At 40.9% G+C, this 225,226-nt stretch overlaps 6 protein-coding genes across 11 annotated transcripts in view; 3 read left to right on the top strand and 3 right to left on the bottom strand.

Annotated features, from left to right (window-relative positions):
* The first annotated feature begins 3,085 nt into the window (after window positions 1–3,085).
* LOC126386609 (zinc finger E-box-binding homeobox 2-like) lies at window positions 3,086–34,577 on the top strand. The gene is made up of 8 exons (XM_050039035.1): window positions 3,086–3,224; window positions 23,962–24,249; window positions 25,910–26,119; window positions 26,875–27,068; window positions 27,202–27,313; window positions 27,550–29,063; window positions 29,206–29,389; window positions 30,417–34,577. The coding sequence occupies exons 1-8, from the start codon at window positions 3,164–3,166 to the stop codon at window positions 31,055–31,057; spliced, it is 3,204 nt and encodes a 1,067-aa protein (XP_049894992.1). The 5' UTR covers window positions 3,086–3,163; the 3' UTR covers window positions 31,058–34,577.
* A 2,449-nt stretch (window positions 34,578–37,026) lies between these two features.
* On the bottom strand, window positions 37,027–104,229 carry arhgap9 (Rho GTPase activating protein 9). Of its 5 annotated transcripts, none has more exons than XM_050038538.1 (23): window positions 103,993–104,229; window positions 92,537–92,624; window positions 84,702–85,040; window positions 82,081–82,279; window positions 81,515–81,915; window positions 80,228–80,293; window positions 74,266–74,517; window positions 72,742–72,831; window positions 66,523–66,588; window positions 63,103–63,249; window positions 62,839–62,937; window positions 59,935–59,996; window positions 59,704–59,791; window positions 57,699–57,794; window positions 57,029–57,127; window positions 53,619–53,724; window positions 53,104–53,223; window positions 50,336–50,434; window positions 48,039–48,116; window positions 47,636–47,710; window positions 46,748–46,882; window positions 41,275–41,380; window positions 37,027–38,255 (listed from the first exon to the last, which is right to left on the bottom strand). In XM_050038538.1, the coding sequence occupies exons 3-23, from the start codon at window positions 84,921–84,923 to the stop codon at window positions 38,069–38,071; spliced, it is 2,793 nt and encodes a 930-aa protein (XP_049894495.1). In that variant the 5' UTR covers window positions 84,924–85,040; window positions 92,537–92,624; window positions 103,993–104,229; the 3' UTR covers window positions 37,027–38,068. The 5 variants fall into 5 exon arrangements, with proteins under 5 accessions (XP_049894495.1, XP_049894497.1, XP_049894498.1 ...); XM_050038540.1 differs by having other exon boundaries at window positions 47,657–47,710; XM_050038541.1 differs by lacking the exon at window positions 80,228–80,293.
* A 295-nt stretch (window positions 104,230–104,524) lies between these two features.
* On the top strand, window positions 104,525–127,713 carry mars1 (methionyl-tRNA synthetase 1). Of its 2 annotated transcripts, XM_050037450.1 has the most exons (22): window positions 104,525–104,798; window positions 109,002–109,092; window positions 110,676–110,754; window positions 111,104–111,235; window positions 112,770–112,845; window positions 113,063–113,247; window positions 115,188–115,297; window positions 115,576–115,692; window positions 116,098–116,301; window positions 117,937–118,138; window positions 118,241–118,315; window positions 118,594–118,764; window positions 119,276–119,371; window positions 121,639–121,756; window positions 121,960–122,173; window positions 123,627–123,758; window positions 124,387–124,491; window positions 124,785–124,980; window positions 125,633–125,704; window positions 125,998–126,024; window positions 126,328–126,474; window positions 127,104–127,713. In XM_050037450.1, exons 1-22 carry the CDS (start codon window positions 104,696–104,698, stop codon window positions 127,251–127,253), a joined length of 2,802 nt encoding a protein of 933 aa, XP_049893407.1. In that variant the 5' UTR covers window positions 104,525–104,695; the 3' UTR covers window positions 127,254–127,713. The 2 variants fall into 2 exon arrangements, with proteins under 2 accessions (XP_049893407.1, XP_049893408.1); XM_050037451.1 differs by lacking the exon at window positions 125,998–126,024 and having other exon boundaries at window positions 104,527–104,798.
* A 102-nt stretch (window positions 127,714–127,815) lies between these two features.
* ddit3 (DNA-damage-inducible transcript 3) lies at window positions 127,816–132,131 on the bottom strand. Its single transcript, XM_050037452.1, has 4 exons — window positions 131,971–132,131; window positions 130,499–130,560; window positions 129,817–130,025; window positions 127,816–129,625 (listed from the first exon to the last, which is right to left on the bottom strand). Exons 3-4 carry the CDS (start codon window positions 129,970–129,972, stop codon window positions 128,843–128,845), a joined length of 939 nt encoding a protein of 312 aa, XP_049893409.1. The 5' UTR covers window positions 129,973–130,025; window positions 130,499–130,560; window positions 131,971–132,131; the 3' UTR covers window positions 127,816–128,842.
* Window positions 132,132–143,934: 11,803 nt separating this feature from the next.
* Window positions 143,935–167,177, bottom strand: dctn2 (dynactin 2 (p50)). The gene is made up of 14 exons (XM_050038023.1): window positions 166,936–167,177; window positions 166,536–166,604; window positions 162,282–162,378; window positions 160,315–160,376; window positions 159,930–160,028; window positions 157,020–157,180; window positions 156,192–156,345; window positions 155,868–155,933; window positions 155,477–155,515; window positions 153,811–153,888; window positions 152,706–152,777; window positions 151,541–151,643; window positions 149,799–149,890; window positions 143,935–144,786 (listed from the first exon to the last, which is right to left on the bottom strand). Exons 1-14 carry the CDS (start codon window positions 166,969–166,971, stop codon window positions 144,700–144,702), a joined length of 1,215 nt encoding a protein of 404 aa, XP_049893980.1. The 5' UTR covers window positions 166,972–167,177; the 3' UTR covers window positions 143,935–144,699.
* A 1,956-nt stretch (window positions 167,178–169,133) lies between these two features.
* Window positions 169,134–225,226, top strand: part of kif5ab (kinesin family member 5A, b) — a 105,994-nt gene continuing 49,901 nt past the window's right edge. Inside the window, exons 1-12 of the mRNA XM_050039040.1 lie at window positions 169,134–169,621; window positions 197,541–197,628; window positions 200,811–200,884; window positions 201,275–201,379; window positions 201,789–201,837; window positions 203,990–204,045; window positions 206,063–206,150; window positions 206,396–206,520; window positions 208,165–208,269; window positions 212,742–212,890; window positions 216,125–216,273; window positions 221,514–221,722. Coding sequence (XP_049894997.1) covers window positions 169,493–169,621; window positions 197,541–197,628; window positions 200,811–200,884; window positions 201,275–201,379; window positions 201,789–201,837; window positions 203,990–204,045; window positions 206,063–206,150; window positions 206,396–206,520; window positions 208,165–208,269; window positions 212,742–212,890; window positions 216,125–216,273; window positions 221,514–221,722 — 1,326 coding nt within the window. The 5' untranslated portion in view covers window positions 169,134–169,492. The remainder of the gene's footprint in view (window positions 169,622–197,540; window positions 197,629–200,810; window positions 200,885–201,274; window positions 201,380–201,788; window positions 201,838–203,989; window positions 204,046–206,062; window positions 206,151–206,395; window positions 206,521–208,164; window positions 208,270–212,741; window positions 212,891–216,124; window positions 216,274–221,513; window positions 221,723–225,226) is intronic.

The raw sequence follows: 225,226 nt of genomic DNA, 5'->3' as shown, positions 1-225,226 counted from the left end.
CTACTATAACCCATACACCTTGATAAAAGTCACCCAGAAAATGTACCAGATCATATCCTAGATCAGAAATATGTAGGCTACAACACATTAGAAGTGGTGTTCACTCTTGAAAACTACATTCAGACTGTCATCATTGCAGTGAGGTGCACTGACTGAAAGAAACCAGCTTTGGACACATGATTGATGTAAATATTAAATAGGCCTGCTGTATTTGTGTAATGTTTAACTTTACCTATTTGACACAGCCACATAAATTCAGATCTAAAGCTTTGTGACCTTCACTGATACATTTCCTGGAAACATTGTCTTGTCTCTTGCCTCAGGCCAAAGTGATTGTTATGCAAAATGACCGTAGCTTCTTTCTCACCACAAAATTAGAAAGTGAGCACGCCTTTGTATTTTCATACTATATTCTTGAACAGGTTTGAGCTATAGCCTAGGCTTTAATGTAAAAAGTTCGACGGCGCTGATGCAAAGACAGTGTTTTCGCCTCTCTACAATGTGATCTGCTCTTTTCTGTAGAGTTACAAATGGAAATGCCAAAATAAGAGTTTTTTCAAATGCAAAGAAGTGGGCAGCATAATGACTTTTCTCTTTTCTTGTCTTGCCATTCAGAGGGAGGCTTTTCTTTTCCTTTGTCACTTAGGTTGGCATATAATTAACTCCTGCTTAATATGCTGTTTAAGGGCTCTCCTCCCCATGCAAGAAGCTTTGAACCATAGACCACAGTCGGGGACAAAACCCCAGTGGGACTGCTTCCTCCATAGTCCTCCTTGTGTGTGTATGTGTGTGTGTGTGTGTGTGTGTGTTGTTGTTTTAACAAGACAGTAGAAAGCTAAACCTATGCCGCCGCAGCATTGCTGGGTCCTCATTTTACACCGCACAACTATTAAACCAAAATAAGACTGTGCATAAACATACCAATCTTAGTCATAGTCCATCAGTAATCAACTGAATAAACCCTTCAAACGGTGCGTAATTAAGTGCATCTAAAAGAAGTATGTAAATTAAGAGGGCTATTCTGTGAATGGTTGATTTATCTTTGATTGGTTAAACCCGTCGAAAGCAGTATGGCATTTTTATTAAAGTTGGATACATAATAAAACCTAAAGCTCTAAACTTCAGGTAGCTTGTACAATTATATACTATACATTTAAACAAATCAGATGTAAGAAATGTATAATTTGATCAAACTCATTGGACTTTTTGAATTATAAAAACACTTAACCCAAAGCACTGAAATACTGCGTGGACACATATAACCATAACTTATTAAAAAAGCAGCTCCCAGGACCTCTGAAGCACCTCTGCACCTCTGTGACCCTCATCTGTAGCAAAGTTTATTGCCCCCTCCTCATCCACCTCCTCTCCTCCCTCTCCTCTATCCATCCCACCACAAAGAGCCGTGATGACCCCTCTGTCCCTCTCTTTCTTCGGCCCTCCACTCCCTCCCCACCTTCAGGATGCTTTCTCTTCCAGAATCCATTAAGAGACAAACCCCCAGCAGTAGCCACGATGGGCGAAGGAAAGAAAGGGGGGATGTATTTTTGTTTTTCCACCATGAGCTGATGATGTAGCGAAAAAGGTGTCACTGAAAATGTGACCTTGGGCTCATGCAGTGTTGAATAAGTAGCAGTGTTGAGGTGCTTGGGGTTGAAGTTATTGTTGGGTATACAGAAAGGGAAGGAGTCAGAATTATGTTGTGGCGTTATAAAATAAATATATGCTACAATGTGAAGTCTTATGGTTGTATTACCTAGATGTGTGTGATGTTTTTTTGTGCATTAAGTTGTCTCTTGTTTCATAATATATCTACATGGACTAAAACAATTAATTTGTAGTGACTTTGTATACTAATCCAATATGTTTTATAGTGTGGTTAACTCCTAAATTCATGTATGATTATAATTAATTTGTTGTGGGGGATTTAGTGTTACAATCATCTATCTTAAAAAAAAAGTCTGTGTGGGTAATCTGTCCTTTACTTCCCAGTTTGTTTACTTCGCACAGACTCTATAGCAGGCCACATTATGCGCCGTGAAAAGCTACCCGGCTCGCTTGCATTATCTCGCAGAGTTACTAAGAGGTGGGGGGCACTAGAAAGCCAAGGTGGGGGTCCTGAACGCCGCGTTAGAGTTTTATTTCGGATGTTTTTTTCAGTTGCAAAACAGATTACGGTCCAGGTTGCAACACAAAGGACTGTCAATGCACCACTTCCTACAGCCATCCAGGGGTGAATGGGGCGCAGGACGGGGTCCACTCCAGGGTACTTGAGCGCAGGTGCGAGGTGCATAACAGTCGAGCCATAAAACACGGTGGGGAGGTTGGAGAGAGGGGGTGCGCACATACCTGTTGTCATTAACCTGCAGTTAGAGTAATCTCCTCGTGCTGAAAATGTAGCAAAATGGAGTTAACAGCCCAATTTGCACCTCGTAGAGGAGCCCATGGATTTGGGTTAAGACGCTGTGCCCACTAAGCTCTCTCTCTGAGGAGTTTGCGTTCCAGATCCAGATGCAGATCCTCAAGACGCTTTTCTGATCTGATTGCTTCAAAATTGCACATGTAATGAGGAAAAGTAAAGATGGAAAAACAGCAAGCATGAATCGCAATTCATCGATTAAGTCCTCAAGCCCAATTTCCTCTAAATAACTTAGCAATAAACTTTAGACTTAATACGCAGAAGCAATGCGCAAGCTGTATTCGTAAATTATAACGTATTCTTTATGTGATGCACGAAGGAAAAGAAGTGTAACCCCACGTTTAGATGGAGAAAATGAGAACATGCTGATACATCGCCGCTGTCGGGATTCCCTCTCTGAAGAGGAGGTGCAATGTGGCGGATTCGGGACAATGTTTTGTCAAAGTATAACGGGTGTTATAACTTGTAGGCTAAAAGAACAGGTCTCACTAATGCTGACTCCTTTGCAAATTAGGAAGGTGCTCAGCTCACGATGCCAAGACTGACCTCAGGGCCAACCTCTGCTGCTGACATCACTCCTCCTCACGGCTCGTCGCCTCTGCTTGGAGTCCCATCAAGGTCTGAGTCTCCCGCTGTGACCGAAGGCGATGCCTCATCACCATTCATTCTCAGGCAGGCACTCAGGACAAACACACAGTCGCACCGCTCCCCTGGACAACTTTTTGTGAGACGAAATAAAGCGTGATGATGACAGAAGAAAGCAGGGGCAAGCGGAGGAAACAAGCCAACCCCAGGAGGAATCGAGGTAAGAAACGTGCAGCGCTGTAAAGTTTTAATAAGTTGGTAAATGATGCAGACAGCTGTTGCTGCAGCGGATAGAGAGCCCTCATGCGATCCGCGTTGATTCCCTCTGCAGTCTGTTGAAAAACTAACTCTAAATATTGTATTATGGCTGTGTAGTTTGCTGCACAGCAGTTTGACTACATTCATGTTTCAGATGCACGTTTTTGCGTTCATGGCTCGTGATTGCCTCGCAGCATAAATTGCAGGGATGAGCAGTCAACTTTCGTCAGGTTGGCATCCGCTGGGATTATTCTACCTGTGCGCACATCTGGGCAAAACCCTGAAATAAAGCCCACAGACTGTGGCTGCATGCGTTTTGTGAAATCTCATAACCATTCCATATTTTATATACCTCAAAAAGTTATTTTCTTAATCAATGGTAAATCATCAGTGGTTCAGATGGATTCTCAGTCTTAGAAACTTCTCTTAAAGTCAGACTTTGATTTTGTTATTTTAACTAAGAAATATTTTTTCATCAAACACACTTCTTACAGTCCACTGTTGGTGCACCTTTCTGTGACTTTCTTTGAGACTTAAACTTTCTAGGATCTTGTTCCCTTATTACCTATCTGTGTCCTCCTATGCAACATGACATGTTATTTTTTCACAAGTTTGATACTGTTTTGATACACATTTTAAATATAGAGTAAACTGCATCACAAGTAATAAGATAAAAGTAGCTTAGGTGGGATTTACAACTGATCTAACCCCGAGGCTTCACTTGAGCTACAGTGTCGTACATTTCCCAACTTTTTTTTGTCAAATCTCATAATCATTTGCATGATAAAAATCTGCACAGACAGTAAAATATTACATTTGAAAATCTATCACAGTTGGTGTTTCTGTAGTTTTTCTGTCACATATAAAGGTTTTTCAAGCATGCATTTATTTATAGCAGCTCACCGTGTGCATGTGGGATTAATTCGGCTGCACAGTTTGAATTCTAACATGACGATCAATCACCTTATCTAGAATATGTGGTAAGCCTGAGATGACCTTAAAGCTATACATGATGTCAGTTATCAGTTTCTGTGAATGCTTCCTACAGCAGAACTGAGATGAACTTCTGAGCAGTATTCTCCCAATTAAGAGACTGTGTTCAAACTTTGTTCTATGCATGTGGTGGTTCCTTGTTTGTGTGTGTGGCTTTGAAGTCACAAACACAAGTAAGGATACACACACCTGTTCATGGATGCACTTATAAACATTTATTCTTCTGTTCAGTTGATAAGGACTGGAAATTTATGTGAGAGTCAGATCCTACTTCCCGAACCCAAAGCAAACAGAAATTATCCACAACACTGACTGCTTCTCTAACCTTTAATTTAACTTGCAACCCCTTTATAAACAGCCAAAATGAAAACCCAACCTTGAACCCTTAAACCCAAATAAAACTAAATTTTCCTAATACTGATGGGGTTTGCGGGCGACGTGTGCCAGCCAGTGCCTTGCTGCTGGCTCTGTATTTAATGCAAAGTTGTTGGGTGATGCAGGAGAAGCTGTGAGGTACCCCAAACAAACCTAACCATCATCCCAAATGCAAACATAGCCATAAACCAAGACAAAAACACATAATTAAGTCAGTGTCTAATGTTTTTTGTCATCTTGCTATCACTGAGAGGATATTTTTTTTCACTTCAGAAACAGAGCACACAAACACAAACATGGCTGTTTTTATTCCCAACTCTTTTGAGGTTCATGAAAGCCATTGCAAACCACGCGGCGTGCTTGTTTGCCTCTGATGTGACACACAACCGCCATAAACCTATTTGCTGTAAGGAGCCTGTTAACTTATATAGTTTATTGGTTTGCTGTAAGTGTTTCCTCATTTTATTCAGGGAGGTGTGAAGCTCAGCAAAGTGTCACCAGGGTGAGATCTTCGCTGGCTGCTTCGCGATAACGGGTGCTCGTGTGTGCATGCGTACACACACATGCACACTCTCACCTTTGACTGTCACGTAGCAGTTTGTCGACCGACTTAACTCTATTCCACAAATCAGCCACATCACACTACCGTGACAGCTATCAGCAGAAAAGGCACACTTACTGACAAGGACCTGTCACTTATCAGACCACCAGTAAAAACAGTCCAGTTCCTTTAATTCCTGCAGTGACCTCAGAGGAAAGATAAGCATCACCTCTGGTCAATTTCTGGTAACTTTTATCATTTCATGTTGCATCTTGAATAAGTGGAGGCGTTTTAAAGGCGTATGTAAAGAAACTAAAAAAACAGGAAATGTCAGACTGTTTTATTTAATATACTCTACATGTATTATCAATTAGGACATAAGTTCAAGTTGCTTTCTCTCCCAATTGCACTACGAATTGTTACTGAATCTACATGCATGCCTGCCTTGATGGCATGCTTATGTGTGAGTGAGGGCTCGTTGCGTGTACAGTACATCCTCGTGTCAGTGTAGAAATGTGTGTATTAAAGCTCTGTGTTGGATTTGGAATGTACTGGGCTGGAGGCGGCTGTGCGAGTAGGGAGTTAAAGGTCCTTGATAAAACCAAATGAATTTGGCAGGCCCGACTCATAAGACAGCGATTTTGGGGATCTTTTCCAAACCAGAAGAAAGAGAAAAAACACAGGCTGACTTTTCTTCTCTCTCCAAGGCGCCTATTGATTATGTCTCTGTCTCCCTCAATAAAACTGTCAATGTTCACCAATCTTAAGCAACGTGAGGAAATTACTACCCTTCATTCCTGGCAGATTGAAAACAGTCCCGAGACAATGGAAGGAAATGTATCCATTTGAAATGATGACCTGTATTTACTGGCTGTGAGTGAGAGATCTGAGTTTCAAAGAGTGTGAAATAATTAGCTGCGCTTCAGGCCCGTAGACACAGTCAGTTAAACCCATGATTCTGACACTGTGGGGTCATTTGCCTGTTCCCTTAATGAGAGTGAGATAATAGTGGCATTCATTCCATGTTTTGTAATCAACAAAATTGTTTTTTGATAAGCTGTACTCACTCTCCTGTGCACAGGGAAAACTTTATAAAATTACTGGATGATGAATGGAGGCGATGATAAATCTATTCTTTTACAGTGAAATACATGTATGAAGAAACTGAAGAAAATTACTGAAGGGCTCAATTCAGTTTTTTGAAGACAACTTTAATGAAGCAACCCTTTAAAATCTGTTCCCTGTCTTAATGAATTTCATAAAAAATACTTTGTTAGTGCAGCACTGCCTCTTCGCAGAGGCAACACGGTTTAGATTCCAGTTTTTAAATATGTCATTTATTTAAAGTCTTCTGGCTGTGCTATGTACAGGCTTTCCGCTGCTCTCAAACTCAGCAGGCGTCTTCGTCAGAATGACATCCGCACAACTGATCAGACTCATTCAAGCCCCTCGCTCTTGAATCAGATCAAGGATTGCGTTTCATGAGCACCCTTACAAACATAATTTAGTCCCATTGCCTTGTGCTTTATGTTTTGTTAGTCCATGAAAAAAAACTTGCTCTGTTGTTGAGTTGATGTGCCTTTTTAAGAGAGAGCGTTCTCTCTCCCTGTTTCCCTCACTCCCTCTTTCTCGTTTTTCTTCTTTTTTCAAGTGCCAATTTATTTAAACTCCTTTCCCCTTTTCTTCTTTCTCCTTCATTGATTTCCAAACCCCAGTCTTTGTATGCAGCTGGGGCCCAGCTGTGTGTCTGTGACTGTGTATGTGTGTGCATACATGTGTGTGTATGTGTGTGTGTTTGTGTGGGTTTTTCTGGCACAGTGCTGCCACAGTGAGCATAGCGCACTGTACACAAAGGACTTGAGCAGCAAAAAAGAGAGAGAAAAAGAGAAAGAGAGAGAATAGAGGGAAAACATTTGAACGTTAAAGACTGATGCGCTTGTACAGTACAGAGTGGAGGGGCCGGGCCTTTTTGGACTGGGCCTGCTTTAACGGCAGATGTATCGGCGCTCTGGGATGAGGGGTGGGGAGAGCGAGACAGCAATGAAGAGCCCAGGCACCACAGTTTATTACCAGGACTCTTCAAGGGGCTCAGCTCAGGCGTCAGTACCAGCGGGTGGGAGGGACAGAGGAGGAAGAAAGGAGAGGAGGATGACAGAGGTGGGGAACTGATGGGGTTGACAGGGCTGGAGACAGCGAAAACAGTTCCTCGGCGTGAGAAGACAAGAGATGGAGGGGTTGAGGGGCGTGAGGGGTAGAGACAGAAGAGACGGGACGGGCGACAGAGTGTGGGATAATCTAAGTGTTTCCTCATTTGTTCCTCAGCGTTCCCACAGCTCCAAGTGTCACAGATTTCTCCCATCCTAGCTCTGTGTGTTCGATGCCAGATCTGCACAGCAGTAACGGGGAATCCCTTGATTGAGTCCCTCTGGTATTTTTCACATGTTTATTCGATTATTGCTCATTCTGATGTTTCAGATGTAGCCACAGCAGTCCCATGTCTTTCTGTACATTCCTGCCGCGTGGCTGCCACACTGTTGATCCACTCCAGGAGGAATTATTTGGAAAGTTTTTTGGTGCCATTGCAGGATTAATGCATGCAGAGGGGTTTTCTGCTATATTAGCTCCTGCACATGACTGTTTGGAGTTGCAGGATCTCTTTTGTGGAGATGTTGCAGCAACGGCATTTCCTTTTCTACACTTCTGCATACAATTTGTCTTTTAAATCCATGTGGGCTGCACACAGAAATTAAACCTTTATTCAGACAATCACAATCAGATGCCTTAGTAGATGAAGGTCAAATGTAATGTAATCATCATCAACAACTGAACAACTGCTCCAGTAATTGTTTTTTTTTTCTTTTTAGGTTTTCATACAATTCTGTAGCTGTAGATGTATTCAAATTTTGGTCGAAGCATGTATGCTTTAGCCTCAAAATGCTATATTACTTAATAACAATCGTACTAAACTATCAAGTCAACACCAGCAACTTCTTCGTGCTGTAAGGTAAAATTATTGTTTCTGTCAATAGAGTCGAGTGGCTTTGAAGAGAGCTTAGATAACGGTTTCAGTTCCTCTTTGGAAAGGTCTGCCTGACGATAAGGTAAAGCGGTAAATAATCTTAATTTGCATACACTTAAACTGATGTCAATTTACTTTTGATGGTGCTTTTTTTAGGAGGCTAAAAATACATTTTGCTGTTGCTCCCGTCCACAGCAACCAAGCTCCTTTGACAGAAAGACTAATTTTACTCTGCAGAACACACAGAGTTACTAGTTTCCTCCGCTGCTGATCGGTTAGTTAGTAAGAGTTAGCGCGTGACTTCTGGAACTGAACTAAAGTGGCGTCCATTGCAATAGGCTATGTTGCTTTGCTTCTGTGCCTAGTATTCCTGTCTGCTTCTCCACACCGGAAGTGTGCGGACTGTGGGGGTGGATCGGCACTGGAATCTACACCACCGCTTTTGATAATGGTTGAGTGAAAGTCTCCATTTGAAAAATATGGAAAAGAACGCAGATGGACCCGCCTTTATTGTCCTAATAGACTAGAATAGTACAGTGGTGAACACGTCTTCATTAGAAACTTGAGAGCTGAGTCTAAGGATCACACTCCTCTAAACTGTAAGATCACACAAATAGCCACAGATCTTGTGAGGTGTGTGTGTGTGTGTGTGTGTGTGTGTGTGTGGGTGTGCACATGTGCGCGCGCCTGTGTGAATGTGTGTGTGTGTGTGTGTGTATAGGTGCCTCTGGGTATGCACTTTTCACACATATAACACCAGCTGTATTTTTGCGGCTTCTCACTTATATACAGGCATTTCTATTTTCACATCAAAGGCATTTTATCTGATAGAGAAGGTTTACATACTGTACAGTTTGATGTTGCAAATTGATCCCTCTTCATTCTTGACATATGCCATTTGCAGTGCTATTATTACATTCTTTGTCGTTGCTTTGGCAAGACTCCTCGTCATTAAGTCTATTTGTGGATCTTCCTTTTGTGCAGACAGCCTGGGTATTGTGTGTTTGATATGCTGCACATGTCTGACAGAAGAAAGAGGTTAAAACTATCCAGATAGGCAGGCTCTCTGCACACAATTTATAGATATGTGCTGTTTTATCACACCTCAAATTAAATTTGGAAACCCTGCTTCAGCTGTCATGTATTACAAGGCCCAGATGGGTGGCAGAGAGAGAGAGAGGAGAGCAAGACAAAGAGACAAGGAGAGAGAGAAGAGGAGCCTGGCAGAGCCACTCAGCTGGCTGAGAGTGTGCCAGTGTCTGCCAGCGAAGGGGCTTGATATAGCAGAGCAGCAGGTTGAAAGAGGAACAGTTTGATACGTGGTGTGTATCAGCAACAGACAGGAGTGGCATTTGTGTAGGACCTGCCTCAATCACCTCAGAGGCAAGAAAACCTCAAACCTGCTGGTGTTTTTGGTTTCATCAGTTTAACACTCACTGTGTTTGTTTTTCTGACTTGCTTCTCTTCCTTTTTTTCTGCCTGCCTTTCAGTCTTTACACCTCTCACTGAGTCCAAGTCCATTGTCTTATTGTCTACATGTTTTAAAGCCAAAAACTAGTAACTTCGTCTTGTGAGAATCTGTCATTACACTCACCATTAGCACTATGAACACTTACTGCAGCTCACTATAAATAATATACAACTTAACAGATGTATCAAAAGAATAATCAATTAAAACATTTAATTGTGAACTGAATTCACTTTCTGATGACTGACAAACAAAGGAATTTTGTCTCTCCAGACTAAAGAGACGTTGGCGTTATATAAAACATGTGCTCTTTATGGATTAATAGGAGTCTACCAACGGAGTGGTGGGTGAAATGGATTGTCTTTTACTGTATGTGTTGTTTAATGATATGATACGTGTAACGATAGTATATTTTCTGGAAAAACAAAGAAATGCTCGTAGATAAAATAATCAGACAAGGACTGGGACAAACAGTTGTTATTGTTATTGATTAATGTTTCAGTCATTTCATTTTGATTAATATATTAATTGTTTAGTCCAAGGGTGTAGATTTTGTCTCAACATTTGGGGAGAGGCATACAAAGGGGAAGGTCTTGAGGTCCACCGCCAGAATCTTGAGCAATAAACACTTAGTTTCCGGCATTCTGGGGTATTTTTATGCACCAATTTGTGCCCTTTCTCTATCAATTTATGGTGAAAATGTCATTGTACTTTCTGCGTCAATTCTGCAGATTTGATTCTTCTTCCTTCTGTTTTTTGGCAGATTGCAACCATTTGCAGTTTGCACACAGCCTTCACCTACTTTACCAGAGGAATTGTTGCATCTGTGAGTCAGGTTTTAGCAGTTTTTAGAAATAAAAGTCCTCTGCTACTTTCATGTTGTCAATAGGGGGGGCCTGATTTATAATTTCTTAATTTTGAGGAGGAAGTATCCTCTGCATTCCTCAAAAATCTACGCCTATGGTTTAGTCTATGAAATGTCACTAAATCGTGGAAAAATATTTGCTAGACCCAAGAGCCAGGGGTGAATTAACAATCCATAACACACATTTGAGAAGCTGATCGATAAATGACCTAGAGGATTAATATATTAACAATTAATTTTCTGTTGATTTAGTAATCAGCTCTAAATTAGACCATTGGGTGATATTAAAGAGAATACCACTATAGTATAATCAGTACGGAAAAATAGCAGATAATGTAACGTCATAATGTCCAGCCCTACCTATATGTGTAGATTTTGTCAGGGGTAAACAGCGGACACATCCACCTCAATATTTATTTGTCCCCCACAATAAAACCATGAAAGTAGCAGAGGGCTTTTTATTTCGACAAATTGCGAGAATGAAACTCACAGACGTAACAATGCCTCTGGTAAAGACGGTGGTGGCAGTGTGCAACCACAAAAGCAATCTGCCATACAGTGTAAAAAAAGATGAAGCAGCTATGTCGGGTTGAAGCAGGAAGCTATGTGACATTTCTGTCATAAGATGAAAGTTGGTCCATAAAAGTTCACCAGAACGCTGGAAATGAAGTGTTTGATGCTTAAAATTTCTTTCAGGAGGACTCCCAGACCCCCCATTTAATATTTCACCCCCAAAATGTTGAAACAAACCTACACCCTTGCCCCTACCCCATAGTATTTATGTATAAACCATGATCAGAAATTCTAGCTGCAAACAAGGGTTGGTACTTGTCTCAGCCCAGGTGAGAAAACAAAGTAAAACTTGGACTGACAACAAGAAAAGCATGGGTGAGGTCAGCCAGCAATCTCCCGCTCTGTCTCCCTGTACCTGTGATCACCTGGCACCACCTTCATCTGACCTGCACATCCCACTCTCTTTACACACACACACACACACACACACACACTAACACACACAGATACTGTACATAAACATAGTTACCTGTGAGGGAGTGAACACATTCCATCATGGAGCTAACACGCTTCACTGATCTTTGGGCCCACCTGAAACACTGGAGTCTTTAGGTCTTAAATTTTATACACATTTCTATCTATCTGACTCCCTTCCCCTCTCTCCCTCAATCTCTGTTTCTTTTGCTGGCAACGTCTCATTTTAACACATTTCCACTTAGTCTCCACCAGACACTTTTCGAGGCAGTGAAGGCATGGCCTTCTCAAGTTTTTTATTGGCAATAAATGTGTTCATTCATTAAGTCAGTCAGCCATTCACTCGTGTTATTACTGGTACCAGAAAAGTATCTCCAAAGAAATACTTCACATGTACATATCACATCACAAATCAGGGTCACAATGAGTGACTGAAAGTAATGAGAATACCATTTTGGTAATGGCTCATGCCTTTAAACAGAAATCACACTCGTCAAACTACAACTCTCAGACTGAGCAAAGACGTTAATGTTTGCTAGCACGTGCATTATTAGATCTTCAAGTTAATCTTCAGTAGCTCAGGTATGATAAAGAGCAGGATCCATACACCGGAAGTATTTTGTGTTAAAAAGGAAGCAACGCAAATGATATCAGCATACACTGGTTCACTCTGTCATTTATCACTGCGTAACAATCTAGTAAATAGTCTTATCTCATCTTTTTTTTTTAAAGAATTTCCCATGGTACGTGACAGGTTATCATGTTTTTGTTGGTATTGCAAAATGACTTTAAAACGTCAGTCAGTACAAGAAAATGAATAGGCAAGAGGAACCAAAAACATTCTGAAGTTGTACAGAATCAATTTCTTTTTCCGCTTCGGCTGCGCGGTCGACTCTGGTACCTCAGGGAAACAGTGTAGTTATGATTATATAGTGCATGTGTCCAGCGTGCAGGAGGGATGGAAGGGGAAGTAAGTCGTAAGGCAGTCTGGCAGCATATCAGAGGGAGGTAACGTCATCTAAATGATACAAGTAATAGGTAGGTGTGAATGCGTCCAGGCCTGATATTGGGACGGGGCTCTGACTTTCAGACACAGATCTGGAAGGTTGACTTCATTGTCACTTCTTTTTTTCCCCTCCCCTTCTCAGATTTGCAGCTTTTTCTGGCTCTCATCTGTTGCCTTTCTTTCCTCTCCCCCTCTCTGTGTGAGCCTCTTTTTCTTCTACTGTTTCAGTGTTCTGTCTTCTCTCTTTCTATTCTTTCTTGTATCATCCTTTTGATTCTTCGTTATCTCCTCCTCTGTGTATCTCAACTCCTCCACCTCCGCACCTCCCGTCCCTTTCACTCTTTCTCCATTTTTATCCACCACTTCTCCTGTTTTCTTCCCCTCTCCTACCATCTATCCATCCACCGCTCCTCCCAGCCCGGGCTCCTCAAGTCCTGTACGGTCGCCATCATGCCCCCCCCCCCCCCCTTCCCTGAGCACCTCCCCTGTCCCACTGACACCACACGCTGCTCCCATCCCCCGAAAACCACTTCAAACAGCCAGCGCCATCAAAGCCCACAGTCAGTCAGCCAGGCAGCCAGTCAGCCAGCCAGCCAGCCTTCTGCTTCGACTTAAAATTACTGTCGTCCCAGTCGCAAGGCTGCTTTCCTCTTCTGATACACATCAAAGATCCTCTTAAACTCCCGAAGTTTGCTTTTTAAACCTTTCTTCTTGTTGAGTCTTTTTTATATACATTATTTCGCTGGTTGAGGTTTCTCTCTCTCTTTCTCTCTCTCTCCTTCTCTCTTTCTCTTCTTGCCATCTTTTTTTTTCTCCAACTGGGCCAGGTCAGTAATGACATGCACACACTCTCTTGTGTGGTTCTGCTGTCTTTGCATTTTTCTCCATGACTTTAATTAGTTTCTTTTTCAAGGCGTTGGTTCGGGCTTCACATGCACAGCACTCACATTCTCCCTCTCACAGACACACATACAGCCACACCAAGCTGCAACTAACGAACATATGGATGTGTGTTGTAAATTAATATGCAATATGACTCATACATCGTCCCTAATCAGAACTGCATAACCACAAAGACCATATTAATGGTGTGTGTTCCCCTTTCTGCTGCCTGTATTCCTTTATGCGTGCATGCTTAAAGGGCAGAAAAAGTGACGAAAGAAAGGCAGGGATAGAAAGAGAGTAATGGTGTGTGCAGGCATGGGAGGAACGATTTAGAGAAAGACAAAGAAAATAGAAGCAGAGTGACACATTAGAAAGGCATCTTTTCTATGTTTCAAAGCCTCAGAGGTCACATGTGGTCATTTGAAATGTTTCGGTGTATCATCATCTCTCGCCTGGAGGGTGTAATGTCGACATGCGCCAGAGGATGGCGCCCCGTCTGTATGTTAACCAGGCAGGAGTTGGCTGCCAGGTCTCCTCTACAGGCTGTGTCTATTGAAACAACATTTGTCATGATAAAACAACTTTTATTTGGATACAGTTACATCCTATACTTTCTCATTTTGGTGAATGAGTTGTCCAGCAACAGTGGATAATAGTCTGTTGTCTTTTTATATTCTTTGCTGTCTAATCAGGAGATCAACACTTGTTAGTCTTTATTTTTTACTTACAGAGGAATAACAAGATGTTTAATTTTGTGAGGGATAGTGGCATTAAGAGCTGTAGTGATAGTTGAATTTAGGTTGCTGCAACTGCATGTCTAGTTAATGCCTTCACATGGCCTGCTCTGATCTTTTCATATCTTAATGTGGGTTTCTCAGAATTCTTGTATCTTGTGTTTTAAATCTGCTCGAGTGGTTAGATTAGGACATTTGGGGTTTTAGTGCAGTAAATTGTCCTTTTCAAGGACACCACATCACGCAAAACACCTCTAACAGATCGTATACACAGATGTTTGAAGCAGACAAAGTAGTGGGATACCAGGCATACTTGTTTCACCCTAAAAACAAATGTCCCGTAGTGAGTAACTGAGAGTTGCAGCTCAAGTTGAACTAACCAAATCCCACATTGTATAGCTGTTAAGCTCAAAGAGAAGTTTTATTTAGCGTGCACCCCTATTAAAAAACTTCAGAAACCTTTGTGCTCCGTCAGAGAATGTTTTAATATTCAAAAGGAGCCACTATTGTGTGGTTTCTTGTGCCAACGTACAAAATAAAGAGCCACATCAGAAAGCTGGAACGGTCCCTGAGCATTTTCATGTGTAAAGAAAAAAGAGGGAAAACAAATTTGGAGGGGGGAGACAGGGGTATTTATAGAGTGGTGTGAGAGTCTTTGCAATGACAGGAGCCTAATGAAGTGGAGTTTGGGTTTTGATTCACAGTGTGGTGAGTGCGTGGGTCCCTCTGTGACCGTTACTGCATTCCAGCACCGATCCCTCGCTACACGGAAACCAGTGCGGGCCACAGGAGGAGGCGGCCGGCCAACTCGAAATAACGTGCTCCTCTGACCGAGCTAACCTTTCTCACCAACACCAGTCCTGCCTCCAGTGCAGCAGATGCACACGGGGCGCGATGGCACTGAGCTCAAACATGGTGACAAGTCGTTGTTCGTATGTACAAGCTCTAACAGCACAGTATGGCTGCAGTAGATAGGTAAATTTGTCACTACTGGTGAGTCACTGCCATGTTAAATGAGTCAAACAACATAATTCAGCATGACATACTAGCAGGGAAGTCCAGAATGATATCAACAGTGTTTCTTATTTTAACTTAGATAGGTCAGTGGAAACTGTATTGTGCATGGGAGTTTGTTACAGATGTGAAATGAGGAAGCGAGAGAGAGACAATGAATGAGATCAGAGGCTGTAAATCATCATCGTTGTGAACATTGTGAATGTTCATTTACTGATAAGCCAACTCTTTAAAAACCTGAACTCACTAAACAGTTTTTTATGATTTAGAGAATTCAACCAAATGCAGGTATTTTAGGATTTCTTTGATATTAAGTTTATATCCTTGCAACAGAACAGTTAAATAAAAAAAATAAAAAATAAAAAAATCATTTCCTCTGTGCTGTGTACCTGTAGAGAACAGTGTGTTACTTGTGCAAGCTGCCCACGAAGTTCAAAAATTGGCACAAAAGCAGAAAGCCACACATATCTACTTTGAAGGTAAAGGCCAGTGTCAAACAAGGTAAAAAAAAAATTCACTGTGGTGGTCGACAGGACAGGTAAATATGGCGGCAAGCATGTAGGCAGTAGCATACAGGAAACCTCCAAAGGAAGAACACATGCAACCACATAGGCTCTATGCACACCTCTTCTCTGACACCTTGCCTCATTTGTTCAAAGAAAAAAACTGATAACCACATTTTTTTTGCACACAAATTGATTCTGTTTGATAAACAACTAACAGTCTGTGGTGTTTTCGTGTCAGAGCATTTAGTGCTTTGTTGTTTTAGGACTTTTCGTGCTTGGTTTTGTCTGTTAATCACCACACACAGCACGCAGGTAAAGGATGAAATGTGAGGCAGGGCTTGCGTCATATGCAAAACATTTGAACCTTGTTAAATATATTCAAATTGAAATGTGAACTTTGACCTCTACTCTTTTTCATTTTCCACCATAGAGAATGAGCTGTTCATCCTTCTTTAACCCACAGTGGTTTGTTTTGGGTGATGTGTGCATCTCCTATGGCCAAGGCGCTCGAAGATTCTTATAATGACACACTGAATGCTAAGCTTATTATCTAGCGACAGTTTCACTGCCTTTTCAAGCTACCTGTGAAAATGCAAAGCTATTAATTTTGAAGTTCCTGTGGAGGCAGTTGTCAGCTCTGTAAAATCATTACAGGCGACAAAAATATATCATGGATGTCTTAAGTTGACTCACCACAATCTAAGAATACACAGCTTGGGTGGGAATCTACAAGAGGGGATGAAAGTATACCCTGCGAGTGTGTTTCTCCGTCTTCTTCACACCGCCTCTCCATGAGTGTCTGTAGCTGCCACAGTTCAGCAGACTGTACCTCCAAGTGAGTCAGAGCTGTGTTACTGTTTCACCGGCACGTAAACGCACCTTTGTGGTGTCGTTTACTGGTATACGTCAAGTTATTTGGGACCCCTTTCCTGTCTTGTCAGTCTGAGTGCTCCTGTTTCTTTTTTTCTTTCTCTCTGAGATGCATAAACACACACAGACAAACACTGTAGCATAGAAAAATGCTGCTTGAGTTTATGTTTACAATCATGTCATAATCCTGCTTTGTGTTTTTAATCATGTATAAATACACATGGTTAAAATTCCCATGTGTTTGGCAAATGAAACCACTAAAAAAGCAGCGTTCCACCATCTGCATTAAGTGAATTCACACAGACTCAAAGCAAAGCTGTGCAGTATGCATGGGCAAAGTGCAAATATGAGTAGGAGGAGATTAAACCTATCAGATGTAAAAACAGAAAAAAAAACTTTGTCTAGGATTGAATGTGACAGATAAAGACAATGGCAGAGAAGCTGTTATCCTCTCTGTTTCATCATGAGGTAGCTCAGCTTGCCCTGCAGCATATGGATTGCACAGTGAGTTACAGCTTTGTTAACTATTTGGTGGTTTTGCTGCACATTATTTCAACTTATTTTACTGTTGGTTTAATCTGTGTCTTTTGAAGTCACATGAGTGCAGGTTTCCACTCAGCAGATGTGGTTCACTGTTTGGTGCAGTGATGTGACTTGTAGATACAGAATAACAGATAACAGATCTTATTCGATTTTCAGATGCCTGGGCTCTTTCAGAGCGACCATGGCAGCTGTACACAACACCACAGTATGTTTCAGCTGGTGTCTCGGGGGCTGTGCTTTGATTCGCCGAAGCTCCTCTGAAATCTCACTGAGAACGACTTCATATGTGAATAATGAAACTAACACCAGCACACAGTCATACCAAAAGCGCAACTCGTTGACAAATCAACTTTGTGAGTGGTATCAGTGAATAGCTCGCTTTGAAGCTAATAAAATGCCAAAAGGGATTCTGCTTTTGTGTCACAAGAGCCCTAATTGAACGGAATCATTAAAAGCCACAATGAACAAAGGCGAAATAGTTTCAATACAGCGTTTCTTGTCGGATTTAAAGATCACTGCTCAGTGTGCAGAATCGCGCCGCAGTTGTGCCCACTTCTGTCTTTGCAGAGCCTTAATCAATACTAGGAAATTAGCTCGGTGTTTATTTCTCGAGCTGATTGTTCTGTGCCCCTCTGAGGGTTTCAAAGTGCAGATGTTGCCACTCGGCTGCACATTCTGTGGTGGTGGTTTAAGTGCCTTGACAGGGTGGTGTCTCCTAATGAGCAGGACATCTAAAGGCACAGAGCCGTGACTTTGCTGCTGTGGTACCACATGGGCTTTAACTTTTCCATCTCTGACTGTTTTTCAGATATCCATGGAGTATCACACACACACACACACACACACACACAAACACACAAAGTTATTGTCATTTATTTCTTTGCCTTGTTTGATCATGCTGTAGTCCTCTGCAGCAGTAGGCCGGCCATGCTCCCCATTTGTGCCCACAATACAAGTCGTGTTTGTTTGTTTTTCTGTATTTCTCTGTACCCTAGTTTGTGTGAGTGTGTGTGTGTGTTGAGGGAATTTCCCCTCTGTAGCGTGTTTTTCACAGTTCAACATCAGTTGGAGGATTTGTGTCAGGGACAGTTTGACACTGTTGCTTTCTGTCTCTGTTTCTTCTCTAATTTCTCACTCCTCTCTCATTCTTTTATCTCTTTCCTCCTCCATCTCTTTTTTCTTTCTCTCTCCCTCGCTCCCAGTGCAGTTCATGCTCTGTGCAGTATTCTTCATGCACCTCTGCCTCTCTTCTGTCACCCCTCTTTCTCTAACACACACACACTGTGTACCAAACACACTGCAAGAATGCAAAATCACATGCTGCACCACACATCACATTTAAGCATCTCTTCCTCCACACTAATATGACCTTTACAATCCCCAACACAGTGTCACAGTTTCAGTCTCATTTATTCTTGCCGGCAGCCATTTGCAGACTTTTTTTTTTTTTTTGGTGGCTCGCTGCCAGCCAGCTAAGAAACTGCAATCAATTGAACTCGAATTTGACTGCACGACTTAGACTCTCATATCAATGTGTTTGTGGTTATTTTCACCATCATTAGACAAGAATGTTTGCACTTCCTCTTCTCTGGCCACAGAAATGCAATAAAAGTGCAGCAAAACATCACATTACCACCATTCCTATTGGTTAACATGTAATTTGGAGCATTTAATCCTCAATTTGCTGTCAGCATTCATGATATAATCTGTAAAACATTTGGATGGATTGAAATTAAGAGTTGCATTCCTAAATGAGGCGACCACCGGGAGGAAAATTCAACACTAAGTTTCCTGTAAAATAAATTAAATTCACTTTGAGATATTGGTTTCATACACTCTCCTATGATCTTACAAAATTATATTTTGAAATTAAATCTTCTTGTATCAAAAGTTATTTATTTATTGCTGTATAAACATGTCTAGGGAATGACAGTGTGTTCATTATGTATTTGGTGCATGTGCAATAACACAGTTAGATGAAACATGATTGGCACACAGGCATCAGTTGTGCTTTTCCTCCTCTCAGTGTTGTCAGGGTAGGTCAGACCAAACCAAACCAGAGCAGGCCAAGGTGCCTAAGTCAGAAGGAACCATCACCCTGAGAGACAGAGAGAGTGTGAGTCGCTGCTACGATTGAGAAGATCAGGTGGGAGGTGTTTGTTCTTGGTTGCGGTCCTCCTCTGACTCATTGTACAAATGTCAGAGAGCAGGTATGAATAGGGGAGCTGTCACAGTGAGAGTTTTTTAAATGGCATGTTGGATTTCTGCGATATATTTAAAGATGGGTCATCGTTGTCAGCGCGAGCACATTCTGCAAATGAATATGGATTTACCTCGTCTCTGAAGTGCTCTCGTAGGTACTGTAAAAATGACAATACACACATCTTCCTGTGTTTGCTTTTTGTTTGGCGTGTGGGCGTCTGTGACCCTCGTGGTAATTTATTTAGTTCAAAATAGCAAGTGTTGACTTTCTTTGACACCTGTGAAACCATGACAGCTTGAGCCGCATGGAAGGAGCATTATATCATACATTAACTGAAACCAAACAATTTCTAAATAATATTTTTATTATATTTTATATTTTTTATCAAAAAGAGTTGTTACAAAAAAATATGTGTCATCAGTGTGTTTCTTAATATGCCTCAGTTTACTGAGTTGTATTTCTTCTTGCTTATGACTGTTTTACCACCAACATTACGACTATATTATGTCACATGAAGAGCTTTGTGGATTTAATTTATTTTGGGTAGCAGGATAACTCTTTGCTGATGTATCAGTTTGAAAAGTGATGTGATGTGAACTTTTAAAAAACAATGGCACAAGACAATAAAAGAGACAACTGTAAAAAAGCATATTTAAATTGTTAAACTAAACTCAGAACTTTAAAATATGTACCCTGCTTGATTTTATTTCCTATGTATATTTAAAGTTAACGTTAATGGTATGCATATGGTGCGTGGTTCTGATTTTGCGTATATAACAAAAACTGCACTTTTATGACACATAATTCAGACACAAAGTATTTCTAACACAGTAAACAACCATATCTGAAATGCTGCTATTTGTGCTCAGTTTGAGAGTTGCTCAAAATGGGTTTTTTTTGCATGTTACCAAAATGTTTTATACTGATATGTGCAAAAAAAAGTTGATTGTTAGGTTGTTTTTATCTCAAGAAAATTCATTAAATAGCACTGATAACATTTTATTGCCGTTATCCTGGCTTTTATGTACCGTTCTTGAATTGTAAGAATCAGCAGAACGGTAACGATTACATTGCGTGGTAAATTGGGCCTGGCCTTGTTTGTTGCCTTTAAAACCAAGAGAAACAAACAAGGTAATTTCTAGGTAATTATTCCGTGCTTACCATTTAGCCACATAATTACTAAGTCAATACCAGATCACATGTGTGCGTCGTAAAATAAACTGCAGCTTAGCGTGTTGCTGTACAGTAGATGCCCTCTGGGATATAAACAGTGCAGAATTAGACCGGCACTGAAACTCTCTGTACTGCTGTGAGCCAGTGCAAAAGAAATGTTGATTTTTTTTGTCTTTATCTTATGTTACTTTTTTTTTAGTTGCGGTTTGTGTTTTGCTGTGGTTGTGTAAAGATTTTTTCTTCCCATGTCACGCACATGTGTGCTTCTGACTGTGTTCAGGCGTTATCTGTCTCTGTCTGCAGGCTTTGGAAGACTGACTAAACTATGTAAAAAATAAAAAGACTGCAGATCATCATTTTTTAGTCCTCAGATCTGATTCAAGATGGATCACAAGCCTCAAGATAACAAGAGCAGCGATTTGTTTTCTCAGGATGAAACTCTGGTGTCCCAAGCAGACTGCTTTCTGGCAGGCAGGCCGTCAATCTCTCAGATGTTAAGTCACTGTCAGGCAGGGAAAGCGGCAGACGGATTAAAATAGTGCTGCAGTGTTTGATCTGAACACACTGTTGTTGTCAAACCATCAGAAACAGTCCCCAGAAGACCAAGTGATCGACATTGTCAAGCGTGATGCAGCACAGTTTGGTTAGCACTCTCTGGATATGAGTCATGTTCTTCCCACGCACACTACAGTGCATGCACAACAGCAATGTACTGTTTTCTACTGAGCTGTGCTGTGTGTTATTTCATGTTCAGCATCTTCCAACAAATTATACATTCATAAAACTCTTGCACATTGCATGAATTCATAACTCCTTTGTACCTTGACATGCCATCTCTATTTGCTTGCAGCCCCCCCCCCCCCAAAAAAAAACCTCCTGTGCTGTTCAAAGATTTAGTTGTCCTGCTTCAACAGAAAAAAAGACCAATTTGAAGGATGCAATCTCTATCCAAATAAATAAATCAACGGGCCCGATAATGAAAGCCATCCCAGCGCGGTGCTGCTTTAATGACAGCACATATAGGCTCAGTGTCACTCACTGTCATGGGAGAGAAAATTAGAGCCAATTTAATGCTAATCCGGACCAGATTTTTCTCTTTTTGGACCCAGTGGTACGTCCTATCATCCCAGGAAACTCCTGCAGGGCTGATAGGTCGACCTCAACTACATCATATAACTTCATAGCTGTCTGCTGTAGGGAAACACATTTGATGACCAATTTCACCCCCCATAACAGCAAGTCATTCCTCCCCATGTTGGTAGAGCAGCATGGAGCAGAGGCTCGGATGACTGGCCTCGGGTGAATCAGAGTTTTGCATGAGCTCACTTTTACAGAGGTGTAATGAAGCTGGGGAAGGACTTGCAACTAGATGATACAAACAGATATGCGTGTAGGTGTTGCATTTTAAGGTTAGATAATATATTCACTGGAAGAATGTGTGTACATGAAGTGTTTTAGTTGTGTTTGTGGGCTGCCCCCTTCTCGGCAGCGCTGGGCCCCCTTTTGCTCTTTCAGTAACGGAGTGAGTGTGTGTGTTATCTGTGTGTGCGTCTCGGAGATGTAAAGTTGACAACATAGATTTGCTGAAACGTCTCAGCCGATGTAGAACTGTCTCTGGCCTTTGTCACAGCGAGCTGCGGATCGTAACTGAGTGTGTGTCGAAAGCAAAATACTCATCAATTATTGCGTCCACCAGCCAGTAAGGGTGTATTTGGAACGGCTCACACAAAAATCTTTTTAGAGTGACTGAGTGTTGTTTTGACAGTTTAATGAATAAACTTTGTTTATGTTTTTTTCTATTTATTTAATGAGCTGTGAAACTTTATTTTCACTCTGATGAGAAGAGGCCAAAGGGAAAAATTTATTTAAAACTAATAAGGACCATGACAGCATCGTATTTTGATCTTCATCAGATGCTCATCAGAAACCTTATTTTCATGACAACACAAAAAAGAAGAATCGGCCCTCTGTGTGTTGGCACAGTCCGTGTGTCCCCCCCCCCCCCCCCCCCCCNNNCCCCCCCCCCTCCCTCGACAATGGTTTGGCTTTCTCCAGTGATGTATTTCAAAGGCACTGGCAGAGAGTCTATGTGTGTTCTTAAATGGTCATTACTTGGTTGTGATTAGATATTGCCAATCAGTGAGAGGAAAACAGAGAGTCCTCAAAAAAAGCCTTGGAAATAAGAGCCTACAGCTGAAATCCCAGGCATGTGTTTGTGATTGTCATTTATTGTCTTTGCCATGGGAAAAAGTAATGCGCCTTTCCAGTTGTGCTGCAGTCTGGGTACCGAGGGTACACTTTTAAATTACAGCATGTTATGTATCTTTTCTTCTAGCTGCTGCTCTGTGTCCCCGCCGCATCACAAATCACATACGAAAATATGCGAATAACTTGGACATAAAAACTGTTGGTTTTTTTTACAATTGCACAAATTGTTTTTTAAGAGAGTTTCAGTTCAAGATAACATTTTAACATTGATTAGAAAAATGACAAATCTTCTATTTGACAAACAGTAAACACTGTAATTACAGTGATTAATACCAACATTAAAATAAGATGTATTTTACTAGATTTAACTTTGATCCCTAAGATAACACTTCTGTAAACTTCTCTTATGTAAGCCATGACCTTAACTGAATACATATATTTTTATTTAATTTATTTAAAAGTCTTTTTCAGTTTTAAAATGAAAGCCACACTGCACTCTCAATACCGTCAGAGTAAAACCATCTCTTTGGAAATTACACTGAAATTGATGAGAAATGACTATTATCGTTTGATATTTCGGTGTCTGAAGTTTTATATTATGATGATGGCTCAGTGACACAGTTGAAATATCATAATTTCTAGTTAGGGCCTTCCTTCAACAGCTCTGGATCTCGTTTGCACAAATGTGTATGTTGCATGCTGAGCATGTCTTCTTGTATTGATCTTAATCCACACATCAAACCACACAAAGCCATTTTAAATATGTCATGATAAGAAACACATTTAACAACCTCACATGAAGACAATTTCTTTCCTCCTGCTCACAGAGAGAGCACAGAAACAAAAATTAAACAAATAATAATACTGCTGTTCGGCTTTAATCTCAAGCAACATGTTTGATATAGTTTAGAATTTATGAAACATGTTTGAATTTCTGGTTGTGTTTTTCCCCCCTAATTATAATTTCAAAAATATCAGGAACTGAAAGCAGTTCAGTTCCTGATATTTTTTTAAATTATAATTAGCATTGTTACTGGTTAGTTTTGATCATAATTTATGGCTGAATTGATAAGAAACTCATTTGCCTGTTGCCTTTTGTTTATGTTGGAAAATAATGAATATATATTTGGATGCCACAAAACAATATTAGCAACTCACTGAATGAGATAAAAGACACGTTTATTAGATTTTTAACATATTTGAAAATACATATTGCGCATCATTAATGAGCATACCGTCTGTTTGCTGCATAGCATTTTAACAGGACTTGTCAGTCTGATCCAGGGTCGTTTGTCTCTCTTTCTCACAGTTGATGCTGAGCAAGTAAGTACACTGGGATCTGAGGGGGAGGATGAGGTGGGCCTGTGGAGCCTGGAGCCACAGGATTGCCAGGAGAGCCTGGACAAGACGAGCCTGACGCCTAGTGAGGGCACGGAGGAGCCCGGGAGCCCTGCTCGCTCCACGCGACCTCACAGCCTCAGCCCCGGCAGCAGGAACTACTGGCCACAGGTGGAACAGGAGGCTGAGGGCGCAGACGACGCCACCACTGCATCCGCCACTGACAGGGAGGGAGACCAAGAGCCATTGAGGATGTACTGTAAGTTCCAAACTAAAGCATTGTACTGTTTTGTTGTAAAAAGAAAAGTTATTTTCTGAACTCTAAAATACCCCTGCAATTGTTTCAGAAGAATGAAGTCCCCGCCAAGAAAGTAGCAAAGCTATGTGAAATTTGATCCATATACTGTATGAGACCGCTGTGTAGGACACCACTGTATGTGTAAACAAGTTTACAGTGTTTTTCTGATGCAAGACGCCGCCAGTCTCACGATGCCTCTCAGAGCCCTCTGTATACACCTTCATATCAGCTCCTTGTGAAACCATGCCTTCCCTACAAGCTGTTCCTTTTTTTCACTCTTCTCTTTGAAAAGGCAGCCCTCTGAAAGCATGACAAAAGAACTCATCCCACACAATGTCACAATATTTCCATGCATCAAAGAGGTGACGTTACGGTACTGAAATCAGCACTGCGCGACGCGAGGCTTTCCCTTTTATTTAGGAGAGATCAAAGGCTCACGCGGCTTGCCTACTAACAATCACTTAGCTCCCTCGCCTCGTGTGATTTGGCCTTGCCTGATGAAGGCAAAGCTGAGTTTTTACAACACTCAGCCACACAGGCTCTTCCCTTCACCACATAAAAAAACAGCTCAAAATATGCCAACATCTGCAAACATTTGAAAAATCTTCCTCAAAGTCGCTGTAAGCTGACTGGCTTGATTCATGATAGGAGGCGCCCTCTCTTCTTCACGTGGCTTTCTCTCTCTCTTTCTGTCTGTCTGTCTGTCTGTCTGTCTGTCTGTCACTGCACTCAAGGACACAAATGACAAATAATTCTTCCATCTAGTTTCATATCTGGCCAAATAACTCCCTGAATACATTGTTTTATCTGTCAGACTTAAACCTAACAATTTAGTTCCATTAGATTCAGTTGCACAGTGTCACCGTATCCCCGCTCCCTCTGCACACATGGATATATGAACAAGACGTGTGCAGTCACACAGAGTCAGAGAGCAAACACCTTCTCAAGACTTTAACACAGATGACATGAAAATGGTTCAACCGCACTGATGCAACCACTGACGAGAACACTGACCAACTTTGAAAATGTTAAGTTAAAAAGGCCAGTAGATGAATCAGTTCTAGGAGAGGTTACATAAGACTGCCATATATTAATCAGCAGAATTGTTTGTGGTCTTTTGCGCAGTGAATGACACATTTCTCAGCCTATTTTTGTATTGAATTCAGTGTCATAACATGGCCCGCTTGGCCTGGATTTTTATTTCAGTGAGAAAAAATAATCTAATATGAATATTTACCTGCAAATCTCACCAATAAAGCAGAGTGTGTGCATGTATTAGAATCATGTACGATATTTTTCAAAGTTCCAGACACTGTTCAACAGTTTAAAGTAATACTTCACCCACAAAATGAGCATTTGTAAATCAGTTAGTCATGCTGTGCTGTGTATAATCCAATTTTCATTTATCCAGTGGAATGCTCAGTACTTCCCAAACACATGCATTTGAGCTAAAACCTCATTATTTAAAACTGAGCTGAAAGTGAAACTTATCTGTGCTCTCTTCAAAGCCAGACTCCAATGTCTAAGGTTTTTTAGGGTGAAGTATTTCTTTGATGTAGGAACAAACCTCCTTCTATTTATGGACATTAAAGTTCCTCTGCATCTTCTTTTCTGTCCCCAGGTAAGAACTCAGACTCCCAGAATGCCTTGGAGGACCTGGCCCACTATGAATTTCTGGCCCAGTTGAGGAAGGCCTCTACGTCAACCAGCCTCTTGGACCACCTGAACCACAATGGCACGGCAGCGATGTACCACACGAGCAGCAGGCACGACGAGCTGCCACCTGCCATCTGGTCACCAGGAGCTCAGCACCGCTCACCTGAGGGAGCAGGTAAGCTGGCGAGGGAGCAGCTGCAATGATACTAAATAGAAAATCAGCAAATCTGAAATGACTGCTCTTGATCTAGGCAGTGTGTTGTTAGAATGATGAGCTGCTCAGCTGCTCAGCTGCAGGCTGACAGTTATACAGCAGTGATACAGCACAAATCAGATTATTTATGGTAATGTTATTCTGAGAAAATGGGAAGGAAAAGGCTTTTCACACATCAGCTTATCAGCCGCTGATGCTAAAACAAAGGGGTTTCGTCAGGGTTTGACACGACAACGCATTCACACATACATGTTCAAGTATTCAAGTCATTCATGTAACAGTATGATGTTGTCCCACATTTAGAATATTTTGCTTGTGGCTCAACTTTTAATATTAAATATAACAAGTTTATATAAAAGGTTGTGTCATGGTTTAATTGTTTATTGAGTTAGATATCATAAAAAAAGATATAAAATACCTTTACTCAGTCAAATAAAACATTAAGTTTAAACAATATCCCATTTACAACATAACTCTGTCAGCACAATTATAACACGGTCCTGTTCCAGTATACTAAAGCAAATATGCAGCACACTTAATTAAGACTTTCTTGTCCGTACCTACAAATAGTAAGCGAAGATAATTTGATATCTTGCTTGATGCATGCTGGGACAGGCTCCAGCCCCTGCGGTTTAGAAAATGGACGGATATATTTAATAAATATGTGAAGTTTTCCATGGTCTGTTTAAAACATCACATCTCCCTCTGGACTCTAGACGCAGGGAGGGCCCAGCAGGCCTGTCCATTCTGCCACAGGATGTATCAGCGAGGAGCCCCTTTGAGGGACCACATCAAGTACTGTCAGGAGAGGGAGGGGGGCCACATGGTCTGTCCGCTCTGTGGATACACTGCCACCCTTAGGGCACAAATGGAGCGGCACCTGGCACTTCACAACCAAGTGCAGGACAAGGTGAGATACACATGGACAGTAGGAGAAACTTTAAACTGCAATGAGCCAAATCGTCCAAACACCTTCACACCCTGAAATTCATCCCTAAATGTGTTGCAACAAAAGAATTAATAGCAATGTCCTGTTATCCTAGGGTGTCATGAGTTTGGATCCTAGCATTGAGACCAGAAAGTTCAAATGTCTGCAGTGTGGGAAAGCGTTCAAGTACAAACACCACCTCAAAGAGCATCTCCGCATCCACAGCGGTGAGACAAAATAACATCAAAACATTTATACTCACCCAGCAATTTGCTATTGTTTCCACTGCATCACTAACCCGTACTTATCATACCACTATGAAATTATACCAAATGTATTTTGTTGACAATAAACAAGTTAAAATAATCCACAATAAGACGGTTATGAAAAAATGTTGACGGTATTATCAACCTACTCCCGCCATCTTTTGACTAATGTATCCCATGTGCATGTCACCCTGTAGGTGAGAAACCTTACGAGTGCTCCAACTGCAAGAAACGTTTCTCTCACTCCGGCTCCTACAGCTCCCACCTAAGCAGCAAAAAGTGCCTGAGTGGTGGAGGAAATGGAGGAAATGGAAACGCAGGAGGAGCCAGTGGTGCTTTTAATGGACATAGCCAAAGCTCCTACCACCACTCATTTCCAACATCTCCCTCTGCAGGCGGGGGGAGACACAATACTGACAAGGGCTCTCCGTTGGCTTCACAAACCCAAGATCATACCGGGCCTCATGGTCGCACAGCAGAGGATCCTCAGCAGCTTTCACTGCAGGACCCGAACCACAACCCAACAGGCTTCCCCAGAGCGTCCGACCTGGCTCGGCTCTGGGACCCCTCAGCAGAGCTCTCGCTGAGGGCCAGTATACTGAAAGGGACCACCCTGCTGCCTTATCTGCACTCTGGGACCAAGTTTGAACAGATGCTGCAGGAGATGCTTCACAGGGAGGTGAAGAAAGATGAGGAGATGGACAGAGGAGGAGCTGCAATGGAGGAAAGGAGGGTGATTTACAACGGAGGAGGCCCTGACAGGAAGGTGTCGCCTGACAGGAGAAGAGAGGCGGTGAGGTCAGGTGAAGGGGAGAGAGGTGTGCTTGGGGTGACGTGTCGCTGGTGCTCCCAGCTTTTCCCCAACGTGGCAGTGCTCCTGCAGCATGAACGCTACCTCTGTAAGATGAACCGAGAGGTGGTGGAGGTGCCCGAGGGTCTTCGCAGCAAAGACCACCACTCACCATCTTTATTCTTCCCCAGATCTGCTCTCCAACCAGAGAACAGCAAACCGAGTGAATTAACCAACGGCCTGTCTGGAAACAAATCACCACTGCAAAAGCCCAGCTGGCACTCTGTTCCGCAGCAGCTTTTGGTGGCAATGCACTCTCCCCCACAGCCCCACCATGACGCCCTGTCCTCACGAGCCTTCTGGTCCAGCCAGGAAAAGGGAAGCCCAAGCCAACCAGTCAACCACTCCCCAGAGCTGTCATCACCTCGAGTCAGACGAAGGGTTCCCTCTTCAGGGTTTGGTTCTCCAGTCTGCCTCGACCTCACCAGCTGTCCTCCTGAACTGTCCTCCCCTCAGAAACAGACCGGAAACCCCTGGTCTGCACAGAACGAACCTCTGGACCTCTCTCTGCCCAAGCAGCTCTCAGACCAAGAGGGGAGGAACAAAACTGTCAACGGCAACTCAGCTAGAGGAGAGAGGACCCAGCAGCTCAGCAGACCAAGTCCAACTTCACATCTGCCCCTTCACCACCACCCAGTCTACAGCGGGGCCGGAGCTCCGATGTTTCCAGGGTCCTTATATAATGGATTTCCTATCTTCAACCAGTCTGGTTTAGGGCTTTCAGGACATGACGGCATTGCGGGGATTCCATTCGGCCAGCCAGCTAACGGCCCAGGGTTTCTCTCTCCTATGGCTTACATGATGGATGCAGATGCAGAGGCGACACTGAAAAAGATTCACCAGGAGAGACAAGCTCTCATGGTGAGTAAGGCTTCTCCTTCAGGTTTTTATTTTAAAGAATTATGTGTAGTTGCTGATAAACAACCTCAAAATTGGTGCAGAAGCGTTACCAAAAGTACATGAAAACTGTATCCTGATACACATTTTCATGTTTTCTCCGTAGGGTGAAGTGTTAAGCCGTGGAGCTCTGGACTACCTCTCTCTCATGGATGAAGGACTGGAGGGAGACGGAGGACCAGGGAGGAAAAGACTGAAGAAGACAGACGAGGGGCTTTACGCTTGTGACATTTGTGAAAAAACCTTTCAGAAGAGCAGCTCTCTGCTTCGACACAAATACGAGCACACAGGTTTGTAGCTTTTACAAAAGCACTTCACTCAAGTGCCATTTCCTTTAGTAAAAATGTATTTTTCTTCTGTTTATGTCCCCTAAAATGTCTGACTCTAACTACACTGACTTGTGTCTGTGTGAAGTCTGTCACCAGAGAGGTGTTTTCACTTGCCTATACTGAAGGTGTCGATGTCTGTGCGCTTCCTTAAAATCTTAGATTCAAATATACGCTTGGCAAGCTAGATTAAGTGCGTCACTTATTCGAAAGCAAATACTGTACCTGTTTAATACAGGAAACAAAAAATCGACAGAGGAACAGGTTTCACTGCAAGACCAGCAAAGAAACCTGAAACCTCCTGGGTAGAGCGGACTTGTCAGTGCAGAGAACAGAGTTAGCATAGTGAAAGTTTTGACAGGAAACATAGTAGAGTGTGCAGTTTTTGGATGTAAACCAGACCCTGGAGCTTCTGTCCACTATCTATTAAAAACCCCTTTGTAGCAGATATTATTGTATGTTTCACAACCATTAACGCTGTGCCAACCACTGCCAGTTAGCCTACAAGCTAACAAGCAGCATAAACAAATAAAAGATGCTAACTACACATGTATGGCTGAATCTCTCTGATGTTTTCTCTAAAGTTACGCTAGCCAACTGCACACTACTCTTTCATGTGTCAACCTAGTGCAAGCAGCACTTGAGAAAGTGGAAAGTAAAAGCGATAAGGAGCAGTGGTGGGCTGGGTGGAGGCCAGGTCCAGAATCTCTCATTATGGTAGAAAAAGTAGATCTGCTTATTGCCCCTTTTATGTATGCTAAACAAAATATTAGCACATACTTTAAAACCTGTCTAGAAGGGGACTTAAAAAAACAGCGTGGGAAACATGCCTATGTGGTTTCTTGCTGTGAGATGGTAGATTTTATTTCCTTTGAAAAGAGCCAGACCAGCTGTTTCCCCGGCCCCCAAATGTTTATAATAATGTCTTTCTATTTAAAGTGGGTACTTTTTTTGTAGAATAAAATAATACATTTCTCTGTCTCCATTACAGGTAAGCGTCCTCATGAATGCAAGATCTGCAACAAGGCCTTCAAGCATAAGCACCACCTGATTGAGCACAGCCGGCTGCACTCTGGAGAGAAACCCTACCAATGTGACAAGTGCGGCAAGCGCTTCTCTCACTCCGGCTCGTACTCCCAGCACATGAACCACCGCTACGCCTACTGCAGCAAAGACCAGGATCCAGACCAAGACCAGGAGGAGATGCCTCTCACCCCAGGGGTTGGCAGCAATCTCGGGGGCCGCCTCGCCGACGAGACCCCTCTGTCCATGGAGGATACCCAAACTGCGCACTCCTTTCTCAGCGATTCCAGTCTGGATGGAGCTGCAGAGGCCCTCAAGGAGGAGGAGGAGGAAGAGGAGGAGGATAAAGAGGCAGGAGTTAGTGATGGTCATATGGAAGAGGCACATGCGAGTTTGTCAGGAGCAGCAGAGGAGCTGAGAGGCAACCCCATCCGAGGACCTACAGGAGAGAACGGAGTGCAGGATGAGAGAAATGGTTATGATGTGGGAAACCATATTGACAGTGCAGAGAGACAGTTCTGGGGCCGAGACACCGAGGACCAGAATGGAGACTTGGACAAATGTGAACTGAGCCTGGAAATAACAGATTTACCCAGAATAAAAACTTAAGGTGATTTTAATAAGCCAATACAATGCATATACTATATATATATTAAGACTTTTGACACACTTTTCTCCCATATATATGTATATATAAATTACAGCTCCACTGATTTTTTATTTTTTTTTACTTGATGTTACAACATGAAAAAATGCACAAACCTGCCAAAGCATAGGTGGCCTTAAAGTGGATGAAGCCATACAAACAAAATATATGTGACAATACAAATTACAGTATTTTATCATGCTAAATAGACTTGATATAGCGACAATGCCTTTCCTTGTTTTTTGTTTGTTTGTTTTTTTATTTGCCAGGACAGCTAAAAAGCATTCAGGTTAATTCATCTGAGATCATGTCACATCCAGATGTGACATTGAAGACATCTCACGTTTTACACGCTTGCTGCTGCTGACTGTTGCACAACCCATAAAGAAGAGGCCTTTTGTATTTTTATGTCCAGTTTACTATGTTTTTACTTTGTTCAAAACATTTGGACTGTTTACACGTAGATGTACGCCAGTGAGCAGGCTAAGAGATCAGGCCCCGAAGGACAGGATCGATTGCAGGATGAAAGGGCGTCTGCTGTTACTTTAAAGGGACAGTTCACCCTAAAATCGAAAATACATATTTTTCCTCTTACTTGTAGTGTTGTTTATCAGTCTAGATTGTTTTGGCGTGACTTGCCAAGTGTTGTAGATATCAGCTGCAGAGATGTGTGCCGTCTCTTCAGTATAATGGAACTAGATGGCGCTCGGCTTGTGGTGCTCAAACCACCCAAAATGCATTTGAAAACTCAACAGCAATGTGTCTTACCAGAAAAATCATGACCTGGTTGCAGCTCAGCCGAGGAGGATGCCATTACTGTTTACACCTTGCACCGTCACGAGCACCACCTCTCAGCTATGAGTAGAGGCACCCTGTCTTCTGCGTGATGATACAGATGGCAGATGTAGGTCGTGTAGTTCATGAAACTGCTCACATCAAGGTCTGTGGATTATCTTGAGTAAATGGGTCATGATATTTGGAAAAAAACATTGTGTCTCATGCAGCAACATTCTCTAAAATTTCTCTTAATTTTCTGTTAAGAGTTAAAATAAGAGAGGTCAGCTCCAGATGCACGAAAGGTTCTTAACCATCCCAAATCTGCTCTTAACCAGGTGTGCTTAATGATGAATCCTTCTTAATCATAAGTCATGTATTAGCATATGTAATGCTCCCTAAACAGTATGTAAGGGCAGTTAAACAGACTTAAAGTAATTGTGATTGTGTCAGTACTGGTGTGACAGAAACATTTGCCATGACAGTAGCAGTAGTGGAGGACGTATTTAGACCCTTCACTTAAGTAAAAGTACTAATACCACACTGTGAAAACACTGTTACTAGTAAAAGTCCTGCATAGAAAATGTACGCAAGTCTATGCAAGTAAAAGTATGTCAGTACAATCCAGAAACTGTATTTATGTATCAAAAGTAAAAGTACTTGATGCAGGAAAATTAAAATCAATTTAATATCAATTTAATAAATAAGAATAATTAAACAAATTAAAAGGAAAAGCAGCAAGTCCTCATATTTTAAAAAGCTGGAACCAGCATTTTTTCATACTGACGAATTGTTGCACTTGTATTTTTTTTCTTATGGTTTGTGTGCAAATATCTGAATTTATGTAGTGGAGTTAAAACAGTATTTCCTGTTGAAGTGTAGCGGAGTAGAAGTAGAAAGCGGCATGAGATTAAAATAAAATTACGTCAGATATGTACTTTAGTACAGTACTTAAATTACATTTCACCACTGCTCAGCAGAGGGACGCACAGTAACTGAAGTTACAGTAAATACAATTAATGGACCAACTATAGTAGGATTTGTTAAGACCACAAATTTAATAATCCAATCATTATAATGACTCTAAAACATAATCTTGTGCATATTTAAATGTCCCCTAATTTAAAACGTATGTGTCCTCGTGTTGAGTGACAATATGTGGACTGTTCAAACAAGATGTTTACTCTAATCTTGGTAAGAGTGATCTTGCCCGCTTGTAAAATTTTCTCTTACATAAGAGAAGAGCAAAACTAAGAAAACACTGATGAACCCCAGAACTCAATAGTTACAAACAAAATAAGAGAAAATTTGTTCCTATCTTGTTTCTTGCATGAGGCCCATTGCTGTTGAGTTTTTCAAATGTATTTTTATTTTTTTTTGGCACTCTGATCACAACAAGCTGAGTGTGATCTAGTTTCATTATTTTTGAGAGAGCAGACATCTCTGTGGCCGATATCTCCAAAACTCAACTCGACCCAAAACACTGTAGACTGATAAATAGCACTACAGGTAAAAGGAAAATATGTATTTTTAATTTAGGGGTGAGCTGTCCTTTAACATGGAATCAGATTTAGGATCAATCAGTCGCTTGATGCTCAGTTAGTGTATTTATTCTTCCTCATAAGTGCAAGTTATCATTTAATTTCCTGTGGTATTACTTCATACAAATCCTTACCTCTATGAGATGAGCAATAACTTGTAAAATGTCTTACATGAAAATACACACATGCAGCTATTACTTTGTCCCAAAGCCAGTGAGGGCTTGAGAATACATGGAAGTACTCCTTTTATCATTTATGCTGTGAAATCAAAATGTACAACCAGCTCATCTCTTCAGGTTCACGATGGTGCTCAGTGGCTTTGACTAATCAGCAGTCTGTTTAGTAGTTTAGAGCAAGCACGAAAAAGAGGAAGAACTGGAAGGTGGTTATTTATTTCTTTAACAAACAGCAGCGGACTGCACCTTTTTAATTGTATGCCTTGCTAAAGGGGACAGTCATTCCTGCATCTCTGTATGATAAAGGGGGTAAAAGATGAAGTCAGTCTTTGGGGGTTTTTCCTTTGAGGGAGCAATTAAAACTCGCACTGTCTCACTTTTTGTGTTAAAATCACACCAAGCTGCTTTATGTCATTTTACGCTAAAATATCTCCTCTTTCCCCGCAATAATTTACATGTGCTGCAGCCTATTTTCTCAATAGTGTGTTACACATTTTGAGACTCTGTTGAGGTGTGGCGAGAGGGTCAAGACTCAGGACACATGTACCAGCTTTCAACTTCCTCTTTCTGACTGCAGTGTAGTCAACGTGAAAAGTGCCTCAGATGCACTCAGACGCTGTGAGTAATCCAACAAAGCCTTGGTACGTCGAGATAAGACAGTGGTGCATGAGGTGTGACTAAGCTTGTAGCATTCATGCATACCGTGCGCCAAAGACACTTCTTGGTCATAATGTGTGTGTGTGTGTGTGTTTATCACCAAAGATATGCATATGTGACACGCCAACTGCCGCCCCACTCGTGCGTACTTCCTTACCTGATATTTCTGGGTCAAAAATATAGGCAAGAAATGGGTTACTTTCACTTGGCATCTGCACACTCTTTATAACAAGCAGTGTTTTTTATCTTTTACTGGCACCCTGCAACTTTTGTATTAACTTTTTATATGTTTTCTGCATGTTTGTGGATATTTGTAATAAAATTGTACATACTTTCTCACCAGAATCTTGTATTTTATTGGTTTTTCTTTCTAAAAATCATCAGTTTTTTCTTGTGTTGTAGCCTTTATGAGACTGTGAATATAAGATTTAAGTGTTTAAGTGTTCAATTTTCATTTAGTGGCGATGAAATAGATTGAATTCTGAACTTGTTTTAAATGAGGGAAGTTAAATTATCACTCCTGAACCATCAAAAGCTTTTTAGAATATTAGTAAAGGCATAGATGTGAGGTTAAGATGTGGCCTGGCAACTCAGTTTCCCATCAGAGTAAACAGTTTCCTCCACCACTCATGATCTGCAGCCTGCTTTGTTACACTCACTTTTTTGTGTGTGGCTTTTTTGTGTCTATTTGCATGATGATTCATCAGAGGTGGCTGCTGGGTGCCTGTGAACCTGTGGATGTGGCCGGGGCATGAAGGGGCTGAGCAGCCTCTGCTGGTATTTGATACACTGAGCTTTAGGTTAACGGTTGACTGAGTAAACAATCGGCTAACCGTAACATTAACAAACCATAACGGGTGACGCAGGTCGGTTACTTTTGGGTGCCTTGCATCAGCAGCGTTCAGTCAACTGTGGCACCAACAATCAGTGATGCTGTGACATTTTCCCGATAGCTTTGCTTCCTTTTTTGATGAGTAAGGTGACATTTAATTGAAGAGTGCCTTGACTTTTAATTGTGGTGCACACACATCTCCACAGTCAGACAGCAGCATCATTTGCAACATTGCTGCAAGTCCCATCCACCAGCAACAGGTTGAGGGATCGGGGGCTGAGCATTCTTGAGTTTCGATTCCCTGCCTGACAGTGAAACAGAGCAAGCAGGGCTGACTGTGAAGACTACACAGCTACAGATTCATTAGTGGGCAGAGAAACTGTTGAGTCACTACACTGCACAAGTGCCTCTTCTCAACTGAGTTACAAACAACTTAACAAAGGACAAAAGCCGTGACACACAGTGAGAAAAAGGACTATTGTTTGCCATGTGCCGTCACAGTTGTACCTCCTGCTGCAAGAATAAACAGTGTACAGATTCATTAACATAGAGCTGCCCGAGCAAATTACTATAAAGTACACTTTCTGAAGCAGTTTGGACTATGAAATTTAAATCAGTTTCATGGATGAAAAACATGTAACAGATGAAAATGTTTCACGACCTCGTCGTTCTCTTACATCCATGATTTTTTAATAAATACTTACACACTCTCAGAAACATTTTGTGTTAGTGTTGCAGCAAACAAAATAACTACCCACAGATGCAACATGGCTGTTACATTTCAGCGGTCCATGTATCAAAAATCTGTTGAGAAAATCTCTCCAAATGTTTCTTATCATGTGGAAGCACATTGATATTTTGCATTGTTTTAAACTTATTAATAAATGTTCAGATTTAAATAACGAGGTCAATAAGTCAAAGAAGAAAGAAAGAGAAAAACTGAAGGAAGAAAAAAGACCGGCATGAAAGGACAAAGTAATAGAGTTTGACGTTCGCTGCCAACACACTGCTGATTAGGAGGGAGGGGTGTTTGATTGTGTCTCTGACGGACTGATTCTATTTTAGGGAGTGATTAGCACCATCGCACCAAGTAAAATAAAACACATCACAGAGCTAGAGGCTACGGCAGTTTAACACCACTGCGTTTTTATTGGAAGAAAAAGTCCCTTTAATTTAAGAATTTAGAGAAAGAACAAAGGATACGGTGAAAGTACTTAATGAATGAATGTTTTGAGGGTGCTGTATTTTCTTTGCATGACACGAAAAGCAAAATGCGAGGAGCTCCTGGGACACTCAGCTGTCAAGAAACCAGAAAGAAACTGCTACACTGACTGAGGGATACATGTATAAACTGTGATGACTGTGTGCATACATGCATTTGGATCAAATAAACAAGTGTGGTCGTCTATTTGAGTGAAAAATATTTCAGTGTCAATCAAACATGAGGACGACCTTGGACACACGATGATCAAAAGTTTAGATGACTCCCCATCAATTTCAGCCCCTCCTCACACACACACACTCACGAGTTGAAATAATACGAACATAAAAATGAATAAATACATCTAATAAAACTTTGCAAAATCTATGCCCCCCCCCCCCCTCCGCCTCCTCCTTTGTCCCTCTTCTCTGCTCTTTTTTGTCTTTTGCCAAACCCACAGTCAATATAAAATTACCAAAGCCACAGAGTGAGAGAGTGAGAGGGTTTTGGGGGAAAATCCACATTTTTTAAACATATGCATTTCCAGTTCCTCTTTTGTTCTGTTATTAAAAGCAGCATTTGCACCAATCACAGGGGATGCCTCCGCCCGCTGCGCCTCTGAGGCCTCACATACCTCCACACACTTCCACTATCTCTCACGCGAGCCCCACGCTTGGTACAAACAACCTGACACACACACACATCCTGACTAAATGTCACCAAAAAAGATCAAATCAGTTCACTTTTTCTTTTGTTTTTTTTTATTGCAGGAGAGTTAACAATCAGGTCCAGTCAATATTATAACGACAAACTCTTCATTTCAAAGCAAATGTATCAGTTTGAATTTGGCTAATATATCATATTTAGGGTAAACACTGTATGCAAAGTGCTACTAGTTGACAAAGACGGTATTTCACATATTTACAATATTTTTTTTTAACTTAATCTGAGGAGTTTGAACTAATAAAAATAGAAGACAGATCCAAATTTGTACAATAAGGGAAGGTTCAAAGGTCCACACACACACTACAAAGTACTATTTGGTACGAAGGAACATTTGCTGCCCTGTTGGCACATTCATCCCATCGCTGAAATCATGCTTTGAAGAGTCACACTTCACCTCTGAAGTATGACATTAACATAAAAACTCTTCATCCAAACACTGTATAACTTCAGCAGGGACACGGGCACATTTACACGCCCAGCTAGCTTCCTGCTTGTTTGCATATTTTACAGTATATCCTCTGCTTTCCACTGCAGGTGTGATCTGTCCATCCTTTGCTGCAAGAGGTGCTGGTGCATGTGTTTTTCACAGTGAGATGGTTCTGCTAAGTTTCAGTGCTACGTTAAGACACAACCTTCCTCACAATCCTTGATAAATAACCGGTTAATCGTCAGCTAGCTGGAGGAGATTTATCACTTTTATGGCTTTTATTTATCCCGACTGAGTCTGAAACATCAAGGAAAAGTGACAAGGTAGGCGTCTGCTCCAGCAGTAAGGAACACCGAGGCTGCACTCCACATCTGCAGTCAAAGACACAAGTATTGCAGCTAAAATTGGTTTGTTTTACTATTATTGTTTTAGCGTGGCTCTATATGGAGGCCAGATGTCATGATTAGCAGCTTTCTGTCCTGGTTCTTTCTACCCCGTAATTATCTTTCGATGTGAAACCCATTTTACACCACATGAGTCAACAGGCAAAGAGGACAAACGCTGCACTACTTGTGCTTTCTTGTGATCTGGAGGAGCTTTTCGGAATCCCCCCTCTCCCCGCCTCCTCTGTCCGAAAAGATCAAGAGGGGCCCTGTGTTCCAAAGATGTGGTCAAACTCGCTAAGGATGAGCTCCACCGCCTGGTTCTGGTAAACCATATTCACCGCCATGTTGCCGTTGTCCCGCTCTGGACGCATCAGGGTCGGGCCAAACACAATGCCGATGTTCTGGGTGGTCATTCGGTTCGTATCTGAGCGCTCCAACACTCTGCAGAGAGAAAGGAAGAGGTTTAACGTTTAAAATATTAACAGAAAATAAAACATAAAAGGAACAAAAGGGCTCCAGAGTCTGAATTGTTTCAGCTTGTGGACTTTAATTTCTGGTCACGTTAACAGGATGCTTCATGGGATGACAGTGTCAGTCAGGCCACCACTTTGGGCCCAGATTGAAACATCCCTGCAACTGTTTGATGGATTGCCATGAAATCTTTTGCACAGGCTTTAATGGTCTTCAGATGATGTTTCCTAATAACTCTTTTTGTGATGCCCTGACATTTTGTCAAGCACCACCATGAGGTTGACATTTGTGGTTTTGAGTGAAATGTCTCAACAACTTTGGACGGATTACAATAAAATTTTGATACACAGCAAGCGGCAACCTCCAGGGCTGAAAGATGGAGCTGATGCAGAAGTGCCAAAAACTGCAGTTCCTCAAATGGCCACTTGGGGGTGGCTCCAAAAGCAAAGCCAAACTTTACAGCCTGGTACAAAAAATCGTTTTCATCTCTATTCTCTATTGCTAATTTCAACATTCATTTCAACTGTACGGATGTGAATTTTTACAGAACCCACCCGTTTACATTTTATGAAGGCTTAAAGTTATGTATAATTAAGGGCCGGCTACTTTGAGTGACAGGCTGTATGCCAATAGTGTCCTCGGCTTGGCGATGGCGAAGGACAAAATACCATACTTGAGGCATCAAAATGGCATTCCACAAACCAATAGGTGACGTCACGGTAGCTACTTCCATTATTTTTATAAAGTCTGTTCGTACACACATTCAGCTCCCACTATTGATTGTATAAAGTTATGAACGTAACCACTCATTGGTTTGTAGACTCACTTTGTGAAGTCTTACGTTTAGCATTTTGGCCTTTGTCACCTTGGATTTTTAGAGCCAGAAGTGAACCATATTTGGGCAAGAGAGTGGAGATAACCCTAAGGCTAGCTGCTAGCTTAGTTAGCACAATGTGTTTACAGTATATTGTTAACTGTAAAAATACTGATGCTATTTTTTACTAGCAAAAAACAGGCTTAAAACCATTCAACAAAAATGTACTTACGAAAAAACTGAATATTGAGTACAACCAAACGCTGAAGAAGACTTTTAGGGGATCAAAAAATTACAATTAAATTTAATGAACTGAAAACACACTGAAATAGCTACAGCTATGGCTACGGCTATTCTCTGTGAGTCTGGGGTTACACCATGGTTATGTTACCTTACAAATGCTGCTGCTGCGGTGATGAAGTGTCAAAAAACAGCACCCACCTGTCACTCTAAGCAGCCATACCCTCAATTAAGCATAACTTCAAACCATAATAAAATGTAAACGGGTGACTTATATAAAAATTCACCCTCTGTACAGTTAGGGTTGCTTGCTTCCCACTCAGGAAGAATTGTAATAACTTGTAGTGACTGGTGATCTTTTCAGCCATCATCAGAATCAAAACTAATTCAAAACTAATGACATTCCCATCAGGCTCAGCCCTACTTTGTGTTTAGTGCTAAATAGCAAATTTTAGCATGCTAACATGCTAACTAAGACTGAGAACATGGTAAACAAACCAGCTAAATGTTAGCTTTGTCATTGTGGTCATGTTAGCATGCTGACATTAGCATTTATCTCAAAGCAACACCGTGCATGACTCGTGTGGCTGTGGACTCTTTGGGGCCTGCAGGCACATACAGTAGATGTCTGCTAACTGCCCATACAGCTTCAAGCCTGCGGTCAGCGTGTGACATCTTTATACTTCTTAAAAACTCCGGACGGTAACTTGAAAGAATCAGCGTCCACCAGTGACATCTTGTTTTCGCATACATGTTCGTGTCCATGTATCTGGACTTTACAGTCTAAATTTGTGCACATAAATGTCTAAATCCACCGCCTGTATCCACCTATGTTGGTGTGTGTGAGTGTGTGTGTGTGTGATCGGGGGGGGACTGAGGAATGGGTTTAAGCCACAGCATGAGGCATTCTTCTAAAAATGCCATTCCCACCAAGCCACAGAAGCAGCCAGCAATTGCTCAAAACTTCCACATTAAAAAGAAAGGAGGAAAAAAGAGAGAGAGGGAGAGGAGAGGGAAGAGAGGAGAAAAAAAAAAACACGGAACGAGCGAGGGAGAGGGCGAGGAGAGAGAAAAGAGAGAGGTTCCAGTGGTGGCGGCGGTGGTGTTGGTATGCCTTCCAGCAGACGAACCACAAGGCTCCCATGGGACCTTCGAGGCAAGGAGGAGAGCGCGGGGGGAAGGCGGAGGGAGGAGGGAGGAAAAAGGAGAAAGGGATGGAAAGAGGAGGAAGAGGGGAGGAAGAGGAAGAGGAGAAGAAGAGAAGGAAGAGAATGAAGAGGAAGTGAAGGAAACAAAGGTAGCGAGTGAGCGGGAGAAGAGGCGACGGGGGTGATTGAGCGGGGAGATAATAAATGAGAAACAGAGCGAGGGGGGAAAGGAATGACAGCGGGGAGAAAATGAGAGAAAGACACAGAGTTGACAAATTCATGGGGCCCACCACACCCTGGCACAAACATCGGCCTCAGAACACGAACGCTCACCCCTGGAGTGGAAGGAAAACCATAGGCGGTAAAAAACACACATTTTATGTACTGTAAAAGGAACTGGCTCGCAGAACATCGTGCACCATTCATCTTCCTCCAACCTTTTCATCTTCACTGGGACCCAAACTTAACAACAGTGTGATCCTGGTACAGCACTGGCACACTCTGAGAGCTGCGGCCAAAGAATCCCTGACAGGAAAGTACTCTAAACAACGAGGAAACTACTCCCTCTTGTGGTCTGATTCAGGAAGAAAACTTATAAGGAGGAGATTTTATTTTCCTACAAGGGCATCTGGTTCATTCCTTCGTGTTGAAACACCCCAAGGGAATATTCTTGCATTAAGAAATGTGCCAGTTTCAGGGCAGAGACGAATGGCAGAAACAGCACAGACAAAGACAAACACACCAGCGGAGATGTACCGTACGCGGTTTCTTACTCCCGCCCTCTCACCGTTTGAGATGGCGACACATGAACCGCAGAGTGTCATGGTTTGGAGGAGGCATGTTGAGCACCAGACACTTCAGACGATCCACTTTGTCCATGTAGTCCGACATCTCTGCAACACAGAGCGAAGATCTGTCAGATCGCAATAAATGTCATCGTTTGCATTCCATGTCATGAACTTTATTGGCAACGAAAATCTGATTTACATCTGCTAACTGATATCACATGTGCTGTATTAGCACGCACCGTCTAATCTGATGAAGCAGCGTGTAATTATCAACTATCACCACTGTAGTTTGCTAAACAGTAAACTGATCACTCCCTGTGAAATAAAAAAAGGCCCATGGATTGATAAGAATTCAAACCAAGAATGCATTTGTTAGCACTTTATAATGTGCAAGTTCATTTTTACTTAATGTAATTTATTTTTAAATGCCAGATTGCTGTATCTACTGTTTCAGGATAAGTCAGAGATGTTACACAGTCCTGTATCGCAGAAGTTCATGTGAATTGATTGATGAAAAATGCAGTTTTCATTGGATTAAAACACTGATCAGTGACGTGAGCCTACTCAAAGTGAGTGTACGGCTGATTTACTTTATTCCTGAACGCAATAGACCTACATTGTTTTCCAAAACTATTAAAAACATTCTTGAGCTACACTGGATGACATGTTTCCTTTATTATGATGCCGTAATTCAGATGTGTCAAACTTATTTTAGTTAATGGACCATATACAGCCCAATCTGATCTCAAGTGGGCCGCACCGGTAAAACCGCTGCATCTGAAATTAAAAACCTGACAGAACTCAAGGTTTTTAACTCACATGTAAAGCAATGGCATACACGTGTGGACATGTGCACATACACACAAATACACAAAGACTGCGTACTTAAAGAACATAGTAACTGTTAATTGTTTTTTGTCTCTGTTCTTACTGTGGTCTTTTTGAGGTCTTCTTTTTGACTCAGTCTTTGCCTGTATTTTACTGTATATGTTGTGTTTTCTAAAATTCTAATAGCATAACAAGGGACAGACATTGCAAATTAGCCATGGATAGAAACCTGTATACATTGCATCTACTTTGTATTTTACATATGAGGCAGCGTTTTATGCATTTGTCCTCGTCAAATAAACAAGTAAATAAAACAACCCATAAAAACAGCACCTCCAAATTCTTTCCTTTCTTTTACTGTAAAGAAGTACGTTCTTCATCCATTTACAAAAAGATGATGAAAAGCCTGAGATGTCATCAGGAAAAATAAGTGCAATTTCAACAATATGTCTTGTTTTTTCCACAATGAGTCAGTCTGCTACACTGGTTCCCACCCTGTGAGTCCTGACCCCACCTATGGGTCACTGAAGCTTCACAGGGAGTCACAAGGCCATTTTGTGTGAGAGGCTGTGACTTAATGCACATGAATTTCTTCTTATTTCTATTTGTAGACCAAAATAAAATTCTATTTTTTTTTCAGTTCTGTGAAGCAAACTAAATGTAATTGTTATTTCTCAAGTTAAGATTAAAGATATAAACTTTAAAATATATATTTATTCAAAGGGCCTTCACTCTCTGCTTAACAGTCTTGTCCTGCATTAGAAAAGCAGTTAAAATAACCGAAGAGCCAATAGAACAATGGCCAAGCGTCGGGGGAGCCCGGTCTCACCCCGAAGTCGTTGAAATCAAGCGCTTGAGCAGTGATTTGCGGCGTCAGAAACCAACCAAAAAAAGGCATCCTTTAACGTCAGCATGATACATGGCCGGTTGCCGTTATAGTTTAATGGTGCCCGGTGGCGTCAGACAGACACGCAGCAGGACAAAAGTTAAGGCAGTGAAAGTCTGACTGGGGTCGGTGGGAGGGGTGGTGGATGGGTCCAACAAACACAGACTTTAACCCAGGAGAGTGGTGTCTGTGTCCCGAAAGATTATAAAGCCAAACCCTGTTCTTTTTTCCTAAACCCAACCATGTGTGTTTGTTGTTGAAGGAAGAAAACGTTAATTTGTGTAGTTGTACCGACGTAGTGCAGACTGCAGACTGCATGCGAACGTTACATTTCCTGTGAAGACAGAAGTGTATTTTGAAAGAAGGCAATGCATGTAACAGACAGAACTTGACACGGTGTCCCAGAACGTCAACTACCAACGCTGCCTGGGTACCTTGCATGTCGTATGTGGATGTGGAAAGTCCATGACCAAACATCAAAATCTGACATGGTCGGAGCAAGAATGTGTTGGTCAGGGAGAAGAAAACACTAAATTCATCAAAAAAAGAAGCCTATTCAGAACATATGATTGTTAAAATTACAGAAAATGATACAGATTACAGAGAATTATATCAAAAGTTCCTAAAAATATCAAGAAAACTAATCTGTGATGCAACATTCATGGGAAATAATCTCAAAATTCACCCGTATTTCTCATTTTCACAAACTACCTGCAGCTATTTGAGTTACTTGTACAGCTTAGCATTGAATTTCATATGAAACAACCATGAAACATGTCACTTAGTCAGGGGTTGTAAGTTTACTCAATAATAGAAAAGAGGTCCCTTAAGGAATTTTTAATTAATTTAATTTAATTTAATTTATTTTTTTTAATTTTATATACTTTATTAATCCCCGAGGGGAAATTCAATTTTTCACTCTGTTGTCAATTACACACAGGTCCGAACACACACATGCACAAACTGGACCTATACATGCACTAAGTGGAGAGATGTCAGAGTGGGCTGCCCATGACAGGCGCTCTGAGCGGTTGGGGGGTTCGGTGCCTTGCTCAGGGGCACCTCGGCAGTGCCCAGGAGGTGAACTGGCACCTCTCCAGCTACCAGTCCACGCTCCATATTTTGGTCCGGACGGGGACTTGAACAGGCGACCCTCCGGTTCCCAACCCAAGTCCCTATGGACTGAGCTACTGCCGCCCCAAACAACACTACACTCCTGTGTAGTAATGCTGGCATCACCACATCAAACTAAAGTGGAGGACGCAGGTTAAGTTATCCCCGCCTTACAAACCATTTGCAAATATAAAGTTTTGGCAGTGCCTTGCTCTGACAGAAGTCTGATACAGGTTCTTTTGTACTGAAGCTGCTGATTGACAATACTTGGCTTAATATCTTTAAACCACAGTAAGTGACCACAGTAAGTATTCCTCAATTTTAAGAGAGCTGTATTAGTATCAGCATATTATATGAAGTAACCTGCTCACTGTTTAACTTGCTCCTGAAACCTGACACCTCTCAGCCTTCACAGGTGCATCAATATTTGATGTGCAAAGTCACCCAGGGGGCCAGATTGGACCCTTTGGCGGGCTGGCTCCAGCCTGTGAGCTGTATGTTTCACACCCCTGCTGTAAATACTCATGAGAACAAATATGTATTGAAAATATGTATTAATCCGCAGCTGTAAATAGTCCCCAGAAAAATGCACTGCTTGGTTCTTTTTGGGTAACCTTTGCGTCTACAGAGTCCTGCTGTTTTAGGAAAATATTTGGCTTTTTCAAAAATTCCAACCACATATTCACGGCTTGTTTTTAGATGTTTACGTCTGAATGGAGTGCCACAGACACAGACACAGACAGAAACTTGTAAAGTAGTAAAAAATGAACGGTTGGTTTTGGTCTTCACATGGCATTTGTTGACAAGAAAAAATATAGAATAACACATATGAGCCGAGGAGTCGTGTGAAAAAATGCAGTATTTATACTGTGAGGATTTTCTTTTGCAATAAAACTATCACCTCATTTTAATTCAATACTGCTCAATAAATTTCAGCTTTGTCAGTATGTAATTATTCTCCTCTCGCCTTGGAACTGGTGCAATTTTCTTTTCGGGAAGCGCCATTTTATTTTATTGTGTCCATATATCTCTCATGACATAGTGTGGGGTGCTGTGCAACATTTTCTAGAGGGGGGAAACAAAAAGTGCCGTAAATACAGTATATTCTGTAATGATGAAAACGACTTTCACCACAGCTTGACAAAGTGTGAAAGCACCCGAGTAAAGAAGGGGTGAGCTCTCTAACACACACAGTCCTGGTTTTGACTCATTAAAACCACAGCAGTGTTGTGAGCTTTCAAAATAAAAGCACAGCGGAGGAAAAATATTAAGATTAAAAAGTATCCTCTGCAGGTGTCCTGGTGGCCGAAAGCAGTGGTTCTCAAACCTTTTTTCAATAACGTAACCCTTTTGAAATATGTTATTTTTAAGCATTTTTCCTATCTTTAATGGTGATTTTTTTAAACTGTAAACCATTTAGTAATTAATTTCCCCTTTAATATCTGTTTTCTCTTTACTCTTTTCTGTATCCTTTATTATGTTTAATAATTCAAATAATTTTGGTTTAATTTCATACAAACTTTGTGAGTAGATAACTGAAGAGGTGCTTTAATTTCTACCTCAAATAGGACTCAACGATTGTTTTCATTGTCGATAAATTTGTATGTTATTTTCTCACTTAGTTGTGTGTCAGTGTGTCAAGTGCAAAGTGTCAATCAGTGTTTCCTACAGTCCAAGATGACATCTTAAATCCTAAAAATCCTAAAAATTTTGTCCACAACCCAAAAATCTGTACTTTACTTGAGTATATGTTTTTGGGAACTTATGGCTATTGCTCTTGTTGATGTTTTTGTTATGTCTTGTTGTGCGTCGTAACCTCTATGTCTTGTTTTCAGGAATCTGTGTTGCTGCCTTTCTTGGCCAGGATTCTCTTGTAAAAGAGATTTTAATCTCAATGAATCTATTACCTGGTTAAATAAAGGTTAATAAAAAAATAAAAAATAACTTTTTCTCTACTACATTTAAAAGACAAATATTGTACTTTGAGCTCCACTACATTTTTAGGAAGCTTTTCTTTACTTTGAAGCACAGATTTAAAGTCAGTTTTTCTTCTCTTAAACATGATAGGCCATACAGTTTGTTCATCACAGGAAAAACACCAATCACAGTGAAGTACTCCTACGCCTGTCAGTAGAGTTCAAAGTGCTGCTGCTGACGACAGTGGCTGTCTTTCTGTCGATCCAGTTGTATCTCTATAGACATTTCTGCTGGCTTTGTAGCATATCCTACAAGCTTTTTATTCTGCAAGCAAGTTAATGCATTCACAAAGTTGTTTGAGAGTCATTAGGCTCTGTGAATGTGTTGTGGTAATGATACAACAAATGTGTTGACCTTAAAAAGAAAATGTACTTTTAATTACTTCAGTGTTTTTAAAATCAAGCACTGCAATACTTTAAGTCAAGTAAAAATTTAACTGAACAACTTTTACTTGGAGTATGTATACTTTGACTCAAGTAATAGAGTTGTATGTTTTTTCCACAACTATAAAGCAGAAAAGAAATTTATTGTTGACAATGAAATGATAAATCATTGCAGCTCTAACCTCAGACTGATCAAAGATGAGTGTCATTCTGTGTGAAGTGACACTCCACATAAAGGGAGGGTTCATACAGTAAAATAAGCTGGGGCTGAAACTGGTCACTCACTGACTGTCTCCACGATGTCGGTGAAGAAGCCGAAGGGCACGAGGGGCTCAGGAAGCTCACGAAAGAAAAGTTTCAAAGCTCCTGTGATGACATGAATGTCCTCCCAGTCACTCTCGTCCAAATTCAGCTTCTCCTCTGAGAGACAGGGAGAAAGAAGACAGGGTCAGCGGAAGGCAATGTGAAAAACAGAGACAAAGAGTTTGAATTAAAGAGAGAAAGAAGTGGAGTTAGTACAGTCACAGTCTCGTTTAGTGAACAACAACAGAACAGAGTGAATTCATGTCAGTGCTGAGGCGTAACACGAAGGCTTGTAGCTGCAGGAGAGAGATAGAAATGGTCTGTGAAAGTCAGAGAAAACACAGAAGCAGAAACACATGTAAAGCACACATTTTCTCCAAATCCAGGCCTGACCAATGCTTCTCAAATTGCATCATAAAAACCAAAAGAAAAAAAAAGAAAGAGCTTTAATTACAGCTCAGTGTTTACGACACAAATAAGTATCTAATGATGAGAAACATGAGCCAGTGTGAGATACTGCTGAGAGATTAGAGCACTTCACGGTACACAAGCAGCAGCTGATTCTCCGCGTCGTCCACTTGGTGGCAGCCATGCGCCATGTGGGGCGCCGCTGTACAACCTGCTGCGTGTTATTACATCAGAAAACTTAAAGCAGAAAAGCCTCAGGGACACACATACATTAAGCAAATGGTAGCACAACCAGCAAACTGTTCAGTGCACGTCTGTGCCGCTGCTCAGCTCTGCGGATCAGTCTCTGTGTGTGTGTGTGTGTGTGTGTGTGTGGTTTTTTGACTGAGGTGTTCACATTATGCAACACATGATGCACAAGAACAAGCTGGCTGAGTAACACGTGAAAGTGGCTGGTTTTACCCTTGTCAAGTCTGAATCTACCTTGTACCAAATCTGCCGGGAACATGTAACGGCCGTCTGTAGTCACCGCTCGCTCTGCAAAAACCAACAGTTACTCAGTGGGCTTCGTCCACTTTAACAGAAGTATGTCATGAAGTGGGAGACAAGCAGGTGTGTGTTGTGGTTATACAATATCATATGTAATCAAAATGTACAGAAAAAGCATCAGATGGCATTTATCTTGATTCTAAGTGGCTGAAAAAACAAGAAGAGACAGCATTTAATGATCTCTGATGATCTCCTGCCTCCACTTCTCTCCTCCCACAACTTCCTTGCAGCTTTCATTCATCGTCAGAGACTAAATTAATCAGCATTAGTCATCAATACAGATCAAGTTTATCCCCCTCCTTCCCTTCATCCTCACCGTGGTCGACCAGGAAGCGTAGTTTCTGAATCACTGCCAGGTTCCCTGATACTCTGTAGATGCCGTCAGTGTCCAGTCCTGCAACGAACCGCACAGATCATTGGTGAGATCACTGGTGTGTCTGGGCATCTAATAACACTTAAGAAGATTAGTACCACAACCAAACCGAGGCATTTTCCATGATTTAAAGCCTGACTTCATGAGTGTAAGATAAAAATAGCTCAGATTTTAAGGCAGTCGGAGCTGATATAATTGTTTTGCTTTTCTGTACATCAATAATTTAGTACGTCTGGGAAGTTTGTTTTGTTGCATAAGTGCCCAAAAGTCAAGCAAAAGCACATTCTGACACTTTTAGACATCTAAAACATTTTTTAAAAAGTTACATTTTTTCACATCACATAAACCCTGATGAGTGCTTTTAAACTTCCTCTCAACATTTCACAGTGTGATCGCTGATGGAGTGCATAAGCAGTTTTGTTTTGACATTGAGTTTCTGCTTTTTCCACAATGGATCCAATGTCAGAAGTTGTAGAACAAGTCAGACCTTGTGACCCATTGATTTTTAACATCCTCAAATTATATTTTTCCTTACTAACAACACATCTCATAAAGAGAAGTCAGGCTTTTGTTGTAAATTGATGATTAATATTCTGTCAGAGACACAAGGAACCACTGACTATCGCCAAACCCACCAAACTCCATTTAAATTAACAAAAAAATGTAGAAAGTCAAAAGTCATTTTAGCGTCTATAGTGCCAGCATATCTTCACGCCTAACTTGGTGAATTCAGGGTTTATTTTAACCAAACCAGGGCTGGTGATTGTTGGAACAGTGCAAAGATGAATCAGAATGGGTTTTGTGAGTTGTATGTTGATTCTGTCGACTTTGAATAAAGTGTGTTTTACCATGATATAATTAATGTTTATTTAAAGGGAGTCCGGTGGATTTGGCGATGGCTATTTCAGGGCTGTTTCTGGCTGAATAAAAAGGATCCTACTCTTTAAAAAAGGTCTATCTCTGTATAGATCCTTCCCATCATGTTGTCAAACACTTACAGTAACAATCTGAGCCTATCAGTGGCAAAAACAAGCACTTTAAGTGGATGTAAAATGACGGTGCGCTGCTGGCTACAGCCCTCTCGCTCAATACTGGCCCACTTTAAAAACCCATTAGTCAGTTAAACACAATACAATGGAAACACTCTGGGTTGAAAACAACCAAAGTTTCCCTTTAACCCTGCATTGGTCATTGGTTGAATTAAGTTTAATCACAAATTAGTCTGCCAGGATTTTATAATCTGTATAATAGCTGAAATGATTTGTCAATTAAATAGCTGATAAACAGGAAATGGATCTGCATCAGTTTTCATAATCAATACATCTTAATTTTCTAAGCATAAAATGGTTCCAAAAAATGATGGCAAATTTAATATCTTTGGGTTTTCACCTGCTGGTCGGACAAAGTAAAAAACAAGAAGACTTCACCTCAAGTTCTGGGAAATAGTGTTGGCTTTTTTTCACTACTTTTCTGTCATTTTATAGACCAGATATTTTTTATAATAATATATATTATTGTATATTAATAAAATGAATAACCAGATTTATCAATACCAAAAATAAAAAATGATTATTTTCAAGATAAAACCACTCATAAACAACATTTAACAGGACACAAAAAGGGAGAAACATCAGCTAGAATAATAGAGGAGGAACTTCTCTTTCAGGACCAACAAACATGCTTGTTATTATGTATTTGAATTACAGTGGGAGCCTAAAACTAACCTTCTTCCTTTTCTTCTGCAATCATTATATACTGTTACTCTGAGAGTTATTAAAATCATTTCTCTTTTTCCAGAAGCTACTTTGTCCCAAAAGTTTTTCGGTACGTCTCAGCCTTGAGTGTAAACGTCTCGATCTGAAACAACTCCCTAAAAATATTTAATTCATCAAAACCAGATTTTTAAAGCTCTTGTGGTCAAAAACATAGTTTTTTTTGTGTATTAAATATTTATTTGCAGCATTGTTTCTAAACAGTTTCCAAACAACTCCATTTTCTCTCATTTGGATCTCTCTGCGGCTGGCAGCTGTCACGACTTCCTCTCTGTGCGTTTTTAGTCGTCTGCTCTCTGTCGGCCGAATCACAAACATCCCTCTGCAAATGTTTGTTAACAGCAGGTGCACAGCTGCTGTCAAGTGACTGATGCTCAAAACAGGATTGAAGGAGCGTTTTCTCATGTGTCCCCTTTAAGTTGAGAATCACATTAGCAGGAGGCGGCTGTGTGTTTGCAGCGTTTGTACCTCTCCTCTCCACGGCGTCAGTACAAAGTCTGACGAAGCGAGGGACGGTGCTCCTCTCTCTCTCGCAGAGCATCTCCAGACGACAGCCAAACACCTGATCTGAAGGGTGATGACAGACGGACACAAACACACACACACACACACACACACACACACACATTTCTTATGTCTGTTCAGAAGTTTTTTTTCTAACTCAGATAACTGTGCCAAGACATGATGTAAGAGCTACGAGTTAATCTACAGATAAATTTACCCGTTCACTATGGAATAAAACCTCCATGTTCCCAGCAGCGATGTAGGCTAACCCTTGATGATGCAATGCTACTCATGTACTGAACTATATACACACCATAGCATGAAAAAAACACACGCAACCCTTCACTTCAGAGCATACTACCATTATATGATCATCTTGTGTTGTCTCTGATATTGACTGTGATGAAAAGGCTTGTGAAAGTGTCATCAATTCAATCAGTTCAACCATAAATAACCAAACTTTGAAAGGAACTTGAAAAATATTTGTGGAATCATCATTATATAAATCTATATGTCCGCTTTCATTTATCTGAACAGCTTCATCAGTTCTAATAACATGCAGAAAATCATGTTACGCCTCCTAGTGGATGAAGATATGGTTGAGGTTAAACATTTCGTTGACATTCTGTCAGAGCTTTAAGGGAGTGGTGCTGTTTATCAGTCTAGATTGTTTTGGTGCGAGTTGCTGAGTGTTGGAGATATCAGCTGTAGAGATGTCTGCCTTTTCTCATATATAATGGAACTAGATGGCACTCGGCTTGTGGTGCTCAAAGCATCAAAAAATTCATTTGAAAAACTTAACAGCAATGTCTGTTTCCAGAAATCATGACCTGGTTACTCAAGATAATCCACAGACCTTGTTGTGAGCAGTTTGATTTAGGAACTATTTTCTTTCTACCGAACTACACCCACCGATGTATCACTGCGCAGAAGGAAGAGTGCATCTACTCATGGACGAGAGGCTAGTGCCGCACATGCCATTCAAACACCAACATTAAACGCACAGTATGTTACTTATGCTGCTAGGGGTCTCTCAATTGCAACACTAACAAGAGTTGGGTTTTGGTGACATTGTGCAGTAGTGTAAGACCATGGGAGTTGCTGTCTTCATTGTTAAACAACCACCAGTGTCGATGAAAATCTATCTGATGTGAATGTATTAAAGTTTTATTCACGTAATTTCATGTCATTCCAATAAAATACCTGCAAGTAACTTTAGCTAACATAGCAATGGTTCACCAACTTCCCTGCTCACCCTCGGACGTATCCTCTGGTGTTTCGCATGTTTCTCAGGCCCACAGTTAGTCCATCGGGCTTTGAAGCCAATTTTTTGTGTTGGCGAAACAGTGGCATTATGTCGTCACGTGATGCCATGTGGCCCAAAAACACTTTTTTCCCTATTTTTACATGGCTTGACATGGAGGCGAATCAGTGCATACATATTTTGAGTGTCAGAAGTCCAGCAAAATGACTCGTTTCACTATCAGAATTTGATCCATTAAAAAGAGCCTCACGAGTAAATCATTGTATCTACTCATGGACGAGAGGCTCGTGCTCATGACAGTGTGAGATGCAAACATGAATGGTGTCCTCCTCAGCTGAGATGTAGTACTGTTAGCTAGTTCAGTTGTGCTACATGAGCTAGCAGTAGATGCACGCTTCCTTCATCGTGGTGATACAGTTGGTGGGTGTAGTTATCCCATCTCTCTTGCTGGAAACACTGGCCAATCAGAGCAGACTGCACTTTTGGGAGGGGGACTTAAAGAGACAGGCGCTAGTTTAAGACAGAGAGAGTCCCAAAATACATGTATGAACCTGACAATGAGCATAATTGGTTTCATTTAAGGACTAATTGTGAAAGAGTTATGAAAATAGGAAACAGATCTTCAAAATCTGGCCCATGTACAAAAAGGCTGTGTCCTTGCTGCAGCAGCTGAGGGTTCGATTCCAACCTACAGCCCCTTGCTGCATGTCATCACCCCTCTGTCTCCCCCATTACGCTATAGCTGTCCTATCAAACAAAGGCAAAAAGCCCCAAAAAATATCTTTTAAAAAAAAGGAAAACCAACATTAAATGTCTCAGTAAGCTGCTGTGCCACCATGAGTCACCAGAACAGCTTCAAGGGACCTTCGCATACAGTCTCTGAATTCTACTGAAGGGATGAACAGCATCCTTTCAAAACATAGGCCATAATTTGGTGTTGTGGATGGAGAAGAACGCTGTCTAACACATTGGACCACATTCTTCCATATGTGTTTCACTGGGCTGAGATCTGCTGACTGTGGGCGCCATAATTCTGATTCTGATTCAGGCTTTTCCTTTAATTCATATCATTTTAATAATCGAAATTTAGTTTTGCCGACATTACAAACATACAAAAAACCAAAGGACTGTTCAGCTTTTAGGAAGAATCCATTAAAGGTGTTATACCAGTGTTGTAATCAGCAGACAAGCAGTGTGAAAAACTTTTGTCATTTTGGAGAAGCTCTTACTAAACAGGCGAGGAGGATTGCGACTCATATTCACTGGGGGGATGTGGCATCACTGCAGGATAAATGCTGAGATTTCCTGCCAGCTATCACAACTGTGATGCAGCTCAGTTAAGCAGCAAAAATATATTCAACTTCACCATTTTAGCCGTGGAAGTGCAGTCTTGTCATATTAAGCTCTGTGTACTGCTGAGTAAAGCATACTTGCTTTCAAACTGTAAAACTTCAAAAAGAAATCTCACCTTTAATGAGCCCTTTCTCCTGCAGCGCCTGCAGAGGCGGTCTCTTTAGGATCAGCTTCTTCAGCCGAGTCTTCACTCGCTTCCTCTCCGTGTTCTCCAGGTTGGACGTTGAACGAGGGACTGCAGAGGGAGGAAAGGAGAGGGAGGAGGAGGAGGAAGAGAAGGAGTAAGACGAGGTAAGTGCAGGGCGTTGGGCTGCGGCGGGGCAAGAGAGCAGATGAGAGGGGATGGTGGTGAGGATGAAAAGTGGGAGGGCCGGGCGGCGGCGGAGGTGAGACAGGACCGAAGGGGGGATTATCTGCCACGGAGGCCGCGTGAAAATATAAGTGGGCTGGATGGAGGAGAGGATGGAGGAGAGGATGGAGGGGTGTAAGAAGCCTGTGTGGAAGGTTAGAAAGAAAAGAGTGATGATGATGATGGAGTGAGAGTTAACGGAGGTGGAGGGCAGGAGGTTGTGTGAAGGATGGAAGTTAGAATGGAGCAATGAGAAGGAGCATCATGTGGGGACGACTTACGTGACGTTCTCCTTTCATCCTCGTCTCCACTGTGGTCCAGCATCTCCACGCTGCCCGCTCGCCTCAGAGAGTACAGAAGGACATTGTCTAACGGGTTTTCACGGTCCTGGAAGAGTGAAATAGAGCTCATTATGATAACTGCACCATACACACACTTTATACCATTTATATTTAAAGTATCTGGTCAAAATCACAGATTTCTGCAGGTTTCAAGATTGTTGGAATTGGAAACATTTGAAATGATGTAAGTACACAACTCAACAAAGTTTATAACAAAGGTCTAGTTGTTTTCAGACATTCTAATGCAGAACCCATTCTTTTAAAACCCATGAAAGAAAACGAGAAGTTTGTAAGTTTATTAAGTTCATGTATTAAGATTTCCATTTTAATAAATGTCTGTTAAGTCAACGTCTATAGCCGACTGAGGTAACACAATGGGGACTGAGTCGATGGCTCACTGATGAAAGTATTGCAGTATTTATTAGGGGTGGGGGAAAAATCGATACAGCATAGTACTGCAATATTTTGTGTGGCAATATCGTATCATCACATAGTGCCAAGTATCCATTTTTTATTATAGTAATTTGACAAATACAATTTAAACTTTAGGTAGCCCTACCAGAATAACATAATCAAGTGCTTTTTCAGCCCACTAGATATATTTTGCTCCTGAAAAAAGTGGCTCAAGTGAGATGAAAAGACTGAAAACTTTATCTTATTAGATAAACCAGATGCTTACAAAGTTTTCCTTTGGGGACATAATTAACAGTTAAAATAAACTGCAATATATCGCAATATATTTTATTGCAATCCTTAGCATATTGCAACATATTTAAAATTGTAATAATATCATATTGTGGATCCTCTGGTGATTTCCACACTTGGTATTTACAGTATCTCACATAAGTGAGTACACCCCTCCCATTTCTGCAAATATTTCATTATATCTTTTCATGGGACAACACTATAGAAATGACACTTTGATATAACTTAAAGTAGTCAGTGTACAGCTTGTATAGTAGAGCTCACAGGTTGCTTCAGGAATCCTCTCCCACTCCTCCATGATGATGTCACGGAGCAGATGAATGTGAAGACACCTTGCGCTACCCCACCTTCAGCTTGAGGATGGCCCACAGGTGCACAGGTGAGTTTAGGGCTGGATACATACTTGGCCAGTCCATCACCTTCACCTTCAGCTTCCTCGGCAAGGCAGATGTCATCTACTAGGTGTGTTTTGGGTCATTATCATGTTGTAAAACTGCATTGCGACTCAGTTTCTGAAGAGGGGCGATCATGCTCTGCTTGGAAGAGCACCAAGACAACTGTCCCTTGCTTACAGTCAAGCATAGTGGTGGCAGCATCATGGTTTGGGGCTGCATGAGTGCTGCCGGCTCTGGGGAGCTCGGTTCATTTAGGGAAACATGAATTCCAAGCAGAGCATGATCGCCCCTCTTCAGAAACTGGGCTGCAAGTTTTCATTATCAAGATTTCCAACATGATAATGACCCAAAACACACCTAGAAGATGACAACTGCCTTGCCGAGGAAGCTGAAGGTGAAGGTGATGGACTGGCCAAGTATGTATCCAGCCCTAAACTTACCTGTGCACCTGTGGGCCATCCTCAAGCTGAAGGTGGGGTAGCGCAAGGTGTCTTCACATCCATCTGCTCCATGATGTCATCATGGAGGAGTGGGAGAGGATTCCTGAAGCAACCTGTGAGCTCTGGTGAATTCCATGCCCAAAAGGGTTAAGGCAGTGCTAGATAATAATGGTTGGCACAAAAAATATTGACACTTTAGGCACAATTTGGACATGTTCACTGTGGGGTGTACTCACTTACGTTGCCAGCTGTTTAGATGTTGATGGCTGTGTGTTGAGTAATTTTCAGAGGAAGGTAAATCTATACTACTATACAAACTGTACACTGACTACTTTAAGTTATATCAAAGTGTCATTTCTATAGTGTTGTCCCACTGGTGTACTCACTTATGTGAGATACTGTATATATTTGCAATGTGATGAAGTGGGCGTCAAGGGTGACATATGTGAAAAAAATGCTGTACAGTTAACTGCTAATGCAAACTGAAAATTTCTTGCTGCTGCAGCTTCACATTAAAAGCATTTAACTGGCAAAACACGAGTTGACTTTTATTATGAAGGGGCCACAGGAAATGTAATGTGCTTTTCAGTCATTTTCAGTATTTACTGATAGTGGGTCAGTTGTAAAATACTGCAGCGAGGAACAGAACACTCAGGAGCAGCCACAGTGAGGTGATAGATAAAAAGCTACGGGCAACAGGCTGCACACCTCCGACTTACTGAGGTAATCACCCCCCTTCACTGTGCCCTGCTGTCCGCAGACTCATGCTGTGTGCAGCGTAAAATCAGATTCACAATTGCTCAAAGAATGACGTAAAAAGGCCAATTATTGCCTGACTTTTTTTTATTCAAACAACAACAGTTTGTTTTGCTGCTCCCAGAACTTTGTGACTTCTAATATTAAACTGCATTTGCTTTTACCACCATTAACTACACATGTCACCAAATCAAGCAGGAATGAAATCTTCGAGGCAGCTAGTTTAAACAATAAAGAAAAAAGAGGGGATCAGCAGTTCGGTTTAGGCAGCAAAACTACTTGGTTATGTTTAGGAAAAGATCGCAGATGTCTCTAAAAAACACCCAGCTCAGAGTGGCACAAACGCAGCTGGAGAGGCAGTGGTGTGTTGCTACTAAACCAGCTTTGAGTCACACAGATGCCTTAACTGATGTTGCTGTTTGTTGGTCTGGAACAACAGTCTCCTGGGTCAAAGTCACGTGTTTGTCAGGCCCACCCGCAGACTTTTGCAATCTTTAAACTATGTCTGTCTCTCAAAGCGTCTAACAATGAAGCCGGCAGGTTTACTATAGAGTTAATGGAAAGCCCATCCCCATCATAACAGTGACACTGGGGACACAGCCCAAGTGGCACATTTCGATGGCCTGAGAGTGAGACCAGGCTGGAGTGTGAAGAACAGTAAGATTTCCAATACTCCATTACGTAATGTAAAAACATAAATCATAACAGCTTTAAGGGAAATATTGGTCACAAAATAATTCCACTAATGTTCCTGTATACTGTCGACGAGTGAACAATATGCAGCATGATGTATTACAAATAAAGGTCAGCAGTGCTTCCTCAGATGTAAAAAAACAAATCTAAATAAATGTTACCACACAGCTGTCAAAGAAAGAGATAAAAAAAGAGGCAGGAAGGAGTTAAATGATGCGTGTATAACATTCAGTAAAAGGCAGTGCAGAACATAGACGTTATACACTGAGGGTACGACATTATTCAAATCCAAAGGGAAACTATTTAACCACTAATAGAGAAGTGGTCCATTGAAAGTAAAACTGTGTGTGTTGTGTCTCACCAGCCGGTCGATGACACTCTTAATGGTGGTGTACCACTCTTTGATCAGGGAGTCTGTCTCCGACTGCAGCAGGAACTCATTGCCTGTAACTGTTCTCAGCTACAACACACACACACACACACACACACACACACACACACACACACATTTACAAAACTATATTAATGTGTCACAAATTGTCCCCCAAAGCCAAACAGGGAAGACCAAAAGCACGCATTTTTGGTTTTGGGTCAAATTATGCCTATAAGCTCATCAAATCATCTTTTTATTTTTATTTTTTATTTTATATACTTTATTAACTGGACATATTAAAGACAGCACACGTGCACGTCATCTGCCACACTTCACTGGAGAGTAAATTTTGACTGCTTCCTCTTCCTCACTGTGGGTCACTAAGTGACCGGGTGAAAGAAAGCTTCCCACTCTCACTTCCCTCACTGATAAAGACCCTTTACTGATAGAAATAGGATTCTACAGAATAGGATGTTTGATCACATTGTTCTCGCTCACTGAAAGAATTCAAATGAAAATCAAAGGTTTACTAAAGTCAGAACCTTTTGACAAGAGCTGTTTTGTAATGTGTGAATGATCAGCTGACATCTTGAGAACGTGTACTTCTCTAATTCTCTTCTCACTAGGTTTTCTGATTGTTGTTCGACTCGTTTCTCACCTTGAAGACGTTCTTCTTGCTGGACAGGTCGTTGGCCCACTGCAGCTGTGCTCCTCTTAAATCCACACTGCTCTCAGGGCGACTGTTACCTGGTTTCTGTTTTAACAATAAACATGCACACACACACACATACCAAAAAAATCAGCTTTTTCTCTGTTAGTTGGTCGATTGACCTGAACATGTTTCTAAAAATGCAGTTTGGGTGTTGTTTGCTGCACCACTGTCTACTGACTCTCACATTATGACCAACTTTCACACGCACAACACCTGCAACAGGTTTGTGTGACCTGTTTTAGTTACTGAAGAGTTGAACCATGAGGGGGAAAACATGCACATGGTTCAGGCTTCTTTATTTGTACCCGTAGGTATGTTTGGTTTGCAGTTGAAGATGAGGCGTCCACAGACATGATAGAAGTACTTGAGGCTACAATAATCACTAAAACCAGTGAAATGAATAAAAAACAAGTTGTTTCTATAGTTTATATTAATGTTTGTAAATGTTGGTGTGCCTACCTGCCCTGCTTTAATAAGAAATCTTATATATCGATATATGTGCAAACTCTGTCTCAGAAAATGGTATCATCCAGGCCAAGGTTTTCATCGAGACTAGGGGGCCACTGGCTCTCCAGCTTGTTTGGTGCAGTTTGGTCACTGAAATAAAATCTTGGCTTCAAACCAACTTCCTCAAATTGAACTGCCACAAATCTGAAATTATCATCATCGGACCAAAAGCACCCCCAACTATAACTTCACCCTGCACAGTATCCACCTCCCCTCACATCTGAAATCTTGGCGTCAATCCCTCTCCTTCGACCAGCACATCAAACACATCACTGAAACAGCCTTCTTTCACCTCAAGAACATCGCCCACCTCCGTCCATCTCTCACTTCCTCAGCTGCAGAAACCCTCATCCACGCCTTCATCACCTGCCGTCTGGACTGCTGCAACAGCCTACTGTATGGCTCATCTTCAAAAACCCTCAATAAGCTCCAGTATATTCAGAAATCTGCTGCTCAGCTACCACTCTCACACCCGTGACCACATCACCTCCATCCTCCATAAGCTCCACTGGCTCCCCACCCCCCAGAGAGTCCACTTAAAAATCCTCCTCATAACTTACAAAGCCCTCATTAACCATATTGTATTTTTGTACATAGACAATCGCCCATTTTTTGTGGTACGTTAGGACCTTTCTCTGTGTCCTTAATAAAGACGTTATCATTATTATCATTGTTATTATAGGACCTTGTTCATCTGAGTGTTGGCTGCTGTTTTTATACCGCTTTGTTCTACACCTTTAAACTATGAACTTTCGTCCAGGAGGAAGAGGCTGAAATTCACTCTCTGAGTCGCCATATAAAATCGAGCCAGTGTAACTGCTTGGTGTAAAGGGACACTGGGTCAAGCTGTGACTAACTGATCAGCCAACTCAACCATTTACCAATTTGACAGACAGTTTCAGACAGTTTCTGTGTTTGAAAAATAGGTTTCCAAACCATGAAACCAAAGAAAAAGATTAAACCGATAGAATAAAAGCACAATGAGGTCATCATGTGGAAATAGGTCAGTTTCCTCAAACAAAACAAAAGCGGGTGGCCATTTTTGCAGACGGCTTCACATTTTAAGGTTCAGTTTTGAGTCAATAACTGACCCAAGATATCTGTAAAACTGCACACAGAAATGTCTGCAGCATAGTGGACAGAAATATCCAGCTGTGTGGGCACTTTTTTTTTTAAAGCTACTGATCTCAGTGCAACAGTCCAGAGTCAGCTGAGTCCAAGAGTTACTTCACATTATTTAATTCTGAAATGAAAAAATCCACCCTGCAGAAAAACTGACATCTGCACTTACAGGATGATTCACTGGGGTTGGCTGTGGATTTTGAAATCAAGAAACTGCTTCATGTTTTTTTATCACATACTGGAAGAAAACACTGAGTTGTGCTTTTGCAGAGACATTACCAGGACTAAAATCATTGAACACACAGTTTGTTGGAGCTCTTACCCAGCTGGAAGGTGTCTGTGATTTAGGATCTTTGAAGAAAACGAGACTGTTCCCAACCAACACCACCCAGGAGGGGCTCCAGTTTTTCCTGCAACACAACAAAAATAAATCCTGTTCAGATAGGATTCAGCCCAGCAAATTACACTCACCTTCTTTTATTCAGACACTATATTCATACAAACAGATGCAATCTAATTTAACTTTTTTGGCCCTTAATGGGAACAGCCTCACCTCAGTTTCCGGCCTCCTTCTGCGATCTTCGTTTTGTTCAAGAGGCCGGCTTTCTCCAGCTCCTGAGAACAAATTAAAAGGCTTTAGCAGCACAATCTGAAATATTCAAGCAGTGATATTTACACTGTCACGCTAATGCTATCACTCAGGGTAGGCGAGGGTGGCTCGAGTAATGAAATGTTAACAGTAAAGTACAGCGGAGGGCTTTTCCTCTGTGTAATACACTGCATCCTGAGCCAACCCATTTAACTGTTAACAAACGTTGCATCATTTAAAAAATAGCGGGAGGGGAGCTGCTCTAAAATCTCCCACTGCGGTATGGCCCCGTTTAAGGTGCAGGAGAAAAGAATTAATACTAACTATGAAGTTATAAGTGTTGAGTGCAGTATGTAAAGACAGTAAGGGACAAAAGAAAAGGGAGAAGAAGAAAGGTAGTGGCATTTAGTTTATTCTATTGAGCAAGTTTTGAGATATCCACCACTATGACTTATGCCAGCCTCACACCAAATGACTTTTAAAGCCATTTCATGGTCACAGGAAATTTTCCAGTGGCGGAATTAAATCATAAATCGCGATGATTTGGTGTAAAGTGGTTATAAAACTCAGGCCAAGCTGTCTTGTCAGTCTTTTTCTCGTCTTGATATTCAGGAAAAATCAAACATGTTTAATATTATAAGTTTTTAGTCTTGGTTCATGCAAATACTGAAGTTCAATGATGTAAAAGACTGTCAACAATCAATGGGTGCGTTCTCTACAGCAGCAAACAGGAAGCAGCAAACCAGGTACAGGACAGTAAACATGGAGGGGAATCCAGGAAGGCACAAGAACATGAAAAAGTCTCGGTTATCTTATATTGTGAAAAATGGAGGAGAAACTGGTGGAGTTGTGAAAAAGAGTTGGTGTTTAATTTGGCGTGAGCAATATTAATTTTTTGTTTGCATCTCATTAATTCCCACGATCTCCTCCCACTTAAATAGGGCAGCCAACCAACGGAGGCTGGTGGCAAGCTGCAGAGACAAAATCCAAAGTGTAAAGCTTGCACGCAAATACAGTTTATCTTTATGGATTATATTGATGCAGAATTGACAAGGCCACTGTCACCATCTGAGACCTTTTATCTTCTGTCTCTATAGAGTTATTTGTTTTTGATGAATTGTTAATATGTCAAATTTCTTAAAGGGAGTTTGGTGTAACATTTTCCACCAGGAGCAGGATGTAAAATAATCTCAAAAGGAATCTAGTTGTAGTCTTGCAAATAATGACCCTGCAACAGTGACTTCCAGTTTTTTGCAGAATCTTATTTTGTGTGACTACAATGTTCTTAGAGGTCAGAGAGTGTCAGACTTTTAAACATCTTAAAAGTCTTACAGTGTGTGGAGGGCATTAGTTTATTTGCTGTGCTCAAAGAATTGAAAAATCACATTAAAAAAATCAAGTGCAACATATTTTTCCAAATTCAATTCAGATTAATCTAAGAACCTCACAGTGGACATTTTCTATATTTTTGTTAACTCATAGTTCCTAGAACTTATACAGAACTTATAGTTCCTAATGAAATCGTTTCTGTGAAGCTACTTTTCTTATCTGAACACAAAACCAAAACTATCTGCTTGACTATTTCCCCTAGAAGTTACTGTAGAAATATGTTTTTTGTGATAATGAAGAGTTGTTCCTTTCATATCTGAAAACAAGTGGACAGATCAAGCTGACAAACCGTCCAAAGTCTTACTGTATTTTCATTTCTTCACATGATTTCTGAATAATTATTATTTTGTCAGAACAGTTTTTTATAATATCTGTGTTTATTTGTATATGAAACAGAACCGGTCAGAAAATGTTTAAAAGAAACTGTCCATGGTGTTTTTCTTTGGGAAAGTCAAGTCCAACAGGGTTGGCAGAAAGCCAGAGCTTTATGGTCGCTGCCTTGTTTGTTTGCTGGTGTGTGGTGGGTTGACAGCTTTAGTGCCAAGTTCATTAAAAAGGCTGTTTGTATAATTGCTTTTTACTCAGGAGTTCAAAACATTTTTAAGTCTTACAGTAAGTTTAAAGCTGAATTGCAGGACTTTTACATACAAATGAATGCTCATAACATTAAGCCATTGCCGAATGAGTTCACACAATGCTGACTGACCTATCACCACCATGGAGAGCTTTTTGTTTTTTGCAGTATACCAGAGTTGCAGTGTTGCAGTGGTGTCTGTGGCAACTTTCCTGTGCTAGTGCACAGAAGTGATGACTTTTATGTCAATCAGCCAGAGCTAAACGGGGGCAGGAAGGGGTGAGAGTCCAAGAAAAGTTTCTGGAGTGGATGCTCCAGATAAAAAAGTCAAAAAAAGACTTAAAGAGAGTGTGTGAGAGTTAGTAAATGGATGTTTTACTGTTGTTTAACGCGGTCCCCAATCAATCAATTAATATGTTTGCCGTTTTCTGTGGAGGCATGTGAGAAAGGCAAAGACTCCCTCACAAATTTAAGGTAACACGGCACAACTGATTTATATACTAACTGTCATTTTGTGGGTGAAGTATTCCCAGATTCTAAAAGGTATTGCTCACCCAAAGCTGTCTATCTACAGGGTTTCCCACACGTTCATTTATTTGTGGCGGCCTGCCGGTATTAAAACATCTGCCGCCACATTCTATTTTTGAACAATGATTAACTCCACTACTCAAAACTCAGCAAACTGCTGCTGAGGAAAAAATAACTCATGAGTTCTGCTTGTGCTGCGTTCAGGGACACCCAAAAACTTCAGAATTTAGAGAGGGGACACAGAATGATACACACAGACACACAAGCAGGAAAAACAGATTCTAATTCTGTGGGAAACACTTATCTATATACAGTATATGATATTAAATCATCATTAAATATCACACTCAGAACAGGTACTTTTATTTAAAACTCACCGGTGTGCAGCCATCGCTGTCTGGAGAGCTCTCAGAAGACGGAGGCTCCACGACAATATTGGTCACATTACAGGAGTAATCTCTGCGCTGCTGGACAAGCTGAAAGACAGGAAGTGAGAACTATGAGCGGTGTTCATTTGTCTGCGTGTGTGTGCATGTGTCCAGTGTGTGCAAAGTCTGCATTCTCTGTGTGTGTGTGTGTGTGTGAATACACACAGTTTACGACCTTCTGTGTGTGTGTGTGTGTGCTCTGGAGGTGAGTACCTTGCCGTTCTCAGGCAGGATCATAGATTGGGAGTGGCTGAGCGGCTGCTTGGCGTCATGCAGGGCGGCAGAGTTATGGCACTGGGCATCGGCATTGCTGAACGACATCGTGCTCAGGGTGTCAGAGGAGGTGGCACGCTGCATGCTCTTCACAGGGGTTAAAGGTCAGGGTCAAACGTTTGGGTCGGTGGTGAACAAGGGAAAGGGCAATCAACTCATGAATAAACGTCTGTGGATTCTGTGAAAGCTGATAAGTGTTTGTTTTCTTATGTGTACCTACTGAGACTATAGAAGAACCTTTTTCTTTATGTTACAGTATATTTAGTGTACGTTTAAGTATTTAGCTGATGCTCTTGCCGAGAGCAAACTTGAATGAGTGCAACAGTACACTCAGCATATATTAAAATCACAAACAAGCAACAGTGAGGTCAGGACCTTAAAGAAAAATAAAGCATGCAGTTTCTCCCCTTATTTCTTTATTTCCTATATGAACTAATGTTGGTGACACATTCACTATCACCTTACCTTACCTTACACTTACAATTCATGCAAAGAAGAATGTGAAGACTGGTCACATAATCAAGGAAGACATTCAATTCTCCAAACTTTTTGTTTTGATTCTTAATCTGTGCAGTAAAGAAGCACCATACACACTGTGTGTTCACCTTAACAGTAGTATACTAGTGATATGCAGGCTGCAGATTGTGTTCACACCTGCCACCACCAGCAGCCCTCGTCCTGTTCTGTTGCTTTTTCATTCATAAGCAAACTAATATGCCTAATCTTCACGGCAGTGGTGTAGTGGTAGTTGATGAGGTGGGTGTACTGCTAGGTAGATACAGTAGGTAGGTTACTGATGAGGAAGTAGGCATACTCACCTATATATTACAATGGCTTTTTAGCTGATAGGTGGGTATACTGTAACTGGATAGAAAAAGAAGTGGGTATACCCCGTATACCTGAGTATACCTTCCACTACACCACTGCTTTACGGTGGAAACACAGAAAACAAAGGGCTGATGGAAACTTTTAGTTCATTGAAAAGTAGTTCCTGGGAACTTTTGGTGGAAACAGGGCTTTAGTCAATAGTGTAAGAGCTGGCACTACAAGCATCCGTTGTTACAATTTTTCATACCATTTCATAACTAAGATGAGGACCTTTGCTCGCTAGTGGGATTTTTCCTCACTGGTTTATTTTGTGACAGTGGATGTGTTTGCTTTGTTTCTCTGACTGATGGACAGCAGAGTCGATAAAAGCTCCAAAATAATTAGTTTAGATTAGAAAGTGCCACTGTCAGGAGCAGGCACTGGATGTTGGCTTGCAGATCGTTCTTACATTGTCGTCATGTCACCTCACACGTCCTCAGCATCAGTGCTCCAATAACAGGTCTTTGATCTTTACATCTTCACACAGTGGTAGCCATTATGAAACCTTCTGCCATGTCAGATCAATTCTGAATAAAGCTGTAATACCTAAACCAATTCCTCTTTGTGGCAGAACAGCAATGCAGCAGCAGTTCTGCATCATAAAATCATTTACATGTATGAACTGCAAATATGAGGTGAAGCACTCTGGCACTCTAACAAATAATACTGACCATAATCATGAGAGCAGATCTTGAGCACTTTACACTAGAGTTCAACGATGAACTGATAAGCTGCCAACTACTAAACTATTCACCAATAATAGAGTAGGAGCCATGAATTAATTTAGAAAGAAATGGACTTTGTAAGATTAATACGTTTTGGGTTGGTTTATATTTTTGTATTGTTACATGTTTTTCTTTAGTGTTTTGGGATGTTATTATTATTTTTCAGGTCAGGTCATGTCACATGGACATGGGCGGTGACACACATAATCTATTCACACACTCCACTACACTGTGTGGTTTTTTGGTTGGAGGGAGGGGGTGAGTATGCTGTGATAATTTTGATTATCATAGGTTTGTGCACGTTATGATAACTTGATTCTTTTTCATTAAAACACTTACTTAACGTATTTTTGGATCTCAGCAAATCTTTTGTTGGCGTGTCAGACAAATTAACCAGGCCTCAGCCTCACAGCGACTTTCAGTTTGTTTCCTGCAGTCGCTACAAATAGATTAATCAATTTGAGTAATTTAAAAGAAAAGTCAAAAGTCTCAATGTGAATATTTTGTGGTATTTTCTTGATTCTTTATGACCGCAAACTGAATATGTTCGGCTTGTGGACAAAACAACACATTTGAGGACGCCATCTTGGACTCTGCGAAACACCGATTAACATTTTTCACCCTTTTCTAACATTTTACAGACCAAACAACAAACAGGTTAATCAAGGAAGTAATCAGCAGATTAGCTGACAGTGAAAACAGTCGTTACTTGCAGCCCTTTTTCACACACTGGTGGATGCAGCTTCCTTGCAAAGTTTAAATTGTTACCGCTTCACTTCACAGGAAGAGCTGAGAGACAAAGTGTCAGAGACACAACCATGCATGTACGTGCATCTTAACTCAACATGCAAAATATCTATGCTTACAATCCCACGCACGTACACATACAAGTGTGCATGATCACATCACAAAGACCCACAGCTTCAACTTTTCATGCAGCAGTAGCCATAATTAAGTACCTTTCCCAATCCCTGTAACCCAGTTTCAACAATCAGACTAAATATCCCTCCTAATGTTTGCCATCTTTTCATGCAAGGAGGATTAGCACTAAGAGCCAAATCGGCTCCTTTGCTAAGAGGAGGCCTTTAAAAGGGCTTTAAACCAAGCGCACCCACACCCCACTGTGATGCAACATGTTGCAGTAAGAACTGCTTGGGTAACAGCCTTTTCTTTTTACACCATGAGTTGCTATTTCACCACCTTAATATGCATAAATGCTGATCTCTGAGAATCTAAAGAGCATAGCTGGCATTACTTTAATGTATTCTACAGTAATACAGTGGAGATGCAGTTTTTGCAAATCTAACAACTCGAGTTCATTGATTTTCATGAGGAAAATACCCTCCATCAAAAGCCCTTTAAGCGCTCATGAAACACTTAGGATTACCCTCCAAGTCAGGCAAGAATAACAAGGAAAGAATTGTCAGCTTTTAAAAGAAGAATAGGAAGTCTAAGTAATCTGTAGCTTTGTCTGTGCAGACATACAGTTAATGATTGTGGCGGCAGATGTGCAAACATTACATGTAGCAGAATTTCTTCTTATGTAATGATGAAGTCAAGGTGGCAGACAACGCCACCAGAGTCGTATGGCGTCATGTTTTGTTATCCAAATGCATCCTATTTGTGTAGGGAGAGTATGTAAAACTTGTAAAGGGAGCTTATCTTTTACTTTAGTCTTTGACGGGTGTTATTTAAAAGGTGAAAGTCAACATGAGATGCATTAGCCCTCTGGCGATGAAAGAGTGCGGCAGGTAGAGAAGAGTTTTACCTGTTTCATCTGCCAGCCACTGTCATTATTCCTCTGGTGGCTCCCAAAGACAAAATCAGGTGACAGCTAGAGAGAGTAAGACAGACAAGGAGACAGGAAGACAGGAAACACATGGTCAGTTACTATTTATATTTCATCTTAATCAAAAGCACAAGTCTACTACTTTTTCCACATGAATTACCGGCAAAAAACCCCTAATAATCAAAAAATATTTCACAAGAAACATTTGACAAAATCACACCTACATGTGAAAACAGGATGCTGTCAAGTTAAGATAAGTCAAGAAGTGAGGGCTAACGCTCACACCAACAGTGAAACTACTCCTCTGCCCTGCGTACATCCTGCCAGCTAAAAATGATCCTTGAGTCGCCACCACAGCATGGAGAAACACACACTCTCACATTGTGCCTGTATTCAACTTAAGTTAATGAGCAGCAGTTGCTACCGTTATTTAGTAAGATTGAAACACGCTGTGCACAGGACTTATTTGACTCAGGCGTGCAGACTTTTAGTTTTTGAAGTGGATCCCACACGTCCACATAAACACAGTCATGAGGTTGTGAGAATGACAGATTCAGTGGCAACACCGCTGACAATTAAAAAGCCAAGTGAGGGAACTATGTTAGTACAACAACCACATGAAACATATTCAGCTTCATTTAACAAGCAGCATTTTACATGTGCTGCCTGAAATTTAACACCAATAACTACATGAAAACATGGAGGTAAATAATATTAAATAATATAAGAATTGAAGATGAACTTACAGCAAAGGTGCTCATTATCACTGATCACCCAGGTACACAATCCAGAACAACTGTTTGTTTTTCTCTGAGAGCTTTTCTTCCTGTCGAGTTTGAGTTCTCAGCTGCCGCTGTCGTTTCATGTCATGACACCGAGTGTCAAAGTATTAAAACCATTCTTCTGTCCCTCCTGCCTCAGCCTGCGTCTACTTCCCCATTCTAGAGGGAAGCTGCCTTTATCAGCTGGTACAATCAGACTCAGCCAAAAAAAATCATACCAGGTCTTTGCTAACATTAACCTCTCTCTGTCAGCTTTTGTTTGTAGGCAGAGACAATAGGGATGCTTTACTTCAGTAAAACTACCACACCGTTAAAACAGGTCTTTACAAGTTAAGTTTTAGCCTTTATGATTTTATTTAAGTGCAGAAGTATTGGGCACAAAATTAACAAAAATAAAATGAATCACAATGAATGACAGCACCTTTTATGCTTTTAGATTGTTATAGTACTGGATTCTTATCACTAGTGCCTGGTATGTGGAAATATTGTGGAGCACTTCAGTTAAGTAGACAAAACAGAAATTAGACTTTGGTGAAAAAAATAAAAATGAAATAAAAAACCCACATATTTGTATCTAGAAGGAAAATAAATACACACAAATAGGATACATCTTAAGTATATTTACTGTCACACTAACTAATAAACTACCAGCTGCAACTCCATAAGACACGCCTCCTACCAACATGAGTCAGTGTTAATATTCTAATGGCGCCTGCTGCTGTTTTGAGTGTGTGGGAACTAGTGAGAAAGAGAGCAGAAGAGTAAAAATAGATGGCTAAGACTAATGGTTATTGGTGGACACCTCCAGCTTCTGCAATTTCAAACTGTACAAACTTGATAAATCTGACACAGAGACAAAGCCGACACATCAACAAGTCCAGAATCACTTTGTTTGTATGAAGAGGTATTGTGACAATATTTCTGTTATACAGTATAAATAATTCTACATAAAAGGACACATATGGAGCATGATTGTTGGTGTTGATGAAGAGGAGCTCATCTGAGAGGGCTGTAGGTGTGCATCAATCACAAAAAGTTGGTGACCACTGGTTTATAACAATGGCTCCGAAATTCTCAATCTGCCAAGTATAAAGTGAGTAAGTTGCTCAAGGATTAACTTGGTTTAGAAATGTATCATCTAACTGTTTCAGCTCTACTGTCAAATATGTTGAGAAGTAAAAAGTACAAAATGGCCCTCTGAAAGGAACAGTTCACCCCCAAATCAGAAACACATATTTTCCCTCTTACCTGTAGTGCTATTTATCAATCTAGATTGTTTTGCCGTGAGTTGGCTGAGTGTTGGAGATATTGGCCGAAGAGATGTCTGCCTTCTCTCGAATATAACGGAATTAGATGGCACTCAGCTTGCAGAGTTTAAAGTGCCAAAAATACAAAATACTGTTTCCTTCCAGCACAGCTACACTGACAGATAACTGAGCCTCCTACCTGCCTATTAAAGAGCGATCCATCTGAGTGGAGTCCTGCAGGGATCAGCTGTGAAGTCTGGTGGCCGATGGCAGCTTGCTTCGCTGCCGTTCAGCGGCTGACAAGCAGAGGTAACTGCTAACAGCCACTGCTGCAACTAACAAACTCCACAAATTCATTCAACACTTCCACCATCCACAGTCAGACACACATGGCTGACACATGGCGAAATATCCTGGTGCCAACTATTTACTGAAGTTTCATGCTTACAATGTCCAACAGTCCACTACTAAAATTTTTGTCATGTCTCGTCTCTCAACAAAATTATAACTGGCTTTGCTGAGGTTGGCAGGCGTAGTTTAGACGAAAGAAAATAGTTCCTACATGAAACTGCTCACCACAAGTTCTGTGGACTATCTTGGGTAACTGGGTCATGATTCAGATGATTTTTTTTGGCCCCTTTCAGCCTCACAAGCCCAGTGCCATCTAGTTCCATTATATATTACATAGGCAGCCATCTCTACAGCCGATACGTCCAACACAAAGTAACTCACACCAAAACAATCTAGACTGATAAACTGCATCAAAAGTAAGTGGAAAAATATGTATTTTTAATTATGGGGGAACTCTCCATTTATATGTAATAGAATTTTAGTATGAAGTAAAATGGGAAAACAGGTAGAGGTGATGCACAAGAACCTGAAATCTGCACAATTAAAGCACAGTAGCTGAGCTCATAAAAGGACAGGAAGGAGTCAGCATGGTAAGGGTTGAAACAATTTTTAAAAATACAAATCTAGACTACAGAGCGCTGTGTGCCAACAAGTGGGTCACTCGGGTTTGAACACCTGGGTCATTAACTTGTGTGGCATGCCGTATGCATTATATATATCGATTGTGGAGTTCCTGTTTAATGCATGTACCACGGAATATAAAGTGACACATATAGGTCAACAGAAAGCATCTCAAACAGACTTGATGGGGGAATCACTGCTTTGATCATGCGCATATTTTTTTTGATGAGCAACATTAAATTTGAAACACTGACGCAACACTGAGGCAACGCAACTTTGAGATGCAAAATGCTTATCTCTGACAATCTGGATCATGCAGCTCGCATCGCTTTACTACGTAGATGTCATCATTGATTCGGGTCAATTTCAGTCACCAATCGCTGTTGCATAAATTCCCAAAACCCTGAAACAACAGATGTACTTTCTCACTCCGGAGCTTAGAAACACTCTCTTGTAAAATCAAGTTTACTAAATAAGGATGAAACAGTGGAAGTTTGACGACAACAGCATCTGTGAGGTCAGGGAGGGGTTTAACGCTGATGAGAAGTTTCACTGAGTGGTTTAAATTTAGCAATGTTTTGTAATGTTTTGGATTTAAAAGAGTCCTCTGTCTCCCTCCATGTGGCTCTAATGGCTTCTGCTCATCTGCATCAGATCAAGAGGCATTACCTCGTTATTCCCTTCAGGGATTAGCCCAACAAAAACACCATCTGAGAGGAAGTGTGTGTGTCAGAGGGCAGTTAGTAAATAAATAGTAAGTCGGTCAGTAAGCGATGTGGCAACTAGAAAGATGTAATCCCCTTTTTAATTTGGACCCGCTCAGCATTTCTCCCCGCTTTAATCTGGACAACAGTTCAGGTCTGGACACCCTGTGCATTCTGGGTAATAGATAGACACTGACAAAGATTCATTTGTATGACAGTGGGCAGGAAGTGTGTGTTTAGCTGTTTGCATTGTTGCCTCTTGCAGCAGCTGGAGTCAGATTAAAAAAATAACTTAATTCACTGGGCCGACTGTTGGCAACTTTTAAGGTGAAACATTAACTTGTAATGTTACTCAGCTGACGACATGAATCCATCAACACACTATAAATTTTACTGTGATATTAATATATATTAATTTTGACCAGGTTATGTGAATGGCATATATTCTAATCCTCACTCGGAGAAAAAAAAGCATTGCGGAGTGTCGTACCTGTGGACTCCGGCAACACTAAACCCCTGAGCTTGCCTGAGAAGGACTAAATGCATAAACCTGCTATTTTTAAATATACTGTGGGATATATGTGCAGAGACTCTCACTGCAGCCTGTTTTATTTTGTTCTGAAAATGTCAGCGTGCAACCCCGTTTCGTGGACGATAAATGGGGTACAGACTCTGTGTCACCGGTAATGAGGAAATACAGTAGGTGCTTGACAGAGCAGCGAGTGATGACAACTGCGGCCACATTTAAGAGTGTGTGGAAACACTAGGGTCTAGTGTACACTATATTTCAAATACTTTCACCACTTTACCCTGCTGTCAGTTGGCGATTTCCCAAGTGAAACTGGAGCTATTTTCTATGCTCTCTTCAAAGTTACCAGACTCATTTGACAAAAACTGTAATTTCATCTCGCAGAACACCAGAGCTGCTGGACCACCACTGCCTTGGACGGTTAGTTTTTTGTGTTATTGTGAGACTTTGGTGTTTTACAGGGTGAGTTCAGATTCACCAAAGTCACATAACGAGACAGCTAAAACTTGCAACTACTCGCAATGCACTGGTCTGAATCGTTCTGAAAACCTGACAGTGATCGTCTCTATAGCGATGACTCTCCGTACTTCCGTTCTGATTTACAGCTTTTCAGGCTTATTTTGTACTTTAATATAATTTGTAGCTTCTTAATATATGAATAAAGAAAGTGATAGTGAGATACTTGCCACAGTTGCATTTTTCTGATGAAACAGTGAAAACAGAAACAAAATGACCCGAGCCTCATTTGGACCCTAGTCATGATAAATACACCACAATAATTTAAATTACCAGTGCCAATTAATCAGTAAATAAGTACGAGTGTGTGACGTGCACATACAGCGAGCAGCAGCAGCAGCACACCGGTCCACACCGACACACCATGAGGACCAAAGACTGACAAACATGTTAACAGCTGCAGGGATGTAAATGGCTACACTCAGCCTCTTGTCCTGCAGCAATTGAACACACTGTTTACGGACAGTTTGTAACTGACTTGGCCAGCAGACTTCGCTACAAGGCGATTCTGGCAACAGCAGGCCAGCAATTCCCATGTGCTGGGAGGTAAAATACTGTCTCTGTCAAAGGTGTCTGGTGGCTTTGAAGAGAGAATAGATAACGGCTGTGAAAATATTCCTCATATAACATAAGCTTAAACTGATATTGATTTTTTTTAGGTGGCACTTTTTTGCGTTTCGCTGCTGCCTCCCTCCACAGCAGCACATAGCTTATCTTCCATGGTAGCACTTCTGCCTGCTTCTCCAATTTTGAGCGTGCAGACCAACATCTACTGTATAGTGCCTATGGAGAAGTACCTCATTGAACCGCGTATCAAAAAATCTGAACTTTCCCTTTAAGAATATAAAAGCTTGACAGTGTTAAAGTGGCAAATGAAAGATGGTTAAAAGAAAAACTAAACCAACCACTAACAACTGACTTGGCACATACTGTCATAAACACATTCCTCACCACCTTTTTCAGTACAAACTTCCTTGTGAAAAGGATCATAAAAAAATGGTTAAATACAATGCAGGTGGATTTTAAATATATATCACTATATAATGAACAAATTGATATATAATAAAACGTTTAAATATGCCATATTTGTTAAATATGATGATATGATATTATAAATACATGTGATATTCAGTGGTGATACTCTTCCTAAATATGCGGCACTTTGAAAACAACACAGGTGATTTGAAGTTAAAGGTAAATGCTTTTGTTGGGTGTGTACTTGTTGCTCTCTGCGGTTAGATACAGGTGAGGGTGGAGAAAACAACAAAAGCAGCAGAGCAAGAGTCTTCCTAATGAGGTCACGTGTCCTCATTATTTACATGCAATATATCCTGTGATTTCAGTTATTAATGTAGATAATGTCATTCAGAATCTAGTCGTTAAATCACACAAAATGTCACCAGGGAGGCTGAATTTTCACCACGTCTTCAGCTGTAAAGTAGTCTTACCTTGTGCATTGTTCCATTGCCAGTTTCAGGAAGTGGCAGTGACAGATGGCTGGTTTCTCTGGGTAACGTCTGTGGTTGTACTGGATCGGCCTGTCAGAGAAACAGAAAAAAAAATACCACAGATTGTGAAACAGGAAAGGTCTTAGATATATTATTAGCTACCGATGACATCCTCAAACACATTACAGTAGGAACCTGATATCCCACACCTCTTTGACTCTTTTGCTGCCTTCAAATGGAACTTGCAAGCTCATGGTTGCGACATGGGAGGTCAAGTACACGACATGCTTGGTGGTTTAAGTGTTCAAGTTGTGAGAACAAGGCTGGTAAGACACGGCAACATGGATGCTACCATTTTACCTCTTTGATCAACAGAAAGAGTTTGAAATTGTGACCAATACTTTGCACTTATTCGCTTTCTTGTGGACAGCTACATGAGAAAATCAATATCACCCTCATATCTGTCCATTAAACATACAGATACTTTACGCAGTCAGTTAGTTTAGTTAGCAATAAGACTGGAAACAGGGAGAAACGACCAGCCCTGCTCTCTCTAAAGGTAACAGAATCCACCTACCACCACCTCGGAGCACTGTTTTTAGGGCGGCTATGGAGCCAAGTATTTCTTGGCTGACAGCCGTAACTTCCTGAACTCTCTGCTGGTTGCCTGGCAACTGCTCAGAGCCATAACCCCCCCATAAAACAGTGAATTGTTGTTTTTACAGTTTTGTTTTGTATGGCTTTAACAAATGAAATATAACATGGTAATAAGTGAACTTTAGAGGTGCTGATAAGCGGATTTGTTAGCTTGGGCAGAGCTACGGTAGGCTAGCTGTTTCCCTGTTTCCTGTCTGTATGCTAAGCTAAGCTAAGCTAACCATCTCCTGGCTGCAGCCATAAAGCCTATTAAACATACAGATATGAGTGGCAGGATCAATCTTCTCATCTAACTTTCAAAAATAAAGTAACTGAGCAACCTATCTCCAAAAATGTCAGAGTATTTCTTTAAAGCACGTCTATCCTTGGCCAGTCAGAATGTAATATTCAGCAGCTCTCCAAGTGCTGAGTTCAATGTGACCCTATGCCAAAGTGAGAATATATAGTCACTTCCACTCAAACTCATATATGAGTCTCCCGGCGTGCTCCAGGCTTCAGCTTCCAGCTGTGGAAACCTGTCCTGTGATCACTGTGCGAGCAGCCCTGTCTGCATCACCTCATGTCTGAGCAAAGAGAAAATATGCGAGCCAGGGTGCTCTCCTTTAGGTCTTATGAAGTTCTTTGGCTGAAAAGGTCCCTTTTAGTGCTGATACAGTCAAACTGTGTGAGCATATAAATGAGCAGACTCTTTTATTCTACACCCTGACCTTTCTCTATCCTCTCCTTTGAGAGACGAAGCTTTCATCCAGCTCTGAAAATGCCCACCTTTTCAAATTTAAAGCAATTTCAGTAAAAGACAAAAAAAAAACATGGATTCAGGAGGAGTACCAAACAGTGAATGAACTTTGGCTGTGTTGGGTGCTTCACCTTGTTGGGGGTGCGTCCACGTGACCGGCGAGGCGGTTTCCAGGACCTCTCCTTGGTGATGCTGTTGACATAGAAGTATCTCCCCGTTGTCAGGTCCGTGTACTGCTCCCACATGTCCATGACCTGAAGAGGCTGCTGACCTGGGGCAGGGCAGGGCGGCTCCGGCTGCGACAGGCGTTTCCCTGGCTGCATTTCAGTGTAAAGAGGAGAGTCCTGCCAGGACAGCTGGGACAGATAGGACTCTGTTGGTACCTTTTAGGCAGACAGAGGGAAAAGAGAAAGGAGAGTGAGAGGTGGACGTGGAGGAAAAGGAAATGAAACTTGAATACCAAAGAAAAAATCACAGCTTCAATACAGACATTATGACTCAAAACAAAATGTCAGGAATTGAACTTAAGTTCAGTAATGCTATGACAGGATAAAGCTGGAGGTGTTCTGTATTTTAAGTCATTGTATTATCAAGAAATGAGAAGATCAATGATGTCAATGATGTCCACATCATTGACAAGTTTCCTCATTACAATGAACACTGTGTGTCTTTCTTTTTTTTGAGCATTTTGCCTTTAATGGACATGACAGCCAAGTGTAAAAGGGGGAGACAGAGAGAGGGGATGACATACAGCAAAGGGCCACAGGCTGGACTTGAACCCGGGCCGCTGTGGCAACAGCCTTGTACATGGGGCACCTGCTCTATCCACTAAGCCACTGAGGCCCCTGTGTGTCTTTCAATACTCAGCTGCAAGCTTATTTGTCCCTTCTGAAGACGTAAATCTTTAAAACAGGACACAAGTATAAAGTTTTATTTTTAATAATGTCTAAATAATTTCCCCAAAAAGCTGGGCGCTGGCCCCTCAGTCAACTGAGATTCTTCACGTTAGGCAGTTTTCTGTTTTTGTCAGTCAACATGCAGTGTACTTTTGGGGACATTTCAGTCCCCAGATTTGACTGCAGAGTGAGCGCTCCACGCTTTCATGCTGCTGTCCAGTATAGGCAGCTGCAGACCCAGACCCAGGGTGAGTGTGAGTAAGATGGAGGCAGCTGCTCTTCTGCTCTCTTCTTAGAAGCTCACAGCAAATTAATACGACACAGTCTCTGGCTTTTGTTTGATATCGTGTCACCAAAAAATGTTCTTGCACACGTCTGATCTGTTGTTAGTGTAGTTACAGTAGCATGCATTAACTCGGATGGCTAATTTGGCTTGTTTATTATATGACATGAATGTCACTAACACCCTGACAAATCCCGTTCAAACTTTTAAAGTCTGTATGGAAAAAAAAAACGTTCAGCCTATCCCAGCTGACACTGGGTGAGAGGCAGGGTACACCCTGGACAGGTCACCAGACTATCACAGGGCTGACACATAGAGACAGACAACCATTCACACTTACATTCACACCTACGGGCAATTTAGAGTCACCAATTAACCTGCATGTCTTTGGACTGTGGGAGGAAGCCGGAGTACCCGGAATACATGGGGTATTATTGACTCAAAATAAAGCTGCATTCATTGTAATGAAGGAACATGTCACCCAGTGCAACCTGCTACTCTGTTTCCTTAAAGTTCTTGGACAAAAATGAAGCTTTATGGCACAGAAGAATGCGCCATATGTCACTCTGGCTACACAGATGATACTGTTAGTTTTGGTCTTTTTATAGGAGTTGCTGACAATAAGAACAAGACTGAATATCACCACCATTATCTTTAAATTACCTTGAGTAACTCTATGCATATTTGTTGTTCCGTTTGTGCATCAGTATGCAAATCACTGCATGGCTCTGTGTATATGTTTCTGTAATTCACCAGTGTTTTTCTTTATCTAAATCAAGTCTCAATGATACTACAGTAGGTAATTTATGCTTCGGATACTATATATAGTCCAAATAAGACTGACTTGATTTTATTATGTGAACAAAAATGTGTGTGTTTTCACAACAGGGGCACATAACAAGTGCAGACAGCAGTGAATGAAAAATTAAAACATGTCACTGTGTAGAAGAGACAGAAACAACAAATAAATAAATAAATCCCGCCGCCTCTTACTATGGCATAACCCGTCGGACTCTGGATTAGGACAGAGCTTATAGAAACGCATGTGCTCGCCTGGATAGGGAGGACTAACTCAACAGCTACAAGAGTGGACATCTACAAATCCTATGAAACTAATCTAAAAGACATGAGTGGAGGATCATCTTTCCACCAATTATAGCTGAGACATAACTCACTGACTGATTGACTGATCCCTGTTACATAACATGAAGTTGTTTCAGATCATGACAGAGGGAACATGGTGTGTATGAATGCATGTGTGTGTTAAATGTGTGCATGTGAGTTCACTCCAGGGGGCAGCACTGAGTCTTGAGTTCACCGAAGACTTCCTGTCTCAACTGTTTACCCCGATCGCCTCAGTGGTTAGACAAAACCAAGTTACTCAACAGGGTTGAACGGGGTCAAAGCTGATTTAAAATATGCTGTTATACCATATTTTTTAAAAATATTATACTTTAGTAAAAGCAAAGGATGTGTTTCAAAAGAAAAAATTCTCCAGAATATTTGACTCCTTCATATTTTTCAGAATTGGCTCATATTCAAACACTTCCTCTTCTACCTCTTCTTCTTCTTCTTCAGCTGTGACATTCTCACTTTCATCGGAGCTGTGGTCAAGTGCTTATTCACAGTTGGCTGCATGCTCATGGTGACTGTACCACAAAATGTCATGAGCGAGATACATAAGCTTCATTTATAGAGCAGATACACACTGCTGTGTCGATATACTGTAAATGTACTGTTCTGTTTCACTATGTTTAGTTTAATAAGTCCCTGGTATGAGTGGGAAAAATGTGTGAAATGTGATGGAGGAGAAATTGTTGCAATCACGTCATCTCTCTTTCTATCTCTCTATCCGTCTCTCTGTCACACACTATATGGCCAAAAGTATGTGGACACCCCAGTCCACATGATGGTATGGATTAGGCCCCTTTGCCTCAGTTAAGGGAAACCTTGATGTTGCAGCAAACTATGATATTCTAGACAGTAGTGTATTTCCTTCTTTGTGGCAACAGTTTAGAGTAAGTCATTTCCTGTTTCAGCATGACATCGCCCCTGTGCACAAGGCGAGGTTCATAAAGACGTTTGGTGTGGAGAAAACTCGACTGACCTGCAATAAGCCTACGCTTCAACACCATGCATCATCTTCAGGAGGCAGGCTTTATTTCTCAACATCCGTGTCTGACTTCACTACTGCCTTTGTATCTGTGGAGGCTAAACTAAAATCTAGTCCTTTGTTATTCATGCATACTGTCATCTTAAAAAAATACACCTCAGTTTTTTGGGGATAAACTAGTATATAGCGTTTTTTGTCACGGGTATGCGACATGTCAAGTGAGCAATTAAAATTGGTGAATCACGTGTAAATTTTGTCATGGCAGTTCTTGAACATTTTTGTTAATTTTACTTAAATTTTTACTCATTTTTTTGTCTTAATTTTGGACTGATATTGAAAGTTATCCTCTGATTGATACTGTGTGATTTTAAATTGATGTATTTTTAGTGTTTCGTGTGTGGACCCCAGGAAGACTAGCGACCACTTTGTGGAAGCTAATGGGGATCCAAATAACAAATAAAGACAAATGGGAGCAAATCTCTGCAGCAGGTTCTGGAAGCTGAAAAATTGCGATGAAACATATAATACTCCCCTACTTACGTCACACAAGTTAATTAATTTGTCATCCTTTTAAAAAAATAATATATATATATAATTTTTTTGTATACATATTTTTAAAATTCTTTTTCTTTCTTTTTTTATATTTATGTATATATATTTTTTAAATTATTATTTTTTCTTTTTTATATTTATGTACATATTTTTAACATTATTCATTATTCATTTATTTATTTTTCGTTTTTGTCATTTATATCTTTACGCTGGTCTGGCTTTCTCTGTTTGTTTCTGGGTTGGTGGGCGGGCGGGGTTGATTTCTGTTCTTGTTGGTTCTCTGTTACTTTGTTGATGTTTTGTGTGTCTTATTGAATATCAATAAAAATACCTTGTTTAAAGAAAAGAAGGGTGGAGGCTTTTGTAGCAGCATATTCATGCCCATTGTTTTTGTATGAGATGTTCAACCAATACTTATGGGCTCAGGTGTCCACATACTTTTGGCCATGTAGTGTACTGACAAATTAAGACAGAAGTGCTATCAAAACAACCTTTAAAATATGTAAATCAGTTGGTTTTATCTCTTCAAATTCAAATGGGATTTTGCCCGCGGAGGACAAAGATTAAATCTAATTTAAATTCATCAGTGTGGCAGCGCAAAAAAAAAAAAGGGCTGACAAAAATGAATGGTGAGAGAGTTTTCTGGATGAAAAACAGGGCGTTATGACCTGAATGTGGCTGCAATTATCCTGCTCACTGGTATTAAAGGCTCGAACGACGAAGGTCCTCAGAGATAGAGAGAGAGAGAGGGGCAGATACAGAAACAGACAGCGAGGTTAGAGAGAATGAGAAAGATTTAAAGAAACAAAAAAAGAACTGTCATTTCCACTGAGATCACAGACATCCAAAGTCGGAAGTCACCGGTGCATGCACGCTTCAGTGGAGGCAAAACTGGGCTGTGGGAGCTTCCCTCAGCTGAAAGACAGATAACCTTCAGTACTTCTCTCGACAACAACTCTGCCTTGTGTAATCCCCTCTGATGTAATACAGGGAAGCTCCGACGTCACCACAATGCTAACTTGATTGCTGCTGTAGGAGGATTATTGAGGTCAAGTACAGACGTAAATCAAATAGAACCTCTGCTGCCACAGCTGTACTCAGATGTCTGGTAAATATGCACAAGGTCGTTTTCTTTTCTTTTTAATCGGTTTTATAGTGTTATTTGTTTCCATCTGAAAACCTTTTCCAATTGACTGAGGTTAAAGAAACGAAAGGCAAAGACCTATAGTTTGCCATTTGTTTCTTAAGTTATACCCTACACAGTCACAAGGCCAACTACCAACTGGTTTATTACAGTTTGGGCGTTATGACCTGTGAAGCCATGAGATTAGAAATTTTTACCTATTATAGGAAGTCAAAATTAATCTAATCCCACACTTCCTTTAACAACAGCTACATAGGATGGAATTGTTTGGCCTATTTTCTTTAATGTTCTTCACTGTTGTTCATACTATTCAGTATCAATTTTGTGTAAGCTGGAATCGAACCCAGAACTTTGCGGTTATACGCACTGTAAGCACTCAGCTACCAATGCGCTCCTGTTTTGGCCCTCTAACATTTTCCGATAAGTACCTGCTGACTATCAAATAAAAATATTTGCTTAAACCTGTAAAACTTCAATAACTGTTAACCATAGTGGTAGTAGGTTCGACTGAGGTTGTCGGTTGTAGTATTTGATGTAGAGTACGTACATCCAAAAACCTTTGGTGCTGGATAAAGTGCTGGATTAATGTGTTTAGTTTCTTACTTGATTGTAGTTAACTCATTTCAGATGGACTGTCTGTACAGCAACATGAAATCAAGCTCAGTTTGTTTCTGATGTTGTTTACGTGTCATTACTGTTGTGTGTCTTGGTCCGAGCCACTTTGTTTGTTTCCCATTTACAGAGCCACGGCTGTGTATGGACAAAGCGCACACACAGAACAGACAGTTGGCGGACTGTGCCCTAAATGTAGTAGAGCAATCTAACAATCTAACAGTGTGTGTAAAATGTGCAGTGACAAGGGAAATGCACGTGATAAGTTACAGAACAAGAAGACGCAATGAGACTAAAATATTTTTTCGAACTGTGCTGGTGTGCAAATGGATAAAATACTTGACATGACGACTGCTGACTACTAGACATGGATGAGTATAAAATGTCACTGCGTATTTTTCACACTCTGTTAGACTGTTGGATTGCTGTATTACATTAAAGGTACAGTCTGCGATTTTAATCCAATACACTTTTTGTCAAATTTTGCAAATACCTCCTCATGGTCTGCCAGCTGTCTGTTCTGTGTGTGTGTGCTGTGTGTCCATTCACAGCCCTGGCTCTGTAAATGGGAAACAAACAAAGTGGCATGAACCAAGACACACAACACTATGCCGACTACTCTCCCACTTCCACGTCCTCTTACATGAGGAATGAAGCTACACAGTAATGACACGTAAATAACATCAGAGATATTACCAGAGCTTCTATAGGAACTCTGACAAGAGGGGTGTATTTGTTTGGGTGTTGAGTATCAACTATCTTTCTCCAGAGTCGCTGAATCCACCTTTGATTTACAGATCATTGGTTGGACGTCTATGTCAGTTATTTTGTGAAAGGCGTTTGTCTCACTGGGCACCAGGTTTACTCACACACAGCTGATGTGAACACGTCCAAATTTGGTTTAAATGAAGGGAAACTCTGATATTTGTCATTCTGGGCATCATGACCATATTTTTGGTCATTATGACTACTGGTCACTGTGACTTATAATTTTGACTCAGCACTTTTGTTGTACAGATTTTGGAAACATGGATTCCGGCTCAAATAACATTGATAGAGAAAAGAAGCGTGAGCTTTCTGCACCTTTCCAAAAAACATTCATTCAACATGAGGGCTCAATGAACTAACTAGTGGCGAAGAAGTCCAACTATTGTGTTGCCTCATGTCGCCTGTGTCTTAGCTATAAAAGTTGCACTTGAACACACCACAAAGACTACAGTCAATGGTCAACTAACATGTATCTTCAGTGCCTGCAGGAGAGGAAATAACTCTCCATACCTGTAGACAGCAGTAGTCTGTATTCATCATTCAAAAAGGGAAACCGTCAGGACGGACTCAAGACGCTAGTTAGCTAGTTAGCACATTAACAACACAATCTGATGCTGAAAGAACAAAGGATATTTAACGTGTGACAGCTAATAATAACACAAACAATGTGGCTAAATGGCTAAAAAAAAAGAATCATCTTACCAAATATAATAAGTTTGTTTTGAGGTCACGCCCTCTTGACTTTACTTGTTTGTTTGCTGTCTTCACTTCCAACAGTGCAGGACACACCGCAAAAACTAGGGCAACAAATGCTCGGTTGCATTAAATCATCTCAAACACCAGCGAAAGTTAACACAGAAAGTGGTCCCCTTGAAATTAAAATGTACAAATACAATGGTAACACCTAGGTGTACAAATACAGTGCAGAAATCCCCTGTCAGTGTGGCACTGCTGAGTGAACCAGATGTTTGAGTAACATCTGTTGGGGTTTGTAGGTCTTGCCTCTTCCTACCTGCAGATGGTTGTTCTTGCCGGAGGCTCCCACCATGTCCCACTGGCTACAAGACTTCTTGGGCACCCTGTGGTTGGTGCGGCTGCTGAAGCCGCCACCCACCTCATCGTACGGGTTCTCATTCACGTTTTCAGACAGGTTGCTGGAGCTCTGGCTCCGAGTGATCATGGGGACCACCCTGGGGTTGTGTGGCCCAGTCTGTGATGATGTAGAAGATGCGGGGGACCCAGGGACCATGAGGTGGCCTGATGGAGAGGTGGGGGAGTTGGGGGTAAAGGTGAAACCAGACCAGAGGGGCAGGGTGGGGAAGCGGCCTCCGCCCATGCTGGCATTGTTCTCCTGCCCCTGGAAGGCACTGCTGGAGTTGAGGTTTTCCATGGAGCGGAAGATGGGTTTGTTCACTGAGAGAGGAAGGTAAAATAAATAAATCTACACAGAACATATTTTCCTTCTATACTCAAGAGAAACATCAACATACATGTTTGTTATTTTTGTCTACACTTATAATACAAAATTAAACTGAAAAACACACAGCAGCTGTCTTCTCAGACTCTCTCACACTTTACCTTGACTCTGCTCATTATAGGTGGTCTGTTTAGGGGTGGGAGAGAGTGACACCCTCGGCAGTATCCTGAGGTTGGAGTTCAGCGAGGCAGACACAACCAGGCGCTGCGGCGAGGGCATCGGTGCAATAGGCACCTCTGTCACATACGTGGCAGGAACATACAGTGGCTTTGTTTTACTGGCCGCTCCAATCCGCCGCACCTGTCAAAGAACAAACAGATTTCCAAACGCTTTTTCTATTTTCGCCCTCATAAATCCACTTAGTTCAACCGAGCGTCCACCAACACAGCTGTAGCCTGGAGGCTGTGCGGAAATGTGTCGCGCTACAGTTCCTGTTACATCCATCAGACACGAAAAACCCACAACTTCTCTTTTGAAATACGTAGGTAATATTTTTTACACAGAACTCCATGGTTTCAATGGTTAAAGTCACCTTTTGTGATGTGACTCATGGTGGTGATTTGATGATATACAGTAGACTGTGACATCATGGATATGTGTCAACTGTCACAGATTTTGGAAAAAGTTCAATTATACACACATCACATGTACCGTAGGTACAAAACCACTGGAATACAGCGAAGAGGAAAGGAGTTAATGCTCATTTTAATTTGACAAAGATCTGATTGTAGTCAAAATATTTAAGCAAATAATTTCTCAATTTGAATTGTGGTATAAAATTCAATGTTTATCGATATTGTCCACCCCTGTTTGAGAGTGTGTGCACTTGATTGACAGGTATCTTACTGTTAGCCAATCTCCAAAATAGGGCCAAACTAACAATAAACTGATCCTAACAAGTGTTTCCTGTGTAGGCAACAAAGTTATTAAAGTGACAAATAGTATTTTTTGTTAGTTTTATTTTTATGTTGTTTTCAATTTTGGTTTATTAAGTTTAGTTTCAGTTAGTTTTCAGAGTGGGTTTGCCTATTTCAGTTTGCTCCTGTATTGTTTTGAAATGATACGTTTTACTTTAGTTTTTATTAGTTTCAGTATTAGTTTTACGTTTTTTTTAAAATTTTTATTATAATCCACCCATCCATCCATTTTCATCTGCTTGTCCGGGGCCGGGGCCAGGTCGCTGGAGCAGTGGGCCAAGCGAAGCACCCCAGACGTCCCTCTCCCCAGCAACACTTTCCAGCTCCTCCTGGGGGACCCCAAGGCGTTCCCAGGGCAAATGAGATATGCAATCCCTCCAGCATGTTCTAGGTCTGCTACAGGGCCTCCTACCAGTTGGACGTGCCAGGAACACCTCTAACAGGAGGCGCCCAGGAGGCATCCTGATCAGATGCCTGAACCACCTCAACTGACCCCTTTCGACGCGAAGGAGCAGCGTCTCTACTCTGAGCTCCCTAAGGATATCCAAGCCCCTCACCCTATCGCTAAGGTTGAGCCCAGCCACCCCACGAAGGAAACTCATTTCAGACTATCCACGATCTCATTCTTTCGGTCACTACTATTATTATAATGTGAGAGGTATTTGTCAGGTGCAAAATATAAGAGGGTCAGAATAGATATTACAATACAAACACACTTTGTGAAGGCAGCTGACTCACAGTCACTCTATAAATATTATTATAATATATTATTATAACAATTTATAATATTTTATCTTATTTTATTCGTCAGCATACAATATTGTTTCAGTTAGTTTTAATTTTTTTCTAAAGTCTAATTTTTAATTTAATTTCAGTTAACTAAAAAAAATTTTTCAGGGGTGCCCAATGGCTTAGTGGGTGGTGGGGTCCCATATAGGAAGGCAATATCCTTGCTGCATGTCATTCTCTCTCTCACTCTCTCTCTCTCTCTCTCTTCCCCTTTCAAAATTAGACTGTGAAAAAGTCAAAATAAAATCTTTAAAATGTTTTTTTTCCACACCTAGTTTTTAGTTTTGACTTAGTTAACAATAATAAAATTGGTAGGAAAATCCTGATATAGCTTATTCTACTCTATTACTGTCCAAAAATTGTAAAAACAACACCACCAACAACAAAAAACACCAACACTGCAGTTTATTTTAAGTCGATCCCACGTACACTGGACTACGATTGGTGAACTCAAGGCACCAGCTCTCTAGCATGTAGGGCAGCCTGTAGTTTTCTCCATTTAAAGAGGACTCCTTCGTACACTACATCACATTTTCTCCACTGGTAGGGCACCCAGGAGGCCCCTTTATCACGTTTCCCTGCACACTGGGAAACCATAGATGGCATTTTATCATGTTTTGTTCTCATAAACCTACCCAAGTACACCAGTGCATACCGCTGCTGTAAATACAAGCTTGCCCACTAAATCCATCACTGAAAACAGTCTTCAACAAAAAAGCCATACAGTGCCAAGTTGTTTTAGGAACTCATTTAGCTTCAGTAAAAATTGAAGTTCATATGTGTTACGAGTTTTTTTTTTTAGAGATTTACGTTTTCAGTAAGAACATGTGATCTTGGGGATAAAAGCCACAATCAGGGTACGGAAGTTGGAAAGTATTGACAAATTAATGCAGAATATTGTCAATGTTGTTCTTTCCTCAGAAACCTATGGAAGGCTGTAGATGCTATGTCCACGTTTTTCTAAAATCTTCGGTTTAACTGACACTAGACAAACTATAGATGAACTGTTTTCTTACCTGCCACCAGTCACTGTTGGTCTTTTTCAGGAGAACAAACCGTTCGCCCTCCCTGATGCAGACCTGCCGTCCATCAGCACCACGGTAGTTGTAGTCATACTGGGCCTCGAGGACCACTGTACCACTGGGGACACCACACACTGTCATGCCCCTGGGGCTCACCACAGGTGCTGCAGCAGACTGCTGATGCCCCACAGAACGCCTCCAAGTCCCAGACAGCATCTCTCTCCACAGTCCTGTTCAGCAAGCTTTCCTAGAAGCGTGCGGATGGTTGATACTGGTCATACAGGTCAGGTTAGCACAGGGCAGGTGAGACTGGAGCCAGGTCAGTGCCATGTTCTGAAACGGAGGAATAAATGCACAGAGAGGTGCAGAGAGAGAGAGGAAGAGGGAGATTACTGAAGCTGTCAGAGAACAATGAAAAACGGTCACCTGCCTGTGTGCAGGTTCAAAGGGAGAGAACAGGAATCCTTTTAGTGCTAAAAATGGAAGTCTGGGTTAATCTGGGGAAAATCACCAACATGTATGACAACATTAGAAAACTAAAACACTTTTGTAACATCACCGTGTACTTTGGGAATTTTGATGGACATCTTTCACTATTTTCTGGCATTATAAATCAAATAATAAACAGCTTGTTCCCTCTCTGGTGAAGTGTTAGATGAGAGGATTGACACCTCTCTCAGCGGGCTGTCAATCAACTTCCAATGCTAACTCTCTGCCAGAAAGCAAACAAACATATTTCATAATGTGTTGAACTTTTGCTTTGACCAGTTAACTGAGAACATCATTTTCAGATTAATCATAATGAAAACATCTTTAGTTGGAGCCAGGCCTGGAATTTTCAAGTCTAGTTGTCCTCCGCAGTGTAATTTTTTTGAGATGCACTAAAATGAGAACGCTGTTGTTCAGAATTAATAAAGCGTTCTGTGTCTATTTCTGCTGCTCCGTCTCATCACACCGAGTGCTTAGAGTGCGCTCTGCCACTCTGAGAGTGTATTGCTCTGTTTAACTGAATGATACGTTCCAACAGTGCTCCAAATTAACGAACGGTCCAATTTGTGCCCAAGTGCGCTCTAGTGTTCAGAGTGACTATTTATGAACGCACCCAACTATTGGCCAGTCAAGTACTAGATCTGTGTATTGGCAAGAATCTGGCAATACCATACATATCACAAAACAGGGGTTATAAAGTTGACTTTGTCATGCAATCAGAACAGTGGGATCTGTATTTGCATTTATCACAGTTCTTGTAATATCCAGCATCATAGCAACACTTTTGTGCAGTCTGAGCAAAGGAATTAAAACTTGCCTCGATCAGTAATAAAAATGAAATTCTATTTAAAATACATTTGGACGAATAAATAAAGGTTATAAACTCAACATAAGTAAAAGTGTATTGCTCCCAATAGACACTCTAGCTGGTCAATAGTCTTTTGAAACTTTGCCCTTTAAAATAATGTTATCTGCAGAAATGGTCTCAGATCCCCTTATCATTAGCTGGTCGAATTAACATAATCAAAATGACCATCCTCCCAAAATCTCTTTTTTTCTATCAATGTATTCCAATATAATTTAAAAAAAATAAATAAAAAATACCCAGAATAAGAAAGCACTCTTACAGAGACCCAGATCAGCAGGAGGAATGGGGTTACCAAATTTTCAGCTCTACTATTGAGCAAGTAATTTAAGTCACAAAAATGACCTCCATTATGGCTGAACATAGAAAGGACATGTTGCTCCCCATCTTCTTTATTATTCTCAGCTCTACCCACTGTATAGTAATAAAAATGAAATAAAAGCACTTCCATAATTCTTTAACACAAATTAGCAGTATAAAACAATGTTAAACAATTCAAATTCAACAGTGTTTTTGGGAGTCGATACAGTATCACAAAACATAACATTGCAACACTCAAGTATATTGATATTTTCTTACACCCACATGTACTAACACTGTTGACAGGGTGAACTTGACATGAGAGGGCAGAGAGGCAGGGCGGGAAAGAAAAAAAAACAAAACAAGCACACAGCGGGGCACCGAGGCCACAATGGCCGATGGGCATACAGCTTTCAGAAGGGCACTGAAACCAAGCAGGGGGGCAAGGCCACAGTTGCAGCCAGGTCTCATATATACAGTATATGGGACTGAAATACTCTGCTAATGTGTCAAAGTAGGACTGCGACAATTATTTTCATTATTGATTAACCTCTTAATATTTTTTTCATCAATGGATTCATTATTTAGTGAATAAATTAAAACTCAAAACGATATTTATGATAATATAAAACAAAGAAAAGCAGCAAATCCTTGAATTTCAGATACTGGGATAAATTAATCTGATATTTGTGCTTGATGTATGACTCAAACGATGAATGGATAGCATTCATTTTTGGCAGGTCGACTAATAAATTAAGTTATTCAACTGTTTCTGGCATAGACAGAGGCAACTGATTGCTCTTGCCAATATATGTAAATGAATGAAATAAAATTCCACTTTCATATTTAATGTGTTTGGCAGACATGGATGAGGATAAAGTGTCACTGCAGATATGTGCACACCACCACTTTTCTATTGTCCTTTCATCCTGGTAGAACTAAGAGACACGTGTGAGTGAATAACTCATGCGTTTGGAGGATGTAAGGAGCGCAGTATACCCAAAATAGCATCTGTCTCCTGCTCTCCACCTGAGCCAGCATCCCCAAGCTAAACCCCTGCTCTACCCAGCCAAGACCCGCTTACATAAGAGAACATCTAACTTTCTGCCAGACACATAGCGATACAGCCTCGCACAGTGCACGCAACCACCCACCCCCACACGCACACGCTCGCGAATACACACACAACACAAAAACATCCCTAGGCACCTAGCAACAGTGCTTCAGTCACAGTCAGACCCAACCCATCTCAGTCTGGGTGAGAAGAGGAGAGGCAGCAAACAAGAGAGAAAATGAATAGAGACATGCACATTTACTGAGGACTCAGGGGGGCAGAGAGGAATCAGGGACTGTAGATGGACAAGACAAATAAAAGAGGAAAAGTCTGAAAAAGAGCAGATAGTCAGGACTAGATGGGAAAATAAAAATTAGAGGAACTGAGATGTGGATGAAGCTGGATGGAGCTGTGAGCCCTGTGAAGGCGATGGAAGGGAGGGCAGGGTTCGCTAGCTGAACCTTGATAATCCCACTGTTATTAAAGCACAGGAATGAATCTGTGACCCCCACCGCTACAGAGAATTACAGTAAAATCCCTCAGTACCAGCATATGGGCTGAGGCACTGCATGCCTGACTAACACTGGCACAGAGGAGTGTTTCCAAGGCGCTTCATCAAAATGTCATGAATCAGAATGAACGCTGTTCCACATTGGGGATATGTAAATACAGTAGACTAGACTGACGTCTGCTGAGGTCTCTTTGCTCACATTAGTGAACACAGCTGCAGATAGCCACAACACATAAATAAACTTGTACACCAAACCATCTCTTTGTGTGCTTGACCACAGAATTTGTATTTGTATTTTATAAATGTGTTGGCTAGACACCCAAAGAGGTAAAAAAACAAGGAACCAATGAGAGAATCAGATGCACAGAAGTGTATTTATTGCATAGGACAGAGTGTGTGTGTGTATTGTTATGTGTGTGGAGCTTGTGGTCGTGTGATTAAAAGCAAGACTATGTAAGTCTTGCTGAATAAAGGCCACGGTGACGTCTGTGGGATAATGATGTTAAAATGCAGCGGAACTGTTGCGTAGTAGAAAGCAGTCATAAAGTCGGTGAAGTCATTCAGTGATGTCAGTTATGCAGCAACAGCTTCCTGCATTCACCAACTCCTCAGATGGTCCCAATTCTTGAGTTAGGAAGTCATTCTTTCAACTTCAGTGTGTTCATGAGCTTTGAGTCGTAATGTAGTCTCGCCACCAGACAATCAGAGATCTCCGCCTTCTGATAGTCTGGGGACACTCCTTTCTAAAGTGTGTTGAACACACCGGAGAAAACGGCCGGCAACAAAGCAACGCCTCTTGCATTTTGAAAAGGACACGCCCTCCCGGAAATGTGCGTTCCCCCTTTTCTCGTCCACAAGGAAACAAACACACAGAGAGCTTGAAAATGGATGCCGAGAGATTTAACTCCGCTTTATCAAACGTGTGCTCAGTCCACAAGATTGTGGAAATGAAGGACTTACAGTTTAAAACTTTTAACACAGTCGGACTATGTTTACGAGCACAAGAGTTCAGCGAGCCACCGAAGGACCGCCCTGCGGATTTACTATTGGTTCTGCAATGTAGGGAGTTTTTTTAAACTCTGAAATTGTATCCGCCCATCTAAACACAAAATCAGGGAGAAAGTCATCAGTCTTTAGGTAAGCAAAGCGTCTAACGACTGACTTGTGAGTCTAGTCGTAATGTGGAAACAAGTTGATGCTACAAAAAAGATGCGCTGTATTTATTGCTCAGAGCACTTTCACAAACATTTTGATAACAGTCTGAAATCATCAACTTTATTTTTGTCTGCCATGTTTCTGCATATATAAAGTCAACTTGGCAACAAGTGTACCAGAATTTATGCTGACTTTCTGAGTAGTTGTTCTGACCAGTCAGGAACTGATATTGATGATTCATCTGACACGCCATGAATGCCTGCTAACATTAGCTTACATTAGCCACCATAAGCTACAGGTCAAACCAGACCAAGTACAGCTGTAGCAGCAAAACCCGAGCAAAACGTGTGAATGTGAGTATTTTAGCAAGAGTGCGTTTTATTGCTTCTGCATTAAACCTAGTAAGAAGCAGAATGTGTGGGGGTGTTTTTCAAACCTTCATAGTCTTGCTTTAAAGATTTTGTATGGGACATTCAGAGCATTGATAAAGTAGTAAACCACAGTTTGCTTAAGGAAAATATAGTGGAGTACTGGTGTCCAAAGCAAAGAATATAGTCATACTACCTGTGTGTAGTGCTGTAATCTGAGCTTCTCTGCGGTTTGTTGTGGTAGGCTGCATGCATGCATGTTAGTGCATGTGTGTATCCTGATTAACTTGAAGAAAAGACTCCCGCACACTGTGCAAAGCTTTGCCTAATGAAAGGTCTAGTCTCTGAAACATTGCAGCATTGAAATCATTATTTTTGCAAGTCAGACAGTGTGCAGAGTCTTTTCTACAAGTTTTATTCTTCTCGTCCCTCTCCTACGCACCTGTTTGGAAACAGGTATCGTATCACTTTAAGGGAAATAGTATTTATAGTTTTGTATCCTCATTAACGGCACTTTGCACTGTGCATGTTGGGCAGTTACTGCTGATACTGGGACCACGTCATCAAGGACTCATAGCGCCACTCCCTGGGTAACACCATTAGCCCCATGAGAATTGTTGTTGTTGTTGTTGTTGTTTAGCACCATTTAAGGAGTTAGCGTTGTTACCTGCTAGCTGCTGGCTCAGCCGCCTCCATGTTGAGAACCATGTTCAGACAACTTCAGTATGCTCTGAGTTTCACATAAAGTCCCCTTAAGGCCAGGCTCTCACACTGGTAAACAATGTTAAAATAATTGTCAAGAAGTTTTAATTTGGTCCTCAGCAGAGTCCTCTGGTGTGTAGCAAGCCTGTGTTACATTTTTGAAAATGCCCTTACTCACTGTCTTCACTTGCAGTTTTGACTTGTTGTTATCTATGTTTATGACAAACTAGCCAGTGCTATGAGGTGTATATAACATGTACCTGTACACTGTATATGTGAAACTGAACACAGCAGCTGTCTATATTTGTAATATTGTGCTGTATTTGAAATTATTTCGATGAGTTTCTCTTGTTTGTGTGAAACAGAGAATGCTTGTGATGCAAAACACATTTCAAAGTGCAATCTTATCTAATCTCATCTAGTCTAAATTAAATGCCACTGAGGCTTTGCTCTGGGAAAATTTTACTAACAATAAAGTGCTGGGACATTTTTATATTGATGAGCTGAACTAGAATTACTGTATCATTTTCAAGTGCTCTAAAACCCTCTTCTAAGATCTGCAGCTGAACTCAGGAGGGACACAGGCAAAAGTCAGAGGTACAAGGCGAGCAAGCAAACAGGAAGCTACATACGTACATCAAGGTTCAACCACAGTTTGGGTCATATCCTCTCCATCTTGCCAATTGTTTTTTTCTGAGGTGAATCATCTCAGGCAGTTCAGTTACAGCCTGTAAGTGCTGACAACAGGTAGAGCCTGTTGTGCTTAAATACAGTAAGTGATGCTGAGTTGCCCTGTTGCCCCATCTGACTGCTGTGCAGCTCTGTGAATAGCATTAATTACTGACTAGCTGAGCCTTCAAGCAGAGAGTAGTGTTTGTTTTGGGCTTAACAGTCTCACTGCACGGCTTCAGTAAAGTGTAATTTACTATAGAGATGGGCAGGGAAGAATGACATCATACCCCGAGTTTAAAGAATATGTACAGCAGCGCCGATTATACAACCTGTTGATGGTTTTTATCACGAGTTCTTCTCCCCACACAGACAGGAAGAGCTCATCTGATACTGCTGCACACCTGTTAGTCTTTTCCTGTCTCTCTTTACCGCTCAGAACACACAATCAATGAATGATAACTAACTACTGTGCAGCTTTGTCTAGGCCTGTCACGATAATTATGTTGTGGAATTGGTGAGATCAGCAAAATGATCAAATTCACATCCATGTATTGTGCGATACTGTCCACTGTGTGTACGTAAAGATGTCACCAAAATTTTAGCCAACATGATGTCAGAATAAACAGCAGGCATTTTCTGCTCTTTAAAGGGTGTGCTTGGATTGTTATGCTATTATCATTATGTGACATAAAATGGTCTCAAAATGACAATGATATTGTTCATCACAACTATTTCTGGGACAATATACTACAACAAAGGCAGTTGTCATGACAGACCAAGCTTTATCTAACTTTATCTGATCTGATGTTTGTTGAGTTAGTTAGCAGAAGTTTGGTGTGCATCCTGTTAGTTTGCTCGGCATCCTCAAGTTACTCATCGGCACAGGAACAAACGTCCTACAAAGGCACAGGAGACTTTATCATCTTGTGTGCAAATTAGGCTGTTACAGCAGGGTTAAAGTCCCGAGTTTTATTATTCAGCGTTTGGGCACGTGGACGATGTTCCCAAAGTGTAACAGCGCAGACTGCTCGCTAAAGTGAGACATGATAAGTCAGAAATGGCGTAGTCCTTCCTCACTCCATGACTCAAGGTTTTAATTATAGTTCTTGCATCTGATTCACAACCGAAATGACTATTTGACGACAAATTCTAGCATCACTGTCGCAAATAGCAAAACCGAGAGTCAGAGTTCATCAGCGGCGAAGATGAGAAAAAAAAAAATGAAAGAGCGAATTGTGAGGATAACAAATTAGGATCTAAAAAAGGAAAAATGAGGCCAGACTGTGTTTCCATTTGCAGGTCAGATGGCAGCGGAGAGGGCACTGGCATCATACACCCAAACATACAGAGCGGCCCATATGGTGTCAGAGACGGACAGAGGCACCCCGTCACGGCTGTTGAGAGGCAATGGTGGTTTGTGCCAGGGGCTGAGGGCACAGGGCTTATGTTGTGGTGTCAACAACACAAATAGAGAGATGGAGGAGAAACCATTGGAGGGAAGGAATAATGAATAATAGTATGGAAAGAAATGAGAGCAAATAAGACGGAAGCGGAAAAAAACTTTGACTGTCTGGCTTTGCTTGAGTGCTTTCACTGCAACTCAGACTGTGTGTGCATGCAAGTCAGACTGAGCCGAAGAAATAGAGACAATTTGTGCGTGCATGCATGCGAGAGAGACAGAGAGAGAGACAGAGAGAAGGACGAGCGACTCACCATGGTCCTGAAGTGTGAGAGTTTCTAGTCAACAAGGTCACCAGCTCACTCTGCGGTCAAACCCATGCATCCAACCACATTGATAAACCTTAAAAAAATCAACATGAGAAAAATATTAAAACGTTTTAAATCAACTGCCCTCCAGCCCAAACTGAAGAGTCACTGCTGGCCTGACAAAGATTAGAGAGCAAACACTGACAGGTATATGAAAAAGGTGGGTCAGAAAACCAATTAAATTGACACAAGCTACCGTAGCAACTCCCTCCTGCAGAAAACCACAAAATATCTCACTCTCTCTCAGGCACACAAACACACAGTTAATCCAATGCAGCGAAATGATCCTGCCTCTACTCATTGAACCCTCGCTAACCCTACCTTCCCCCATTTAGCCAGCATTTTGCCTGAGAGATAAAATTATAGGAAGTGACAGAGAGAGCGTCAGCTGGCTGGTACCCACTCATGCAAATAAACCATGTTTGAACTTGAGGAAGAGGAACATAGCAACAGTGAGAAACAGAGCTACGGAGGTCCTGTGTGCTGACCACACAAAAGCAACCAGCAGGCAAGTTTATTGATCGAGCTATCGATCCATGCATAGAGCTGGCTGGTCAACAATGTCACTGGACATCAGAGATCCACCACATCGTTCCACCAAATGGCTGCTAGCAGTGGAGCAGAGGACATTATGTTCATGCAAATCATCCAAGGATTTGTTTGACTACTTTAAGGGGATCTATGGTTCAGATTTAATATAAAATGTGTCACATAACTGATTGCCACTACAGGACTCGGATGTGATGCTATACCATCAACATTTTACATTTTCAGTCAAATCAACAATCCTGAAAGGCCACCAGATTAAATACTTCAGGGATTATCCGCCCTCCTGGTGGTTTCACATGTTTTTATCAACCATCTTCCAAAGTCAGTTTCTAGATTTACATCCCAATTTCCAAACAGCCATGGCATTCAGCTCTTGTCACTAAGGTTAAAAAATACACGTGAAGCACGCTTGAGATTGATAATTCATCATTCATCATCACCAGATGTCCCACTGGGTCAGAAAACTTTCTGTTGCTGCCAACACTGGAGCTGTTCTTCCGAGGAACATTCAATCCAACATCTGCTTGGTTAGCACGACGCAGCAGCAGCTAAAATCCAACTCTGATCTGTGAAATGGTCCCAACAAACTGACACTGACACAAAACTGGGTCAACTGTTGTCAAACCTGTTAGCCATGAGATGCTAAAGGTTAGCGCAGTGTGTGCGCAGGTGGCCAGACTCTCATAATGGTCCCCCACGTGGAGCTCACACTTCCGCAGCAGCAGCCACAGCCCATACAGTCTGTGGTTTAGTGAAGTAGGGCACGGTGTATTGTAAGAAGTTGGAAGTTCAACACGCCAAGGTGTTACTAAAATTTTCAAGTATTGCTGTACCACAAGCCACTCCATTCACATTATCGAATAAAGAGCTCTATTGGTATCTGTATCACTTTAAATGTACTGGTTAGTGATGGTATCCTAATTTTTAAACAATTCTGAGCTCTAGTTTTTACAAAAAAATCTAATTAACTAGTTAAAATTTTAAACTGCATCTGCTGCTCCGTCATTAAAAATAAGAATCCATGAATATCTAAATGTTGTTTATTTCAAAAGTTTAACCAAACAAGATGTCTCCTGTTTTCCTGATAGGTCCATTTTCAGCAATCTTGGAACCCTTCGGCTATCAGTCTGACGTTGATTTAGCCACTGGGGTTCATGACCAATGTTTCGGGACTTTCAGTGTAGCGATGGCTTCCACTACTGGATTCTGTCGATGCATTCCTTCTTTTTTGCTCTACACACAGGCTGTTCACCTGCATGCAACCAAAGCCTGCTCAAGCCTGACTGGTCAGCACGACTCAGACTACAAACTGAAATCAGAATGTTTCCAATGCCAAAATCTCGTCCTGCTGTACCGACAGATTTTGCATGTTCATGCAGATATCTGTTTATAGAGATAACAGTTTCAGTGTTTGTGTGCTGGAGGTTTCAAGTTCATGTTTCCACATCAAACTTGTCACAAAATCACGCTCGTCTGTGTACGTGTGTGAAACCCAGATTTAAGGTGAGCTCGGAGAAACTTTCACCCTTTTAGCAGAAGAATGTGAAAACAGCCTTCTGGTGTCAAACTGTGCACATGCTTCCTTCTGCACAGTGAAGGTTAAACATCAAGTTCAGTAAAGATGAGCAAAACTATTTCTTCAGTGCAGGGAACTTAACATGTTTTTGTGAAAGTGGCATTATCATCACATTGTGCCACAGTTGTGAGCAACTTTCTTTCTTTGTGTTCAAGGGCAGAACTGAGGGAGGTATAACAACATATGGTACACTTTGGAAAAAGCATCAGTGTTTTCAATATGTAGTTGAAGGGCTAAGAAATGCATGCAAAACCACCTTAAGATAATGTTATCATGACACCCTTGAAAATACCCCGAGGCTAGAGGACACTCTGGGAGAGAGGCGATGAATGCAAATTACCGTGTAATAAATTATATGGTTTGGGGATGAAACAAGCAGATGATGTTTAGAAAGAATTTACAAAGCTGGCTAAGGACACAGAGCACCTGCTGTGATGATGCCAGAAAAGGACAAGCTTTATGAATAAAGAGAGAAAGAAGTCGCGATGTTCCCCTGCGGCTCCATATCATTTTGGAGAAGCAATGTCATAAACTGCTCCAAATAGCTCACGCCTCAACCCAAAGCCAAGGGGAGTTTAGCTCCCACAGAGATTGTTTAAGATCGCAGGGCTGATCAAACTTCACCACACAGCAGGACGGGAGAGGAGTGAAGGGTGTCGGTGGAAAGTTTGGTGTCATATCATATCCATATTCATTCCATACGTTTGAAGTGGAAAGAGGGCAGCTTTAATAATCATGGCTACATGGTCTTCAAAGAGAGATGAGACATGGGGAAGAGGAGTATAGAGTGAATGAGGAACTTCAAAGGGCTTTAGCGTGCACTCCCACATCCGTATACACATAGAAAACACACACACACGTACGCACGTAGACTGTACTGTATTTACATAATATGAATGTCTATAACCAAAGGGTTTCGGAGGAAAATGAGAGAGAAGTTGCTCCAAATGGTACCCACTGCTCTGTAACTTTAATCACCACAAAAATAAGCAAAAAGTGAAACACTTAAAGCTAACAGAACTGCTGATTTAATATCTGTGTCAGCCAAACAGCTGCTACTAGTGCTTTACAGTGACATGAGCCATGCTGCCTGTGCATTATCTCTATTGTTACCACTGCCAAGAAGGGTATATATTTTCAATTTGGTGTGTTTGTTTGTCAGGATTATGGAAAAATTAATGGTCCGACAAGGAAAAACCCACAAAATTTTGGAGCAGATCTGAATCACAAGGTGCATACAAAATTATTTTTCGCTCAACATTGCACAATAAGGTTTTTGGCCTGTGTGGAGTGCTGTAGTTTCCAAAGGCTCCTCTATTTTCTCATGCAAACAAGCATCCAATGGTTGGTCTGCTCAACCGACTGTTTTGAGCCCCAGCTTGAAGTCAGGTGAGGCTGTGGGAGGCGAAGTGTTGCATCATGTATGTATCCACATCATTACGGGTAAAAGGAGTTGTAACACAGCAGTGTGTCATGGATTAAGCGCAGAAGCTCCTTGAAATTTTCCTAAAATCAATGCTAAACCACACCATGAGTTATGACCCTAAACCACACCTGAAACAGATTAAATGATCACAGTGAAATCTTAAACTTTGACGACTCCAGTCCTTTTATAATGGATATAAAATAACCATCAGCAACTTTAATGTAAATTCAGCTGCAACAAAAGTGAAGTCAAATTTCTTTCTATATAGCCCCAAACAACCTTTTTGTGTCAGAAGGCTTTACAATATGCCCAACACATGACACACTCTATCCTTCGAGGGCCCTGACTCACCGAGCTGATGGTCGGCCATCAGTCACTGTCTGGCTGTCAGTGAGCATCTGTCACCTTATTCTTTGCACTGTTGGCACTAGTCGGCCTTTGTCAGTTGTTTGTTGGCCGATTCAGCATGTTGAAGCAAACAAATGACTAAAGTCAAGAGGGCGTGAGATCAAAACAAACTTGTTAGTAAAAGGTTATATTCTTGCAATAAAGCTCTTCAGCAGAAATGGTTCGTAACTGATTGTGTTGTGGTTCACTGGTGCAAGGTTAATATCACTTGCTCTTTCAACATTGGGTTGCCTTGGTAATGGGATCACTTGCTAACTAGCATCTTGAATCTGTCCTGCCAGTCTTCTGGTTTTACTTTTTTTAATGACAAATACAGACTACTGCCACCTGCTGGTATGGAGAGTTACATCCTCTCGCTATGGTGCAGAACGTACGAGCTAGTTGGCTGTTGGCTGTAGTCTTTGCGATGGACAGGCGACATGAGGTTAAGCAACAGTCGGCCTTCGTTCTTTCAGGATTCCCACACATTTTTACCATTTTTTTTTTTTAACTTTTCCATAACTTTTAAATAACATTTTACCCTCTTTCCATGTCTTCATTTAAGTAGTTTAAAGAAAATAGTGTGCTTGGACATCCCTCTGACAACAAGGGATTTGAAGTAGGCCACAATTCCAGATGTGGAGAGATACTCACACTTTATTTACCCGCAACTAAATTTGGCCATTATTCCGCTCTGCATCCAAACATCAAAAATTTCGGTGCAGAGCCACTATCCAGCATGGCTAGGGTCCGCCTCTCTCTTGAGCAATGTATTATATCTGTCATTCAAAAGCCATAATTATTAGACACGCACTTCCCAGGCGTTTGTGGATATGCAAACTGCCAGGGCTTGCTACCTGTATTTTCCTGTTAGACATTCCCATCAGCCACTACCAACTAGCTGCATACATCAGTTAGTATCACAACAAACAATTACTTACATTATCAATTAATCTGCCAATAATGTTCCTAAATAATCATTTTGTCAATAAAATGCAACGTGTTGCTGGCAATGTGCAATTTCCCAGAGCCCAAGATGTCTTCAAATACTTTGTTTATACGACCAAGAGTCCAAAAATCCAAAGCTATTCAGTTTATTTTATTGTATGACAAAGAAACGCATCAAATTATCACATTTAAAATGAATGAAAGCAGCAAATGTTTGGCTTTTTTTGCTTTAAAAAATGAGAAACAATGACTTGATGATCAACATAGTTGCAAATTAAACTTCTGTCGATTGACTAATTGGTTAATCGACTAATTGTTGCAGCTCTACAGTCCTTGGAGCCTCAATTCAGACAGCAAAAACTGTGATAAAGAAACAAAAAAACACAACACTTTTCTACTATTAATTAAGCAACTAATTTAAACATTTAGCCTGAGATCAGTCAACTCTCAGCAGTTCTACTGAGGACAGCCACGTGAAGGAGCATTCACTTTGTCTATGGATGTACAGAACTAGCAGCGCTGATGTCTCTCTCTCCATATGAGACACATGCCTCAAGCCAAAACAGCCTTTCATCCTCCCAAAGCCATGCATTATTGATGATCAGACCAGAGAGAGAGACACTGAAACACACACTGCTTTTCCCAGTGTGACAGCTAGCTGCCTGTGTGAACGTGTGTATGAATCTATTTCTCTTTGTGTGTGTGTGTGTGTGTGTGTGTGTGTGTGTGTGACTAAACAGGTGGGCTGGATTCCTTCAGTGATTAGCTGTGTAAATTGTCAGTGAGCCAATCAAAAAGCAGATGATGACAGTGGAGCACCCATTGGCTCATGCTCTCTCCTGTCATCATGACAACAACCTCTGTGACCAACTATCATCTCCAGTGTCTCCAGTGTGTGTGTTATTTATTTCTTGTTGCACATAACAACATCTCATATGTGTGATGCCATCATTTCAAGCGTTTGCTGACGCAACACTTGTGTTTACAATGAACCCGGCAGCCCGAATCAACACATAGCAAACTTCTTCAGAGAGAATTCACTCGAATTCAAGTTCTCATTTCCTCCATTTGAATATAAACAACAACCAGACAGACCAGCGTCTCCCAGTTAGGCAAAGTAGTGCAGGATTGCTGGAGGGCCATTTTAAACACTTGAAAGAATTAATTCATCCAATTTTTAATTAGCTTGTACATTTTATAGAAAAAATGGAAGGTGAAAAATATGCCACTAGTTAAACACTTACACGCTTATTCCAGCGAGAGAAATGAGCTCATGAAAAACACTTCTTTAAATAAGCAGCTTTTATTATGAATGAGAAATACAGCATAAAATAAGTCTGATTTTACTTGTGAAATAGTATGAAGGTATAAATCTATAAATTGCTTACCAAGATAATATTCATGGATGTATTAATATTACAGTGAGGGTTGCAGCGGTATAGGGTTGGGTATCATTCTCATTTCAACTGATACTGTTACCGGTATCAGTACCAGTACCTGAAATTTGGTACTGCTACCCAACGGTACATTTTTCAGGTACTTTACTTTCTTTGTACAAACAAAAATGTATTTTTTAAAAAAGCTGCAGGGATGATGAAGCACACCCTCTTTCTCTTTTTCTAATCACACATCCAATCTTACTTCTGTCTGTCTGCTTGTGTGTTTCTGTTCGAGTGTGGGTGTGTCTGCTCAGCCCTCTCACTCTCTGTTTAGACATATCCGACAAATATGTGGAATAAGTGAATTATAATTAAATTAGAAGTAAACAGAAGTGACACTGGGCTATGTCCAAAATAAAATACAAAAGAAAATAGGCCAAATTCTGAAACTATCGGCTCCTGTACCCGACGTTTCAAGAGCTCCACTGGCGCAACATAGTGTGTCCTGCCTGAAGCTAGACCCATTGCCGGTGGATCTGGGTCCAGCTTTGAGGCACTTTCGCCTCCTGAACCGGGGCTCTCACCCAGATGTGCTCTCAGGTACCAAAATTTGGCACCGATAGATGGTAGATAGAACGTGAATTGGCACTCGGTAGCGCTGACACAATTCGGTAAGTACCCATCAAAGTACCAAGTCAGATACCCATCCCTACAACGGTATACTGGTTTTACAGGTATGAAAATTGACTGCAGCTGGTGGGCGGTGCTCTGTTTCGGCTCGACAGTCTTCAACACGGTGGCCGGGTCACAAACTTTCTCATTTAACAGCTAAACAGTACACTTAAATATGTATCTGAAAACATTTGAGGTGGTAAAAAGGCCATACAGTAACATAGTCTTGATTTATATTCGATCAGCGCTGCCTAGTTTGACAGCCACGACTGAATGATTGACAGCTGCATGAGAGACTCCTCTGCTCTGATTGGTTGTTTTCGTTTATGTGCAGTAATGCCATTAAGTGCTACAAGGAGGCAAAGGGACATGATTGTTTTCACTGATTATGTCTCAGGTACTAATGTGTGGATATGGTGACCAAAAGCTATTTTTAAAAAATCTTCAGCTTCAGCTTTAAGGTGATGTTTGACCAACATGTTGTTACTAATATTCATGTATTAAGTGTCAGTTAATAGCAAAAAAACCCAAGGTATTCCTCTTTCACCATATTCCCACAATATTCTTCAACTGAAGAGAATAAAATGTCACACAGAAGTCAAGAAGGATCTTTCAGTGGGTAACAAAATAAGCTTCGCTCTCCGACTGGGCTTGGTGGGTTGCTGCAGAGCCTGTGGGAATGTGCGGAACATTGATGTTTCTAATGAAGAGCGCTGAGCTCCATTGATCCACCGGGGATGAGAGTGAGCTGTCAAAAGCTATCAGGCAAGTCAAAGACCCACTTTCAGCCCTGTGCAGCTGAAGTGAGCACGATACTGTTGGGGCACAAGGAAGAGCAGCTAAACCTCCAAAGGCAAACACTACAGAGGAGAGGCACACACGCAGACACAGCTTTGATGCCTTCACAGGGTTAAAGGGGGTTATTTGTTCCATAAAGGAACTCTGCACAAATAACAATAAGGGGTTAGGATGTGTCAAACACTGGAGGAGTGTTTACACGGTGCCTTCAGGTCTGTTAATTCAAATATACGGTGCGGTTGTTTTTCTAAGAACAAGTTCCAGTTTTTCTTAAATTCACTTGATATGCATATGCAGACTAGGGCTGCAACTAAAATACTAACCCTAACACTAACCCTATTTAAGAGAGCACACATGTCATGCCTTCAAACATTTTGTTTTCTCTGACCAAAAGTACAAAAAAAATTCCCATAAATCTCCAGTTTAAAATGATATATGGTCAAGAAAACAGCAAATCTTCCCACTTCAGGAGCTGAAACCAGAGAAGGTTCAGCATTTTTTAACCATTTCCACTTGAAAAATGACTAAAATATTTTATAAATTACATATTTGCTGTCTTTTTTTCAGTTGATCGACTAATAATATGATCATCTAATCTTTTCAGCTCTGATGCAAACTTTGTTTCATTCTGTTTTATGTGAAACAGCGTGGCCACTTATCAAATGAGAGCAATGTTTCAGGCCTGTATGACAAAAATATTTATCATCGTCTCAGTTTCTGGGTGATGTTTTTAGTTTCATACCTTTGCACAGTACAAGCTAGAGAAAGCACTAATCATTGCACAGATACTCAAAGTAAATGCGGGATTAAACTGGATTAAATTGGAGCACAGATGTGGGTGTAGGTGGAGCTACTGTACTGTACAGTGGTTGTGACCTGGTAAGCTGCTTTTATATATACAATACAGTGGTGAGTAAATAGAAGACCCGTTTTAAGTGCTAAAAACTGCAGCCTACAGAATGACCACAAAGTTAAATCACCACCTCTCTAAAACAGTTGCAACAACAAGCTGATTATAGACTCAACTTTATTAATTGCAGGACTGTTGTATTAGACTGCAATAGTTTCACAGTGTACATACTGATGTATTTAATACATCATTTATATAAATGAGTGTGTTTTGAATATACCATAGTTCTTATATAACCTGTTGGGGCCCCTTTGCTCTTGAAAGTATACCACATGACAACTTTGGGTCATGAGAACTTTTTTCCTGACACAGAAACGGGGTCAGAAAGAGTTGAGAGACCAGAGTTGAAAGAAAGTTTACAATTTTGACAAGTTAAGTAGAGGTGTAAGATAATATCAGTACACTCGAGTATAAAATATATTGCAATTTATTACCTTTTTTCAAATGTAAATTATGTCCCCAAAGGAAAACTTCGGCAACATCTGTTTTTATCTAATAAGATAAAGTTTTCAGTCTGTTCATCTCACTTCAGCCATTTTTTTTGCAGCAGAATTTATCTAGAGGACTGAAAGAGCAATTGACTACATTGTTCTAGTAGCCTACCTAAAGTTTAATTCATGTTGATAATAATTGATTATTTACATAATCAAAAAACGATACTTGGCACTGTGCGACGATATGATATTGCCACACAAAAATATTGCAATACTATGCTGTATCTATATTGATTCTCAAAAACACCAAATTCATTTTTAATTTACAATTTTTACCATTTTTATTTTCTTAATTTGTTTATATTGTAAAGAATCCTGCAAGCACCTTTATTTAATTTATCTATCATTTATTTATTTATTATCAGATTGGACGTAACGTAGTAAAAGTAAACTTGTTTTAAGCACATGTTGGTGTGTTCTTTACACTATGACGGTTTCCTAATATCTCACCTTGCTTACACTATCACAAAATATCGCAGTATATCGAATCATAACTGCTGTATCGTAATGTGTATCATATTGACAAGACAGACACAGAATTAACTACCTTCATCAGACACATTCAATCTGAGGAGACAAACCAGCACGGGAATACAAAAAAATAAAATAAAAAAATAAAAAAAATCCATCTGTCAGATGTAGGAGTTTATTTTGAAGGGCCATCTGTCAAAACTGCATGCAGGGAGACAGTTGTGTTGTGGCTGCCACCTAGTCTGCACAGTATAAAACAGATAAGTCACATGAGGTTGAGCTGCACTTTCTCATCTGCTGCTGTATTATGCTGCTCCATTGCTGATAGCATGCAAGCACACACAATTCTCTCACACCAGAAAGACCACAGATTTTCTCAAATGTCCCAAGTGGTAGAATAATCTGACTAACAACACACCACAATGAAAAAGTCTCTCAATCTGTCTTTGACACTGCTTCCACAACAACAAGTCTGTGAAGCACGCCAGCAGTTGCAGCGAACTTGTCACCCTCCTGCTAATACTGCACATGGTACAGGGCACTTTTAATCAGCAAAAGTTGCAACCGGAGAATAATCTTCCAAGCCTGTGTCGTCACAGGCTGGCGAAAAGGGGAGCAAATCTCCTGCTTTGCATGGATTTAAGAAAAGATTATGAAACAGCAAAAATGCAGTGCGTCAAACTGTTTTCATCACACCCTGTGGTTAACCCGTCCAAGCACTTTCTGAGAAGCATGGGCTCAAACTCGCTCGCTGTATGCATGCAAATATTTCTGCATGCCAGGAGCTCTGTCATATGTAAAGTGTTGAGATTAGCGATTCTTATCACTGTGACATTTCATCACTGGGAAGTGGACATGACCAAAATGAGGTCATGGAGTCTGCACCACTGTGATGATGACATATGTGAGAATGCAGCATCCACTGAAGGACAAGGTGTACATACATTAAAAGAAAGAATTAAGTCCATTCAGAAAGCATGCATATACATGGGCGGGGGAAGTGTGTGGAAAGTGGAAAGTGCTTTTCCACAACAAATGGTTGAAGGTTAAAGTGATTTAAGTGCATGCTGGGTTTGTAGCACTTTGTGGCTCTTGTGCAGCTGAGTTAAAGCGGTTGTGACAGTGAAGGCTGCATGTGGTTTGACACTCTGATGTGGAAAAATGAGTTGTTTTGGAAAAAGTGGGCTTGCTATTTTAGTAATTGCTAAATACATTGCCCCTTTGTGGAGGCAGGACTTGTGTTGTGTTGCTATGTATTAGATTTGCAACAATGGTATACAACTTTTTTGCACAAACTTGAAGGTTTAAATCAGCTTTAAAATGAACAAATACAAAATGAATTTTTCAAAATAAAGCATATTCAAAGTCTAAAAATGTACAGAACGGGAAAAAAATGGGTAAAAAGCCATTAAACACTGAAATATATAGTGACAATCGTATTCATATTGGTAAGAGTTGCTTCTGATGAGTGATGAGTTTAAGTGCCCATATAACCAGATGTGACACATGATAAAATGCCGTGATTTAACAATTTGAACAATTTTTTGAAGTATTTACCTCAATAAATTTACATCCTATTTCACTTGATTTGTCTAATGACTACCTTAAAATCCAAACCACAGTTTATATAGTTGCAGTAATACCACAGTAGGTGTACTAAACAATAGAGACGCTTTATGTTGCAGTAGATATATCCTGAAATGATGTGATATTTCACGATAGAAAACTGTCAGACCATACAATGAGGAAAAAAAATCTCATATTTGCATTTAAGGTACACAACATCACTCACCTTGCAGCGACGTGATGACAGCTCTAGTGAGTTTTTTTGGAGTGAACTGCAGAGAGAGCAGGAGTTGTGCCTTTTCTCGAGGGAGGGATACAAATATGGATAACTTCACATTATTTAGGTAAATAGGAGCACAGAGAAGAACTCCGCCGTGCACTTTTACAAATTAACAGTCATAAATAGGCACTAAGTTGCCCGGTGCTGCCAATAATCATACGTCCTCCTGGCGCTTTAAGCGGATGAAAAATAGCTGGCGCTGTGTGAGCGTTTAGTGGTTCAAGATTGGCTACGAGCGCGCGATATTATTTTACAAACAGCCAATGACATTACAGCTGGCTCTGAGGTGCGCTCGCTCAATAACACAGCGTCGTCCGGTATGCTGTGCACATCACGAGAGACCAATCCCGCCCGGCGGTGCTAAGGAGGAAACAAAAACAATCAGATTTCATTCATACTGAAGTTACGATATGTGGAATGATTCATGGGAGGTGTGGTCCATGTAACAGCTAGCTACCGCTTCTGTGAACGCCTCAGACAGCGCTCCAAAACTACATCTCCGCCATTTGTAAATGTCCAATGCTTCTTGCATCAGCGTGTGTGGACCACACTCACCGGTAAAGTTACTACCAGCAGCTACGTGTCTTGTTTTAAAGTATAATATATATTACCGCCATTAGTCCCAGCAAAGCGGAGTATCAACGGCCAGATGAAGCTCTTCGTCAGTGAAGGCAACCCGCACTGCCTGAAGGTGTTAGCAGCGTTAGAAGTGACTGGAGTTCAGTGTGACGTCCACTATGTCAACCACGAAGGTAAGACAGCACAGTAAGCTTATCATTAACGTACTCTGTTACTCCAACTCTGTTGTCGACTGATAACACTTAATTAAATAGAAATTGTGGTTTAATGAAGTTTCGGTGCTGTTAACTGACGGTTGTAACTGTGGAGTAGCAAGCTAACGTTAGCTGTAACTTAGCCCTGTTCAACTGCTAACTGTCAGTCACTGATTGACAACTTATCTGCATCTGAGAAGCAGCTAGAAAGCTCTCTTACTGCACATCACTGCTTTGTTTGTCTTGTTTTAGTACTGTTTGTTACTACAGCCTCATGTAGCCTTTGTGTAGCAGTGTATACAGGTGTTGGGCTTTTACCTGTACAGTATAGAACAGTATACGCCTTTCATGCCTGGAATCATGGGTGCAGATCCCAGGGGGGAATGGGGGGGGGGGGCATGTCCTCCCCAATTTCTGAAAAACACAAATTGTCCCCCCCAATTCTAAATAGCCTAAAGGACTGAAATTGACCAAATGTATTTTCCGACTCCACAATTCTAAAATAAATGAATATTGTGGAACAAATATTTTTATAAATATATTTTCCAACATGATCAGTTAGTTTAACCAAGCTCAGTTAGGGGCTCATATTCTGATAATCATCCATATCCACTGATGTATACAGTAGTCCCATATACTGGGAGAAAGGGAAGATGATGAGGAGAATTGGGGATCTGTGAGAGGTGAGAGATGAGAATGTGAGTGGACATAACATGCCTGAGACCCTGAAACTAGAAGTAGCATTAACTAACAGCGAAGCAGTGAAAAGGAGGGTGATGGCTGGCTCCATGTACTATTGGCTGTTTAAGAGAAATAAACAGTAAAGGTAAGCATATGATTCTCTGTGTAGTACTTTTTGAATTCTGAATGAATTTATGAATGGTGATGAGCCTCTATGAAATCGTGAAATATGCTGGCAATCTCAAGTGCTCTGTGGGCATGATTTGCACGCGTGCAATTAAAAAAAAATCACAACTGATTGTGTCCACGCGTGCAATTAAAAAAAAATCACAACTGATTGTGTCCCCCCCAAACTTGTCATCAGATCTGCATCCATGCCTGGAATAGTCCGGGTTTAACGTCACTTAGTTTGGGTTATGTTGTCAAGTTGTTGGGCTGTGTCACACAGACAAAATCACATATGCTGGTAATTCTGACCCAGTATCTTTACAGGAATAATGTGATTTAATATATATACTAGGGATGGTTATTGTTGCTTTTTAGATGACTACAGGGAAGACAAATCTGTGGAACAATACATAGATTCATGTATTGTTAATTTCAGTCAGGTCCAGAGGTGGAGGAAGTACTTAGACTTAGACATTTTACTTAAGGAAAAGTAGCACTATTATAGTGTAGAAATGCTCTGTTACAAGTAAAAGTTCAGTTAAATATAGTTTATCTCAGTCATTTTCCAACTTATATGCCTCAAACTGACACAAGTAAGAGAAATAAGTCATCACTTTTAAGCAGTGACAAACCAAAATAAGTTTTGCTGACCAAGCAACTTCCCCTTTTATATTACATGTTTTGTAATGTTCTCTGGAATTGGGAGGTTAGATCACCACATGATTCCCGAGCGCGGCACCGCTGCTGCTCACCACTCCCTCAGGGGATGGGTCAAATGTGGAGAACAAATTTCACACACTCAGGTGTGTGACAGTCAGTGGAACTTAATCTTAATCTTATACAATGACAGTAACACTAACAAGCAAAACAAAATGCATTATTATTTATACCCCAAAAGTCTCAAGCAAAAATTAATTTACGCACACACGCACATTAGTGTTCATAGATCGGTTTTATATTTGTGAATCATCTTATATGTTAAATATTTTTTAAGATCTAAGTGTAGGCTAAAGTCCTGCATTCAAAAGTTTACTTGAAAGTACAAAGTATCAGCAGTAAAATGTAATTAAAGTACAAAAAGTAGAGTGCTCAGAGTGGCCCGTTTCAGAATAATATATTATATTATGTGATTCTCATTAGTTATGCTCTGTGTTTGTCACTTTGATGTTGTGGCTGGTAAAGTTAGAGCCATTTTTTATACTATGCTGTCAGGTACATTTTCCCAAGTTATCAATAAAGTCTTATCTCTAACCATATTAATTCATTATACTTAATTTGTTGATCACATTTGTATAAGTACTCTTAATGTGTAAAGTAAGTAGACACTAACGTTATCAGATAAATGTAGTGGAGTAAAAATTATAATATTAGAAGTACAAGTAAAAGGTCAAAGAAAATACATAAGTACAGTGTTTAAGTAAATGTACTTAGTTACTTAGTAGTTCCACTACTGGTCAGGGTCAATACCAAGCAAGTTCAAAAACTCAAATTGCCTTAAATTGTAAAGGGACATGGTATGAGGTGTTTTGTGCAACACTGAACATTGTTTAAAGCCACCATATTTTTCAAAAATCAAATTCTTTAATCAGTCTGTCAGGTTTGGGGGAATAGAAAATATTTCCTCAAAGCAATGAAGCTGACTGCAGTCTCACTTCAACATCTGATCTGGCATACAGTGTTATACTGTTAACCCTGACCTAACAAAAAAACAGTGATAGACTAGAAAGGCACTTGTAGAGCGCAGACCTCCACTAAGGCCAAATGACCCATCTTGGAAATAGCGAAAAATAATTCATGTGTCCGCCCAGTAATTCAGATCTGCTCCAATATTTAACGGGTCCTTCCTTGGCCCATGCCACACCTTTCCACCAAGTGTCATGAAATTTGGGCCAGTAGTTTTTCTGTAATCCTGCTGACAAACAAACAAACTGAACTTCCATGGCAGAGGTAATAATGAAGGACCTGAAATCTTGTTCAACCAAACAAGGCAGACGCTGTCCTATTTACAGAGAAAGAGGAGGGGATGCCTATGTCACGAAAATCCAGGTCGGCCTTTAAATTGAGCCATCTAAGCCCTGCTACAACGTGTTTTGACAGTGTCAAAAGTCTGTATGGCAATCATGATATTGCTTTCAACTCAATTACTCATCCCTCCAGAGACGGGAGTCCATTAATGGTCATGTGATTAGTCTGTGACCATGGAGAGGCTGTTATAATACCAGTAGTCCCTCCAAGGCTAAGTTAAATTATGAGTTAAACATGGTCTATTGTCCCTTTCAACACAGAATATAGCTGGAACATATGGGCTGGTATCCCCTTGCTACTGCAACTTTAGGGTACCTCTCAGTAGATGCATTGTCTTGTGGAACATCATCTAGATGCTGCTCTGTAAAGCAATTAGATTCTAATTAAATGGTAATACACCCCAGCTTTGGGCTTATGTTGTGATTGTCTCAGGCATGTGAAAGAGGCTTCACTCTCTCAAGTCCCAGATGTGAGCTAGTCTTCTGTGGGAGCTGGATCACTGAGATGAATAACCAGGACCATCTGGCACACAGCCTCAGTGTATGAATGAAGTGGACTGTACTCTGAGATATATTATGTGTATTAAGAGTATTAGGGGTGGAAGTACATAGTATCATACAAATCAGTATGCGTTTTGTTCGAAATCTGTTGAACAATAAAGTGCTGTTTTGATCAGAATAAGATGATCTGTTATTTTTGTTATCTCTCAGTCAATTCATCACAAAGTCTGAAATATTGCACATTCGTTTTGATGGATGTAATAAAAAATGTAAGTATTATTCCTGCTGTATCCAATCCCAGAGCCACAGTGGCATATAAAAATTGTATTCATCAAAGTAAGGATGTAGTAGAATGTATTCTCAGCATCCCTCGTGTGGTTAGAAATTCCAGATTAAGAGGATCCTTGACCTTGTAAGTGACCTTTGTGTTCATCATAGATTATTCTAGTAACTTGTAAAGTATTGAGGCTGAGAATTTGATCACAGGATTATCCCTGAAGCATTTGAGGCGTCTCGTGTTATTGGTTGTCCTTGAAGATGCAGCGCTGAATTTAAATATAATCTCTGCCCAGAAAAGTGTTGAAATAAATTAGACCTAATGGGTGCAGATTCCCTCAGTCTCTCACTCTCTCTTTAAAGACACAGCCGGTAGAAAGATGATTTACATTTTGTCTCAGCACGTTTTATCAGGTGAAGAATCCAGTCTAACTAGAAACATGCTAATCGACATAATAATATTGTCCGCTGTTGTATGTATTTTATTTGGTGTGATCTAAATAAACGTGATGTGATTTCTGTCTTTCTTCAGAGAAAGTGGTGCCCTTCCTTAGCCGTCCAGCCTTGCCAGCCCTGCTCCTGCCTAGTGGACTGCACCTTTTCAGCTCTAATGCCATCTGCCGGTCAGTAGACTCTCATTTATGAATGCCAATGCCAAGTTGGCATTAATTCGGAGGCTGATAATCACTGCCTCTGTGCAAATTTTCAGATACCTGAACTGTTAAAGCGTCAGTTTAACAACAGAAATATATTTTGACTTGTCTCAATCAGTATCTAACCATGCAGATAGTTTTTGTTTTTTTTGGGATAGAGATCCTAAAAACCTGTGCAAATGAAATCCATCTGCATTGTTATGTACCTCTAGATGTTTAAATCACAATTTTCCTCCCATCCCATTGTTACTTTAGAAAACAATGTGATATTTGCAGATATCAGAGCAAAGAATCCAAACTAAGTCTGACACAATAAGATGTTGATTGGATTCAGTTCAGGGGCCTGCAGTATGAGACCAGGGATTCCCACACATTCTTTAATTTGGCACACCGCCACAATATCAGCCTTTGCCGCCACATTTAGGTTATTTTGGAGCTCTCTTTTGCTGATAAGACCTGATCAATCTGACCATAAACTGATCGAAAGGAAGTCTTGAGTTTGACAATCAAACAGTTTGTTTCTTAATCCCTCCGCGGGACTAAAAGTCAGCAAACTGCTGCTGAAATAAAAACTGTAACACTTATGAAGAGTTCTGACTGTGGTGCGTTCACAGACCCGCAAAAACCTCAGAATTCAGAGAGAATGATCACAAAGGAACCCAAAAAAGAGTGAGTTTGCCAAGAGTTTTGCTGATTCTTTAACCCTTTCAGCAGCCAAAAGCGTGTTTCCTATTTTAATGTCAGTTTTGAAATTTCCAAAGACATGCAGGTTAATTGGTGACTCTAAATTGTCCATAGGTGTGAATGTGAGTGTGAGTGCAATAGTCTGGTGACCTGTCCAGGGTGTACCCTGCCTCTCGCCCAATGTCAGCTGGGATAGGCTCCTGCCCTCCCCACGACCACTAACAGGATAAGCGGTTATGGAAAGTGTATGAAAGAATATATAATTGGTGATGAATCCGACATATCTGATAATGTAGTGATTTGAAAATGCTATGATTATATTATAAACCAGTGGTTCTCAACCAGGATGTCTTTGAAGGCGTTTCAAGGGGTCCCCAAAAAAATGGTGAATAGTATTTTCACTATTTGATTCACGAGAAGTGAGCCCAGTGTTAGTAGAAGTCATAAGAGTGACTATTCTTATCATAGGTTTCACTTACTCTGTGGTTATCTCCTCAACTGTAGTTACAACTGTAGAATTCTGGTCTTAATCATATAACAATCAGAATCTTCAGATGGAGGTCTCTGAATCGAAATCTTCAAATGGGGGTCCATGACCTAATGTGTATCAACTCAGGGGTCCTTGACACAAAAAAAGGTTGACAACCATTGCTGTGGGCCCTAACAATATCAGGGAACTGCTAATAGTTTAGTTTGACAATATGATATAGCAATAAAAGTTTGAGGCATACTGTAGCTAACTCTTGAAGGTGAAGGTGTTGCAGATTTCTATATTTTGGGTGTGTTTATGAGTAATTTCCTTTTGAAACAAAGTGAGATGCAACTCTTTGACACAACTTCCTTCTGTTTTCCACTTTTTAACACCTTAGATACCTGTTTGAAGTAAACGGACAAGAATCCAGTGAGCTTTGCAGTCAGTGGCTCGAATGGGAGGCCACAGATCTTCAGGTAAGCTCTCCATAAAAACAGACCTTTCAGTTTGCTGGTAATCTGTTGTACAATACACTAAACCTCTTTGAGATGCAAACTATTTTCAGTGCATGCTTTTCTACATTCTCTTGTGCAAAATCCTCTTACTGTTCATCAGTGTGTTGCCAACGGGGACGTAAATCCATGCAGCTAAATGATTAAAGCTCATGCTCTGAAAAGAACAATGTACTAAAGAAATCTATCAGCTTGCTCTGCAGGGTTTAAGAAAATGAATTGTTTAACCTCGGTCATGCTTCTTTGGTTTGTTGCTTGATCTAATGTCATTCAATCAATTCTAATTAATCTCCCTTTTGTCTTATGTGTGCAGCCTGCACTGCTGCAGGCCCTTCACATGGCAGTGCTGCAGGGAAAAGGATCAGAGGTGTCCAAGGTCCTCCAGGGGCCCCTAAACTACTTGGAGCAAAGCTTGAGCAAGGCGAACACGCCATATTTAACTGGGGTAAAGCATCAACTTCTCCTGTTTAATGACTGCACTTTCAATTTTTCAGTGCCCATTTAGTCGCCATGTATAGCTCCTAATTGACAGAAGATAAAGACAAACACACTCACTCAAACAAGGCCTTTTCAGGCTATATATTATATGATCAAGTCAAAAGTTCACGATGCCTCTGTGGAAGCTCAGCCGAGCTAAACTGAGCGTCTCCTCTGTGCCACATCAGGCTCCTCCGGCAACATTTCTTTTTCTTCTTGTCTTTTTTTCAGCTGCTGATGCTGAGCTAGTGATGCATTTTTAAGTTAAAAAGATTTATCTGGGGAGGAGCTCCCTTACGTTGCAGATGTGTCTGAGTGTGTGTGGGTGTGGGTGGGGGTGGGGGAGCAGCTCTCTGTGGTACATGAAGCCCCTGTGGCAACAAGTCATCTGCGTCTGTCATACATTTCATGTGTACAGAAATATGTTTTGTTCAGTCTCTTGGTGATTGGCATGGCTTGGAGGAGCCCTGTGTAAAGCACAAGAAAAACTGTGGTAAGCACACACAGTGAGGCTGTAACAGCAGTCCTTATATAGTGAGATGCAAGAGCACAAAATAGTCATGCTGAAAATAGTCTTTCTCGTGGTAAGTCTGTATGTAGAAAGTCACAGGGGGGTGGGTATATCCCTCTTCTATATTGTTTAGGGCTTTCAAAACAACAAACATTTCGGTTTATTTGATGGGATGACAGGAAATGACACATGCCAAGTTCAGGATTAGTCAGCGGCAATTGCTTAAAAACATTATGTTTATTCAAGGGAAAGTTTAGTATTTTCCAACCAGGGGGCTTTTGTTTCCATGTTTGTGTGTCTAAGTGACTAATGGTGACAACAATTTTTGAAATAGGTCCAGTATTAAGCAAGAGTGCTGCAGCAGGCTCTGGCAGGCTCCGGAGAGGATCCTTACAGTGACATTTAGTTAGAGTAAGATTCTCAAAGTTTAACCAGAAACATATCAGAAACTGCCTTTGCCAATTCTACCAGACTGCATTTAAAAAAACATTAAATTTAGAGTGTACAGAGCCAGTATATTTTCACATCTAACTGGATGAGTTAAGGGTTTATTTTAGTTGTTGGAGAGACAAATTAAGACAATTTTGTAAATTTTATTTATTTCCGTCGACTTTGAATGGAGAGTGTTTTTCCAATGATTAAAATTATAGCTTTTTGGGCTGTTTCAGGTTAAACAACAAGGATCATACTCTTCAACAAAAAGGTCCGACTCTGTAGGGATCCTTTCCATAACTTGTCAGACACTAAGAATAATAATCTAAGCCTGTCAGTGGCAAAAATAAGCACTTTTAGTCACACACATTGACGAAGCAAACATGTCGTTGTTATATTGCAGCCTGTTTTACTGCTGCTGGCTGCAGCCCTAATGCTCAATACTGGACCAGTTACAAAAACTGTTGTTCTCGTTATTCACTTTGACATGTAAATATGAGAAAATAGAGTCAGGGTTGAAAAATATCAAACTTACCCTTCACCCTTTGCTGTGTTTCAGGAAACTGTTTCAGTTGCTGATGTTGTTTTGTGGGCTGCGCTGTACCCCGTTTTATCTGACTCTTCACTAGCACTGGGTAAGTAGTGATAAAACTATTAATACTTTGTTAGTGGTCACACATACGCCTCAAGTTCTTCGCTTTTTTTTTTTAATTTTTAAATGTCTTATTCACATTTTTTTTATCTCTATGTTAAAATGGACCTTACTGCAACCATTCACTTTCTCTGTCTGCCCTCCCCCTTTCTCCCCCCTTTCTCCCCCTACCATTTCCCTGCCTCTTTTCCATTTTACAGGTGAACGTACGTCTGTGAAAGCTTGGTTTGACCGTGGGGCTGTTATGCACAGTTGCCAGTCGGCTGCTCAGAAATTGCTGCAGGGCAAAGGCCTGCAGGGCATGAAGAGCTACATGCAGAGGCAGCCTGCCCCTCAGAGCAGCCAGTGCCGAGACACACAGCCATGCAACAGCAACCCTGCTGAGGTATCAGCCACATCATCAGGATAACTATTAGACTTAAAGCATTCATACAGAACAAAAAGCATTCAGAAGTGCTTCAGTGTTTAACTACACTTGTGCTTTTGCCTCAGGGAACATGTGCGCTCTGTGTGGTTTCCAAGAAAATGTCTTTTTTATTTTCGTAGAGCTATAGATGCACTAACACAAACAACACCTTACAAGACACATGTACTGTCACACGCTTCCTTTCCCACATTTTGTCTTTACTTCACTGGAGCTTTGAGCCGGAAAGTTAAAGCATTCAAAGGGTTGCCAGGATTGAATTCACCTCACTTAAACTAAGCAGGGCTCTCTCCGCGTGAGAGTTAACGTGGCTGTAGCCTGAAAGCTACATTAACACCCGTGTTAGGATAAAGAACATACAGCATATAGACGTTACATCACTATTTCTTAAGTCCTGTGTTCTCCTTCTTGTTCAAGCATGGGAGGATTTGAACAGGTGTCAATCAAATTTTAGCAGCAGCAGTTACGGCTCCTTGTCAGTGGAAGTTGTAGTGTGTGTATATCAGAATGATAAATGCTGTAGCTTCAGGCCTTGGGTTAGAGGTCAAAATGTCAGGTTGGAGTTGGTGATACAGTTCTAAAAAAAAACCTGACACTGAACAGTTGAATGTATTTTTGTGTTTTGTTGATATGGTAGCTTTGTAAGAGGGCACGTCTTGATAAAAATTGCTCCTGCCAGAGAAGGAAACACTACACTAAAAAACATCACACAGTGTTACTCATACAGTTTGATTATTTGGTTCATCAAAGATTTGTGATTTATTAAGGATAGTTCATCCCAATCAGACATGCACATTTTCCTTTTACATACTGTACATCAGTCTAGATTGTTTTGGTGTGAGTGTTGGAATGTTCGGCTGTAGAGATGTCTGCCTTCTCTCCAATATAATGGAACTAGATGGCACTTGGCTTGTGGTGCTCATTGCACCAAAAAAAAATGCATTTGAAAAACTCCACTTGGCTTGTGGTGCTCATTGCACCAAAAAAAAATGCATTTGAAAAACTCATCAGCAATGCCTCCTTCCAGAAATCATGACCCAGTTACTCAAGATAATCCACAGACCTTGTTGTGAGCAGTTTCATGCAGGAACTATTTTACTTTTACAGAACTACCCCTGCTAGCTCACCTAGCACCACTGAGCTATTTCATGTTACAGCCCAGGCTGAGAGGGACACCATTAATGTTTGTATCTCCTGCTGTCACGAGCATGAGCCTCTTGTCCATGGGTAGATGCACGCTTCCTTCTGCTTGGTGATACAGTTGGCGACATTGCTGTAGAGTTTTTCAAATTTATTTATTTGATACTTTGAGCACCACAAAAGGAGTACCATCTAGTTTCACTATATCGGAAAGAAGGCAGATATCACTATGGCCGATATCTCCAACACCCAGCAACTCACACCAAAACAATTAAGATTGATAAATAGCACTACAGGTAAGAGGAAAATACGTATTTTTGATTTTCGGGGCTAACTCTCCCTTTAAAAAGAGTTTTAAAGTCACTTACACTGAACACGAGACCAACTTTCTGCATATACTTAAGTCTGTCAGTATCATGATGAAATGGAGCTAATTTCAATCTTTAGTCCTTGTGATTCCCCAAAGCCAGTTTATTATTAATTGTTAATGGAACAGCTTGTTTTATCATTTCACCGCTTTCTGTGGCAATAAACTTTTGATTTGTTGATCAAAATTTAAAACATTGGAAATTATTTATAGGTCATGGAAATACTCAAAGTACCATTACGAATTTTTGGCCAGTGAAACTATTTAACAAATTAAAGTTAATGCAACACCAGGATTAAGATACAAATATCTGCATGTGGAGATTACTAACCTTACTAGCTGATCTGTGTTTAAATCCCAATTAATGATTCTCTACATCTAAATGTTTGTCCAGTGTGAGGAAGGTGATCGTGTGGTTTCAGAGGAGGAGATGGAGGCAGCTGCTCTCACCTGGAGTAAAGGGTTGAATGCCTGCCCGGCAGCTGCAGACAGACAGCACCCCATGTAAGTAATACAAAGGGCTTTAAGCAGATACTCTCAGAGTGACTTATAATAAGTGTGTACAGTACATTTTGCAGTTTAGGATGTTATATGATTATGTGGGGATCACATAGATTATCTTCTTGTGGTACAGTCCCACAAACTATGTTACCAGCAGAAGCAGAAGAGTAAATTCAGTTGAGCTGTAGCATGTAGAAATGTAACCCAGAGGAAGTCAATATAACTCTTGAGGAGTAATGAGACAGGAAGATTAAACCCCAGATCTGTTTGCTTCCGCTCAGTTTGCCACAGGAGGGAAAGCGAAACCTGCTTGTGACCAGTGCCTTGCCTTATGTCAACAATGTCCCCCACCTGGGCAACATCATTGGCTGCGTCCTCAGCACAGATGTCTTCAGCAGGTAGAATTTAATCTTGTAATTCCTTTTTTTATTTACACAGGTGCCAGCAATATACTCATAATCATGAAAAAGATATTGACCTCTATGCCAAGCACATTTTTAAGAACATTTACATGAGAGCAGTCTTGTGCATACGTAATGTACAGGCATGTGTGAACCTGTAATGTGTTCCCAACATTACAATTAAACCTTTCCATTATATTCGTCCCCACAAACTGGCCATTCTTCCATCTTCTTGTTGTTCTTTCTTCCTCACTTACTCTCACTTGTGTTCACTCTGTAAGTCTCCATCATCATTTCTCTCATGCTCCTTATATTTGTTTTATACACATATATACATTGTTCTCTCACCTGCCATCTCCCTTGTGTCTTGCTTTACTGAGTCCGTGCATCTTCTCCTCTAAGGTATGGCCGTCTGCGAGGCTGGAACGTGCTGTCTATATGTGGCACAGACGAGTATGGCACAGCTACAGAGAACAAGGCCAGAGAGGAGGGTCTGACACCACAGCAGATCTGCGACAAGTACCACGCCATCCACTCCAACATCTACAAGTGGTTCCAGATTGACTTTGACTTTTTTGGCAGAACCACAACCGAGAAGCAGACAGAGTAAGTGGAAGCAGGGAGGAAGGCTGCAGTTAGAAATGTAATCTACAGTTGTGTGAGAAATTAAAGATGGGGCTTTTCTTTTATCACAATCAAAGGTTAACAACCAGATGAAGCTAAACAGAGAGTTCTCCAGTAATAATCCAGAGCTCATCCTCTCCTGGTTTGTGTGGTTCTGATATTGCTTGGCTTTGGTATAAAGGGGCAAACACGTTTCCATATGATTACTACACAATTACGTAACATAGGATTGCTGTAATCTTGCAGTAGATAGTGGTGTGGACGTCTAGCCCTCACATGCATAAATTCTACTCTGCTTAAGCTCAGAGATTATTGTGCATGATTGTAGAATTTAGGTCATCACTTACATTTCTGATTTTTACCAAATGCAAAATAAACCCTATTAGTTTCAAAAATATTTCACCCACAAAATGCCTTAGTTAACGAGTGTTGAAACCAGTGTTTGACCAACTCGTAGGTGACAAGTGTGACACATGAGAATGGTACTGTAGTTTCAGATACATTGCTGGTTGAAGGAATACTTTATCCACAAAACGACCATTTCTGTATCAATTACTCACCCCTTGTTACATTGAATTTATGAAGAAAACTTTGTTTTTCTTGCATGCCTGTGACCTTCGAGTTAGTCACGCACTGGTGCAACACCCATTAACTGAGGCAAGGCTTGTGTTTAACTGTAGATTCAGGAAGTCAGATGAGGTTCGACTTCATTGCGATATTATAGTTATGTATATATTCAAGAAACAGTGTCACTTTTTACAACTTAACTTTTTAAGAAGTCAGCAGAAATAAAAGGCATTGGCAGAGTCAGTCTAGAAAAAATAAATTGGACATTCTGCTATAAAGTATCTATTTTATAATATTGATGAGGTAACTGAAGTCTGGAGGAGAAATTAATTGCTTCAAAGTTATGGATTGTTGCTCTAAGGAATTACTGAAACAATGAAAACAATGCAGTGGGTGAGATTTCTTGTCAGTGTGTGTATGGGTAAAGTGTCAGATTATTTTGTCTTTGTACATGTGTTTGTACACCGGGTTTCTTTGTGGATTTACCTACATAAACGAAGAAATGGGAAACAAAAGAGAGGCATTTTTTCTTCAGTAAAGATGAGACTTAAGGATTACAAAGATGAAAACTCTTGTTTTGTGGCCTTTGCTTTGATAAGTAAAACATAAAAGGCATCAAACACCATGCACCAGAACCATGTTCTTTGAAAAGTGAAAAAGGCCCACAGATTAAAGACTTTTGACTTGATGCATGAAAAGTGCTTTGGATGTTTGGTCTTACATTTTAGATTTACAAATCCAACACCAAAGATTACCATCAGCTCGGTTTGTTGTACTTGATGTTTTGTTTTACCAAACCAACACCAACACTCTTCCCTTCATCTTCTTTTTCTTGTATATTGCTCTAGTTTCTATATTGATCCATAAAGCTTACATCATTTTCCAGCCACTAGGGAGGAGCTGTATTAATCTTGGTTTTAAAACAAAAACAGGGTCAAGGTTTAATGAACTGCTAATTTCCATATGTCAGGTAAAAAAACAAAAAATGTACTTGTGCACACAACCACAGGAATATCATTCAACCGCCTTTGTCCTCACTAATCCTTTCAGGATCGCTCAGGATATTTTCTGGAGACTCCACAAGCATGGCTTCCTTGTGGAGGACACGGTGGAGCAACTGCGCTGTGAACACTGCAAGCGCTTCCTCGCTGACCGCTTCGTAGAAGGCATCTGCCCCCACTGCACATACCCAGAAGCTCGTGGTGACCAGTGTGACAAATGTGGGCGGCTGATCAATGCTGTGGAGCTCAGGGTGAGTTGATTATTGCCACTAAGACTATTAGAAAGAGAATGATGGTAGCAGCGATGGCCATAACATTTCTGGTTGATAATTTTTGATGTCTGTCCCCTTCAGGAACCACAGTGTAAGGTCTGCAGGCAGACTCCAGTCATCCGCTCCTCCAAACATCTTTTCCTGGACCTGCCAAAGGTATGCTTTTCACACTGCATTGTAATCGCCTGGGTTTCCCATTCTGCAGTTTAGACGGTGCTTTTCTGCTCACAGGGATCAAGACAGAGTTAGCCTGTTTAGAAAAGTACAAACAACAAGTGTAAGTAGAATTCAAAGTCAGATAGCTTGTGAAAAGCAGTTATCCCTGTGGTTATTTTATTATATAAACGGCTTTACTCTGTCTGGATCTGTGGTTACGAGTTAAGACATGTGGTGTTTTTGTAAGCATATTCATTCTTGCTCTTTCTCTCATGCAGCTAGAGCCTCAGTTGGAGCAGTGGTTGGACAAGTCAACCAGCACAGGAGACTGGACAGCGAATGCCAAACAGATCACTCGCTCCTGGCTGAGAGATGGACTTAAACCTCGCTGCATCACCAGGGACCTGAAGTGGGGAACCCCAGTGCCCCATCCTGACTTTAAAGAGAAGGTCTGCTATTGTCATCTACAGTAAAAACAAAAAAATCACATATCAAATCTTGCTATTTCCTTGTTTCTATTTTATCATACAGTAGATGCACACAGCACTCTGTGTTTTCCTCTTCTTTATTAAAGCATAACAAAGCCCTACTGCTCAACTAAATTACCTGCTGAGAAGATAATGAATGCAAGCACTTAATATCTAAGGTCAGCTTCCTAATTAAACATTGAAAATGACAATGCGCTTCATTAGCTGTTTGCAAATTCTGCAGTGAGTGATGATACTGCAGTGCTCTCCAGTAGCACACTGGGAGACTCTCTAGGTCTGACATGTTTGAACATGACCACTTCTTTTAGTACACTCAACTAAAACTTTCTCCAAACAATAATACATGAGGGACTGAAGTCACAATGTGCATCTTAAAGATGTTCTCATTCCTCCTAATCTTCGTCTCCTTTTTTTTGGTTCATGTGATCCGTAATTCATTTCTGTAAGTCTCTCTCTCTCGCTGCAACTGCAGGTGTTCTACGTGTGGTTTGACGCCCCCATTGGTTATCTGTCCATCACCGCCAACTACACCGACAAATGGGAAAAGTGGTGGAAGAATCCTCATCAGGTAACCTACCCCTCCTACCTCTTCTCCCTAACACACATTTAAGATGTTATGAAGCGAGCAGAGTAGTGATGCACGAGCTTGGCACAGATTTTTGTCCTTTTTATAACACAGAATGGATCTGATTGCTTTTTTCATTGCCCCATCTGGTATTCTGCACGGTGAAATTCCTAGCCCCATATAACACTAATGTGAAACAGACATAACCTCTTTAATTATGAATGAAATGCACAATCAGTTTTGTATCCACAGCTACAATGTACACACCGTATAATGTGTGGAAGGCAGTACGGCTCTTTGTGCTTTGTGGCTGCCATTTATTTCTAGATTCCTCCCCTCTGTGATAAAAGTCTCAGCATTATCAGTCTACCATAGGTTGTCTTGATATGAATGAATGCATTCTTTTTTATTGTGTTATGCAGCTATGCCCAGCCTGCATGGGCTTACAAGACACCATAAAATCAAAGCAAGCCAGAACCAGAGTCCAGCGTACATATTTTCAGACAGCATTAAAAGGAATGAAAATAGGGCAAAGCAACAAAAGCTTTGTATATAACCAGATCATCATTGTGTAAGACCAAGTTTGTGGGTCAGTTACAAAGGCATGTGCTGTGTAGCACTGAAAAAAGAAATGAAAATAACTGCTAATTAAAAAAGAACACATGTATCCTCTTTTCTTGTACAAAATACATAACTATACACAGAATGATAATAAAGAAAGGACAAAATATGACAAAGCATGTCCAGAAGGAGCCATTTCACTGAACATTAACTCTCTTAAGTCATCATAGTTTGTACAGTCTTCATATTTGTTTTTCATGGTGCTGTCATCTGCTTTACTTAGAAATGGGGAACTACTTGACATGTGTGCAAGTATGAGATGATATTTAAAGCTCAGCCACCCACACATACAGTAGCAGGTGTGTTAGTTTGCTAGATTGTTCTTTATTCAAAGTGGAGACGGACAACTTTTCAAGTTTAATACCGATACCAGTACGGGAAGTGCCTCTGCCTAAAAAGAAATGCCTAAAAAGCTGGATCTGGTATTGCAGGTACACAAGTCTATACACCAGTCTGATACCACAAAATTTATTAATAAACTGTGAAGTAGTTTCACACCTAAATAAAATGGCAGTTTTCCCGGAACTGAATTATTCTTCACCGCTCTAAAACACCAGCCTACACAGCAAGTTGAGCTGTACAACCACTGGCAACTACTGTCTCAGAGACGAAGAAGAATTGATTTCAGTAACATTAAGTTGCGGATGCACTACTGTGACAGAACTATTTAAACGTCTTTTATTTTCAGAAAATTTTTGCTGCAGTTAAAGCTTTTTAAGGAATTGTTAGTTATTCCTAAAATCTTATTTTTTATCATGACTGACAGCCAAATTAGATAGTAAAAGAATGTTTTATGGTGTTCATTCTCTGTACGTCTTTGTCCATGTTTTACAAAGGGTTTAACCTGGGCCATGCCATACAGCAATGATAGAAATTGTATCACATCCATACAGGATGAGAAGTTTTTTTTTTTTTTAACACAGTGGTATCAGGTCAGCAGTCAGTATTGACGGATACACAAGTTCAGATATCAGAATCAGTATCTGGAAGGAAAAAATGGTATCACAACATCTCTAGTTCCAGAGTCCAGCATTTCAGCTACTGGGGATCATAAGTGCAAAGAACTTACATTGATACTCTTTGGTAGCTAAGGATAGCTATCGATAACTACAGGGGAAAACAAAAGTGCTATCCTCTTCCTGTTTTGGTTGCACAATCGTTGACACACTTTTTTTGTGCCGTAAATTGAGCCTTCATTTTCCCAGGAAATCGAACCTGGTGGCAGACAGAATTGCACGGTGAAAGCGAGGCTTACAGGGACCCAATCTAAATGTAGATGATGTCATTACTACATAGCCATTACATTGCGTAGTCAACATTTACTTCAGAATAATAAGTTAAAGCAAAAAAAAAACAGGTCTGTTTCCTCCTTGACTGCAAGTTCTTAAAAAAAATCCTACAGATAAAAAACAAAATCCAACATTTCTTGCTCACTCTCACTGACTCATCTCATCTCTCCATCTGAAACCCCAGAGCTTCTGTTATGTGTGTGTGTGTGTGTGTGTGTGTGTGTGTGATGGCCTGTGTTTGCAGAGAGGGAGAGAGATGGGGGTTGGGGAGAGCTGATAAGTCCTCTTTGAACTGGATGATCTCATGATGATCTAATATGATGTCATCCTCACAGTGCAGTGTTGTGTCTCTGCCACCAGGTGGAGCTGTACAACTTCATGGCCAAAGACAATGTGCCGTTCCACAGTGTGGTGTTTCCCTGCTCCCTACTGGGAGCTCAGGACAACTACACTCTGGTCAACCACCTCGTTGCCACTGGTAAGCACTTATTTAAACTGACTGATTTCACCAGTTTAATCATTTATGTGTTATATAATTAGATAAACTGAGATTCACAACAGATCTTAACATGGATTCTCTCTGTTTGGCAGTTATGCAACACGCACATCATGATTGATCACATTCACACTGGACATTAAGGTTCAGGTTTGACAGTAACTTATGCTGCAACTACCCCACAGAGTATCTGAACTATGAGGACACCAAGTTCTCCAAGAGCCGAGGTGTGGGTGTGTTTGGGGACATGGCCCAGGACACAGGCATCCCGTCTGATGTGTGGCGGTTCTACCTCCTGTATGTGCGTCCAGAGGGACAAGATTCAGCCTTCTCCTGGGCTGACATGGCTCTGAAGAACAACTCTGAGCTGCTCAACAACTTGGGCAACTTCATCAACAGGTTGTTAATAGTTTCATGTTTTAAAATGAATTCCTGTGTCCTATATGTGATTAACAAATAGCAGGATTTACATCAGAATTCCCAATGACCCTCACAAGGTCACCTGCACCAGTGTCCTCATGCTCCCAGCCATCTAACTGTGGGACATTTTCTGTGTTACGGTTTCTCTTTCTGTTTAAATTGTTTTGATCAGTTGAGATCAGTCACCAGTGAAATAAAAAAATGGGGCAATCCACCTCAAGTTGCGAACACTTTGTACATAATAAGTTTCACTCAAAAAGTAAATGCGCAGCAAAACTGTCATCCAGTCCAATTAACAACTAAGTTTTCAGATTGTTGTACTCATTGAAAAAAAACTCTGCTGGAACTATTACAAGAGGCTCACCCTAGTTTTCTTAATTTGTTTGGGATGGCGTAATTTAGCCCCAATTACATCGCCTCAAATGATTTTTAAAAGATCAGGGTTAAATCCCACATCAAAGATTTTTCTCAGCAGCTTTTTTTCAGAGTACCTTGATCTTCAAAATTGGTCTCGGGCAGCAACGTTGATGCCTAATTGGTTCAAAAATATCTTGTAGATTGCATCCAGCCTAAGGTGTTGGAGGTAGAAAGTATTCTGCTTCAGAAAAGAAATTCTGTCCTTGCCTGGATCCAGTCACAAAACATCATTAGCAACAGTGTGTCCATCTCACGCCCGCCTTTTCAGATTCATAAACGATTCTTGGCTGCGGTGTTCCAGCTAATCGCCGTTCAGTTGAAGCTGTCTGTCAGCAATTTCACAAATAATCAGCCTGACAAACCGAAATGGGCAAATCCTTAGTTAATATTTACCAGCAGCAAATATGACTTTATTGATTAGGATGATTCAGTTATTCCAACAGCAAGAATATTCTTTATTTTCACAGGATGAAAAAACCTCAAGGGTTTGGCAGTTTCGCTAATTAACGGACTCAAACAAATTAAGAATGCAGGTCACACAAAGTTCACGCTCACACATCAAAATCACAGTTCATTGTGAATGTGACAGTGGTCTGGCAGACCTTCCTCAGAGGCTGAGAGATGTGTAAAATATAGAACAGTCTGTTGCATCAGACATGACAAAAGCGTTCTCACTACCAACATCTTTTCCTGATGTACACATAAAACTCGTTTTTAAAAATCACTGGCTGCAGACACAGCTACAATGTAGAGGCGATGAAGGAGCCGTGACGAGGCTCAATGCAGCACAACGTTGTGTTAGTTTACACGAGCAGAGCACTGAATTACATCTGGCAACAAAATCTATAATTTATAAACAATTAGCAAGTCAAGTAACGTGCCCTTCGCTCGTTTTGCTCTCTCTTTCCCTCTTCCTCTCGCTGCCTTTCTCGCTCCGTTGCCACATTTTTCCCTGACCCCCATTTTTTTTTTTTACATCTGTCCTGTTAAACCCCCCTCTCCCTCTCTCTTCTAGAGCTGGCATGTTTGTCTCTAAGTTCTTTGAGGGCTGTGTGCCTGCGATGGAGCTACAGCAGGAAGATAAGAAGCTCCTGGCTCTGGTGGGCTGGGAGCTGCAGCAGTACATCCAGCTCATGGACAAAGTCAAGTAAGACTATTCAACTCACATACCCGTCAAGAGGGTTATCAGTTTAATTGATGTGATTTTTAAGAAGCAAATGTGTGCAGTGATTTAAAGTGGTTAAAATTTGAAAATGTATCAGTGAATTGTCAGTTTAGTTTTACAACACTACTCGTAGATCTGTAATATGGCTGCAGCTAACGATTATTTTCATTGTGTATAATTCTGCCAATTATTTTCTCAATTAATCAGTCAGTTGTTTGGGTTTTAAAATGTCAGAACATTGTGAAAAATGTCGAACAGTGTTTCCAAAAGCCCAAGATGATGTCGTCAAATGTCTTGTTTTGTCCACAACCCGAAGATATTCAGTTTACTGTCATAGAGGAGAAAAGAAACCAGGAGATATTCACATTTAAGAAGCTGGAATCAAAGGATTTTGATTTTGAAAAGGTTTTTCAGACCACTTAATTGATTATCAGATTAGTTGACAGTTCATTTAATAGTTTAATTGATTGGTAATTGTGTCATCTTGAGGTGTATCTCGACACTAAAAGTAAAACACTCTCGTAGTTTAACTCATATTTGGACTTCTACTGAAGTAGATGTTGTTTAATGGGTCATGCTCTCATCAGATTTCTCTGAAATGTTCCTCCAGAATCCGCGATGCTCTGAGACACATCCTGAACATCTCTCGCCATGGCAACCAGTACATTCAGGTCAATGAACCCTGGAAAAAGATCAAGGGAACAGACACGGAAAGGTGAGAAAGCCTTGACCAGCTGAACACAATCTGTACCTCTGTAGTTTTACAAGGGAGATGGATCTGTGTCGGAAATGTGTAAATTCTCATTTTATATTAAAAAGGCTCCTTGATTCACACACATTTATCTCTGAGCACAGGAAACTTAATTTTAATTTTCATAATTGATTCTTAAAAGAAAAAAATGTGTATATGAACAGCCAAATAGAGGAGGAGTGTTGTTTCTGAACATCGTAACCAAAACGTTTAAATTCCCGATCTCTCACTGACTGATCTCTGTCTCTCCTCTCCAGGCAGCGTGCAGGCACAGTGACCGGTGTGTCTGTGAATATCGCCTGCTTGCTGTCAGTGATGCTGCTGCCATACATGCCAACGGTCAGCCAAACCATCAGGGATCAACTCAATGCCCCTCAGTCTTGCGTCAATACCATGTTGCAAGGCACAGGCTCCTTTGTATGTTCCCTGAGTGCCGGCCACCGCATCGGTACTGTGAGTACGACCTGGGAAAGTACACATGCTACACACAAAACCTGTGGAACCACCTGTATGTTGACGCTGGGTGATACAATGAGGATGCAACAGTCTGTCAATATTTCGAGGCTCTGGAGGACATTGTAGTCGTCTGAACACACACATACACACACTCGAGAATAATAGCCTAGACGGTGTTCCGAGGCCTCAGCCGTCGGACAGCAAGTTTCTCTCAGGCCACTTGTCCCTTCAGGCTTAATTGTTGTGACCTGTGACTGCGGCAGCCTGCCAACGCTGCATTCAATCTCCAAGGCTATATAGTGAGTCGTGACTGAGGTCTCCAGACGAGGAGCAGCAGACGACACTGGTCTAATGTCACACAAACGCACCATACACTCGTGCACACAACTTCTCTGACAAAGCGGGTAACGCCGCACTGAAGAGTGGTGATCATGATAGAAACTCTGCACATTTCTCATACATGGTTATCTACGTACTTACTTGCATAATCCTCTTTGTTCAAATACAAGCACAGAGCCTGCAGGTTAAATTTTCCAGCTACACTGGCCTTGGGCTGGATCCACAACAAACTTTTTTAAATATTCGTGCATATATTTTTCTGAATTTCTACCTTTTTTGTTCCCCCCCGCACAACCCCTTTTATTCCCAGGTCAGTCCGTTGTTCCAGAAACTCGAGTCGGACCAAATAGAGGCTTTGAAGAAGAGATTTGGTGGACAGCAGGTATTTGATGTTTATGCTGCTTAATGGTCTGTGTATGGGTTCAGTCAGGTCTTGTAGTAATATAGGTTGACTATTTATGAATAATGAAATAAGAAAGACTTGATAATGCGTTGCCGTTCACGGGCCTCTGTCAGACTGTCGCCCCAAATAAGAATTTGTAATTCCAGTATCTGTCTTTGAAACATGATGCAGAGCAAACGCACTATAAATGTTTCTAAATTATGTATTACGCATCCATCATATAGATAAAAATAATCCCTCTCTAAACCTTCTCTTCAACCGCTTGCCTCTAGCCTGAAGATGAACCACCTAAAAAAAAGGTATCAAGCGGTATTTGTTTGTGAGGACCCCGTCCACACTGGTTATGCTGTGTCAATATTGATTACCGCATGCCTTCACTAACACTAGCGGCTAATCTAACGTCCTAGGATTTTGAATTTCAACTCATCCCTGTGTGTCCAGTGTGATTCACCGTCCATTCACACTTCATGACTCATAAAATCCCGTCGACATTTTGAGTGATGAGTGTTATTGTCTGAAATGAAGTTAAGTCATCTCCAGAAATAATAACCATCAAAACGGTTCAGATTCAAACATCTTCATCTGTCTGTTTCCACCCTCAGACAACAGCTCAGCGCGCTGGCAGCACTCAGCCTGCCGCTGTGCCAGCTCCTGCTGCTCCTGCTGCTGCCGTCGCTGCTGAGGTGGCGACGGTGAACGGAGTGGACCCAGAAAAAGCCAAGCAGCTCACACAGGCTGTGGCTGAGCAGGTGAGAGTGCTGGCTAATGGAAACACACTGTTGAGCTATCTGTGAACACCATTCTCACATTTTAAGACTAAGAATCAAGAGTCTCATTAAAGCAGCACGATAAGCTATTTTTTTTTCTTTCAATAACTTCATTTTAATTGCATTGTTTTGTCTTTAAAATAATCTTCTTATAATGAGAATAACAGAACAGATATCAGCATCCGTAAGGAGTGAATGCGATCCCTCCAAAAATCAAATCACATCCGCAACCAACCACTGGCCGCCGAAATAAATAGCAGCTAATTTCTAACCCTACATCTAATCAGTTTCTCTGTTTGGAAATGTATCTGGTAATGCTTGTGTTTGTAATTAATTGATCAAATTTATTTTATCTCCAGATGTATTATTTTTTATTTTTTACCTAGTACATGTAACTATTAATGCGGCAGTTAAATTTTTGTGGAACCAAATGCTAAATTCTCAACCCGACAGACGCGTAAAATTACCAACTTAGAAATTTCCTCAATTAATCGCTTACTATTTGACAAGAGAGCCGCCAACCTGTTTGTCCTTAGAACACTGAATTGTTTAATCAAGCATAAATTCAGGTGCGAGCAATTGATTAAACCGTGTCATTTTATCTATCACAGGGGGAAAAGGTGCGAGCGCTCAAAGCCCAGAAGGCGGAGAAGGCCGTGATCACAGCAGAGGTGGCCCAACTTTTGGACCTCAAGAAGCAGCTGGCTCTGGCTGAGGGGAAGAGCCCTGAGCCTGCACCTCAGAAGGGCAAGAAGAAGTGAGGCAAAGAAAAAAATGAAAGCAAAATGATGGAGGTTAGTGAGAGGAAGAGAAGGGTAGAATGGGTTGAGGTATGATTGAGGAGAATGGGAACAAGATGTACACTAAGAGAGAGATGAGGGTATTAGCTTAAGGCAAAGCCGTGACAGGATCTAAGACAATGTGGTATTGGCACTGAGGACTAATGAAATGCTGGATAGGCCGACGGGGAAATGAAAACACACAAAGAGAGAGTCAAATGAATACAGCTACAGAATGGAGGGATTTCTCCAAATCCCTACACCAAAAGAAACTGATTTTATACTCTCCCTGTGATAAAGTCAGCATACGATATTAGCGTTGGAAGGTGTGTTGCGCATTTAAAGATGTTTTTTATATCCTCTGGAAAATTGTTTTTTTCCCCATTTGCTACAAATACCCTTTTTGGATCCAGAAAATAAATTGATTAAGTTCAGCTGAAAATTGTCTTTCCTCTCCCCCTTTCTCAATTACCTCCAGTTTGCTCCATTTTCTACATTTAAAAGAATGGTTCACACAAAAACAAACATTACATGACACAAACAATTGCACATTTTTTTGTTTTATTGCAAATTTAGGATTACAATGAGAGATAAAATAAACGATATGGTAAAATACATGTATTTGATGCCATTGATGATAAAAGCCATGCATATTATTCTACAATTAACAATTTATATGACTGCAATGAGAAAATAACAGTGGATATGTTGGCATTTTACAGTACAAGCCATTACAGTACAACTGTGTATATATATTACAGCGTTATATAAAAATAGTAAATCAGGGTAAAACAACTTGTGGTAATTCTACCACATATTCCCATATTGATAGAAAAAGGTCAGCTTAGAAAGTATAGCCGGGTCCTACTTACTTTATCTAAATACACATACACACAAGCCATGGGTTATAAAAAAGTAAGAAAGATTATGAATTCTCTCCCAAAAACATCATTCTCTCATACTCACACTGCACTGGGCACTTTCAAACTTTTCCTGAGCTCCTAAACTCTCCACAAATTGGGGCAAATAATCTCTGCTAGCCAAATTGCAGCCCTTAACGTAGGAGTTACAATTATTGCAAAATGGTGGGAACAGATGACAATGAAATGCACTCTCTGAATTAAGTTCCTTTCTGTCCAACATACAAGTCATCAAATGCTCATAACTGTTATTTCTTCCACCTCATTTGGTGGAAGTTATGTTAGGCATTCTTTAAAATGACAAACATGCATCAAAACCGCGCTATCATTTGCACTTAGAGCTGTCTGTTCTTCCTTTTCCTTTATACATGCTGAGTCTTTTTATTTGCCGCATTGCTGTTGCAGCCCCTTCTCTCTGAGCCCTCTCTTGTCTTGACTTTCATCACTTTCCTATTTCTTGCCATTTTAAGCTCTGTATTTTCCAAAAAATCCTCTTGCTTATAAAATATATCTTTGGTTTCCATCCTTTCCTGATTTAAGAGGCATTTCATGACCACCGTATTACACCTTTCCCCACCACTGCTTATTCCAATTCTGTAGGACCTGTCATGTCATCTTTTATTCCTGTCTTCCATCCTGTCTCATTTTTCCTCATTTCCTGGTGTTGACTAGTCTCTCTATCAAGGCTCTACGTGTCCTCTGTACCTCCTCTCCCAGCCTTTCAATCTCCGCTTTCAAGCGCTCGTTCTGCTCCGTCAGCTCCTGTACTTTCCTCTCGTTCTCCTGCTCTCGTTCTTTGCGACTCTTTTTGGCAGATGAGTAGGATGAGGATGTGTGCTGCGTGGAGGAGGCGATTGAGGACAAGGCACCGTTGGCCCTCTCGCTGGTGGTCCTCTTACGTTTTCCCAGCCGGGAGGACGGGTAGACGGAGGGAGAAGAGACAGGTGAGGAGGGAGAGGAACAATTCTGAGATGGCGACTGGGAGGCCGAGGAGGAGCAGGATGGAGAATCGGGGACACAGGGCAGTTCCTCCTCGCTGGCAGAGGGAGATGCAGGATGGACATTATTAGATTGATGGTGTTGATGGTGGTGGTAATAATAGCCGCCGCTGATCACCGCTCCGCTCGGATCCACCATTCCCACTCCTCCTTCACTCAGCAACTCGAAAAACTCCGGAGGCAGCAGATCACTGCCGCCTCCTGTCGAGCTGTCTCCACTTCTGCCGCTCTCAGCCTCCGCCCGCCGCTCTTCTGCAACAGCTGGACTCATGCAGGAGGAGGAGGAAGAGGAGGATGATGATGAGGTGTGATGAAGAGGCTGGGTGTTGTGGATCTCCTCTGTTGCCCTCTGGACACCTTCGCCCCACGTCTGGCCTCCGTCCGTCAGCCACGTCAGAGAACAACTCTCCAGAACATCCAGAAACTCCGGCTCTTTCTACAAACATAAAACGGAAATGTCGGCGCATCCAAAAACAAGTCAAATATCACAATATAAGTTCATTTCAAATCACAAAGTATGTGAAAATATTTTTTTCACAAAATGGTAAATATACCTAAAAAAGAAAAATATTAACGAAAATACAATGGACGAAAAACACTAGCCATTTCCTTCGTCAAGCTACTGACCTCGGTGCATGTGGGGGCACGTGCCAGTTTTGCCCCTCCCGTGTCAGAGCCCAGAATATCCTGCAGGTCCTCATACCACGCCTCCAACTCTGCACCACACAACGGCCCCACGCCAGGGGGGTACGGCGGGGGCAGGTGTAGCCACTCGGCAGTCATCTCGCCAGTCAGTCGCAACACACAGGTACTCGGCCACACGGTTCACACTGGACCTGAGGGAGGAGTGGCCAGACACAGGAGGGTTGGGAAAATGGGAGGGATAAGGGAAAGAGCGCAGCACGTTAGATGAATGACACGTCACAGAGACTCCGCCTCATTCGTTTTTAACTGTTCTGCAAGTAGTTGAGTTAGAGATTGTGGGCATGCAGTGATAAAAGATGGCGTGTATCATTACTGAACACCACAACATGACCTTATCAATATAATTATTTACACCATAATAAACAAAAACTAGACCAAAGTAAAAAATATTGTGTTCAACTTATTGTGAAATGGAATAACAGTGACACTAAGTGAGGAAATGACTGTACTGCACTAAAATTGTTGGAAAAAAGGGAATTTGAAGAACTAAAATATGTATAAAGAAATTTGTTAACCGATACAAAGTTATTGTAAAAAATAAACAAATTGATTTAATAAAATTCACAAACATGCAACACTCATAAAGTCAAGTATAAGAATTTACCTTTAGAAAGTCTCTGTTAATCAAGTCTGCCAATTTGTTGGTGATAACTTGTCCCAACAATTCTGAAAGATAAAAATATTTTATAGGTTAGTCTTTGGAAAATATGAAAAATTTGCTGAGATTTCAGAATCAAAGTGATGATTTGCACAAAGACAGAGCAAGCTTGATCAAGTAATAAAATGTGCTTTAAATTAAACAATAATTGCTGCTTTGAACAAAAATGAAATTAAATAAATTGTTAAAATGATCAACAAGGATGGAGGAAGATAAAATTCCTGTCACTTATTCCTTGTAAACAAAGACCAAAATGTTCTCTACTGCGCCCCCTGCTTTCTACGTCCCTCAGAACACGTTGGGATCGATAAACAAGTGGTTAAAAACGATGAGTAAATGCTTTATATTGATCTCTCCAGGTCTGACAGTCAGGTCTGCTGCTTTTATTAATTACTTTAAGCTGTGCAAAACAAAAATTACCACATAAAATCCACCAAAATTGCTTTAATTATTGTAGACAAAGCCTATAGCTGAATATTGTATAAAATAAACACGGATTTCTGCTTTTCTTATTTGATGTGCAAGTACAAAAAAAATAATAAAACAATATTCTTACATAGATGTAGCGTTGGCAGTGATGAAATGAAAAATAAAGAAATCCTCTTTAATTTGATGTCAAATGTCACACTTCCTGTGTCAGCGCAGGCTTTTAAACTTTAGTTTGATAAATAAAGGGTGTCAATTATTATTTTCTTGTCAGTTATTACATATTTCAATTTTTTAGAATTTGTTTTTTTAGTTGGGCTACATGTCCACTGTAAGCCAAGACAATTACGTCATGGAAATGTAAGTCCTGCAGGAGGAATGGGCGAAACAAAAGGAAACGTACACAGACACAGAAAAACAGTGGGTTGGAAAAATGACTTAATACTATAAACATATATTCATTCAGTAATAAATGTTAACAATAAACCGGTTTGTTTAAAGTGTGAAAAACAAATGTAGCTGTCAAAAATAAAAGCCGATCCGTTTCGAGTCAACAGCCCCACCAATTACTGTCAGACGTCACACGGAGTAGGCTAATGTCTCTTATTTTACTCAAATGAAACGACACTTTACAAAATCGAAAGTATAAGATGTCGCAGCTACAAAATACACAAAATAACTCTAAAACGTTTGCTGCGCTCAGCGGTTAAAACCCTTTACAAAAACTTAGTAGCTGTAACGTTAAGTCCGTACGAGCTTCCCAACTTGTCAGACAGGAGCAGACAACACATAAAAACAACTCCATGTAAATTGTGATGGATTAAGACAACTGTTACTCTAAAAATGGCACCGGGATATCTGCCAAAAACATTCTTTTTTTCCCTTTCCAGTCACACCAGACCACTTCAAGTTAAGTAGCCGTTACTCCCAGAAAAGACGGGAAAACATCGACTAACCAACGGACAAAACTACCGACAAGAATCGCCACTTACCCTTTTTCTTTTATTCGCTCGCCTTCTCGACTGTCTTGAACTCGAATGTGGATATTTTAGTAAAAATTGGTGATAGCTCATGTTAACCATTGTTCAGTCTGGACGGCTGAATGTGATTTTTCGGAAACTCCCGGCGGTGTTTATATTGAGGGAGAGGCCAACCGAACTATGCATGGGAAGGTAGTTCCATCACAACCTAGCCGGAGCGACGCGAACTGGCGTTCTGAGCGTCCAATCAGGAGAGCGGAGTTAAGATCTTTTCCTTAACGACATCCAATAGGGTGGCGCGAAAACAGCACCTGGGCAGGGTTTGGTGTCGTGTTAGCTGCTGCTTCCCTCTCCAGCCTGTATAGTTTGTACGAGCAGCAATTGTGATGCAGTCATAAGACGGCCAGGACGAATTTGGGGCGTATGGGAGTCACATGAAAGGAATGATGCAATGCTTGGCAACCAATTTCTAGCTGGGGATAACACCAGCAGAATCAGAACATGTTTTATTAAACAGTGTTGGCTCTAACTAAAATCTAAAAATATACATATATGCATGGATATCTAATGTCGAAGAATTGTTTGTTTCCGGAACAAAAGCTGAATCGATTTTTCTCACGAATTGTTTTATCGTAGTAAAGAAAAAATGTCTCCATTTAGCGCTTTCTTGTTGTTTATTTTATTCATTGTGTTGTAAACCGATTGTTTTCACTTGACTTTTGATCACAGGTGCTTGTCTTAAGTTTGTCGCTGACACTGACATTACGCACGCCCCCCTTTATTCCATGATCCACGAGGGAAAAATAATAACCAGTCCGCCCTTTTAAAACGACACGTTTCTACCGGACCAGTGTGATCCTGGGAGACGCGTGTTGTTTTATTTGTGAGATGTGTCCTAAAATGCCGCAGACCAGACTTTAAGCACACACGTGGTGTCATATTCTCATTCATTTCATACCGCGCGCTCTGCTGCAGCTCCGCGAGATATCAAAACACACGCCCGGCTGGTGGAGCGTCTGTGGCGCGAGCTGAGCGGTGCTGGGTGTGATCCAAACAGCACACTGTCCCCCCAGTTAGTGTCTGCTTATATTTTCAGCTGTTAGTGATGAAACTGAGCTGCATTCTTTATTAGTCCGTGATAAAAACTTTTATTACATGTTTTTGTCCCTGATGGGTGTGTTATCATTTTTATTTGATCGATTATTACTGATTTATTTGGCTATTTTTACCATAAATCACTATAATAAAATGTTGAATTTTGCAAGATTAACACAGGCTGACACATCACTCCAAAAGAATAATATTATAGCCATGTTATGACAGATTATATAACTGATAAAACGCTGAAAAACACCACTGATCAACAGAGACGGTGTTTATAACATCAAAAATAGGTTAAATAGGTTAAAAAGTTAGTTTTAATACAGCATAATTCGCACTTACAGATCAACTTTAGTCCCCACCTTGTCACATTTGCCCATATAAACAGCCTGTGATTGACTTTATTAAAATTATGGCACTGTTTATAAGCTTCACACTCACATTACTGTTAGTTGTTAGTTTTACCAAAATGACTTATTGTCCCTTTAAAGAGCCCACGAGAGATTATATTGTCAACATCCATTCATTTATTGCTTTGTGACCGCACAAAATTCCTTAACTTACACTAAATATCCTGCTCACAATAGCAACTGTTTTTCTAAAAATATGTATAGTTATGTAAGACTAAAACCACAAAGTTCAACAAGGTCACCGTCTCAGACACACAAAGAGCCAGACGGTAAATGTTCTCCTATCGTTAGTTGTTGGGTGGTGACCGTTAATAAGGTAAACAACAGCGGCGACATCATCATCATCATCAACAACAACCTCCAAAGTGACATCAAAATAAAACCACGTTTCATCATGTTGCACTCCTGATGCGGGCTCTTCACCCCGCTCCTGACACTTTCTGCCCTAATCCCAAACTCAGCACACATAAACTGTTCTCCATGCACGGTGCAACGTGCACGGCTCAACATGCACAGCCCCATAGCAACAGCGCCAAGTAGCGAATAGAAAGCTCAAATACTGTCTCTAGGACCCGGGTTAAAGCGCTGCAGGAAGCACCGTGAACACGTCACGACTTGAGTGGCTGTTGCTGAGTAGTTCAGCATACTTTCTCTACACCCCTCCCTCTCCACCCCTGCCGTCTGTTTATTTTGTCAGTCCCGTCGTCTGTGTTGTATTCATTATAAAACACTGTTTACAACCCCAGATCTGGGTTGCTGCTTTTTCTGTTTTGCAAAATAGTCTGACGGTGATGGTCCCTGTTTGTCTGATTGACTGTCGTTTCAACTAGCAACATTTATAATAATAAAAACAACAACAAAAAAATCAAAAATAAATATGTTCAAAATAAGACATATTATTTATCCTCTTTTGTGTTATTCTCTCATGACACTGAGCTGACAGAGTGTAAACAAGCGCTCCAAGCTGATAACTGTCTGGTCATGTGGATCAGCTTTTAGATGAGATTTAGACATTACTGACTGATGGGTGTATTTGGAGATATCTGTTGCTATGCTGTTTCTGTAATGTTTTACTCGCTGCCGCTTAATCTCACTTATATTGTCTGCCTAGTCTTAAATAACTGAATATAATACTTGGTCTTTTTTAAATGATATTTTTAGCAAAGACAACTGTCACATATTAGATCACATGGTTGTAAACAAGCAAAACAAAACAAAAAAAAGTCTAGTTATGTCCACATAACTTCATCAGACTGTAATAACCTAACCGTATGATACCTATTTATATATTTCTAAACACAAAACAAGTCAAACAACCAAATTTCACAATGAAAATGACTAAAAAACTGAGATTTAATTCTAAAAATGTTCTTTAAATGTGGACTGAGGAATTTATTTTCCTTATTTGTCTGCTCTTTGTCGTGCTGCCACATTGATTTAGAACATATGCCGGGTGTTTTGAAATTTAACCAACAATCAGTGATGGAAAAAAAACAAAGAGAAATCAATGACGGTGGTGTTTGATGTTTGGAGTTTTGATCAATTTTTGGCTATGGTTTGTCTTTTGTTTTAAGACAGAAAGAGTCTGGGGAATTTCCAGCCAACCACACTCCCTTCTCTCTGTCCTGTGCCCTTGGTCAAGGCTCCACACCCTGTTCCCCCTCACACACACACACACACACACACACACACCAGCTGTCGGAATCCTTCCCCTCTCTGAACTGAGACCAACTGATACAGCTGTTAACATGTACTGGTGATACAGTAAATCCCTTTTCTCTCTCTCTTGGCTCGCTCTTTGGCATTGTGGGTTTTAACTCTTTTTTCTGGGTCCCAGATAAACAACAGAAACACCTCCTCACCTTATCAGACACTCCGGCCCACTGGTGAAAACTGTGGGAGAAATACTCTAAAAAACTCTGGGTGTGTGTGTGTGTGTGTGGATTGAAACGTCATTTTAAATCTGAAAGACGCAGTGATACATGGCCGAGATTCAACGGCAATATAAATGGGATATTTTGCAAACAATTATTATTTTTTATTTCATTTATTTAACCTTTATTTGTATAGGGACAAATGTGTAGCATACATAAATGCCACACACCACAGCATGTATAGCCTGAGCTTCTTTGCAATGCCCGTCCCTAGCTGTGCCTCAAGATACAAAAGACGCAGCAACAAGAACACAAGTAACAGTGCAAAGTACAAATAACAATAAAAACACAGACAGAATAATACAGGACACAAACTGCAGTACATAATTAGCACCATATTACAAACAGTGCTTTGCCTTTAAAGGTCCAGGGTGTAAGATTCAAGGGCATCTACGAAGGAGGATTGCAAAGTGCAGCAGCTGAAACTTCTCTAGGTTAGAATTTCTTGAGCGTTCCGGAGTTTTTTTTCAGGAGCTGAATTATCCGCAGAGGTTTCCTCCTCTCCGAAACAAACGGACAAGGTGATTGAAACTGGTAAAAACACAGAATAAAGCAGTTTCAGGTTAGAAATCACTGTCTCTCTGACGCTGTTTAACTTGATGCTCACCTTCTTTCTCTGATAACTTAAGATCCAGACGTTCAGGAGGTTTTTACTGGGAGCTGAATCATACTCAGAGGTCTCTTACTTTTATTTAAACCGCTTCACGTTAAAAACAAAATAAAAAAATCAGACATTGCTCATCGAGGAGAGGCTGTTAGCTACGGTGGCCGACACAAAAAAACACAACTGATCCCATCTAGAGTCAGTGTTTAGTGTTGGTTTGTCCATTCTGGGCTACTGTAGAAACAACATGGTGGGCTCCATGGAAGACGACACAGTGTATATACTATATATATAAATATAGTATATAAACGGCTCATTCTAACGTCACAAAAACACAATGATTCTTATTTTCAAGTGATTATAAACTAATGAAAAAAATAGTTATGAATATGACACAACATTTCTGCTCATAGATGCTCCTTAATCATCCACACTGGACCTTTAATAGTAGGTGAAATCTTACACAATAGTAAAAATGAGGACATCTTTAATGTGCTTGTTTTGTCCAGCCATCAGTGAAACCCAAATAAATACAATTTACTATCATGTATGATGAAGAAAAGCAGTGAATGCTCACATTTTTCAAGCTGAACACGACTTTAAAAGGATCAGCTATCAAACTAATTTGGTCGGTACAACATGGTGATCTCTGTGGACACGGACGTGCTCCCTGTGTAGATATAGACTGCTCATTTTAAGGCAACAAATAAACAACAATTTGTATTTTCAGGTGTTATAAACTAAAGAAAACATACTTATTGTATGGTATTCCATTTCTGCCAGTGTATCCTCCTAAATCCTACACACTGGATCTTAAATCTTTAGATCCCCATTGTTACAACATTCATCTCTCTCTGCCAATGCCCATCTCCGTCGAGGCCAATATTGCACTTCTCTATTGTCTTGATGATGCCCATTAATCAACTCATTTGCATTTTATTTCCTCAGAAACTCCCCCATCTATCATCCCCCAGCACAAGTACGACGTCCAGCATTCACACGAAGCAGAAAACTACTATTTCAGTTTTATTTATGAGAGTTTCTAAGTCATCCTCTTAATCCCATTTAGTCCCGTCCAGATTTAACAGCTAAATGTCACATCCACTTGTTGAGATTTCTGTGTTTGGAGCATTAGGACGACTTTGTGGACGATCTTGTTAGTCTGTTAAAGCCCCATTTGCGTCTACGCCTCACCTCTCTCTACACTACAGTCTCTTCTTTTTCTCATTCGCTACGAGCCTCTCATTCTGCCCCACAACGGTATCTATCCTGCTTTGCTTACCTCCTCCCACTTCTTCTGTCTGCCTCACCACACGCTCCTCACCTGTCCAGACCAATTCAGGAAAGATTTGACAAACTGATGTAGAGATTTGCTCGTTCTTCTCCGTAGCTTATTGTCAGTTGTTCTCTCTCTGCCTCTACTTTTCCCTGCCTCCATTTTATCAGTCATTTTACTACTGTGGGTAAAAATAAAGGAGATATCAGTGTTATTGATAGCTCCTCTGTAAAGTTAATCGATTGGAATTTTGTTAAATATTAGATTATACGGCATTGTAATCAATACAATACAGAACCAACATGAATGAGAATGTGCTATTATCAATATTTAAACTGCTACCACAGCCTTGATTTCTTCATTTCTTGGCACCGACATATGTGTCAAAGATGAGACATAAGAAAAAAGGCAAAGGCAAAACCCACAAGCCCTAGCAAGAGACTGTAGGGCATTAAACTTTAAAAGCCTGTCTGAACAGGTGGGTATACTGGCAGTAAGACAAACACACTCCAGGCTCTTACTCCATCCTTTTCTTCCTCTCCTCTTAGTTTTCCCCATATCAGCACCAGAAACAGATTTGGGAGCGATTGGTACTCCCTGCAGCCTCCTCTGTGTTCAGCTGCTCTGTGCTGCCTGAGGACTTCAATATTTACTTTGTCCAGTGGAGCGCAGGGTGGTGCGGGCTGCTGACATACATAAGTAGCTACAATTTGACTCAGGAATGATTGGAGCTTAAATGTTACTAAAAGCCCCCTGAGAATTTTTGTTTGGGTTTATACCCCACTGACAAAATCAGCTCCTTGCAGTAGGGGTTGGTTTTTTTTCGAGAGACTTTTGGGGGCCCTGCTTATTTTACCATGTTGTCACTTCACATGGCACTAAACCAACTTGTGTATTAGTTTAGATGTACATAATGTACAAATAAAGTACATGTAAAGACTAAAGTGGGACCTCACCTATTCTTGAGAACTGGGACAAATCATGTCCTACCTATAAAAGCCCTTAAAATGATAACTTATCAACACACTAATTTCGTTGCTAGGGTGACACATTATTTTTTAAAGGATTTGTATTATGAAATGAATGTGACATAGAATATTTTAATCTGCTATTAGATTAAAAACACCCTCGTCCCAGGCAAGAATTCACAACATCTCACACATTAAAAAATGTATTAAAAGCCTTTAAAATCTTAAACCAGCAGTACATACTGATGACATCAGAGTAAAATTTACTGTTATAATCATATTTGATGTAAAGTATATTTTTCTGTGAAAACTCTGGCCCTTTAAAGATGTGTCCCACAATTTTGTCAGCTCCGTCAGATTTCTACAAAAACATCATTTCATTGGGCATAAAGGTAGTAAGCTAAATCACAAACACTCCTGTTTCACCTTGTGGTTTCCAAAAAGGCAGAAATGCTGCTCAAGTACTGGTAAGCTCTCGAATTTTGAGTAAATTCATTAAATAATATTGCAATAGGCGTGTCCCAACCATAACATGTCAAATCTGTAGCCCCCCTAAATCCAAACTAAATAAGAATTGTGGTTTAAAAATTCTGATTAGCATTAAGGGAACTCTTAGCAACTATGAAAAATAAAATGGCTACTCACTACTACTCACAGTGAAATTAATAAATATAAATACAACTCCGTCAGATCTTACCTCTGACAGCCATTATGTAGTTATCCAAGAAAAACATTTACTCACTTGGACATTGGCCCATCACAAGGTTTAATAGTCAAGACTTTGATCTTTAAAAATATATTTCCCAGCCTAAGTGAAGAGTAAAAATCAGCCCCCAAAATGAAAGGTTTTGTTCCAACAATGAGTGACCTATTAGCAGCAACACCATCTTTAAATAGACCACCATGAATACAGTATGTGTCTATTACTCCCTAACCTGGTGACTGGTCCTTCTCAGGGCCTTTTGCTCGATCTGGTTAAAGTTTGATGTATACCGTAAAACTTCAATTAATAGCCCGGGCTGTTATTTGCTTCAGTCACTGAACTCAACAGGCCTATATTTGGGACAGGCCTGTAATTCCTTTCACACAAAACTGTTGCTAAGCAGAGATGGAAAATACAATCAAACTGTTTATTTAAACCAGTATGAATATTACTAGGCTTTGAATAGCACATTATGAATCATTCAATTGATTTAGCTCCGAGAGACATCACTTCAGAGAGACAGTTACGTTACGTTAGTTTTCTTGGTTGCTAAACCCTTTTGAGTCTTTTGATCAGTGGATACTTGGGGGCTAAAGAAATATGTGTTGGACACATATTTTGACTTTATGCTTTAGAGGTAGAGTGAATTATTCCTTGGTGCTCATGGTTCCAGTAAAATGAACTGAACGATTGAACTGTGGAGGATCTAACCAAGCTGATGATGTGTAGCATCTCCATATGGACAAAAGTTAAAACTATCTGTATGTACGATCTAAGCCACTCACTAACGTTAGCTCAAGTGGGTAGCCGACAGCCCTGTTTTATACATCCAAAATTCTTCTATAAAAATGAACTGCTTGGCAACCAGACCAGGTCTCTAATTGAGACATTTGTCAAAATGCATAGCCACACCGGGCTAGCAAAAGGGACTGGGTGTTAAATTGGGACTAGGCTTTTAATTGACGTGTATTTTAGTGTTATAGTCTCATTTGAAAAGGCTGAATCCCACCTGTCTTCATGTGTGAGATGTCGAAATGACGGATAATGACACAAACAAAAAGATGTGATGTAGTATACATCTCTTATAAATATCTAAAAATGTTATTCAAAGTCTGGTATAGTGATCAAATGAGAGACAGATGGAGCACAGTTTAAATGAATCATTAACATAAAATCGCCCAAGAAAAGGGCAAAATATCCGGCAACAGATAAAGTGTAAACATTTAATAGTGTTAGTATTTGTAGTAGTGGGTCTGTGTTAGTATTGACTGAGTCTGTGCTTGTATTGGCATAACACCTGCAAATCACAGATAACAATACTATTTCCACAGATTTCTTTTTATACATTTTTAAATATAAAATAGGCCTGCTATTTAGCCCATACTGTGGCTTAGCTGAACACTTAGCATTTTAATTAACTGTCCTTTTATCCACGTTTATATTCAGGGCTACATAAAGAGCTAATGGTCTAAAGCAAAAATACTTGTTAACAGCATTTCGGGCTGACTTCTCGGTAGTCTTCAGTTTGTAATTGTGTTTAAGTGAGTCTTAACAGATGGGGCTGCATGGGCTGACCCAATCCAGCGCACCCAAAATAGCTGGACAAATGCCGTATAACATGATATACAGTACACGGTATGTCTCTGTGCTCATCTGGGGCATTCCCTTCTAAGTTGGAGCTCTGGATCCTATTCCCTCGAAGTCACACTTGATACGTCCTCCCTCTCCATTAGGGGAAGCAGAAAGCTACTCAGCATTTAATCGCTCTCCGAAATGAAAGAAAGATGTGATGCAGGCTATAAGATGCATCTAAAGTAACGGAGGAATCCACAGGCTCAGAGATTTATGACCTGTTGTGTCCAATACAAAGCCACATTAACCACGAGCACACATGTCCAAAAAACCTTTTACCCAGACATTTTGGTTATCATGAAACTGACCTCTAGACTACATGTTTCTGTTGGCAACTCGGTAACTATTAATCCACTTGTGGCAGCTTGCAGCAGCCGTTACTTAACTCACATGAGCTGCTGTGTTCGGATGACTCATCAGAAACACCTGATCCTTGCCCTACCATATGCTACCTGTCTTGGCCTTTGACACAAATACAAATAGTCACCTGACATCTAGCATGAGCAGGCTTTTTGTTTTAATGCTTCTTGTAAAGCCCCTAATGCCAGATGGATTTGAGGTTGACCTCAGAGAAATGTATTGAATGCTTTGTGTTAGCTTATACATTGAATGACAGAGTATCATTGTGATACATGTAAATGCACCAGTCTGATATTAGCGGACTGCATGCTTTATAACCTCTGCTGACACATTTCTGTTTTGTCTCTGGGACGTTTTAATCTTTTTGGAAATTGGTCTTCTAGTATTGATTGTTCAGGGCTTTGTAATGCCTTTAGTAGGCATCTGACAGTAGACTAATGACAGGAAATGTGGAGGAAGAGAGACGAGAAGTGACAGGCAATAAAGGTAGCTAGCCACACGTGAACCACGGATGTTGAAGTTCAGGTTTGTCCCCTTAAAGGTCTTTGTCACCTCAAGTTTTCAGAAACTTTGGGCTGTTTTGTATGAACTAAAATGAGCTCTTACTGTCTCCCTCATTTTCAGTCACCCAAGAATTTCAGCTTAATCTTCTTTTAGGGATAACCAACGTGACTTTATTGTTGGTGATTTAACACAGGGTGTCTACATGTATCTGACACTTGAATTTTATTCTTTTTAAGACCTTTTTAAGATAATTTTTGACCACATTTAAGACGGATCATCTTTTTATTATTCAAGCATTACAGGTAAGTATAACAGTAGGTAATATAGGCTATGTGTAGTCCTGTTCAGAGGTAGGTTTATGTAGGAATATGGTTATTAGAGTGAGTTAGGTCGATATATGTTTTGCCAGAAGGTAAGACCAAGTTTAAAGTAAACAGACAGGTTCTGTGGTATGTTTGATGATTTGTAACGTCAGAAATGTTGCGGTTCACGCAGAAGAGCTTGACTCATTTTGAGAAAAAAGAAATTAAAAGATATTAGATGAAATATTTGTGGCAATTAAGACCTTGCAAATTCAAATTGATGCCGGGGTGTCAAACACATTTTAGTGGGTCACACCAGTAGAACCACCGCATAATAACCTGTTAGTAACAAAACCTTCAAATTTTTCATTCTCTTTTAGTGTAAAAGTGCTGAAAGGTGCTGTGAGCCAAGCACTCTGGCTTCCCATTTACCTCTGTGAAGAAATAGGAGCTGGTTCATTTGGACAAATAGGAATAGCAGAATAGTTGATTGAAAAATTGGAATTAATGACTTCTCACTTAGCTAAGTGATTAAGTGGGCCAGATTGGACCCTTTGGTCGGCTAGCTCTGGCCCGCAAGCCATATGTTTGACACCCCTGATTTAATCACTGTAAGGCCTAATGTTTATAAAATTGAATTTAAGACCTTTTAAGGACCCTCAGACACCCCGATTTAATATTTTGTGAGTGTGATAGATTTGTAAGAGACCAATAAATTGGCTGAGGAGTGCTCGTTCACTACCAAAAAACAGGTTTTCTTTGGCTCCACTGACGTATCATGAGACCAGAACAGAAGAGAGAGGTTCAACTTGTACTTTGCTTATTAATCAATAAGCCATAAACAAAAAATACCAAGGCAAACTGCTTTGCATCAGTTACAAAGCCTTCAATAAACAGCCTTAGCTTCTACACATTTCAACTCAGTCTTAAAAAAAGAAGGCAGCTCACAGACATGCCAAGGCTGGTGTCAGCTGCCGGGCAATCAGAGCAGCACTGGATAATTGTCACAGGTGCAGTCAATAAAGTGGGTGCACACACAACCAGGCCATCGTCACTATCTTCAAGACCAACAAACGTGTCTTTATATTTATACAGACAGGTAATTACGTATAAAAAATACCCATATATAATGTATTTCTACAGGGAAATATGATAGGACAGAAATATGTTAAAGTATGACTGCACTCATGGAGTCTATTTCGTGGTGTCTGAAGGCTGAATAAAAGTGTACAATGTGACCTTTTTTATTAGATGCTCTGCTGCCACCTAGTGTTTATAAATGGGTATAACAGCTAACGATAAACTAAACACAAAGGTGTTTTTTTGAGGTTTTGAATACCTTTATGTGTACCAGCTAATAATTTAATTAAGAAGGCAGATGTGATGCCCCTCTCTACACAATGTGTTTTACATAGTGTAGTATCATGGCTGTGTTTTGTAACACCAGCAGCTGATGACTCATTACGGGGAACTTGTAACCTTGCATCATCCACTACCTTCATCTGATAGTTTCCTGTTCAGGTATCTGCCAGGACATGTCCACATGTTTTTTAACAGTGGCTCCCGACCTTTTTCCTTAAGGGACTCCTTTCTCTTACTGAGTAAACTAAGGCCCCTCACTAAGTGATATATTTTTGGGACATTTCATATATAATAATTGCAGGAAGTTTGTGTAAAACAAGTGATTTGGATGAATTTTGAGCAGATTATTTCTTGGTAATGTTGCATCAGAGATGAGTATTCTTGATATTTTTAGTAACTTTTTATACAATTCTGACTTTTTTATGTTTTCTTTTATAGGTTTAAGAATTGTACATACTTAATAGGCTTTTTTTAAAAGACAAATTTAGTGTCTTCCTGACACTTGGTCATTGTTCTTCTGGCTCTGTGGTTAATTTAACTGTGTACTTTTCCAAGGCTAGTTAGCAGAACGTGAAGATTGTGAGTACAGCTTGTGTTCAGGTCTGCACTGTGCTCTTATCCTGTGAGATATTTTTCATAGTTGACATCTTGAATAACTTAAAAAAAAATACATTTATTTGGTTTAGTTTAGAATCAGTACTCTGAAATATTTTTTAATTTTCCATTCAACCCTTCAAGTATGAAGTGGGCAGCTATGTCAGCACTTAAGTGATTATTATAAAGCATAATCTTCATCTCATGGGGGGGAAAAAAGGACTCAAGGTTGTCGCGCTTTATTTTATTGATCTGTTTCCATGACCACAGATGTACAATACAGTTGACTTGTAGGCAATGACAAAGCAGATTAAAAGTTTGTCTGTGGTGTCCGGTCTCAGTCATAATAATAATAATATAGTTACAAGCGACTGAGCGTGAAGAAACAATAAGGTACACAGGCATATTTACAAGCTTTCCTCCCGTGACTTGGCCCTGACACTCGCACAAACGTGCTCCTGCTACACTAGAAGACAATAGATCCCCATATATTTTTTTCATTTTTACATGTGTCACCCATCAACTCAACATTACTGTGATCCATTTAGTGTGACCCGACTATACAGTAGAAATCCAGTAAGAGGGCGAGGATTGGAAAGGAATGGAGGAATTTTTTGTTTCTTACTAATAATTATAAAAACAAACCAGTCTAAAAGTCAATAAGCTTAACATGGGACTGCAATCAGTGGCATGTATAGAGTGGACAGATGTGTTTTCAGTTGATATCAGTTTGATGCAAGAGAAAGGAAGAGGAAAGGAGGGCGGACAAGAACATTTGGTCTCCTTTTTTTGTTTGTTATTCCATCTTTTCCAACTTTCTAACATTCCACTTAGTGAAAAAAAAAAAGGCAGAGGCAAAGTAGAGAGCAAGAGAGGGATGGCCGGAAAGGACAGAGTTAAACCCCCAATCCCCTCTCTGTGCTCTCCAGCCAGCTCAGATTTGTCCATGTTCTACACTCTTCTCCCAAACCGGTCCCAACTCTGCCACCGTTTATTTGCTAAGCTTTTTCATCCTCTGATCTAGTGCAGCGAAGTTCTCCTCTACAGCCACCAGATTCTCCTTCATTGTCTGCTGGACCTGGATGGGGAGAGAGGGGGAAACAGCAGGTTAGGGAAGACGTGAATGAGAAGAGGGAAAGAGCGGATGAGGATTAGAGATGTAAAAAATAGGCAGTTTTTGAGGAGGGAGTATCTAGAAAAGTAGTGATATCTTTTGGAAAGTTGATCACACAAAATAAGACTTTTAAAGACATTGCCTTGGGCTCTGGAAATTAAATTAAAGGCTTAATGGTTACTTTAATATTAGAACTAAAAGAAACAGTCAATAAACTGATGGACAGAAGATGAATCGCCAACCATTTTGACAATCAATTTACTGTTTCTGTAGTTTAAAGCTTCCATACAGTGCCCTCCAAAAGTATTGGAACAGTGAGGCCAATTCCTTTATTTTTGTTGTAGACTGAAAACATTTGGATTTGACATCAAAAGATGAATATGGGACAAGAGATCAACATTTCAGCTTTTATTTCCAGGTATTTACATCTGGATCTGATACACAACTTAGAAGATAGCACCTTTTGTTTGAACCCACCCATTTTTCATGAGAGCAAAAGTATTGGAACGTGACTGACAGGTGTGTTTTGTTGCCCAGGTGTCTCCCAATTACATTGATTATTCAAACAATAAATAGCACTGAACGTCTGAGCTCAGTTTCAGATTGGGTAGGATAGGTTCTGCCTGTGCAGACTGCATTTAGAGGTGGAACCAACATGAAAACCAGAGAGCTGTGTATGGGTGAAAAAGAAGCAATTGTGAATCTGAGAGAAGATGGACAATCAATCAGAGCCATTGCACATAGCCAGTACAACCATTTGGAATGTCCTGAAGAAGAAAGAAACCACTGGTGTACTAAGCAACAGATGTCGAACAGGTAGACCAAGGAAAACATCAGCAGTTGATGACAGAAACATTGTGAGAGCTATAAAGAAAGACCCTAAAACAACTGTTAGTGACATCAGCAACAACCTCCAGAGGGCAGGAGTGAAGGTATCACAATCTACTGTTCGCAGAAGACTTCATGAACAAAAGTACAGAAGCTACACCAGAAGATGCAAACCACTCATTAGCAAGAAGAATAGGAAGGCCAGGCTGGAATTTGCCAAAAGGTACAGAGATGAGCCTCAAAAATTCTGCGAAAAAGTTTTATGGACTGATGAGACAAAGATTAACTTTTTCCAAAGTGATGGAAAGGCGAAAGTTTGGAGAAAGAAAGGATCTGCTCATGATCCCAAACATACAAGCTCATCTGTGAAACACGGTGGAGGTAATGTCATGGCTTGGGCTTGCATGGCTTCTTCTGGGACGGGCTCTTTCATCTTCATTGATGATGTAACACATGATGGCAGCAGCAAAATGAACTCAGAAGTCTACAGAAACATTTTGTCTGCTAATTTAAAGAAAGATGCAACCAAACTGATTGGGAGATCCTTCATCATGCAGCAAGATAACGACCCAAAACACACTGCCAAAACAACAAAGGAGTTCATCAGGGGCAAGAAGTGGAAGGTTTTAGACTGGCCAAGTCAGTCTCCAGACTTAAACCCAATAGAGCATGCATTTTACCTGCTGAAGAGGAGACTGAAGGGAGTAACCCCCCAAAACAAACAACAACTGAAAGAGGCTGTGGTGAAAGCCTGGAAAAGCATCACAAAAGAAGAATGCAAAAGTCTGGTGATGTCAATGGGTCACAGGCTTGATGCAGTTATTGAAAGCAAAGGATTTGCAACTAAATATTAAGTCTTATTCACTTTAATCTATTTTATGTTTATATGTTCCAATACTTTTGCTCACCTAAAAATTTTGTGTTCTGTTACAAATAATGCTATCTTCTAAGTTGTGTATCAGATCCAGATGTAAATACCTGGAAATAAAAGCTGAAATGTTGATCTCTTGTCTCATATTCATCTTTTGATGTCAAACCCAAATGTTTTCAGTCTACAAAAAAAATAAACGAATTGGACTCACTGTTCCAATACTTTTGGAGGGCACTGTATGTGACATTCAGAGCAATATTACATCAGCAAACCACTATTTGCTATGTGAAAATATAGTGGAGTATTGGCGCCCTGAGCAGAGAACTAAGTCACGTTCCCTACGTGTGTTGTAATCTGAGCTTCTATTTTCTTTGTTGCGTTAGATGGTCCAGCTGCGTGTGCACATTGGTGCATGTGAGTCCTGTGTGTGTGTCCCACTGTCTTGCTAAATACTGTCACTCTGCACTGCCCTGATGTGGCAGTTACCTCTGATATCGGGACGGTGTCATCGTGGAAGCATAACACCTAACCTCCAGGTTAAGACTGTTAGCTCTGTCAGCACTGTTGCTAATGTTGTTAACACAGGGAAATGGAAGGTGGGCAGTACGCTTCTGTGATGACGATGTCCCCATATCAGCTCAACCGCAGTTTAAACATGGTGCAGAGCGGCTTATGAGAGAATCACCGAAGGACTGACCAGCCGCGGCTTCCCTCCCACGTCACTGTTTACGCCACAGGGAGCGTGACTTCATTCTCTGCTCAGAAAGCCATTACTCCACTGTATCTTTACACAGCAAATAGTGGTTTGCTGCCATATCAATAATCTGAATGATGTACAGATCTCCTTTAATCAACCAAAAATGCAGTATATTCACTGGTTTTGCTTCATTAGTATGCGGATTTGCTGCTTTTCCTGTTTTATATCTTTTTAAATGTAATATCTTTCAGTTTTGACTGTTGGTTAGACAAAACGAGCTATTTGAAAATGCCATTTTGGGCTCCTGAAAACTGACATCAGCATTTCATGCAATAGATGATTGAAAAAAAATAATGATCAGGTTGACAATAATAAAACTAATTATCAGTTGATGCCCTTGTAAATATTTTCCCAAACTCTTTTGTGGATGTGTAAGGTAAATTTCACAGGGAGTTAGAACACAATTACTGAAAATGCAATGGAAAGCCATCATTACAGGGCAGTGTTGTTCCAGGAGGCCACAGAATAATTGCTCCCAACAAAAGAAAAAGATGTTTTCTGTGTGAGTATGTTAACGTCAGATTCAATAACCTTCTGAAGCCAAAGGACACATCACTCAACAGTACATTGAAGTCTATGAAAAGACCTGCAACTTTTCTGACTTCAGAAGATTGTAAGTTTCAACAGAAACCATTAAAAAAGAAACGCTTTACTTGACAAGGCGCTGCTTTGTCCATCTGGCCAGAAGCCTTGAACTGTGAAAGCACAGGATGAGTATTGACTGAGGCTTTATAGAGCCTCTGTCCTCATAATGGGTAGCTGCACTTTGTTAGTTTTACTTTTGGCCATGAAAAGCTGCCTTTACAACACACTCCAATGTCCAATGTCTTTACACTTGTTTATTACACATACAAAGATGTTTCTGCGAGTAGTTGAGATTGTGTAGTTATTTTTTTTAATGAATCCGACATTTTCAATCTGTGAAAAACCTTCTGTGGACAAAAAGCTAGAGCGGACTTTCACTAGGTGATAGCAATTATTTCATTGCTTGACATCTTTTTGTGTAGAATGAGACAAGCATGCATTTGTATTGGCCTTGTTCATGCAGGATTTTCCTAAAGAAACAATGTATAGACTTATAAATAAGCAATCCCTCTCAATCATTTATGACCCACTTGAAGTGCTTGGTGGTGTACTTATCTGCAGAGACTCTGCTCTCTGCCTGTATTTTCCTTTTTTTGTCTTATTGAACAGTTTACAAACTGTAACCGACAATTCCTGCATAGCATAGACCAAAACCTAATGTTTATTCACGCTTACTTCTGGGTAGAAAACCCCACGTCACGTACATAAAATAAAACTGCACTAATAAAACACTGCCTCTGTTAGTTTTTATATTTCTAATATTATTACATCTTTCTCTTGGGGTCAAGCAGCCCTCTCTAACGGGGAACTGAAGCCGTTATCTCAGGGTGCTGTCAGACCTAGAGTTCACTTGTTTTCGTCCGATTCAGGGGCTAATTTTCTTACAAAGGTGCATTGCCTAGAGTTGGTTCATGTTGTCACGGCAGCATTTACAAGCGGACCAGATCAAATGCCTTGCACCAGAAAGCTGCTCTTGATTGGTCAGAATTTCCATGCGGGAAAAATCCAGGAAGTGAACAAAACATTGAAGAAGAGTACACTTGCAAGATAAATGTGACACTTTCTAATGTCACAATGGAGGGACAACTATGCAGGTTGATTTTAGCGCTGCTCATCGTGGACTATATTGCTGTCATTGTTCATTTTAGTCAAACCATACAGTTTGAAAATGAAGCGCGGCTCCAACTAGAAAACAATGTTTGTTTGTAACTGTTGTTTGGGTGCACACCCAAGTGTGATTGCTGTGTTCACACCTGCCCAAATGAACCGCACTTAGGGGGCAAATGAGCTTGAGTTTGATTGAACCTAACCAAAGAGGGTGGGTGTGAAAACACCCTCAAAACCACCAGACTCCACTGACAAAAACAGTAATTTTACTAAGCAGAGCAAAGAGGTTGCTGATCTACCGCTGCATCTATTCCATTGGTTTAAGCTACAAGGGAATGCAGAGGAAAAATTAAAAATATAGTCTACACTTCAAATGATATTGATTTTTTTAGGTGGTTAAAATACACTTTGTTGTGGCCCCCATCCACAGCAGTACATTCCTTAGCTTCTGTGAAGGCAGATTTGGTTTATCAAAGATGATAGCAAAGCAACATAGTACATAAAATAAGCACAGCAGCAACATCAGACAAGTTGGACCACTGTGTTTAGCGATATATTTTCACATGTTACAGTTACGGCTAAAACATGAAAACAAGTTTGCCGATTTGACTTATCTCCGCAGATAAAATCAATTGCCAGCTGTCTACCTGGAAGTGACTGTGCGACTTCACAGTGATTCGGTCTATATATTTAAGTCTGACAGTCCTATGTTGTCGTAGCTCACACCCAAAGTGAACATTGAACACTGCTGAAGTTAAGTGCCACACTCCAGCAGTGTTAAATTGATTTATGTTGTCCCCACTGTGCAATGGATCTTGAACTTCCTACCTGTGTTAGCAGAGTGTTATTGTCCTTCAGAGAGTTGTTGATCATCTGCTGAGTGGTGTCCAGGTGGGTCAGCAGCTGGCCAAACTGCATGGCTACACGGTGGGGTTGGATGAGGTGGAATCGAGAGGCGAGAGAAGAGAGAGGGACAAAGTAGAAGTAAGATGGAGTATTAGTTCTAAAAGTTACAAATTTGTGGTAAAAAAAAACTAAAAATAAAAATGCTTAAAAATGCAATATTGTCTTTGTCCTCAGCCAGAGTGAGGGAGTGTGGAGACAAATGTAATCTGAAACTGATGAATGACTGCTTGAAAGATTATTTCAGTTGTTTGCCTTCATCTGTAAAGTAAAATCTAGAGAGAAAAATAGAGCAAAATAAATTCAGTGCGGCTAAAACCCCATTGAGCGAGGAAGCCTTTTGCTGCAGACTGTGACAGATCAGTGCAAAGAGAGTCTGGATGATAAATGACCTCTTTCAGCTCTCAGAAATGAATTATCAATATAATCTATTAATGCCAAGGTTCTGCTTTCATGTGCTAAATAATAAAAAGATGATAATGTGATATATAATATCATGCATCTCTTTCTCCCTGAGGGCATGTTTAACAGTATTGCTAGATTTAGTCTAATTCTATTACCATTCTGAGTCTCCCTTTCAGTGATTTTTTGCCCTTTGTAATAATAGAATGGCATGGTTTAGTCTAATTCCATTATCCGTTTGAATCCCATTTTCGCTTAGTTTTCATCTTTTGTCTCGCACTCAGACGCTCCCATTGCAAATGCAAATCTTTCTGGCCGAGTCTGACTTCCCGGCACACACACATGCCGCCTGAAACATGATCCGGGTTCACACCCTGCTATGTTCTGTGGCTACATCCTACATACTTTGAATCTTTAATGCCACTCCCAACCCCCCACTAACCTACATACATCCTCTCCTTGAACTCTCATGGGTGTCATTTCAAGGTTCTTCTCCCCCCACATAAAAGAATAGAACATAAATTATCAAAGTTTTCATTGTTATGATCCTTGCTGGGGTGAAATGGGCCCCCAGAGCAATATTATTACAGTGTTTGCAATATGAACCAATTACTCAACACCAGTACATTCATATAATGTTATGGGGTTCAGTGACAACCTCAACTAATATCAGGTATTTTCAGACCAAACAGTTTTGGGGACTCACTGAGAGGAAATGCCATCTGGGGAGCTCCAAAAACTACACACCTTCAAGGTTTTTTATTTTCTGTTTGCATTGCACCACTCAAAGGAACGCTGAAGTCGGGCCACGGTTGAATTTCGTTTTGATGAGGCAAAATCACGTATGGTACTTCCATCTTTGCATAAACTCAGTAAAGTCTGTGTTTTCTTCCATTTTCTTTGTTACAAGCTGTTTGTGTTTAGTGTTGTCTCTTGTTTACATGGCTAATGAGCTTTTTAAAAATGGCGGTTGCATTAGCTCATGTGTCTGACCAATCAATGTACAATTATGTCACTCATGATTCCTCTTGTGTTGGGAGAATACCCTCTCTGAAATAGGAGCTAAAAAAGTCCCTCAAAGCAGTATTGTAAGAACTGTGCAGGTCCCTTGTTCTTACAGTGCGGACACAACAAAAAGGCAGGTTCTTAGATCTGTGATAAAATTCCTCTGGTCCGAAAACACCATGACTTAGAGAGTTATGTGAGAACACAAAGCAAGTCTTGGGTTATCGCCTTCTAAACCAGTTTTAGCTCCTGTGTGTTACCTTGCTCGTGCAACTCCTTGACAGCGACAAGCCTCTGCACCACCTGAGGCACAGAAGTGGACATGGCATCCCACTTCTGCACCACGTCATAAAGCTGCGACACCTGACAAGAAAACACAAACAGGCACATTGAATAACCAAGATAAATCCCACCAGCTGTTTATGTTCCCAAAAGTTACAGATATGACCTTCCTGATAAATATTCTACTGTAAATTATATAAATAAACAACGGTTAATAAATTTATACAACTCTATGATCAATATGTTTTTACAGTGACAATCATGTTGTGTAGTCTACATTAAAGCAGTGTGGGGACTTTCTGTCAAGCTTACATAAAAACCTGAATCTATTATCATAATAAACAGTAACCCCAAGAATTCAAACTCAACTTGGCGACTCTGTGGTACTGAATACTAGAAATACTTCTGCTGTATTTTACGGCAGAAGACATCGGTCTGTTGTGGGTCCAATGACTTTATCATACACAATTTACATTAAAGCATGTTTATTTACTTTTTAAATTATTCTTCTTCTGTTATGTAGTTGCACACCCTGTTTACAACGTCAAAACACTGCAGCTGCTCAGACAGCAATAACTTTATGTATCAAAAATAAATCTCTCTGCATGACTTCCTCATTCACCATGACGATAATTATCATGCTCTGCCATCTACTGGCCTTTTAAGCGTACAGCACTTTGAAACAGTCACTGCCACAGACACACAAGATGATCTCACAGCTGAATCTAACATGAAAACCCTTAAAAGTTGGATTTATTACTGACTTAAAATTACAAAAAAGCCTGAAGATAAACTTCAGTTTGGCTCTGACTGTTTGAAGCCAGCTGTTTATTAAAGGCAGCACTATTCTCATTTAACATATGGTGCTACTCCGACTGTCAGACCCTGTCACTTACTAGTTTTCTAAACCAATATGTTGTCGCTAAGACTGAACTAGCAAGATTATCTTTCAAGATACTCCAAGATTATTGGACATATTATACAACTTCCTGATGAAAGCTGAACTCTCATGATTTCAGGAATCTTCCAGAAGTCTTCCATCCTTATGTGCTCAGTAACGGAGCAATCACAGGTGGAGTGTGTAACCCTGAAAGTTAATTACTGCACTTAGTTTGCACTGATGGACGTGCAGGGATTGCAAACCTTGTTTTGTGTCTCAGCATCCTCGATCGCTGCCTTGTGTTTAGCGATCTCATTCATCTTCCCGAGGACACTCTAAGGGGAGAGAAAAAAGGAAAGTTGTTTGTTTGGTGCGAGAGGTACTGTTTAGAGTGACTCAGATGCATGACAGAAAACAGGAAATTTAGCATATTTTCAAAGTTAAGTAAATACATTTTTAAATGTATCTACTGGTATTTCACCACAAAGCGAATGCACTGCTCATTCTCCAGTGTCAATAACGATACTGTGTGTAGGGCTGTCTGAAAATGAATTACTGTAGGGTCATAGCTGAAGTCCAAATAGAAAAAAATACACCTTCCAATAACCACTAAGACTTTCTCACTGTATGTACCTTTTGATTCCTTTTAGTGGGCAAGCTATAGTGGATATCAATACATACAAGAGTCAGAGGAAAGGCTGGGATCTGTCACGTTCGATATTTTAACATTTGTATGCCCACATCCAGGCTAAACTATTCAGGTGCGAGACAAAAAAATACTTCACTGCAGGGCACAAAGGAGCTCTGCACACTGTTAGGCTCCAGATAAATACTTTATTTCTCTTTTTCCCTTTTCAAGGCAACGTTTCGATCTATAAGATCTTCCTCAGGCAAGTGTGAAAGAGAAAACAGGTAAGTCTTGTATGTACTTCTTTACTGCCTCTACAACACACGCCTGTTTTCTCTCTCACACCTGCCTGAAGAGCTCGTAGATCGAAGCACTGCCCTGAAAAATAAAAAGAGAAATAAACTATTTATTTGGAGCCTAACAGCGTGCAGACCTCCTTAGTGCCCAACATTTGTTAGATACACATGATACAATGTGTATTTAAGTTTTTAATGAGCTTTGGATTTGCTGGGTTGGCTGTTGCACCTGGACTAATCTCTGTATTGGACGCAAATAGATAAATTATCGATCAGTGATCCCGCTGTAAGACGGCAAAACAACGTAGTTCTTTCAAAACATGAAGTTTCTAGAAGACACACAACGTATAAATGAAAGCAAAACCAAATTGCAACTGACACTGGAATCAAAAGCCTCCATTTACCCCCTAACCCTGTGCTGTATGCTGTGTGTGGATTAGTTACCTGCAGTCTGGCCTCCACTTGATCCAGAGTAGCAGAGTCCAGTGCGCTGACCCTCGCCTGCAGGAGCTCTATGGTGTCCTGATTCAAACAAGCGCACATATACACACACACACACACACACACACACACACACAGAGGCACACACATGAGTTATATATCAGCCTGAACACAAAACTTCTTGCTCTTACTCCTGGCACAGCAACAATAAACAAACTTGGCAGAACTGATGTCATTCATCTTTGAAGCATGACCCAGTTCTCTGGCTGCACATCACATACACAGACTTATGAATTCAGGCACAAGCTCTATAAGGTGTAGGGCTGGGCGGTATGGGCTTAAATGTATCTCAAGGTATAATCTGAAGCATGGACGGTAACGGTACATATCCTGGTATATTGTCTTTTCTTGAAATTTCAATATAAAAGCGTGTGATGAAGAGATTCTCCCAGAGGTGATTAAGGGAGGCTGAACAGCGTGATATTTCAGCATCACTGCATTTTTTTGTTGTTTTTGCAAATTACTTCTTTCATCCTGATTTCGGTACTTTGTAAATAAACCTTATTGTTGCTTTTTAAAAGACAAAGGCGACACAATTTTAAAAAGAAGTCTTTGTTGTTGAATGCAGAGCACAGAAGAGCAATGAGGCGCAATAAGGTGTGCAGCGATTTTTCAGCTGAGCCGCTTTGGTTGCAGGGATACGTAATATCTGTGAAAGTAAAACTGTCAGCACAAGGTACAATAACCTACTCGCTCTAGATAAAGGGAAGGCTGAAGCACAAAGGGAGAGAGGACAGAGCCACTGCTCTTTGTGAGTTCAGTATTTGTTTGTGCTCTACTGTTGGTGCTCAGTACTGGTACATGAAGGATGTGATGGCTGGACTTTGTGGTATCTGGCACGCTCATCCTCCACTTTTACTGGACGGCGAGGTTATAAGTAACAGTGACGAGTGGCTGCAGCGTTTTACCCAAAGTTGAATATTTTTCAACTCTTAGTGACCAGAAAAAAATGGCAAACGCACAGCACTCAGCAAAGAAAAGACTCTCAGCACCTCGTCACACTGCTGGCCTTTTTCGTGTAGTGTAGATAAACAGGGAAGAACATAGCGGTTGTAGCAGTTGCCTGGACCCTGCAGTTAGCTTGTCACTAGCACGGTATTGCGATATTGCTGTTATTGCGACAGCCCTACTATTACTGTACTCTTAACTGCATTACTGGGACATATTTCATACAGGACAGAGACATTTTAAGAACATTTAGTGTGCAAATCAGCTGTAAAAAATATTTTAAAAACCCCACCATGGCTCGATGATTCAACTGACGTTTGCGAAGGATGCATTCTTTTGCTTTCCTCATATTCCACAACATATTTTGATGTGAGGTGACAGGAAATATTGCTTGTATTACCACTCCTTGCAACCACACTAACATGACATAATTTGTAAATTGCCATTTTCTGCTCACTGTCTGACTATGCTCGTACACTGGAGGCCGCACCTGTTCTTTTTTATCAACTCCTACTCCTCTTTGTTGTGTGCAGCTCTTTCAGAGATGTTTTTTTCTTTATTTAACAAAACAAAGCAGCGTGCGCTCTAGCAGTTTACTTTCTATACAGTTTACACCGTCCACCCCTAAGACTCCACCCCGAAGAAAGTACTGACTTCTTACCATCAAACTGGCTCCTTGTACACCAGCACTCAGAGGACCCTGCATGATCAGAATCAGAATTAGCTTTATCTGCCAACTATGTGTGCACATAAAAGGACTCTGGTGTTTTGTTGCTCTCGATATAAAGACAAAGCATAGACAAACAGCTGAGAGGTACAAAGTGGGAAAATAAATAAGCCACATCCACAATTTACATAAATCAAGTGGAAGATTTCAGTTTGACTCTTAGTGGATTGTTACACAGCAACAGGAGCATGAAAATTCTACTGGTGTGAAAGTGAAAGAGCAAAGGAGATAAACAGAATTAGTTTGAATGAAAGAGAAAAGAATTAGAGAGGATGTGTGTGTGTGCGTGTGTGTGTGTAAAGACTCTGTGTAAGTCAGTGTGTACCTGCTTGTCTGATCCTGAGCCAACAGCCATCTCCAGCTCAGCTAGACGCTTCTCCAGTTCCGCCATCTACAGGGACGGAACAAGGCAACACATGGCTGGCAGTGACAACAAAATCCCACAAGACACAAACACACACGCACACACTTTCCCGCCTTTTGTCCCGTTTATTTACCACCAAATATTCTGACATTCCTCTCATGAGAACCAAAACACAAACACGTCTAGCGGATCGCGCAGCTGAAACATTTGCTCATTTCACGAGTGCATTCATCCCAGACACTTGACTCTGCTTCCCTCCACCCTCCACCTCCCTTTCCACTTTACCTTGGCAGACTCGTTGAATTTTTCCTGCTCTGGTCTGCTGTGCAGCTCGTAGAGTACCACTCCATCTGGGCCCTTCGCTGATGCCGTCGGCTTGTTGTCTCCTGCCGAGCTGCCACGGCTGCCCTTGGCCGCTTCCAGCTGGGTGAGCAGACGCCTGGAGGAGGGAAGGGAGAGGAGACACAAAAGGATTATATGTTCAATATTGTTATCACCTCCATGTGCTGCTGCGCCCCCTCCTCTCTCTCTTGCTACCAATCTTTCCAAGCTCTATTGTAAACTGCAAGGTCAGTGTGAGCTTGGATCGTTTTAGAGCAGTTTTTTTATCCATTTTTATTCCCCTTCTCTGACTTGTGTCGCTGTCACTGTTCCCTCTCTATCTTCATTTCAGAGTTGTGGTCTGACATGTCGCAGCAGTATGTTTCTATTCTCACTATGGCTTCCCTCAGCTAATCTGCCACCTTCTCCAGTTTTTATTTCCCATCCTAAATCATCTGGCCATCCGCTCTGGTGCTCCCCAGGTAGTGCTACACTGAGATCAGGGGGGTTTATGTGGGCAATTGATACCAGCTGTACTGCCTTGGCCTTGTTACTCTCTCACTCCTTGCTGTATATCTGGGTTATAGTAGGCTCATCGAAATGGATTTCCCTCTGCTCTCCCCTTCAACCTCCTATTCCTAACTTCCTCTATTTCCTCATCTTCTTTCCCTCCATCCCCTGCCCACTGGCTCATCACTCCGTCAGGGTCTGATAGATTGTAGCTTCAGGTTTCAGATTCCAGATGCTTTTTCCTCTTGCTTTATTGTCTTGACACCCTCCCTCTCAGCTCACCTGGCCAGCGCACCATCTGGGTCAGCCAGGTTGATGTGTGCCTGTGGTCCCAGCAGAGAGTCAAGATGGGCAGAAACCAGCTGCTGTTTGAGCTGCGCTGCCTGCTGGGCGAGTACCACCGGGGTCAGGCGCTCCTCTGCATTGCTTTCCTTTGTCGCAGCCTGGAAGCAGAGAGACACCGGGATGGTTGACTAACTGAGTTCCACAAAGCAGTGACAGTTGTTTATCCGAACAACAACACAGAGGGTGATGAAATCAAGGACTGGAAGTCTGTCTCGCCTAACCAGGTATGTCGTTCATAGAGAACATGTGTCCCATGCCGATTCAAAAAGTAGGACGATGTACTGTGTACATAAACATGCATTCTTGCACTAGCCATAAAGTAAATCTGTTTACACTGACATTATACATCAGACAGCACAAAAGGAAAGGGATATTCCAGTATTTTTTAACCTAGGTTGGGATTAGCTGCTGTACTCCACTGCATAGGGATCTACTTAAGGCAGAATTAGAGGGATTTGTTGGTTGTGGTTTGCAAACACACGTTCAGTGTTGGCCCCTCCTCCCTGGCTCAACAGCTCCTCTTTTATGCATGCTTATGATCTGACACCTGGACACTACTTTTTTTTATAGATTCCTGCCCTCACACTGCCACACAGTTCTACTGGGCAAGTAAAATGCCATGTCAGGCTGGTAAATCTTCGTTATCTCCGCTGAGAGCTGCACATGCGCAGTACCTATCAGGCAATTAAATAAAATAAATGGTGACGGGTAAAGACAAAGTTTATTAGCTGAAGCACAAGCAAGCATTTCAATTATCCTGGAAACAAGAGTTTAGTTGGGTGGCGTTAGAGGATGTGGACGAAACTCCAATGATGTATTGTGCACTTTGCTGCATGTTTAAGAGCAAGGCAGATAAAATAAGTTATTTTTTAATGACAATTAACTTTAGTCTTTGCTGTTATTTGATAATCGCGAATAAATTAACAATTTGTAAAGGGGCAAGTAAAACTGACTTTGGACAAGTTCTGACACTTGCCTGACTGGGCAAATGAAGAAAAAAATTACGTTGAATCCTGCATAACTGATTGAGCGGGATTATTTTTATATGAGTTTTAGGAATATCCTACTCATTCCACCCTGAAAGTCCAGGTGAGTATCTAGCCTCAGTATTGTGACATCTGTCCAAGTGAAACAGGATAGGCAGGTGGAATATAAGATTGGGAGGAATTTGATTTTGTTGTTGAAAAGTTTGTGTCCCATTGGAGAATTATAGTAGAGGAGGCCTTGGCAGTGTACACCGATGGGACAGCAGTATCTGTCAGGTAGAGAGAAACAAAGCCCATTGTATGCTCCATGTAGTTGGTGAAACAGTCGACTGTAAAATGCCTTGTGCCTAATCTGGAGCTGTCAGAAATACCACTTTCCTTACAGTGAATAAATACAAGCCAGCAGGCCTGTAACCATGGTATTTTGGGGAAACGGAACAAGGTCTGAGGTGGCAAACACCTACAGACACACTGACGTAGCATGCTGTTGCTAGCTAGCTAATGAATGAATGAATCTTAGCTCAGACGGAGGACATCTTATGTTACTTGTTGAAATTGTTTGGTATTATCTTAAGAAAGCACATGTCATATCTTGTTTAACAGGAGGTAAACATGATTGAATGACTTGATGATGATTTTTTGGCACATATTGTTTAAAAGGTACACAATATGGCCAAGGATGTGGTATAAAAGGCATTTTTCAAATTTCATCTCGACTTTAAGGCTAACCAAATTAAATGACTAAATACAGAGGGCTCATTTCTGTGTTTTCTTTTGTTTAGACTCAATTATTTATGTAAAATTGAAGTTTACTTTGGAAACTGTGGGAGGCTGCTTGTGCTGCTTTGCTTGATATATTTTTGCTGGAGTCCTGCTTCCTGAATCTCTACAACGGGTTCAAAATATTTTTGACCCATATTCAAAACAGCCACAATAATGAGAAAACGAGGTTGAAAATTGCCAGAATGTTCCTTTAACAATAACAATAGCAAGGTGAAATAATCAAGCATTGTCCAGCACAGCTTTGGACATGTGCAGTCAGATTTCTGTTGTTATCACTGCATGACACTTAGGCACATTATCATTAAACTATGGTATTATTTCATTATTGCTCAGTTAATCTGGTCTATACACGTAAATCACAGTATGTTTTCACCCATACATGCTGCAGTTGACTTGTTTATTTACTACATTCACCCTGGTGAATGGACACACATTACTCAGAGCAAATTAATTGCTCCGAGGAGGTCTTTCACAGTTTAAATTTAGAGCATGTAGCAGAGAAGCAGCTTGTTCCCCACAGACAGGCTGCTTACTCTGCCAGCATGACCTGCATGAGCTAAAACCCACGGATTCTGTCACAAAAACAGCCAATTCACAGCTTGAACTTGGTGTTAGACTCATAGAGCAGCAGACCCTGCTCCGTGCGTATCCAAGTTGATGACACCCGAGGTTTAATTAGTTTCTGGGTTGAGGGGTCTTTGTAAGTCTGAAAAGCAATTTCTTGCACGAGTTTTAATCAACTCATTTTCAGGGTGAATGTAAGGCTTCAGTGCACACGCCATACAAGCTCAGGTCTCTAGTACAACAGTAAGAAGCGGACATATATATTCCAACTCTGAAACTGTTCTAACTAAAAGGTTGAACTCCTCTGAATAAATACATGATGACACGGTCAAGGAGCAGAGTGGAGGAAAATCCCTCTGTGAAGGGCTACTGAATTTGTGTGCAGACAGCAAGATAAAGGCTGGATAATCAGCGTGTACCATCCCTTGCCAAGTCCTACAGGCAAAGGAGGGGTGTGCTTGAGTGTGTGTGTGTGTGTGTGTGTGTGTGTGTGTGTGTCTCGCTGTCAGTTCACCTGGATAGCATCCACCTCCTGAGTGAGTTCCTGGATCTCATTCACCAGGCGCTGGTACTTCTGCTGGGGCGTCTCTTTCACTCCGCAGCCCTCTCCAAGCTAAACAATGTTCAGAGACGTGAGAAATGGTATGAATATTACACAACAGCACAGTGATAGTAGCACAGAAATTTGGCTTCTAGCTATATTTATGTTTAATACTGCACGTGGTCCCTTTACAAATAAAATGAATAAATAAACAAAGAGATCAGACTCCTGACTTTATCAGAAAACATATGTAGCGAGTGGAATATAAATCCTAATGGTGCCGTTACCCTGAAATTGAACATCTTCTAAAAGAATAAAAAGTGAAGTAATGAATTTCTGCTTAACAGAGTGTACTCACGATCTCAAATTCTCCTGACTCATAGCCCACTCTTCTGCTTCTACTGATTCTGTCTGAGAAGTCTGTGAAAAGGAGACAAATGTATTGTGAGAGAACAAAAACAGACTGGTTGTCAGGAGGAAAGCCCAGTCTGAGCCAGAACATGATTTGGGGCTCAAAATCAACAAAGGGATGAACCTGTTTTGTTAGACCTGTACCAGAAGAGCAGCATTTGAAGCAACAACTCTCTCCCTCCCTCCTTGTGTTTGTTTCCTATTTGTGTGAATGATGAGCTTCAGTTATGCCTCTTGTGTGTTTGTGTAGTCTGTCCTCTTTCCAAGCTACAGGGTGGAGAGGAGGTCATGTGGCACAGGCTCTAGCTGTTTGGAGACACCTGGCAAGACATCTTCCTGGATCCATTTTCTTCGTGGCATGTTTACATTCTATGTATAGCTTGTAATTTGGTTTGTCTATATTGTAATTATATTACATAGGTTATTGGTTAGACACGACATTTTGCATGTCTGTCCTTTCTGGGAAAAGAATCCCTTTGCCACTCCTCTAGAGGTTTCTTCCATTTTTTCCCCCATTAAAGGTTTTTTGGGAGAGTATTTCTTTATCCTAAGTGTGGATTGAAAAGAAAGGAGGGTGACATTTGCTGTACAGATTATAAGCCCCTTTAGGCAAACTTGTGATCTGCAATACTGGGCTATGTATGTAAAACTGACCTTACTGTGAACTTTGTCTGCCAGTCTTGTGTTTTGCAAAGTTGTTCTTAACTGTGTATGTCTGGAAACAATAGTCATTTATGTTTCTCTTGCCAATTTCTTCATCTATTAAAAGCTAAAAAATGCAAAAGGTATTCTTAAAAAGATGACAGTGGTGTTGTTTTGTATGGCTTTTGTATTTACATGTACTTTTTGTACGTATTTGTGGCGATTACTGGTCACAAGACTGTCTTAAGTATTTTATATAAGGATATGACAACCTCAGAAGCATTTCCAATAAAGGAAATACACTCAGTTGCCTGTTTATCATGTGCCATAACTAAACCTAAAGCAGTGTAATCAGAGGTGCTGATCAAAATGTATGGTCATGTTGGAGACTGCAGTTTGTGGCACTGTTGACATGTGTTGCTTTCTATAGGCAGGTGATTCTATTATTGGTTCACCCCATTTATACCAATGAGAGTAGACTGAAGAACAGAAACAGCACTCTGTAAAAAGCAAACCATATCCCTACTAAAGGTGATGTTACACTTCTGTGTAAGCTTAATATGTTAGTTAAATTAAAGGCATATGATGCAGGATTTTTCTACCAAAAAAGAAATTATAGACTCACACAAGTAATCCCTCTCAATCATCACAAATGCCCCACTCACAGTGTGTGGCAATGTCTATCAGAGACTCTGCCCTTTGTCTGTGTTTTCTTTTTTTCTTCTTATTTTGGTTTGTTTGGGACGTTTCTAGGTTTTAACCTTTGGGTAGCAGCTTGCAGCCCCCAGCTAGCAGCAGCACGAGGTCAAGACTCTATAAAAACATAATGACCAGCAGCAGTTTTTCTCCTCTGCTCTGTGGATGTGAGGTCACTGTGTCTGTTTGAGCGAGGGCAAGGTTGAGCCACACACACACAACCATGCGTTTCAGTGGAATTCATAGAAAATCTGGCAATGCAGCACCTTCCTGCATGGTTGTACAGAGGTGTGGGTTTGTTTATTTGTGCCTTAGAATGAAACCACCGGGAAACAATTGGATAAAAACAAATTCACTGCAGTTCTCGTTAACGCCACTCCCTAACTTCATTTACTCTCTAGCTCACTTGACCACCGCTGCTCTCTGTCTCATTGAGCCAGGGAGGAGGGGCCAAGTTTGAAAGCTGCATTTACAACCAGTAAGCACGAAATCCTGCATAGTGCACCTTCAATGAATTATGACTAAAAAAAAAAAAAGATAATGTTCAGAGTATTTTACAATCAACTATGAACTGACCAAGCCCCTTGGTGTTGACGTGCTTGTCTTTGAACTTGTCATAGGCTGCATTGGGGTTGACCACGATCCTCTCCACGCTGTCACTGCAGAGCTCCTCCTGTCATTGAAACACCAGGGAATAAAGTCAGATAGACATAAACAGATCCTAAAAGGGCTGTTAGACTAAACAGACAGCAAAGGCTTCAAAATGAGCCTTGGCTTACTGAGCCAGTGAGCCATAAGTCTCAAAGCCCAAGGTAGACTTGAAATATGTTGACAGGTCGCTATTATCAGAGAGAAAATTCTACACTTGGCTTGATCATTGCCCCGTAATGATTTAAAGGATACTGAATTATGCGGTTAAGTCAACAAGTGCATCACCGCTTACCAAGATTAGATACCCTCAGAAATTAAAAGCCACTGTACCCATAAATCATAAGAATCTGCAAGAGCTTCACAGCAATTATTTAGGCTTGTCCAAAAGCAGATTATTTCAACATAATTTAGAGTACCAGCAGGCAAGAGACAAATGTGCAAAATGATGCTTCTCACAGCCACAGTTTTACCTAGGCCTGATTGTAGACTCTTCAGACCATCTTTAAAAAGGTTCAACTTTTATAAAAATGTGTCATTCAGCATCTACTATGGTAAAATCAATGTTATGTGAATGAAAAGCTGGAAGCTGCTAACGCTTTCTTTTCTAAATGACGGCTTTGTGATTAGTGATTCTGGGGGGAGCACAAAAAAAGTGCATCATTTGATCAAAACTTCCTAGTGATCAATTATGATGATCTACAGGCTATGGGTAAGATTAAAACACCACTGACATGTACAAATAAATGACATGAATCCGGGCTCACACACAGATTCGGATAAAAAAAAAAAGGGAGACAGATCAACAAAACACACACAACAAATGACAGTTACACAGATGCAGGGAGGAGGAGGAGGAGGAAGAGTGAGGAGGAGAGTTAGTCAGGCTCTTACCAGCTCCTTGGGTTTCCAAAGAGAGTTAGAGAAAGTAACGGAAGAGCAGAGGGAGAGAAAAAAGTAGGGGGGAGAGAGAGAGACAACACAGATTAATGTGGTTATCACATGCCATGCACACAACAGGAACAGTTGGCCAGGGTCGGGGAAAGATAAGAAAGAGAGCAGTGTTCTGAGTGTTGCTGCTAAAAACCCTGGAGACACACTGTTCAGACTGCTTATGATGTCTCCAACTCTTTCTCTCTTCCCCGATTCAGGGTGGTAAGATGGTCCATTAACACAAACAAGTTACTTTCTCCTTTGGTACCGTACTGCACTTCATAATGCAGTGCGACCTTATGCTCTCATGGAGGGCATTGCAGGTCTCACGTCATTATGTTATGGATGCAGGGGGTTGGTGTTTTAAAAGACAATCCATGAGTCAGAGTGAAGGGTAACGTGTGGTTTGAGGGTGCTTAAAAGGAGGACAAGGAACGGCCTAAAACCTGTAAAATGCATTCTGTTACAGAAATTGTAATCGATTATAAATCATTCATCAGGGTGAGTTATTTCTTAAGAACATGCTGTTCATCCTAAATTATTCCGCTAAACTAAACCAGCACTGTTAATGAAGTATATCCAAGTCAAGGCCCCTGTACACTGTGTGATTTTGGGCTGTCCCAGAAAAAACACGTAATGATATCTTTGGTCATCAATTCAAGATGGTGGTTTTAGTTCACACTACAAAATACCTCCCCCAGTGGCTGATTTAGAGTACTGGTGACCACAGAAGTGTCAGAAATTTGGGACAAATTTTAAATGACTTCTGCTATTAGTACAGTCAACATCTACAAAACAACCAAACGGAATATAGCACGAAACTAGAGACAGGTCAGGGATAGGCGTGGCACTAAAAAGTGACAAAATTTATGTAACTGAAAGCATAAAAACTGACTAAAAAACCTTCATCTCAATGTGGATCAGTCACATCTGGCCAATAGTTGATCTACCTAATATGGCCAGTGTTAGTGCAGATACCAATCCAGTGCATCCCTTTATGAAATGACATATAACACACTGGCCAACACAACAGTATAAGCACAATATTTGATTTAAGTAGTAGGCATAAACTAAAAGGCTGATGGCAAACAAAACAGTTTGTGGAGCTCTGACAAAGAAGAACATTTTGTGAACACAGACGTGCCAGCACCATACCAAAGCCTGTTTTTTGTTCCACTGCATTTTCAAAATACGAGAGTGACGCAGCTGGACTGCACAAGTTGATGCCATGTTTCTGCTTGCATTTCTTTATCCTATTGACATCATTAAAACCAGAGCTGTTTTGATATCAGTATCGGAAATGCCTCTGATACTGTCTAAAATGCTGGATTGGGTATCGGCGAGTATGCACATCTATGCACCAATCCAATACCATGTAATTCATTAATAAAAGTAGTTTCCCATCCAGATAGAAATCAGATATACAGGAAATCTTCTTTGCCGCCCTAAAACAGCAACCTACATAGCAAGTTGCTCTGTGCAGCCGCTGGCAACTACTTTTTTAGAGCAGCAAAGAACTGATTACCGGTAGGTAGGGTTAGCAAAATGTCGATATTTTTTTATATGTTTATATATATTTGTATATGTATTTGATAATGTTTCACAAAGGGTTTAACCTGTGCCATGCCATACAAAAATGACAACAATCATTTCACATCCATCCAAAGTCAGTTAAATCTATATATTTTTTTAATGCATTGGTACTGGATTGGTACTCGGTATCAGCCTATATGCAAGTTCAGGTATTGGGAAGGAAAAATAATATTTAAAAAATCTCTACTTAGCACCATGATTTACCAGGGATTCACCAAACAGTTCAGCACATATTTTATTATATTATCTCCATCTCTCAAAATGTGATGTGGAATCAATCTGCAAGTTATCACACAGTGTACAGGGGCCTTTATAATATCCAGTTAGTCAGAATAGCGCAGTTAGGCAGGAAGCAATTGTTAGAACATGATGACAGGTTAAAAGGGGAAATATCTAAAACAAACACTTTTCTATCTCCTGTCAGTGCAGTCACACTCAAACAGACACACACTTGAGCCCTCACTGCTTTGTCAAAGCATGACCCAGTGAAAGAGCAAATTAAAGAGCCGCTGAAGACCCATCAACATCATTATTCCCTTAAAAAGTTTAAATGAGCAAAACAAATAGGGGGGAAAGAATCAATTCCTTGCACTTCAAAACAATCACAACTTGATGAATCACAGAGCACACAGAAGGGTCACTCCATCGATCCATTTCTCATTTCATCCCAATCAATAGAGGTAGGAAAAATGGATATGAGATTTAAAAAAAAAACATGCATAAAAGGCATGGCATTAAGCTCACTCAGAGTAAAATGGAGCCAGTCTTACTTGTACAAACTAGGGTCCCAGGAGGGGTGGGCAAGAGTCAAATCAAGGGCAAGGGATTGGGAAGAAGGAATGTGGAAACATGGAAGGGAAAATGCCAATTAGGATTCACTCAGCTGGTCAGTAAATAGCCCAGACATGTTTAAAAGTAGACCAGCATCTCTCAGCTGTTTACTGCTAATTATTAGCACTGTAAAAGGACTGTACTCACACAAAGCCACCACTAACTCTGCTTAATGTTACAGTTAGATAGCAGTGAGAACAGATATCACAAGACCATCACGATGACATAGTTATAAACTGCGACAGTAGACTTTGTTCCTTGAGGCTGCGTGAATGGGACTTGAGGGAAGGGTTTTAGTCCTTCCTGTATGAATGAACAGACAGGCTAATATGCATAATATATGAAGGACAAGGTAAATAGTCATGTGAAGAGTACATCTTTGCATTTTTTAATGAAATATTAACATAATATATATATGTTTTTTGGAAGATTCATAAGCTTTACAGATTATGTATCAATAAACTCAAGAGGTCATAGGTTTCATGTTACATATTTTGGTGGACAAAACATTTTTTAATGTGCCCTACAAAGTTAGTAAGGACAGCACAAATGTAGTGACGCTGTTTAATTTAAATATCACTGTTAATAAAGTAATACTAAACTACAATCAGTGCTTTGTCATGTCACTAGTAATAGTAAGACAAGTACTTGCATGGTAAGGTGTTTAAACATGGTACAGATAATGCACACTTATCGCAATCAAGGATTAAGTGCTATCTCCGTTATATCAGATGTAAACACTTGTTAGCTAGTTAGGTTAGCTTAATATGCAGCGAATCTGCTAACAGTCTGTAAACTAACATTGAATACAAAACGTCCACTCACCGACTCAAACTGAGCCTGGTCATCTTCTGGGAGGTCACCGGTCTCATACACATCCGGCTCGTTAAAGGCCTAATAAAACAATCAGGTAAACAATATATCAAATGATCAGATATCCCGTTTATTGTCACTAGCCTGGCCAACGCCCCGGCCCATTCAACAACACGTATTTGCTAGCACTTGCTCTCTGGTTGCTTGTATCACAAGACACAACATTAACTGACAGTTTAGCAACTAAGAATCTGCAATTATTGACGCTAGTTGTATAGTAGGCGCAAACAATAAGGAGATAACAGAGTGAAGTGCATAGACGTTAGCTAGCTTAGCTGTCACAGCTTGGAGCTAGCATTGCCAAGTAACGTTAGCAATCTAGCTAATCTGTCTGCTAGCGCTAGCCACTTACAATTCCCGGCAAGTTTGCGTATTTAGGATCAGCCATTGTCAGTGGGAAGCAAAAACGAGACCAACAAATCACTACAGAATATAATAACCGTTATTAAAACGTGCAAACTGTCGATAACAGAATCAAACTGTAACAAAAGCTAACGATAGATGAGCCAGCAGTCTCTCAGCCGGCGGAGGCTTCCAGGCTGATGTGGTCACTAGCTTGATTTGACAGCCTGTGCGTTGGGTTTCATACAAGCGCAGGAGAACGGGCGGTGATGTGCTCGTTACATCAATGGGAAAACGTTCAACGGCCGAGCGAGACCAACAAAACAAACACTCCCGAAAAAGTGAGGCGTTTATGCGCATGCGCTCTGTTTGACCAATACGATTTAACGTTGTTAACGGTCCCTTTTTGATATGTTTCGCACATCGTTTTATCAGATTTTCCCTATAAACGCACATTTATTGTCGTGCTCACAGCATATTCAACAATTAATTGCCTTTAACAACAAAATGATTCAGTCTTTATTTTCAAGAAATGTGTGGTTGAATTGCAGGAGAGTGGTCGCACGGTGGCGCTAAAGGTACGAGCAAACAACGCAATCAACGGCCAAAGATGGTCGATTAAGAAGATGGTTCACTCGGTGGAAAAATCAAATCCACATTATCAAAAGTAATTTTTAAGTAGCATATTCTAGTAAATGCAGAAAGAAGTAGTATGAAGCATGAGACAGTACTGCTATATACTTTTTTAATTTACTAATAATTCATGCTACAATGTTTTGTAATGTTTTATCTAGGCCTACTTTTTATTTTCCAATGCAAAATAATTGGGCATTTTGGGGACCATGTTGGGGTAGAAACAATTGCTTAACTGTATTAAAATCTGGAAAAATCTTGAATAAATAAATAAAAAAAACTCTATAAATGTTTCATTATTGTAGGCAATTCTGTTCCTAAAGTCACATTTGGTTCATACTATGAAAATCTATTTCATAGTAAATATAATTATATATGTAATTTGTGCAGGAATTTTTTTATATCATATGTAAAGAAAAGTGTAATAATTACATAACATCAGAGTAAGAGTATTTCTGCTTTTCATATTATCACTTAGGCTACTATATTGCACTTGACACACACCATAATTTTATTACATATAACATAGGATGACAGTGGCATCACTAGTGGCAACCTGTCATATGACTGGATTAGATGACAAAGCATCAATGTTGGCCAAATAATCTACAGCACAAGACACACAGCCGCCTGTGGCTTTGTCATCCAGAGCACTATGGCACATATTTCTTTATTAAGGTAAAGCCTGTTACATACACAGCTTGCCTTTGAACATTTCTCAGGTCTCAAAATGCAAATACATTCATTTTAGATATATAAGACTACTGTGAATACTATAGTTTTATTCATTCATACTGTGTTTCTTGTCTTGTAGGCCTACATAAACCAAGAGAAAACACTGGCAGAAGCCACAAAATCTGCCAATTTTACACAAAAAGGTGTGTTTACTCATCATGGGGGGTAAATAACCTGTGTTAACATCTGTATAATGTCTTCTGAGGCTCTTTGTGACTTTCTAAAGCTACCTGGTAGGAAGGGTTTAATGAAAGGTACAATTGAGTGGCATTTTGGGAAATATGGTATTCAGCTTTTTTTGGTGCTTGATCCCTTGGGAAAAAAGTCAGGCTATTTTAGCTGCTCCAACTTTGTCCAGTCTTTCTTTTAATCTGTCTCCCAAGTCCTCCAGCTTGATGAAAGTGCAGCACTGCATCAATGGAGTACCCTATAAATCTCTTGGCAAAAATTACAGAGCCTCTGTTTCCCACATGACTACCCAGCTTGTTATGCAAAACAGCATTGCCATGACGACCAGCCTGGTGCAGCCTGAAAAAAAAGATGCTCTCCTCAAAAACCTGCTGGCCACAGAAAATAAATCACCACATGCAACAAGCAACACCATCACCTTTTTTGTGCTCCACCTGAAACTTGAGTGTTTAATGGAAAAGTGAACTTTCCAGTGGAGGCCAGTCTGAATGTGGTTGCGGGAATAAGGAGCAGAGTTGGTGCTCCTCTCCTGCTCCTCGGTCCCTCAGCTCAGCGGTGCTGATGAGAGAGGATTTGAGTCGCTACTTTACCACGCCCCGCCCCCAGTGAGAGAGCAGGGATGACAGTGATGCAAGGCATGCTTCTGAGCAGTCTGCAACCTATCCAGACACCGCCGACCGGATCACTTTGGAATATATACTCCTCATCTACAACTCTCCATCTGCTCTCCAGCGCTCCACCGAGTTTGGTTTGAGAGCATCTGAGACAAGAAACTCTCTCTTTCTGTTTTTGCTTTACATTTCTTTAATGAATTGGGCTGTAGTCTTTCCCCAAACTCGTAGTTGCCCATTTTTCCAAATGCTCCGCCTGCCAGTCTGGCTTTGCATGTGGGTATAGCCGGTGATTTCAGCCTGCGTCCAGGTGGTGCACGGGAAAGGGTTGCACAGGGAATATTTTATCTTTAATAATTTATCTTTTTTGGACGCGCGTCCACTATTTTTTCCTCCACAATGGCTGATGCAAACGCAGAATGCAATATCAAGGTGTTGTGTCGATTCCGTCCTCTTAACAAGTCCGAAATTATCCGCGGAGATAAGTTCATCCCAATATTTCAAGGAGAAGACACTGTCATCCTCGGGGTAAGTTATCTCTAACCATCTCCTTCCGTTTTGTCACCTTTCCATGCAAACGCCGGGGGTTACACTTTCCATCTTGCACACACCATCAGATACTGGCCAGACAAGCCTGGAGCCTTAAAGGCTTCTGACAGGGATCCAACTAAGTGTAGCCCCTTATCAATATTCTGATCAGCATGTTGCATCATTCAGGTGTGTGTTGCTGTCATTAAACAAGGCTTCCTAGATATCTCTTATTTAGGCAGGAAAAAAAGAGGCTAGATCAAACTGATGAGTAGCCTTTCATGTCATGTCCTCAGATGATTTGCCAAAAAATCAAACCTTTGTTGCTGAAATTAAGCCCAAGATCAATAAACTCTGCAAGCCTGAGCTCTGCCAGCATCCGAGAAACTTAAAAACTCATCATTTTTTGAAAATGCATCCCGACCCCACCTCTGTGATCCCATGCTGCCTCGTTATTCCTGTCTTCTGTGGTATTGATCTGCTGGATTTTGGTGTGTTTCCTGCCTCAGAGGATCATGCAGGATTTATTGATTGTTGTTGATGTATGTTGCAGCCAGCCTTTAATGCACTGTTGAAGTATTGGGTGCTGCAGTTATAATGGGAGTCATGATTATGCTCTGTGGGTTATTTTTTTTTCTCTGTCCAGTGAATTGATTTTGAATAGAAGCTGATGATAATTGTCACTGCTATGGAGCAGCAAATGAAAATGAACCAAGCCATAAAAGAGGTTTGTCAGTCTGATGGGTGCATACCTGGGGCTGGGGTTAACAGTGGGGGATTATAAGTGCTCTAAATGCAAATGCTCTAGTTATTTAGATGTAAAGCACATTTGGGCCAAGGCTGACACGCGCACACACAAAGAGAGACAGGGAGACAGATCCTGCACACATTTGGCCTGGGGGTTGACTTCAAGTGATGATGAAGACAGCAGAAAATCCCTATCGGCTTACTCTGCTGTCACACACATGCAAACACACACTTTCACACACACCCATATTGAAATGCAAGGCAGCACTGCTGAGGTAGATATCCCTGTGAGACTCTCTTGTATATCCTGGTTGTAGCAGCAGTGGGATGTCTTCCTCAAGCAGATTGAATGCTCATTATCACATTATTCTGATGCTATTTGGCGTTACAGCGGCTTGAAATCATTTATTCCTGAGTCAGTCTGTATTTAAATATATTCTGGGTGTGTTTGAGGGCAGCAGAAGAATGAAAAATTCATGCAGATGTTCATTCTTGTACATTATGTGGTTATTTTAAACTATCTCAGTCTTAAATTTCTAAAGAGTGTCTTGAATGGCTTTTTTTGAATGATTTATTCAGTGTCAGTGCTGCTGTTGCGTTCAGGCTGCAGTCTGTTAGTCTGGGGAAATGCATGCTTCGAATTAGTCTGCAGATGATGACAGTTGGAAACAGCCTGAGCAGAAATGAAGTGAAATCATGTTACTCAATTAAGGGAACTGTGATCTGTTGTCGTTATGAAATATACACACCGTGCTGCTGTCGTTTCCTACCTGCACTCCTGTACGGCAGCAGGAGCCTTCAAAACTGATCACGTCTGGAAACAGAAGCATGCAGTTCCCTTCTTATATTTCCAGTCGCTTCATGCACTAACCATTAATTTCCTTTGGCTCAGATGACTGTAATCACTAAAGCATGCACACAGTTTTCATCTCTGTAGATGTAATTGCTGTGGAGGCGTGCAGAATGCGAGGGGTGTCTTAGGTGTGTAAATGAATTCAGAGTGTGTATTTTCCATCTGTAGCATCTGTCTTGTAGATCTGGAATACTCTTAGAGGAGAGGTAAAAAAAAAAAAAGTCTCCTGAGAGTTGAAATGCTGTGGCCGTCAGATTGGATCAGGATTTAAAATATCAGGCCGGCAGGCAAGCAGGCATGCTGCAGGGACCCTGTAGCGACAACTAAGCGCTCACATTCTGACGGTTGATAAAAACAATTCGCATCTGGGCAGCGCTGATGGCCCCACATTTGTCTGCAGGAGGAAGGCTCCTTCCAGAACTTGTTAACTGACAGAGGCAATGATTGGAGCTGCTGAGTGATGTTTCGCCTGCACCTGGGTGGCAGGCGGGAGGAGACTTGGTGAGAGATTAAAGGTCTGGGAAGATGGCACATTGGTGTGCTCTGAATTGATGAAGGAACGTCTCCGGGGCCTCAGAACATTTGGGGATGGGTGATGTGTGACTGGTGGGATGTGGAGCGCTTTCATGACAGAGTCAAAAACTCAAAGACTCCTGAAACAACTCGGATGTGGATTCTGACAGTTTTGAACTCAAGACTTGCAGTTGAACTTGACACATAAACTTAAACATGAGCATACGCTATATGCATCCTGTGTTCTTTTTCAAAAATGTGTTTATATTAAAATTTGCAGTGGTTACAGAGCATTACAAACAAGAATGAAAACAAAAATAAATGAATAGGCGTAAATTAACAAATATATCGTAGAAGTCACATGTGTTGGAAGCACCTTTTGCCGTCAGAGGTAGTGGAATAGAGAGCCCTGAGCGTAGCCATTCACAAGTTATAATCCCGTATCCAAAGGAAACCTTTGTAGGACATTGAGGAAGGATATGAACAGTTGTCATTTTGATATATGAAGTCATCCTTAAAGGGACAGTTAGCCCCCAAATCAGAAATACATATTTCTCCTCTTACCTGTAGTGCTATTTATCAGTCTTGATTGTTTTGGTATGAGTTGCCGAGCGTTTGAAGATATCAGCTGTAGAGATGTCTGCTTTCTCTTGAATGTATTGGAACTAGTTGGCACTTGGCTTGTGGTGCTCAAAGCCCCAAAAAATGAATATGAAAACCTCAACATCAATGTCTCTTTACAGCAATCATGACTCGGTTACTCAAGATAATCCACAGATCTTGTTGTGAGCAGTTTCATGAAGGGCTATTTTCTTTCTATGGGACTGCACCCATATTGTTGCACAGAAGGAAGCGTGCTCACCCAGCAACACTGAGTTAGCTAACGTTACAGCTCAGTTGAGGAGGACGTCATTAGTGTTTACATTTCGTGCTGTCACGAAAATGAGCATTCATCCATGAGTAGATGCACGTATCCTTCTGTGTGGTGATACAGTTAGCAGGTGTAGTTGGGTGAAGAAAATAGTACAGACATGAAACTGCTCACAACAAGGTCTGTGGATTATCTTGAGTAACCAGGTCATGAGTTCTGGTAAGACACATTGCTGTTGAGTTTTTCATAGCTCCACAAGCCGAGCACCATCTAGTTCCATTATATTGGAGAGGAGGCAAACATCTCTACGGCCGATATCTTTAAAATTTGGCGTCTCATACCAAAACAAGATTGATGAATAGCACTGCAGGTAAGAGGAAAAATGTGTATTTTTGATACTGGTGTAAACTACGCCTTTAACTTTCTCAAGCTCCAGAGATCACATCACATCTTCAAGACAAGTTGAAATAGAAGGAGGCTGTGTGGACTCCCAATTAAGAACAATCTGCGACAAGCTTTCAAAGTTGTAAAAGCAGCACTGTCTGCTTGTTTAGGATTTAATGAAGACGAATCCATCGGGACACAGAAGATGTCTCTTAAGGGGCATTGTTACAGGTTAATCTCAAGAACATCAGAAAGACTTTTAAAGATTGAATGCCAACAGGTTTGCATTTTAGAGCAGTGAACAAACATGTGGCTGAGGTCACAAGGGGAGGCATGACATCTGTCACGCTTGTTTACACTTGGATATGTTTTAAATTGCCTGGATTTGGAGAAGTGTGAAATATTTGAATTGTATGAGCCCAGGAAAAGTACAAGAGGTGTTAGTTCACAACCTGTCAGTCGCCTCATCCCCCTATTCCTCAGCGAATTCAACCTCCATTTTGCATCCTGTATTCAAATTGATCTAAAGCAAGGCCATATAACTTAATGGCACAGTGAATTCTCTTCATTCCCCCAAAGCCTATTCAGTTGGCTATAAAGACATTTTCATTAGTTTATCAGTGACAGACTGAAACACAGTGTAACAGTAGCACAAGTAGAGAAAAGTCACAATGAGAGAAAGTTGCACAGTAATATCTAACTTTTTCTAACATAAGCCTCCATAAGCTACCATATGAAGGAGGTTGTAGCAGCAAAACCCCTGAGTGTATTAATATTTACCAAGCATGATGCATTTTGTTGCTTGTGAATTCAGCATTTCATTTGCAAGAGAAAGCTCGTGTTGTTTCTCCTTTCAAAAACGACATAATCTTTCTTAAAAGCGAGAATTGATTTCTGCTGCTCAGTCCAATATGCTTTGGTCTCCACCAGCTCCCGGGGGATATATCTGGCTCTTTAGCTGCTAAATGCTCCAATATGTTCACCGGCTACTCACTACCTTTGTCTATCTGTCTCTTGTTTTCTGCTGGGCAGTTAGCCTACAGTGAATTTATCACTGACAACAGCTGCCTTTTGCGGCTGGATTCAAGGTTGATGAGAGCAGTGAGACTGAATCAAAACAGTTTAGTTGCAGAACATAAAATCAAAATAGTGAGCTCCATAGAACAGAGGGGAACTGCAGAGTCGGATGTTGGTTGTGTATGAGCCACCACTCTCACGTTACACTGTCACTTGATCCATTTATAATACAAAAATTTGATTAGTGCAGCTTTATACTCAAGTTGATTACTCAGGAAGAAACCTGAGAACACAACTCAGTTCGCCCAGACTTCACATCCGTGACTTGGTTGTCACTTTGAGCACTTGAGTCTTGACTTGAACCTTGTTGATTTTACTGCTGCTTGTGTAGTGACTGTTCAAAACGTGCTTGTTCTGATGGGCTGATTGCTTGGCCGCAAAAATGCTTCATAGGCTCCTGAGCAATACACCTGCGATGACATAGCTGTGTCCCCAAGCAATGCCAGAGTATACGTGCCATTTGCTAACAGCTAATGATTTGGGACCAGGCTGGGAACAAAGGTGTTCTGTTACAATGAAGTTTTGCTACAATGTAAGAGCTCAGGTGTTTTGTTAAATGTACCGTAGCAAGCAATGGAGAATGAGCCATACCCAGCATGCCGTTCAGCTGTGTACAGGACACACCAAACTAACATTAAAGAACTAATGGCAACAAAAGCCAACTGTGGTGTCACCTCATGTCGCCCGTGTGTCGGACAAAACTTTGCACTGAACACACCGCAAGGATTACAGCAAGTGGCTAACTAGCCTGTACATTCTGCACCTGTGTGAGAGGAAATAACTCTCCATAGTGGCAGGCAGTGATAGTCTATAATCGTCATTCAAAAAAAGGAAACCGGAAGACCGACAGGAAGGATTCAAACACTAGTTAGCCAGTAAGCACATTAACAAAGCAACCCGATGTTGAAGGAGCAAAGGATATGTACTTTGCTGTAGCGAACAATACACAAACAGTTACAAACTGTTTCTGCTAAAGAGCTCAGTGGCTAAACAAATGTTGCATAATGTAACAAGTTTGTTTTGACATCAAGCCCACTTGACTTAAGTCATTTGTTTGCTTTCCTCACCACAGTTTCTCTTCAGCTGAACTTCCAATCATAGTGTTTTCATTCACCGGCGGGCTGAGTCTGACGACCCAGATTCAACATGCTGAACTGGCCGTAAAAAAGCTGACAAGGACTGTCTCGTGCCAATGGTGTGGAACACACACAAAAAAACTAGGGCAGAAGACACTCACTGAAACTGACCAAGAGCCAACCGTCAGCTTGGTGTGTCATGGCAGTAAGAGTTAATAGGGGTTCCTTTCAATACACTGCACAGTGTGTATATAACACACTATGAATAAATATGTCTCATATCTCAAGAGCTTCCTTGGGTCCTCAGCAATACACATACCAAGTGTGAAGACGATCAGATAAATGGTAGTCGAGTAAATCGATGGAAAGACAGACAAGGGTTCCTTAATTTTTACTCATGTATTGGGAAATATCCTTTTCTGCATCTACTTAGCATCAGCAGTGAGGAATCAGTGCCGTTTCCCTGGAGTGCGGAGCAGCAGTGCAACAGAGGTGCAACAAGCATGTAAATCATCTTCAGCAGCACAAACAAACAAGAGTCCTGAGTCCTGAGCAGAATCCCTCACTCAGGCCTGAGACCAGTAATACAGCGAATGTTGGAGCATCAAAGAAACACATTCACAGAACACATGTAGAGCTGGTAAACCTTTTGCTGTGTGCCTGTAAGTTAGGCTTCTTACTGTAGCAGTTCCTCGAAGCACTCTCAGACATTGCAGCACCATTTTTCCCCACGAGTCATTTTAATGACAATAGCAATATTCCACATCCCCCACCCGAGCGATGCAACAATTAATGTTTTATTATTAGTGCTTAGTTCTCATCTCACATGGCCACCTGTGGAGCCCCATAGCGCACAGTGGCTGTGTGACAGTAATAACCATACTCAGCCTGTACTGCCCCAAGGCTCGGCCTTTGTGTTTGTTCCACGGTGGAGTGACACAGCTGTCTCTAGTATTTCACTGTCTGGAATAATGCGCCGTCACAGGGGCCAGATTGTCCCTCCTAATCTTCTGGCAGGAGGAAAAGACAGCCACGATGAATCACGCTTTGAATTCAGTTCTATGAATAAATAAATAATCACGGCCGCCTCCGAGGCAGTAAGATATGGAATTTTTTCTCTCTGGTGCTTGCGGGCAGTGACATATAGATATCACATGCTAGCGCCATGTGAGCTGAACACAGGCTATGGGGTTATTAAAGATGCATTACACATGCATCATACCAGTGGCAGTTTATGATGATAAGATATGAGTTAGGTTTCTGTATGAAAAATGCCATTGCAGACCTGTGCTTTTCACTCCCTGATTGTTTGTTGTCATATCTCCTTAAGCTGCATGAGCTTAAAGAGCCTCACTAGTGCTGAATAGGCCAACAGCCTCATCTCCATTGCCTTTGTCCAAAATGAAATAATTTTATGCTTCATTTGGCTGCTATTGTTGTAAACCCTCGTGAATATATTTAGCTGCACGCTCAGGCTGAGTTTAACTTAGGGGGGGTAATGTAGTATGACATAACTTGTTAACACAGATTATTAGATCCCTCTTTATTTCTGACTATTTTAAACCAGCAAGAGGAAATGCTGCAACGGTGGATTTTACTTCAACTTTAGGACCTTTTGTCTCCGAAACTGCATCCCTTTTATCATGGGCCATTTCTTTCAGGATCAGAGGTACAATTTTAATGAGCCTGCATCCCGCAGCAAGGCCAGACAAAAAAAACAGCAAGAAAAGTCTCCTCTCTCTTCATGTTTGTTACCCAGACTGTCAGCCATCATATCGTCACACTCAACCTTGGGGGGTTAGCTCGTGCCTGTGCGTGTGTGTGTACGCTGAGTGGTTGTGTTGACTTGTTTAAAACACTCATATTGAGTCCCTAACCTCTACACTGACCTCCCTGTCATTGTCATATGGAGGCGTTTGAGTTTTTACTCTCACAGTTTATTTGTGTTTGACCATGATAGATACTGAAGAGGGCATAGGTGTGGATTAAAGGGGGGGACACAAGGGACACGTTCTCTTCAATATTCAGAAAACGTGGATTTGTCTGTCCAAGTAGTGGAGAACTAAATGAAAGTCATTTACACCATAAATTGATGCAGAAAAGAAACAGATTGCTGCATAAAATTCACCAGAATGCAGGAAATTAAGTGTTTGGTGCTTGACATTTTCTGGCGGAGAACTCCCAAGCCCCCAGTTTCATATGTGTCCCTCCCATAGACTGTAAAAGTAATGGACGTAGCTGCCACAACGTCGCCCACTGGTTTGTTGACTCCTGTTTTGAAGCCTCAAGTTCAGCATTTCAGCCGTTGCCATCTTGATTTTTTGGAGCCAGAATTGACCATATTTGGACGAGCGGGTGGAGCTGTGGAGGAGCAACAGGTGGATCTGACAAAGAAGTTGAGGACACTATCAGCAAACAGTCACTCAAAGCGGCCAACCTTTGATTATGCATAACTTTAAGCCTTAAAAATGTAAACGGGTCATTTATAAAAAATAAATTCACCCTTGTACAGTTGTCATGAAGGGGGAAATTAGCTATAGAGACCAAACACATGCTGTAAAGACGTTTATTTCTGCTGTAAAGTTGGGCATTTTAACATGGGGATCTGTGGGGATTGACTGGCGTCTGGAGCCAGCCTCAAGTGGCCACTTAAAGAAGTGCAGTTTTTGTCACGTTTATGCTGGCTTAATTTTCCAGCCCTGGGGGTTGCCGCCTGGTCCCCCTCCCACTGTTGAAATGAAACCTATGCCCTTGGAAGAGGGTGATCTTTGCCGTGAAATGAATCCCTTCACCCATGTTCACGAATCCAATTGAAATGTGCACATTAAATAGCTATTGATTCTCTATTTTCTGCACACCATTTATAATTGTATGGATTAGCTCTCCCTGGCTGATGTTCCCTTGTGTGCTTACAAATCTACTATAGAAACTCCAGGGTGCTAAAGGCTGCTGTGATAACATCTGCAAAATACACCTTGTTTACATGTCTAAGAAGAATTGAGGATTAAAACGTTCACAGAGACAGAGTATATATTCTGCACTGAAGTTTTCATTGTGGCTTTGCTCCTTCCCTCAAAACGCACTTCTTTTCACCTCAAAGCTTTTTTGCCTGAGATTTATGAAAATGAATTAGGATCATATGGTGCACTACTGTTGCAGAAAATAGGCATGTAATATCGTTAAAAATTAACCGATTATTCATGAGCAGTCACTGTAAGATGTCTGGTTTCTGATGGAGCTGCAGCTCTTTTCCTACCGAGCTCCACTGAAGGCTGATTCTTTTTTTCTTCTCCTATCCTTTTCTTGATTAGGCGCCGAGAGGGGAAAACAGCTGCTGTTGAAACAAACTGTTGACAGTGCATGTCGGGCACCGAGTAAAGTCATCTACCTGCCTCGTACCTTTTGTTATTTATAGTTCCATTGGAGCTGTTTTCTCCTTAAGGATATTTCTTTGCAATGGCTTGAACTGTCTGCAAACCAAACAGCGTCAGAAATGGAGGTCCAAAGGGCTCCCGTCATCCCCGCCCTGGTGCTTTAGTGCTCTAATTCTATCATTGCAGTGCACACACCCTATCCAATTAGGGAGTGTAATGGGATTGCCGTGTAGGGTCAAGATCTATACTCATTTCTCCTGTTGGACGACGCCATCAGAACAGCTACCACTTGGGATCATCTTCTCTCCCCCTTGTTCCCTCTTTCTCTCCCTCAATACACGCTTAACTGTATTTTTCTCTGTCTAACTCTGTTTCATGGTGTAATGATTCCGCCGCTCATTTCCTCATGACTCAGCAGCAGTTTTGGGAAGATGTGAGAGAAGAAGCTCAGCCTCGTCTGTCATCTCATTAAGTTAGGTAGAGGCTTCTCGCGGGTTTTAATGGTGTCAAGGGGGAAGCTCCTGTCAATCAGGAGTCTGAATGTTAAAGAGTTTGTGACTTTGGTGAAGTTATTTCACTCACAGAGATGTGAAAATCCGAAAACTCGCTGAGATTAATTCAGCTCTATTTCGAGAGAGAAAAAAAATCAATATTCTAATCACCACTGCTTTATGGCCACCTTGTACTATCTTAAAATGTAGAGTGGCTAATCTATGTACCCATAGCCCATACCAACAAGGGCTGCCAGCTCTCCCTCTCATCTTTTCCCTAATATTAATAATATACTGACATCAATTTAGTCTGCAGCCACACTCAAAAGCATATTAGCTGCCAGTTCCTTCAGCTCATCTTTATTTTTACTCAGCCTGCACACATGCCAGGGTTAGATAAGCTTGTGCCAGTTTGTCAACACTTTTCCTGCCCCTTTCTCTCCCTTTATGACAGAAGTGGGCTGTGACTACCAGGCTTTTAGCTCCCGGGAGCGTTAATGGAGCATCCGCTCCTCATTAGCCACGGCCCTGCCCAGGATGCCGCCTGGTCTCCATGTCTGCCCTCAGCGTCTGTAGCAAGTACAACGTAACCGGCTGCACATGCTCGCACACGTGTGTGCACATGCCAAGACCCCCGAGCAGTTGGTGCTATATTAGTCTGGTAGTAGGATGGGAAGGAAATCCCAAGGACACGAGAGGAGCATCCCCGCCCTCCATATGCCCAGGACTTCTGTTTCATTCAATTAATCACAGTTCAGTTTATCGATCTGACACTGGAGAACAATGACATCTACCCTGAGTCGATGTTTTCCTTCATTTCTTAGGGGAGCCATGCTTTCAAGCACATTTTCCATTCACGGTTTCTGATCGTGGTTAAATGCAGGATGTTTACATATAAATGAACGTCTGTTACATTCAAGCCCTTGCCAAACAAATTCACACAATCCTGATTAAGCCTCTCGCCACCAGGGAAAGCTCTCTGTATTTTGCAGCATACTACAAACAAGGAGTTGTGGTGTCTGGTACCTGTGGCGACCGTAACGATGCATTTTACGTCAACCAGCCAGAGCTAAACGGAGCAGGAAGGGAGGAGGGACCACAGCGTTGGAGCAGTAGCTCGAAGGATGCCGGAAGCTGAGGCGGAAAATCTTAAGAAGCGTCCAAGAAAAGTTGCTGGAGTGGATGCTCCAGATAAAAAGAAACTTGGCGTTCAGAGGAAGGATTAAAGTCAAAAAAGACTTGAGTGCTCCTGGGGATGGGGGACAGACAGTGAGCTCACCTGCGGGCATACGTCATGAGGACACGTCAACAATGTTTGTTTAACTACACTCACTTCCAGAGGGGGGAATCGGAAGTTCAGCACTCCAGCTTTAAAGGGACAGTGCACCTCAAAATCAAAAATACATATTTTCCCCCTTACAGTGCTGTTTATCAGTCTAGATTGTTTTGGTGTGAGTTACTGATTGTTGGAGGTATCAGCCGTAGAGATGGCTTAACAGAAACGGACCTTGTTGTGAGCAGTTTCATGGAGGAACTATTTTCTTTCTACTGGACTACACCCACCAAACATATCCTTGCACAGAAGGAAGTGTGCATCTACTGCTAGCTCACCTAGCACCACGGAACTAGCTGACATTACAGCTCAGTCGAGGACGACGTCATTAATGTTTATTCTACTCAATTCAATTCAGTTCAATAGAACTTTATTTATCCCACAGGAAATTCTTCTGCCAGGGAATGCTTCAAATTACAGTAATACTAAGTACAGTAACCACAATTTAATGTTCACAACCAATAACAACCAGAACAACCACTGGGTTCCCAGCGTCAGGGTCACTCACTGGACCCAGTTTTACAAAGTACGAGTATTAAATATCTGGCAAAATATAAAAATATACAAGGTAAGAAGTATATTCAAGGAACAAAAGCAAAACCAGTGCCTAATAGAGTAACAGTAGGAGTAAGATAAGTATAAGAGTTACTAAAAATGAACCAAAATGGTGGAAAAAAACAGACTGCGCCGGATAATCAATGTTATATTGTATATGATTAAACAACGAGAAGTGGTATTGCACATGAATTTGAGAAAATGATATTGCACTAAGTAATCATGATATTGAAAAGTAGTATTGCACATGATGTAAAAATATTGAACAAGATATTGAAAAGTAGTGACGAAAATTATATAAAGTGACAGTGCCCCTAATGTAGGTGAGTATTGTTGTCAGTGTCCTTTGTATTAGCTCTCCTTCCTATAGAAGAAGGCGGAGTTACACAGTCTGATGGTAACAGGTAGAAGAGATGTTCTGTGGTGCTCCTCTCATGTTGTCTCAAGTGTGAGCCTCTCGTCCATGAGTAGATGCACATATCCTTCTGTGCCATGATACGGTTGGTGGGTGTAGTTCAGTAGACAGAAAATAGCTCCTACATGAAACTGCTTGCAACAAGGTCTGTGGATTATCTTGGGTAACCAGGTCATGGTTTCTGGGAAGAGACATTGCTGTAGAGTTTTTCAAATGTATTTTTTTGGCACTTTGAGCACCACAAGCCGAGTGCCATCTAGGTCTAGTTATTTCCAACACTCAGCAACTCATAACAAAACAATCTAGATTGATAAATAACACTGAAGGTACGAGGAAGAATAAATATTTTTCATTTTGGGGTGATATGTTCCTTTAATCTAATTCAGGGTTTTATTTAAACTGCATTACATAACAAAGACAAAGATAAGGAAATCTTGGCAAACATAAATTTCAGGCTTATTTTAATCTTTGCATGGCTCTGATTGGTCCCAGTCCAGACCTTAAAAATGACTTCTCCAGGCTACAGTACCATGGAGCTGTTTTTGTGGCTCCCAGTAGGTACATCGATTATCACAACATGCTGATTTTTTTTGCTCTTTTCCTTCACATTTTCTATCTCCCCAAGTTTCTAATTAACTCCATTTTTTGCAAACTCTTAATACCATTCACACTTTTTTTCCATAAGGCCTTTTATTATCCAAATTACCTCGCCGCACAGCTCAGTCATTAGTTGCGGCTGAATTACAAAAAGAATCCCCTTAACCGTGTTGTTGATTTTTACAGCAAATTTAAGTCATTGCTCACTACTACTCCTTGGATTGCTTCATTTTTCCACTCAACTATTCCCCTGGCATCACTTGCTTTAATAATTGCCGCCGGCGTACACAAGTTGATAGAAATGTGTGCTTATGTTGCCACATTTCTACGACTTATTCCATCCTACCCTAATTTATTATTCATTCCCTGCCACATCTGGTCATTAACAGGGCTCATACTAATGGTGTGACGCTGCTTGATGGCATAGTTGGTGGATTACTGCGTATGTCTTCCTCTGGCACTAGTGCTTTTGAGGATCAGTCACAGTGTCGAGGCTCTGGACTCAGATTTAATTGGAACTGTGGACCAGGACCACACAAAATCTCTTTTTCAGTTTGGCACAGAGCTAAAGATGTCTGCATTATAAGTTGCCTGCATTATCATTTCATAGGGGCATAACTTCTTGCCTAAATTCATTCAATACAGTTGGCTCATAGGCTATATACTAATTGAATTACTGGTATAGAGGAATCGATGGCTCCGTTAAAAGCTTTCTTTCTTAACGTGGCTTCGCTTTGAAGAAGAGAAGACCATTAGTGCATGTTTTTGTGGAATAAACAGTAAAATAGGTCCCCTTTGAAACAAGAAAGCATTCAGATAAAATTATACTTGTGATAAAATGGCACGCTGTCTATTCCCCACAGGGTTGGTAAGTGTTGATTGGATTATTTTACACATTCAGAGCTACATTAGCACTTAGGCTTTTTTAAGGTGAGCTTGCCACCTGAAAAACAAGATTCCCTCTGTATTAAATGCCAAATGTATTTGGCTTTTTTCCCCCTGTCGTGCTGAAGCAGCGCAGACAGAGACAAAGCTGCTGTCAGGGCTAATCTTGTACATTGTGTAAATTAATTTTGACTGAATTAACTTATGCGCAGGTTGAGCTGAATGCAGGTGGCTGTCTCTGAGTCCGTAGCACCTCAAATATTTCCTTTGACATCAAATATTCCCTTTGAGAGTGCAGCTAATAGCTGTGCTCTCAGACTGTCTCAGTTTGAGATCGAAGTTCTTTGCTCCAGGCTGAGGTTGCTGGTCCAGATTCATGTTAAACAACTTATTTCTTTCCCAAGGTTCACTTCTATTTTCTGTAGGATTTTTATAAATCTATAGCATAAATAACTGGAAGGCATGTGAAGGCCGGAGGCCCAATCAAACGTGACATTGCAGGCGAGGACTGGAACAGTCAAAGTGTCACTTCGATGATGAGCCGTCTTCGTCATCTCTGACAAGTGTTTTCCTGTCTCCTTGCTCTTTCCCTCACTCTCTCTCTTTCAATCTATTTTATTCTCTCAGTCTCTGCAGTATCTGCCAGTCTATTTGAGCTGAGTATAATTTCCAGTGTGGTTTCCTGTTTGAGGCTGTTCTGGGCTCTGCTATCTGTGTTTCAGCTCCTTAGTAGATGCTTTTGTTCTTGTTACATGGTCTTTATTGGCAGATGGAATTTGCTTAGTTGTCATAGAAGTGCAGATGTTCATGTGATCATTTTCTGTGCTGCTCCTTGAAGGTATACAATGCAGGAAAAAAAGGTATAAGCTCATACAGAAGTAATCCCTCTTGGTCAGCACTTGTAACCAAGTAGTATTGTGTGGTGGTTTGTTTATCTGCAGAGACTCTGCCCTGTATTTTCTTTTTTTCTTATTATTCTGCTGTGGTTACAGCATGCAGATGAGGTTGGGAGTTGGCGTTGCAGAGAGTTGTATGAGTAGACTGACACCACTTTAGTGTCTGTATGTTAAATGAAGCTACTGTACTACCCTGCCTCTGTCCGAGGGTAACCAAGTCTGTTTACCAGCACCTCTAAAACTCCTCTGAAGCTCACTAATTAACACATATCTCGCAGGTTGTCTGGTAACCTCAGGGTGACAATCACTGCTTATGAGCTGCTATTTTTATCGTAAGGATGTATGAAATGACAACATGAAAACAGTGAGAGAATGTAAGAGGAGTCTAATGTAGAGATGAACTGACAGAGAATTATCACCTTACTACTGCTCTATAGCATCATTTTCAGCAACAGAGGGCAACTATGTTCAGCAAAAAAAAAAAAAGCTTTAACAACTGAGTATGTTCACCTGCACAGCACAGAACAACAGACAGACACCATTGGCAACTAGCTTGTGAACATAGTGGAGCATTTAGCAGCTAAAGAGCCATGGAGCAGATGGTGGAGACCAAAAACAGAGCTAAAAGGGGAGTGAATATTGGACTTACATCCACCGAGTGGACAGAAACACAACTCCAAATGAATAATAATGTTGTTCCATATGTGTAAATAAGCTGTCTGGTAATTGTATTACCTTAAAGGTGATGATATGTCAATTTTGTCTACTTTGAAGGCCCTGACACCCCAAGCCGACAGTTGGCCGTCGGTCGAAGTTGGGTTGTCGGCGAGCGTCTGTCGCCCTAGTTTTTGCGGTGTGTCCCGCACCGTCAGCACTTCGGCATCTGCGGTTTTTTGGCTTTTCTGAGCATGTTGAATCGGCGGCCGAGCTTTCCGGTGAGAGAGATCACTCTGATTGGCTGTTCAGGTTTTATTTCCTCGCCCCTGCCTGTAGTGAAACCGGGGCTAGCCGGTGCTTCCTCCTCAGGCTCCACTTCACTCAGCTGCCTGACAGACCGTTCTTCCCACTTTAACCTGAATAACAAACCGGGGCTAGCTGTGAGGCTAGCGGAGCATTGGGCACCGCTACCGAATTTGAGGTACCAGCAGCCCCAGTAGTGGTTCAAATGTGAACAGAACCTAACCCATAATTTATTTCCGTCGCCCCAAAGTGGCCAGAAAAATCAGTTATTGCTTGTTCTAGGACTTAATGGAGAGCTACAAAAATGGACCCTGAGGTGAGATTGTTTTTTTCAGTTGCTGTTTCAAAGATGAAACTAAGCTGTTAAAACTTGGATTTACATCAGGAACTGTCTGATCCAAAATAAGTAAACAATATTATTACCATGCCAGCTTTCTGCACAGTACATTCTGATTCACTTTAATATGCACCAAAGATGCATTGAGGCTCAATATTCAGCCATAAAACAGGCAGGTCAAGCTGTGGGGCCCTTCTAGAGTGGATGTGTCATTTTCCAGACGCACTCAGATTGGAATGAAAGAATACTCATCAGCATATTTATTGCTGTCTTCTCTCTATCTGTGTCTATCTTTCTCTGTAATAATCTGGCCATCATCTCAGTTCATCTTTCATGGTTGGAATTCTTTGTTTCTCCTCAACTGGATGTTGATGTGGCTCCAAATCTCTGTGTTTCTCACTCCACTAATATCCATAGGGAGGTTGACGTTGATCCTATTTTCTGGTCTGAAACTCGGTGAACAAAGCCCAATCTTCCCATCCCTCTGTTCTCCACTCCTCTGTCTCCTGCTTCCCTCACTCATCCTGATAAATTATGCAGAGAATTTCTCTTTGATGGGGGACTAATTGCTCCACTTCAATGTGTGAGTCTTTGATAAACAACTTGACGCAGGGAACTAAGTGAAATTATTAGTTGAGTGTTAACAATGTAATGTTGGGTGGTAAACTGTGTTTCCCTAAGCTAGTGATTAAGTAAAACAGCTAAAAAAATTGCTATGATCACTACAAGATAGCTGCAAGACAACTCAAAAATAATACTACAGCCACTGCATCTCGGCATTCAGACGACACTGACAGCCGCTTTGCCCCCGAGGCACTGTGCCAGTCGACTTAGACTTGTCAGCAGAGTGAATTAGGAAATACATTTATGTTTGGTAATATCGTGTGACTGGAGCTTTTGCCGTTGTGAGGGGTTTTCTGTTTTCGAGTGAATCGCTAATGATGCTGTTATCTGGGGCTCGAAGCCTGATTAGCTTGACGGATGGAGGAGACATTGGCAGCATGAACTCCTCTCTTCTGTCAGTCTCGCTGAGCTTGTATGTGCATCTATGTGTGTGAGGAGGGAGACAGGGAGTTGATGAGTTTGTGGGGGAGACTGATACAGAAACTGACAGTGACCGAGACACACACACACACACAGTCTGATAAGGGAAAATAGGGCCCCTCCTGCTTTTACTCCTCTGCCCTGAGTCGAGCTCACACACAGACACCGAACCACTGCAAAGGAGCCACAGAGCAAGAAGTGAGCAGCAGCCGCCTGCCTGCCTGACTGTCAGCCCACCAATGTGTAGGAGGAGGAAGAACACATGCCTAATCTTCTTATCATCTCATCCAGCTCTGCCTTTAAAATATTTAGCTATATGTCGCCTGGTTAGTGGGAGGGAAGCTTTGGTGTGAAACTAGATGGAGAGGAAGAATGTGACAAGAATTAAACCTGTCTGAATGGGATCAAAGTGTGCGTGCCTGTGTTGGAAAGTATTGTTCCCTCACAGTGAGTATTGTCAGTCACCAGATATTCACCATGTGCAGAGGGAGTTCTTTTGTGTGTTCGCCTTTTCTGGTGGATATTGTTAATGTGCCTTCAGTACTGTCCCCACCAGAGAAATGAAGGCATTGGTCAATTGTTCAAGCACTTAAATTGAGCTATGTTTATATTTTCCTGACAAGCGACCTTTTGTGGCCGAATGAATAATAGCTTTTGTATGTCAGAAGCAAAGGTGGATGTAGCACAAGGTAATTATAGTGCTGCAAAAGCTCTTAGAGAGGAGGTCTGGGTGGATGGTGGGAGTAACGCAACAAAGTCTGTGACTTGACATCAGAGAGTACTGTTTGTATGTAGTCTCCTACCATCTGTCATCATTGGTATCGTAGCCTCAACCGATTTGTTGTAATCATAGACTGTATATTAAGCTGGGCGACAATGTATATTAAGATTTACTCCTGCTGTTCAAAAATGAAGCCAAAGTATCGCGGATATGGCCACTGCCATCTCGCGCTGGTGATGTCATGTGGAGCCAAAGTCTGTAAAGTAGCAAACTTTGCAGACTCGAGTTCCTGCCCATATACCCGTTTGACAAATCACGAGCAGCGCCATTGATTGTGAGCGCACAGATTGACACACAAAGCTGTCAAACATGACACCAACCCCCCTTTTTATAGCATTAAATCACGAGGTAAAACCAAACTTAGCAGAAAAATAAGCACTTGAACAAACATTAAAAGAACTACCTGAAATGACAGAAACCACTTTTGGAAACATTTATTTGACAAGTACTTTTTGAACTTTTAGTATGACACATTTTCCATCAGCTAACAAGGAGGGGGGCGGGGTTTATGACTCATTGCAGCCAGCTACCAGGGAGTGATTGAGATGTTTTGGCTTCACTTTTGGGGAGCTGTCATATTATCCGTCTTTACAGTCTATGGTTTTAACCATGATGATGATGATTTCTTTTTAAGGTGCCTTGTGGAGTTTTCTTGTGAGCCAAGTTATGTCATCCTCGCCAAAACATTGTATCCTTGACTCCAAATGAGTAATGCTGATTTTTAGCTTGACTAGCAGCTCCTTGGCTCGCTTTGTCGGTTGGTCAGACCACAGGAATTTCCCCATTCATTGGCGGCCACAGGTTTTGCCCTAGGAGGCTGACATTTGACAAGGAGGTCACAGCTATTGCAAATTTGCAAATTTGTGCAACCTAACACCCATGCTTGAAGGATACAGTTGCATTCTTCTTCCTTCTTGCCTTTTCTGGCACGTTGCTACAATTCTTGACATGTTACCACCAACAACCATGTGTTGCCAACCTGGTGACTTGCTCCCTAGATTTAGCAGTTTCGAGTTAGAGCTGCTAACATTTAACGTTAACTAGCTCTCCTCCTCCTGATTTCAACATAGATTTGTTACTGACAATGTAGCATTATCAGGGAAACAACAGGGTGATGCTGATGCTCAGTGCTGAGTCTACTGTGTCCTTTCTTTCTGAAGGGGTCCTGGGGAAGATTTCTGTTTGTCCCAAACACATTTTGTATTGTCCCTGGGAAGCTGGGACACCGTTAGTCTCAAGCCCTGCTTTTTAGCCTGTGTATCTGACGTAAAAGAAAAACATCAACCACTGCCATCATAGAATGTCATCTTATTTGCTGACTGACCTAACCAGGGAAATATCACCAATACTGATGATCAGCCAATAAATTGGTGTATCCCCACTTTCACGATAATGCCGTCCCAGTATCAGCAGTAACCCCTGTTTGAGTGCAGTGCAAAGCTTTATCTAGCCTATATCTTTCCAAAGCAAATTGTGGTTCTGCTATAGAGCTTTTAAAATGTGACAAAACACTAATTAGTTAACCTCGTTTGTTAATACAAAACAGACTGGAAGTAAAAGTGGACCAAAGCTGTTACCCTAGCAACAGAAGAGCAATGAAATGGTCTATAGCCTGAATCACTGATGTCGCACTTCAACATCAATAGTCGCTTCCAGGTAGACAACTGGCAATTGATTTCCATTGCGGAGATATGTAAAATGAGCACTTGTTTATTTCTGCTGCCATTTAACTGTAACCAGTGTTGGGCAGTAACGGTAACGCCTTACTCGTAATAACATTACTTTTTTTCCCAGTAATTGTATTTGATTTCTATTATTACTAATGAAATTTCAATAATAATATTACAGTTACTCCAAAACCAAACAACTCGTTACTTTTGTTATCACATCACTACTGACTTAAAATAGCCAATAACAATCATCTCAGCGGACTCATTTTAGTAATTGTTGTGCTGCACGCGCACGTCATAAAGCAACAAGCTAGTTGGAAACGCTTACCTTAGCAGCAGGAAATATTCCTGTTACTTTGATTTTGTCGGTAGTAAAGATGACAAGAACACTGGTGATGAAGGTAGTCGGACTAAAGCTCCTTCCACTGCAAAAACCACGTCCTCAAACCTCTGGTCCGAAACACCGTGGCTCCTACGACCAACAAAACAACAGCTTGGAGCTCCAGGATATAGACCGTACCAAAGGTGAGCCCTCCTCGGCCGCGAAGGACAGCTGTAGCGCTACACTGGCCAAACAACCAAAATTAGATTTTAATCGTGGACAGCTGCTGTTACAAAGAAGTTATGAAGCGTGTGGATGGATATGTTGTGGATGAAAAGTTGCTCTACCAGTGACTCTGTCTTTCAGGCAGAAAATACCTGTCACAGGCAACACAAGACCTCCAGTTAAAATAAGCTAACTAGCATTAGCTACACTGACCAGCAATTACTCTGACATTCACACAGAGGCACACATCTCAATTTTGGGGAGATAGGCAAATACCATTTTTATGGAGTGTAACGGAAAAGTAATATAATGAGTAGTGTACCCAATTACTGTTGGCAGGGAGCAATAAGTAATGTAATTAATTAATGAGTACTGAGTAATGCATTACATTTTTAGAGTAGCGAGCCCAACACTGACTGTGATGCTTAAGAGTTAAACACATCTTTGTAAACCACTGACACCTAAGCTAAACAATGTAACTTAGCTTAGCCCTAACACAGCAAAATGTGTTTTACCCACCAGAAAAAGATAAATATCATTTTAAGTGTACGCTAGATTTGAATATTTGCTCTGCTTTACCTCATGACAAGCCCTCTGGTTAGAGAGGGGCCTCTTCTGTCCCAAGGGTATTAAACCCTGTGAACCAGAAGGCCTCCATCTAAATTCAACAGCTGCTGCTGAAACCCCTCATCCTTCCCTTTTTACCCCTTCACCGTCTCTTGTTAACTCATTTTCCAGCCTTCAGTCGATTGCCTCTCTTGTTCTTGTATGTTCTCCACCCCACCCCACCCCCTCCGTTATTTTTGATTTTGATTGTATTTCACTCTCTTTGTCTCTGTTTTTTTGCTGTTTACTTTGATTATATGTCTTGATTTTTACGCTCTCATCATTTCTTCTGTGATTATTTTTTCCTTTCTTGTTTTGGTTCTGTTCAGCTCAGTCTTGTCTTCCAGCTATTCCTTGTCCACTGCCAATGATTCTCAAGGTTTCTGTTGATTATTGCAGTTTTTAATTAACCCTCTTTCTCTCTCTCTCTCTCTCTCTCTCTCTCTCTCTCTCTCTCTGTCTCTTGCTTTCTGTCTCCCTCTCTCTGCCTGCAACCCACCTCCTCTTTGTCTGCTGCCAGACAGCAGCAGATTGCAGGCTGGACAGGGCATGTGGGTGTTTGACATCACTCACAAAGCTGAGGGCCATGTACAATGTCTGCATGAACAAGCATAATTTGATATATTATTTGCACATGTACACACATACACACACATACCATTATAGACCTACACACATACTCACATATGCACACACTCTTGGCTTCCCATTCCAGCTTTCGACATCAGCGTGGATGCAAATAATTGAACAGACATCCGTTAAATTATACAAACACACAAACAAGCAAGTGTTTCTAGACCTGGCCGAACCGACAGGCCGAGAGATGGACACGCAGATAGAGAGCTTACAGAACGTCTATTACATTTATGCTATTATCATATTTTTGCAGCACAGGAGCAGATTAGTGTTTTAACGGTGGAGCCAGCGGAACAAATGATTGGCAAAGGGCTGTTTTTCATCCAGCTTATATAACTGACTCATTTTATTCACCCCAATGAAGACCACATCATGATTCCTTCCTCCCTCTCTGCTGTTTGGTGTGGTTACCATACGCATACTGTGTAGCATTACAAATGGCTCATTGGGAACAGATTCTGCCCTAATCAGTTCTGATGGGAAGCTTGTTTGTACCTGCAGCTGTGATTACGGCACTTGAAAACAACAGTTCAGCTTATTAAGAAATGGAGGAGAAATAAAACATAAAATTGGAGCTTGGATTCTGCCAAACCTGTCTCCACCCTTTGTCACAAACAAATTATTTTATGCAAAGCTAGCACTGTAGAGTGGGAGGTCATTGTGGAAATGTTTCCACTCAACATCTTACGCTGCAGTAATGCTGCTTGATTTTCAGCTACAGCTCTGGGGAGTGGCACAGATAGTATTTTTTTCTTCTCCTTGGTGGCTTTTCTTTATAAAACAGCTTGAACAGAAGCACTGAGTGGCAAGAAAAGCACCTAGAATCTCTTAGCAGACCAAAATAACAAGTCTCACCTACTCTCAATATATCAACCTAATATATTGGTCTCAAAATATTTACTCAAGAAAGCGAGGGAAAAGATCACAAGGTTGAACTATTTAGATACTTGTTCTGATCTAAGTTACTGTTTCAGTGTATAAACCGAGCAGTACATTGCAGTAACAGGCTGCATTTAAAACCATGGAACACAAGACAGGATTAGGAGCTGCTGTGTATGTCAATGCATATAACTCATTTACATCTCAATAAACCAAATATAAAATACACGGATGTTGAAATGCTGAACTAATTAACTGTTAATTGGTTTGGTAAATCAAATAAAAACATGTGCAGCCCTCAGCCCAGTCACAGGAAGAAAATGTTGGCATTGTATGTTCCTGCAAACCATGAATACATTATGTGCTTTTCAGTCATATCACATCAATGTTTCTCAAGGGATGTAGATTTCATTACATGCATATGAGATGACTTTGTCATAGGGAGGTGGAGGGAATAGTGGATGGTGTGCAGAACACTGTTCAAGACCAACAAAAAACAACAGTTGTTCAAAACCAATGTACCATGGTAGTTATTGTGCATTCTATATTGTAGTCTGTATCGTGCAGTGTGTAGCCTACTTACTGTTTTTATTATATAAGGCACCTGCACTGGTAACCTGGTCACTGCTGTGTTTTTTAGATTGTCTTTTTTTTGTAGGGTGCAGTGTGTACATACTGCTTCTGCTAGGCACATGGATTTACTGTAGTCTGCATTGCACCTTTAATTTTATTTTTATTTATTGCGTCTTTTTTTTTTAAAGAGAGATTATTTTTGTGGGCTTTTTGCCTTTAATGACAGGACAGTGAGTGAAAGGGGGAGACAGAGAGAGAGTGGGGACTGACATGCAGCAAAGGGCTGTGAGCCGGATTCAAACCCGTGGCCGCTGCAGCGAGGCGATGCCTCTGTGCACGGGGCGCAGGCACTATCCACTACACTACCGACGCCCTAATTTCTCGTAAATAACTGATGTCATTGCACACTGTCCTCTTATAAATCTGATAAACGAAACTAAACTAAACTAAACAGCAACAGGTGTTTTTTAGCGAGACATCAGCAGCATTTCCAGCTGATTGTGCCACCAGAAATAGGGTGTTTAAGCCAAAACATCATCTTTTCCAAACCACAACAAAGTTGTTTTTGTACCTAATTGTCATCACATATTAACCAGTGTTGCTGAAATGTTAAGAAACAAAACATTTCAACGCATCCGCCAAATAAAAATGTACAAAAGTTACATGTCTGTGGTTTGTAGAAACGTACAATGCTAGCAGTTATTCTGGCTATAGTTGAAGCCCTAAACCAAAAATTGGTCAAAACTGAGTTAAAACTAGAAGTTCACTACTGACATAAGTTTTACAAAATAAAGAATAATGATATAATAGCTGTAATTGAAAAAAAGACAAAACAGAGGTAAACAAACACCAAACTGCACTGATTGCGCTAAAGCTAGCTAAAACTAGCTAAAGCTAACTGGTGAGATAGCCCCAGCTAAACTTAGTTTAAGCCACATTTCTACTTGTTCTGTCATTGAAAAAACCCATTTTGATGCTTCATGATGTTAGTAATTGAGTTTTTAAATAGGGTAGTAGCTAAATAGTGTTAATAATAACAGAGAAAAGAAAAGTAACAGCAGACAAACATGTCATGTCAAACTTGCTAACTAAAAAGCTAGCTTAGCAGAGTAGTGGTTAATGGTAACTGACTCCAGTTGTATTAATGTGATTTGGTGGTTAATCTACATTTAAATCACATATATTTAGATATATGTGAATTAACTTATTATAACACATATTACTCATTTATTTGTTCAAATGGGTAAGAAAGCTCACAGAACACATTTTGTGATTACAAAGTAATTTGAAGCAGTAATTTGAAGGCATTTATTCAAGCTGTGAAACAGAAATAACTTACTTTTATTTCTGTTTCATGGCTTTCACAGCTTCACAGCCTACATGCCTTCAGATTATTGTGTCAAATTAATTTTTCTTCCCTGCTGTGTTGTCGCTGCTCTCAGCCTGTGTAAGATATTGACATCATAAAAAACTGTCATTATTCAAAATCACACCCCATAATGCATTATTGATCATCGTAAACAATTAACAGTGTGACAGTTTTGTACGCCCTACAATGGTGAAAATTATTCAAGGCGTTAAAATGGAATGTGACTGGAATACCAACGCAGTAATGTGCCTGTGAACTGTAAAGGGAACATGATAAATTGTGAGTTATACTGCAGAAGAATTCATCCTTGAAAGCCTGTAACGGAACTTTTCATTCAATCCACTGATATATTTGTGTGCACTGGGATTTTGTGTCAGGCTTGTTGTTGAATGTGTCATTTAAAAAGCTGAGAAGCGGCGGGGCCCATATGTAATACTTGGAGGTGCAGGGGATTATTGGTGTATTTTATCCCAGACTGCTGGTGCAAACATAATCACAGTTTAGAGCATCCTACCGAGTTGTGTGGCTTTTATATAAAGGGCAGAAAAATGTCATTTTCTTTATTGCAGATTATGTAACGGTAAAATGCATTTATAAGGCAATTGGTGAGCATATTAAGACCAGTCAGAAATAATAACATGCGAGATGCTGCATCGTGTGGGGCAGCATGTCGGAGCAGCTCTTTTTTTCCTATTTCTAAACATTTTTAATGCCTAACTTTTTTTGTGATCTTTCTCCCTGTGGGATCAACGAAGTGTCTTTCTATCCAAATAATAATAACAATAATGATGTGTTTCCCCCATGGGAACATCGTCTTCTCTTTCTTAGCACAGGGGCATGAACAGAACAAGACTCACAGAGCTTATATGGATTTAATGACTTGCTTATGTAACGTGGAGCTCCCACTTCCTACTCACCATACAACCCTCTTGACAATAAGGATAGAATATAAAGCTGCTGGTTTGTGGCCAATGTAAATCCTGTCCATTATACACTACATCCACTTTACATAAGAGACCTTTCTTGTCAGTCATAAGATGAAGTACCCTTTGAGAAGTCTGCGGGCTTGAAAGAGATGTAGCTGAGTCACTTTTCTATAATTAAGGGTCGAGTCCAATGTCTGGTTGCGTTAGGACCCCCACACTTTTAGTAAGTTTTATTTGAAGTGAAATGATGCAATTTGATGCAATGCACTTTCCAACAATTATACAAATAAATCAGTGTCCGGGCGGTTACGTGGTTTAAGATGTGACCGTTCTGGTTCAGCTGAGAACCTTTGTTGCACATTATTACCTGATTTATCATCATGTAGGCTATTTTTTCTGTCTCTCTTTACTGTCATACTATCAAATAAAGACAAAATGCCATTAGAGACGAATGTCACTGCTGGAAAAATGATCTTTGCATGAAACTTGGTTTGCAGTAGAAAGATGCAAATACTTTTGAAATTTGTGCTACATGACAAGAGAAAACAGAGGAAAAGGGCTGTGACATTTGCTTTTGCTCAAGAGGTAGAAAACCTACAACTACCAGAATGCACTGCACCACACCAGACCAGTAAATACTCCTGCTGGTGGTTGACGTAATGCAAGCTTGGCACTTTTACTACAGGAAGCACTATGGTATTACAACATATACTTAGTCAACAAAAAGGTTAGTGAAATGTATTGTAAAATTATAGACTTAATCTATCAACAAATCAGTTTTTATAAAACTATAGGCAAGAAATGATCTTTCTGAATCCTGTGTGTTCAGTAAAACTGGCACAGAAACAATTATACATTTATTTTATGAATTCATTTATGTAAAATTATTCCATATTGATGTTAAACATGTTTTTAAAATGATGTGTGGAACTTAGATTCACAGAAATGAGATGTTATTTTTTTAGATCATATATTCATACTGAATCTGCTCATTTTATATGGAAAGTTTTTCATCCATTTAAGCAAATGGTCTGAAAGGAAGCCCATTATCCACCCCTTCAAGCACGAAATGAAACTGCACTTAGAAACACTAAAAGGACTGACAAATTAAAAAGCCACCAAGAGTATGTGTGTTTACAATGTCTTAAAAACCTCTTCTTAATTTTAAGTGTATTTGTACCCCTTGTTCTTTGTCATTCTTGTTTATAATTGTACTCCTCCCTCCTTTTGTATTCTTTATGCTAATTGAATAAAGGAAGTTTTAAAAAGAAGGAAGCAATATGGCGGCCGGCTAACGATCTCAGATTACAAATAAATGATAATCTAATGTACGTTTCTGAGAACAATTGATGTCAGAAATAGGCTACGCAGTAACAGAGTTTTGGTTCACATCTTGTCAGCACTGCCTAGTTTTACCAGTTTTCAACTGCCGCTGTTTTTCACGATACATTGAAACAGTATGGCGGCCACTTCCTGTTCACAAACTCATTACAATTAAACAACAAGCAAACATATGCTCCTGATAAGATTTTAGGCGAGAATTAGCCTAGACCATGTAGCAACAGAATATTGGTTTATATTTTATCAGCATTGTCTAATTTAGGGTTTTTGGGTTTCTCCGGCCACTCTGACTTCCTCCCACAGTCCAAAGACATGCAGGTTAATTGATGACTCTAAATTGGCTGTAGGTGTGAATATGAGCATGAATGTTTGTCTGTCCCTATGTGTCAGCCCTGCAACAGTCTGGTCCTCTTGCCTAATGTCCGCTGGGATAGGCTCCAGCACCCCTGCGACCCCTAACAGTATAAGTGGTTACGAAAAATGAATGAATGTCTGTCTAATTTTACAGTTTGATCTAAGTTGGGTTGGGGCAGCTCTCTCTCAATCCACTTCTACACTCCTTGTGTCCATGATGGAAGCAGGCAGGCGACCTGCCTCATAAATGACAAAGTACAATCCCTGTGGTTCCTTATTATTTTACATCTATGGTAGCTTGAGCAGAGACCATTGATAAGTTGTTATAGAGCATCTCTGGTTCGATCAACAGTCCCAGAGCTGGCTGGTAATGAGCAGACAGATCTGGGCACTGGCAAGCTGGGGGGAAGTTCATCACAGTTCAGTTACATATACTATACAGGTTGGAAATTGGCAAACTATCTCTTTAAGAAAAAAAAGTAAAGAGTTTCATACTGGGCACTACTTTGCACTGAAAAGTTTGGCAAACTTGTACAGAGATGTTACACCATTAGTGTCAGCATACCTATGTTATACAGCTCAGCATATACCGTCAATGCTCAAAAGGTTAGTCATGCAATCAATACAACCGCAGAGTGGAAAAATGTGAGTTTAACAATACTGTGAAGGTCAGATAGCCTCCACAGTGCTTCTCACAGTGGATGTCTGCAGGGTTTGTGGGTGGCCCAGGCTGTTTTGTACAATTGCACACACTGCTACTGTAAATTTTATACACATTTCTATTTCTACCCACACACACATACATATATGCATACACACACTGCCTTCAGCTGTCAGGTATTTTTTATTTAGGAGCCTAGACAGCTCACAGTCGCTCCATCACCAGAACTTGTGTGACTGAGTGTGTTGGACAGAGTGGCTGAATATTTGGTTGAACTGACATTTCAGTGCAAAGATGCTTGCTGGTTCATTAATTGGTTGAGTGACAGTCCAAGCCTGTGAGTGTTGAATTAGCACATCGCTGGTTGGCTGCTTGAGTTGTTTAATGGCTGGTATTCAGCTGGCTGGCTGACTTGTTTGGTTTCTCACTGAGTGACAGGCTGGTTAACTGACACTTGATTCAGTAAAAACAAAAAGAGAGACTTCGTTATTCCTTCTCTCTTTCTGTGTTTTTCTCTTTGCACTGTCTCTCTCACATGCCTTCACTAGTTTCAGGTCATCTACTTTTCCTCTGCCCTCTCTGCATTTCCACTCCTGTGCTCTACTCCTCCACTCCATCACTTTACTCCTCAAGTCCTTGAACGCTGCCACTAATGGCTTCACCTCAGATGTGATTTCTTTCTCTGTCTCTCTTGGGGTCGCACAGCCCTTTCGCCTGAGGCCTCACGCTGCACTCATTCAAAACACCCACTGCTCTCCATGGTGCAAAAACACACACAAATAAAATCAGATGCAAAGACAGGATGCATACCTCCCAGAAGAGACAGATGGGCCACTTAATGTGAAATATGCGCTGTTACTCAAGGCGACTACACACAGATGGACACAGCGTCTATAAAGCATGTCTCTGTGTGTAAAAGGAAATATTGATGGGGGTCTTTTTTATAGTGGCAATATGGCTTTACATAATGTTTTACAGATAAACATGATGGGGAAGTCTTCCTTTTGCTCGCAAACACACACACCTTGTGCTCTGCTTCACAAACTTCCCAAGGCGGGTTTTCACAGGGAGTCACAGGGGAGGGTGAGGTGTTGACAACAATGTGAAGCAACTCTTTGAACTGTCTGTGTCGTTGTGTCGCTGACTGTTCCTGTGTTCCTCTCCACAGGGGAAGCCCTACGTGTTTGACCAGGTGTTCCCCACGAATGCCACTCAGTTACAGGTCTACAACACCTGTGCCAAGCAGATCGTCAAAGGTGAGCCACGTCAGTGGTTTGCTTTTTTGAGACAGACACAAAAGCGGAGAGAGAAAGCCAGTACACCGCAAATCACCATATACATGAGTATCAGCTTTGTCAGTTTTATGCTCTGTTCACTGACTGCATGCATTAGCAGTGAGAAAACCAATTTCCATGACATAATGTGGTCACATGACTTACAGGTATGAGCATCAACATGCACAGATTAACAGGATGCATGCTCATCACAGCATGGCGGGACCGGCATATCCAGAAGTCCCTAGATCAAACGAAACCAGTCGAGAGTCGAATCTTCTTTCCTTCGCCCCTCCCTCCGTCTGCCTCTCTTTACCGCCCCCCTGTTAGGGTCTCGTTTTTGTGCCACCTTCAAAGCGAATGTGGAACTCCATTGAACTAGCTCTAGATGGAGCATGAAAAAGAGATTGATTTGGTGCGAGAGATTACTTGCAGAGTGTGAGATTACCGAGTAGGCCGAGGAACGACGAAATAAAAAGGCGAGATGAATCGCGGCGCAGGGTTGGAAAAACTCGAGGTTGGGGCTTTAGCAAAATGAAGGAATGAGATGAAAAGTGAGATTTGAAATGTGTCAGGGGAAAAGGGTAACGGAGAGGGCGAGCAAGGCCAGAGAAAGCTGGTTTGGAGACATATTCATGTTTACACATTCTGTCCTTTTTTCTTTTGGTCGTTCTGTCAGGTTTTTTTTTCTGTTTTGCTGCCTCTTATTTTTGCCTCCTCACTGTCCTTCTCTCACACTCTTACTGACTGTTACTTCTGTGCTTTTCCTTTGTGGTAGTCTCATGTTGTGTAGCAGTCTTATCTCTGACTGTCATTATTTCCGTTCAGAGACATATTCTTTATTGTCTCTGCATTAAAGTCCTGGGGGAAAGAAAAAATGTCATCCTCTCCTCGGGGTGTTGACATTATCAACTCACTGCTGCAGAGAGGCATATTGGATTCATGCTCTTTAGACAGTTGAACCCTTTAGCCTAAATGAAGGACTGAATTTGTCATGTTTCCTTTAATTTGTTACACGTGATGGATGCAGTACTTGTACTTATTGTGTTCTATCTTTGTATCTTGAAGAGATACCTGTGTTTGTTCCTGATGTGAGTGTGGTGCAGACTGCAGAGGGGGTGTGGCACTTGGACATTGACAGTGGAAACACTTTTAGATCCACTATCCAGTAGGTTAAAAAACAGGTTAATCAATTATGCAGTGAGATTGCTCACCTGTTGTTGGTTGACTATACACGCATTTGATTTTTTGTCTTTAACATCTTTGACTCTGATGAAGACACAGTACTGTAGAAATGTTTGTTTGCACAATTAAAGGCTGCAAATCAATCAGTGTGTCTCAGTCCTTTTGTTTTCCCTCAAATAGATTAATTATTCTTTCCTCTATTATGTGTCACACTGTGTTTCGGTCTCAGTATGACCAGCGCGGAGGCAGCGGAAGACGTGGCTCAGCTGAGAGCTGCAAGAGTAAAGGCAGCACAGGAGAGGAGGAGAGGGAAGAAAGGGTGTCTCATTGTTCAACCCAGTCACCAGAATGAAATGGTTGCATTGTATGTTTCTGCAAACCACGGATATGTTCCATTTGTATGTTTCATGCATATCATATCAACGTTCAGAAAGTGACGTAGTTCAGATTACATGTATATGATTATATTTTTTTAACAGGAGAAGTGGATGGTGAAAGAGATGTCAGGACATTTCCAGCCATGTTTGTAGCAACAAAACCGGGTATTTTTTAACGAGAGGATGGGACATTTCCAGCCATGTTTGTAATTATGAACCAGGTATTTTTTTACGAGAGGATGGGACATTTCCGGCCACGTTTGTAGTTACGAACCGGGTATTTTTTTACGAGAGGATGGGACATTTCCGGCCACGTTTGTAGTTACGAACAGGGTATTTTTTTACGAGAGGATAGGACATTACCAGCCATGTTTGTAGCAACAAAACCGGGTATTTTTTTTTAACGAGAGGATGGGACATTTCCAGCCATGTTTGTAATTACGAACCAGGTATTTTTTTACGAGAGGATGGGACATTTCCAGCCACGTTTGTAGTTACGAACAGGGTATTTTTTTACGAGAGGATGGGACATTTCCTGCCACGTTTGTAGTTACGAACAGGGTATTTTTTTACGAGAGGATGGGACATTTCCAGCCACGTTTGTAATTACGAACAGGGTATTTTTTAACGAGAGGATGGGACATTTCCTGCCATGTTTGTAGCGACAAAACCGGGTATTTTTTAACGAGAGAGCTGGACATTTTCAGCCATGTTTTTAGTTACAAAGCCGGGCATGTTTTTGACGAGAGCTTGGGATACTTCTAGCCCCGTTTGCGGTGACCAAACCGGATATTCTAAGCCAAAACATGATGTTTTCCCAACCCAAACCAAGTTTTCATGCTTAAACCTAACCACATGTTAACCACAGCGTTCGTCAAATCATAAATTTGAAAATGAAAACAGACAGAAACTTAAAGTTTCTGTGTAACTGCTACATATAAAAAGTACAAATGTAACATATCCATGGTTTACAGAAAAGTGCAATGGCAACATTTACTCTGGCGGCTGAGTTGCATTGTTTCAGCCGGAGCCTTTATGATTAGTCTGTGGTCAGCTAACCTGTGGCAGCCGGCCTCTCAGGGTGAAATGTTTTTCTTTATCCATGTTTGACTTTTACCACAGGGGTTTATTAGACTGTGTCAGCAATATGACATTCAGCAGTGAGCTGCTTTATAACCTCAACCTCAACAGAATGTGTTGTTTTCACCGCCGCTCCTATCAGATGAATGGAGAGAGAAAATAATACATCCATACTCGCTTGCTACTTCACTGAGTGCCTCCTGGTGACTTTAACGCTGCAGGTAGGACGTTGTTTATTGTGTGCAGCCACAGAGGTCATTCAGCACCTAACCAAGCTTAAATACCACGTACCTTTCAGTGCACACAGGCTTTATGTGGCACAGTCAGATCTGTCTTTGGTGCAAAGGTTAAAGATATTTGTCTTTGTCTGTCTTCCTGTCTTATTGTTTTCATACCTGGCTGGCTGAAATCTGCAATTGTGTTGAATGTTGTTTTTGTTTGGCGCTCTTACTGCCATTCTCCATTTTCACAGACTTTTCTTTTTCTGTAACATGCTTTGTGTGTCTTCTTTTCTCATTATAGATGTACTGGGTGGATACAATGGGACCATCTTTGCCTATGGGCAGACGTCCTCTGGAAAAACACACACTATGGAGGTACAGTATCACTAAATAATTCAAAAGTAGACCTCTTGGTGTGGCACACACACGCACGCATGCACGCGCGCACACACACACACACACACACACACACACACACACACACACACACACGCATTTTTTTTAATAGAGTATATTCTCCTCTGCTCTCCTCTGACAGTACATCTCCCTCCATCACTGTCATCACTCACTATCTCTCTTTCCCAGCCTTCTGTGGGAACTAACCTCCTTTACAACTCTCTCTGGGAAACAACCCTGTTCCTTTTCAAGTCAAAAGCCTCTCTGCTCTCCTTTCTTTTACTATTCTCTCCACTTAATTCATCCCCGGGTCTGCATTTATCCTACTCTTCACTCACATGTTCTCATCTTGTCTCTTTCCTCTCGCAGGGGAACCTACACGATCCCCAGGGAATGGGAATCATCCCCCGCATCGCAGAGGACATTTTCGAACATATATTTGCTATGGATGAGAACCTAGAGTTTCACATAAAGGTTGGTATGAATTTCCATGTGTGTCTGTGTGATCAAGCGTGCAGTTGTGGTCACACAGGGATGCACATGCTCAATGTTACTGTATGATACATTCAGTGGGAATACAGCTTGGGCCTCTGATGTAATCCTCACATGGATGGGCTGAGTGGAAGCAGCCAAGCATCAATAAATCATGATATATAAACCATGATAATCCCACAACATTTATTGTGCTTTTTTTCCCTTTTACACAACAGTCTTCTAATAGAGGATAATACCTTGCCAGACCCACAGGAGGACAGATTACTGCGACATCATTTTGCATATTTGCTCAATGATCCTCCTTTACATCCTTTCTCTGTCTGTATCTATTGTGTCTCTCCATTTTATTCAAAAGATTACCTTCTGCTTTTTTTGTGTGTTGCTGCAGGTCTCCTACTTTGAGATCTACATGGATAAAATCCGGGATCTGCTGGATGGTGTGTCAATGCACTGAACACGTGACACTATAACACTGAAAACACAGCTTATATTTGTTTATACTAAGGCTGCCCCTGACTAAGAATTTTTGTAGTCGACCAATACTCATTATTTAGGGCCATTAGTCGACTAGTCGCCCGCATGTTTACGATATTAATGTAATTATTAAATGATATATTTTGGGCGGGGCAACACAATGGTTTGAGTTGAAGGTGTGAGAAAGAATAGTATCAGTAACATTGTTAACACTGTGCTACATTACAGAGAAATACCAAACCGTACTAATGAACCTTCATTAATATAGGCCTATATTTTATCTACACGTGCACGTCACACACTGAGCGAGCCGCCTGTTAATGACGCTGTCAGCAAAGCAGTAATGATTGTGCTAAGTGGCTAATGGGCATGTAGCTACTTCCATGTTTCAGATGATACGTCATGTTTGTAGTCGACAAATGATAGGCAAATGTTTGCCTGCAGAGTTTACATATCACCTTGGGTTCGTCCTTCACCTTCTTAAAATGATCCTTCACTTTGGATTTCCTGCCCGACATGTTATTAACTAGCTTGTGTAATAATCACAGGTACCGGCCCTGTAAATTAACATGAGTCCTGTCTGACTGCTGAGCGTGGCCACTTCCTGTGTCTGTCCTTTCAAATTAAATTCCCACATGGTCCAGTCATATAGGTTTTGATTTACTTTGACAAGGTGCAGCTCCTAATATAGTTTCACATTTGTTTGTTTTTTGTTCTGCAACTAAGCGACGAATGAAATCTTGCCGACTAATGACCTTTCTGGTTGACTAACGTTTGGTCGACTATTAGGGTGCAGCACTAGTTAATACTGTGCAGTTTTCTTGCAGTACACAGTTGGAAATTCAAACCCTTATAGCTACATTCATAGCCCCATACGAATAGACTGTAATGTTGTCATCAAGGCAGTAATTTTGTCACGGGATGGGGGGACATTTCATTTTTTGAAATCTTATTTTCCTCTTACGGACTTGCTGCCAAAATCCTGATGAGAGAAGAAAGCAGTTAAGAAAAAAATAATACTTTGCAGTAGGGAGAGTAGAGAGTGTGGACTTCTTTTACTCTGTCTTATTAATGAAGGCTGTATGCAGCCCGAGAGAAAGACTGCAGACAACTCAGGGCTATAAGTACCTAAACCTTGTCTGCTTGTTTTTTTTGTTTTTTTAAAAAAAGCTAGCGTTGAACATCAATCAAAAATAAAGCAGTAAAGCTCAGAGCTCGCTGTACTCACCAAGTAGGCTTAGTGCATTAACAATATTGTGTTGATATAGCATCTTGAGGTTTTTATTTATTATTATGTGTACCCCACTTCCTTTTATACTTTTCTGCTTCAGACAATAAAGCACTGTGGTTTTGCGCGTTGTACACACAGAAGCACCTCAACATTGCAGTTCATAGTCATATCACTGAGATATAAAACCGGTGTAAAATGATGAAGAGGCCCGGACAGGGAGCCGTAGGCAGCATCCTTGTGATTACATCTTTAATCGAGCCAGAGACAGTGGTGAAAGCCCCCATTTGTATGCAGGGGAGTTCGCAGCAGCTGAGGAACATTTTAAGCTATGAACAAAAAAAAAGGAGTCGACAACAAGCGAGATGAATCGAGGCAGAACAGAGAACAACACCCTGTGGAGGTATTTGCGAAGAGAAAAAGTGGCTGTAGGGTGATAAAACACACAAACACGGACACTTACTGGCATAGCGTCTCCAAGCAAAAGAAAAAAAGCAGCCTCCACAATCCGCTGAAATTTAATCATCATCGACAAGATAGGACTTTCAAATGTGAAATGACTAATGCAGGAATTGGGGCCAATAAATGGCTCGGCCAAAAAATTAATATTTTGTTCACTGACATTAGCAGAGGCATCTGCTTAACCTCTCTGTGACTTTGGCAAAAATAGTTCAGTCTCATTAAAAACATTGATAGCAAGGGCTTCATGTTTTTTTAACACCGCATTAGCAGAGTTTGACTCACAGATATAAAGGGAAACGTCGTCAGGTCAGATTAAAGTTGTGCCAAGAGTGAAACACATTCACGTGTAGATGCTCATTTGCACATGCACACACAAACAGATAATGCTTTAGGTAACATAATGACCTCTTTCCCTCACATCCTAGTGACAAAAACCAATCTGTCGGTGCATGAAGACAAATACAGAGTTCCTTATGTGAAGGTGAGTCATCTGCAGTTTGACATGATTCACTTTGAATTCTCTTCTCTTATTATGGAGATTTAGTTTCTGTTATAGGTGCATGTCAAGAGAATACCATAGTTTGACATTTTGGAAGATAAGCTTTTTGGCTTCCTGTTGGAGAGTTAGATGAGATGATTGATACCACTGTCATATCTGTCTTAGCTTAGTTTAGCACAGATACTGGAAATGGAGAAGCTGCTATGAGCCTGGCTCTGTCAGATTCCCCCCAGGAGCACCCATGGATTTATTAAGAGACCTGAATATAGCATTGAAAAGTTGCTCAGTGGTGCTTGAAGACAAAAAAGCTGTATTTTTGTGGTATGAAATTACCCAGGTGATCGATGGTGCTTCTGCCAGCCAAGCCAGTGCCACCCACTTCCGGTTTAGCACTCTGCGAACTTGAATGGGGATATGATTTAATCTTACAGCTCTTTTAGACTTTCCAAATGTTATTGGACTGTATGGATTTAATCTCGATAGTGGAGTGAGTCATTTTGCGTTTGTGACGCTCTATGGGAAAAAGTCTTTTTGGGCCGTGATGAACTCAGGAGTTATGAGTACACTTTTTGGCTGCCTCAAAAATTGGCTTCAAAGCCAAGCACTTCCTCGGGTGCCTGACCAGCACCTCTAACAGTCCTTAAAGGACGGGTCCATCAGCATTTTGCCGGGTTTTTCAAATGGAAACTCCACTCAGACATTAGCAAAAAGCAGTGATGTAGGTTGGAGCGGTGATATAATAATATATAATGATAACAGAAAGGGTTAGTCTGGATTTTTTGAAGTGGGGATGTACAAGCTACTCATTCACAATCAGTGCAATATGTCCACTGCTTTACCCTGCTGTCAAACAGCCCTTTCTGACAGGGAACCAAAGCCAAAGCCCGAAGCCAAAAACGTAATTAATTTTGAATGTCGAAAACAAGCGTTGCACACTCTGGCTCTATATACATTTCTCTTTTTGAAAGCCAGTAATTTTACCTGATAGAACATTGGAGTTGCTGATCTACCGCTGCCTCCACTTGTGACTTACCAGTCGTGCCACTTAGAGGGTTTAGAGGAATGTAGCTAATTTAAAAGAGTGATAACACATAAGACTCAAAGAAAGCTTTGTTCAGTTACAAAGAGGCACAGGTGAACTGGGGAGCGAATGTAGCAACGTCATCATGCAAAAACTTACGTTAGGTCACATGGGAATCATTTTTAGAATGGCTTGGGCAAATAGCATTTTGATGCTAAAACATATATACTTCAACCAAAATTTAAATGTTTGGATTTGAATACAAAAGAAACACTACTGGGAAGCTACAGAATGATATAAAAACCTTGAATTTATACATAATGAACCAGATCTTAATTTGACACGTTTTATCCTATTTATTTAATCTGTAATATGTTGTGTAATGGGGGTTATGAGCTGACCTATTACTTGGTGCGACCGGTAACTTCTTCTGCTGCTGGTTGTAACTGTTCAGGGCCAAAAAGTTGTCTCAGACACAACCCTCCAAAAAGTCATGAATCATAGTTTCTTATTAGTTTATGTACAGATGAAACAAATGAATATAACATGCTGGCAGGGGGGTTTTGTCAATGTTTGGTAAAATTAGGCCAACTGATTCCCCTTGTTTTCAGTCTAGCTAAGCTAAGCTAGCAGGCTGCTGGCTGCAGCTTTAAGTGGTGGCAGTCTTCTCATCCAGCGAACATAACTGATGCCAGACAGTGAATAAGTGAATTTTCCAAAATGTTGAACTCTTGCTTTGAAGTTTTAGGATACTGATTTTCAGAAAAGCAAATGTCAATCTTTGTAAGATTTGATGTGTCTGTATTTGTTCAGACACAAGCATATGTGCATGCCTTTAAACTTAAAATGATTGTGCATCTGGGAGCGTTCATAAGCAGATACAGTGTGTTTGTTGGTGCTTGTGCTGTACAGGTATGTGTGGATGGTTTCTTTTCCTCAGTGCAAATGAATGTTTGCACGTGTGTTTCTCTCACTAAGGGCTGCACGGAGCGCTTTGTCACAAGCCCAGAGGAAGTGATGGATGTCATAGATGAAGGGAAGGCCAACCGTCACGTTGCAGTCACCAGTGAGTCATTCTTTTAATCCTCGTTATGCTTTGACGCTCACTCTGTCAGATGTTTCATGTCAGGTTTTTTTTTCACAGTTTAAGTATAACAATTTCCAGGTGCAAAGGTGAGAAACACATGATGAGCTGCAAAGGGAACATCTTGTTCAACAACCCCTGCCGTGGGGAATAATACACCGAATGACGTTTCACACAAGGAGTCTGAATTAGAGTCTCTCCTCTCGTCTCTGCACTTTATTCTTCAGACATGAATGAGCACAGTTCCCGCAGTCACAGCATCTTCCTGATAAACATCAAACAAGAACACGTGGAGACAGAGCAGAAGCTGTGTGGGAAGCTGTATCTGGTCGACCTAGCTGGGAGTGAGAAGGTAGGACGAAAGAGAAATTTCATCTAAAAAAACATTAAAAGTAGGGCTTCGCACTGCTATAAACTCTCAACATTCACTGTCAGCAGGATTTTGCAACACTGGGACGCCTTTTCTCACAAAAGGTGTTTTCAGACATCAAAGAAGCAGATAAACAATGCATTAAAGCTCTGAACTTCACTCGTAGAGCATTTTAAAGCACTCACTTTATAGCACTGCACTGAATTTTCATTAAGTTCAACATTATCTGTCTTAGATGCCTTATGTTTTTTTTCCTTAGCTGATGCAATGTCAGGTTTAGTGTTTGCTCATTTTGAGGAATCCAATCGGTTCCGCTGATGGAGACAAAAAATCATTTTCTGAGAAATAATAAACTCTATTTTCCTCCGTTCAGATAAGCTCTAAAGCAGGTTTCAGCCGAGACAGAGGTCAAATTGAGGAGAGCGCCACAAGCAACTAATTGTCCTCTTGTTTCAAGGCCTTCAGGTGAAATCTGAGTCAGCTCGCCTCATCGCACCATCTATAAAACGAATTATCTCCAGGACATAGGTCATACTCCAAAAAGCAGATAGAAAATACATTTAGAGACGAGGCTGAGCGCGACACCTCAGCTCCTGGCAGGAGTCTAGTGTTGATAGTATTGATACAAAATATAGAGTAGCGTGCGGTTAGAGTAGTAGATGGCCATACAGATGCTGACGGCAGTGCTTTGTAGCTATTAAGTGCTGATGCTGCATCTTTAAGTTGTGTTGGTCATCCCTGGGGATGATGGAGGAAATGGTTCTGCTCCAACAACTTCTCAGGCTGATACAAAAAATATTGGCTGAACAGGAAGCTGGTGCATGCTCCACAGAAGGCTTTGATAGGATGACTTTCTCTCCTCTATAATTAAGCTCCTCATTATCTCGCTGTAAATAATTGTATCCCATGACGATTTTGAGACAATATGGTGTGACTTCCCTATTGAAGTGTCTCTGGCACAAACCTTCTCAAAAGCTGGCTGACTTCAAGTGTTCTTAACAATTTACAGTACAACACAGAAGTGCTTTCTTTCACAGGTGTGTAATTTCCTTCCTTTCCTCCGTTTTCTAAAAAGTAATGTGTGATTTTTGGCACTCATGATCAGGAAAATAGAAAAAGAATTCTGAGACTGTTATTTGAGTTGTGTTGAGTTGATATTAAGTTGTCGACTGACAGAGACTTGAATTGCTCCATTTAAATCTGGAAAAATTCATGAGCAATATTTGTTGATTATTGAAAACTTTATTCATCAGATATGTTTACTTGTGTGCTTGCCTGTATACACATTTCACATTTCTGGATGCTCAAGTCACCAGCTGTGCACTGAATAGAAGACTCTTTCGCTGGCAATTAATTATAATTAATTAATTGGAAGTGTACCAACTGAACACTGTCTGCGTTTTCCCTATAATTAGTACCAAATTACACAGTTATCTCCAGGAACCTTCGTATGAATTTAAAGTTACAGATCATGTAATTTGTAGGAAATTAAAACCAAACTACAGGACCTGTAAAATAAAGCATTACATGAAAATAAACATGGTTTCCCTGATGACATTTTTATGCTGATGATGTACTTTATGAGCTAATTCCTGCTGTGTGTGTGTGTGTGTGTATCTGTGTCAGGTCAGTAAGACAGGTGCGGAGGGAGCAGTGCTGGATGAGGCCAAGAACATCAACAAGTCTCTGTCGGCCCTGGGGAACGTCATCTCAGCTTTGGCCGAAGGAACGGTACGGTGGAGAAATTCTCCGCAGCCTTTCTTATCTATCAGGCCTCCAGGGTATCGCAGCTGCTTAAGGCTTGTCTTATTATTGTTTGTTTTTATATATACCTCATACTCGCTGCCAAAACAATATGTTTACCAAAACTGAGCCGAGGCTGCAGTGAAGTAGTTGAGCGTATTAGATTAGCACAACCTAAATGTCGTCAACGTCACTCACAGCCAAATCACACCATCCATCAGCCCAGTATCCCTACCTTAAAGGAATAGTTTGACATTTTGGGAAATACGCTTATTTGTTTTCTGGTCGAGAGTTGGATGGCAAGATCGATACTGCTCTCATTTTTGTATTGTAAATGTTAAGCTACCTTTGGTTGAAGACTGGAAGCAGGGGGAACAGCTAGCCTGATTCTGTCTGAAGGTCTGAAGCAGAGGTCAGCACCCTCAAAAAGTATGCCACCGCTGGCATGTTGTGGCTTTACTAATGGCACACTAGCAATAAGTATGCAAGGGAGTTATTTGAAATGTTTGCAGGGCTTCCTACACTGATTTATTTGCAGCGGCCCTTAACGATAACATGATTGCCGTAGAGTTTGCTTTCGGGATGCCCAGTAGCTCAGTGGTTGGGGCGGGCATCCCATGTGCAAAGGCATTGTCTTTACTGTACCCCCTTCATGCTAATCTGTCGTGTCATTAAAGGCAAAAAGCCAAAAAAAATAATCTTGAAAAAGCTTTCACTCACAAACAGCTGCTCCTCTCATCCATCGATTTAATCTGATCAGCTCTGATCAGATTGACTGATCAGTATTCCACCTCGTGACTCAAATCATGAAGAGTTTCGCTAGTGCTGTGTTAAGGAATCTGTAAAAACCTCAGCATTAAGAGAGGGGACATAGAATGATACAAAGGCACAAACACACATACTCAGAAAGTTAGCAGCTTTAGCATTGCACTTGATGAGAGTGTGGATGTGAATGACTTACCATGTTTTAGCAAGACACTGTGATTGGACGATAAGGCAAGGCAAGGCAAGGCAATTTTATTTATATAGCACCATTCATACACAAGGCAATTCAATGTGCTTTACAAGAGAAATACATTAAAATAAAACATTAAAGGAACAATAAAATTGTGTTTGAGATCATTAAAAACAAAAGCTAAAAGCAAGACAATAAATAGTTAAAAACAGTGCAGAAAATGCATTTAAAAAGCAAACATAAAGCAAAAGCAACAGCAGACAAATATAAAAACAATAGCTACAGATTATCCTAACAATAAGTTACATATCTAGTTCACTGGTAAGCTGCAGTAAATAGTAATGTTTTAAGCCCTGATTTAAATGAGCTGACAGTTTCAGCCGACCTCAGATATTCTGGAAGTCTGTTCCACAGGCGGGGAGCATAGAAACTAAAGGCTGCTTCACCTTGTTTGGTTTTGATCCTGGGAATACTGAGTAAACCCGTTCCAGATGATCTGAGGGGTCTGGGTCCTTCATAACGTACAAGTAAATCAGAGATGTATTTAGGCCCGAGACCATTTAGTGCTAAGGAAGGAAGCTAAGGAATGAGCTTTGCTGCTTCAAACCAATGCCTCAAACAACAAAGTGAGGACATTGCTAAAGTTTTTATGAGGCATTTTGAGGAGCGAGGGATTGACATGATATTGATATGGCAGTGATTAACAAGAACATTTAAAAATGGCACTTCATATCAAAAAGGTTGTCACCACCGGAAGTATGCAAGGCAACAGGGAGGACTTCGGGAAGTCACTGGTCCCAGCACATGATCCCCCAAAAATAACCACAACTGGTCATGTTTACATTTTTGTGTGCAGTTTTTTGTTACCAACAAGATATAACATGTTAATCTGTGAGTTTTAGAGGTGCTGGTTGGGGAATTTGTTAACCTTGGACAGAGCCAGGCCAAAATAAAATAAGCTAACCATCTGCTGGCGGTGGCTTCATATTAACCATACAAACATGAGAGTGGCATCACCCATCTCATCTAAAGCGCCTCTCCCACTGCACAAAAAACCCCACTAACACCCGCTAACATTTGGCTTTTGTCTTTGGTGGGAAAGGTTACAATTGACAGTCACTCCCGGGACAAATAACTCTGCTGTAGTCACAGGTATTTATCAGCTCCTGTACCAATAGGCAGGGATGGAAACATGACACCAGGGTGGATTGATGCACCACCACAAATTCCATCCCTCTCTGTCCAATCTGCATTCAAACATTGTTCCAAATTAGTTGCCACTGAGTTTTAGAGAGAGACTTGATACGTAACAGATATGAAAAACAGAAGTAACCACTGAAACATTTTTCACTGGCCTCCATGCTGCTTTCTACCTGTTTTCTGGCATGTTCATGACGTCCAAACCAGTGAAAAAACAACTGACAGATACACTTGCTAGTGCCCATTATACTGTACATGCCCATTTCCTTTCATTTATATTTGATTTAAACAGCACAATAACCTGTCTGTGACCCTACTAGGCCATAAAAGGAAGGGCGTTGTTCAGTCTGGCCCCTGTTGAGGTAAAAGCATGTACATGTGTGTGTGCCTGGTGCTGCTATAGCTTGTATATTTTTGCTCAGGCCTGCAGGTGAAAGAGATAAAACAACACTTTTCTGCACCATTAATACTGTTGCTGTCCGGATGGTCTTACATCTGCATTAGTAAAGGAGCCTATCTCCTACTTTTAGTGTGTCTTCCCCCGTTTAAAAAACCTGCATATACCTGAGAATTTTGATGGGAAAAGGATATAACTCTCAGCAAGAAGGCAAATAAGCACATTTCCCAAAATGTCAAACTGTTTCTTTAACCCTTAGATGCATGACCTACCAACACCTACACTCTTCCATAAGTGGGGTCAAAAATGACCCCAATTAGAATCAATGCGTTTTATGTGATAAACTTTCATTTTGGTTAAAGATGATGATTTGTATTATATTTTGGTCAACAAAAGAATGATTTCATGTTTGACATGTTCATTTATCACTTTTTATTAACATTTTAACAACTAATGACATCACTGAATAATCAATAATAGTATAATAGGCTACCTAATGGGTTAGATTTTATAACAAGGAAGCTATAAATATCATAGTAAGTCTGCTTATCTCTACACAACAAATGCAGTAATGTTAGCTTGCTAACATTACAGTACTGACATTACATAGTAGTTAGCTAACTAGTACCTACATTGTAGTTAGCTAACACTAGCTAACTTAGTTAGCTAGTGTTAGCTAACTACAAAGTAGGCTAATTTGATGACAATAATAGTATACTTTATCACACAAAAGTCATGGATATGGAAAATAAGTTCATATTTTATTCCAAGAATATAATACTTAGATGTATGTTGCTGTATAAAAATCCTCCTGGGTGGTGAGACTGCTGGCATTAGATGTGTAAGTGCGACAGTAAATGTATACCTGACAGTCACAGTTGATAAGAATCAAAGATTCCTAGGTCTAACCCTTGATATTCTTTAGGAAATGCTTGGGGTCATTTTTGACCCCACTTATGGAAGAGTGGGGTAGTGATACAAAAACAACAATTTCTTAAAATGTATATAATTTTTTTTTTAAAATGCAAATGGCTTCATGTCAAAAACATGTTTTGTGAGGAATACCTGGAATATGAAATGATAAAAACGTTTAATTCCCTAGATATTGAAGAAAAACAACCCCTGGGGTCACTTTTGACCCCACTTATGCACCTAAGGGTTAAACATATTTTATTTGTCATAGCCACAACCTTTTTCCAACGTTAACACCACAGTACCACAGTTGCCATTTACAGATGTTGTAGAAAGCAAAAATGTCGGCACCAAATGTAAAAACAATGAAATGTGATCCTCGTCCGGTGTTTTCCAGAATCCTTCCATACTGACATTGTTGTCATGTGTTTGTATTGGTTAACGCTACAGTGACATGTTAGCTAGTTTTCTGTCCCCTTGTCCAAAACCCCCAATGCTGCTATAGCTGGTGGCTCCTTTCCATCTTGCACCAAACTCAACCAGCAAATTCACTCACTCATTGCAGTCTGCCCATTCCATAACCCTTCCAAGCTCCATCATCGTAATTAAAATATACACCATCTTCTATTATATAACCAGGAGGGCTCAGGGAATTCCTCATAAACCTAATGGAAGGGCTCACAAACTGTGAATGCCCCACAAATCTTTTATAAATCTACCGCCATTCATTCTTTATTCATTAGCCAAGGACACAGTCTTTTTGAAGGCGCTCCAGAGGTTAAAAAGGTAATACTGTGAATGATGCAGCAGACAGAGAGAAACCTTTTATTCTTCCTTTGTTCTGTGCTGATGCTCACAACATTATTTTTAGTTTTTAAGAAGAAAGGCATGTGCATGGTGATACAGCAATTCAGAGTGCCCTCTGCGGTCTTTTAATCCTCTTCTATCTGTCTCTTTTTTATGCCTTTCTTCCTTTCTCTCTGTATGTCATTGTAGAAATCCCACGTACCGTACCGCGACAGCAAGATGACTCGCATCTTACAGGACTCGCTGGGCGGGAACTGCCGCACCACCATGTTCATCTGTTGCTCTCCCTCCAGCTACAACGATGTAGAGACCAAGTCCACCTTGATGTTTGGCCAACGGTAACATGCTTCCATGCTAAGTAGCCATGGGCTGCTGCACTGTACATGTGTGTCTGGCTCAGCTGCAGCTGTTTCTGCTGTAATGTGCTCAACTCAGATATGCTGTTCACATTTTACTGCACCCAACTTTCCTTTTGACACCCTGCTTTGGAGGCAGGGTTTGTGTGTGGTTTGTGATCGTGTTGGGATTGCTTAAAGAGCTTTTATTTTGTAATCTTGAGGGTAAGCTGCACTCACAGAGGCAGAGATTTGGTTTGCTCGCCAGCTTTCTGCTCCCATTGCTCACGGTCAACTCAGAGAAACTCACAGATAGAAAGAAAAGATCCCGAAAAAGCCTCCTTATCCATCTCCAGCCTCTTTCCTTCACCAATAAATTCCTTGAATAGTGACTGACATGAGAGTGTTGGGTGAAATAAATAATGCATGGCTGAGAAAAGGGAACGACAGAAATCCACAGTGCATATTTGAATTTAACCGAACAGAAGATTTGGTCTCTTATCTCTCTGTGTCAGCCACGGAAGCTGTTTGACACCATGATTAATCTATTCATTAAAATCAATATGGCACCACAAATACTATGACATGACATAAACCCTCTGAGACCCACCATAGACCCATTTTTGTCTTTTTAGAGGGGAGACAGGGGATCTTTAGGGAGAGATAGCAGGTCAACAGTATATGCCACATAAAAGTGATACACATCATCTGAAAGTCAGGAACCTCAAGATTAATTTGAGATGCAGCTCAGCATCGTCTGTCGGGTTTTTCTGGTCATAAATCCTCAAAGTGTTTTGGTTAGACGCCTGTTCAAAGTTTGAAAGTTTGACTGTGTTCAGCCCCAGCGTTCAGAACATTATGATGGAAATATAGGATGGCCATTCCCTCATGCTCAATTATGTTCATTCATATCATTTTTGGGTTGATACCATTTCTTACACAGATTTGGTGCCAATTTAAGCATTTTTTACCACTTGTGAATTGATAAAAATGGTAAAAACAGACAGCAAGACCTCGAGGAACACCACAGAAAAATTCATGCTGTGATTTGGAATTAAAAACTTTTGACATTTGGAGGTTTTGGCGAGCACTTATGTTCTGAAAACTGCTAAGAAATCCCCTTATTGTCCATACACCTATTAAAGCCATATATCCTCTAAATGCCCGAGGTCTTTAGTTTGTGGCTGTAAAGTTTCATGAGGCTGTGATTATCCTAGAGGTCACTGTGGGTCGTTAAAATGGTCTCATGACAATAAAATGGCTCATATGGGGGTTAACATCACCACACATGAATAAAATTAGGCTCATTGAATCCTCTACTTTCCAGTCATACCCAGTGTATAATTCAAGACTGTTTATGGACTCAAGTATGCAGAAATATCTGTACTGCATTCAAAAAATGACATGGTTTTGCACAGGACTGCATGGGACTAGCATAAAGTGGGCATGCCTGTAAAGGGCAGACTTGTGGGTATCCATGGAACCATTTTTATTCAGATACTGCCATGCCGTCTTTCCCTCGCTAAAATTCAGCCTAAGGCCCCCATCACACAGAAAGCGTTTTGCAGGTTGCAAAACGCAAGGCACACCGCACTGCCTTTTTAAAAAAATTGAATGCCACTAGTAAAAAAACAGCTGCTGCGCCTTTTTATTGTTGCCAGGCAACCACCCCATCACATCCTTCCCGTATGATAAATCAACCATTTTTTCCCCCAGTAATCAGCATCTAGTTCCTAAAATGTTCAGGCAGAGGGTACTTGCCGTAGCTCTGGTTTAGGGTGAGAAGCTGTCAGCAAATATTTTGTTGGGCACAGGGAAACAGAGATCTGTGTGGGTACATGAGACCCTAAAAAAGAGGGTGGATCTTGGGGATTACCACCAGTTGGTCCAGGAGCTTCGCCTCCAAAATGGCCTTTTCCAGGCATATTTAAGGATGATTTGGGGCAGTTTGACAACCTGCTGTCTATTGTTGGGGCCATATAGCTCTGGGTATCCAGCAACCACTACCACCAGGTTCTCCTCCATTGTTTACCAACTGTAAACTTGTTGTCGTGACCACCACAGAAGGCCCGCCTCTTAAAACATCCGATTGGACAATGGGAAAGAAGATGAAGAAAAAAGAGTTGACATCCGTCAAAAACGCCAGGCGCCTATAGAGCAGAAACACGAGCAAAAAGTTTCATTCTCTATAAAAACAATTATAGAAAAAGCCGCCTCCAGCTGCTTTCTGTTTGATCAGGGACTAACTTTGGAGGGTTGTTTAGCCCCCCATCCTGAGAAGCTAGCATGACATAGTTGGGACCACTGGATTCTTTAGGTCATCTAGTTTTCATTACCACTCTGAATCTCAGCCCGCTACAGCCCCTTACAGACAGGAATGTCGCCTAGGATCGCTGACAGCCCTGCAGGTCTCAGAGCGTTCAACAAATAATTGTCAGACTATATTTAGATATTTCAGTGTTATCAGTGTTACAAGTGACAATATTGTTGCAGAAAAAGGTCTACAAACGTACAGGTTGTGTGTAACGTGCAGATCTATGTTTGGACTGTGGATGTGTGTACATAGATGAAGTACATAAACTAACCATTACCGCTTTGTTCAACGTTAATGTTATTGTCACCTGATGTTTGATTATCAGCACCTCGCTATCCAAACAGAGTGTTGACTTATCTCTGATGTGATGAGACAACGTAAGATAGGGCTGTTTGTCGCGTTAATATCAGGGAATAAATGAATAAGGACAACAGTGTATTCTCACTGGAGTGTGAAATTAAGTGATAGCCACTGATGTGGAATTCACAGTCGGAGCTGAGGGCTGCTGCCGTAGCATCATGAATGTTTCAACTCTGTGATGCCCCTTATTGGCATCACAATTTAGCAATAATTTAAGGTCACATACAGTGCTTTTATCCTCTTATTAAATGTGTGATTGCTATATTTTGATGTGAAGAGGTCTGAAGGGTTTCTGTCATTGTGATTCTTGCCTCCGTATACCTCCCTCTCTCTACATGCACCATCAAACACAGTTGGCAGAAACCCAATTTGCATACCAATTAATGAGATGCAAGCCCATTTTCATTGAGCAGCCAGGGTTGAAATACCCCTGTTGACAGTTCCTCTGTTCTCTTACACTTTCTTTTTCCCCTCTTTCCTACATCTTCTCCTCTCACCCTCCTACCCTCACGCTGCCCCCCCTTCCTCTCTTGTGCTCTTTCTCCCTGCATCCCTCCAATTAGAGCCAAGACCATCAGAAATACTGTATCAGTGAACCTGGAGCTCACAGCAGAGCAGTGGAAGAAGAAGTACGAAAAGGAAAAGGAGAAGAACAGGTCATTGAAGGAGACTGTTCAAAGACTGGAGGCTGAGCTGAACCGCTGGAGGAATGGTAATACTCACGCTGATATCATGCTGGCAGCACACAAAAACATGAAATATCTAAGTCTCCTTCTGGGGAAGAACCATGAAAAATTGTTGCCCGGGCATTTTGACATTATCAGTACTTTTTGTATTTAGTGCCAGAATAATAATACGTTTATATTTTTAGCCACACAAGTGGGATGGTGGTTTGTTGTTCCACCACTTTGGTCCAGGCTGAAATAGCTCGACCAATATTAGATGGATTGCCAGGAAGGTTTTTTAGGTTCATGGTTCCCAGAGGATGAATCCTAATGACCTTGGTGACCCTTTTACTTTTCATCCTGTGTCAAAACAAGGTTGATATTTGTGGATATGAGTGAATTGTCTTGACAACTATCAACCCGTTTCCCCAGCATAAATGTTGACATTGTACGTTTCTACAAACCGCAGATACTTGACGTTTTTTTTATCATGTATTATGTATGATACGTTGAATCTTTGCGTATCATCACATTTCAGTGACGCTGTGGTTATTTAGTGGTTAGGTTAGGCACAAAAACAACTTGGTTGTGGTTAGGAAAAGATCATGTTTTGGCTTTAAATACCTCCTTTTGGTGGCACGGTCCCAGCTGGGAATGTCTTGGTAAAAACAATCGCTGTTCGTGGCACTCATGGTGAAAAAACAGAAAAACACCATGCCACACCTTTACAGTTTGCTACGGACATTAATGTCCTCCTCAGGATGTATTCTAATAACTACTTTCATCTAGCACCACCAGGTAATATTACCAATTTGTCCAATACTTTGGTTTATGACCATCTGCAAAACAAATACTACTGCAACCTATTTTTGTCATCCTCAGCTGTACAGTAGTTTGTGCTTATTGCTAGTTAGCAAATGTTAGCATGCTAACACGCTGAACTTAGATGGCAAGCATAGTAAACATAAGAAGAAGAAGATACACTTTATTAATCCCTTTATTAATTCAATTTTTGTTCACTTTGTTGTCATACACACACAGGCCCGAAATACACACACATGCACAAAAAGGACTTACATGCATTAAATGGCGACATGTCAGAGCGAGGGGGCTGCCTTGGACAGGTGCCTTGAGCAGTTAGCTACCACGCCACGCTCCACACTTCGGCTGCATGGGGACTTGAATCGGCGACCCTCCGGTTCCCAACCCAAGTCCCTATGGACTGAGCTGCTGCCAACTGTCCCAATTACCCAATTATCCCAACTAAGCATCAGCGTGTTGGTTACTGTTAACATGTTAGCATGAGGATGTTAGCATTCAGCTCAAAGCTACAGCCTGCTTGTTGACTAACCTGTTTACATCTGGTATCAACATGCATTTTGCAAGTGGAGAGCCGAGACACATTGCTGTTTCCAGCTGACCACTTGTGTTCAGAGTTCGTTACTGCCTACATCAATTATGCTAGAAGGTCAAAGGGCCCCATGCACAGTTATTGTGTGCCTTTCCCAAACCAGGCCCTATTTATTCCCACTCCATCACGCAGTGTAACTGTTTCTAGTCAACTTCACAGCTGAATGAAGCACCTTTCATTAAGGTATAGGGTATAAATACAGCTTCTTTGATAGCATTTATCTTTTTGTAAACATCCTCTTGTTTTTTTTTACTTTGATCTTCATAAGCTGCTTAGTTTTTGCAACAGACCCTGTAAATATACAACACTTTACAATAAAGTGAGTAGTTTGTGTTTGTACAAGTAGTCGCACGGAACTTACATTGTACGGAACGTCTTTAATGACCCACTTCCACTTGCCCACCACTGGTTTGGGATGGCAGTCAGTGTGGCAGACTCTTCACTTGAATGAGGAAATGGAGTGGAAGTGGGTAGAGAGAAGGTGTAGCGGGTGGTTTGGGAAAGGCCTTAACGTCCACTCTCTGCCCGGTCACATTAGTGGTTTTGTCAGTACAGCTGGAGATATCGCTGTCAGCAGAATCCAACACATCTTCTTCCCCAGGGCAAAATGATTGATGGTTGCCCAACACTTTATCCAACCCAGGGTTTATACCTAGTATTAACATGCATTTCGGTGATCCAAACACAAGTAGACAGCTGAGACACATCGCTGTTTACACAGCTGACCACTTGTGTTCTGATTTCATCACTGCTCCGTGCACAGTTATTACAAACACACTTTTGCTATCTGCTCCGTAGCATGTGCTAGTCATGTTAGCGGTGGTGTCAGTACAGCTGAAGATATCCCTGTCCACAAAATTCAACACGTCTTCTTCTATAGGGCAAAACAATGGATGGTCATGCAGCAATGTGTCCAGAGTGACATAAAATGATTAAGTTATAGAGCATTAGCACACTGTTACCAAAACAACCACCACGTCCTGCCCTGATGATGTAATCCTTGTCAGGGATGCATTAGTGTTTAAAAGATATATGGTCAAATGCGTCCCAGACCACCTCAGTAAGTGGTTTTAGTGATTGGATCACAATGCCTCTCGGTGGTCGTTTACACTTGTATTTAGCGCTATTGACTTGTGATCACTCAAGATGCATGATAGTACCAGGTCTAAACAGGCTATTAGTCTTGATCAGGGACACATCAGCGTTTACACAACAAAAGATATGTGGTCAAATGTATCCCAGACCACCTCAGTCTCTTGGTGTTTTTTTCACTTGTATTTAACACTGTCTACTTGTGTTCTGATCACCCAAGGTGCATATTAATACCAGATATAGACAGGTGTTGTTAAACTACTGTAGATGACACCAAACAAATGAGATTTTATCACAGTTTTAAGATTTGATTTAATGTTTGGTGAAAACAACCAGCTTCCTATGCAGTAAAAGATTGTAAGTGTATTGGTCCCCTATAGAAAAATCTCTACAGTAAATGTACCTGTAGTTCTTGTTCCTTTTTCCAGTCTCTTTTCATGCATGGCAGAGCACTTACTAACAGGAATGAAGATGTTACCGGCCTGCTAGCCCGCGGACATTATTTTTCAGTCCACGTAAGTGCAGATTTAACCTCATTTGATATCATCTGAATACATGCCAGTGGAGATACGCGAGGAGAGCAGCCAAACAGACTTGCTGGCCTTGTGCCCAAAACACTTAAAAATCCCTTTTTGGCAACTTCTGTTTAATATTATTCAGACTTTTACACTTTGTATAATTGGATTCCCCTCTTATTGTGCTGAAGGCACCAAATGCTGGAGGGGGTTATGTTTTATGAATCCTTATGTATTAGTAATAACCAAAATTGTAACTTAAGCTGGTCTTTTCCCATGTCAGCACACACACCTGCATGAAGCACCAGAAACACACATAGTCACTCCTAATTGCACACACACACACACACACACACACACACACATTTCGAGGCATCATCTCCTGCTGGACTGTAGGTCAATTCAAATGTCAGCGCACTCAATGGTAGTGATTGGTTGACATTCAAGCCGTGTAATGAATCCTGTCCGCTGTTTTTCTTGAAGATCATTCCCTCAGTGTTTGACCTGAATTTTTAAAATGCTGTAACACATCTTTATTGAACACCTATCAGTGAAAATTATTCCCTTTATTGCTACATCCCTCTCCGTTTCTGTTCTTCAAACACACACACACACACACACACACACACAACCTCTCACTCCACTCTCTTCCTGCGTGTCTCTCTAACAATTTAGTACTTTTAATTTCCTAATGGATCATTTTGACAACATCGTTGCCCCCACCCCCCAGTCACTGCTCCCTATATTGTTGCCCATCTCAGGCCAGGAACTCCCTAAGCAGTATGCTGTTGACCTCCATCTTGTACCACATTAGCCAATTCTTTAGACCAGGATGGCCCAAAGACAGGACCAGCTGTCTCATACAGTAAATTCCACCCCATTTCCTCCATCTACAGTCTTGACGGAGATCTCCTCTTGTGTACAGCCATATGTTTTCAGGTTTTTCTTACATCTAACCAGCTGCTATTCTTTATTGATTAGCACACCTTCAACTAGGCAAGAAGACCTAATCAATGAAAGGTGTTCCTTAGGTGTATTGTCTTAACTGGATTACTTCGACCTTGAGTTAAAGGGGCAAACCACGCAATTTCCCAATTGATTGTCCTTCCAGCAGTCAAATCGGTGCTGTGAAATACTGGAGTCACACAAACAACAGTGGAAGAAAGCTCATCGTCAAACTCTCAGTGCTGCCTGAGGAAGAGCATTACAATTACAATGCATTACAATCCAGAGTAGCTGTCAGTGCAGGCGAATTCACAAAGAATGGCTTGCGGCAGCTGATAGCACCATAAGTTGCGCATCACTTGCAACTGCTATCCGCCCCGTGTCAAGGTTCAATTCACAAAAGATATCACTCTAATGATATTACAGCACAGACAAGCTCATAAAGTTTTGCAGCTGAGTGCACTTTGCCTTATTTTCTTGCATCTGATTGCAATTATCCATGTGGCAAAGTATGAATGCTGCCATTGAACCAAGAACGCAGGAGGCAGAACAACAGCAGAGAGAATGGCAGAGGCGTTCCTCAAAACTTAAGGCAAGGAATTTAAACATGACAGAGAGAAACCGTATTTGGTATTTAATATCCCAGTCTGTCAGTGCTGTTGTTGTTTTCAAATGCACACCGTCAGAGTATGAAAGAAGATACGACAAATGAAATGATATCAGGCAATGCACTTCAGTTACTATCAACTCTGAAACACTAATTACTTCACTGTAACCATGAGTGGCTATTAGTGCTGATCTTAGTGAAGTGAACTGCAGTGAAATGCAGTTAGGCTCATTTAGGACTAATTTTGTGCCAAATGTACGCATATTACCTAATTTAAATACGTGCAAATAGCACAGGAGCTCAGAGGTGCTATTTGCTTGTCAGCACAGTGAGGAGTGCGTTTCACCATGTGCAGGTCCTTTGAGAAGGTCCTTTTTTGTTTTATTTTTGCAATTTTTCACTCTGCATTCAATGGCTCCACTCCTGTTTCTTTGTGAACTACTGCAGGAGTCTGAGCCAGAGCCAAACACAGATAACTGACATTTTAATGTTATAAAGGTCTGGTATTTTGTACTGCTGTTAAGTTCGTAAAAAGGAAAGCTCATTTATTGCACAGACATATCTCCAACCTGAGATTTAAATGTATTCAGGAGCAAGGAAAGGACATATGCTGAAGATTATCCTGCTAATCCCCTTTTTATGCATTAATCCATAGTGAAGGATTTTTCAGCGATAACAGCAACACATAAAAATTAATATTTTGTCCCTTGTCAGTAGGTGAGGATGTTGTTGCATTCGAGGATCTGAGCCCAGAATCTGAGGACGTCCCCCTGGTGCCTCCTGAATCCGAGGAGCCGCTCCCTGACATCTGCAGCCCCTGCAGCCCTTGCTCAGTTGCCTCTTCCATTGTGGTTCACATCTCTGAGGAGGAGCGGCAGAAATATGAGGAGGAGATCCGCAAGCTTTACAAACAGCTGGATGATAAGGTGATGAATGGATGCCGCATCGGGACCATTTGTGTGCATGATTGTAGAGCTGTTTACACACAATGGATGAGATTTTTGTAATGGTATGCGCACATGAACACAAAGAGCATATCACACATGTATTATTCATATAAATGAATTCAGGATCAGACACGTAGTAGTGACTAATGTAGCTACTGTTAAGAATAGATGTCACTGGGGGAAATAGTAATGTTCCACATTGAAAGGCATTAAAGATTTCATTTAGTTAACACATCATCATCTGTGCTCACGTATGCTCTGCTCCACGGTGCTGAGGTGTGTAGTTTTATTGCTTTTATTAACATAATCCATTAAATATGCAGAACTAGTTTTGTGTCAGTGCAGTAACACAGTTTGTATATTGTGTTGAGAAAAATGCCTCTTCACACATAACATATACGACTTCTGACATTTTCACACATGCAGGCACATCCAGGTGTATGCTGCACATACTGTACGGGGCGTTCCATGGGGATGCATACACTTTGTTTTTTTCCCCTGCTCACATGGTAAACTAGCTCCAGCAGACCCTAGGCAGAATATTTTATGTAACATGTTAAATTTATGCGCAGACCATGCAGTGTCTCTGGAGCTTGTTTTTGCCACTGTGGTATTCATGATCTATCGACCACAGACCATCAAACATATGCCTTTTGAACTGTAATTTGACATATCCTCATTAATATAGTGTGCTTTTGTTCTTGATTACACTGCATTAAAGGGAAACTTTGGTGTTTTCAATCTTGACCCTGTTTTTCCATGTTTCTGTGTCATGACTAATGGAGACAACTTTTTAAATTGGTCCAGTATTGAAAGAACCTGCCGCAGTGGAAGTGGTGAAACAGGCTGCAGTGTAATCCCTCCAGGCAACTGTGCACCATCACTTTGCATCCACTAAAAATACTTGTTTTTGCCACCAATATGCTCAGATTGTTAGTGGAAGTGTCTAGCAACACTACGGAAAGAACCACATAGAGGAATGAAATGTTTTTCCTTACCTATCACTTGTCTCTGTGTTATTGTGCCCAAGTCTCGCACAAAGAGAAGTCTCATTCTGAAACCTCACGTGAAGTGACTTGTTCCAGAAAAAACAATGATGAAAACATTTCAGTCAGGAGAGACACGTTTTTATGGTAAAAGAATATTTATTAACATGTGAACGAATGAATAAGAATGTGGAAAGTCTTTGGCGATTAGACCCCGTAGAGATGGTTTGATTTAAGGAGAGTGATGAATCCATAGTCGAATAGGGAACCCTCCCGGGGTCTAGACGCTGGTGGTGGAGGTGGTGAAGATGAGATGAGAGGAAGATGGAGAAGTGCCGATAATCTGGATGAGTAGAGGAATGAGTCTTTTAGAGCTTGCCCTGGACTCTGGATACGATGGCTTGAGGTGACCGGGGAGGAAAGTGCTAAGATTCTGCCTAAAATGATGGCTGACAGCAGCAGAAGAGAGAGCAGATTTAAAATTTTGCAGTGGCATCCTGATTGGCTGAGAGATCGTGGCAAAGTGTGATTGGATAACTAGAGGAGTGAACACCCATAGTCAGCTGATTAGAGGGAGTAGTGGTGAGTGGGATGGAGAAAAATGTGAAAGGGTGAGCATGAGAAAGGTTTTCCTGATTGAACTTACGCTGAGCTTCATTAGTCAGTGTTGGAGAGATGAGTGTTGGAAAGAGTTTGTTGTGTTGGAGTACAGAAAGCATAGCTTGGTGTTATCTACTGGCTTCCAACGGTCATGGTAAACTAGGAAAAGTCATGGAATCTCACAATCTCATTTTCCAGGCCAGGAAAAGTCGTGGAATTCGTAAAAATCATTGACATTTTCAGAAAAGTCATAGAATTTTGTGGTGTGTAGTAAAATTATTACAGTAATCCTCAGTGAAAAACCTTCCATGTAATGTAACATAACACCAAATGTATTTTCTGTAGCTGTTAATGTAATGTAGTGTAATATGTGTTACTCCATAACGGCGTTTTGTTTAGCATCACTACATATTTTTTGATTTTCTTCCTGCACAGTGTCTCTCTCTTTTTGCATGCCTGCTAGCTGGAATCAAGACACCAGAATTGAACATGTTTCCACACCAATGGCTCACTGCTTTTAGATTGTACTGCATGAGATGGAGCAATTGACTTATGTGGCCTAAGGCATTCAGTTTTCACTTCAGTTTCATTTTAACTGGTCATTGAAGCGTTGTTGTTCCAGACTTAAATCCAGGTTTATAATCAAATGCATTAAGAATACACTTATAATACAATCAATTCTATTTTCCCTCATGCATGAAAGTCAGTGATTCAGTCTGATATAACTGCTTGTACAGGTTTTTAAAACAAAGGACAGTGTATAGACTGTGCCTGTAGTTTGAAGTGAATATGAATGTAACTAACTATTATAGACTGGAAAAGGTTGCTGTTTATTTTTCATACAATACTTACCATTTGGAGTAAAGTATACTATACACTTCTGTTGGTTTTATGGGTCCTCAACAAGGCAAGGAAAAGTTTGAAAATTTTGACTGTGAAAATATGTGGAAACCCTATATCTAAAGCCCAGTTCAGACTGATGATTTGGGATGAGATGAAACCATTTTAGAAAGTTGCAGAGAAAAGGTGCAGTGGTGTGAACTGGCCGATCTGAGCTTGACTCAAGCCGGCTGATAGTGTCACCTGCGACCCAGCCGGTCAGTCGGCTGGTTTTAGAACATGAGGCACGTCACCAATTTCAATAGCTAGTCGGTTTGTAGTGAAGTCCACTGATCAAGTCCAAATGACTGCAGATGTTTACCTACTACAAATGCAACTGTAGCCAGTATCTCACTATCACTGTCCTCATTCATATTTTAAGAAGCTACTTATTATATTCAGCCACAAAATAAGCCTTAAAGGTGGAAATCAGAACAGAAGTACAGAGAATTGTTGCATAGAGATGACACACAATCTCATCTAGTTGCATTGATGTGAACAGGCAGGTTTTTAGAATGTTGCAGAAAGGCCTGTTTGCCTGTCTGAACTGGGCTTAAAACATGGTCAGTGTCATTGTGGAATATTAGGCTTTTGACATTGTGGAAATGTTCGTGAGATGTCAGATTGAGACTTCCCCTCGAGCAAGACTTGGTTACAGACACTAACAAACAGAGCTGATCAGTGAAAGATAAAGAAAAACATTTCATTTCTCAGTAGGGATCCTTTCCATAATGTTGTCCGACACTTATATTTACAATCTGAGACTGTCAGTGGCAAAACAAGCTCTTTCAATGGACATAAATTGACATTGCACAGTTGCCTGTAGGGATTACATTAGAGCCTGTTTTGCTGCTGTGGCTGCAGCTCTGTCTCTCAATACAGGACCAATTTCAAAAATTGCTGTCTCCATCAGTCACTAAGTCACTACTGTTGTACTACAGCATATCTCTCATTTATTCAGTTGACTGGACATCGAACCCAAAATACAGCAGTGTACAAATCTGTACTGTACCAGCAT

This window comes from Epinephelus moara, chromosome 24 (genome assembly GCF_006386435.1).
Source record: "Epinephelus moara isolate mb chromosome 24, YSFRI_EMoa_1.0, whole genome shotgun sequence".
Taxonomy (NCBI): domain Eukaryota; kingdom Metazoa; phylum Chordata; class Actinopteri; order Perciformes; family Serranidae; genus Epinephelus; species Epinephelus moara.
The sequence above is the reverse complement of the archived record's forward strand: the minus strand, read 5'-3'. Positions and strand labels throughout refer to the sequence as shown.

Coding starts and splice junctions, on each gene's coding strand:
- arhgap9 (XM_050038538.1), bottom strand. CDS start 84,923: ATGCTGTCTGGGACTTGGAGGCGTTCTGTGGGGCATCAGCAGTCTGCT. Junction 80,294..81,514: donor GCAAGAACAACCATCTGCAG/GTAGGAAGAGGC, acceptor TCCCATTTACAG/AGCCAGGGCTGTGAATGGAC. Junction 50,435..53,103: donor GGAGAAAGGGCTCATTAAAG/GTGAGATTTCTT, acceptor ATCACCCTTCAG/ATCAGGTGTTTGGCTGTCGT.
- dctn2 (XM_050038023.1), bottom strand. CDS start 166,971: ATGGCTGATCCTAAATACGCAAACTTGCCGGGAATT. Junction 160,377..162,281: donor CGTCAACACCAAGGGGCTTG/GTCAGTTCATAG, acceptor TCCTTTTCACAG/ACTTCTCAGACAGAATCAGT. Junction 155,934..156,191: donor AATTCAACGAGTCTGCCAAG/GTAAAGTGGAAA, acceptor CCGTCCCTGTAG/ATGGCGGAACTGGAGAAGCG.
- LOC126386609 (XM_050039035.1), top strand. CDS start 3,164: ATGATGACAGAAGAAAGCAGGGGCAAGCGGAGGAAACAAGCCAACCCC. Junction 27,314..27,549: donor GCATCTCCGCATCCACAGCG/GTGAGACAAAAT, acceptor GTCACCCTGTAG/GTGAGAAACCTTACGAGTGC. Junction 29,064..29,205: donor AGGAGAGACAAGCTCTCATG/GTGAGTAAGGCT, acceptor TTTTCTCCGTAG/GGTGAAGTGTTAAGCCGTGG.
- mars1 (XM_050037450.1), top strand. CDS start 104,696: ATGAAGCTCTTCGTCAGTGAAGGCAACCCGCACTGCCTGAAGGTGTTA. Junction 110,755..111,103: donor GGGAGGCCACAGATCTTCAG/GTAAGCTCTCCA, acceptor TTATGTGTGCAG/CCTGCACTGCTGCAGGCCCT. Junction 115,693..116,097: donor AGCACAGATGTCTTCAGCAG/GTAGAATTTAAT, acceptor TTCTCCTCTAAG/GTATGGCCGTCTGCGAGGCT.
- ddit3 (XM_050037452.1), bottom strand. CDS start 129,972: ATGACTGCCGAGTGGCTACACCTGCCCCCGCCGTACCCCCCTGGCGTG. Junction 129,626..129,816: donor GTGCCCCCACATGCACCGAG/GTCAGTAGCTTG, acceptor TTATGTTTGTAG/AAAGAGCCGGAGTTTCTGGA.